Here is a 230,897-nt window from a genome sequence, read left to right on the forward strand (position 1 = left end):
GAATGTGATGTTTTAGCGCCCAGGGACTTTATTTACATTTGCATTTTACGGGACTTACGTTTCATACTCAGCCTGCTGGAGGGCCATGGATATCACTGCACGCCTATCCACTCCAAAGAAAATCGAAGATCTATGTTCGGCACTTCTAGCCCGTTAAAGGGACTTGTTAAGTGAGTTAAAGGTGCAGTGGTTGCCCTTTTTGTTAGTTTAAAGGGACAGTAATTGCGCTTCCCTTGTGTTTAAAGGAGCGGTGTTCATTACTAGTTAGTTAAATAGGCGGTGCCTCCGTTTTCCTTAAGCTTAAAGGGGCAGTGTGCATAGTATCAGTGAAAGCAAAGTACGGAAGGGCAATTACTGTTTATATCCTGTATAAGAGTTAGAGAACGCCTAAAACGTCAGGTACCCGAGTTCTATAGGCGCGAAGGAACGTTCCTCTCGGTCACAGCATAGTGCCGATTATAAGGCAAAGTACACCTTTGGTTTTTTTAACCGTTCGATTGTTTTGGTCGTTTATAAACTGGTCGAAACTAACATGTTAAAATTTCATTTCAAAGGGTTGTTGCATTTTTAAGATGAAAGCGAACAACCGGAGAGGTTATGTTCACGCAGCAGGAAGAATAGTCCCTAATCCTATATAGACATATAAAATCTGAGAAACGTTTATATTGGTAACGCGTCTAAAAGTTTTGGGCACAAATACTGATATTGTGCATTTATAAAATGGGTAGCGCTTGCATGCTTTTCTTCTGATGTCTATACCCTGTTTCTGATGAGCTTAATAAACCAACCAAATACGTTATCTTTTCTTCAACTTGCATACCGAGAATACCCTACCAGCATGCCAATATTGGTCAATAAACAGTAATGCCCCCCATACACAATAATACTTCTTGGTAGCTTTTGAGCTCAATTTCAATTGTATAGCCCATGTATCAGGTGTGTTTCTTAGACGCATCAAATATCTTTTATTCGGGGCGGGGATGATATTGATGAAACTTCTTTATTATTTTTTTGACTGGCTCAGTCGCCCGTGTATCATATTCTCTTGTCATTGCAAGGTTGGGACCTTTTGTTTCCTGGAAAACGCGGTCCGAGAGACAAGAGGCCCGCCTGCTCATCGATCGTCTACACGGTATCAATTTCTGACGGAGATGCCGGTAAGGACACACTCCAAGTATCCGAACCAAGACGGCTGGGCTGAATTTCAGCCGACTTCTCTTCTTCAAGAAAGTACCTTTTGCATCAATGATCCCGTTGTTGTCTTCTTATTCATGTCTTTTGCTCTTGGTATTGTATGTATTGCTGGTGTTTTGTTGGTGATGCTCCTTGGCCTTGTTGTTGTGGCTGGTGGTTCTGACCCCAAAACCTGTGGGTAAGAAGTAATTCGGATCGCGGAACTTGCGCCATTTCTGAGTCATATGACCCGGAATCTGTGTTAAATTGGGTCAAAAATAAGCAGGATCTGAGTTAAAATCCTGCTTTCTGACAATTTTCTGGGTCAGTTTGATTCAAAATGGGTCAGGCCCCCTTGGATCTGGAATCCGGGTCAATTTATGACCTGTGTGGTTTTTAAGAGGATTGTCGCCCGTTCGGCGTATAACCGCAGCTACTGTCGTTTTTGGTGTAGACTCGTCCCCCTCGAAGTGTGACGTCAGGATGTTCGTCTATTGTTTCGAATGCTTAGTCCAAATTGTTTTTATTGATCATTTGCATAATGTTATATTGTGTCGGATGTTTTTTCGATATAGACCTTCATAATGTGGAACCCGTTTTGTTTTTTCCCTTTTGAAATCTATGTAAACCAAACCGCAGTATGGGAGTAGAGAACAGTTCTATTAGCCTTTTTTGAGATAAGGTGGACACTTACAGGAGTGCACCGTTTGATTTGGGTGTAAATTATACGCAAATTCACCCAAACCAGTGTCATAGTAGTGCCAGTTGTCTCCATCTCAAAAAAGGCATATGGAATAATAGGTATAGTTAAAAAGCAGGACAGGTTTTTTTCAGAACTGAGACTAGTCTCCCGAAATTCGAAATCTGCTCCACGGTAGTGGAATATAAAGCAAGACAGATATTTTGTCAAAATCTACTTGGCAAGCAGATGCACACAATGGTTTTACCGCAAACCAAATATAAAGTGCTATTGTTGTCAAAGACAGTGAACGTGACCAAGATCAGGTGGGCATGGTGAAGGTATTTTTTTTTTAGATAGAGGGTTATATACCATTTTCGAAACCACGAATCTATTGGGCTTTGGCTTTGGCTATAAGGCTCCGTCCGCCTGTTTGACACCCCGAACCTGAATAGCTGATGGAGCCATAGCCGCAGAGCCATGACCAAAACAGTGGTTTTGGAGATCCTAGGCAGACACTCACCATGTGGATTGACTTGCCCTGTTTTTCTTCTCCGTGAGCAGAGCATCGCGACAGCTAATGCACTAGAGATTGCGCTCATCCGAATAACCGTGTACATAAATGCGCCCCAGGGTCCAAACACAGTCAAGTTTGCGCGCCCAAAATATCAACGGCTGTTTGTTGACTACGGGGTGTGCTCTTTAAAATTTGCATGGTGTCAAACTGTGTTCGTCTGGAATTTAAAGTTGGCAATTTTCATAAAGTAAGGTGACGGAATTTGTGTCACTATAGTAAAGGGGTGAGGTAGTTTTATTTGAAGTGCTTAATGATTTGAATAAATTGATATATTCAAATCTTAGATTCAGTTATTTTCAGTATTGCCTCTAGTGTCAGACATCTCAACTATTTAGCGTGAACCGAATTCTTGAGGTCTGGCATGCTGTTCTATTGTAATGTTGATGCTGTTCTATAGTCATTCTGGTGCTGTTCTATAGTCATTCTGATGCTGTTCTATAGTCATTCTGGTGCTGTTCTATAGTCATTCTGATGCTGTTCTTAAGTCATTCTGGTGCTGTTCAATAGTCATTCTGGCGCTGTTCTATAATTATTCGGATGTTCTATAGTAATTCTGATGCTTTTCTGAAGTAATTGTGATGCTGTTCTCTAGTCATTCTGACGCTTTTCTATAGTCATTCTGACGCTTTTATATAGTCATTCTGACGCTTTTCTATAGTCATTCTGATGACGTTCTATAGTAATTCTGACGCTGTTCTATAGTCATTCTGATACTGTTCTATAGTAATTCTGATACTGTTCTATAATCATTCTGATGACGTTATATAGTAATTCTGACGCTGTTCTGTAGTCATTCTGACGATGTTCTATGTCATTCTGTTGCTTTTAGTAGTTTGAAGTTATTATTTTGTATGCTAATGTTGGTGTTACCCTTACGCTGATGCGTGTTAGCACAGTATACTCAGTAGGCCTTCTTTCCTGAGCTATGTTAAAACAGTTCAAAGGCATATTACTTGTGGTACTTCAATTTTGACGTGTCTCCTTGGACATTCTTGCTTTTTAAACTTGTTCTTGCTTTACATATTTCCTTCATAGTTGGGTAAGTGAATAAAAACAAATTAAACCCAAATACACTTCATGACGTAATTCGCAGACAGCAGTTGTGGCGGTCTCCTTTTGTAACATTAGCTCGTCTGGAGCAACCCAGGCGAAATGTGCTAAGACTAGCACAAGAAAACCCAGAAATGTTTTAAACACATTAAATTTACAGTCAATGTAATTATCTGGAAATCTTTCCGGGAAAGTTAATAATAAGTCTGGTACCATACTAGTTAAAAAATAAACACACACACTCAATGCTTTAAACGGTTTAGGTTCCCTGCGGAGAATACGCATTAGCACCGTTTAAAGTGGCGTCGCTGCGGGGATTGGCGGCCAGGGCTGCGAGCCGCTGGGCCCCACTGAAAACTTCGCAACACACCTGGTGTTATCGTTAAAATATAAAACTAATTGGAACTGCTGGAAGGTAAACTTCTCAATGATTTTTAAAAGCTGCTGGATTTTCTCTCCCAGTCAAAGTCGTCAAAAATAACGTTCGAAAAGTACAGCTGCCTGTACACGACAGTCCGGTATATGTTGATGTAAAAATAACGGGAAAATATCTCATTAGATTAAAGAGGTAATTCGACAAAGAATCCAAATCTTTGAAAAGAAAATCCCCAAAAGGATGTTTGTGTACACCTTTGTTAAGACATTTGTAATCCGCAGTTGGGCACGTGATGATTTGGTGCCCACAGCAATTATTTGGCGACCGCGACCGGAGAGTAAATATTAATTGAAGTTCCTGTTCATGCAAACCAACAAAGAAGATTTCTTTAGGCGCGTGTATATTTAAGTATATATGTTTTTCTTGTGACAAAGCCGTTAGTGAAGAATGACACAAGATTGTTTGCCCCTTTTCGAAACTACGTCTTTGGTGTAAAGGCTCCGGCTTACGCTTCGTCAGCCATTATGCAAACGTGCACTCTTGATACGGAACTTCAAACGGGAAGCCTAAGCCTATAAGCGATATCTTAGCCGTGGGTTTGAAAACGGCCATAGACTCCCCGAGTTGTGGTCAATTTTGTTTAACATGATACGCAAGAGGGTACCATAATATAGTACCATAGTTTTACCGGCAATATTTATAATGCACATTATCTTGATTCACTGATTTACAAAAAAACTAAGATTTAAAACTGTGCATGATAGGGAACAAATTCAGTAAACTTTACACAAGAGGGTCACGTGTTTTGTAGTTTTGCCGGCACTTTCAATGTTGTAGGGTATCTTGAATCAGTATGCGAGTACAAGTATGTGAGATTTGAAACTGTGTATCGTATAAGGTTTGCGGAGACACATGAAATGTTCTTTATGAGTTGTTCTGAAGAGAATCTTTGATTAACAAATCTTTTTGTTCACAACCAACACAGAACAGAGAGTTTTATGTACATAATTAAACAAGTTTTTCAACATGCTAACACATACCTTATATTGATATATAGTGATGTTTAGTAACATCAGTCAGTCTAAACTCATTCTCAATGTTGTGCATCACACTGACTCATGCACGCTAAAGTAAATTATTATCATCCAACGTTTTCTGTAACCAAACCTTATCTTTAAGCGACTCCTGTGGACTTTTTCTTCTTTCCATTCTGCTTTTGCGCCTTTTAGGTCAATAAATAGAGAGGCCTTGTTTCCCGCTATCGATTGAGAATTAACAAACAGCCGTCGTGCCAGCCCGTGAAATTAAGAAATTGCCTCCGTGTGATCAATGAGTGACTGAGGCTACTGCAGCTATGTCATGTAATATTGTCAAACTGAATTATGATATTAAACTGTCGAGACTGTAACTGAGCGTTTGCGGAATTAAAGCAGATATACCACACAGAGAAAAAGCATAAACTGACAGTAAATTGCACAAAGCTGACTGGGTGTAATGGCGCCACGAGATACCAATAATTGTCTTGAGAAATTGCTTTGGGAGAATTTTTATCATAACCTTTTGAAACGAACGAACGGAAATTGGCAGATAGGGGAATTGTAAATAAACATGAACAATGTAATGAAACATTCAAGGGTCTGTTTGTTTGGTAATTACTCGAAAAGTTTATGGCAATCAAAACTTAAGTTAAGTACAGCAGCTTAAGATAATATAATGCATTTTGGGATCATTTCACTTGTGAACATAAAATTACCAATTTGTCACGAGCCTGGTTTGTCAAAACCACCCAAATTTGAGATACAACATTTGCACCTATTTCAGCAATCCCTGAAAGAAAATGACCCTGAAATCTTCCATTCGCATCAATTTTTCGAGGGTCTCCAAAAACAGAATCCTTGGGGTTCAGCGCATTGATCCAGTCAATATCAAGTGGGTTCACCCTGCAGGGATCTGGGTGGTATTTCGCCCTTCATTTACAATTCATCCATGTGGTTCTTGAAGAGAGCCTCGGCCATGAATAAGTGCCCCAGGCGAGGTCCAATTATTAGAGCCCTGTCAGTCAATATCAAATTACTGATGCCTGTTTTCATATAGGCTTATATCGAATTAAAACAATAAAACATTGTGAAGTAAAACCTGACGTTGTAACAACGAAACTGTGTCGACTCCCTTGCGTCTACCAAACGTTGAAGACACTGTGACATTACGGCAACTTATACGCAACGTTACAAAAACGTTGCCTGGGCGTGGTTGTTTTGTTGTAATAACGTAGTTTAACGTTGTAGCAAATAAACTGTCAATTCCCTATACGTGAGAGCGTATAAGAACGTGATGTGCAACGAAAGAACCACAACGTTTTATTCTATGAAATCGTTTCCAAAATAATGCCACAACAGAATTTGATTACGAGAAATGGTATAATCCCGAATGATTTACTAACGTGGCCCTACATGCAAATTATTCAACATGTTTTTGTTGAGTTATAAAGCCAAAACTTCCATTTTACGTAACGAAATGTGTGTATCGATTTCTTGTGATTTCCAAATGAGTTTGTCGAGAAATCTTTCTTTAATACGAAACCTGATTAATGCCATCGCAAATACTTCCAAAAAAAACTAGACTCGTCAAGTATATACCTGCAAAATAACAGCTCTGGAAATGTTGACCCCTTTTCGACAAGTCTGTCGTCCCAACCTGTCTAAAAAATACCCCTTTATTAAGAGTAAAGCCTCTCTGAGCTAGGTGGTCCGGGCAATTCCCTAATGTATCTCGGCTTATTCTAATACAGCCTTCTTTTCTAGCATTATACACCCTTCAATTTAGTGATTGGTGTATAATATGAGTTTGGCGATGAATGAAGGCGTCTATCTGTAAGACCGGTGTTTCTTTCATTCAGTACATCGTCACTGACTTACATATGGTTTTATTGATTGATATGTTTGCTTATAAACGCACATCGTAATCTTCTTTTCCGGAAATGTGATTTCACTCCACCCAATATAGGGTAAAAAAATTTCTTTCCTAAACCTATTGGGGCTTATTGGTTATAGAATTACATGATAAGTGACGGTAATAGAAATGGGACCGAAGGAAAAATAGTCTGTGCCCTATTTTTAGTAAATACTTTAAACAGTATCCATCCCCGTTATACTTATACAATGAAAAAAGACAAAATAAGGCGGCGGTATGCACAGATCTAGACCTGGTGCAGATGACGTCATTAGAATAGGGTGCCCTCAATTAGGTCTAAAGAAGGGAGACTGGTCCCCTGTCTGTTTCCGGATAAAGACAGATGAATTTTAAACATACACATAATGAGTTTTCAACCGCGAATCACCAGGACCATGACGGTCATGTAAAAAATAATGGGAGTTCAAATGTGATTAACTCACGAGCCTCGTAGTCAGATGTTCAGGATAAAAAGAAGGTAGGTCAATGGGTGATCCTGTGCGCTGCGCGCTCTGCGTGGTACTGACCATTTCGATTTGGGCCAATGTAATAAAGGGTGAGTTCGTTTAGCTTCCCTGGGTCGACCCCGGTGTGTGTCGTGTTTTTTTCAGGACGAACGTGGGTAATTATCTGCACACGTTCGTCCTGGGAAGAAAAACCGCCACACACCGGGGTCGACCCAGGGAAGCTAAACGAACGCACCCAAAGAAGTGACACTTCGGGCTAGCCTTTAGGGAAAAAGAGGTGACTGTTTTTGTCGGTCATTTCTGTAGTCAGGGGCACCGGAAGATCTGGCAAAGAGGGTCTAGACAAGACACTGAATCACCAAGGTATCTCCGCCAATTCTGGTCATCCCGCTTTCCAGAGGATGCATCTTTATACAAGACAGTGCCTGCAAGATTTCCTTTAATAAAGGCACTGGACACCGTGGTAATTGTCAAAGACCAGTATTCTCGCTTGGTGTAGCCCAACATATGCATAAAATAAAAACTCTGTTAAAATTTTGACTCAACTGGGGTCGATTTCACAAAGAGTTAGGACTCTACTTATCTCGAGTTAGGACGATCAACTCGTCCCAACTTAGGATTAATCTTAGGATCTGCATGCTACAGTGCAGGGTTGATGAGACTCGTCCTAAGTCATAAGATTAGTCTTAAGTTAGGAAGAGTTTTGTGAAATCGACGGCTGGTTATCAAAGTTGCAAGATAAATAGGAGAAGAAAAAACACCCTTGTCACACGATGTTGTGTGATTTCAGATGCTTGATTTCGAGACCTCAAAATCAACTTTTGGGGTCTCGAAATCAAATTCAAATATTTTAGTGGAATATTACTTCTTTCTCAAAAACTTAGTTACTTCAGAGGGAGCCGTTTTTCAACAGCTAAGTAAGTTTTTATGCTAACAGTATTACCAACAATGTCCAGTGCCTTTAAAGCAATAACTGTATAGTGGCGAGGTAGTAAGAATCTTTTTAACAAACCCTCTTCTGTTTGTACCTGTGTGGGTATTCTGTCAGGTTTACACCCTGACCTATACCAGACTTTCCCATGTGGTTACGTTCTACTCCTGGTACCCCCTTCATCGTCTTGACACATGCAATCTAATTGTGTTCTTCCGTCTTGGGGTCTAATCTGATTTAAAACGGGAAGCTTCCCTTTCTTGTATCACCTCCGTTGCCATGACATCGCATCCATAAACAGTCAGGTGAAGTCAATGCTATTGCAGTTCCATTGACACTAATTGTGTATTTTTCAATTCCTATTTTTCATTTTTGTATAAACTGCAAGTACATCCCGTACACGGCACACAACCATAACATGCAGTACTCAACCAAAAAGGCATAGTTGAAAACTGAGTATAAGTTGGCTCAGTTTGGTTGACCCAGTTATCACAAAGATTAGCCTGCACATAAAATGTTGCTTAGCGATACCAAAATCAAAGTCTTAACCTTAAAACAATATGTAACTGGTTACAGCTGATATATAATAATAATAATATCGAAGTCTTATATAGCGCACGTATCTACCAAACAAGGTACTCATAAAATCTTACTTGGTGACGAGCAAAGGAGAGCTGTTGATAAAACATTGTGAGAAACTGCTCCCTTTGAAGTGACGTAGTTTTTTAGAAAGAGGTAACTCACTCAAATAATAATAGACTTCAGACCTGAAGCTTTCATGCATCTGAAAGCACACAAAGTAATGCATTTAGGGTATTTTTCTTTCATTATTCACTTGCAACTTCGATGACCAATTGAGCCAAAATTTTCACAGATTTGTTATTTTATGCATAGCCTAAATTGGACAAAGTGAGAATACTGGTCTTTAACAATTACTAAAGGTGTCCAGTGCCTTTAATGGAAACTTCTCCTATGCACCAGATGGGTGAGCCAGTTTACTGGGTAATGACTAGACAAACAGGGGCCTTCTCAATGGTAATACAAATATAATGTGAATTGCTTCCTAGCAACACAAAGGCAAATCAATAATTAACAAGCATTATTACAACGCGGCGTGGTTTTAGTTTAAACAAAATGCACATTCCCGCTTATAAATAGACTTGAGCCAGTCCTAACACGAAAAGCTACCTGACAGGTAGCTTTTCTCTCAAAATGTCAGTTATACTAAACAAATAGTGTCTGCGTGAATTTGTATGCGTTTTATTGAAATTGAACGAACAAAATTCTGAATACAAGGAAAACCTATAAATTTTTTTGTTAATTGATGGATGGTCAACAGGAAAACTGTTCTTTAAGCACTCGTTGCGACTCAGCAGGTAAGAAGTGCAATGGTACATCAAAATTGTAACAAAGACCTGACCCCCCCCCCCCTTTTTACCCTGCCGATGACGTCACAAGCTCAAGGAATTTATATTCAGGATTAAACTCACTATTGCCAACAGGAAAAAAGCGTGGTGCAAACAAAATTACAATTACAATTACAAAAATGAATCATTGAACGTGAACCTTGTGGCGTTTTTTTAATCTGGACTCTAACTCCAAGATCCGAAGACAGTCTGTCAAAATAAAAACGGGCTCTAAAAAAGTAACTAAATTCAAAAATAACTTATCAACTACTTACAGCGAATCAGAGGCTTTTTTCCAGGATTTGTTTATTTAATCTCAGTTTCTTACCCATTAAACCGAATGAAAAATAAACATATTATTTCCCGCATTTTATAAGGGTCGACTTGTAAACTCAGTCATTCAATTGTTCTCTTAATCTACCACTCAGGCACAGCAACAAGAGTATATTCCTGACTTGTGAGCTCCAAAATTAAAAAAACAATATCTGCAAAGATTTTCAACAGGTATTACACAAAACACTTGGAATTTCTGTCAAAAAAATAGTGTTTTTGCATAATTGCCACTTGCGGTCCAAGTGGCCTGCGTTGATTATTAAATTGTTCCGGACGAACAGGCCCACCAGGGGCAATTAGGGTAAAATGGTTATTGGAAATTCCGTCTGATGAAAAAATGTGTTGGTACCCTGCAGGCGTCGTGACCTCACGTGACCTCATTAATCTGAGTGTGATTTGCTTCTTTTTCCCGCGTGGTTTGGGGGTATTTGTGTAAAAGAGATTTCCGGTTTCCTTATTATAAATTAAAGGTGCTCGCGACCTTCCAGTTTTTTTTTAGATTTTGGAATTCTTTCGGTCCAGTTAGTTGTAACTATTTCTGCGACAAGCAAAATATTTTAATGGTACATGAATTTTTAGCAATTACCATCAGTTACCGATTTGTTGCGGCTGGAATTTGCGCGGACGTCCATGGGTGATCATTGGTAAGACTGTTTGCTTGTTTACTTACACTCGTTTGATCAAGATAAAGTAGGGCCTAGGTCTGTAGTATGTTTGGTGTTAGAAAAACAAATTCATAACTGTATGACTACTTTTGAATCAAGCTAGGGTATATAACATTTGTGATGGTGATAAAACGGCTCCTAACTATGATTACTCTCTTTCAATCGTAAACTAGATCAATAGCATTTGTGACGTTGCTAAAACGGTTCATAGCTGAATGGTTAAGCCTACTCTTGAATCAAGATAAGGTATATCATTGTGATGATGGTAAGACAGAGTTCTCAACTGCAATATGTTTCATTGAGATATTGGTAAAACTGCTCCTAACTTTATGATTTCTCTCTATGAATCAATATATGGTACGATATTTGTTATCTTGGTAAATTTTTCCTTAAAGATGCTATGTTAGATTTTTTGCCGATTTGACCCAAAAATTTTGATTTAAAATTCAATAGGTATTTTGAAGGGGTCGAGAAAGTTACAAGCTTTTATTTGAGCCATTGCTCTAAAAAGTCCGCCAATTATTAGTAGCGGTGAAATAAAGTGCTAAAAATTAGCTTTTGTCGGGATCCCTATCACGTGACCAATTCTTATGTGTTTTAAAAGAAACATTTAAAAAAAAATGCATGGTTCCTGACCATTAAAAGAAAGAGTTAAACTTGTTTTCGTTGGAGCGGGTGATACTCTTTGGAATACCATTCACTAAAAAAAAATCTGTTTTTTAATGTTTGGGGCCAAAAATCTGACATAGCATCTTTAACTGTGCTCTGTGAATCATGATAAGGTATATATAATTGTACAGGTGGTGAACGGCTCTTTGCTGTACGACTACTAAGGTACAATATTGGTAACATTTGAAAAACGATTATTGACTGTATGATAAGCCTATCTATGGTTCAAGGTAAGGTACATTGATAAAACGTTTGTTTTTTATGATAATTCTACGAACCAAGATAAGGTATAACATTGACGACATTGGTAGAACTGTTCTTTGCTGCACTCTTTCAATCAAGAACGGTATAGCATTTGCATTGACCAAAATGATGGTAAAAGACTGTTGTTACACAGTATGTTTGCGCTCTTTGAAAGAAGATAAGGTGTCGGATGTAATGATTGCGTTCTACTTCCTTCTTCTTCTTCTTCTTCTTCTTTATATCAATTTTGGAGCGCGGAAATTACGAATACCATAGTGTTTTCAATTTAAAAGGTATGGCATATCAGAAAACAAGTTTTCACGGGAAACTATATGGTTCCAGTGTTATCTTTCCATCTCTGCTTTTTAAAAGTTACAACAACCAAAGAAGCCGATTACTGAAACGTCTTAAAGACATTGACCGAGCAGGAAGTGATTGTGACCCGGGACTACATCAGCTTGCCTTGTTGTGAGACAGAAGCTTTCTTAAGTATCCAAATACTCCAGTCAATATGATATGTCTACCCTGATTGTCATCATATATAAACCACCGCCACCTCGACAGCTGTGTATCAGGAATCCAGACATTTACCGTAATTGGATGAGACGGGTGCCGTCAAGACGACTCGGATGACGGCCGAGTTTGAGGGACAGTCACCCCGAGTCTGGTCCGGAGTCGTACTTCGACCACATCACAACAAAACACATCTTCGTATGTAAGCCTGTTATTATTGATCCAATCATATCCAATCGTCTTGCCAAAGTCACCTTATACAAACTAGCAGGAAAACTGCTTCCGTCCTGGTCTTGTTCAATATTTGCAAAAGCAATACTGAACACTGCCTCTCGTTATGGGGACAGACTATTTTTTGCCATCTAATAGATAATTCTTATGTAGCGCATTTTACAATAACCGTCTTAAAGGCAGTGGACAATATTGGTAAATACTAAAAATAATTATCGGCATAAAACCTCACTTCGTACCGAGTAATGGGGAGAGGTTGATAGTAAAACATTGTGAGAAACGGCTCCCTCTGAAGTGACGTAGTTTTCGAGAAAAAAAGTAATTTTCCTAGTGTTTGATTTCGAGACCTCAACTTTAGAATTTGAGGTCTCGAAATCAAGCAGCTGAGAGCACAAAACTTCGTTTGAGAAGGGTGTTTTTTTCTTTCATAGTTATCTCGCAACTCCGACAACCAATCGAGCTCAAATTTTCACAGGTTTGTTATTTTATGCATATGTTGAGATACACCAAGTGAGAAGACTGGTCTTTGACAATTAACAATAGTATCCAGTGTCTTTAATGCGCTTTGGGCAAATATCATTCCTTTCACCTTCTCAGCTTCCTGGGAATGTAAACAGCCCTAGGCTGCCGTGGCATTCCAGTCAATCACCCTCTACCCTTGCAGGTACCCATTTATACCCATGACTGAAGAGAAGCAATTATAGTAGTGCATCTTGCTCAAGGACACACGTGTCGTGACTGGGACCCGAACCCACGCTCAGTTAACTTAACCACCAGAACTTGAATGTGATGCTTTAAACCAGTCGGTCATGACACCATGCAGCCTCGTTTTCATTAATACACGCATAATCATGTTAAAGGTCATCTCAATAAGTTGTATGATGACAGACTTCCGTTTTATACCAAACTGAAAGGGAGTACCTAAACTTTACCTTTAATTGTAAATGACGTCCATTTTCTCGTCTTTGTCGCGTTTCCTGTGAAAGCAATGGCAGTGACTGACCAGTGTTTCATTTGTATACAAGGGGGTCCGACTATTAAGTCAAGTCTTAATTAGGTTGTTTAGTATAATACTTGCTTTATTGTCACAAAGCCCTACACAATTATTTACAGCAAAATTAATTCTGGTTTTGCATGTTCAAAACAAACAAAAAATACACCAACAAAACCTCATGATTGTACACAATTCTTTACAAAACAGCACCGCAGTCACATATTGAGCACCATTTCATTTTAAAGAGCCATCATTAAGAATACTCATTAATGTACTTTTGGTTGAATGGCAGAAATGTTAGATTTCTGCACCGAGAAAGTTGTCCATTGTGGACACCCATCCGTTCTGGTACCATCCACTATACCCACCACATCTACCTCCCATATACCCCCACCTCCGATCATTCAGCCCCTTAGCGATCGTCAACTTCTCAAGGCGTCTCAGTCCAATCTAAACCCTCTCGATCTATTAGCTAATCTCATCACTACATATCCCATAACGTCCCACAGTCACGGTATCTAACCTTATCAATAAACCATGTAATTTACGATCCAATTTTATCCTGCACTTTTCAACCGCTGTCCCGTCACCTCAATTTGCTAAATGTCACGTCAAATCATATGAACACATACGACCGCATAAAACTCCATTCGGCATAAACCATGAGGGAAGACAACATTAAAGGCATGGACATTATTGGTAATTACTCAAAATAGTTTTTAGCATATAAAAAACTTACTTGGTAACGAGCAATGGAGAGCTGTTGGTAGTATGAAACATTGCGAGTAACGGCTACCTCAGAAGTAACGTAGTTTCTCACTAAAATATTTGATGTGATTTCGAGAACTCAGCTGAGGTCTCGAAATTAAGCATCTGAAAGCGACAAGGGTGTTCTTTCTTCCATTATTCTCTCGCAACTTCGACCACCAAATGAGTTCAAAATTTCCGCAGGTTTGTTATTGTATGCATATGTTGAGATACACCAAGTGAGAAGACTGGTCTCTGACAATTACCGAAGGTGTCCATGCCTTTAAGAACCAGGCGTGAGCATTTTACCAGATGACGACACATCATAACGGCGCAATGCACAGATTGATGAGCTGTGTATATTAGCACGGGTGTAAAACAGCGTGGATGTTTATGGGGAGTTGAAGAAATTGCGAGGAAAGTTCGCGCCTTTTAAGGCGTGATTTATTTCGGCAGTTTGTACTTCGCACGTGCGGTGCACGTGTCCGGTGGAAACTACACATCAAGTACCCTGAGACACATAGGGGTAACCAGTAAGTGTTGTAAACGTGCATTAGTCAGATACCACAATGGCTGTTCTCAAACCAAGTTGAACACTTTTCCCAAAATAATTGTCTACTCTAATTTTGGTTTAACCCTTACACCGATGTGTGGAATCACAGGCATATTACTCTGGATAGGATTCGAACCTAAGACCATTGCAATTTTAGACCACCGAGATTACCCAGTAGGATATAGGCAGTTTAAATCCTGTATTTAAGCAGCGGGTCCCACCTCGATGTTAAATTTGCTTACAAATATGATTTTTGGTTTTACTCTTTTGTACATGGTTGTACCCACGAGTTTACTTCTGGGTTTTTGTTTTCATGATCAACACCATGCAAAGCTTCGAACATCACTTAAGTCAATTTAAGGAGTTTTTTTCGTGTTCCATTTAATTCAATTGTACGGCTTTGGCCAGATTCACATCACCCAAAGTTACAACGAAGTAATGGTCTGATCCTTTTTTGAATAATTAACAACATGCTCATTATAATAGAAGTATACAGGGGGTACGACAAAGATGACAGGAACGAAACAAATTATTTTCTTTAAAAAAAAAAAAAAGGGAAAAAAATGTCCCCAAAGAAAGGGTAAGTAAACCACGATACATTCATTATATTTTACTCCGGTTTTATTTTGGATAACTTTAATCCTGATTTATTTACTGATCTTGTTTTTACTTAATTTATTTATTTGTTAATTTCAATTTGGATTGAACAATGATTTGTTTTTTTTACTGATCTTTTTGTTTATTAATTTTATTTTATTCTGTTTTTACGTATTTTTATTCTTTTATATGGTTACGTTAAACAAAATTGTATTCATTTAAATTGGGGTTGCACAGCACTACTAAAATTGTACTCAGTCAGTTTCCTTTGTGCTTTATTACTCGTTATTTGTTTATTTGTACTATATTGTATAAAATAATGGCTACCCAGATTTGGTATACTTCATCACTTCGTGCTGTCGCGCTAGCTGATGACACACACATAGCACAGTAGCATTTAATTAAAAACTCAACTGGATGACACCTGAACTGTGCATGAATAATTCATTTGCAATTTGTCTTCCGTTGTCAACGCGAACAAGATGGCGGCTGAGCGTGTACGTTCACGTCTTCCGGGTACCGTAGACTCCGTCTGTACTACGGCGTGCTGCAGGCTGGTCTGTGCTCGTTATTGTGATGGCACACAACGGAACATCAGTCGTGATGGGTTTTATGATATTGGTATTGTAATCAATCGATCTGTGTTGCTGTAATTAGTAGTGTGCTGGTGCAATTAGTAAAGTCTGTTCATATTGCATAGTGTCCATGATGCATTACACTGTGTTAGTAGTGACGCTATGGGTTGTACGTGCATTGTGCATACCCCGACACTGTGTATTATTGTAGTTACTTTTCATTATTTTGTTCAGACGTTAAGTATAACAGGCATAAACACATGTGTGTTTGTGTTTTAAGTCTAGTGCACCGACACATTGAACGATAAAGTGGGTTGTACGTGTACTGTGTATTACCACACCGTATTATTTTGTAGTATCTTTTCATTATTTTGTGCAGATGCAATGTTAAGTAAACACATTTGTGTTTGTGTTTTTAAATATTCGTCTTTGGAAGCGGTTGGTTCCATGTTACTCAGCGTTTGATGACGCCTTGTGTATAGGCCGGAAATAATTTAACAAAAGCCTCATGGAAGTAAACAGTATTGACTGCTTTTATAAGTAGCCTATTCTGAACTTGGTACAACATTGTCAGTGTGTGACGACACAGCAACGTTGTATCATTCATTACAAACCTTGTATTTGGTGGCGTGAGGCCGAACAAATTTTTTGATCGCACAAATTTGTGAACAAAGTTTGATCTGAAGCTGGGCATATCCGAAAAAACACTGTCTGAGTCTCAATTAATAAACCAGACCAAACAATTAAATAAATCCATACAAGGTTTTGGTTGATTAAAATGCACATTACTTCAGCTGCAAGAGTTGGGCGAGCTCTAATCAGAGGTCTTGGATGTAGCAAGTGACTAATGAAGTGTCTCGTGATGCCAGGAGTTGTAGTGACGAAATAGTACTTGAGCCGTGTGCCGCGTTGACAACATAAAACCCATTGTCGACAATGATGGATTGCTATTTACTTGTACTCGTATTTTATTCCTTTCCAAAAAAAGAAAGCAGCAAAGGCCAGTCCGGGATGTATAAATCTGTCTAAACCCTAACCCTCCTATCTTTAACGGGACGTAATCACACACTGGCGCCCCATCGTTATACAAGCTCTACCTTAAAGCTTGTATTACCGACTAGCATGTTAAGCGCGATCTTGAAAACGATTCGCGCCTTTTTTTGTCTTGTTACCTCATACAATGTGCTAATTGCAACAATGTAGCGCTCGTCTCTTATGACATCAGCTAAGTCACTAAGGGATTGGCCGGGTTGGGCAGTGAAGTATTACCTGATGTGGGTGGGTTTGCTCTTTGATATGCACTAGACTCACAACCGGTGAAGCAGTCAGATGTCTTGTGTAGACCAAAGCCCTAGGTTTTGAGGGACTGGTCTATTGATTGTAGAGAAACTGTCAAACCGTATAAATCACACAAGGGACTAATGCTGTATTTCGTCAGGATTTTAGCCAGGTGTTTGTATATGCAGAACCATCGATCATTTTAGATAATCGTGTGCTTAATCATTGTCAACAATGCCGCAGAAGACTATTGCGATATCAATGGTGTTTTGAGACAATACAAGAAATGCCCTTCATGGTGTGTTTTATCTTTTCATTTAGTTACGGAGATTCCTACCGAGGTGTGTCATCATGACGCTGCGTGCAAGCAGGGGTTACCTCTCAAACCCATTCCTGGCCACTTTGGTTCTTTTAATCGCAGTCATTTCATCACATGCAGCTGTAAGTTCAGAGGAGCTGGTCGACACAATTTACGGACAAATTGTAGGATTTCGGAAACACGTCATCGATGGAGACCACGTTGTAGCATATTTGGGGATACCATACGCAAAGCCACCGGTGGGCAGCAGGCGGTACAAGCCGCCTGAGACCATGGGCTCGTGGAGGCCCGAAGTGAAGAATGCGTCGGCCTTTGGCTCGTCGTGCGTACAAGTGCTGGACATAGCGTACCCAAACTTTACAGGTTCTGAAATGTGGAACACACAGTTACCCCTGGATGAGGATTGCCTATACCTGAATGTGTGGGTACCTTCTCCGCGGCCCAGCAGGGATAGACTGCCGGTCATGGTTTGGATATTCGGCGGGGGTTTCTACGGTGGGGTGGCCACGCTACCCGTGTACGACGGCAGCACACTAGCAGCCACACAAGGTGTCATCGTGGTCTCGATGAACTATAGAGTCGGTTCTTATGGATTCTTATCTTTTGGAAACTCAGAGGTTCCTGGAAATATGGGTCTTCTCGATCAGGCCATGGCGTTGCAGTGGGTACAGGATAACATTGAATACTTCAACGGGGACCCAGATAAAGTGACGCTGTTTGGGGAGAGTGCTGGAGCGGTGAGCATTGGGTATCACCTGCAGTCCCGGCTGAGTCAACCGTTGTTCAACCGAGCGATCATGCAGAGCGGAACATCCTTGTGTCACTGGGGTCTGATCACAAACGAAGAGGCAAGAGAGCGAGCCATGAAATTCGCACGCGGTCTCAACTGCGTGGAATACTCCGACGGTACCCCGTTCACCGACGCTCAGATCCTGGCGTGCCTTCGCACCAAGGACCCAAACGAGACGCTGAATTTTGAGTTTGTAGAGAGCAACGTTTACATCTTCCCGTTCGTCCCTGTCGTGGACGGTGTGTTCATCACTGAGACCCCGAAGTCTGCCTTCGAGCGCTACGCAGTCAAATCAACAGACATCATGCTCGGCTCCAATAAAAACGAAGGCTCATTCTTCATGATCTACTACCTACCGGCATTCAGCAAAGACACGGAAAGTTTGATCAACAACACTAAATTTAACGAAACAGTCGGGACGATTTTTGAATCCATGAACAAGTTCGCCATGAGCGCAATCAAATTTCAATACACGGACTGGCTGGACCCACGGGACCCTCGCAAACTACGGGACGCCGCCGAGGCGTTCGTGACGGACTATAAAATCGCGTGTCCCATTTTTGAGACTGCTAGGGCACATACGGCGGCCCACAACAACGCATACCTTTACCGCTTCCAGCAGCGGGCGTCGAACAACCCCTGGGCCGAGTGGATGGGGGTTCTACACGGCGACGAGATAGCCTTCGCCTTCGGTCAGCCCTTGCATCCGAGTAATGGATTCTCAGAAGACGACATTGCTCTCAGCAGAAAGATGATGCGGTTATGGAGTAACTTTGCGAAAACTGGGTAAGGACATTCTCTCTTTCGTTATGGTATCTCTTACAATGGTACTCTAGTTTCTTCTTTTAATAAGAAGAAACTAGTAAAACTTCAACCATTCCATGGTTCGGTGCGGAAGGTATGTCAAAATTGACCCGGATTCCGGTCCCAGGAAGACTGACCCATTTCTGGTCAGGCTGACCCGGATGTTTGTGTAATGTTGCATTAAACTCAGATTCTGCGTCATTTTGACCCTTTTCTGGGTCACTATAACACAGTCGCCTGTAAAACTAGCGCAGATAGTGGTATGTCCCACTGTCCCATACGTTCCTTTGGAGTATAAAAGAGAAGCTGGACTATAATTTAAAGTTGATAACTCAAGAAGTTTGAGTGTGGGAAGACTAACTACTGATACTAATTTTCACGTCACAGCTCTGTTTTCGCTACGAATATTTCAACTGTGGTCAACTCTTCTGAATTATTTGTCGCAAAGGTGGCGTGAAACTGGGCTGTTGTACAGATTTTTTCTTCAAAGTAAAGTTTCTTTAAAATTTCTTTTCACAAATGTTGCAATTCATAATTCTATTGCATTGACGAATGCTTTGATTGTAAAGTATATTTTCTCTCTTACGGTTTCGGTGATTTCTCCTGCTAAAGATCCCCTATAAAATCATGGCTGCATATTACATATTGTCCATGAACTAATTCAAAAATTTAGATTGAAAACTTGCTAGTGGCAATGACTTACTAGCCGAAACCATAGTTCCCTAAAGGGAAAACTTTGCCTTGGATCGGACGACTTGGTCCATGAAAAGCGTTTGAAACAGTTTGTCATGAAATGCATATGGTGGAAAGATGTTTCAAAAGTAAAATAACATAATGATCCACACAAACATGCCTCGAAATTGCAGGGTTTTTCCTTATACGTCGTGAACTAACACGGCACGCCATTTTGAGGGGTCATTATCTTACATTATGTCTCCGCAGAACTCACTTGATGAACTTCAAATTTTATGTGTACATTTATTCCAACAATCCGAAAAAAAATTAACCCGTTTAGAACATTTGATCAATTATAATGTTATTTTGTAAGTTTAAACAAAATCTCTTAAAAACGTCTATTACAGAAACCCCAACACGGAACATCCGAACGATCCGGACGAGCTTGCTGAAGGATGGCCTCCGTTCCGGTTAGATGCTCCGGAGCATTACATATTGGATTCCTCTACAGTGGATACTCCTTTGTATACTGACTACGATAAGGCTAGCCAGTGTGCATTCTGGAGGGAGTACCTACCAAAGCTCAACGCACAAACAGGTAAGCCTATATTGTTACCAGCCAAAAGCTTCCACACAAACATAATAGACATTTCTTTTGCTGATAAACAAACCGCCTTTGTTGGCGTGGACACCGAATGTTAGTAAAACACTCAATCGTATGAACAGATGTTTTAACCAAATTCAAAATTTCCCGGAAACTTTCAATTAAATAAAATGCCCGCCATAGTTGTTTTGTTTGAACATTGTTACAAACAGTAGTGAACTGTTTTTGATTTGATGGCTTTCCATAGTTTTCCAACCTGGGTTGGAAAAAACTAGAGCTGTGACGTTGCAAAAGAAAGGTCTTTTTACTTGAATCTATTGTCCTTTTCTAAAAATAACCTGAACCGGAGCCCAAGCCTAAACCACGGTTTCGGAAATATTCTAAGTTGCCGTCTGCGTTATCCTGCGACTTTTAATTGGATACATTTTAATGTTGGTCGCGTGCTTTAAATCGGTTTTCTTTTTTTCCAGCCTGCGAATTAACATTCCTTCTCTTTTCACAAATATTTTAAAAGCATCCTTCAATATTTATAACTATTATACACCTCTTTGTCATAAGGTCCACACCTGAAACCTATTATAACACATCCCTTGTATAGACTTTCCTAATTACATGTACATTAGGAAATACTCGAGCATGCATTTTAGCGGCATTGGTGATGATAAGAAATCAATTCTTGTTATGCAATCATTTTGAGTGGCAGTTCTAAGATGACTCTCAATCCTGCTAATTCGATTCGATTTTTGCTTTTCCTTCTGATATGGTAAGGTGTCACACTGACACTGACGACTGTACGTGGACAATACCACACTGATGGGCAAAAGGTGTGACATGGGACGGGAATATAGGATAGTAATAACAAAATGAAGTATATAAAAAAACTGGTGCTACCCTTAAACCGACGTGTGTTAGCACGGTATACTCTGTACTTCCCCGAGTTCTGCGATAAAATCACAGGCATATTACTCGGATGGGATTCGAACATATGACCTTGCAATTCAGGAGCAGTGTCTTACCAACTAGACCACCGAGATTGCCCGGTGATCACACATCGGTGTATATGGGTTAAACAAAGTTAATATTCTTTATCCCCGATTCAATTTCAACATCTATAAAAAGTGTAGTATGCTGTCGTGCATTGTGTCTGTGTATATTCTGACATGTTTAGTAGAGCGACATTGTGGGCTTTCCCCAGGTGTTGTCTGTGATCCGACGTTGTATTTCCTGTTAAAAAATATTGTCGGCTGCAACCCGAAATGTGAAATACCCCACAAGTACAGTTTCTACCTAAAAGTCACTATCTTGTTAGCACAAAGGCACATGGGGATTGTGGTTGAAAAAATGGTCAGTGATCGAGTATAAGAGAAACTGGAGGAGATAAATCTGTAAGATTTATGTATGCCCTTTTCTGGCTATTTAAGAAATTAAAATAATATGTTATTTTTGCACGGGCAATAAAGAATATAGTTGCGATTCAATTCAAGTCGTGACATATCTCTCCTTGAGCAAGATCATTAATTGCTTCTCTACACTCAGGAGTACAAAATTGTGTACCACCGATAGCTGGCCAGGGATGAGTGAGTCCGGGTTGGACTGGCACTCTTGGTCCAGGGGAGTAGGAATATTCTCAATATTGTTTAAAATACAAATGAAGCTGGATCAAACACCATATTGGCTCAGAACAGACTTTACTCTCCTTATTGAGTTATATTAAACATGGCCCAAACTAATATCATGTACGTAGGAGTTGAAACTTTGCATGGTGGAAATACGATATAGAAAGGTTTGCGGTAACACCATGTAATGACTATCTCTAATGAGTTGGGGTGATTCTGAACGTTGAGTTGAAACCAACGGTTCTTTTTAGAACCACCCCCAACTCATAAGAGATAGTCATTAAATGGTGTTACCGCAAACCTTTCTAAAACATCATGTACGAATAGGCGGCCAGGCTAAATTACAAACAGCGTGCATAGTTATACTACTACTATACAGCAGGCAATCTTCAACCAGCCTGTGTAGACGGTATAATTGCCACACATAGCTGCTACTGCTAGCAATATTCCATTGCTAATCAACTTCAATTTTAAGGATGACTGACTTTTATTAGTTAGCATAATCAATAAAAATGAGGAGCACTTTTTGTGTTATCAAAATTGATTGTTTGGTGGAGTAATCCATTTTGTTTGTCAATGACAGACCGTTAACTAGACAAGCTTTATTTATTGGCGAAACCACATAAAATTTAGAACCGGTAAACTATTTCAACATCTTCGTTCTGAAGCATTTGTCCACAATAAGGAGATAATATTGTGTAAATGCACTGAACTCTTTTGGTAATTACTCAAAATATATATATTGTTAACTTACAAACTTACTTGGTAACGAGCAACGGAGAGCTGTTGATAATATAGAACATTGTGAGAAACGGCTCCCTCTGAAATAACGTAGGTTATGAAAAAAGAGGTAATTTCTCACTCAAATATTAAAATACCTGAAACCTTTTCAGGCATCTGAAAGCACACACATTGTACAACAAGGGTCTTTTTCTATCATTATTTTCTTGCAGCTTCACTGACCAACTGAGCCCAAATTGTTCACAGATTTGTTAATTTTATGCATATTTGGATACACCAAGTGTTAATACTGGTCTTTGACAATTACCAAACTGGTCTTTGACAGTGTCCAGTGTTTTAAAGGCAGTGGACACTATTGGTAATTACTCAAAATATTTATTAGCATCAAACCTTACATGGTAACGAGTAATGGGGAGAGGTTGATAGTATAAACCAATGTGAGAAACGGCTCCTTCTAAAGTGAGGTAGTTTTCGAGAAAGAAGTAATTTTCCACGAATTTGATTTCGAGACCTCAAGTTTAGAATTTGAAGTCTCAAAATCAAGCATCTGAAAGCACACAACTTCGTGTGACAAGGGTGTTTTTTCTTTCATTATTATCTCGCAACTTCGATGACCAATTGAGCTCAAATTTTCACAGGTTTGTTATTTTGTGTATATGTTGATATACACCAAGTGAGAAGAATTGTCTTTACTAATTACCAATAGTGTCCACTGCCTTTAAGGCAGCTCCACTGAACAATTAAACGAGCATCTGCAAAAGGGTGCATTTTGTATGATCCCCGAGTCAGTAATAATTGGCCTATCCAAACCGTGACCCAAAAAAACCTCCGGAATGTATAGCAGAAACTAAGTGGCCCCTCAGAAACTGCATACATCCAAATGCAGATCCAAAATATGTGAAAGGATAACGCATGACGCCAGTATTCACGACTTGTAACCCAAGTTACTGTGGGTGCGTTCGTTTAGCTTCCCTGGGTCGACCCCGGTGTGTGGCGGGTTTTTTTTTCCAGGACGAACGTGGGTAATTATCTGCACACGTTCGTCCTGGAAAAAAAACCGCCACACACCGGGGTCGACCCGGGGAAGCTAAACGAACGCACCCAAATGTTGACTTCAATATTCACGACTGGGTCAAGTCGTGAACCCAGTCATGCGTGAATAATTATGGGGGGTTTTCAGCAACCTAGATACGCCCAAGTTGCTGTAAACCTAATTTACGCGCCTGAGTGGGTTCACGACTTGGCCCAAGTCGGTGTCATTAATGTCGTCAATATTTGCGACTTGGGTTACGAGTCGTGAATATTAGCGTCATTAGTGGCGTCAATATAAATTTATATATTATTTGCGATGTCCCTATAAAGCCATCATACAAATCACATTCAGCTCCCTGCACTCATATCATCATACTCCACAGTGCGGTAATTTATGCAAATAACGAGTGGCAAGTCTAAGAACACTGCGGTAAGGGCAAAATGTATATATTCAATGTTGACGGGGGAGAGACGACGTTTGTTTTTCCTTTCCCCGTCCACTTGACACAGATATCCGATCCGATGACGGGGCTTGTCCTCCTCTTTCCCCGGTAAGTCGAGGTGTCTCACTCGACCATTATTACCCTTCGGTGACGGGCCAATTAAAGGCACTGACTAGTGGTTATTACTCAAAGGTTGATTGTTAGCATAAAAACTTACTTGGTAGCGAGCAAGGGAGTATATGTTGACAGTATGAAACATTGTGAGAAACCCGCTCCCTCTGAAGTAACGTAGGTTTTTTAAGTTCTAAAATCAATCAAATAGGAAAAGACTTCAGCCGAAGCCTTTTAATGAGCATCTGCATGCACACAAATTTGTGCAACAAGAGTGTATTTTTTCTTTAGGTTGAGCCAAAACACTTTGATCGATGCCAAAAGTCCAGTTACGTTACTGGTTTTATATTTTGGGGTGTCGTCTGAGAACAGTTAAGTTAAAACAAATATCACAAAACATAAATCTAAATAGCATCCCCGTTAAAACAAAAGTCAGTGCACAATCGCGACAAATATACGTTTACGACAAAAGACGCTCTAGAGTTCGGTAACTATAAAAGCTGTTTGGCTGACTAACTTAACGGATGAGATGCTCGTAACTGTACATCGCCTGCCAACTCGTCCTATATTACTCCATTCTGACTGGTCTATTATTGGCCGTATAGTAAGCTCGACTTTTATTGCCTGCTTTCCACCATGTCCCAAGCTATTGTGTCACCATTATTGCTCTGTTTATGATACACTAAAAAAGGAAACACTTAATTAGTTTTGTGTACATGATTCTTTTGTCTTGACGTTTCGGCTTGTCATGCTTTGCCATTTAATGCACATGTCTTTATTTGCTCCAAAGCACCAAGCTTCCTCTACAGCCACGAGACTAGCTGGTGCCCAAAAGATCGTTTACTCACATTTTTTTATGTGTGGGTCTGGGTTAGAATCCCGTGCATGACACTTGTGTCTTTGCGCAAGATATGCTTTACTCGTATTGCTTCTCTTCACCCAAGGGTAAAATGGGTCTTGTGATTGAAATAACTGGACCATCGTTATACCATCGTCACAGGTATACCACAATAAATAAAGTTCCCGTTCTTCAATGCTATAACTAATATTCAGCTGGAAGTCTCGAGGACATTTTCTGCCTGCATATAACCTCTTGTTTCTCGTCTGTTTTGGGAGACTCCATCTTGGAAAAGGTGTCCTTTTTTTGAAATAAATGTAGGTCACAATCTATGGTGCACACACACCTGTTCACGTCACTGTGTTTATAATGTCAACCGAGGACTTATCTGCGTTCTCCCATTATTTGGACATAGTTTTTTTTGGGGGGGACGTCCTTATTGGTTTTGTACACGAAATTGGATTGAGGACGTCCCCGGTATGACTTTTTGTTAAGGTTCTTGGTTTAAATGCGTAGAGATACCCAACAATCACAGGTCTAATCTGTTATTTGGTAACTTTTTTTCTTTTGTACAGCTGATATTAATGAGGCCGAGATGAAATGGAAGGAGGAATTTCACCAGTGGAGCACCAAATACATGGTGGATTGGAAAGCAGAGTTCGACAATTACATCTATAACAAGGACCAAGAGTGTTCACGACCAAACACCTAAAACCAGGTAGATCGTGTCAGCATTTTCTACATCCAGGAAATTCTGTCGCCCGTGGGTGGAGAACTCTCAATTTTAACATCCCTTAATTCCCTATTTTATCCCCTTTTATCTTGGGACCAACTGATATTTTTCATGTTTTGCATTTTTATAAGCAATTTTCATGTTTTTGTGTCAAAATAACAAATAAATACTGTTAAAGTAGCAAATAATTATTTAAAATTTTACAAATTTTTATCAGACTTGATAATGACAAGACTTCGTTGCTGGGTTAAAACAATGTTAAACAAAATTGTTAGGCCTTTGAATTATATCAAGCTGGCATTTGCTTTATTGTTATTTTTTTCCTTCAAAAAAATGTCTTTGAAAGATTCTTGAAACGGAAGCAAAATATTATTTCACATTGCTCTGTTAAATGTGAGGATTTGCGGTTGTGTAAATTGTACGATGCACTTCACAGCATTAACGAATCAGTGGACCAGACCAGAAGGAATTCTAAAACCGACTTTGAAATTTGTTGTGAGAGGAATTTTCCTTGGAGTGCGATGCTTTATTTTTCTCCGAAGCCACGGCTGTGACAGGGACCTCGAGACCCAAGGTCTTACCGGCCTTGCAGAGTCGTCATCAAGCCGTGCAAATAAACAGGTAATGGACAACCTGTTGATTTGTCCACCATTAGTCTAAATTCCATCGGTAGGGAGTCCTTAATGGAATAATGGACCAGGGATATAGAATGCAGTGCCCGATTACGCGGTTGTTGCGAGTCGACTTAAATGTACTTTTCGTAAGACACACAACACAACTTACACATATTTACATAAATAATTACATAATTCAATCTGAGGGATTAGATTAGTTACATGTAGAGCAGTGCAACATGTTCTGCCCGCACAAGTCGATTCAAAGTGACAATAAGTGAATAATGTCAAATGGTATTAACCTTTTATACTAGCTGCTGATCTCTCTGGGGTAAGCTAACATTCTTGCAGCCAAGGGTGGTCCTGCATTACTGTTTTTGTGCTTACTGTAGAAGAGACAAATACTTAAGTGTAAACGTATTTCACATGTTAGCAAGGAAATTAGGCGGCCAGTCAGCTTGCGCCTTTTACCATGGATTGCATTGTGACGTCATTCATTATTTCGTGCAGTAAGCACCGGAAGATTAGTAAGCATGCCTTTTCGCGTGTTTTACGGTTAACAGCGCCAAGTAAAATGGGAATCGTGCAGTAAGCACAAAATTGGCCGCTTAGCAGCTCTAAAAAAAAATTGCAAAGTTTTTAAGCTATCGTTTTTGCCCTAGGCCTCTCTGAGTTTAAACTTTATGAGTCCAGCGAGCATTCGAGAGAGTTTGGGCCCAGTTTAAGTGCGAAGTGTTGGTTTCTTCGCAAACAAATCAGTGCACGTTGGGACCCGTGAAAGTTTTACTTACATGTTACGACGCTTGCATGTTGTTGTTTGTTTGTTTGTTTGTTTATGTTGCTGTTTCCCAGTTTGTGTGTTCCATCACGCAATATTTGTCATTGCACGAAGTAACCTGATATGTGCGTTCATTACAGACAATTGTTTTATGCAGTTTATTTTGAAGCACACAATTTAGCAAAACACAAAACAATATGCTTACCAGTGAAAGGTTACCAGCCAGTTGATTTGAATTTTGCGACAGTACCACCGTTTCTAGTATTATACCATGACCGTTATACACGTGTGAGTTTCACGTGAGAATCATAATATAATATCTTTGTCAGACAAAGTGGAAGTGCCGTGTGGCCGAGCGTTTAAGAGCACCGAACTCGAGCTCTGGTGTTTCTGATAAGTAGAGTGTGGGTTCAAATCCAAGCTGTGACACCTGTGTCCTCAAGCAAGACAATTTAACCAATGGTGCTTCGTCCTTCGGATGGAACGAAAAGCCGTTGGTCCTGTGTTTTGTGTAACGACCGTAAAAGAACCCTGTGCACTTCTCGAAAAGACAAGGGGTTCGCCCAGGTGTTCCTGGTTTGATTGGCGGCATAATGCGCCACATACCTTGCAGGAAATACTGTGTGAGCGTCACTGATTGACGTGCGCGCTACAAGCCACTATTATGAATAATGTCTGTGCATTGCCAAAACTGTGAAAAAAGGGTTTCTGTGGTCAAACAGGCTAAGCACAAAGAAGAGAACTTAGAAATTCTGTCATCGTATAACTCTTCTTCACAATGAGGGTACAGTGAATAGAATTACGAGCACCGGCCGTCAGTTACACACTTGTTTTTTCTAAAGTACCTATTTGACGCTATCGTATGACGAAAGCGAGCTCTACGGATGTTCAATCACGCCATACGGGACGCGTATAAGTGGTATCTCATTCATCTAATTAAAGGCACTGGACACTATTTGTAATCACTCAAATTTGTTAGCACAAAAACTTACTTGGTAATGAGCAATGGAGAGCTGTTGATATAGTATGAAACCTTGTGAAAAGCGGCTCCCTCTTGAGTAAAATAGCTTTTGAGAAAGAGATAATGTCTCGCTCGGACTGAAGCCTTTTATTATACATCTGAAAGCACACAAATTTGTGCAGCAATGGTGTTTTTTCTTTCATTGTTCATTTGCACTTTCGAAGACCAATTAAATCCAAATGTTCACAGTGGGAATACACCAAGTGAGAATACTGGTCTTTGACAATAAACGTGTCCAGTGCCTTTACAGATTTCAATGTTTTACAAAATGATGTTGTTGGTAGAATTACTCTCTTTAAATAAAAAGAATCTCACGTTTTAAGCGTACGTGAAGTCACCATTTTTCACGTCAGGTTACGTACGTGCAGACGCCATACGTGAGCTTGCAATAAGCCCAAAAGTGGTGACGTCACCTAGAAACAACACCATTTTCTGTCGTTCACGTTCACGTATTTTGCTCGCGTGAAAACCTCTCTAAATAGTAATATTGACAATGTTAGCACACGTGGTGATACTGGTTATGTATACCGTATTATAATCATTTAAATGTGATAAAGTAAAAGCATTATTTGCGAAGTTACTATTGCTGTTTTTCTTACATCCGCCCCTTTCTATATAACGGGCAGCTAACTATGTGAGGCAAAACCTGAACCCGAGCGAAAGCTTTCAGACAAATTGGGTGAGTGAAGTCCCTTTTCAATCAGCGTTTAGGGTGCGTAGCCCTACCGTGGCTATTGACAGATGTGACCGGTGAAGAACCGATACTATTAAAGGGGGACCTCTTTAGTCTATCAATACAGGGACCTATTTCATAGAGCTGCTTAGCGGTGGTTTATGTTTACTGTGCGATTTCCATTTCATAGCACTGCTAACCGTAAGCACATGAAAAGGCAAGTTAACCGTATCGGTGCTAGCTGCACGAAAATCAATGACGTCACAATGCAAATTATTGGTGAACACAAGCTGGGCCCAATTTCATAGAGCTGCTAAGCACCAAAATTTGCTTAGCATATAATTTCTGCCTCGATAAAAACAGGATTACCAACCAAATTTTCAGATGATTTTCAGGATTTAGCAAACATCAGCTGAATACCAGCAACAAGCAATATGCACAAAATGGAATTTTTTTTGGTAACCCTATTTTTATCAAGGAAGAAATTTCATGCTAAGCAATTTTTGTGTGCTTAGCAGCTCTATGAAATTGGGCCCAGGCCGCCTAATTTTCTTGCTAACCTGTGAAATACACTTACACCTTGGCAATGTTTTCTGCTACAGTAAGCACAACTTGTTCACCCGCAAACCGGGCACACAGGATACACCAATCTCATTCTTCGCCAGCATGCAGACGAACAACTCATCCAAAAATTGAATAATTATTCTGAAACAATCGATGAGGGCGTAAAGTGCAAACAGTCAATGGAGAAATGTGTGTTTTACGTTTAAGCTGGAACGGTGTGGGAGACGCTGAAAAGGGTACCATACCTGTTTCTGGGTCAGATCTTATTATAGACCCCGTTTTGGGGATAATTGTACCCGAATCCGGAAGATCGTTCCTTAACGCACTTTGCCGTCAGGCGAAGGCGAGTACATTTGTAGTTGCGAATCTACAGTTTAGTACGAATATACATATAAGCGTAGACTCATAAAAACATATGCACACTTTCATCAATGAGTGACGTCACATAAGCAGTTTAGTACAAGTAAATCAGATTGTTTCTTTTATACTATAAGCTTATTCAGTATAAAGTTGTTGGTGGTCATTGAATATTTGTCACATTTGAATAAGCAAACCAAAATGTACTATAGACCAACATGTAGAACAGCGGCTTCGCGTTTCTATAAACTGTGGTCACTAATTTCACGAGTCCAGAAGGGGGAAATTTATGCAGTTGGGATGAATGTACTTTTCTCCTAAAACGAATGATGCACTCCTTTTGGTTATGTCAAAGTAATTAAAATTGTGATTTTTTTATTGGGGGGGGGGGGGGTTCTACGGTAAGTACTTTGAATCAAGTATACACAAGTTGTCAACTTCGCTACTTGACGGTCGTTTTCAAGAGCCCAATAATACACACAAAAATGTTTACTTGCGATCAGAAAATACGGCACACGTCGTTTTAAAATGAGAACAAACTGCCAGGGTCCAGGGTCGTCAATCGTGAGCCTCTCTCCTCTCCCTGGGAACGAGGTGGCTGGACTCCTCTCTCTGCTGAGTTGATTAGAACGTAAAACCTGACAACCATAATGAAGAGCCCAAGCCAATGCTAGGATAAATGAGGAAGTGTCGACAGCAACCGAGGTGTACCCCTAAGGCGTTATAAAAGGCTGGATGAAGTTTTTTTTTTATCAAGTCCTCGTGTAATGTCATTAAAATCACTGAGTCACTTATGGGTTTACCCCTCTCTGTACTGTCAAGCACCTTGCTTGCATCTTAGACTCCCGTCTTCGTGGTGATGTATTTTGTTACTGATGGCAAATTATTTGATGAAGGGTTCTTCCTCGAGAAGCAAAGCTCAGTAGATGCTTGAAGGGTTTCTTGTTTTGTATTTTGTCTGGAGACATTTCAAGAGAGGTTGATTGCTTGGTGTCACGCGAAGCTGAAAATTGTTCATTTTTTTTATACCGTCAATATCACCGTTGTTATAATCACCCTCACCACGATCAGCATCGGCAGAAACACCACCACTATCACCAGGTGTGGTGAGGAGGTGACTCCTCACGAATCACTGTCACCACAACATCAATCAGTATCATCTTCATTCATTTCATCTTCATATCGCCATCATCTTCGTCATTATAGTCTTAATCACCATCATCTTCATCCCCACAATTTCACCACCATCCTTTTCACCACATCTTCACCAAAATCATTTTCACCACCATCATCTTCACCAAATTCATCTTCACCACATATATCTTCATCTCCCTCATCTTCACCACATCATCCCAATCACCATGTTCTTCGTCTCTAGAACATTCACCACAAACACCTATTCCCATTCATTTAATCTTCACCACCATCATCTTTGTCACTATAATAATTATCACCACAATCTTCACCACATCAGCTCAATTGTCAGCACTTTAATCTTCATTAATACCACATTTTCGTCACTTAATTGTCATCACCACATCTCCTAATCAACATCACCATCATCGTCATCACCACCACATTCATCACCATCATCTTCATCACCATTATCTTCACCATCACCACCTTCGTCACTAGAATCTTCACCACGATCTTTGTCACCATTTTCTTCACCATCATTTTAATGATTGTCCTTGTCACCATCATCAAATCATCTTCATCGCCATTTTTTTCTTCACACCCAGAGTCTTAATAGCTATATCATCGTCATCAGCACAATTTTTACAACTGGACCCGATTTCATAGCGCTGCTTAGCGGCCGAGTTTGTGCTTACTGTGCAATTTCTATTTCATTACGCTGCTAACCGTAAGCACACGAAAAGGCATGCTAACCTTCCGGTGCTTACCGCACGAAAATAAATGACGTCACAATGCAAATCCACGGTAAACACGCAATACGGCCGCCCAATTTTTCTGCTAACCTGTGAAATACACTAAGGCTTAAGCAGGTTTTTCTGCTACAGTAAGAACGCAAATTTTGCTTACCGTTTAGCAGCGCTATGAAATTGGGCCATGATGTCTTCACCACCATTAATCGTAATTCATCTGTAATGTTAAACTACCATGTCATTCACATCACCACTTTCTGTAACATCATCCTCACCATCCATCTCACCACTCTCACCATCACTCGCTATATCTTCATCATCACACCAGCACATCTCTATGTGCACCTTGTATTCATTCACCACTTTGACCTGCTACGATTTGTTGACCTACTGACGACGTACTGACACATCTTCATTAATGTTGCGTTTCCCTAATCCCTTAAAGGCAGTGGACACTATTGGTAATTGTAAAAGACTAGCCTTCACAGTTGGTGTATCTCAACATATGCATAAAATAACAAACCTGTGAAAATTTGAGCTCTATCGGTCATCGAAGTTGCGAGATAATAATGAAAGAAAAAACACCCTTGTCACACGAAGTTGTGTGCGTTTAGATGGTTGATTTCGAGACCTCAAGTTCTAAATCTGAGGTCTCGAAATCAAATTCGTGGAAAATTACTTCTTTCTCAAAAACTACGTTATTTCAGAGGAGCCGTTTCTCACAATGTTTTGTTCCATCAACCTCTCCCCATTACTCGTCACCAAGAAAGGTTTTATGCCAATAATTATTTTGAGTAATTACAAATAGTATCCACTGCCTTTAATAGCTGGTTAGCAGCAATGTTTTTGTTAAACAGGTTTACCACTACCGCGCTAAGCAAATTTGTGCGCTTCACACTCCTCTGTTAATACCCCCCCCCCCCCCGTTTAAAATTTGCGCTGTATTGTACCCTATGCATTATAACTAATATTTAAAAACTACTTTTACATTTTCAATTGTTTTAATACCTGAATTATTACTGTGATTGAAAATAAATCTTGATTCAGATTTTAATAGTATTACATATTCATAAGACCTTTATGGTAAACAAATATACACTGCACACAGTATAATTATATAAGTGCAAAATATACTTATTTATTCATAGTGGAGAAAGATGATGCAAAAGATAGAAACTTATATCACAGTGTGTGAATGTCTACGGTAGAAAGTAAAAATATTTTTAAAATTTATGTAAATATCATAAATTTAAATACACAAACACTGTTTCAAAGCAATAATGATATGTACGTAGATAATTATATATATACATAATAGACCAACTTGTTTGTTTTTCCTCGAACCTTTACAAAGGGTATTTTTGTAGATAGCATTATTCGTAACGTACAAGGTCTACTGAGGGCGCCCTTCCGATATACGGCCAGAGGCAATTTGTGTTTTTTTCAGCACTTTATAATATTATTGCCATCCTCAAAGATTTCTTTTTTAAGGATTCCTCTTTTTTTTAAATTGATTTAGAAGAAAGAAAAAAAAACAATCGAATAGCACTACGGTCGTTTTGTAGTGCAGAAACAAAACGACCGGCCTGGGGTGCACCACACTAACAAATAATAGGCACGCCATAGGAACCAATGCTAACAAGTAAATATTCAAAAAAGACAATTCCTTGTAAAACAATAGATAAAAGTAGCTTAATACAATTGCATAAAACCATAGACATTGATCGAACAGGGGAATTTTGCCTGCCAGGGCCAATGTCAAAGAGCTTAAGTACGAAAAGTAGCTAAGCACAACAAAATAATATGCTTACCAGAATAAAGTTACCAGTCAAACTACTGTCATATATAAAATCTGTGTCTGGCATCCTGTTCAAATAGCAGCAAATTGTTACGCAATGTGTTGTGATTAAGCAGCTATGTGAAATTGGCCCTGCTATGTGAGTTATGACGATATCAACACCATGTGACATGCCAGTATGGCAAAATGAACTAGATCAACCATTAGACCTTTATCACGCTGTCTCCATCTTGGTCATGTTCCTTGTATTGAACAACAATTATGAATGTCAATTATCATTTTGCAAATAGGAACCAGACTATTTTGTTCTTCCAGCCTCGGTTTGGTTACATTGATATCAATGGGAAAAACTCAAGATGGCTGCACCATGATATAGGTCTACATAGGAAAGCCCAAATTTGCCATATCTAAAAATGGCGGCAGTATGAATTGCCACAGAACAGGCGTGCAGAACAGCTGCGCTTATATAATAAAAACCAAGATTACTAAAAACGCACACTGAGTGAAATACATTACTCATGGCGTTACAGTAAGCATATGAAATGGTTGTACAATGATTAATTAATCATGGCGAAAACTGAAAACATGCTTAGAAACTAGACACCGTATACCTGTGTAAGAGGCAGTGTTTTCAGTTTTGAAAGATTCCAGAGAAACATTGTTTCGGATGGAATCATTTAGTTCCAGAGAACAGGTCCAATGTGTATTAAGCGTTAAATTTTCGTGTTAAACAAACTAAAAACCTACCAATTAAGATATAGCCTACACAGAAGGCGTGTGGTTATCCTGCCCCGGCCCTAAAACTAAGTTTTTTCACAAAATGTAAAACCTTCTAAAGTGTGTTAATGACCTATAGTGTTTATAAGCAATAGTAAACTTACAACGTTACATTGATTTTTCCCCGTCTATTAGTAGAGTTACATTTTTTCACTTTTATACGAATATGGGCGCTTTGCCCATAAGTGGGGATAATAGATAGAATGTCAACCCAACTTTACTTAGAACTTTTATACAACATGTATCTCAAATTATTGATCTACGTAGATTCCTTGTAAAATGTATGCACATGTGTATGTATTATGTATTCGTGTGTATATTGTAAATTAAACAAATTTAATTATGGTGTCCATATATAAAACTATCAAATGAATACGAATAAAATGAATAAAAGTAATTAAACAAGTTATTTTGGTCGTATTATTGTTGTTGTTGTTGTTGTTGTTGTTGTTGTTGTTGCTGTTGTTTTTTGTTTTTTTGTTTTTTTTTCCAATTTTGGAAAAAAAAAACTGCAAAACTGGTGGGTCTTCCTATTTCAGCCTCGAACTTTTTTCTCCGATTTGCCTCGAAATCCCGAAATTAATTGACATAAATCCCTTAATTAGTAAGTTACATGTGTTTGGAACAATGGGGGTATGGTTGGAAAAAAACACAAGGGGCAAGCAAGTCTAGCATTTAAAGGGAAGGTACACGTTTGGTATTTACTCAAAACAATTAACTTAAAAACCGACTTGGTAACGAGCATTTGAGAGCTGTTGAGAATACAAAACATTGTGAGAAACGGCTCCCTCTGAAGTAGCATATATTTTGAAATAGAGGTAATTTCTCACTAAAATAGTAAAAGACTTCTAGCTAGAAGTCTTTTATTCGTATCGGAAAGCACATAAATTCGTCAAACAAGGGTGTTTTTACTTTCATCATTTTCTCCCAACTCCAATGACCAATTTAGCTCAAATTTTCACGGTTTGTTATTTTATGCATATGTTGACAATATATCACGTAACAAATTGTTTTATAAGAAACGTTTTTAAAAAAAATCATGGTTCCTGACCATTAAAAGTAAAAGTTAAACTTGTTTTCGTTAGAGCGGGTGATACTCTTTGAAATACCATTCACTCAAAAAAAATCTATTGTTTAATGTTTGGGGCCAAAAATCTGACATAGTTAAAGGAAACGTTGCCTTGGATCGGTCGAGTTGGTCAAAACAAAAGCGTTTGTAACCGTTTTTTATAAAATGCATATGGTTGGAAAGATGTTTTAAAAGTAGAATACAATGATCCACACAAGTTTGCCTCGAAATTGCGTGGTTTTCCTTCTACTGTGCGAACTAACATGGTCGGCCATTTATGGGAGTCAAAATTTTGACCCCCATAAATGACCGACGTGTTAGTCGACATTGTATTCTACTTTTACAACATCTTTCTACCCATATGCATTTTATAAAAAACGGTTACAAACGCTTTTCAAAGACCAACTCGTCCGATCCAAGGCAACGTGTTCCTTTAAGCACAAAAATAAGCCAACCAAAATAAAATTATACTTTACAGAATAAGGTCACCAGCCAAACCGCCATGTCACATGTACAATCTGTGACTGGTATTCAGTTTATTTTTGCTAAGCAGAAAGTGTTTAAGCAAAATGTTATGCTTAAGCAGCTCTATGATAGTTAGACATCTTCATAAGTAGCAAACATAGCTGACTCAACCAACAATGTTGTGCTCCTCGCACTCCACTTAAGTCCAACATTTGTATCTTGCGGATTCCCCACTCCGCCTAACTTTCTGCACAATCCCTCGCACTCACAAAAAGGCAGGGGACCGGTCCTTTTCAGTCGCTGGTCCCCGATGCTGGAACGCCCTAACAAGTCATTTTCGAAACACCAACACACTCCAGACATTCGAGAGTAAATTAAAATCACATCTATTCTCTTCTCGCTCATAAACTTACTTTTTCGTAGCTCTCTTACCAGCGCATTGTATCTTGTAAAATGCGCTTTATAAGTCTTGTTTATTTATATCATTTATATTAAGCTCTCTGCCAAATGTCAGGTGATTTGGAAGAGAAACAATTTGGGCCAAACTCGCAAACAAATGCAAGGTGATTAAATCTTTCCTTTTTACATCTAACTTCCCAGCTCTCATACACGCCTGAATCGCTCCAATTTGAAACCGACTCAAACGAAGGTAACGTCTGGCACACTCGGCTGTTTTGAAGAAACTTACACAATACTGACACTACCTTCACATCGAAAACAAAAACAGACACACGCAAAATCAGTTGATTTTTTGGTTTCATTTCTCCTTTTTTATATTTATAAATCAGAGTCATAAACAAAGTAGCTTTGCTAGCTTGCATAATGCATATAAATATATTTGTCTTAGTTTTAACACCAATGCATATTAAGCACTGTAGAATCAGTGCCTTTCGAGGAATATTGTGTTAAAAATACACAGGCTCTCCCGGATGGGATTCGAATCCCCCCCCCCATATTCTAGAGCAGATATCAGAAACACTTTATATATACAGTCATTATCAAAGTAGCTTTGCCAGCTTCCATAATACATATAATTTTTTTGGTTTGTTTTGTTTTTGTTTTTTGTTTTTTTTGGGGGGGGTTTACATCAACCCCAATGTGTTTAAAGCAGTGTGTAGTAAGTGCCTTTCGACTTGAAAAATACATAGGCGTTCTCGTGGGGGATGCGAACCCACAACCCCCGCATTCTGGAGCGATATCTGAAACACTAAGCCACCAAGCATGCCTGATGAGAAGCACGAAGAAGGCAATCAGCGCATAACTGATCAAAACGTTGATTCGTCAACCACCAACTCTTTTCAGAACCAACACTACTCAAAGACACTGGACACTATTGGTAATTTTCAAAGACTAGCCTTCACAGTTGGTGTATCTCAACATAATATGCATAAGATAACAAACCTGTGAAAATTTGAGCTCAATTGGTCGTTGAGGTTGCGAAATAATAATGAAAGAAAAAACACCCTTGTCACACAAATTGTGTGCTTTCACATGCTTTTAAAGGCAGTGGACACTATTGGTAATCATACTCAAAATAATTATTATCATAAAACCTTTCTTGATTACGAGTAATGGGGAGAGGTTGAGAGTATAAAACATTGTGAAAACAGCTCCCTCTGAAGTGACGTAGTTTTCGAGAAAGAAGTAGTTTTCCACGAATTTGATTTCGAGACCTCATATTTAGAATTTGAGGTCTCGAAATCAAGCATCTGAAAGCACACAACTTCATGTGACCACGGTGCGACAAGGGTGTTTTTTTTCCACTAATATCTCGCAAGTTCGACAACCGATTGAGCTCAAATTTCACAGGTTTGTTGTTTTATGCATGTTGAGATACACCAACTGTGAAGACTAGTCTTTGACAATTACCAATAGTGTCCAGTGTCTTAATAAAGAGATGTTCACATGGTGTAACTGCGAACCTCTCTTAGTTATACTTCCACCATGCAAAGTTTCAAATCCCACTGATCAGCAAGAGTAGCAAAGGATTGTTTCTGCAGGGCACATGGTAAGCAATAATTATACAATGCTTATCACACATCAGTGTACTGGTAAAAGCAAACCAAATAAATATTGCATATTTTATCCACATGCTTATGTGAATCCATGTTAAAGGAACACGTTGCCTTCAATCGGACGAGTTGGTCTATAAAAAGCGTTTGTAATCTTTTGTTATAAAATGCATATGGTTGGAAAGAGTACAATACAATGATCCACACAAATTTTCCTCGAAATTGCAAGGTTTTCCTTTTGCTTTGCAGACGAACACAGTCGGCCATTTATGGGAGTAAAAAATTTGACTCCCATAAATGGCCGAGACCTGTTAGTCGACGAGATAAAATGAAAACCACGCAATTTTGAGGCATATTTGTGTGGATCATTGTATTCTACTTTTATAATATCTTTCCAACCATATGCATTTTATAACAAACAGTTACAAACGATTTTTCAAAGACCAATGCGACCGATCCAAGCAACGTGTTCCTTTAATTTTGCTAGAAACATTTTTCCCTATGGTTAAATACAGGAAACATATCATAAAGGGATGGAACTTCATTGGTTTGTGGAATAGAACATTCATTACCAATCTTGTAGTTTTCAATAAATATATCATAAAGAGATGGTACATCATTGGTGTTTTTCATACAAAATTATCTTACTTTAAAGACACTGGACACTATTGGTAATTGTCAAAGACCACTCTTCCCACTTAGTGTATCTCAACATATGCATAAAATAACAACCTGTGAAAATTGGAGCTCAATTGGTCGTCGAAGTTGCAAGATATGAATGAAATAAAAAACACCCCTGTCACAAGAAGTTGAGTGCTTTCAGATGCTTGATTTTGAGACCTCAAATTCTAATTCTGAGATCTTGAAATCAAATTCGTGGAAAATTACTTCTTTCTCTAATACTACGTTACTTCAGAGGGAGCCGTTTCTCACAATGATTTACTATCAACCTCTCCCCATTACTCGTTACCAAGTAAAGTTTTATGCTTATAATTAATTTGAGTACGTACCAATAGTGTCCACTGCAGTGCACTGTATGCACTGTATAACATAAGGGGGAACCCTTTCACAACATAGTTTGTACTTACAAAAGCTGCAGTGCGTGTCACCAGGTAAAGTTTTATGGTTAATAATTTGTTGAGTATTTACCAATCTATGACCCTACCTTAAAGCCATAAAAAATACACAACCTGGACAGTAGCAGAGTGCTACAACTAAAAACAGTTTAAAACAATTTTTTCTTCTTCAAAAATCCATTGAGCTTTTCTTCATGTCATTGCTTTAATTCATAATTCAAAGTATGTACCAATGGGGGGGGGGGGGGGGGGCGGTTAGAGCATTCAAAAAACACTTGTAACTGTCAACATGAAACAAAAGATCTGTGCAAGCTTACAGGTCAATAAATCAGCAAGAAAATAGCGTCACAAGAAAATAGTAACAAAAAACTTTCACTATTTTCATTTATTGGGATTTGGGAGACCAAAACTGGTTGTTTTTCTCCAAAAATATAGCATTTATAGAAAAACAAAACTGTCAAGGGAACTTTTCCACCATGACAATCTTTATAATACCACTTGAGTTTTTTGCAAATCTGTGTACGTTTATGTTTTCAATCTTACCAATGCTGTACACACACTTCAACGTGATGTACAAGTATTTCGATTTGAAATGCTACATGCTTACTAAGCACAATGCAAATAAAAAAGTGGCTTTGTCATCCCTTCCAGGGGTCTGTTCTAAGCGGGGTGGATACTGCCCACCACCCTTGGGAACAAGGTTGGAACAAGACTTTAAGACACCACTATCAGTCTCTGTTTTTCAAACTCTAACCACACTTTAAAACTCTTAAAACAACAAGTTCACTAACACCTGTTTCAAACAGGCGCCCCAGAGTCGTGCAGAACAAAATTCTGAACAAAAGTTCAACGTCTGAAAAGGTTAGGAGCACCTGGATGCACTAGAAGTCGTAAGATGGATTGTTACAGCCATGGTTAGACGTCGATCTTGTCATGAGCCGAGCCAAAGAAAATGTTATGTTAAATGCACCTGTCTGAAACCAAAACTTATTTAGGTCGACCTAAAGTCGTTCCTAATCTATTTGGTACGGCGCGACTCTGGTGCGCCTGTCAGAAACGAGTGAAGTCAAACCCCTGCCACAAGTCACTAATTAGTTACGCCTGAGGCAGCACAAGCGACCTTTGTTAGGACGGCCATCTTGTCTTTGATTCTGGAGGGGAGCATTGCCAGCTGTTTCTTCTTCCACTGTTGTAGAACAGCGAGGGCAAATGTCGGGTTACTTGGGGAGAGACTTAGGACGGCTTCTGCCGTGCAGAACTGGACAGTCAACGGAACTATGAGAGAAGTAGACAAAACTAGTATTAGTGTTTGAGGGTTCTACTTCTCAATTTCACAACAAGCCACATTCATTTGACAGAAACAACCACTGGTGCCCACATTGGTTGACCACTCAAGTGTGAAGCACACATTCTCACATATCAAAGATTGATATTACAAATAATAATAATAATAACAAATTCTTATATAGCGCACTTCACAATAACCGTGTCAATGCGCTTTACATTAGTGCCCATGTCATAGGGCCAATAACATCCCTTTAATGTTTCTCAGCTCCCTAAGGAGTTTACAGCCCTGAGCTGCCTGTAAGGCGCTTGTGGCTTTTCATACACAATATCAACCTCTACCCTCGCAGGTACCCATTTATACCCCTGGGTGAAGAGAAGCAATTATAGTAAAGTATCTTGCTCAAGGACACAAGTGTCCAACCAGGATTCGAACCCACACTCCAGTGACTGCACCAGAACTTGAATTCGATGCTCTTAACCACTCGCCAATGACACTCTACAAACTCTATTATTACCTTGAAAATTCGCTTTTACAGCTTGATAACTTACATGTATACACAAGTCTTACTTGTTGAATTTTCTTTCACAAAATCACAAAATCATTAAGATCTGACAATTTGTTTCCTCAGTGTGATCTGTAAACCTAAACACTTTTTTGGTACAGACCTTATGGCGCTCTGTAGGTGTTTGGCATTTCAGATCTTCCCACTCCAATTTGAAGGGATTGCAAAATAGCAACCCTATGATTGGACAGATCCGATCTTTCGCTTTCCTATGGTGGTAAGCTTGAGTATGGAGGGTCAACATGGACAAAACTACAGCTTTTTAACCAATAGCCTTTGTGCTCAGGCTTGAGCACAAAAAAAAAACTGATTTTTTCTTTTTCCAATTTAAAAGATATTCTCACATCCTACCCAGTCCACACAAAGTTCTACGGCCAACGTTCCTTCCATTGTGCTCCACCTAAACTATGGAACTCTCAAAGACTGCACCACGTAAGAACAACTCAAATCTTAACTTAAAATCAGTCTTTTTAATTACAGAAGCACATAGAGACTCTAGTGATTCTTTTGCTAAACAGGAACTGCTTAGTAATCTTATTATTCTTAATTTTAGTATTATTATGGCACAGTCAAATCGATATCAGGGCTGAAAGGGCTCAGTTCGAGAGTGATGTCACAATACAAATCATTACCATAATATTGACAACTCATCTAAGATGAGGAGGGCCCCAAGAAAAACCCTTGTTACTAGGAAAGGAATAAAAACACATAAACTCTACTCACATATGGCCCTAACCGGTAATCAAACCAAGGCAACATTGGTGAGAGGCGAGTGCTTTAAGCACTATCCACAAACACCACCCAAATAAGGAGAGTTTCCCCTGAACCACCTCTCCACTACATGGCCCTAGAGGGCTCCTATCACCCAATAGACCCTTACCATATACCTTATCGCAAATACCGGGGCGCGCGCGTAAAGCTTGGAATTAGGTGCATTGTGGTCTAGCTGGTATCCAAATTTGATCCATATATATCCCACAATGCACCTCATTCAACAGTCTGCGCTTGCGCATTGGTATTTGCGATAAGGTCTATGAAATATGCTTAATACATTAATGCATGCAGACAGACCCTATCGGTTGGCAAACACCAATGAGCACAGCGATGTGCACTATGCAAACACACAATCACATCTGTGTCATGCAGCATTAGACGCATAAAAAACAGCGAGATGTTCCCACTCATTTTGCCAACCAAGATGTAAGTGCGCACGAGCTATGTGCAATTTACATTTACATTGGGAAGGGTCTATCACAATCGAAGAAACTTACCCGATTCCGTTGGTTGTTGGAGGACTCCTGCTAGCATCTTAAGAATCTCATACACTGACTGTCTGTTTCGTTTCAGTCCCAGCGAGGCAACGTTCCCTGGAAGTACAAATAAAAGAGTAAAAGTCACGCATTCAGAGATGTTACAGAACTGACTGTATCTAACAGACACCTTGCAACGTCTCAACGTTAGCTGGTCACGGATACTAGGGGGTAGGAAGGCTGGGTGTTTTTTCCAGCCTGTTGTTGTCTTGATGTCCCATGTGACCGGTTGGTGCTGTTTTGGCTGGTGCATTTTTTTTTTTTTCGGGTCTTTTATTGCTTTGTATTTCTAACTTAACTTATTTTGAAATTTATATAGTTTTGATATTGATTGTATATTATTGTATTTGGCCAATGGATATCAAGTTTCTATGTTTTTAACGTGGACAATAAATAAATCTATTCTATTGTATTCTATGCTACCTATTTTGGGATTCAAACCATCGTTTTGTAAGAGTGTTGCAATGACTGTGTTAAATCCAAAGTATTCTTTGAGTTTTCAAAACCGTTTCATTGTTTTAATCCTACATAAATGTTGATGTAAACAATCAAACCAATAACATGTTGAAAAATTTCATTTCAAAAGGTGGTCACGTTTTTGAGACCGGCAAAAACCTTGAGCGCATAATTATAATCCCTAATACAATCTGAGAAGCATAACCGCAGTAATGCTACTCATATTCAAATTCGTGGCCATACAGGCTGATACATGTATGTTTTTTGGTTCGAATCCCACCCGAGTAACATGCCTGTGATATTTTTTCACAGGACTCGGGAAAGTACTGAGTATACAGTGCTAACACACACCGGTGTATGGGTAAAAACCAAAATTAATATTCTTTATCCCCGATGCAAATTTTACGTCTATTATAACCACATTACTTTGTAGTGACATTTTTCTCAGAATGCTTGATAGTATCAAAAGCTGCAATAGTCTTCTTACCAATAATTTTTATTGTCATTAATTTTAAGAGTGACTACCAAACATGTATCTTCCCTTTAATTGTCTGGATATTGCTTTATAATTTAACGCCAAGCTTTTTCACTGATTTTTCATGTTTAGCTGAGTAATGGTCCACAGGAAGTGATGAAAAATACATTCCTCTGGAGAGACTGACAAAACAATGAAAAGAAAAAATAACTCACCGATAATCTTCATGACAGCACACGCCGATGCATCAGCCGGTGTTTCCACACCTATACCAGTGCCATTCGGTTTCAACCGGTCCGGACCGGTTCCTGCTGGACTGGTAGCCTGTAGTAAGCCTTGACTCCAGATCTTCAGTACAGGCCAAAGCTTCTCCCTGATGAGGAAGTCATTGGTCCATTCCCAGCCGAGGTGTTGAGCATACACTTCGACGGTCTTCACAAGCTCGTATGACTTGGATGTTAAACTTGCAACCCTAGGTTCTGTTGGGAAAAAAATACATTAAAAAAATAATTAATGCAAAAAATAGTTAATGGCCCGACGTTTCGACCCTAGCAGAGTCTTTCTCTTTTCTTTTTAGCCTTCGAGAAAGACTGCTAGGGTCGAAACGTCAGGCCATTAACTATTTTTTGCATTTATACTCTCGGTCCATTTGGTTGGTTAGTTGTTTGCAACAGCTAATTCTATTTTCTCAAAAAGAAATTAAGGCGTTGAAACTTTCTACAGCTAGCTGGAATCCTCACTTATTAGCAAGATATTATTTGCTTCTTGCTATTACTAATCTTAAAAAGGCTTTTCAAAAACTTAAAATTTGTAAACTGAATGTTGTAATTGTAACGACAAGTCAATAATTTATACTTTGTGAAAGTTGCTGATGTGCCTTATCTTTGTCATCTACGTTTCTGAAATCAATAGAGCTCTTACACAGAAACAGGTTTCAGACAAATGTGATGCCACATGCCTGCAATATGGTATTACGGAAATGCATTCACACAGTACACAGTCAACCCTCCTACTGTTAAACCATTCAATATCATCCACTGTGGTTTTGAAAGATAGATAAACCATGCCAGCCTGCATTATGATATCACATGATGAATGCATACACACAGAAAAAGGTCAACACTCCTGCTGTCTGACCATTCAATATCATCCACTGTGGTTTTGAATGACAGACATACTATGCCAGCCTGCAATATGATATCATGCCGTGGGTACATCAATAAAATACACAGTCAAACCTCTTTGGTTTTGAATGATAGATAAGCTATGCCAGCCTGCAGTCCAACAGGCATGAGCGCATACACGGTCGCACATACATGTACACACTTTAGATCTGTGTACAGTTGTGTATTCGGTGCTCTTAACTGCTGGGCCACGACACTTCCATGTTGTGTATTTTACCTGAAATCACTGATAGGTAGAACTTGGTTATGGTAACATCTTGAAGGGAAACAAGAACTTGACAACAGCTCTCCACGATGGCATTCTCAATTGGGACATTCCATCCACAGATAGATTGGAAACAGTCCATCATCTACAGGAAATAAATAAAGAAAACAACAATTAACAAAGACAATAAAAAATCACATTTATAAAATACTAATTTCCAATCTGCAGGAGATAAATTGGTATTCCGATTAATATGCTAAGTGAAATGTACCTTTTTTTTTTTCTCTCAAAAACTTACCTACGTATAGTCAGTTTTAATTCATTGTGGTTGGTTATTTGATAACGATTTGAGCTAACAGTTATATAACATCTGACTGGTACCCCAATCAAAGATATTGACTAAAAGAAATAAGACCGGATAGATCCGTTGGTACGCTAACCTGGAGTACATTGGTTCGAGTTCTTGGTCAATTTGTTCTTTCTTTGTTGAAACTTACCCACTCAATTTCCCTTGTGTTTCATTACTTAATATTTAAAAATAAAAAGTTTCATTCCCTAAAGTCAAGTCATGCTACAGTAAACTTTTCTTCATTCAACCCCAAATTAAGTCAATTTCAAACAAAGAAGTACCTGTTGGGCGTGTTGATCCTTAGCGGCTGCAGCATTTGCAAGACGTTGCATTACAATCATCTCCAACGCATCACAAAGAGGGAGTGCTCTAGCTCCGACCTGCAACAGGGAGACGTAAAACCACAAACAAATCTTGTCAACATTTACTAGTTGGAACATTTACTCGTTGTCAACGTGCATTTACTCTTTGAAAATATATCATTGTACAATCTTGAAGGGACACGTTGCCATCGGATTGGGCGCTTTGGGCTAGAAAAGCTCTGGTTCATCAAGTGGAACGCCATGTAGGAGCTCGAGCCTAAAGCTCTGGTTCATCAAGTGGAGCGCCATGTAAGAGTTTGAGCCTAAAGCTCTGGTTCATCAAGTGGAGCGCCATGTAAGAGTTTGAGCCTAAAGCTCTGGTTCATCAAGTGGAGCGCCATGTAAGAGTTTGAGCCTAAAGCTCTGGTTCATCAAGTGGAGCGCCATGTAAGAGTTTGAGCCTAAAGCTCTGGTTCATCAGGTGGGGCGCCATGTAAGAGTTTGAGCCTAAAGCTCTGGTTCATCAAGTGGAGCGCCATGTAAGAGTTTGAGCCTAAAGCTCTGGTTCATCAAGTGGAGCGCCATGTAAGAGTTTGAGCCTAAAGCTCTGGTTCATCAAGTGGAGCGCCATGTAAGAGTTTGAGCCTAAAGCTCTGGTTCATCAAGTGGAGCGCCATGTAAGAGTTTGAGCCTAAAGCTCTGGTTCATCAGGTGGGGCGCCATGTAAGAGTTTGAGCCTAAAGCTCTGGTTCATCAAGTGGAGCGCCATGTAAGAGTTTGAGCCTAAAGCTCTGGTTCATCAAGTGGAACGCCATGTAGGAGCTCTAGCCTAAAGCTCTGGTTCATCAAGTGGAGCGCCATGTAAGAGTTTGAGCCTAAAGCTCTGGTTCAACAAGTGGAGCGCCATGTAGGAGCTCGAGCCTAAAGCTCTGGTTCATCAAGTGGAGCGCCATGTAGGAGCTCAAGCCTAAAGCTCTGGTTCATCAAGTGGAGCGCCATGTAGGAGCTCAAGCCTAAAGCTCCGGTTATGAAATTTATAAGGTTGGCAATTATGTGGAGTCAACACCTTTTGGATAAGAGAAATCGGGTTAGGGCTAGTATACATTGACAGTGCTGAGTTAAATGGATGTAAGGGTGAAACTTACAATAGTATTTTTAAGTTTTTTTTGTCAAGTCATGGTTTCATTGTGGCAAAGAAATTTTCAATGAAAAAGAAGGACTAAAAAAGCGGGGAAAAAAATTCTGGAAAAACATAACTTGCGGACAAAATTATTTTTTTAAATACCACTGTGAAATGGTTAAAGGCAGTGGACACTATTGGCAATTACTCAAAATAATTATCACCATAAAACCTTTCTTGATTACAAGTAATGGGGAGAGGTTGATGGTATAAAACATTGTGAGAAACAGCTCCCTCTAAAGTGACGTAGTTTTCGAGAAAGAAGTTATTTCCCACGAAATCAAGCATCAGAAAGCACACAACTTCGTGTGACAAGTGGGTTTTTTCTTTCATTGTTATCTCGCAATTTCGACGACCAATTGAGCTCAAATTTTCACAGGTTTGTTATTTTATGCATATGTTGAGATACACTGACTGTGAAGACTAGTCTTTGACAATTATCAATAGTGTCCACTGTCTTTAAGGAATGTCAAGAGCAACTGCTGATGCTATGTAACAAGTATCAGAATAAGTTGCAGGAATGAAACTGTTACCACACCTTTCTTTTCAAGACAGTTGTCCATGTGACGGCCACATTCAATAGAAGCTCTGCAGCATCTGGAATCTCTTCCCGTACAAGGTCAAAACACAAGACTCGTATTCTATTGATGGCTCCTGGTGATTATAGAATGGAATAGTTTTAGTGGAAAAGAAGGGATAAGCACAGAGTGGTCTTTTGTCGTGTCTGTGTCGAGTTTGAGACGAGTCAATATTGTTTTTTTATTACTGGGTGAAAGTTGCCCATTCATTGTGTCTTTGTCCTTCATGTTTACATACTTGGCAAGATGGGTTGCAAACTCCCAAGAGAGCCAAGAAGGTAATGAATTGGCAGTTGTTTCGACGCCAGGAGAGCATGCGTGAACCAAGATCAAGTGATGCCAAAAAATAAAAAACAACTGTTTCTACTTCGTTGAAATTATAATTACCATTCTCTGTTTGGCCATTGATGAACAAGAAAAGAAATAAGGCATTCAAATTAAGAGAAACCTGCAATTGTAACACAAGGAAATTTGTCATCAAAAGCGCCCACATGCGGCAAAAAAAGGATAAATGAATGGAAGTCTTGAGGATTGGGCATGACAGCAAGATTAACCTAAAAAGCAAACTTAATCACTGTACCCTACTACTAGCCAAGAACACAGAGGAGAAAAGAAAAAGACAAAGTTCTAGTTTTATACGTAGGATGAAGACCCTTGGAATTGTTCCAGGGAAAACCCATGCAGTCAGGGCCCAATTTCAAAAAGCTTTGAAGCAGAAAGTACCAATTTATTTGCCAAGTTGCTTAGCAAAAAATTGAGTGGGGCACCATTCAAACCAATGTAAATGTAATGTAATTTTGGCTGGTAACCTGTTTCTGTTAAGCAAAACCTTTCTGTTCTAAGCAAGCTTTTGTGCTTTACAGGCTTTATGAAGTTGGGCCCTGGTAGGGACGGTTAACCAAATCCATGTAGTGCCCTTGTGGGATTCGAACCAGGCTCCCAGAAGTGGAAGGGCGAGGAAACTAACCACTTCGCCAACCCGACCGCTACTAACACTGAAGAACAAAATCCTGACAATTGACGAGACTGGAGTTTTTTATCTTACCTATTTGCCTGGCAAGTGCGGCTATCATCCTACAGCATGCAGCGCCAACGACGACCCTAGGATTCGACTCTGTGGGAACAGCTTGTTGAACTTCTCTGGACAGGCACATCATAAGCTGGCTCATGTGGGATTTCTATCAAAAAAAAAGGGCACAATATATTTACAAGATGAAAGCTTCTTGGCTTAAACAATTCACAGCTTTGCAAAGATTAGAGATGCATCACTCAGTTTTACCAAGTTTGATAGCAAAAGTTTTTTTTTTTAAGAATTAGATTGTACAAAGGGTGTCATGGCTGAGTGGTAAAGAGCATCAAACTCAAGTTCGGTAGTTAAGTCATCTGAGTGTGGGTTCGAATCCTGGTCATGACTTTTGTGTCCCTTGAGCAAGATGCTTTACTACAATTGCTTCTCTTCACCCTGGGGTATAAATAGGTACCTGCGAGGATAGAGGTTGATATTGTATAGGGAAAAGCAAGGAGTGCCACAGCAGCCCAGGGGTCGATTTCACAAAAAGTTAGGACTAGTCCTCTGAGATATTTCAAACTTAAGGGTAGTCCTAAGTTAGGACGAGTAACTCGTCTTAAAGGAACACGTTGCCTTGGATCGGACGAGTTGGTCTGTAAAAAGCGTTTGTAACCGTTTGATATAAAATGCATATGGGTAGAAAGATGTTTTAAAAGTAGAATACAATAATCCACACAAATTTGCCTCGAAATTGCGTGGTTTTCCTTTTACTCTGCGAACTAACACGGTCGGCCACTTATGGGAGTCAAAAATTTGACTCCCATAAATGGTCGACCGTGTTAGTCGACGAGGTAAAAGGAAAACCGTGCATTTTCGAGGCAAATTTGTGTGGATCATTGTATTCTACTTTTACAACACCTTTCTACCCATATGCATTTTATAACAAACGCTTACAAACGCTTTTCAAGACCAACTCGACCGATCCAAGGCAACGTGTTCCTTTAACTCGAGATAAGACCAGTCTTAACTCTTTGTGAAATCCACCCTGAGAAACTAATGCATTGATACAGTGATTGTAAAATGTCCTTTATAAGAACTAATTATTATTATGAAGATAATCACTTGAAGGCACTAAAGGTTCAGTGACATAATATTTCTTAATACTGACTGTGGTTGCGAAGACTGACTCCATAATGCCTGTAACAAGCTCCTGCTCATGGGGTAGAAGCATCGCCTTGCTGCTGGTGTTCTTGGTCCAACACTTGGCGCGAATGGATGGCATCAGACTGATGGCACTGCTGCCTAAAAACTGTAGACAGAAACAAACAAAATGACAAGTGATAGAGTGGCTCAGTATGCAATATCAGAGAGATTTCGCAAGCGTGGGGATACAGATACAGATACGGACATGATAACCGTATCGATTCACGTCAGCCGCAGTGTGATTTTGTTTTGCATAATATAGGTATGTGTCACTTGAGGGAGCTCGCATTCATCATGGGTGTTATTCCGACAAGCATGACAGACAGAGACCCAGTGTACACTGATGTGTGTAAGCATGTACACTCGGTACTTAAGTTCTGTGTAAAAACATCACAGCCATATTACTTGGGTGGGATTTGAACCCACGACCTTTGCCATTCTAGACCAGTGCCCGGTAGCAAGAGGCAGTTTGAATCATATGTGATAGCAGCGGGTACTGCAATGTTTTAATAGATGTTAAATTTGCATTGGGGATAAATGTACATAATACTTATGGCCTCCGTGCATTGGCTTCCAAGGCCCAATTTCATAGAGCTGCTTTAATAATAATAATAATAATAACCCGTTTTTATAAAGCGCTTTTCACACCCGGAGGGCATCCCAAAGCGCTTCACATTATTACCCCTGGTCACTGGGCCTTAAATCACTCCTTAAACCATCTCAGCTCCCTGGTGGGGAGTATGCAGCCTGTGCAACATTAATATGCGCTACTCAGCTAAATCAATCACAAGAACCATCTCTGCCCTCACAGGTACCCATTTACCCCTGGGTGGAGAGAAGCAATTATAGTTAAATGTCTTACTCAGGGACAAAAGTGTCACGACCGGGATTTGAACCCACACTCTGCTGAACAGAAGCACCAGAGCTTGAGTTCGGTGCTCTCATCCACTCAGCCACAACACCCATAAGCACAAAAAGCAGCTAAGCTCAACAAAACTGCTGGCCAAAATAAAGTTACAAGCCAAAGTAGTATACCACATGTACAATTTGTGACTGGTATCTTGCTTTATTTTGCTTAGCAAAAAATGTTTGAGTACTCTTTTCTGCTTAAGCAGCTCTTTGAAATTGTGCCCAGCCCTCCATTTCACAAAGAGTTACGATTGTTTTTAAATGCAGATCAATCCTACTTGCTAAGCAAAGTGTGTGTCACAATAGAAATCACTATGGTATTTATTGTCAACTCATCTTAAAATGAATCTTAGTGCTTTATAAAATGGACCCCTAGTCAAAGAGTGGAAATGTGTATTTTGTGAATATTCTCAACCATATACTATTGCATACTAAATCAATTATTTTTATAAGATGTTGAACTTACGTTTATAACCTCAGCAATTGCAGGTGTGACGTCAGAGTCTGATTTCAGCTCTTTAATATGATGGATTAAAGCTTCCACATCTGAGACAGGCTGTGTGAACCCTGACCTTGAAAGGGTCAAGGGTTGTCCAGGGGTCATAATCTGCAAAAGATTGAGGAAGCAACTCATCAACAGTAGTCGATTTACAGTGTTAGAGGGGCACACTGCCTTCTTATCTCTCAAAATTTTGCTGTCGGGTATTACTGCTTATACTTTTCTAAGAGTTGTCCGTCGCACAAAAAGACCTACACTGTGCTGTAATTTGTGAATAGTGACTAAACAATAATGAAATTTGCCTCAGTGAGTGAATGAGCCATTCTGGAACATATGGTGCACCATTTGGTGGAGTCAAATATTTGGTTTCTACAAAAAAGTTGTTCTGTCATGAAACAAGGTTTTCGAGGACTACTTATTTGAATCATTACATCGCATATTTTAAAATATCTTTTCAACCTTCTTCACGTCATAACAAAAGCTTTTTAAAGGCACTGGACACAATTGGTATATGTTAAAACTTACTTTGTAACGAGCAATGGAGGGCTGTTGATAGTATAAAACATAGGGAGAAACGGGTCACTCGGAAGAAGCGTAGTATTTAACATAGAAATAATTTCTCAATAAAATGTTTGAATTAAATTTGATTATGTCTACAGCTCGATGCATGAACAAGAAATGTCTACCCTTACCTTTGCCATCTTAGCGGAGGGCTGCTCTTTGATGTCCCGTCCTGAATTTCCGACAGGTCTCTTCCTGCCCTTCGTGTCCCCTTTGGAACTAGCAGGATCTGGAATATGACTGGTCTGCATTGGGGATTCTCCTGCAGCTCCTAAGGTCCACTGGTGGACTTCTCCTGGTCCACTTTGCCTCCCATGGATCAAGGAAGAAGAGCCTGACTTCTTGGATGCAGCAGCTCTCACGCTCGCACTGTGTAAGTCTTGAACAAGATCAACCTTTTCTTTTCCAGATCCATTTCTCAAGTCTTCGGCTACACTTGGCAGAAGTGTCTTTGTTGGATTGGTACTTTGAGTGAATGTACCTGTATCTGAGGTCTTGGTTTTATCGATCTTGTAGTCTGATAAGTTGGTTTTGGTTGCTTTTGATGACCAGGGTCTCTGGGCAGTTTGTGTCTCCATCCTCTGATGAGGCGGAGGATTTCTCGGTGAGAAACTGAACGCTGCATCTGAGGAGAAGGCATCACTGTTGTCCAATTGAGACTGAGACTTGCCTCTCATGGCTTCTTGATGATCAGTCAGCCTGGGGTTTGGATTTCCTTCTGGGTCAGTCTTGACTGTACCCTTAAGCGGTAGGCTTGGATCACCATGGCCTGTTTTTGGATCCCTGACTTTATTTTTCTTACCGCGATTGAAAAGATCATGTCTAGGATCTTTACGAGAGGCGATATTTCCCCAGACACTGCCGATGTTGGATTTTACCTGGATGGCCTTGGGTAGAGTTGCCTGCTGGTCTTGGGAATCGATCCGAGACATGGTCGTGAAAGTTGTTGGAGCTATCTGTTGGCTACCACCAGTTGGTTTCGGCGTTTGGTTGGTTCTCTTGTTGCTGTTGCATTTCTCTTTAGCTAGATCTTTAAAGGAGTTGGTATTATCACCAGGAGCTGGTGCAACGTCTTCTTGAGGTTGATTCCGACAAATTGAGCTGTTTTCACAAAGATTCTTTTCAATTCTAAAGTTCTCGGATAAAGGATTTTTCTCAACCGCCTTTGGCTCCCTGGAGTGAGGTTTTCCCTCACCAGTGCCTTGGTTCTCTTGTGTTGCTTTTGCTTTCTCTGAATCTGCATTAGTCAAATGATCAGAGTCCCTTGCCCTCGCTAAAGCTTCTGGCTCATGTATTGAGTCTTTCGTCTTTCGCAAAGAGCCGGATTTCTTGAAACCAGAAACCTTTTTAATTTCACAAGCTTGTATGAGAAGTGCCTGTCTTCTTTCTGACATGGTACTTGGTCCCACTGGTTGATTTAGAGAACCATGTTGGGTAGATGCAAAGTCTCTAGATGTTTCCATAAAAGAAGGGTCGCTGCATCCATCTACTCCTGGATCAATGCTCCTCTCGATAACTTCCATTTCTCCAGATCTCTTTCTGGAATTCTTTCTTCTCTTGGAAGACTTAAGAGTGGTCTCAGAGTTCTTTTCAACATCACTTTTTCGTTGAAGCAAAGTTGATGGAGTTGACAAACTAGATCCTGAAAGATTGGGATCCGTTGGTGCACAAGATCGACTTCTTGTACACCTTTTGGACTTGTTATTTTCCGAGTCTTCAGAAGTTTTAGATTGAACCGAGTTTTTAGACTCTGATGAATGTTTGGCTTTCTTCCTTCTAAACTTTCCAACTGACTTATCATCAACCACTTCATCAGCTGACTTCTGCTTAATTCGACTTCTCGTTTTGGGAGGATCATCATTATTAGTCTCTGTCCTTTTGGGTGTTTTTAACGTTTTCAAACTAGTGACTGAAGATTTCTCTCGTTTTTGCTCAGGTACATTATGGCTCTCTGGTTCATTTTGTCCACTCAAATCTACTTTTATTGATGTTTCAGGCATTTTCTCTACCGCAGCCTCATTCTTGGCACTTGGTTTTGCATGAATTTTCTTAAAACCGCGTTTCACAGAAGTTGGTATCTGTTCTTCAGCCTCCTTTGATTTTTCTTCATTGCCGACTTTATCCGATGTATTAGTTTCAGCCTCATCATATGTAGCACTTGGTGCGATGTTTGAGAGTCGCTGCCTCTGAAACCCGGATGTACTTGGTTGAGACTCTCCAAATTCAAACACCAGCTCTGAAGCCAGGGAGTGGAGTCTCGGACTAATGATCTCAGGAGCTAGGCTCATGCCAGGAGGACTGGTTGCAATAGTGAAAGATGCTGCAAGGCAACGAGACGCTGGCTGCCTCCTAGGAGTTGGGAGGTGCTGGGGTCTCACAGATAAGGCATCTCTAGGAGCTTCTGCATGAAAATTGCAGGGTGAAGGGATGAGGGGATTCCTCAAGGGGGAGATCATTGGACTGCGGTCACGGAGAGCAAAATCACTAAGTCTCTGAGGTGAGGTATCACTGAGTGGGGACAGGACATGGGGAATAGGAGGCTCCAAGAGTGGGGAAACAACCGGCGGGACTGGAGTTGGAAAGAGTGGAGAAATCATCCTTGGTCGGTTGACCACATCAACTGATACGACAACTCTCGGTGCTGATGGCTCGACAGTATCTTCATCTAAGTCTATTTCTGGGGATCCTGGCGAGGGTGGCAAGGGAGATAGTATTCTTGGAAGAGCAACAAGGGAATCAAATATATTTGGAGATGGACTGAGTGGAGAGACAAGAGGGCTTTGAGGGGCGGACGCCAGGGGTGAGAGGGGACTTGTCCTGTCCGACTCCTGGAAAGAAAGAGGAGAGACTGGGGAAACATGACCCGACATAGAGTTAATGCTCAAGACGTCTGTGGTCGGTGTGCTAGCTCTAGACGATTCTGCCTCCACGCAAACAACCTGGGAAGCATTGCTGTTGCAAGGTATTCCTTCTTGTGTGGAGGAAGAAGAATCCAATAAGAATCTTTCTAATTGACAAGCAGCTCTTGGGAGCAAAGAAGAGCTGATGCTTGCTTTATCTGAAGTATCTCTTGAGTCTTCTGGCGCCTGGTGGGCGACATCTTGCTCTGCTTCATCAAAGCTGATGTCACTTTCTCCTTCCTTGTTTACTGACCCTTCAACAATGCCACTCCTGCTGCCTCTTATCTCATTTTTATCAGCTGTTTGTTGCTGTATATTGTCTAGATCAGCATCCTCACCTCCGGTAATAGAGTTTGACTTGGTTCCACCTGATGCCTGTTCAGAGACTGCAAGACTTGGTTTCTTATCTTCCTTTCTATTTTCTTTGGTGTTTTGTTCGACTGATGCAGTGGCACCCTCTTCAGTTGTGAAGACAGCCTCAAGGTCAGAAACGCCTTGACAAACTATTTGATTGGTCTCAACATCTTCCATCATCTCATCTTTTCCCTCACTTTCTTCTTTTGTCAATACTGCATTACCTTCCTGAAGGTTGTGCTCTGATCGTGCATCAGCACTATCGACTTCTTCCAGGGTAAGTTCTTCTCTGCTAGCATTTGGGCTCAGCTCAATAGAAGTCCTCCTTTTGTTTGTCTCTGTAACTTGAGCCTCTTCACTCAACCCTGTTTCAGCTTCTTCCCCAGTGATTTGTTGCACTTGCTCATCCTCGGGATAATCTTCAGAAACTTGGCAACGAGTTTGGTTTAGTTCGGATCTATCTGGCCCAGCTTCGTCTCCAGTACCTTCACCTTCTACATTAAGAGTATTTTCAGTGAGAGCATCCACCTCAGATGTGGATTCAGAAGTCATGGTACCAAAGCATTTTGAGTCTTGTTTGTCATTTCCTGTGGTATGGAATGAGAGTTTAGGCTTCTTGAGAATTCGTTCCTCAACATCCAAAATGGTCCTCTTAGATGAACTTGGTTTTAGCTCAGGAGTCAAGCTTCTAGTATTTGTATCTTCACTACATGTCAGGCTCCTCTCTTCGATAGAACCTTTATGATCACCGTCAGTTCTCGGTTTTAAATCTTCAAGATAACTCCCTTCTCCTTGGGGTGATTTTTTAGTAATAGAGACATCTCCCAATGGCAAATCAGAGTCATATGAGGATGCCTCAGACTCCAGAGGGTCGATTCTCTCAAGAGATGATTTAGCTTCTGATGGTTGATGCATGTGAGAGTTGTCCTGCAGGTTCTGTTTGGACAAGTTGTCGCCAGTGCTGGAGCAGCTGTCCGACAATGACTCATCTCCACTTTTACAAAGTTCTTGAATTTTGTGGCTTGCTTTCAAAGTTGACCCGTCTGGTAATTTCAAGCCGTCTATGGTTTCAGGTTTAGCATCTGACTCCACTTGGTATGCCTCTGTCTCTGCAAATTTCGAAGTGGTTTCATTTTTCAAGGATTCACCCTGTCTGTCAATTTGTTGACTACCACAAGGCTCTTCCTGTATTCCTGTACTTTTATTATCAGAATTAACACCATCTGAAGCAGCTCTTGTTCTTCTCTGTGATGGAGTTTGGACAGACTCTCCCCAAGAGTTGTCTGATTTGTGGTCCACATCTCCTAAAGTGTTTTCGGATTTAAGAAGAGTACAATCATCTGCAGTAACATTTTCCTGTTTACCAAAAAGGCTCTTCGCCACTTTGGATTCTTTCGTAGAAACTGTTTCGCTGTTTCTTCTCAAGCGTAAGTTGTCTTTTTTTGACAAGATTTCAGGATTTTCAGACTTAGTTTTGAAGGCTGATTTTCTGACAGAGGATCTGGTCAATCGTTTTAATACTATTTCCTTTCTAGGTGGGCTTTCAAGGTGCTGCTTCTGAGATCTTGTGATTCTTCTAGGCATATCCTCAGCCTGTTTTCCAGATAGTGTGTCACCTGGAACAGACGACGATCGCAGGAAGGTTTTTGGAGAAATTTTTGGGGAAACACGTGGATGAACATTTGATAGCAGAGAGTCTTCTTCAGGTATTTCTTTTGTGACAGTTTTATTCACAGAAGCATCATCTGTGAGAGAAACAGAACGTAGGAGTTGTCGTGGAGAGTGCCTGTTCGGGGAACTTGCATCCAGGCATGTTGATAGCTCATTCTTTGCTTTTATGACGTCTGATGTAATCGAAGGAGTTTGAGAGCTAAGGTCAGTGTCTGAAATTGAATTGAATCTCAAAGCTCTCTTTTTGAGAGATTTGGCTGGGGATGGAGGAGCTGTCTCTGAGCATGATTCGGTTTCAGAATGAGATAAGCTCCTTGTGACAGGTCTTCTGCAAGGTTGTTGTGGATGTGACTCGGACAGTTCGGAAGATGTTTGAAGTTTCTCTGGATCATGTGCTGAAAATTTTATTTCATCACTCTTGGATTCTGCTCTGTCTGGAAGTACACTACTATCGCCTTGAGCAGGCGATGAGATCTTGTCAAGATGCGACTTCTCTCTCGTGTTATTAGATACTAGCGTTGAATCAGAGGAAACAGTAAGTTCCACGTTACCGAGCGAAGCAAGCATCTTGAGTTGGGATCGAGTCATTCTTTGATCTGGAGACAAGAGAAGCTTTTTCTGGGCTTTAAGCCCAGCATCTCCAAGTTTGTCATGGTCATTCTTAACTGGTGATAACAATTTTCCTTGAATCACTGGCGAGATTTTCAAACTACCAGCCGATAAGCTCTCCTGTTCTGGATTTTCCAAGGGTTTCTTTCCTGGACTGGCTTTACCGTCCTCATCATCAGAATCATCGGATAATGAACTCCCCATTGTGAAAACTTCAGGTTCCTGATTTCTTTTCTCAGAAGCCTTGCCGCTGACATTTGAAGAAGTATCACTCCTAGACTTGTCAACATCAGTAAGTTCTCTTTCGCTGTGTTTCTTTTGTGTTGCAAGTTCAACCCCTTCCAAGTCACAGTCCTTGGCATCTTGGCTAGATGTAGAGTGGTGATCCCTAAACTCTTCCTCCTCATCATCAGTAAGCAGCTCCTCTGATTCTAGCTTAGCCTCTATCAGGGACTCTTTCTTTGGCGTCGTGTTTGGTGTTGTCTGAAATATCTCATCAGGGTCCGGTTTGTCGGTAATCTCTCCTTCAGAATCCTCACACAGGTCGTCATAAACCTGAGATAACAATTTGGATCTTTCAAGAATCGCTTGCTGAGGCTCTTTGACTGCTTGACTTCTCCCATCGTCCTGAGTCTTCTCACCTCCTTCTTGGCTTTCCTCCTGTTGACAATTCACCTCCATCAGGTTGTTGATTTCATCAGCAACATCTGAGAAGGCATCATCGTCTCTTGCGTCATCCTCACTCATGTTACTACTCAAGTCGCTCAGAACCTTTAAAAAAGAATTAAGAGATTATCACTTTTATATTCAGTAGATTTTTGGTGTATCTTAGATATAATCTCCTTATGTGGTTTGGTTCTTTGGGAAAAAAATTGAGTTTTGATAACTTTAAAATTCTTTCTGACAGATCTAGATCTGACAAATTTAGAAGGGGTTTTGGTTTGTTACATGTTAAAAGAAAAATGCAGTGCATCAGCCTCTTTCAAGGCTTTGACCTGTGTTATGATCCTTTGGTAAAAGTCATTATATAACACATGCAAAACATGATGTACGTGCACAGGAGGAATTTTTTACAGAAATTTAATTCACAACTCAAAGGCTCATTTCCTTTTACCAAGGGCATTTTGGAAATCGCTGTGGCCATTTGTGTAAAGTGAGCGTGGCTACAGCAGAATTTCATCACACTAATAAGAAATTGCAGGAGATGTTTAAGTTTGTTAACACACTTGGTTGAGCAGAGTAAAAAAAGAGCAGGTAACAATAATGTGTAGATAGTCTCTTATCAGACTTGCTGTTCAGAAAAGAGCCATGGTTGGTTCTCAGAAGAAAAAAATCGAAGAATCACATCCCTGAAAACTAGGTTTGATTCAGAGAGGAACAAGGATGGGTTCTGAGAAAAATTTGGGTTGGTTCTGAGAGGGGACCAGGGTTAGTTCTGAGAAAAACCAGAGTTGAAATGTGGTTAGAGATTTCTGTTGAACCTTGAATGTCTTTGACTGCATATTGTTTGTTTCAGCACGGGCAATACTTTACAGCATCTAAAACTAAAGCTAGTACCTCATCATGTACAGATGGCTGGGGCGAAGGTGGAAGAGGAGACATACAGTTCACCATCTCACTCGTTGAGAACCTCTCAAATATCTTGTGGCATGCATCCTCCTGTAGTGGAGGTCTTCTTCTCTCTTCAGTATGCTCAGCCTCCTCTGGTGGCAAATCTTGTTTTGGCGGAGAGGAGGAGGTATTCTGAGGTTGGGAGAAGACCTCATCAACTGTCTCAAAATCAGTTTCTGGAACAAGAGGACCAAAATTATTAGAATTATTATAGCTCTTTTATAGTGCACTTGATAATAACGTCAACAACTGCCATTGGACCAATATCATCTCTTGAAACTTTCTCAGCTCAAAGGTGAGTATACAGCCCTGAGCTGCCATGATGCTTAAATAAACATCACTGATGTAGTATGTTCTAATCGCAACATTAATATTATGAATAATAATAATATCGGAGTCTTATATAGCGCACATATCTACCAACTAGGTACTCAAGGCGCTCAGATACATTTATACAGAAAGTTATTGAACATGTTGAAAGTTATGAATTCTGAGACCCAATTATGTAGCACCTTATAAGGGTTTACAATGTGCTACAGCGCATTAATTAGCCACAGCCAGGAACACCGGGGCGAACCCCTTCTCCTTACGATACAGGCACTGTGTTCTTTTACATGCGTTACACAACACATGGGACCAGTGCTTTTACGTTCCATCCAAAGGACAAAGCAATGGTAAAGTGTCTTTCTTAAGGACACAAGTGTCGTGACTGGGGATTTGGACCCACACTCTGCTGAACAGAAACACCAGAGTTTGAATTCGGTGCTCTTTACCGCTCGGCCACGACCCTTCCACATAATACTGATTTTTTGATATTGGAATAAACAAATAATACCTTTTCATAGCTCAATTAGGAAAAAATCTTCTGATTTTGTTCTCTCGTGAATTGTTTGTTTTTGTTTTTTTTAAGTACCAAATGTTTCTTTTATATGAGAGGTAGAAGCAAATTTATTTGGTACCAAATAGGTAGAGTTCACATACTGCTCAGGAAAACCAGGAAAATCGGGGCAAACCCCCTTCTCTTTTCAATTGTGCAATGGGTTCTTGTACGTGCTTGATATGACGCACAGGACCAACAGCTTTATGTTCCATCCAAAGGACGAAGCATCATGGTTAAGTGTCTTGCTTAAGGACAAAGGTTCACGACTGGGACTCGAACCCACACTCTCAGAAGCACAATAGTTTGAATCCGGTGCTCTTAACTGCTAAGCCCTGACACACCACTAATCTAAATCACTAATCTAACATCAAAATTCACAAAAGTTCAATACGTTTGACCTACCTTCATTTGATGTTCCTTCATGCCTGTCTGCCTTTCCACCTAGCAGAGATTTAGGAATTCTCGGAACAGAGAAACCAGCGTCACGGAGGATTTGGACGAGTTCAGATATCTTGTTCTATTTGAAAGAGAAGTTACATATTTAGAGAAAGGAAGACAAAGTGTCAGAGTAACTTACATACATAGCTTCATCTCTCTGTTATTTTATACCGTATGTAATGAATCATTTTTTACACTGCTATGTCTGTACATTTCTTGTCCTTTACCCTTTTTCGGTGACCAATCAATATCATCCACTGAGATTTGAATGATAAAATTTGTCAGCATGCAATAAAATATCATGCAGTGAATGCATCTACACAGTACACAGTCAACCCTCCTACCGTCTAACCATTCAAAAGGTGGTGGCATTTTTTTAGATATCTGCAAAAAATCCGGAACAAATATGGCCACGCAGGAAGAATAATCCCTGATAGGACCACACAATCTGAGAAATAAAACTGACAGTAGCGCTTCCTAAAATTCTAACTGTAGGGCATAAACACTGATATCTTTAAAGTCAAATGCTTTCTCAAAACGCTTTAAACTTACGAAAGCTGCTGAACTTCTGACCAAGTAAGTTTTGATTGGCACTAATTTTATGAGTGATTACCACTTGTGTATATTTCTTTCTAACAATGAACTTTGACCTCTTACCTTTGCCTTTCGATTTATTTTCACTAGAGATGATTCTCGGTTCTTGGTTGCCGTTAACTCCTTTCTGCATTTGGCCAAATCCTCTGAGTGGAAAAAAAAATACAAAAATATAAAAATTAAAAAATCCTCAGTAACAAATTCTCCTTTTTACTTTTTTTTTAAATGGAAAAGATAGAGCTTTATAAAAATGGCCTTTGTGCTCAGCCCTACACGTAAGTGTTTTTCATGTGAAAGCATGGTCGACAAATATCACAATTGGTAAGGAGGGGGCAGTGGGAAGAGGGGGGTACATTCAACTAAAGTGGCCGACAGTAAGGAAAGAGTTAAAGGATAATCTTACCTTTGTAAGCAGATGCTTTCTTTTCCCTGCAACAACATGGAGAGAGAAAAATAAACAAATAATGTATAATAACACTAAGGATTATGGGTTACAGTATATACTGTATGTAGCTATATGTAGCTATTGTTTCTTAAGCCAACATCCAATGAGGTGCTTTTCCCAATAAACCCGATCCTTTTCACAATGTCTGAATATTCCATTTCATTTTAATTTATTCTGGCTGTGAATCCATGGGCTCTCACAAAGCGATCTTAATCACTGTACTAGGCAAGAACCAAATGGAGAGAAGACGAGGAAGGAAGTTTCAGTTTGAGATATTGGAGGTAAACCCTCCAATATATTATTCCAGGGAACACCCACTCAGTCACTAAAACACCCGATCCACACAGTGCCCCAGTTGGATTCGAACCGTGTCCTAGAGGTGGTCCCATAGTTCATTGCCAGACTGTTGTTTTGAATGATATACTATACCAGCCTACTCTACTATACTACATGTATATCAAAACAAAGTCAACCCTCCTACTGTCTGAACATTCAACATGTTCAATATCACCCAGTTTTGTTATTAATACACTATTTGCATCGGCGCAAACGTAGAGTGACTCATGTCTTATCAGTCACGAGTCTGGCATGTCCACAGCTGGACGTTCTGTAGATCCATCTCAGTGTGAGACAATTTGAACCGCGGGAAATCAAAGTTGTTGAATTCAACAGTTACCTAGAGTATCATTTTGGTATTTTGAGTTCTCAATCTATGTATTTAGAGGGTGTATTTGTGCTTTATTTCTGCTATGGTGCACTAAGTTTTGAGATTTTCCAATAAAGTCATGAATTTGAAAAGCGTGTGACACACTGAATACACAGTATGTCTGTCAATTATTGCTCACCGCGGCGGGGCGGTTCGCCGAGTTATTTCAAATGCATACCAAGAACCAACTCCTGTTTTGTGGTCTAGATTTTCGGTTTAAGGCTCGATATTCCATGCATGTATTTTGTCAGTAATGTTGCAGTGGCAACCCCAGGGCGCGGTTGCGTGAACAACACTAGTCATGCCCGAGTGATCGCGTTCAAAAGCCACTAAGCCCGGCTTTCAATAATCCTTTACCCTCTTTCATATAAAGAACCATAGGACTCTAGCTTTCTTGAAGAATGCAACCCTGTTTGGAACCGTATAGGCATCGCTTTTAAAGCTTTATTTGTCCTTGGTACAGATCTCGCCTTTGGCATATTGAGCCTAGCTCAAACGCAGTAAAATCATCCATGATGAGTGACCAAATACATGAAGTCATAGAAGAACATGAAGGGGCTTACGGTGCCGTCGGGAATCGTCTTCAAAGATTATTCCAGTGCCTCTGCACCTCCTACAAGATTTCTAATAGATGCTTTGAAAGCTTGATAGAAGATGGATGGGACGATTCAGCGCAGTTTCAAGACATGAGTGTAGAGTGGAGAAACCATGTGCTGGCCTTAGCTCCAAATGAGGGTCAAAAAAGAAGTCTGGAGATGATGCTGCTTAGAGTTGATGCCGGCCCTCTCGATACAGCAATTCCTAAAGCTAAGAAGGCAAAGCATGATGAACAGCCGCCCCCAGAAACCACTTAAGCTGCTACGGCTAGCAACGTTTCAAGACATGAGTGCAGAGTGGAGAAACCATGTGCTGGCCTTAGCTCCAAATGGGGGTCAAAACAGAAATCTGGAGATGATACTGCTTAGAGTTGATGCCGGTCCTCTCGATACAGCAATTCCTAAAGCTAAGAAGGCAATCATGATGAACAGCCGCCTCCGGAAACCACTAAAGCCGCTACGGCTAGCAACATTTCAGCACCTTCCGCGTGTTCGGTCAAACCGACATCGCAGGTTACCAGATTTTTGAAAGCACTTAAACTAAAATACATATATCAATTAACAATTTAATACGTTGATTATTTATAAAAAAAGGCTTTCACACATTAGGTTCCAAGTATTCCTGCCAAGCGAAGGGCTCTATGTTGGTCAAATGTTAAAGAAATTTGATAATTTGCAAAAAAGAAAGAAAAAAACAGTTGTTAATTTTAGTACACAACTAATGGTCTGATATTGATATAGGTCAAGTCTGCATTGGATGTGCACAGAACGAGAAGGTTTGAGCTGCTGCAGGTTTGCACAGAAACTGGATACAACCGCAATATGGCATTTGTCTGGTCCCTTTTAAGAAAGTACGTTGATGAATTTGCGCCGCTGACGTCGGAAGACACCAAGGAGAAGCAGCTGTACATCAATCTCTTGTCTGAGTGCACTAAGCCTGCGAACTGGATACAACCGCAATGTGGCGTTGTCATGTCCCTTCTAAGAAAGTACGTGGATGAATTCGCGTCGCTGATGTCAGAAGACAACAAGGAGAAGCAGCTGTATGTCAATCTCTTGTCTGAGTGCAATAATAAGCACTAAAACTGAAGGGGTAGCCATGTATACAAATTGCTAACGGGGGAGGATTCAGGGGGAAGCGCCTTAGATTCGCACGTAAGCATCTGGGTTTAGGATGCAGGGTACGTGGATTTAGTCAAACGCCTTCTCAAAACTCACTTGTCAAAGTCTTTCTAATTTTGTTTGTTTTTCTATTTTTGACTTTGTCCAGCGCATTGGGACTCCGTGTGTAATGCGCTTTATAAGAATGGTTTATTATTATTACTTGAATCTGCTACACGATGCGGTCACCGGGATAGGCTCAAGTACCCCATCGGCTGATCTGGCAGGCGTCTTTATCGTGTGTTGAACACAAACTTTAGAGCCGAGAGGGTTTTTCCATCGCAGCCGGACCCCGGGTTGGTGTAGCTAAGGGGGCGTAACTTGTGAAGGATGGGTGAGATATGGGGGAAGTATTGGGGTGTTGATAGCCGTATCATGTTGGAGTACAGGGGTTAGGAGGCAAATCGCTTATGCAAATAGTTTACTACGTTACTTCAGAGGGAGCCGTTTCTCACAACGTTTTATACTATCAACAGCTCCCCATTACTCGTTACCAAGTAAGGTTTTATGCTAATAATTATTTTGAGTAATTACCAATAGTGTCTTTAATGCTTTTCATTTTGCTGCTAAGCGCTTTGAGGGATGTTTTATTCATATTGCGCTATATAAACACTGTTTTATGACAACAAAACAACTTACATTTGCTTGCATTTCTCCGCTGTCTTCTTTTGCTTCACAACAGTATCCAACTCAATTTCCATCTCCTCTAACCTACTCTCAAACTGAACACAAAGGGCCTGAAAAAAAAAACAATTAAATTAACATACAGGTGAAAGTCATTGCTGAATAAAAAGGGTCCGACACTAGAATCTACATCTGCTCTAGGAAAACAACTTAATGGTTGCTACACCCCAGAATGCTACGCCAGGTGCTTGATGTCCAGAGGGAAGAACACACATCCAATAAACATTTGCGAGTTAGATTTGAATACTGTCTGGTACAATGACTAGCTAAATGACAAAGTCACCATTTAAATTTGAATTCCTCAGCTTACAAAGACAATGTCACATGAGGTGTCGTGGCCGAGCGGTTAAGAGCACCGAATTCAAGCTCTGCTGATTCTGTTCAGCAGTGTGTGGGTTCGAATTCCGGTCGTGACACTTGTGTCCCTGAGCAAGACACTTAACTATTATTGCTTCTCTCCACCCAGGGGTAAATGGGGACCTGTGAGGGCAGAGATGGTTCTTGTGATTGATTTAGCCGAGTAGCGCATTTGTTGCACGAGGCTGTATACTCCCCAGGGAGCTGAGATGGTTTAAGGAGTGAATTAAGGCCCAGTGACCAGGGGTAATAATTTGAAGCGCTTTGAGACACCCATTCGGGAGTGAAAAAGCGCTAAATAAACTCAAAATATTATTCGGGGCAAGCTTTTGTATAGCACCCTCCAGATGAGCAGACCCTGGTACCATTGTGCCATACACATTCATTCAGAATTGTGTATGGGTGTTGTTCAACACCTCTTACATAACTACACAAAAGCTTGCCCCTAATCATTTGACATAGCAACTGATCATTCACTTGTGATCACACGTCATTGTACCAGTCATTATTCAAATCAAACTTGCAAATGGCTTATTCAGGGCCCAATTTCATAGAGCTGCTAAGCACAAAAATTTGCTTAGCATGATAAAAACAGGATTACCAACCAAATTTCCACGCGATTTTCAGGATAAGCAAACAACAGCTGAATACCAGTAACAAGAAAAATGCAACAAATGGAATTTTTGTTGGTAATCCTGTTTTTATCAAGGAAGAAATTTCATGCTAAGCAAATTTTTGTGCTGAGCAGCTCTATGAAATTGGGCCCTGATCTTTATCCTGGGTTCCCTTTGAACTTTTGGGAACAGTACGCTCATTGAAGGAGAAGATAAAAAAAGCAAAATATCTGTACTTCTTGAAAAAATCACAGCTATCCCCCCCCCACCCCAAGTAGACATAAAAAAATTCAATTACAACAGAAACACCTTTTCTTAAAGCCATTGGACCCTTTCGGTAAACAGTGTTGTCCAAGGCCCACACTTTGTGTACCACAACTTCTATATCAAATAACAAACCTGTGAAAATTTAGGCTCAATCGGTCATCGGAGTCGGGAGAAAACCACGGAAAAACCCACCCTTGTTTCCGCGCGTTTCGCCGTGTCATGACATGTGTTTAAAATAAATCCGTAATTCTCGTTAACGAGAATTTGTATTGTTTTGCTGTTTTCTCAAAAAGTAAAGCATTTCATGGAATAATATTTCAAGAGAAGTCTTTCACCATTGCCTTCTGTAAACCCTGTAAGTTATTTGTAAATCTGTGAACTTTTATTTTTTTTTCTGAACCGAAAGGGTCCAATGGCTTTAACATCACATCTAGAGGTGTATCAAAGGTCTCAGTATGTTTTCCTGCAAAGTATGTGGAGCTACGATTTGAAGTATGAGACCTGATCCTTTATAGCGCAATGCAATTGGTTGACAAGTTGCTGTGTCGCAACATGCTGCTAATCAAACCAGGAACACTGGGGTGAACCCTTTTTCTTTATGAGTGCAGTTTTTTTTACGAGCATTACACAACACACGGGATCAACAGCTTTATGTCCCATCCGAAGGAAGTAGCAATGATGATACAGTGTCATGACCAGGACTCGAACCCACACTGTGATGAACAGAAAACACCAGAGCTCGAGTCTGGTGTTGTTATCCACTCGTCACGACGCGCCAATTTTACCGACTCTTACCTCGCTTCCATTCAGTTTATCCTCCGTCTCACTCAGCCTCCTCTTGCAATCCTCATATTCTTTCAAAAACTTATTTTTGTCCTGCGGAAGAGAAAACAAAATTCCCAAATAAAAATTATGTTCTCAAATTACTGAACATTGTCAAACCTCACAGCCTAACATTGGAATAAATTTTGTTTTAAATTACTGCATGTATGAGAAAGATTTCTGCAGTAATAATAACAATATTAATAATATCAAAGTCTTATATAGCGCACGTATCTACCAACAATGTACTCAAGGCGCTTAGTATATATATTTACAGGGTGTATACAGAAAGAGAGGTTGAAGTGATGAATTCTGGGACCCATTTATGTGGCACCTTATGGGTTTACAAGGTGCTATGGCGCATTCAGCAGCCACAGCCAGGAACACCCGGGCGAACCTCTTCTCTTTACGATAAGTGCACTGGGTTCTTTTACATTCGTTGCACAACACATGGGACCACAGCTTTACGTACCATCCAAAGGACGAAGCAATGGTTAAGTGTCTTGTTTAAAGACAAAAATAATAATAATAATAATAACAACCGCATTTCTATAGCACCTAACACCTCGCCAATAGCCCATAAGGATGTCCCAATGCGTATTATCAGCGCACAAATGATTAACAAGTAACAACAAGAATAAGACCCCACTGAACATGAACTAATTGACTTTTCAGAAGTTATAAGTTGATTTACGTACACATTTCCAGGGAACAATCTCCTTCAGTGTGACAGTCAGCTGCTCTTCCAAAACCTTGCAGTCTCTAAAGAAAAGAAAATTAGAATAAATTACCATTTTTATGAAGCGCTTTATAACCACCTGGATACAGGTATGAAGTGCTTTTGTTTGAACTAACATTGTTTGTTTTCTCGAATACGACTACATTTCAGAGGGAAATATTACGGAGGCGAGTATGTCCATGCAGGAAGAATAACCCCTAATATGAATACACAATCGGAGATTCAAATCTGTGGCCATAAGAACTGCTATCTTGTTACATAACCACATTACTTCGAAGTGAAATATTTCTCAAAATGCTTTATACTATCAAAAGCTGTTGCCTGCTTCTGAAATGTTTTTATTGTCATTAAATTTAAAGGCACTAGACACTATTAGTAATTGTCAAAGACCAGTCTTCTTACATTGTATCTCAACATATGCATAAAATAACAAACCTGTGAAAATTTGAGCTCAATTGGTCGTCGAAATTGCGAGATAATAATGAAAGAAAAAACACCATTGTCACATGAAGTTTTGTGCTTTCAGATGCTTGATTTTGAGACCTCAAAATCTAATTCTGTGGTGACAAAATCAAGTTCGCAGAAAATTACTTCTTTCTCGAAATCTACCTTACTTCAGAGGGGGCCTCACAATGTTTTATACTATCAACCGCTCCCTATTACTCGTTACCAAGTAAGGTTTTATGCTAACAATTATTTTGAGTAATTACCAATAGTGTCCACTGCCTTTAAAGTGTTTTGCTAGCTGAGCTGAACTCGTTTCAAACTTTACACAGAGTAATATTCTTAATATGACTTCACAGTTTTGAAACTAATACGTGTACTTTCTCTTCTACTTTTAACAAGCTTCCTCACCCTTTCGAGGAAGCCAACTTTATGGTGACATCGTGGAGTTTCTTTTGCTGTTGATCAAACTGTGTTTACCAGTCAAGGAAATGAGATTTGAAAAGAGAAAATAACCCAGAAAACTCTCTGCTAAACTACAGAGTGCAGACATGACAGAGTTTGTTCAGTAAAAAAAAAAACAGACTGGGGGAAAATACCGAAACAATGAACAGTTCAATCTGTGCAGTGAGTCAAACCAGAGAGATTGTTGTTTCTAGCTGTGTTTTTTTTTTTTTTTTTTTTTGAGAAAAGCAAATGCAGTAAAAACATGAATGAAAGTGTAAAAAGAGACTGAGATATGACATGTTATATTCACATCCATACATATGCTTTTGAAACTTTAAAATGGAGAAAATGCCCTAAATTTAGTGAGAAATTGTCTGAACAACTTAACACCACAGAGGCGTGGACATTGAGAGACCCATTTGAATAGCAACTTGGGAAGTTTCACAAAGTGATGCAGTGACAACTGAAGACTGCTGCAAGTTCTTAAGAAGTAAAAGGATATCTTGACATTTACTGTTGTACTTCTTGATGAGAGAGCTGCAAGGAAAAAGATGAAAACAAAAATGAAAATAAATTAGTTTAGTTCATTGTTTTGTTTTTTTGTTTTGGTGTTTTGTCGTATAATAATCACACACTCCACCATTGTCCACTTATGCTAATGGTCTGGTTTTAAAACAAGAAGTAACATTAACGATGTCAACATTAGGCCTGGGTGATTCGTGAAATTTACTTCTTGACTAGTCCCTCTTCAAATAATTGTTACTTTGACACTAGATGCATTCTGGCATATAATAATAATAACCAGTTTTTATATAGCGCTTTTCACTCCTGGAGGGCGTCTCAAAGCACTTACATAATTATTACCCCTGGTCATGGGGCCTTAAATCATTTCTTAAACCATCTCAGCTCCCTGGGAGTTGAGTATACAGCCTGTGCAACAATTATATGCGTTCCTCGGCTAAACCAATCACAAGAACCATCTCTGCCCTCACAGGTAATAATAATAACATTAACCCATTTTATATAGTGCTTTTCACACCTGGAGGGCATCTCAAAGCGCTTCCAACATTATTACCCCTGGTCACGGGGCTTTAGTTCATTCCTTAAACCATCTCAGCTCCCTGGGGAGTATACATAGTATACAGCCTGTGCGACAATTATATGCGCTACTCGGCTAAACCAATCACAAGAACCATCTCTGCCCTCACAGGTACCCATTTACCCCGTGGTGGAGAGAAGCAATTGTAGTTAAGTGTGTTGCTCAGGGGCACAAGTGTCACGACCGGGATTCGAATCCACACTCTGCTGAACGGAAGCACCAGAGCTTGAGTTTGATGCTCTTATCAACTTGGCCACAATACCCTGTTTGCCGCAGGCACAATACAGTAAAATGCACGCTGAAAGGATTGAGGGATTGCGTCACTGATGTCTGATTGTGTTTTGTAAGTAAAGTATGCTGTCAGGAATAGTCACCAGCAACACAATTGGTTCACCAAACAGTAGTCGCGACATAATAATTTTGTGCTTCTAGCTACTTTTTGAGCTTGATGAAATCAGGCCAAGCTGAAGGACCCCCAAAAATAGAACTAATAACAAAGAATACAAATAAAAAAAGAGAAAATCTTTAATTCTCCACAAACAACTTAACAATCCCATTGGACTTACTCTGTTAGAGAAATCTTTTTTTTCAGAGCCGTGTAAATTGTCTGTTCCTTCTTCCGTTTCTGTAGTTCCTGGGGGAAAAGCAGTGCACCAAACAAATGATTACTTGTGAAAAGATTTTTTAACATCCATCCCAGAACTGGATCTTTACTTGTCTACCCACTCAAAACCAAAGTTAGACAATGGTAAATGATACTGAATAGTCAGACAGTAGGAGGATCGACTGTGTACTGTGCAGTGCATTATTGCAGGCTGGACATTCAAAACCAAGAAGTGGATGATATTGAATGGTCAGCGATACAACAGTAGGAGGGTTGACTGTGGATGTACTGCGTAGATGCACATTACCACATTGTATCATATTGCAGGCTGGACTTTGATAACCACAGTGGATGATATTGAATGGTCAGGGATACAACAGTAGGAGGGTTGACTGTTGATGTACTGTGTAGATGCACATTACAACATTGTATCATATTGCAGGTTAGACATTCATAACCACAGTGGATGATACTGAATGGTCAACCAGTAGGATTGATCCTGTGCATTCTAACCACATGATATTATATTGCAGGCTGGACATTCAGAACAAAGTGGATGATAAGACAGTGGGGTAGGAGGGTTTTAACCTTAATACCATGTTACACTGGCATAATCCTAAAGGTAACGCTCTACATGTACCTACCTCAAAGAGCTCCTTGCACCTGTCACATGACACCTCCGGAACACTGCCCTCTACTTCACCAGAAATGTCACTGTTGGCCGCACTGACATCCTCCTCCCCGTTAGTCGTCATCACAACAGTAAGAGTCTCACCTGTTGCTAGGTAGAAAACAAATATTACACATGAAATATGGTTAAATTGTAGCGCAAAACACAGCTATGAGTAGAGAATCATGGCCGAGTGGTTAAGAGCATCGAATTCAAGTTCTGGTGCTGATTCACCGGAGTGTGGGTTCGAATCCCAGTTGTGACACTTGTGTCTTTGAGCAAGATACTTTACTATAATTGCTTCTCTTCACCCAGGGGTATAAATGGGTACCTGCGAGGGTAGAGGTTGATATTGTGTATGAAAAAGCCACAAGCGCCTTACAGGCAGCTCAGGGCTGTATACTCCCCAAGGAGCTGAGAGATGTTATTGGCCCTATATGACTAGGGCACTAATGTAAAGCGCATTGATACGGTTATTGTGAAATGCACTATATAACATGTATAAGAATTGTTATTATTTTCATTACTTTTAGCTATGGGCCAGAATCATACCGTAAGATTTTCCAGACACCAAAATAAGTGCATTAATCTCATTCGCTCATCACCAAGCCTTCACTCTAGTGTATACAGTGAGTTATACGCTTTCCGTATCCTGCTACCACTTTTTCACTCATTTTACCAAAGGAATATCTCATTTGTGTAAATTATAGGTAAATTAGATACTGTTTTGTTTCATAACAAATAAAATAGGGCTAAAGTGGTGGCAGGTTTGTACAGAAACTTTCCCATTATTTTATTAGGCCCTACTCCCAGAACTATATGAGGTTCTTTCCGCTACTGTCTCCACACCGGAACAAACTTTATGCATATTTCTACTTCTACCTAGCTAAGAGTAATTAAATTTGGCCCTATACAATCATTCATAATTAATTATAATAGTAATACACTACAAATCCAACCATGTTTCCATGAATGAAGAAGAATCTATTTCTAAAAAATTACGTTTGACATGTTCGAGACTCCAACAAGTACGACTTTCCCTTTACTCCTCTGAAGGCATGTATTTATTCATTGGAAGATAGGTTGGCAGCAGTAGGCAATGGGCTAGCCCACCCTGTTGAGCTGTTAATGGCTCCGCTTCTGACATCGATCTCATCGACAGTGATGAGCCCGATGTTAAAAGCGGAGCCATTAATTAACAGCTCAACAAGGTGGGCTAGCAATGGTCATAATGTTACAATGTAGGTTGACATAAACATGCTGTTAATTATTCTAAAACTCTAAATCTAGGCCCATCGCCTAATCTAAAAATCTAAACTAAAAAAAATTAAACTTAAATTCTATATCACGGAAACTCAAAATGTCGTTTCTAACCCTTGCAATCATGGTCAATTATCAATACGTTTCACAAAGAAAACAACATAAATATGCACTCACCAAACAACAGCAATACTCCAAGACGACATTTAGTTTTGAGGCATTAGGTTTTTAATTTCAGTGCGGAAGTCCGAACGTCATTTCTTCGTTATGTTTTGGGCACGTGGTATGTTGTATTTTTATGATTGACTGTTGACCAAACGAAATAGGACGTTTACGTGTTGAGAGAAAAAAATCCTCCACAGAATAGCAAGGGCGCCTTCAAGCGTTAGCAATAGCCATTCATTTCTCAAAAAGGGGGCGTGTAGTAGTTATTGTGTTCATTTTGGGGGTAAACCTTTTTAAAAGGGAACAATTTTTGCATTTAAAATATCGTCAAGTTTAGTAGGCCTACTTATTTGCCGATAAATTCCCTGAGTTAACAGGAAAACAAATCTTTGCACACAAGTAAACACACCCGCCCATATAGGCCTACTCCAAGTGTTCTATTAATATTATGAAAGATTGGTACCTCTAGAACAAAGCAATCCTTGTGGTGTAGTATTGTTCTATTGTGTATAAAATCCCCATTTATACGTTCTTTGGCAGAGTTGGGAGACTACTTTTAGTTCAAGAAACTTTGACACCCACTTTTAATAAATTGCACCCATTTTTAAAAGTAATTTTCCACCCGGAGATAGCAAGACAAGAAAATATGGTACATGTATACACAATCTCAACATTCTCAAACTGTGCCAGACAAGCATAGTTAAAATTAAAAACAAGAGAAATAAGGATGGGCTTGCAGTCCAGAGAATAATGCTGGCCACAGGAACATGATATAATGATCTAGGTTTTTCTACACTTTTACATTTATAGATTATGTCACATGCCTTTGCAAATGTTTTTTCAGCAGTTGATAGAAAAATTAAAATACTTGGAACAAAGAATTTCCTGTTGGAGTGTGGCGATACCTCAATGACACGGTGTATGTGTATGTGTAACGAAAGTAAGTTGACTACAAAACAATACTATAATATCCAAAATGATCTATACAAATATTTCCTGGTGGGATTTCTAAAAATGTTATTCCAAGAAATAATATACTGTCACGCACAATATTATGAACAAAACTTAGTATATGATTCCTTGTTTAAATTCAATTTCAAAGTGAAAGTAATGGTTAAAGACACTGGACACCTTTGGTAATTGTCAAAGACCATTCTTCTCACTTGGTGCATCTCAACACGTGCATAAAATAACAAACCTGTGAAAATTTGAGCTTAATTGGTTGACGGAGTTGCGAGATAACTATGAAAGAAAAACACCCTTGTCACACAAAGTTGTGTGCTTTCAGATGCTTGATTTCGAGACCTCAAATTAATTCTTAACTTGAGGTCTCAAAATCAAATTCGTGGAAAATTACTTCTTTCTCGAAAACCACATCACTTCAGAGGGAGCTGTTTCTCACAATGTTTTATACAACCAACCTCTCCCCATTACTCGTTACCAAGTAAGGTTACATGATAATAATTATTTTGAGTATTTACCAATAGTGTCCATGCGTTCAAATTCAATTTCAAAGTGAAAGTAATGGTTAAAATTACTTTAGCAGGCCTTGCAAGCAAACTGGAAATTTATACCATTCTCTGAAAGCAGAGACATTTGTCACAACTAAAATTACAATACAATTTTGTTTGACAGATGGAGGTATGTAAATCATACGGGTAAAAAAAGGGACACTTAAAGGCAACAGAAACACTTGTCTGGCAAAAGTGCATTCTTGCGATGATTTTGATTGAAAGTCATTTTAAAAAAAATGCAAACAAAATGCACACTGCTCACAAAATTGATGATGAGGTCTCCAAAATGGTGCCTGGCCAAATACTAGCTTTTGGAAAAAGCCCCAAAGTTAAATACAACTAAACCAAATCGAGGCTGGCAGTGAAAACAGTCTGGTCATGCGCTGTATAATGGAAGAAACTGTACTCATTATGACTGAAGAATACAGGGAACACTACAACAGCGTGGAAGCATCATCCTTAAGGTTAATTTAAACCCATCAGTGCACAATTAGTCTGAGACTTGTCCGCGCAGTCTAGTGCCAATGAGTCATCATACAAAGGCTTGACGATTATTTAGGTCGCCCATGCAAACTTGAAAATGACCCGATTGGAAAAGTGAAAGTACTTTCTGGGAAGACATAGTAGGAGATTATCTTCAGGGTTTATCGGTTTGAAAAGGTAGGGGTGGGGTGTGATTCAAATACAAGTGCAGTAGACACAACTTTTTCAAAGAAACCAAAACGTCAGGGTCAGACTCATGAGGTCAAACCTAATTCTTATACTACCTAATGTTACAGCAATGCTGGCTAAACTAATTTCAAGGGAAGTTTTTCTACCATAAAATCATATTTATATCATGAAATGTACAAATTGTTCAACATTGTTTAGTTGTAGAAATGCAGTTGGAAAAAACAACAACTTTGTTTTCAATTGAGCTACTTATGATATTTTATCAATAATTAAAAATTGCAGATTATCATTATAAAAATAATCATAACGGCTGAACTTAAAGGGGATGGAAAGTTCATTCTGAAACTATTGAGGACACAGCTAAAATTAATGGGTGAAAAACACCAAAAGTTTAAAGGGGAAAGTAAGTACTTCTTTGGCAAAAAAAAACCCACTTTTTTTCCAAATCAAGAAAGTTCACACAGCTCCCATAATCAGACTAATATTAACAAAAATTGGTATCCTTACAATACAGTATAATACATTTAAACTGCATTTATGTGTTACTATTTTCTAAAATGATTGTACTTTTGGAACTATTTGTTTTACTTTTGAAATATAAACAAATGAAATGGAATATATAGTTTGTCTGTATTTCCTTCAAAACTTCAAAACCAAATATTCATCTCAAACTCCCCCTTCCCACAAAACAAACACCTCAGCACAACTTAAACATAATATAACAAAAGACACCAACACTTCAACTGAAATAGAGATAAATTCCCAAGGCATTTATTGCATGGCATTTCATGTACATGTATACACATAACTAACCAGTCTTTTATCCATACAAAAGTGTACAATATCTCACAATACAATAGTTGTGATTTTCTTTTTGTAACAAAGACAGTTTAACATTTTCAAATGTAAGCTCATAATGAAATATACACATTTACATAAACCTTTGACATAATAGGCACCAGTCTAATAATTGTTAAAAATGCTCGAAAAGCCGATGGTGAAATTCATTTAATCATGTCTTGTACACTAACCCAACTTGAAGATGTATGAAGCTACACATACTTCGCTCGGCCCCAGCGCCTTGCCTTAACCAAAGGCACTGGGATGGGCCAACGTATCAAGCACGCTCATTGGTCAATGCTCAGTCCCATCATGCATAACACGCACACTGCGCCATATTTCTATACACTGAATGCAAGACGTACTTCCTGAACAAGAATCTGTGCAAGCTGATTAGCCCATCCCAACGGTCCTGGATAGACCTCTGGCCGCTGGGGCTGAGCGAATGCACAAACCCACAATTATTTTAAGTGTGCATCACAAGTGGGCATCACAAGATTGGGAAATACAACACAGCAGTCGACACAGGCAAACTTTACCTTTAACATCAGCATTTCAAGTCTTGTGAATTTTAAATCATAACATTTCCATAGCTCACCAGACACAAAACTAAAAAGTAATTTACATACTGTATGACCTTTGACTTTTTGGCAACTGTTTTAAAGTTATTATTCAAATAATATGAACATTAAATTGGTTGTGCACAATGTGACACACAAGTAAAATACATCATTTTTAATGCAATTATGATGAAAATCTTTATTAAATTTCCTGTAAATTGTTGATACACATCAATTTTCCTTGAGTGTTAAACTTTTTCTTACAAACCAGTGAACCACTTTCAGCAGATGCTATGAAAAATAGACTGCATGCTTATTTGATTCTTATTATATTTTTAAATCGGCTGATGTGAACATTAATTAATTCTACATTGGTCTTGTGAGGTGGCCACTGCATGGTTAAACATTCCTAGAACTGGTTTGTTGTCAAGTTTACTGTGCAGCCAAGTAAAATGGATGGATGTGCAATTTTCACAATCCAATGTCACAATTTCCCTTTAAGACTTGGTGGTTTCTGACCACACACACGCATAGTCAACATCCATCCTTTGTTCTATGAACCATGATTGTTTGAAATGCCATGGGGGGGGGGGGGTGGAGAAAGCTAAAGTAAAGTGCATCATTATTTGGTCTGAATCACAAAATACAACCAACATGCAAATGTTTCACCCGAATCGGTGGTCCTATTTTAAGGGAAACGATAAAAATAGGGTTAATATTTCGTCAAGTTTCTGTCTCTGGGGTTGAACAAAGTTTCTGGCTCCATGTAACTCATGTAGTCTTTACTTTGATGGTTTTTTTTCACATACACGTTTTTGTGTCTACCTAGTGCACAACTCTATGGCGGCTGCAAAACCAGCTCTACAGAAATCCCCAATAGACTTTATGCACATGACGTCATTTCAGTAGGGCGCCCTCACCTTAAGATCAAAAGGAGGTTGTTCAGCGCCGTGCGAACAAATCTGTGCGTCTCGATTGTTACGTCACCATTTTTCCTCTACGATGGTGGCTGGATGATGTCAATGCATAAGGTCTATAGCATATTTCATGAGAATGGCTAGTCTTGCAATTGCAGTGATCATTCACTGGTGTCCTGTAAAGGACAAAGTATTGAGATGCCGATGCTGTTATCAAACCTAAACAGTATTAAAGTTACCGGTATAGCTTGATAGCACCTTTAAATCATGGGTGGTTTGGGTTCAGGATTGTGACAACAACAAATTTAACAGTAAAATTGACATTAAAATATTGGTAGTGGAAAGCAACACCTGAACAACATTAACCCTCCAACTCTTGGTAACATTCTCAAGCAAGTTGATTAACCATTTGAAAGCATTCAACTGCAGAGGTTTGTGTATGGTGGCACTCACAACTGTGCACAGAACTACATGTAACTGTGTACTATGTATACAATTTATTCATCATTTGATAAAATATTGCAGGCTAGCATGGTGTATCTAGCCTTCAAAACTATAGTGGATGATGTTGAATGGTCAGGCAGGGTTGACTGTTTACTGTGGGATGCATTCACCAAATGACATCATACTGCGGGCTTGCATAGTTTATTTACCATTCAGCACCACAGTGGCTGATACTAAATGGTCAGACAGTGGGAGGGTTGACTGTGTACAGTGCAGATGCAAGGCACCATATATTTCTGCCTGGTGTAGTTGATCTATCGTTGAAATCACAGAGGATAATTTTGAATGGTCAGACGGTAGGAGGGCTAATATATGGTGGTTTGTGGTTTAAGGAGAGGCATGGAAGTAATGAAAATAAAATGTATTCTGTTTTTTTTTTCTTTCTCAAGAGCACTTAGGGACATGTTTGATTTCTATGTGTTATGCGCTATATAAGAATGGTTAATTGTTATTATTATTATTATTAACTGTAGCGTGCCTCCATTATTTTTCTGAAGTCCCTTCTTCTTAAAAAAAGTAACTAACCCCCTTTAAAGGACATTGAACAAAAATACATGTAGGTGTTAAGTGTGTCACTATTCCAACTGCATACATTTAAGTAACGAGTGCAAAGAACGCTCCACAAGGATGCATTTTTGAGAATGTTTGTTTTCTAAATGTGAGAGTTGAAAAATGTATGTTTTCATTTTGTGTAGGCGCCGTGATGTGTTTTCTGGAGAAGTGCGCATTATAAATCTATATTATTATTATTATTATTATTATATTATTATTATTATTGTTGGTTTAATTCCCTTTGATTTTAACAAAAAAGTAGACCTCCATGGTTTCACATCTATCATCAGAATGCTGTTTCCTGACTTGATTTGTTGAGCCTTACATTAATGTGTATTAGGAACAAATGGCAGGTAAGGGAAAGTGTTAACGCAGCACAAATGCCTTTATTGGCACACTTGGAAGCCTACTACCTAAACACACACATCAGCGTGTGCCGTGCCAGTAGACTCGGACTGTACCTGGGGTAGTAGTGGTACCGTCACTAACAGTGTGCCAAAAATGTAAGGTCTACATGTATGATGTGCAGACATTAAGACCACTTAAGAAAAGCTACAATTCAGACAAATCGATGCGAAATGAAGGCAATTATGCACATACTTCGACATCCATCAATGTAAGCATCTAGAGCAGAATGTTCTTAGGGGAATGTGGAGGGAGGAGGAGAGAAATCTTCCTTGAGCTTATTGATTTTTTAACTTTAAGCCAAGTATACAAGGACCCTTAAGAGGGAACATATTGGAAAGGAAATAGAAAATTGACAGGGTACTTCTTTTAAAAAGTATTTGGGGAGGATGGGGGGCAGGAAAAGAAGCGCTCCTCGTACTCCCAGAAAAATATTCAGAGCTTTGGGAGAGTCTTCAGGGAAAGGAGGGGAGTTTTAAGGGGCATTTGAAGCACCTTTAGTCCCAACTTTAAAGTTGAATGTGTTAAAAGATTCATACTTGATTTATTCCGTAAGCAGTACATTGTTAAAACAAAAATTGTTTTAATTACAATAGACATTTGTAGGCTGAGGGTGACAATCACAACATATTTTGATTTGTTTTTTGGTTTTTTCATCTTTTACATCATAAAAAATATCCTATATTACATTTTCAGAAAATAATTTCCATGCTGTTACAATTAACTTACGCTTTTAAATACATCTTGAAGGAATTTCTAGAACGTGTTTTCTGGTCTTCAATACCAGTTTGAAAAAACACAGGCATGTAGAAAACAGCTAGGGTTAAATTAGAAGACAATTCAATATTAATCACTTAAAGATACATATACAGCCGTGATTTAAAAAAAGTTGGTTGTTAAATTAAAATCTACTTTATATTATATGCACAAATAGCTTTAAAGGTCTATAATCTACTATTTGCAATTAATAACACATGTATTTTTAAAATGATGACAAATTTTTGTAGACCATCTTTCAAAGTTAATTTATACACAAAACCTGTAAAACTTGTCCAAATATACCCCGAAAAGACTTAGAGATCTGAAATATGTTAAATTCACACTTCTAAAATTTAAATAATGAGAACTTTACCAGTATGGCATTAATTATTTGCAAACCCCATTCCTCAAATTTTGTTCACCTAATTCAAAACTCAATGATGGAAAATTTATCACTGATACAATTCTTGTTAACTCGGTAGATTTGCATTGACTACAGCAATATAAAATCTGGTCCCAATTTCATGGCTCTGCTTACCGCCGATTACCAGCCAAATTTCCATTTGTTACATAGTGCTTGTTACTGGTATTCAGCTTTTGTTTGCTTATCCTGAAAATCACATGGAAATTTGGTTGGTAAACCTGTTTTTATCAAGGAAGAAATTTTATGCTAAGCAAATTTTTGTGCTTAGCAGCTCTATGAAATTGGGCCCTGGTTGTTTGAATGATTTTGATGGCTTGTTACGCTGGGATTTATTGTCTCCAAAAGAGCATGACCGATACTGTACTATGTTCTTCTAAGGGCGAAGCAGTTTTTCCCCAGGGCACCTCTATCTAAGCAGGAAGTAATGATTTCTATTGGAACATTTCAAAGGGCACCAAGGCAATGATGGAGTCAATCACCTCCATTGCCTCCATGAAGCAACATGGTCGAAAGCAGTTTCAATCATGACCCAATTTCATAAAGCTGTTAAACAGAAAATACTGCTTTGCAAATGTCTTTAATAAGCAAACAATTTGTGGGGCACCAGTTGCAACGATGCTAACTGTATGGAATTTTCGTTGGTAACCAGTTTCTGTTAAGCAAGATTTTTCTGTACTAAGAAAGTTTTTTATGCTTAAAGGCTATATGAAATTGGGCCATGTCTTTGATTCTTGGCATCATAAACCTCACATGAAATACCCAGGGACTTGCCCTGGAGCGAAAAAGTTCTTGAAGTTTACGACCAAGTGAAGTGAAATCTGCTGCGCCCACCTGTGTCCAAGCAGACCAATTACTGCGAGCAGCCTCGGCTCTCAAAATAGAACAGGACTATAAATACTTTACAAGGAAGAGTAACTACAAGGGTGCAACCATAGAAATAGACCTTATGCACATGGCGTCATTTGAGTAGGGCGCTCTCGACTACATGAAGAGGTCAAAAGAAGGTTGCTCATTGACACATTCTGTGTGCTGCGATTCAAATGATGCGCGGTTCTATTGTTTCATCATTGTTTTACCTCCAAGATGGCCACATTGTGATGACAATGCATAAGTTCTATAGAACATAGAGAATGCCAAGCTCAACTGCTGTCTCTGTCTGCTGTGCACGCTCTCCATGTCAGCTGCGGACACTGACCATCAATATCATGTGACACGCCTGTATGGCAATGTTAACGAGATCAACCAATGGGGAAGCTGAGATTTGCCATACAGCTAAAATGGCAGCGCACATGAATGGCCTCAAAGCAGATGATATGCACAGACAACTTTACAAACACAGCATTCCCCTAGGGCCACTTTCACAAAGAGCTAAGATTGATCTTAAAACTGTGTACAAATCTTAATTGCTAAGCAAAGTTAAACGTCAAAATACAAATCACAATGGCAAAGTTAACCACACATCTTCAGATGATTCTTAGCGCTTTGTAAAATCAAGCCCCTGGTTCTTTTCCTACAGATTAGCATAACACCATCAAGCAATTCACATTCTGTTCATGTAATACTTAGTATTATATAAGCCTCAAAATTAATATATTGCAATTTGTCCTTCCGCTTACACAAAATAACACAAAAACAACACTGAGCATATCGAGGGAGCTCTGTTACATTTTACAGTTCTCATCCATAGTTTGAAATGTCTGAAGTGTGAATGAGAACCAAGAAATGCACCAGTCCGTCGAAATGTAACACTGTGCAGCCATTTTGGTTGGCACCCATACAAATCATGTACATGTACACCAAAGGGAGGGGGGGGGGGGGGGGGCCAAGGAGAAATAACTCTGGTCCCACTTTCAGATACAAGAAAAATGCAAGATGAACATCTTCACTGGGTACTTTATTTCACTGGGTACTTCATTTTAAATAAAAAGCAAAGTGGAAAAAGCTACTGGTTCTCCAAAGCGGAATCCTCAAATTTCTTCCCCTGGTTTTGCCTGATATTGTTGGACTCAGTCAAGTCAGTACTTGGGCTACGGGGGCCAATTTTTCAGACTGCTAAGCACCACACAATAATTGTCCAAACACAGCAAGACTTTGATTAGAGGAGACAGGTTACCAGCCAAAATACCATATTAAGTGTAATGTATATTGTTTGTGAATGGTTCCCTGCAAGTTCTTACTAAGCAAATTTACAAAGCACAAATTACTGCTTAAACAGCTTTATGGTCTGCACCCAGCCAAAAGACTTACACTGTGGGATTTTGGTAAAGTTAAATAACTCCCTTGTAACGAAAAAGTTATAAAAAAACCATCACCACTCTCCCACTTTCAATAAAATCTGGGCCTTAAAAACCTTTCCACGGCAATTCCATGGAGATTTATTCTCCTTGAGGAAATGGCCGCTTTCTGAAAAGTTTATCAGGAGAGGCCCGGCTGGGAACAAGCCAGCAGGGAATTTCCTTTTTTGATTCATTCGGGATATCAACTTCTGAAACTGCTATTATTAACAGTAGGGGCAAAACTTCAAGCCAGGTGGAGAACGGGGGCTTATTTCGTACATGTTTTGATGGTGTGTAGGTTTTATAAATAAATGAAGTTGATGTTTATCTTAATGAGAAACTGTGATTGGTAAAGCTGCAGAGCATGTTCGTAATCCTTCTTTAAGTAAGGAGATTTTCCAATCAATGGTCTAAGAGCTCCTTGTGCAATTGGATGATGTAACTTCGGACTTGCTTCTCCTATTGCAATTTAACAGATAAGCCTGTGCAGTTTTGATGTCGGTAAATTTGTTGCCTGTGGCAGGCATAATCTTTTTTTCGTTTCTTATTGCTTAATAATTTGTTTGCTATTAAGCATTAATGAGCAGGATACCAGTTACAAATAGTACATGTGACAACAGTGACATGGTACTTTGGTTGGTAAGCTGAACCTGGTAAGCATAATTTTTATGTGCTTAGCTACCTTTTGTGCTTAAGCACCTCTCTGAAATTCAGCCCTGGTTGCCCATTAAAAGAGTTCCAACAGATGCTCTGATGGAACTGTGCTTTGTGCCTAGTCCAGACAGGAGTGAAATTCCTCGCCACTGTCTCAGAGATTGAATAATTTTAATATCTAAGACCCCCTTATGTTTGTGTAAATCATTAATGATATGCCCCTGGACTGCTGTTTCTCCAGACTTCATAATCAGTACTTGTACTGATTGACAGCAACATATGGAGTCCACTGTCGCTCAACAAAGGAGTTGGAGGTGCGGTGTGAACCACAGTGGTACTGGGCCAATTATTTCAATGCAGAGAAGAAAAAAATAAAAAGCAAAATATGTGTATGCATTTTTTTTGTTTTCAGCGACACCTATAGATACTTATAGTGTGTAATCAAGAGAAATATTGTGATGGGTTTATTGTAGTGGTACATGGAGGTGTCTGACCTTAACCTAACAGAATTAGGAACGAGGTCTCAAGAGCTGCTTGTGCTTGCAGTTTTTGGTGGTTTTTTTTTTTTTAAATGACTTTGCACAGTGTGAGGGAAAGAAACGATCCCTCAACTTAAAAGTTCTGACCACAGACAAATGACATGGGTAGGGTGTTACATGTTTTAAGTCACATTTTTTTCCAAAGTTTTGTTGTTGTTTACTCGAGCTTCAAGAAAGAGAAACGATAGGCTCATTTTGCTGGATACGTTCATGTGATGTGCCCCCTCCCCCCCCCCCCCACCACAATGACCTTCAAAGAAGCCAAGCAGACTCTACTACATGTACATGAACTTGAAAGCAGTTTGGCTGGTAACCGGTACAAACTTAGTGAATTCGTTCTCCGAAGCATAATTGCAATTTGTAGGCAGTAGGGAACCAGGAGAAGTCTCCAGTTTAACTTGGATTTGACTTGGTTGGTAACAAACAGTAATTTCTCCAGTAAATAGAAAGTAAATGAGTCCAGCCCAATGACTTCAACTGGTACCTGTGGTAGTTCATTAGTTGCCATAGTAATACGCTATCAATCTACAGGTCCCCATGTATACATGCTACTCCTTTATTTGCCTGGTAATCCGCTGCATGACTGATACCCACGGAGGCTCTCCGAGTAAATCTGACGCCAGATTGTTGTCTGTCCTCATAGCCACTTGCTGCACGCCTGATGAACCAGCAACGGTCGAAAAAAAGGCTCCCAACAATATCGGCTAAACCTGACGGACGCATTGATTTTCCTTCTCCAAGCCAGTCGGAGACGAGAATCTTTACCTCTAATCGTTCACTCTGGATGAATGGAGGCCGGCTGTTTTTTTGTTCTGTTTTACCTTGAATGCGGGAGAGGATGAACCAATTGAGAAGGATGGATTGCTTTTTTTTTTCTTCCTTTGGTTGCGACTGCATCTATTCCGATATGAGGAGCTTAACTTGTTGTAATAACACGGTGTGCATTACAGCCTACCTCTTGTCATTAGCCTGACCAGTCAAACAGGCCACAGAAACTCTCCGTTCACTTTTATCTATCTTTTTTTCCATCAAAGAGATGTTTATGTCAGTTTAAGCGACTTTGGTATTTCTAATATCCATCAATCCCAGAAAAAGAAAAAAAAAATTACCATGTTTGAAACTATGACTTTGATTATGGCTATGGCTTGATCCCAATACTGCTCATATGTTATCATCAGTGGTGAAGGCAATAGCCATAGCCGAAGCAAAGCGGCTTCACACATGAAAGATTCCCTATCATTGCACCATAAATCCCTTTGATGTATTCTTCAGGGGCTAACTTCTTAAAGCTGTCACTCTCTGCATACGAAGCAGCCACTTCAGTTTCTAATCAATAAACCGTTATCAAAGCAAAAAGGCACCCTATTTCGCCAGCGGCTCTCGTACGTTGTAAACAGACGGGTGTCGCATCAACGTAAATCCATTGTAAATGCGCACACAAACCTTAATCATAATGAAAAATAGGTAAGTGTTATGCACGTTTTCTGCTATAAACCCCCAGCATAGGTCGCCACAACCAAGGTCAAACGATGAAACCATGCACGCATGTACGCATCAATCTTCCTTTGACCTTTAGAGAGGGCGCGTTTTGAGCTTGTATCATCATACGCTAGGGGTCTATAGTATGCACAAAAAGAAAACCAGCTTTATGAAATTGGGCCCTGAAATCCAATCAAAATTTCTGTCAAACCTTGCATCTTTAGGGTTCTTAATATTAAACTGAAAATGCCCATAAATACATATTATATAATATAAAAAAAGAAAGAAATTGATTGATGAATCTTAATATGATACAGACATTCCGACGGCCCAATTTGGGGAAGCACTTCCCCAAACCTGCTAAGCAGATAAAGTTGTCATCAAAGTATTGCTGTACTTAGTGAGAGTTTCTGATTTAATATCGGCAAAGTGTTGAAATTTGAATCAAATGTGTTAAAAGTTTCCAAATCTGGAAACAAAACAACTAGCACTCAATTTCGTGGCCTTACATGTACTAAGGGTAAGTGAAACATCAGAGCTAATGGTAGCACAGAAAAGGCATATAATATTCTGTTGCGTGTGAATACCTATTTTTTCACTTGCACAGCTACATGTACATTTGTTGCACAGAAATTGGTGGTAACCCTGCAAGAGACTGGTGACCATAAACGCAGAATTCTGGTGCTCAGGTGATATCAACTCTGTTGCATTGGTCTTTACAGCCATTTTCACACTAGCCAATTCCTAGGCACTAGAACCCTGGGAAATTCCTGGGAGATTTTAACCCCATGGCCACACAGTACTGACCATCCCATGTTCATTTCACCTATGATGCATTTTTTTACTGGGCAAAATTTGCACTCAGTATTCTAAACCCTAGGGCTATCTCACTTAAACTCAACTCCCAAGCATGGGTAATTTTGCTATTTCCCCGGGAAAAAGCTATTTTTGTCTTGAATTTTGACAAGATTAGCAATTCAAGGAAAGAAAGGGTCAACCAATCTTTCCAGTGAATATTGAGGCAAATCCATCCAGTGTTAAGAGCCGTTACATGAAGATCAAGTCAATCATTTAATGTAAGTAACAGGCCCAGTTTCATGAAGATGTTTTAAAGCAGAAAATACTGCTTGAAAAGTTTTGTGCTAAGCAAATCTTGAGTGGTGCACCAGTCACAACAATGTTAACTTAACATCATTTTGGCTGGTAACCTGATTCTGTTAAAAAAATACCTTTCTGTGCTTTGCACGTTTTTGTGTTTAAAGGCTATATGAAATTGCCCCCCCCCCCTCAAGTCCTCTTGAATCTAGAGGCCCTGCCCTTGCTTCAGATTAAGAAACTGTATTGAGTTACATGTACATGTACAAGCCCATTTTGCTTAGCTCAAGAATATTTGTATAAAAATCAACTGAATGTTTCACTGGTGACCGACAACTTTATCTGCTTGGCATCACATAGACATTACCCTACACTTTTACGACCTTTGAACTCTAAAAATCTGTACTGGGTACCAGTATGACAGATGATGTCCTATACATGTAGATTGCATAGTTTATCGACACACGATGGTCTCCGCGGTAGAGTTCCACTGTATCAAAATCTGTACATATCCGTTGCACGTAGAAAGCGTCTTCGACTCGGAGCAGAATCCTTGAGATTATGTGCGTAGCGTTTTTCTCTTGCCGCTGTGGTTGAAGCATTCACTATGTTATCAAGGTGGTGTGGTTTTTTTACGTTGTTGGTTTTTGCTTTCCCCTCAAACGTCTGCCAGAGAAGGATCCACTTTCAAACGGTGCCACAGGTTTTATTGGAAGACTCTGCAAAAAGAGAAAAGAAAAGAGACAATAAGACGTTTACAAATACTCATATTTTGACAGTTTTTCTCCTACAATGAATGGGGGAGGGGGCGTCAGGGGACAGGAAAATTCTTCATAATAATACTCTGCTCTTTATTGTTGAAAAAAACAAAACAACTAGTACAGAACCACATGTTTAAAAAATGTGAAACTACCTGTATACAAAGGGGGTTTAAAGAATCGACAGACACAATGATGCAATTATAGATTTTCATTAAAAGATGCTTAGTAAGTGATTTTATACACAGGCGCACAACTATACTATAGGGGTGCGGGGGGGGGGGGCAATTACCCGACCAAATTCTGGCAAAACAGTAAGGACAATTTGGGCACAGCAAGCAGAGCCATTAATTGAACAGAGAAAGCAAAAATACTTTGTCCTTGTTATCCTTTAACTTTTCGCCTTAACCACCAAAAAAGAGTCCTAACCACGATCTAGACAAACTGAGTGACATGCTTGGAGCAGATTTGATCATAGAAGGCCTGTTCGTGGAGAGCTTGAAGTGCATGGCACCCATCCCAGTCTTAAGTTGTACCAGGCAATGTTCTCATGGTCCATGATGGTATTGCATCATCAATACCATACATGGACAAAAGTGTTCCTTGCGTTCACCCATAGCAACAGTGCAGTCATGTCAAATATTCTAATACACTGACACAGTGTGCTGTGTGCATAGAAACATGTGTTACAGTAATGTAATAAAATGTAACCGCGTTCAGTGCTCAGTTTCAATATGATCATTCTCACATTTCAGCACCTCAGCAAGTAATATTTTAAAGATGCTATGTCAGATTTTTGGCCCCAAACATTAAAAAATAGATTTTTTTGAGTGAATGGTATTTCAAAGAGTATCACCCGCTCTAACGAAAACAAGTTTAACTTTTACTTTCAATGGTCAGGAACCATGACAAAAATTTAAACTTTTCTTATAAAAACACATAAGAATTGGTCACGTGATATATTGTCGGGATCCCGACAATAACTAATTTTGAGCACTTTATTTCACTGCTACTAATAATTGGCGGACTTTTTCGAGCAATGGCTCAAATGAAAGCTTGTAACTTTCTCGACCCCCATCAAAATACCTATTGAATTTTAAATCATAATTTTTGGGTCAAATCGGCCAAAAATCTGACATAGCATCTTTAAGGGAAGCTTTCTACCACCATTATCTTCAAACCGTGTAATGTAAATCTGTGGACATTACATGTTTGTTTTAAGTCCTGCAAAAGATAGATTGGTAATTGTCAAAGACCAGTATTCTCACTTTGTGTGCCTAAACATATGCATTATAAACAAACAAACCAGTGAAAATTTGAGCTCAATTGGTCGTTGAAGTTGTGAGGTATGAATGAGTTAAAAAACACCCTTGTCACACGAAGTTGTGTGCTTTCAAATGCTTGATTTTGAGACCTCAAATTCTAAACTTGAGGTCTTGAAATCAAATTTGTGGAAAATTACTTCTTTCTCGAAAAACTACGTCACTTCAGAGGGAGGCGTTTCTCACAATGTTTTATACTATCAACCTCTCCCCATTACTCATTACCAAGTGAGGTTTTATGATGATAATTGTTTTAAGTAATTACCAATAGTGTCCACTGCCTTTAAAGGGGGGACACATTTGGTGATTACTCCAAAAACTAACGACCAAAATTTACTTGTAATAAGAAACCGCAGCCGCTGATTAAGAAACAATTCCCCTCTAAGTAAGGAATGAGGTTTTACAGAAAGGGATTAAAAAAATGATCAATCTGAGAAACGTTTCACTTGTTGTGCGTTCCAATTACAGATCATTCGACCATGTGGACATAACAACTCCAGATGTTTGTATCTCAAAAAGGTAACCACCTTTTGAAGTGAAATTATCACTTGTTTTATTGTTTATAATATTTACATATTATGATGAAAACATTGCAATGGTTCCAAAAACCAACGGCACACTTTGCCTTTAAAAATAACACCATTCTGCACAGCATTATCCACAGTGGAACTTACGAATGAATAACAAATCCTCAGGACCCCCCCCCCCCCACCATATTGGAATACCCCTCTAACTATAAATGCATTATGTCTATTCCATCATTAAGACATCAACTACAGTGTAACACATTCAAGGCCAGGCCATCCTAGAGTGAGCTATGCCTGTGAAAACATACCCAGGCGGGGCTGGCTCTATGGTGAAAATAACACCTTGTCCTTACCGCATCACTTGTTTTCATTACGAGAAGGGGGAAAGGAAACAATATTAGAAAATATCCATTGACAATGAAGGGGTTTAGTGTGTTTTGTGTAAACAATTCCAAGGTATGGTACATGTTTAGTGATCAAGCACGTTGTACATGGGAATATAAAGAGGGGATAGGGATACATGGCGAGTTGGGGGGGGATCATTATAGTAACAGCTCTTTCTGTTCCTGTTTCAAAATACATTTGACGGACCTTTGATATTGTAATGTATGTACTAGGACAAACTGCATCATGTATATAGACAAACTCATGTGGAGCATTTTTGGTGCATACAGTACATAATATAGCAGGTTACATCTAGAGCCTACGAGTATCTCGTAGTTAAATAATGTTACAGTGAGCCAATGTTTAACATTAGTCTCTCATCAAAGGTCTCAAAATGTCGCTAAACCTAAAATAATTTTTTTTTAGTCCAACCATTATTTTCCAGCAAATGCATAGGCCTACAATGTACCAAACATGTAGCCTACATGTACTGTACATGGGCAATCATAGCGAAGTTTGGTCAATACACTAGCTTGGAAAGAACCCTGAATGTAGTAAAAACCATTGGTGCTAGACATCCATCATGTCCACCATGATACATCAAAAATTTGATAATTGTGTCAGTGTACGTAGCTTGTGAAGAAAAAGCAAACCGCAGTACACTACGTGTGTAGATTCACATTATCCAAAGATGGAAAACACATGCATTCACAGCATCCAAAGATGGCCTACAACAAGTGAACCATACAAGTTCAATTGGTGACAAAAGAATTGTATTCCATCTGTTCACAGGTTTTCAGTTTCACCGCGGGAAGAAGTGGAAAAAACCTGACACTTTCTTCTCAAATTAATCGTCGCTTGCCAAACTACCATAACATATGTGAAATTCAACAACTCCAACCACCCCCCCCCCCATCCCTCAAATGCAATATTGATAGTGGTGTTTTTCTAATTTGTTTAAAACATGTCATAACAATATCAAAGAAAAGTTACACAATGTTAATTCTCAAAGAAATTCAGTTTACACTAGGTGAAATCTAAACCCACGACAGCAATAACAACTAGACATTTGTCTCCACTGTTCCATTTCTTGTGAAAAGATAAAAACAATTTTTTTTTTTTTTTTTTTTTTTTTTGGGGGGGGGGGAGATGGCATTGGAGGGCTACATATACTGACAAGTACAGACCTGGAATTTCATCTTTGAGAGGGCAATTTAACCATTTCATTTTGCATTGCAAAATCCAAAATTCTCTAGGAACCTTTTGAGAGGGGCACAGGCCAAGACTGATGGCAACTTAGTCATGGCCTCTGAGACCTCTGTAATTCCAGGTCTGTGTCTATGACAAAGACGTTGGTAAACGATAATAAAGCGCCCTCTTATGACATGATTTAACCAACTTGACAAGCTCTCAATAACTGTCTTGGGAACACTGCAGCATTGGGTTAACTTTTCTCTGCAGCCTTTCATAGGAAAATAATCAACCCAAGACCATATAAATAAATTTATATTGATCAATATTTCTAACAAAAAGAGCTTTACTGGATACTTCTTTTTCAAATTATTGTTTTGGCAATGCAATTTTTTTTAAGTATGGAAATAAATGTGAGATTGAATTGAATTGAACACGACCCTGGGTCACATAATTTCTTGGATACACGCAGACAGCCACAACCGCACAGCAATATGTGAAATGCATTACTGTACTTTGTACCATATTTCTTGAGGATTCAAACACAAGAACTCTTCAGTGTTTGGTGTTCCTCGGAGTCCCTTGGACATTAGCAAACCAAAATAAAATTTATGGACAGGAAGCCCTTAATAATTCCACTATTGAACATTATTTCATTCACAAAGAGTTCATTTATACAAATAAGGATGCAGGCAAATTGACTGAAAGGGACCCGCAAAACAATATCAATAAAAGATATGTAAATAATTTGTTTTTAAAATGTTCCAGTTTTGTTACAACCAAGAGTTGAGTTGGTAATAAATGGAACCAAAATAGTTCAAAAAGAAGAAAAAGAAAATTTATGGACAATAGACTGTTTTGAAAAGACCCTTTGTTTCTATGAAAGTTGTCATCTTGTAGGGCAAACCATATGCACTAAATGCGTCCATCAACAAAGCACTTAGCGTTACCAGTTTGATTTCTATGGCACACGTTTTGACACACCGCTCAAAGATGCCATGTTGTAAGGCAGGTTTTTGAATGGTGACGTCATATTCAATACGGTCTAGTAAATAGATGGAACAGGATTTGTCTTTTTCAGTGGCTAGCCATGGAATTTTAAAAGTTTGCCAGTTCACAAGTCCGCTATTCCATATTTTATACTTATAAGGGGTGCTTTTCAACACTGAATTAGCCAGCCAGACCACTTGGAGTGAGTTTTTGCTGGTCCTCGGGTGTTTTAACTGGCAGTTGGCCAGTGGGACCTTGGTTGAGGGAGAATGCTGTATTTAAATCAGAGTCATGTTTTTTTCTTCATATATAGGCCAACATGCGTACAAGCCTAGTACAAACCTTACACAGTACATACTGACATACTGAAGGCTGTATATCTACCATGCGCAGTTTCAAATTCAGCAATCATTAAGATTGAAAAACCATCATGAATATTTGTATTTCGATCACTCCTGATAATGAATTTACCTTTAATAAATTGGAATTTCACAGTCACAATTGAATCAACCTTGGGGGTAAGGTGGTTGGATCAGGGACAAGATCTGGTGGTAGTTCAATTAATGTGAACTGCCACTTCAAGAATGGAAGCTATTGTGTCTGGTAGACAGAGGTCCCTCTTTGAGGGTGAAATCCCCGAGGACGAAGAGGGTAACCCTGAAGTGGCTAACCCTAAAGGGGGTAACACTCAAGGGGCATACTTGGCAGTTTCAAAAACCTATCTGTGGAAGAGACTGTCCCATCATGGAGGGTGATAATGCCGCCTGTATTCAGTTGGTAATCCATGTTTGGGCTTGTTATGATATCAAGGTATAAGATTTGAAAATGGTGCTACCATGTTTGTTTTTTCTTCTCCTATACGAACAAATAGGGATGGGAGTCACCGCTATCACTGCTGACAAAAGAAAGTCTGGAACTGGGGCCCAGATCTTAGGAGGAACATTGAAATGATGGCATTTCCACATTTTGGTAACCCCTGGGCCCAATTTCATAGCGCAAACATTTGCTTAGCATGAAATTTCTTCCTTGATAAAACAGGATTACCAACCAAATTTCCATTTGTTGGATATTGCTTGTTACTGGTATTCAGCTGTTAATTGCTTGTACTGAAAATCACGTGGAATAATGGTTGGTAATCCTGTTTTTATCAAGGAGGAAATTTCATGCTCAGCAAATTTTGTGTGCTTAGCAGCTCTATGAAATTGGGCCCTGGAGTAAGGGCCCTATCACAGGAGGTTTACAAGCAACTTGGAGGCAACCAACTTACTGCAGGAACACTTTGGTAGCATATGAGTTATTTTTCAAACAGTGTCTTACAATCCCCAATAAAAAATATGTGAACCTTCAAATGTGAATGGTTTTTTGTCTTGGAGATTGCCTAGAGAACTGGTGTGACATGGGCCATAGATTCCAAGGAGCTTCTGGGAACAGTATCCTCAGTGCTAGAATGTTAGACCAACGAGCATGAATTATTTAGTTTGGAGAAATATATACAGCATTTTCTATGATCAGGTAGTCTGGATTATCTCATCTCTGAATCAAAACAAACCTCAAAATTAACCAAAAGTGTTGGGTTTACATTAGGCTTAAAGGCAGTGGACACTATTGGTAATTACTCAAAATATTTATTAACATAAAACCTTTCTTGGTGATGATTAATGGGGAGAGGATGATGGTATTTTAAAACATTGTGAGAAACGGCTCCCTCTGAAGTGCCATAGTCTTTGAGACTAAGTAATTTTCCACGAATTTGATTTCGAGACCTCAGAACTTTAGAACTTGAGGTCTTGAAATCAACCATCTTAACGCACACAACTTTGTGTGACAAGGGTGTTTTTTTCTTTCATTATTATCTCGCAACTTCGATGACCGATTGAGCTCAAATTTTCACAGGTTAGTTATTTTATGCATATGTTGAGATACACCAACTGTGAAGGCTAGTCTTTGACAATTACCAATAGTGTCCACTGCCTTTAATTGTGAAAAAAAGGAAATTATATTTGATGACGCAGGGAAACTTGCTGGGCCAAAACAACCATGCACGCTTTAAAACACACTAAAAATAGTGAATCTGCTTGTGGGACAAGTCCATTAACAACACGGGTCTTGAAAATGAGCATCCCACCCACTAATAACATCACAGAAGTCGGTCAGAAATCTCCCTAACAGGATTTAAAAGAGAAAAAAAAAAAAAACTCCAGAAAAAAACACATCACACAAAAAACCGAAGGTCCCCTGATTTTACCTACTTAATAATAAACCCGTTAGTGTTAATCCCATAGACAGTATCAGAAAATGGCTGACTGGTTTAGAAAATCTTTTCAAGCATAAATGCCGAGGACACTGGATGGGGCTGACTTTTGAGATTTTTATGGCCGCGGCTGATAAAATTAAGTTGGGGCTGGCAAATTGATGGAAATTAGTGGATGAGGCTTTGGCATTAGAGTGATTGGAGTGCTAGACACTTGCTTCAATAATCTGACGGCATGAGGGGGAGATGAGAGGGGGTGGGGACAGATGGAAGGGGAGTGGATATTTTTTTGATGTGGGTATGTTTTTAGTTTTCTTAGTAGTGACAATTCATTTATTTTATTACACAGTGAATTACCCGCCAATAATTTTTGTAAAATATAGCTCTCTTTAGGCTTCGAGAAAGATTCTGCTAGGGGGTCAGTTTTGTTGGTAAGCTGTTTGCATTGTTGCTCCACATGTAATTCTATTTTTTTAATTTTATATTGTAATCAATATTTGATCACCAAAAACTCCAATAAACAATTCCTAATAATTGGTGATCAAATCGATATTCAATAATTGATAATCAAATAATCAAATTTTAAATTCTCAGCCACATAATCAATCATCAATAATGAATTGATTCTAAGCCACGTCTTTCAGATTGCATAGCTCTTCATGTAACACATCTTGACAGATGGCGGTGTTTAAACTTGCATGAGGTCTCACCCCTCCCAGTGAATTCAGCTGACATATCCAAATACACACAAATTATTGATAGTGTCCTCATTCAAAGAAAAAAGGACTGCTCGCTCCAGGCCTAGCGTAAAACCCTAAAAGATTTGACTACCAGGCAATACTATTTACTCTGTGCTCAAACCACAAAGGAATTACACTCATCAATGACACTGTAAAAATCATTGGACCATCACCTTTGCAACACCAGTTTTAAACAAGCTTCAGTGCACATTTGCTGCTAAATATTAACAGTAAAGGAAAAGCCCTGTTTGACTTTTAGTATACTGGCACCATCTTTTGTCATGTCCCCTGCCTGCAACAGCAATAACAGATGGAGATTCGCATCAATCCAAAAAGGGACACGGCTATTTACAGCCTTTGTCTGGGTTTTTGGTTTTAAAATACATGTACAGTACATCACCGATAGGCCTACTTCAAATGTAGGTTAACAAAATGTGACAAGTTCCACAATAAACTAACTCAGGTTCTCCCGAGGTTTTAACCAAGTGTGAGAAAACAGAAGCTTTAAGCATGACAATATCATTGGCTTTTTATCACTCTCGTTATCAATTTAAACAAATATACAATCCATTCTGACCCATGGAAAAATGTCATCATATTAGAGGGTCATAATTGATAGTGAAAACAATGAAAAACAGTTTGTCAGGGTTTTTGTGTCTATGAAATAGGGCCCTAGGGCAAACAAAAACCAAAAGAAAGAAGATTTCTGGCAAAGCAACAATGATTCATTAAGCTTGATCGTAACTGACGTCTATTAAAGACAAATGAAACTGTTGTATCAACTCCCCCTAACTAACGAGCTGGCGTTATTTATGACCGAAAATCGACTTGCTCAATGGGCCATGGACAGTGGTATATTTTTTCTCCACAGAGCAGATTACAGGGAGTTTAAACAGTTAATTTCATTGGAGACATTGCTAAACTTGAAGATTTGATGGACAGGCCAGAAGGAAGATGAAAGGATTAAAGGAGACAAAGATTTTAATACATGATAATAATAGATGCTTCTTATATAGCGCTCAAATCTGTCAACCAGTGACGCTCATGGCGCTCCAACATTCTTCCGCTGAAAACAGTGACAATGAGAGCCAGCATGTAGTTGGTTGCGAACTAAACCAAGATAGATGCTGCATAATAAAAACCAAACATCCATCCCATCCATTGAACAATCAAGCATGGACTTTGAACCCTCCACACATCGATGACACAACATAACTACTCCCCAAAGGTCACTATCCTAAAAAACAAGAGCATCTCTCTAACTGCCCATTGCTTCACCCCAGCCATCAGATTGTCCCTTTCAACTTTCGCTGTTTCCAGGAAATTTCAATAACACAGATAAATACTGTCTACTTCAGCGGCCCAAAACAAATACGTGTGTGATGGAGCGACGGGCGAGTGGTAGATTAGAAACGTTCAAGTGTTTATACGCAGAAGCGGCAACAAAATTTTTTTTTTTTTTTAAGGCAAAGTATGCCTTTTGTTTTTGGAATTTTTCTGTTGTTTTCCTATATAAATGTAGAGGCATATAATAAGACTAACACGTGAACATTTCGGTTTCTAAAAGTGATATTGCCGGAATCCGAAGCGAATATGTCCACGCAGGAAGAATAATCCCTGAATACACTGGAATACATGACATGTACTATGTCATATATGTACATGTAGGAATATACATACCTGTACTGTACACTCTGACAGGTCTGAGAAGCATTATTACAGTAATGCAGCGCTTTTCCGATTCAAATTTGGGGTCATAAAAACTTATATTTTTACATTTAACCACATTATATCAAGGTGAAATGTTTCTCAAATATACTTTATACATCAAACACTGCTGTAGGCTCCTAACCAAAGGTTTATATTGCCATTCATTTTAAAAGTGATTACAAAATATACAACACATGAATGCCTTCCCTTTAAGAAGTACTTTTTAAAAAGACAGTCTGTTCATCACCAAATACGATCTTCTTGGGTCTGTGAAAGGTTATTCCGATGCAATGTTTGGATAAACATTAAGATCTTTTAAAAGATAGTTCAACGTTTTCAAAAACAATCTTCCAGCCAGATGTGAGCACACCTGGGGTGCTGGGGTCATGACAGAATCAGAACATGATCTACTTGTAAGATCTCAGAATAAATCTTACTGCAATTTCAGGTGACAGCAACCTTTCTGAAACATTTAATCGCAAAATCATGTTTGAATGAATGGGTTACTTCATGAATAAAAGTAGAATTTGTTGGTTGTGTAATAACACACACATGAAAATTTTTCATAAAAAAAAAATATTCAATCCATGCTCTTCAGCTTTTGAAAAGTAACGTACCGTGCTAGTAAACTGTGGGTTTTACTTGCCCCCAAGAAGGTCTAGGAGCCCAGTTACATTCAAACACTAACCCCCTCCCCCCCCCCCACAAAGCTTTCGTTTTATTAAGATTTGAAAAGGGAAGAAATTTAGGCATTTAAAACAAGTAGGGGTGTGTAGGTTGCACAGTTTTTAGTAGCCCACAGGGCAAGTTGAGAAGTGGTGTTTACTATAGACCGTATCGAATATGAGGTCACCATTCAAATAATTGCCCTACAACCTAGCGTCTGTAACTTGTAAGTGTGTGCGTGTACATGTGCGTGCCGCAGAAATATAACTAGGAATGCTACGCGATGCGTGCTTCATTGATGTACGCGTTTAGACGCGCATTCAGCCTGCCCTACAAGATGGCAACTTTCATTGCAATAAAGGGGCTATTCTATGTATTCTGTGTATAGTTACCCCATTTACTAAACAACCTCCTATACACAAGGTTTGTGTTAAAGGTAAGCCCTAATATAACAATCTTCATGTACATTGTACAATGTGTACATTTAAGTACATCTGTAGGCCTCAGCGCTATTGAAAAGTGACATCCAAAATGGTGAATGATGCGCAAAAACCTCAGCTCATTCCAAATTGGGTCGAATCAATTCCCCTTGCATTAGCAGCATGCAGTCTTCCTCTTAACACACAGATTCCCATTTGCCTGATTCACGAACTTGCAATCACCGTGTGCACACAGTGCAGTACAATCATTCTAAAATAACAAATGTATGTCAGGTACAATCATGTACCTGCTGACATTTACATATTCTCCAGTTCAACGCCCTGGAAAATATTTGACTTAACTTGGGAGTTCCATGCCAGATGTAATCTGTTCATACACCCCCCTGCCCGCTGTTTCCATGAAATGTCATTATTCACCGATACCCATTCAAGTGCCGCTGATTCAACAAGCCAAACCCAGTGATTCCGAGGCATACCATCATTCTACCTTGGCTTTGTGGGTCATTCATTGTAATTGTGCATAATCTATTGCAATGGTGCATAATTCATTGTAACTGTGTATGTAGACATAAATATGATGCAAATATTATACTAGGTTGAAAGTCAACACACACACAAAATTACCGGTAGTTTGCGCTGACGCTCAATATCCACGCATCCTAGTGCCTGATGTTGTCATGGCTTCATAAGAATGTATGTACTTCTTCAAATTTTCTTAAAGGGAGGGTATATTAATGGTGTAATTACTCCAAAATTGAATGACCTTAAAAAGAACTTACTTGGTAAGAAGCACTGCATCTGTTGATTTATAAAGTCTCACATTTTGAGAAATAAGAGTAACTATAATATATACAAATATCGAATGCTTCGAGTGCTATGGTTAAAACTACGACTCCCGAGGTGATCCCGGAGCGTTCTATTTACCCGAGGCGCAGGAGAAGCCAGAGTATGCTGTTCATTGGTTATTGGAAGAGTGCTTATTCATTCCAACCATCTACACGTAGTTTTACAGCTAGAAACAAATCATAAAGGGATGGTACACATGTACATCATTTTGGTTATTGAAAGAGAGTACATTCATTCCAATACTAGTTTACAAGAAACATCATAAAGGGTTGGTAACTCATTGTTTCTGAACGAATCAATTGGTTTCTTTACAATCTTGTACTATTCCTAAAATTACACCAGGAGTGTCTACATTATGTTTAAACTAGCCCTTTAAACACTAAAAACTAAAGTTGACATGGAGGTCACAGGAAATAACCAACTCTGTATCTGCACAGTTTGGGAAGCGAGCTATGGGTGCATGCGTAGTCGAACTTCAACTCATCTGGAAGACCAATCCTGTTAAACAAATCAAACACTGGCAGCATTCCAAGGTTATCCTCAAATTAAAAAATATTTACTGAAATTGCAAATTGATTCAGAAAACAAGTTTCTTTGAACATTAAGACTGTCTTGTTTAGTTTGTGGTTCATCTAGTTGTGGGTTTTGGGTTTTTTGTTTCGGATTTTGAATTGAGAAAATTCAATTTTATCCATGAAAATTTCTCTGAACTTGGTGATCTTGTTTTAGCAGAAAATGGCAAAAGCAAAAAATGCTTTGTGAGGAAGATTGTATTTGTGCTCATGTGAGCTAACCCTGATTGCCGCAATCCAAATAACTCCTTCAATAATGATTTTTGGGATCTCATTACATGTATGTTATTTTCTTGACTCTGACTGAAGTTCATATTTATAACTTACAATGTATGATCAGTCAGCTTTCAGATTGAAACTCATCAATTCAATTTTCACTAAAAACCAATCCTGTTTGATTGCCTCAGTGAATGATTTTATATAAACCTCATCTGGTTCAGTCATACAACACCTCTTCTTGTTTACAACAACCAAAAAAAAACCAATGTTTATATTCTAAAATTGGATATCAGTTGGCGAAATCTGTTTATAATGAAAAAAAACGTTGGTTTTATTAAAAAATTTGATAACAAAATTGAATACTTATTGGCGAAACCTGAGAAGAAAAAATTAAAAGAAAGGGCACTTTCCCCGGTGTTTTTTTTATCTGCAAAAAGTACATGTAGGATAAACAAACAGAGGTTGACAATAACTCTCCCACACACATTTCATGTTTATTTAGTCCACACATTCTCTCTTTCCCTCAAAGAATGTAAACAAGCTTCCTGAAGAATAAAAATACCACAATGAGGGCGATACATTTGGTGTTTTATTTGTGCCAATTCCGCCTGGAAGTCCGGGTAAAACCTGAAGCTGTGCAAACTGACCGCAATGAACTATTCAGACGGTGTACAAATACCTTACACAATGCTTGCAGCTTAAAGGGTCTGGGTACTTTTTGTAGGACACAAAACACAGTGTCCACAGATTTACATTAAACTTACACGGTTTGAAGATAATGATGGTAGAAAGCTTCCCTTAAAATATTACTACTGAGGTGCTGTAGTATTTGAGAAACGAGTAAATCAAGTCATGAAAGATATTTTAGCATGTAAAACGTTTTTTTCTTGACATTTTTTTACTCATTTCTAAAAAACTACAACACTTTAGCAAGTAATATTTGAAGGAAAGCCTTCTACTATCATTATCTTCAAACTGTGTAAGTTTAAGGTAAATCTGTGGACACTGTGTTTTGTGTTACAAAAAGTCCCCAATCCTAAAAGTATAATACAGTGCGTACAGTAGGCCTACATAAACAATCTTTAAAGGCAGGGTGTACTTTTGGTGATTACACCACACATTAATGACCATCAACACTTCATTAGTAAAGAAGACTGGAGAGCTGCTGATATTACAAAACATTGATAGAAACAACCCTCTTTGCAGTAGAGAGAGATGTGATTTTCACCTCAAAATTTGAATCTGAGAAAGGCTTTACAATTACGCATAGTATAAGATCCCCTACAAGTTACATGTACAACCCTTTTAAGAATGTTGCATGTAGACTCAACAGATGCAACAATTACGCATCAGCTGGACTGGAGTTCAGACATGGGGCAATGACAGTCTATTACCGGTACACAGGCGCTGGCTATAACAGCACTTTGTAATGTTTGAGTCACAGTGTTGTTAAAGTCCTGGACAAGAACAAGTCAGGTCCCCCCCCCCCCCCTCGTAATGAACTGCTTTGCTCTGCTCTGCTCAACTCGGCTGCCCGCTGGAAGGCATCCCTCGGATGACATGAACACAATGGTTGTCAAATTTCCTTCCCGAGAAACCGATTAGGGACAGTGCAAGAAAAGTTTGGATTAAGTCTCTGGTTAAAAAAAAAGAAGACTAGCACTAGCAGTATTACAGCATGTTTTCTGATATGGCTGGTGAAGTGATTTGTCAACTTATACTACAGAAGCTGAAAGTACATGTTGTTGGTTTTTCTTAGATGAGGATTCCATCAACTGCTTAGCGTAGTAGGAACGAAAGGTCGCAACTACAATCCTCCCAGCATGACTCTAGAGCTAATTATAGGGTAACTGATTGGTCACTTACAGTTGCAGACAGTTAGGTTGTTGTGTTATCAATGATGCTTTGTCCTTTCAGACTATAGGCAGTTTGGTTAGAGTGGGGCCCATTTCCTTGGCTTGATTGTGAAATCGTAAAACCCAGGATGTGTACAAGCTTATGGATGGAGTTAGACATGTCAAATTGTGTTAATCCTTCATTGTGGTTAGCCTATAGTGCAGTCACTCAGATTCCGGTTACATAGAATTCAGTTTGGCTTCAAGAACTTGCCCATGGTTCAAAGGGTTGTTTTTCTGATACATTCCTAGTCTTGGTGCAAGACGCTCTTTTAGACCTTTAACATGCTGCTGCCCTTTTCTTGGTCATGTTTCCTGTCATCCATTAGCAGTAATGAATGCTAATAGAATACTCATAGTACAAAAAAGGAACCAAACTATTTTTCATTCCAGCCTCGGTTTGTTATACAATGAGTTGAATGGGAGAATATCAAGATGGCTGCCACCATAACAAAGGTCTAGGCCTATAGGTTATGTTTATAAGAGACTCAATAGGCCTACTGCATACACAGCGCAAAGTTTTCACCAATAGAGGGCGCTCGCAGGAAAAAAGCCACGACACACCACTATTAAACCGACAGAGGGCACTCGGATAAGAAACAAACAACAATACCTTGCACCAAGTGTAAATTCCTTTGTAAAGTTAGTGACAGTAGTCACTATAGTTCAATTCAAAGCATAACAAAATAATCAATCCACACTCAAAATTAGGAACTAATAACAGCATTAACCTTCAAAGAAATAACGACCCTTTAACAATAAAGGATAAAGTAAGATGGGGGGATACAGAGGGGAAAAAAACAGTGTTGTCCTTGAAATAAATGCCATCAGGTAACATGTCAGACAGTGAGCAATTACCGGCCTGTCTAAACACATGATTAAAATCTAATTAAACATGTGTGATTTGTCAGACACCTTTGTGTTGTTTCCAATCTGAGGACACTGTCATAAATCACACCAGGGCCCCCTAAGGTGGTCACAATTAGGAAGGTGATGATTTCATGACCATGGGTTTATTTCACAAAGAGTTAAGACTAGTCTTATCTTGAGTTAGGATGAGTTACTTTGTCCTAATTTGGGCCTAACCTTAATTTTTAATGTCTCCTAGGACCCCCCAGGCCCCAACTTCACTGAGCTGCTAAAAACAGAAAATACTGCTTATCAACTTTCTGCTTATCAAAAACAAGCAGGTTTACTAGTCACAGATGGTGCACACGAGATAAACAATTTTGGTTGTTCGCCATATTCTGGTAAACCTAATTGTGCGGTGTTCAGCTACTCTCTGCGCTTTAAAGCAGCGCTATGAAATTTGGAACAGATAATATTTAAATTTTAAAGATGTCTATATTTACACCGATGTGTCCCATGTACTTTATAATTATAATAATAGAGTCTTGTAAAGCATGTGTCCAAAATATTGTAGGTGTTCGAGGCTCTTCAAAATGATATTCCGTGGTCAGGCGAAATACTTTTTTAATAAGTAGCAAAGATAAGCAGGTAACCATGAACAGCCTTTACGTGGGATACAGTATTTTAGTCTGGTAGCCCCATTTATTCTGGTAAGTAGGCCCTATTGTTAAATGCTTAGATGGTCTCAGATTGCGTAAAATCCTCCTTGAATTTCCCTGATTGTTTCCCCACACCTTCGGAGCCATTGTTTTTCTGTCCCAATAAGAATAATTCTACCGAATGTTAAGGTCAACAGTTCAAGAGGGCATGTGGGAGCTGTGTTGTTTTCTTTTGGTCTTTTGTTTTTTCGAGTTCGGTAAACGGTGAAGGCCACAACATGTGTGAAAGTGATGAAACTTAATGACTGTGACGATTCTCTGGACAAATAATAGTACGGGATTACAAATTAGAGGGAATACAGCTAAGCGTAAAGACAGTGTGAATTTCAGTAAATGTGTCTCTCAAAGCTTCTACATTAGAGTGTTTTTTCTTCTGAAAAGTAGATCCTCATTTTCAAGAAGTATGAGTGTTATCGTGCCCCTTAACCTTGAAAAAAGCACTCCTTACAATTAAAAATATTAAATTTCATGGATGGAGAGCTTTGTTGCTTGATCATGGAGGCCTGACAAAATAAATAGTCGGCAGTTCCAAATCAAAGACTGGTGATAAACAGTAGATAAGTGGTGAAAACAATAACAATATAATTTAACATCTACATGTTCTATAACAAAATTGTGGTTTCTTACTTGATATTTGAAATTAAAAAATCGCATCCCTGGTTATAAGGCAGGCTTCTGACTGGCACCCCAAACAATGATATTAGAAAAAAGGCAGATCGCCAGCATTACACTTAAGTAGTCATTTTGGTAGGGCACCGACACACTAACACAGAAGTCAAAAGTTCAAATCCCACTCTGGTAAAAACAAAAATTCACACCAAATCAACAATTTTATAAGGAAAATCCTGAATTAAGGCTATTGCCTAAAAACAATTAAAATGGCATCTCTTCCTATTTTCCATCAAGAATCGACCATATTTCAAAGCCGCACCCAAGCAACCATAACGTGTCCGGTCAAATTCATCCTCCGAAAAGAAAAACAAGTCTTCACTTTACAGCACACTGTTTCACACTTGATCACCCACATCAGAATTTAAAAAATTCACGTTATTCATACGGGTAGAGTGGACAACCGAAAAGGTAATTTAGATTCGATGATAGACGTTGTCGCCAACGCCAACGATTTCTTTTCCCAACAACCAAGTTGCTGTCTACGACTGACTATAAAGACCTGCGACATTAATTGAGAGATGGCTACGGAGAGTTACACCCTCACAACACCGATGTGTTTCCTTAATTTGCAAAGGATATTACGAGTACTCAGGGCCTGCTCTACATGTTCGTAAACCCTACAGCTGCCACAGCCAAGGTCTAGTATCTCAATCTATGGATAGCTGAGGCCAGCGGGTAAAAAATTTGCCAGAAGGATTTTCTCTCCACCCCCCCCCCCCCCCCCCCGACCCAATGATGAGGAAATAAGGAAGCTGCCGAAACGTTAATCAACAAAACAACCTGTTCGGGGATTAAGCGATGTGGTTTTAATATCCTGAGGAGAGTTGCTCAAGTTACAGGCATTTATTTCTAGGCCTATTTATTTCCTATCTGGCGATACAGGAAGAGTCCCACTTCCCAGCCACCGCCCCCCCCCCCAACACCATTCCCACACCCCCTTACATTGTGGATTGCAATCGTCCAATAAGCCTTTTTGAGGTATGGTAGTGTACGGTTATTGGAGGTATATGAGTGTACGGTTTGGTTTTGGTGTATACACACAAATTTACCCAAACCTTATAATATTGTAGCATTGTGTCTACAATATCTCAAAAAGGCTTCAAATGGTGTTGTTCTCAGCTCAGACTGACCTCAACAAAATCGTGTCGCATTTCGGTTTTGAGAGGCAGAGGAGAATTACTTTGACAGAATCGTCCAACCGAACTGCTGTGATGGCATTTAATGCAACAGGGTGATTCCATTTCACATCTCAATTGCTCCTTCATCTTACATGTATGCCTACTGTATGTACATGTACTACAATCCAGAACAAATTCACCCACCTCGGCTGAGCATGCTTGCTTAAAAAGGGTTTAAGGCAAATTTTGAGGGCGTTCCTTGCTTCGAATGGATAGGCAATTTTTGTGGTGTTTTTGCTTACTTTTGTAGGGAAAAGCAAGTTTTGGGGCCATTCATGCTCCATTTTAAAGGGATAGGCAAGTTAAAGGGGTGTTCCTGCTTTGTTTTAAAGGGAATAGGCAAATGTTTTAGGACGACTGACCATGGTTTTGCCATGTATACCTAAAAGTTTAAGTTGCTGACCATTTATAAGTATCCCGTTGAATACACATGTCAAGTTTTATTTAGTTTTTAGGAAAACTTTTGAATTGTCCTTTTTGTGTATGCGACTGACCGCCTTTTACAACGTTATAACATCTAGAGCACAAAGCCAACAACAATTCTATAATCATCAATTTAAAGCCTTGGCTGTCAAGTACTAATCAGTCTATAAACTTAGTAGAAAGAATATCTCACAAAGAACTACATGTACATGTACTAGCACCAAGATCAAGAAATGACACAGAAAAGTGTAATGCAAGTAACCATGGAATTAGCATTTCAGTTTGCCCCATTTCAAATTCATCTTGGAAATGCAAGTAAGTTTACACCACCTTTCACTTTCTGTAAAAATGTGAGTTTCTTTATTTATTTATTTACAAATTTTCCAATGAACGTTTCCTTATAACTTACTAATTTTGCCAAAGTACGCTTAAACTTCAATTAAAAAATAAACTATTCTCCACTTCGCACATTTAAATCAAAACCACATTTTACGCATCTTTCTGCACTTCCTCCAAATTTTGTTCCCAGAAACACAGCTAAGGTTTTTAACGCATCGGCGCACTATCCTTCCACCTTCAAATGACGTCATAACTTAATAATTGATCTGAAATGATAATAAGTGTTGGGTTGTTGCAAACGATTCCCACATGTCTGCTAACATTGGCGTCAACATTTCTGAGCCGGGTTGGTCAAATAGGAGGGAATGCCAAGGCCCAGTGATGAGAAGGAAAAAGGGAAAGGAGCAATCAAAGAAAAAAGAATGACCCACATTTAGGCCTTTAGGGGCATTTTAATTGGATATGTTTGATTTAATTATTCAGGTTGGAGGGGAAAATGGCAGAATGATTGAGGGGTGAATTTAAATTTTTCATTCAAATTGATTTTTATTTACCGTTCTGGGGAGCCCTTTGTTTACACTTTAAAAACTCAGCAGTAGGTGGTCAGTTTGTGTATGAAAAGAATGATCTTGTACATTCCATGCCATTTCCTGGCAGGCAGACACTTGGCATACATGCAGGAGAAAATGTTTAGTTTACTGTCTAAATTTAACCACAAAAACAGGAACTTTAAGTGAAATTTCGAGGAGGTTCATCTATCTTCTTTGAGGTTACCTGGAACTGGTTGGCAGTAAATTGTTTAATGTACAAATGTAGCATGGCCCTTTTATTAATTGTATAGTACTCCTAGATGTACAGTACATTAATGTACATGTATTGTACATCGTGTATGTACTGTACTGTACGTACACACATTGTGTTAGCAGCTTTTAACTCCCCATAGTCAATATGGCTTGCAGCTCAGAATTTTCAGCTTTGGCTGCGGCTAGATTTCCGCATGGTCATCATACGTTGAAATATAGTACTAACAACCTTAGCAACACCCTTGTTAACAGTCGTAGCCATAGCTGTAGCGACCAATTTCCTCATAGGGTGCCCTTTACTAAGGAGAAAATGGTGACCGTGCCCTTTCAAAAACGAAGCACACCGGCCTGCTCTAGTTCATGTAGTATATATGGTATATAAAAATTAAAAATAAATATTTTTTTTTTGTATGTTACTTTATCAGTAACTGAGACGTTCTGGGTAGCATTTTAATCTGTACAAGGGAAATCGCTCACCGACTGCTCGACTCAGAAAAGAGATCCTGTGGGTTTTTCAAGCTCTGTTTGGCGTACTTGCATTACAAAGTTACTCGACTCTGACCGCTGCATTTGTTACAGAGCGTCCTGTTACCGACAAGCTTGATCTAGTGTTTGGATCCCTGCAGTTTGGGCCCATCCTGGGGACAGCCCCTAGACGCCGTAAATGCAGGAAGGTTGCGATTATCTTCCAATAGATTACTGCAATTCAAGACAATATCAGTTCTAAATATCAACAGCTCCTGGCTCTTCTGGAGGTTAAGTGCGAATAAGTTTGTGTGGATTCTAACATTGGCCCAATGTCATAAAGCTGTTTAGCAGAAAATATTGCTTCACAAATTTCTTTGCTTAGCAAAAAATGAGCGGGGCACCAACCTCAACAATGTCAACTTTATGGAATCTTGGCTGATAACCTGTTTTCGCTAAGCAAGATTTTCCTGTGCTAGGAAGTTTTTTGTGCTTACAAGCTTTATGAAATTGGGCCCTGGGCGCAATTACAAAAAGTAGCTAAGCACAACAAAATTACGCTTACCAGAATAACGTTACCAGCCAAAATAGTTAGTCACATGTTAAATTTGTAACTGGATTCCTGCTCACATTTGCTTGAAAAATTTCCCTCAAACAGTAGAGGTAACGGTACCCTTTATGAAAGAAAAATTGCCTTGCCCGTCCAACAGCAAACTATCAGGCCCGTATGTGTTTAGCATAATACACATGATATGTACAACCATCAAGTATGTAATACAGCAATTGTGCCGTTCATGCACACGGATGTTTTCACATTGATATGAGATGACTGCTTCTAAATTGAATCTCCCCGACCGAGCAATTCATCTCAAAAGGAAGCCTACTCAAATTACAAGGAACTCTTGAATTACATTGCAATAAAGCTTTCTTGTCTTTAGCAACGAAAATAAAAAGAGAATTTAACGAGGGGAAGTATGTTTAGGATTATTTCGCTCACTTCCCTGTTGCTCTGAAGTGGTAACACGCAAGACAACATAGATAATGTATACGGAATGCTTTGTACATTAACATGATGAAAAGTAATTATTTTGTAAAAGGAAACGCACGCATGAAAAAACACAACATGTTTACTGTCTGATTAACAAGTTCTTTAACAAAACAAAGGGAAAAGATTAACATTCTGAGACAAGACAACCAAGAAAACAACCACCGCAAATTTACACCAAAATATATACCAAGAAAAGAACCTTAGAGGAACACGTTGCCGTGGATCGGTCGAGTTGGTCTTTAAAAAGCATTTGTAACCGTGTGTTATAAAATGCATATAGGGCCTATGGTTAGAAAGATGTTTTAAAAGTAGAATACAATGATCCACACAAGTATGCCTCGAAATTTTGGTTTTTCTTTTACTTTACGAACTAACACAGTCGGCCATTTATGGGAGTCAAAAATTTGACTCCCATAAATGGCCGACCATGTTAGTCGACAGGTAAAAGGAAAACCATGCAATTTCGAGTGATACTTGTGTGGATCATTATGTTCTACTTTTAAAATATTTATCTAACCATATGCATTTTATAACAAACACTTTTTAAAGACCAACTCGTCCGATCCAATGCAACGTGTTCCTTTAAAACAAACAAATTTAAGCCACTGGTCGCATGCAAGTACTCTACTGTTCATAACTGGGCATAATGGAAGTTACATATTTTAAGTACCATGTAAATGTACTTTTCGCAAATAATTCCTTGGACACTCAACACCCCTCCCCCCCCCCCCCCCAATCACCATCAAAAAAACAAAACAAAGGAAACACAAAATAGAGGAAGGAAATGAACTTAAATGCAACACATCCTCCAGATAACGGTAGACATGCTCAAAATACACACACAGAATCACACTCTGCGTCTACAAAGAACATGTTTGTATTAATGTTATGAACATTTAAAAGTCACCAATGTTTTGTTTTTAAAACACATTTTTTCATGAACTTGAGAATGTGGTACAAGCTGATACATTGACTCTATACCATTTTTGTAATAATAGAGTCAAATTTGTAATAATGGACTAATAAAAATCAAAACTGTTCTGTTTACACAGTTTGTCATGAACTTGAGTGAATGATACAAGCTTTATATTTTAACACATAAAATGGGTGGGGGGTGAACAACTACGTTTAGTGTACATAGATCATGTCTACTATATAAATTAATAAAACATGTAAACATTAAAACATGCATAATTCCCATTTGTAAAAAAAAACTATCTTTCCAGTAAAAATGTGGGGGCCCAACATACTGTATGAAGTTTTAAAACAATATTTTTGGTAAACATTTTTGTTCTGTTTTTAATTTGTCCAAGTACAACATTTGATGACAATTTTCATTTTGTTATTTATTTTACTTAAAACTAAAAACTCTACTCCACGTCTTTCTCTTGTTTTTTTTTTTTCAAATTTAATTCCAGCCTCAAAGAAAAATATTCCTGTCTTCTTGGCGAAAAACATCTGTTTTCCCTTGGGCACGACAGTAGATTGTCAATGCCGTAATTCATGAAATAATCAATAACCCGCACAAATACACAGGGCCTGTGGTGAACATGTTCTCCACAATACGGGTAAAAGGAGGGGGAAAAAAGGAAGTAACGTAGTGACCTTGAGTGCATATTATCGGCAATGAAATGGCTAGGGATGTGCCGAATAACCAAATATGCATTTGATGAATCAAATATCCGCAGGTTTCTTCACGGCGGGAGATTTATAAGAACCTTAGAACGTGCGGCATTTGAATTTTCAATTTGCAATGGTAGTTCCACTGGTAAATTTCAGGTCTGTGAAAAACTGTTGAAGGGGAACCAAGGCCAAGACTCGGGCAACATGCCAAATATGAAATCAAGAATAAAGAAATCATCACAATCACTGTAAAACAGAGCGTTTGTGTGTTTTTGATGTTATCAATAGTTTTGTCAAACAAATTTAACTCCTAGATGACATTTTCTGAAAACTTTTTCAAAGAACTAAGCACACTGTAGCCCAAGTAAATATTGGAAGAATTGTTCTTGCTTTGCCAACATGAAAAAAAACCTTCTTTTACGTCTTTTCAAGCCTGTACATTTTTAAAAAAATATCAGCTGAAAAGGTTGTTTTTTATGATTAAAAAAAATTTTAAAATAAAAATGGGGTCGGGGGGTTTTGAACGGTCGGGCGGGGACGATCATCATTTTTTTTTATTTTTATGTGGCCTAAGCAACTGTTCTTTGGGCCTACAGTCCTCCTGAATCCTTTCACTTATTGGCAGTGATGAAATTTTAAAATGTGACAATTCCTTTAAAATAATAACCATAAAGACTGGATGATTTAACCATGGAGCATAACCAACAAAACATCTTCGCATACATCCACACTAAAAGTTCAACACTCGACCAAAACTGTCATTCATATTTGTGTCCTGATTTGGCACGTCCCACCCACGGCCCACGTTTGTCTAAGTCAACACACATGTAGGGCCTACATGAACTATAATGTTTTCTATTTCATGTTTTTACCCCACTGGAAAAGACAAAGTTCAAAGGTCATGTTGCGAAAATAATACGGAAATATAGGGTGTCTCTGAAGGGATAAAACTGCCATCTTCTACATAAATACTCTACAAATTGATTGGAATGAACAATGAAAACAGAGTGTGCCAACATCAATCATGGAAAAATGACAAGGCTGGCATTTTATCAGCGCACTTTACTAAAGTCAAGAACATGTTTAATGGTATTTGGCACATATATCTCAAGTGCTGTGCACACACTTATAGTAGGCACATAGTGCGTGTTTAGTACAATGTCAGATAATTTGCTAGCTGATGTGTGTAATGTACTCGTTGTGAACTTGCAGTTTGTAAAAGTGCACTGTAGTTAAAAAAAAAAACTACAATGCAATGCAGTTGTTTTGCACACTACCTGATTGAACATAGAGTGTGCTTGCGAGGGGAACTTTACCTGATTTGAATGCGATCTTTCAGTTTCAACATGTCATTTTTTAAGGAAGGCGACAAGGGAGTGCCAAGCAAAAGTACTTTGTTTTCAATATACATGTATGAAATAAAAATAACCTACTCAAAAACACATGAGTATGTTTAACACTTCTGTTAAAACAGCAAATAAACAATGGCGTAAATTAGTCTTAAGTGGCCCATTGCACCACATTTTCATTATATACCAATATTATTTATTCCAAATTCTAAAACAAAAAAACATTTATCCCAATTAAAATAAAGTGCATGCTCTAGAATTCCTAAATGTTTCAACCAGCACACCACAATTTAGTCAAGCGATTCCATAATTCATAAAAACTGTCCAGGAGCTGTGAATGCTCCATATCTTTTAATTTCTCCCAACACAAAAATCTATAATATTAATTTTTGTTAAATAATTAGTAACGACAACGCCCATCAGCTGCCTCTTTTGTTCAGTGCAGATGTTAGCCCAGCAAGAAACCATGGTGGATCACCGAACATGAGCCCCCCCCCCCCCACCCAATATAAAAAAAACTCTTAATGAAATTCCAGCCCTCACTGGCCGGTCTGGTTTACGGTGCATTAGATGCATTCCTTTCCGATACGGTAATGAAGCGTCCGTTTCTCCACTCAGAGAGTGAGAAATGAAGCGTGGTGCTCAGCGGTCGTGCTGGTCCAGGATTAATAAATTTATAAATTAATCCGCGCTCATTTAGCAACTTGGGCGCTAGGCGTGTGGTTTGACTTTTAACGGTTGGCAAGTGCGAAAAGCAGGTTCCTATGAGAATAATATTGTGCCCATGTGGGTTTTTGTAATTTTTTTAAATCCATAAAAATTTTCCCATTTTGAAGTAAACGAGGATTATTTTTTAAATAACTAACTGACTACATAGAGAACATTTATAATCTAAATAGACCAAATTTTCAGTCATTGTCGTTTATCAAGACAATTATTACGCTTTATAAATACAAAAATTACTACTCTAATGTTTACAATTATTGTTATCAATACTTTGGGAGATTTCGGCGAGGTTTTAATTGTTTATTATTTTTTAAATTGTATCACTACATGTGTAGGCCTACCTATCAAAATCACAGCAAAACAGCTGAACTACAATGCCTTTACCAGGATAAAAAGATGTGTCTTTGTTTCACTAATGTTGGATTTTTGTATGGAATCCCAAGCATGGTTTCACACACCCCAAAAAAGAAAAAACAAGTAAACCAGTGAACAACAAACAGTAGCAAAGGTTTACACAAACTGCACCAAAGAATAGTACTTAATATGGTAGACAAAAGCACATCATAAAGCAATCAAATGCATACATAAGTAAACAATAACATAACATCGGTGTGAAGTACATCATTATACATGATGCACATGTAACTTCTACACCTGTACATACAATCAACCGTGTACACAGTCAGTTCGGTGTTTACAGTTGATTGAAACAAATACATTGATAAACAAAATTGACCCAACTTTGACCAACACGTTTTATATCTCCACCAGCAGTATATAAATGACAAGCTCTAGTCACTACACAGCTATGTGCTGGTAGCGGCTGGCCTCCTGCACGAACAATAGCTCCAACAGAAAAGAAAAGGAAAAATAACCACTGAAATAACAAGACTGAAATTACCTTCACTTGACTGAACTCCAGAACTACCATCACACCCTATCTTTGTATGGATTAGTAAAATCTTAAAACAATAAACAGCAACTGAATTAAGGGCCAAGGATCTGTGAATGAGGCTGGAAACAATGGATGTTTCTATAAAAATGTCAATCATGGTTTAGTCACTCCAAAGGCAGGCTTGTAAATTTCCCTGCCAGTCCGGCCTAATTGGGTCGCTGTAATTTATATGGTAATAAAAACATTACCTTATTTAGAGAAATCTTATAATAGACATGCACTGAAAACTGGTCCACAGGATCTAGCCTGAGGTAACAGAAATTTTTAAAGTTGCATTGTCCAATGTTTGAGGATTTTATCTTCTTTTATTTTTTGTTATTTTCAAAAAGAATGTCTAAGAGCGGGTTTTGACAGATGATGCTTTTTCAAAATAGACAAAAACAGTTAAAGAATTCCATTGACAATGCACAAAATACAACTTGCATTCAAAATTGTTTGTATGGCTAATGGTTACATATTATGAATGGGGAAAAAACAGTTTGGCTGATTCAAAATAAAAGGACAACACTTTAAAGAAGTGGAATTTGTTATACACACACTAAAACTGTGAATGCATAGTACTGTAGAATGTAGGTCAACTGGTGACATTAACATCCCTAATAGACTAAACTTATACAATGTAATACAATTGTGATACAAAGTGTTATGTAACTCAGCTACATTGTATCACAAAACATGTACTGATGTAGGCCTACTTTGGATGCTATACATGTATACATACTGGATGGCAGGATACTGTGTGCGTGTAAATTATAAAAATACAAAGTAGCAAAAGGTTTGCAGAGTTGGCTTTTAACAAAAACATCCCAATACTACATAAACCTGTTCTAACATGTTTATGTAGTAAACACGTAAACATGTTTATGTAGTGTTGAGATGTTTTGAAAAACAACAACATTAAAAACCACATCCAAAAACCTTACTCTGTCTCTCTCTTTAGACAAACTGAGGCCCTACTACAATCATGGTTATTTAGCAATCAGAGGCTAAACAAGCTTACAAGAAGTACCTTTTGGTAATTACTCAAAATAATTATTAGCATAAAACCTTACTTGGTAACGAGTAATGGGGAGAGGTTGATAGTATACAAAATTGTGAGAACTCTGAAGTTACTTAGTTTTCGAGAAAGAAGTGATTTTCCACGAATTTGATTTCGAGACCTCAGATTTAGAATTTGAGGTCTCGAAATGAAGCATCTGAAAGCACACAACTTCGTGTGACAATGATGTTTTTTTCTTTCATTATTATCTTATTTTATGCATATGTTGAGATACAGCAACTGTGCAGGCTAGTCTTTGACAGTTACCAATAGTGTCCAGTGTCTTTAAGCTTGCTTTGGCACAACATCCAAAATGTGGGTCAAGAATGCCCCCCCCCCCCCCCAGTTTTGAAAATCCTAGGTAGAACCCTGCAAGAACACTTTATTTGACATTTGAAATGTTGGTAAAACAAGACTACGAAATTGAAGAATAATATTATTTCATTCAAAATGATGCCTTTTGAAAAAACTGCCTGATTTTGTAAACACACACACGACAAACACCCAGCCAAAGGCTTCACAAACTTTCTTTATTTGTCAATAACTTCTAAAATACTGCCATTACTTCCGCCCAACCTCTCCCCTAACTCTTCTCTTTTCAATTAGAAACTACCCAGTGAGTGTATTTTCTTTTGCAAGGATTTTGATGTCCGACTTTCTTTGTCGCTAATGCCGGATTAAAATGTCCAGCTCATGTCAACTTTGCCACAATGACGGGGTAGATTACCACAAACACTGGCCGGATGGTCGCCTTTTCACAAAATGCCCCATAATACCCATTAGTCCGGTTAGGGATAAACTGGTAGACCGCTGCCCATTGTTGTGTGGTTTGTTATGGTGGGGGCACCAGTGGGTATAACAAGGAGGGGAGAATAACAAAGTTGGAGGTTGTTTTTACCCTTTTCTTTGCTCAGTTCACGTTTGGGTACACAGTTGGCAGTTGAGTAGCTGGCGTTTTGTTAAATTACCAGCCCCAGGGTTGAAACTCATAGAATTACTAAGAAAAATAACATTCGCGCAAATTTATGTTACAAGGCAAGAAAATGTTAAGCCCTAAAAAGTTGATCATGCTTCCATTGTCATACTAAGTCATCGATCCCCTGTGTATAAACCTAATATAATGAAAGTGATTCCCATCATACTCAAATGAACAGACTTTTTTAGCATTCAAGCCTCATGCCCTTTTCGAAACCACAGCTTCAGCTCCAGATTTGGCTCAGGCTAGATTGGCCCTGCGACTGTTTGACATTTTGAGCATGCTTTGTATAATACGTGCTCAGGGCTTCAGGTCGAATCCAAAGCCGAAGCCGTGGTTTCGAAAAGAGCCTGAGGCCTGACGACTTCGGCTACAGCTACGTCTAGATCAGCGCGTCTACCAGTGTTGAAGAATAGCAGACGCACGCGATCTAGTCGTAGCTGTAGCCGAAGTCGCCGTTTCGGACACGGCCTTAGTTTGAAATCAATGACTTGAATCAGCCATTACAAGTTAAAGTTCAGAATCTGGTGCACTGACTTCTCTTAGTCACAAGCGAATACTTAAATTTGAATTCCCCAGACTAATGACAGCGTTGTCTACCAAAACCCTGGTACTACACTGTATTGCGCTACAGGTATACACATTCATTCAGAACTGTGTATGGGTGTCCACCACCCCTGAAGTCCTGCACTCATTTCTCAAATAATTTTCCAATTAAAACCATTGAGGAAATCTTTCTGCTGTTCTGTATCATTTCAACACCATGTACATTGTACACATAGAACCTGTGACCTTTTTTTGAACAATGAGTTATTTTTTGTTGTTCTTCATCTTTTCACCCTCGGAGAAAAGTGAGAAATACAATTAAGCAATTCTACCCTGGTAAATCCCAGCCTGAGGGCTGGTAGGGACACTATTGACGACACTAATGGGAATTCTTTATGTGCAGACATGCTTGCCGTAATCTGCACACCTCGGGTTCAAGTTTGGCAGAACACACAAGTAGCAGCAACTCAAACTTCAGTATGGTAGAATCCTTTCTCTATGGTTGAATAAACTTTACATTCAGTCATCTTGTTTTGTAAACATGCATTTTTGTCTTTTCATGGTCAAGATAGCATCAAGGATCAGGATGTTATTATGATGTACGACCCAACCATGGCCTCTTTTTGCCCCCGGTCTTGGCCTTGGTGTCCCTTCAAAAGTTCCCCCAAACATTTTAACATTTTTATGAAATTTTGAAGCAGATAATATCCTTGCAGGTAGAATGATCTATAATTTGAATACACAAACTGAGAAATGTTTCATGATTGACAATCTTTTAAATCCCTTTCTTTATGGAAGAGAATCTTTTCTCAAAGTGTTATCTACAGTGCTTCTAACCGAGTAAGTTTTTACAAGAACTAATTTTTGGAGTAATTTATTAAAGACAGTGGACACTATTGGTAATTGTCAGAGGCCAGTCTTCTCACTTGGTGTATCTCAACTCAACCATATACATAAAACAACCAACCTGTGAAAATTTGAGCTCAATCGGTCGTCGAAGTTGCGAGATAACAATGAAAGAAAAAACACCCTTGTCACACGAAGTTGTGTGCTTTCAGATGCTTGATTTCGAGACCTCAAATTCCAAACTTGAGGTCTTGAAATCAAATTCGTGGAAAATTACTTCTTTCTCGAAAACTACGTCACTTCAGAGGGGCCGTTTCTCACAATGTTTTATACCATCAACCTCTCCCCATTACTCGTTACCAATTAAGCTTTTATGCTAATAATTATTTTGAGTAATTACCAATAGTGTCCACTGCCTTTAAATGTACCTCGCCTTCCTTCTTTTTTTTATTTTTTATTTTTTTTAATTTTAAATAACCCCACATGCTACAGAGTTGGCATTGATACAGGACCCTCTTTTTACAGTAAAAAAAAAACATTCATCTAATTTTTGTTGTCCTGGTGTTTGGTTTTCCAGACAAATGCCAACTGACCAATTTTTATCTCAAGGAGACCGTTGTTTATTTAAAATTCTCAATTAATTAAATGACATTTTATGTTCCCTTCAACCAATTCTTTACAGCTTCTCTAAAGAAACACCTGATAACCCGAGGGAAATTCAAGCACGACCAAAAGATGACGAGGACATGAACACGAGCTCGACCGACCGAGAGAAAGAAGGAAGAAAATTACATTGGGTGAACAAGAAGACAGGAAATATGATACCTTTCATCAGAATGGTCCGAAGCGAAACCTTCTGGCTTTATTAGGTCGGATCGTTATCAGCATCCTATCAGAGCCAATTACTAGACAAATGGCGGAAGGTATATATTCCTGAGATGTGTCGGCTGTTTTTCATCGTGTTGTTCTAACAAACACTTTAAAGCAATCAGGTCATGATTCATAATTTATTGTTCTAAACGTGGATGAGGGAAAACCACGTAGTCTGTTATCAATAGTTGACTTTAAAGGGAGGGTATACCTTTGTAAGTACTCCAAAAATTAATGACCAGTACAAATTTACTTTGTAAAAAGCACTGCAGCTGTTGATAATGTATGTAACCTTTTTGAGAAACAATTTCCTTCAAAGGAATGTAAATTGAGAGAAAGAGATTCAACAACATTTCAATATATCAAAACAGTTTCTCAGATAATGGATTCCGATTTAGGATTATTATTCCTGCGTGGACATAGCCGCTCCCAATTTTCTACAATATTGAAAAAACAGCTACTACCTTTTGAAAGGTCAGAGTCTGATTGGAAGCCTTGTACGAATTGGCTACGGCTAAGGCCAGATCATCACATCAAAATGCATTGAAGCATAAACTAGACGACCCTCAGCAACAGCTGCAGCCACCAATTTAGCAAGGCCTAACATCTACAAGTTCAAAGTTCAACCTCTAACAAAACTCCTGAAATCAGGAAGTCCTGACAATTTACAGTCAGCCTTCTGATGTTTAACGCAGAGAGTTGTTGCTCAGATGATGCAAATTTTCAGTTAACAGGGATCGAATGGATCTGCCATCACAAAGATAAGGAATCTATGTATAAAGCATCCCTGCCTTGAGGTTTATAAATTGAAGATTCTGAATTGATGTTAATCCCTGACTGGTGTTTTCTGATCCTCCGGGGAAAAGGGGGGATGTAAACACATCAGTGTTTAAAAACAAGGGCTCTGAATCTCTGATAATATGCATAGCTTGAAAGTGTCTTCCGGTAAACCGCGCCGTACGGAGGATTCGAGGAGTTCTGATCTTCAAAGTCGTGACTCTTGTTTAAGATGCTTACTGTCGCCATAAGCGCTATAGCTCTATGCATCACACGTTCACACCCGTACAGGCAAAGCTCCGGGCTGCAGCTGCAAATGTCAAATCAACGTTCGTGTTGTTTAGGACATGATTTCACTCTCTGGGAAAAGTAATACCCCTTTTTGTGTGCGGCAGCGTACATTATTTGATATGCCACAGAGCTAAGTAATCCACATGAATATTTCTTATAAATCCCCCTTTTGCAAGTAGTTTTTTTTTAACCATGAGCTGGAAATTTTCATCCGACAAGAAATTTGTATCAGGACTACATGCCTGAATAGGAACAGCTGGGAACAAAATCTAATCAAATCTTGATTTACAAGAAAACAATTCTCTGAACCAAATCTCTGTGTTTGTGCAGGATGTCGTGTATTTCAAATCTGCGTAGCCAAAATTTAATAATAACAGTATGTGTACAGTTCAGTAAATCAATTTTGTAACATTTGTTGAACTAGAATTAATTAACGTCGTCAACTCAGGGGAGAATTCAATAGATCCTGAGTATACAAGATCGTTATGCACTGAAATATGTTGCTTATTAGCTGGGAATCGTTACCAGCCAAACAAGGGATTATAATTTGTCGCAGGTCCCCTGGGAAAATTTGTGCTTAGCACAAAGATCTACTATAGCGATATTTCCTGCTTTTAAAAAAATTCAGAAATTCAGCTCATCAGAAATTGGGTCCTGACCTTCAGATCACATTCTACTATCTGGTTGCAGGTCAGTTGCCAGTCTCAAGGGATTGTGCTACCAGGCAAGTTGTCTTTGAAGACAAGTCAAGAGACTTTTTACAACCCAATCCTAGGTTGACCTCAGTGGAATGTGAACCCGTGTCAAGGGGATGGAAAGATGGGAAGGCATCACTAAATAGTTGACCATGTCATTATGATTCATGTGTAAAAAGTATGTACAGTGTACTGTAGGATTGCGTACCAGTGCATACATTGTGCATCTGATAGTACATTTTTCATCAAATGGTGAAAACACAAATTTGTTTGGAAGAACAAGGGTCCAATTCCATAGAGCTACATAAAGGAAACGTTTTTGGAGAAGGAAATATATTAAAAGTTGCTAGTCTGTGAAAATGACATTTCGAAAAGTTATGAGATATCGCTGAAAAGCCTGAGGTGGTTTAGTTCCGTTTTTTATGGATGTTTATTTGGTTTTACATGTAGTTTGCTTCTCCAGTCACTGCTGAGTCTATTCCAGGCAGTCATGAAGGGAATTTAGACTGGCCCCTTTAAAGGGTGTGGACTAATCAGCACCTTTTGAACCCGGGGGATCTGACAAACATGGACGGCCGTAGCCCAATAAAAGGGTCCACAGTGGCAGGAAGTTGAGGGACAGGGTACCCACCTGTGCCGCCTGTGGTTTTCCGGATTCAACTCACAAGCTATAGAAGTTGGCAGTGCTAACTACACCAACGTCCGGGCCACATGAATTTGATTCGATAACAACCTCTACAAAACCCTAACCACATGGGGGCCATTTTCAAAGTGCTGTTCAGCGCAAATTATTCTGAGCACAGGAACAAAAGTCGTCCTATTGAACAATTTCCAGTAGTACATGATTGCTCAATTTTTTTTAATCATGTGGCCCAACTCCTGAAATGTGTTTTAAAAGTGCTCACAAACATCTGCCTAGCACAGCAAGATCCTGCTAAGCAGAAACAGGTTACGACTCAGTATGCAGTATGTTATTCACATTGTTGTGAACATTGCCCACATATCTTTCGATGCTTGGTGTTTGTGGAGTATTGTCTAGTTCAGTGACCTTAAGTTCTGGTTTTGTCGAGAGCAGAGTGTGGGTTCAAACCCTGGTTGTGCCACGTGTGGTCCTTCAGCAAGGCATTTTAATTGTTAAAAACCATAATTGCTTCATCCTTTGAATTAGACATAAAAAAAGCTGTACACTGTAGGCACTACTGTGTGTTGTGTAACACACATAAACATAACCCAGAAAGAGCTTGCCCTGGTGTTTCTGATAGGGTTTGGCAGTGGGGGCTTTGATGCTTCACATAAAGTATCTGTATTAAAAAATCCCTCAAATGAATGCCCAACAGGTGTATTGGTGTAGGAAAACTGTATGGCCGTGTCCGAAAATGCAGCTACGGCTACGGCTACAGCTGTGGCTTGATCACCACATCATCATGTAGTATAGGACATCCTTAGCATTAGCAATGCCCTTAGAAACAGTCATAGCCATAGCTAAATATGCCACTTCTAAAACAGAAATTAATGATTGCATGGAGGCACACCGATTTAGCTTTCAATGTTGATTCAACGGGGTACCAGACTAAATTAATTCATGACTCTCTAGTGCCCACATTGTGGTTAGGGCGTAGGTACCAGTCTGTCCATCAAGATGAAGCTTGTGGTTAACTCAGGGTTGTACAGCTCAGAGCAGAGCTCACGGTCAAGGCCATGACTTGGGCTGATCCGTTATTAGTCCTAGGATTTGAGGTTTGGACACTTCGAAAAAGAATTTAAAGGCAGGGTCATAGATTGGTAAACATTCCAAAAGTGACGACCATAAAAACTTACTTGGTGAAAAGCAGTGTTCAGTTTTTGATAGTACGTGTACTATTTTGGAGAGTCCATTCGGTTATAGAAAACCAGCCCAAATTCCATAAACCTTACAATATTGGCCATGGTGCCCCATGGTACTCAATTTTTGCTTTCGTAGCAAAAGGTAAAAGCTACTGCTGTGACTGCTCCTAAGGGTTGCTAAGGATACGTCCTTTACTTCAATACATGATTAGGCTGCGATCTGGCCATACATGCAGCAGCCTTAGTTTAAAGGCAGTGGACACTATTGGTAATTACACAAAATAACTTAGCATAAAACCTTACTTTGTGACGAGTAATGGGGAGAGGTTGGTGGTACAAAACATTGTGAGAAACAGCTCCCTCTGAAGTGGAATAGTTTTCAAGAAAGAAGTAATTTTCCACGAATTTGATTTGAGGTCTCGAAATCAAGCATATGAAAGCACACAACTTCGTGCGACAAGGGTGATTTTTTCTTTCATAGTTATCTCTCAACTCCGACGACCAATTGAGCTCAAATTTTCACAGGTTTGTTATTTTACGCATTTATGTTGAGATACAGCAAGTAAGAAGACTGGTCTTTGACAATTACCAATAGTGGCCACTGGCTTTAAGTTTTTTTAACAGAATTAACACATCGAGGCGTGCTGCATCATTTTTGTACAAGGCAAGGCAGTTTTCCTTGGTAAGCCGCACTCCTGTATTAGCAACTTGTACAACTTTCTAGGCCCATGTCACACGATGCAGTTTGCAGGCAACCAGTTCCAGGCAATCTCCAAAAAGAAAAGGCATTCCCATTTGAATCTAATTCAGACATGAATCCACTTTGTGTTCAACTTCTCCACAGTACGTTCAGACCTGAATTGCAAGAATTCTCTGGATCACAGAAATCCTTGCATGCATTTTTGGTAATCAGTCTGTCTGGTTTCCAAAGTGCAGGACACACCGAACTTTAAGACAACTCTGATGAAACTAATTGTTTTGGGATTGAACAGTATACTGATGGTCAGTCTTGCGCTTTTCACTTTGAGTATGGTAAAAACATTTAGAACGTTAAGTAGGATTTGAAACTTTGCATGGTGGTTGGTGGAAATACGATACAGAAAGGTTTGCGGTAACACCATGTAATGACTATCTCTAATGAGTTGGGGTGGTTCTGAAAAGAACTGTTTGATTCAACTCGACGTTTCGATCAGTATGCTCTGATCGTCTTCTGGATTTAGAATGTTCAGAAAACATTTTATTGTGTCTTCCTGAAAATACTTGATTGGCCAGATCACTAGCCACAGCCATAAGCCACAGTGACTAGGGCAGCTGTTGTACACACTGCATGCACTGGTTTAATCTTGGCCCAATTTCATGGCTCTGCTTACACTTTGAAGCAAAGAATCAGCGCTTATGGAAGCAGCGAAATCAGCGTTTACATTAAGCGTACATCATTTTACAGGTTAGCAGAAATAGTTTGTGCCCTTCACTTATTCTCCTTTAATAGCATGTTCAAGCTTGCAATCAAATGTTCAACTTACACCAAACTTAAACAGCCAGTGATGAATGTTGAATTTCTGGACGAACCAACTTCCAACCCTGTGCCCATGTAGTGCTCCTTTTAAAAGCACAAAAAATAGCTATAATATAAACTTGTACAGCATAAAATGCTTACCAGAACAGGGTTACCAGCCAAAATGCAATGTCACATGTACGATTTGTGATTGGTATCCTGCTCATTAATGCTAAGCTAAAATTTGTTAAGCAATATTTTCTGCTTTAAAAAAGCAGCTCTATGAAATTTGGCCCGATTACGTAGAATATGTACTGTAAACCTGAAGATGTATGTTGTCCACTAAAGCACCAGATACGTGCAATACACACTCTGTGTAAAACTCAAGGTGCTTCCTTGAATTGGAAACACAGCAGCAACCGTCCCATTGTTCAGTATACAATCCATCGCCCCCTCTTTAACCAGACCGACCCATTGTCCGCTAACAATACAACCACCAATGGGATGATTAACACAATGGGGGTAAGATTACCACTCTCTTTTCGGCTGTCTGATCTCAAAGGATGAAAAATTGATCAGGAATTCAGGAACAGGGCAATCAAGGGAAACGATTTATGACATGACTGTATTGTATGCTAGTGGACAGTTACTCAATTCTCAATAGATGAGAATGAGATTACTACGTATACATGTTACTGGTTATAAGTGTTTGCAGGTTTGAGAAGTTAGAAGGAATATCGGTGAATGATGTTCCGACTACAAAATGCCAGTAAAACACCAGTCAAACTTTACTCCAAGTTGTCAAGTTGGCAGACTGCATCATCATGCTGGCAAGTTCAGTGTTAAAAAGCATCCCTGTAAATAGTTTGACGGACTTTTTAAATTTAGGTAAGTGAAAAAGCTGACGGACTAGTGAAATGATAAGCTAACTGGTCCAGACGGCCAGTCACTGAAAACCTTTGGGAGAAACCATGTAGGTCTATAGCATAGCAAAATGCTACCCAAAATACAGTTGCTACTCAAGACTCATTATTATTGCTCTCAATACTAGCATCCAGTGTACACACATCAAGTTCAGTCAAAATATTTTGCTGCCAGACGACATCTTCATTGTCATGTTAAAATTAAAGAATTGGGAAAGAGGAAACTCACTGGGTGAACTTAAATCATTTTGGGTTGAAAAATTAAAAATTGGCTAGCGCTGGACTTCAAACAGCCTACTGTACGACCTACAGCAAGTTAATGCAGTCCAATGTCATGGTGCTGGTCACTGCGTAATTCTGCGCTTAATGCACTGCATTCTATGGGCTGACAGCGCATGCAATGAAAACGGGCCCAGGCCTTGATGGTGTGTAAATTGACATTCAATGTGAAAAGGCAATTTAAGCCGTCAAGATTCAAGACCACATCAGAGTTCCTGAACTCATTTGAAAGGAGTCCATGCTCGTTGCTAAATCACCATTTCAAATTTCACTTCATCCACACAAAGTCCTCAACCAGAAATCTTCATGGGCTACACGTAATTTGCACCGGTGCTTCCCAAACCAAATCACTTTCAAATTTCATTCATGCAGAATGTTTTTTTGTTGTTCATCATCAACATCAGCAGTTGACCCCGGCTTGCACTTGACTATCATAACGCCCAACCATAACAAAATGTACAGACGTGTCTTTGCATTGTAATTTGTATTTGATCATTCACAGAAGACTGCACCAGCGTCGCTTAAGTGCGGGCACACTCTAACTAATACCACACCGTAGACAGAACAGGCACAACAATGAGTGTAGGCAGTTCAGATAAAATGTCATCAACTTCTATCTTGCTGTTTTCCCGTCCACTTGTGTACTTGAGGTTCTCAAGACAATGCCTTTGGCCACACACTGCTAGAGGTTTTTTAGGTAGGAACTAATGGTTTCCTGTCCCCAAACTCTAATTATGTAATTTTCCCACGATCCTGAAGCTTTTTGGGGGCGTACAGGAAACCCCAGCTGATTGCTTCATGGAGATTACTGTAAAAAACAACATTTGCGAGTTAGATTTGAATACTGTCTGGTACAATGACTTGCTTCTAGTCACAAGTTACCGCCTTAATTTTTATGCCTCAGAAACAGTTGCGGGGCACATGATTTGGGAAAGCTTTTGTACAATGTACTGAGAGATGGCAACCATATGGCAACTGTCTCTATAGTCTGAGGAATTCAAAATAAGCTGGTAGCTTGTGAATAAGCACGCCATTGTACCAGACAGTCAGACATTATTCAAATCTAACTTGCAAGCGACTTGAAAATATCCTCAGTGAAAGACTGAGCCAAAGACACACACTCCAGATAGAGATAGCCATCTCACAGACACACAGGAAGAGCTCAAAGTTGATACTGTCGAGAAAAAAATTACATGGATGCTCCACTATAGTATCAAGGTCAAAGTTAGAACACAACAAACTGTAATACCCTAACTATATGTAACAAGTACTTGTAACAAGTACACAGTATGTATAATGTAAGTAGCCAAAACAGACAATGTGTTGTACTCAATTATAAAGCATGCTGCCTACGTCACATGGGTACACCAAGACTGTAACATCTAGTAGGTCAACATTGATCTTTGAAAACACAAATAATTTCACAATCGCTCTTTCCGTCTTCTTTTCAAAATTTTAGCCAACTATTTCCTTTTGAAGAGAACAGTTCTGCTGATAAAGTTTTCCTGCAGTTCAGTCGAGAGACCCTTCCACATCCCACGACAAAATTGTTTCTTTGTCAAACCTCATTGAATCTAGATCCCAAACAATTTTGTTCATGATGATACCACCGGTGTGTGACCAGCCTTTAAGTACCGTGTAAAATCTGTGATAATAAACTTCACCTACTTTGAAAAACCATTCATTTCTTTAAATTGAATTTTGTTAAGGTTTGGAGTAACAGCCACTCAAAAAGCAATTTTTCGTTTGTACACAAGTTCAACCAAAGTTTAGGGGCCTATTATTATGCAGTATTATGCGATTTCTTTTAAATGAATTCAGACCATTGGTAAAAACTGAAAATGTAGAATAAATTCACAGTATTTTTGACTGCGTGAGGGGGGGGGGATGTGTGCAATACAAAACAAGCAAAACAAACTATTTTCTCATTCTTATTATTTATTTGGCCATTGATACATGAGAACAACATCAAAGCATTCAAAATAAGATAAAACTGTAAAAGTGATGCAAGGAAATTTGCCAATAAAATCACCCCCATACATTGGTTGGTCATTGGGTCAAAAACAACAATCATTTGTGAAGTTCATTTCGCTTAGCAAACAGAAAGGGCATTAGTTGCCACAGTTTAAATTGCATGGCATTTTGGCTGGTATATTACCACAACATTATAACTGCTGCAGGCAGGGCAAGGTCTCCCGGTGTATGCATACTCCTTTGTATGATAATCAAATTGCTTATGCTTACACGTGTACCAGCTGTATAAAGTGGGCCAAACTTGATTTTTGTTAAGTCAAGATTTTGCGGTGGCTTAAAAAAAACATTTGCTTAGTGTGATTTGCACCAAAAGAGAAACCGATTCAGAAAACCAGAAACTACCTACAAAAAAATATAAAATGAAGACAGATAAATGCAGTTTCTGTTTCATGTAAAAATATGATATTATAGCCAACTTGGCCCTTAGTCAATGCCAATCACAAGCTAAGTATTGTGAGAATAAATCTCTCAGCAGAGCTGACTAGGAAATCCCTGTACACTCTAAAACTACGCAATTCACTGACCCTTTTGAATGGGGTTCACATGGAGGCCCAACCCACCCTGAAGTCAAGAGGGGACATGACCCCAAAGCTATAGAGAAAACACCAAGCAACAACAACACAATGACTGTACAAACCTCATTGACTCATCATGTCATTCACCGAACACCCTCCCAGAAAAAATACACCCCACACAAAAGTTAAATGTTTTGTTACACAGTTGCAACTTTCCGTTTCTTTTTTTGACTTGGCAGTTGTCTGCCAATGAGTGAATCACTTTGATAGTTGTGAATCAGAATTCTGGATTGTGAAGGACATGCACTAAAGTGGTTTTTGAGTAATTTGACAATAAAGTATTTGTTGCTGGTTTTTGTTCCTTACGTTATACGTGTAAGCCTATATGTTTAGTTCAAGCTTTGGTCATGCTCATGCTGGCAGGCCTGAATGGTATTTGATGGTTATGGTTTTAGGTTAGTAATGGTATGCAGACTTTTCTGTTATGTATAACAATGGAGCCAACTTCTGTGACATAAAAATTGATGTCGTATTTTTTTAACACTTCATACTTTTATTGGTTGACAACTGAACTGAGCCATGACAGAGTTTCATCAGCTTTTCCATACTGCTGGGCGTATAGCCTACTATTAACACATTTCATACAGAATGTATGTAAAATGTTCCTTTTTTCTTCAAACATTCAGGCACATGCAGCATAGGTTTGTCAAACACAACAGCAACAAAGACGCAATTTCCAGGCACAGAGAGACATTAAACCCGGTGTTTTTTCACAGCGAGAGCTGAGAAATAAAAAAAACAAGGAAACCAGCTGATCAGCTGAAAAGTTGCATGCCAAAACTAGAATCGACAATTGTATTTATCCCTGTTTGTTTTTTGTTCACTTGTATTTTTCTCAACAAAAAACTACAACAAGATAAGAATAATTTAACATTTCTACATAGTTAGAATCTTCAATAACGTTGGACGTAAGTGAACTTGAATTGAATCCGTGAATTTACTTCACTACCAACAAGTTTCATTCTCATATAGTCATTTATAAACATTGTAAATTGGGAGTACATTGGCCTTGATTGATGTCGATTGCCGACTGTAACACTCAAGTTTGAGACTGGTCTTAACCCTTATGGGACGATTCTGAAGTTGGGACAGAAAAGATCTGCCCTATATGAATACACACCATTCTACTATCGTACAAAATATAGTACAAAATATATAACATTAGCTCCTGTGCACCATTTCACAAAGCCAAGTTCGGGGTACATGATTGTTACAATTGCATACATGATGTAGGGCCTACAGTGTCTTGCTCTGAAACAGGTCAATTTTGCTTTGATAAAAAGTTGCTAATCACCGTCTTCTGTTCTGCTGGATGAAAAAAAGGTGCTTACTAATTATAGATAACTACAAACCCAGTCTAGCTCTTGCACAATGTAAATAGTGCACAACTTTTTAAAAAAAAATTTTTTAATTCTCTTTGCACCTTGCACCGTCGTCCAATGATGTCAGTGGGTCACCAACGCACCATCCCAGTTTAGCTTCCTACGTGAGCTGTATGTAGGGATTACTTTACTCAAGACTCAAGAAGACAGTAACATTACGCACAAAAATCCAACATTTTTGCAATGTTTCACAAGTTCAGGAGTGTACACTGGGATACTGCAGTGTTAAACCGGTTGAACCCACATAAAGATATAGGCCATGCGTGCGCTCGTTGTGCTTGACAACGTACACCGCTGCCTACCCATAACCGTAACGCATTGCGGTTCTAAATCACTATAAACCTTTTGGATTAGAAGGGTTCTGCGCAAACATATAAGATTATCGCAACCAACACCAACACCACCGCCGATTTGTCAAACAGTTGACTAAGTTAATTTAAATTCTCAAACACTTTTCATCAATTACTCACCTTTTCTCGTTCACAGTAAATTGCACCCTCGACACAACTTTTCTTTATTCCTTTTTCCCGTCTGCAGTAGCCTCATAATCTCCATCACACACTCTGCGAAAACCTCGTTCACGTTCATTGTACTTTTTGCGGAGGTTTCGTAGAATGGGATTTGCCATTTACTAGCTAGCAACATTCCCTCTGTGGTGGGGACTTGTCGTTCCTTCTCCAAGTCTGCCTTGTTTCCCACCAGGACCAGGGGCACTTGGCTTGACCCCTTGACCCTTAAAATCTGTTCTCGTAAATTTACAACATCCCCAAAACTTTGCTTGTTTGTGACGCTGTAGACAATGACAAAACCCTGGCCATTTCGGATGTAAAGATCCCGCATGGAAGCGAACTGTTCCGTGCCTGCAGTGTCCAAAATCTCCAGAATCGACATGGTGTTTTCCACTTCAATCGCCTTGCGGTAGAAGTCCTCGATCGTCGGGTCGTATTTCTCCACGAAGTTGCCCGAGACGAACTGCACGGTTAGGGCGCTCTTCCCGACCCCACCGCTGCCCAACACGACAACTTTATACTCTCGCATAGTGCCACAATTTCTCCTTTCCAACAGAAACCGGGACGGATTTCGGGCTCGAAATGTCACAAATCCCTTCGGAGGGACTTACTTGTTCGGTTTGATCACAGTCTGCGATATTATCATGACTGGTGAATTGGTGAAAATTAGCGTGAACTTTGCAGAATGTATCACAAAACTGCACCAACTTTACGGCACACAGCTGGTCGGAATGTCACTGGGAGATAAATTACACATGTAGATGGTGGTGGTGACCGGTTGCTTTTCTGTTGTGTTCGGTAGACGCAGTGCAGCACTAACACGAAATGCAGCTAGACAGAGTAGCAGGCACGCCAATATAAAACCCTCTAAGTTATTTACTTTTTAATCAAGACCCCCTCTGCCCCCGCCCCCCGACTAGCTATCAATTGTTAATAGTTGTGATTGCTTTTTATACCAATTAATTGTTACTTCACATACATACTTATTAATTTTGTGAAGATGACGATCATTGTTGTATTTTTCCACCATTCACACAAAAAATATGTAAGTTTGAAATAGTTATTGGCGATTGTTCTTCAAGAGATTCCATTTATACCGCCCTCTGTTGACTAAAAGTGCAAGGAAAACTTTTCATTCATTAACGTTCTCTCTCGGACGATCCCATAGTGTTTGAATTTAAAAAGGTTGGAATAACCCACTTTGTTCAGAAATACAAATAAGTAATTCAAAAAGCAATATTTTGGAATTAGTGTCTTTATAATAATATTAAAACGGTAATTCCATGGTGAACTTTCAAAGTAGAATTATATTGAACTTTTTTTCTTTTTTGTTTTTCTTTTTTTTTTTTCTTTTTTTTTTTTGGGGGGGGGGGTCGCATAATGAAAACATTTGGAGAAACCATCTAAAAGTAGTGAAATATTTAAGTTTGAGCAGCTGTTTGTTATTATTTGTGTCATAATCGACAAAATAATACTTCCGGACAGGGATGGAGGAACAAAAACAAAAAGAATTGCTATGGTTAATATACATCATCGGTGCCCAGTTTCGATGCTTAACATTTTCTGCTAAGCAGAAACCTGAGTAAGATAGTAGTCACAGATGGCATATTATAGCAGATTGGTTGGTAAGCATGGAGGAATCTATTTTCTTCTTTCATCATGCTAAGCTACTTTTTGTTTTACGACTATATGCAACACTATCACTCCCCCCCCCCCCCCCTCCCCGTTTCATGCAAATACAGAACTATTATAATAGTTCTGTAATCTGCAACAGTTCTAATTGCATAGGTAATTATAGGTGACCGATTCCACTGAGGTAAGTCGAAGAAATAGTGAATAAAAAACAAGGGGGGTTGCATTATTTTCAGAGTGCTGACATGACATGGTGTAATTTTATTATTCCAAATGGTTTTTCAGAGTCCCTAAGATTTTGACTTCGTGGATTTTCCCTGGAACAGTTCTCTGTGGTTTTCCTCCCACTTATAAATTTCTTCATATTGTCTTTTCACCTTGTCTAGATGCTGAAAAGGCTTGACAAGTATTATCATAGATATAGATCATTTAGACTACTTGAATGTTTCTGAAACATTTTAAGATGGGTCTGGGAGTATCCACAACAAAATGCTTTCAATCATGCGCGTGTAGTTTTCTGCCACCACTTTTTCATTCGTTATGAAATAATTAGTACTCAAATGAAATCTTTGGGTGAAAATGAGTGAAAAGTTGGGCGGGATATGGAAATGTTCCCGTTAAGTGTTGCGTTATAAGAAAAGTAAGCTTATTATCGCAAAAGAGATATTAACAAACACCAACACAAAAACTAACCAGATGGTGACAAAAAATTAATAACAATTGAAAAAAATGTTAGTAATCTAAGGGGTCTGGTAATAGCTGCAACGCCCTCTTTTGGTGACCTTATTATAGATCGTCGCGACACAGAAATGAAAAAGAAATCGTGCACAAAACATCAGAACGGCCGAAAAATGCGTGGGATTTCATCGGTGATTCACACCTTTTAGGTAATTTTGTGGCAACCGGAAACGGTGATAATATATATTTATTGTTTTGTGTGTGTTTCTTCCCGGAATATTGTTGTTATGAACACAAAGGAAAGGATTTTATGATGAAAAATAATTAGGAAGTTAACAAATTGTGAGGGTCATTGAAACACACACACACTATCACTTGACACACTGCCTCACCTGCTAGTCTACATAAAAATGCAATGAAGAATGGATGGGGATTTGTGTGTCAAAAGTCAATAGCCGTATTTTGTTAGCTGTACACTTACATTCGTCACATAAATTCGGTCCATATATTTTGCTATTGTCAATTTTGAATTTGTTATCTATTGAGGAATGTGAGTAAGCATATTTTTTTTGTTACCGGGTTTTCTTGATATTGGGATAACTTTCCGTATGGCGCCACCACTTTTTCACTCATTTTTACAAAAAGGGATATATCAATCAGGTAAATTAGATACTATATTATTTTATTTCGAATGAAAAAGTGGTGGCGCCATACAGAAACTTTTCCATAAAGGAAAAGTTTCCGTACCACGCCACCACTTTTTCATTCAATATGAAATCTACGAGATATCCCTTTTTGTAAAAATGAGTGAAAAAGTGGTGGCGTGATACGGACAGAAGTTATCCTAATTGAACATTGTTATTGAAACGTTTCAAGAGACACTGCGGCAATGACCAGGCAGGGGTCAGGGAGGCAATTGCCTACATTGCCTCTGTGAAGCATCAGGTTTGTACTAGGCTGAGTGAATAACAATGAAATTTGTTTACCAAGGAAATTGGCTTTTCTGAGGATTTGTAAGTTTTTTAACAAAAAATTAAATTTCTGAATTTTTTTGACCCACTAAATTTACTTCCACTGCTGTTAATGGGGAAGAACAAGAGGATGATGAAAGAACTGGGTGACAGCTACATTGTCCGCTACTTTAATAATAAAATGTTACTTCCACATACTTTTGTTAGTGTGTAATTATGAGCTTAGAATTTGGCAACTCACAAAGGGCTTTGAAAGACATGAGTTTAGCGAGCCAGTCGCAGAGTTGTTTGTGGTACCCCAATGACCATCAGCTGTGAGAAAGCGAATCCATTAAGCTATGATTGAACACTAACTTATTGGCTTTTCTTTAAAGGCACTGGACATTATTGGTAATTACTCAAAATAATTATTAGCATAAAAACTTACTTGGTAACAAGCAATGGAGAGCTGTTGATAGTATAAAACATTGTGAGAAATGGCTCCCTCTGAAGTAATGTAGTTTTTGAGAAAGAGGTAATTTCTCACTTAAAGGGTCTGGGTACTTTTTACACAATGTCCACAAATTTACATTAAGTTTCAACAGTTTAAAGATAATGATAGTAGAAAGCTTCCCTTAAAATATTATTTGCTGAGGTGCTGTAGTTTTTGAGAAATTAGTATAACAATGTTTTAGCATGTAAAAACATATTAACCATTTATGGTATTTTACCATAACATACCATAACTTGTTAATATGTTTTTACATGCAAAATAATTCGTCTCACTGACAAGTATACATGTATGATGTACAATTAACTTATATTTATAATCTTTATTCCTGACAGAGAGCTGGTAGATAATAACTCCAAATGGAACCATTTTAATCTACAAGTTGGAAATCTTCACAAAGTCACAGCCTTTTTATTGACACCTGACCATGGCACCCATCCTAACACCCCAAGCCCAGGCACAAGCCCAGATGAGCCTTACCCCAGTACCGGGTCAGAGGGCGTCATCACCCAGCGGCACAAACAGCATCTCCCTGGGTTTACTCTTGGATTTCTTGACACAGAAGACCTATCATGAGCTGACTGTGCTGTCTGAGCTGCTACCAAGAAAAACCGATATGGAGAGGTGAGGAAAAATGCCAGATACCATGCTTTGCCTCCCAGATTCCCCCATGCACCAGCTAATAATAATAATAATATCAAAGTCTTATATAGCGCACGTATCTACCAAACAAGGTACTCAAGGCGCTGAGTATATACAAACTTTCAGAAAGATAGGTTATTGCAGTGATGAATTTTAAGACCCAATTATTAAGCACCTTATAATGGTTTACAAGGTGCTACAGCACATACAGCAGCCACAGCCAGGAACACCGGGGCAAACCCCTTCTCTTTTTGAAAAGTGCACTGGGTTCTTTAACATGCGTTACACAACACATGGGACCAACGGCTTTACGTCTCATCCGAAGGACGAAGCAATGGTTAAGTGTCTTGCTTAAGGACACAAGTGTTACGGCTGGGGATTCGAACCCACACTCTCTTACTTTCTGCTGATCAGAAACACCAGAGTTTGAATTCGGTGCTCTTAACCGCTCGGCCACGACACTAGCAACAACAACGATTAAATTTGTGTTTTTACGTCAGATCAAATAAACCACTTTCGAGTTAGATTGAATAATGACTGAGTCACAAGTTACCGCTGAAATTGAAATTCCTAAGACAAAAGAGACATTGGCTATGTCAAATGGTTTAGGGCAAGCTTTTGTATGCAACCTCTAAGCAGACCCTGGTACCATTATGCCATCGTTTATTCATTCATTCAGAATTTTGTATGGGTGTTCACCACCCCTTATGTAATTACGCAAAAGCTTGATCGAATCATGTGACATGAATCATGTGACATAGCAACTGTCTCTACAGTCTGATGAATTCACATTTAAGTGGCAACTTGTGATCAAGCACGTCATTGTACCAGACAATATTAAAATCTAACATGCAAATGGCTTATTGACACAAATCATCACGATAAAACCATTTAGAATGCCCCAGTAGGGATTTTAAAACCAAGATGAACTCCAAGTTAAAACATTACAAAGACCTTGTTTTCAATTGAGCATCCTTTGGCCAGCAAATAAGCACTTTGGTGCACCCTTAGGGGTGTGATAGAGTGTTATGAGAACGAAGTATTATTATTACTAAATAAGTTACATGGGATCAGGCTTGCCGCTATAATAATCAGACCCAAACAGTTTGAGGTATGTGTAGTTGAGTTTTATTGTTTTGCTTTCTGTTAGAGCGAGGCAGAATCCTAGTGAATGACCCAAGTGAGGCAAGTTTTCAGTGCCATGACAGACCATCTTCGATTGCTAACTTACCACTCTGACTTTTAAACTAACAGGAAGATCGAGATCGTGAAGTTTGCACGAAGTACAAGACAGTCTTTTGTCCGACTCTTAGCACTGGTGAAGTGGGCCAGTAGTGCTGCCAAAGTGGACAAATGCGCTGTGAGTATAGCACTTGGCACTCTTAATAGCAATAAAAATCTACAGTATGATTTTATTGGAATGTTAACCCATAATGCCTGACTTGTCATGACAGATGCACCCTGGTCATTGCATTGGTGCCCCTTGCAGAGCTACCAATAGACTCTTCCCCTGAAATATGTAAATTGTACACAGCGCGTGCGCACTAACATTTTGGTTGGCAAAACGAGGGAACATTCGCGCTGTTTTGTACACGGCCAATTGCTGCGTGACGCAGAGGTCAGCTGAGAGCACAGCCCTATGGCGTGTGCCAAGCAATAGGGTCTATACACAAGTGTTGATGTAATAAGCATATTTCATGGGAAGGGTCCATTCTCCCTGATTTTGCAGAAAGTTCCCTGAAAAAAAATATACATCTTTCCAAGCACTGATGACAAACTGGATATTTCTTTGATCTGCTGAACAACTGGACCAAACAGAAACACAATTGGACCATGACAGATGAAGGTAGGCCGAAATATTTGCAGATATTATTTATAACTGTTTTGATAATTTGTTATTGTAATTCTTTTTTTCCTTGAAGGCAATTTCTTCCTTTCTGGATCAGCAGTCGCTGCTGTTTGTCGACACGGCTGACATGCTCTCTCACATCGCCAGAGAGAATCTCGTCCATGCTAGGTAAGTCCTAAAAAAAGAATACTCAAAAACCTAACTTTGGGTGAATGCTTTTAGTTAATGGACACATTCTGTGAGTACAATAAAGAAAACTCAAGGACTTTATTTTGTGAGTTAACATGAAACACTCAAAGAATATTAATCTTTGAGTTAAAAAAGATTAACTCAAAGACTTTTATTTTGTGAGTGAACATAATTTTGAAGACTTCATTATTTGAGTTAACTAAAACACTCAAAGTCTTTAATTCTGTGAGTAGAAACATTTTGTAAAGACTTATTCTTTGAGTAATGAAAATTATCCAAAGACTTTACTGTATGAGTCGACAAAATATTCAAATAATTTGTTCTGTGAGATAACAAAAATACTCACAGACTTTATTCTGTGAGGTAACAAAAAGATATTCAAAGCAGTTATGAAATATATATATTTGGTTTGCGGTAACGCCATGTGTGTATCTACTTGCCAGGTAGAGTTTGTTCTTGGAGAACTGTTTTGCTTTATTCTACTACCGCGGAGTAGATTGTTCGGGTGTTCGGGAGACTTCTCAGTTCTGAAAACAACTGTCCTGCTTATTAGCTATTACCTGGTCGGATGGTATAGAAATAGGCTGGAACTACTATTTTAGCTTATAGGATCGTAATTAACTGTACTAGTGGAGTCAGTTCTTGAATTGGTGTCAACGCTTCGACTAGCTTGCTCTAGTCATCGCCAGGAAATAGTCAAAGAGTTTATTCTGTGCTTTAACAAAATACTCGAAGACTATATTCTTGAAGTTAAAAAAAAAGACTATAAAACAACTCACAATGGTATTGAACTTGCCAACTCTTCATTGTAGTTTCCGATGAAAACTTTCTACATAACAATCGAGTGAAAATCAAGTGTGTTTTTGAAACATTATTGTTGTTCTAAGGTTTGAGAGTTTTTTTCTTTTGTAATTTCAGATTGCCAAATTTCTCTCTACCTGTTGCTGTGGATGTGTTGACGACAGGACAGTACAAGAGGATGCCGACGTGTATCAAGGTTTGAGAGTAAAAAATATTCCTTTCCAAAAATACAAAAAATACAAATTCCCCCCCCCCCCCAAAAAAAGAAGTTGTGAATAAGTTTCTGGTAATGTGCTATATCTCTCAGCCCATGTAGTGTAATAATATTAAAATACTCTGCAGGTATGTAGTATTAATGTTTTCCTCATTTCAATTATGGGGGGTACCTGTGAGGGCAGAGATGGTTCTGATGATTAATTTAGCTGAGTAGCGCATTCATTGCACAGGCCATATACTCCCCAGGGAGCTGAGATGGTTTAAGGAATGATTTATGGCCCAGTGACCAGGGGTAGTAATATTGAAAGTGCTTTGAGACGCCCTTCGGGTGTAAAAAGCGCTATGTAAAAACTGGTTATTATTTTTATTAACTCTGCAATCTTTTTGTATTACATACATGCAATACAGTATGCTTAGGTTTTTGAAAAGTAGTGTCTGCACCCCTTCAAATTTAACTTTTTACAAAAGAAATAAAGTGACCTTGATTTTTAAATTCCTCCAGGAAAAAATAGTACCGCCCGACCCGATATCACAAAATGAGAAAGCCAATGTCCTACAACGCCTCAACCAAATCATCCAGCATCGTCTGGTCACCAGTAAATTACCATCTCAGCTGTCAAACCTATCCATTGGTGAGTATATTTCAGGTTGCAGTTTTACCTTGGGTGTCGTGTCTGAGCAGCTAAGAGCAGCGGACTCAAGCTCTGATGTTTGTGTTCCGCAGAGTGTTGGTTTGAATCCCGTTCGTAACACTTGCTACGTAAAATTGGGGAGGTAGTGCTTTCTGCTCTACCGGCCAGGCTTCGGATTGATGATACGCAAGCCTACATTGTACATCCGTATGGACTGTAAAAGGGGTAACCCTGTTTCAGCCCTATGAGTAGGTGGCAATGGCCTCTGGAAAAAAATAATTGTAGCCCACACCTTGAAGTAGCCTTCAGGCCTTGTGTGTCTGGCGACTTGCATACAAAAAAAATACACAAGCCATGTTGTTGGATGGTTTGGAATGGTTGCTCAATTCAGTTGAAAATATTACAAAGTGTAGGAGGGGTAACTTTTTATAAATTCATTTAAACTTTTTCTATTTGCAGTTGATGGAAGAGTAAAATTCAGTGTCCCCCAAGAATTTGAGGTGAGTTTTCGTTCTGTTAGTTTCTACGGCTTTGATATACAGTTTCTATTAACCACTTCACTTTGGAATTAGAAAATATTTTCCGTGCCTCTTTGCAGTATAATAAATACAACAAAAGTTCTCATATAAAAGCTCTGGAATTTATTATAATCTTTCAAGAAAATGTAAGATTCGTTTAGAGTGCACAGCCACAACCATGGGAACACTTTTTGCTACAAAGACACCAAATAAACAACAGCTCAATGGAAGTGTCGTGGCCGAGTGGTTTAGAGTACGAAATTCAAACTCTGGTGTTTATGTTCAGCAGAGTGTGGGTTTGAGTCCCAGTCGTGACACTTGTGTCCTTAAGCAACACTGCTTCATCCTTTGGATGGGACGTGTCTCGGTCGTGACACATGTGTCCCTGAGCAAGACACTTAACTATAATTGCTTCTCTCCACCCAGGGGTAACGGGGTACCTGTGAGGGTAGAGATGGTTCTTGTGATTGATTTAGCTTGGCTGGATACTGAGCTGAGATGGTTTAAGGAATGAATTAAATGGCCCAGTGACCAGGAGTAATAATGTTGGAAGCGCTTTGAGACGCCCTTCGAGTGTGTAAAGTGCTATATAATTTTTTATTATTACATAAGAGTTCTGCCTGTTACTTGGTTGTGTGCGGAGAACTGCTTCAAATGAAACATGCTATTGAAGAAAGAAAGCATTAATGTACACATTTCGTGAAATGCTTAGCACCATTGTACATGTATGTTGAATTATCTATGTATGTGTGGTCTTCTTTCCAGGCTACATTAACACTGATGGGTGATGATCCAGGTATTCCATGGAGGCTGCTGAATATAGAAATCCTAGTCAGTGATCCTGACACTGGAGGTAAGACTACAGCTGTGTTGTTGACAGCTCCAGGCATATGATTTATCAGGATTTTCCCTGATTTCTGTGTTTTACCTTAGTCTCCCTAGACATTCAGATTCTCATGAAAAGGCAAAGTTGCCTTCACTGAGATATTCTTTACCTTTGATGCAAACTTAACATCAACTAAAGGAGTATAAATGTCCTCCACCCATACGCCCCATCCCTCTCCCTACGATCCCAGTCCCAGAAACTTCTTCAAGTCCCAAGAGCACACACACAACACTATGGTCAGCGCGCCTTCAGTATCTCAGCACCAACCCTGTGGAATCAACTCCCATCCAACATCCGTGCTGTACCAACCCTGGACACTTTCAAGAAACTACTCAAAACCCAACTATTTAAGAACTAATTTTGTCTTGTTTTCCCCCTTACATAGGGGTAACGATTCAATTCCAAATTTTGTATAAGTATGTGTATTTATTCTGTTATTTATGTTTATATTTCTGCTGTAATTGTAATTTGTTGTTTTGAAAAGCGCATAGAGATGTTAATTCATATTATGCGCTATATAAATGCAATTTATTATTATTATTATTAGCACCTTATAAAATGTTCTTAATTTGGTTTATTTTCTTCAGATGGAAAGGCCTTAGTTCATCCCATGCAGGTAAGGAGATTATTTTTCAACTGATCCATGTTCATTTTTTAATAACAAGCTGGTTATGTGATCATATGTTTTTTAAAACAGTACTAAATAATGTCCTAAATAACCCTTCTACTTGCATCGATTGAGCTCGGCATTCTCAGGGTTTGCCCTCAACTTCTCTAGTGACTTACCAGCATGACCAATTAGCTTGTCATTTCACCAGTCCCCCAGCTCTTCCACTGGTCATTATTATACACATATTGACTGGTAATGAGGTAAATAGTGTACGTCTATTCCGACCAGAAGAGGGACTTATTTCCCGAGGCCGAAGCCTGAGAGAAATATGTCCCTCTTCTGGTCACTCACAGGCCCGAGGGGGGATAGACGTGCACTATTTACGGAATTATTTCAGTCCATGTGTGTTTGTTAAAACACCTCGGTCTTAAATGTGAAATAAGAAAAGAAACTTGGAAAAGAAAGGAGTTTTTTTAGTTGCTGTTGATGAATCATTAAGAGAACCAGTCAAAAGTTAAAAGACTATTCCCGCGGCACTATTCCCACAAAACTTGCGCACACGATCACTAGTCTGTATTAGTTCAGCCCATGTGACCGTGATTCAGCCAACCAGAATACAGAACAAGCAAGAGGTGTTATAATTCAAATTGTTTCAACACTGAACTAGCCAGCCAGACCACTTAGACAGAATTTTTGACTGGTCCTCAGGTGTTTTAACTGGTATCTTCTGAAAATGCTGATTCTTCTTTTTCCTGCTGTGGTTTTCAGACATTCAATGGTGTTTTTTCCCCTTCACAGATAAACTACATCCATCAACTTCTTCAGTCCAGACTCTTCGGCGATGAGAACACACTGAAAGATATGTACAACTGCTTACGTATCCTTTCATTCAAATCACTGTGGTCCAGTTGTTAGACTGCATGACTTGCAATAACAAGGTCGTGGGTTCCAATCCTACCATGCTTACCACTGATTTCACAGTGACTAGAATAGGTATTGTCGTCTTGGTACTGAATCATAATTTCTTGATTTGTGCAATTTAAAATTCCACAGACCAATTTAAGAAACTGCTGAAAACACATCTCTTCCCTTCCAAACAAGCAAACTAATAAACAAAAAACACCCATCAACCCAACAAACAAAGAAACAAACAAAGAAACAAACTAACAAAGCGGCCCTGGGCACAAATTTATAGAGCTGCTTAAAGTAAAAAATATTGCCGAACAAATTTCTGCTTAGCAAAAGTAAGTAGAATTTGACACGGTATTTTGGCTGGTAACCCCATTCTGGTAAGCAAAAACGTGTGCTGCTTAAGCAGCTGTATGAAAGTGGGCCCTGATTTTGTTTCTGTAAGTATAGGTTTTCTCGGTCAATCTCGGCAAATGGGCAGCAAATTTAACCACCAAGCTATTCTATTTCGAATGCTACTTGAAAGCGTCATTCGATTTCGTTTTATGATGAGTCAAATGTTATGTTGCGTCACTCGATTTAATAAACTAATCATTCAATATAACAATCCATCAAAGCATCATTCAAATTCGCAGACGCTTCTTGAGGCGTGTGTGTCACAAAAAAGAATGACAATACGCTAAATTGAACAGAGTGCTAAAGGAATTTGACTCGACTCAAAACGAAATTGAATGGCCAAATTCTGAATTTGAAACGCAGTAACAACTGGAGAGGAAAAAACAGCTTTAATTCAAACGCATGAAATTGAATTTGACTGCTCATTTGTTGAACTTGTCCGACTGTGTTTCATAAACTTGGTGTTGAACAAAGAGAAATTAGGCAAAGCAGGACTTGGACCTGTGTCCTCCGAATTAACATGCCGGCGCTCTACCAACTGAGCTATCTAACCCCAATGTTAGCGGTCTCCCTGTTTTGTCGATATCTTTGTTTGGAAGATTTTGTTTCCTGAGCTTTTGAAACAGACAGCTTTTGCCAGTCGCTGCAGTTAGAAGTTCTTCACTCTCAGGTAAGCTGAAAATCTTCCTCTTGCACTACTTCATGTTTTATCAATTCCCAAGTTATAGTTCAACCATTCTAAAATCAAATCAATCCTGTGATGCGATCAAGCAACATGGGCAATTTTTACTTATTTTTTTTGTACTTTTGAAAAGAGAATTATACTCTATCAATCTATCAATCAAACATTTATTTCCATACAAACATAATATACAAATATAAACAATATCTATTCTCTAATGCTGGTAAAACCCATGTTGAAACCATCTTTGGTTTAAAAACTTGAAGAAACACTAAGACATGGTGATTGAAGAGGAGAAATTGGATTCAAATTAAATTTTAACTCTTTTTTGCTGTTGTCTATCAGGTTGGCAAATTTACAAAACAATATTTTTGAAAAATTGACCCATGTTTTGGCTTGTTTCTCCATACTGATATTTTTGACAAATAATTTAGCTTGATGCCATCACATTATGGTGAAGAACCCTTACCTCAAAAATGGTGAAGAACCCTTACCTCAAAATACAGTTTTTGACGGACTGCTCGCTTTCTTTTACCCTTGTCCCGGTAGGCTCAGAGGCTGATTAGAGAACGATGGGGAGAACACGTCATGATCGATAAATATACTCCGGGTCAACTGCTGACCTTGGCTTACTGGAGGTAAGAAACCCACACAACCACACATTCATGCATTTCTTTCTATTCCGAACAAAGAGTTATATATAAGAATTGGCCTAGTTACACGGCTTGCAAGCAGCCATTTTTTTAAGAGAAAAAACAGCATCGCATAACACTGATGTGTGCTCCTTGCGAACCCGTTGCATTTGTGCATGCAGCATCACCAGTGCACCCTCTAGTTCTTATATATAACTCTATGATCCCGACGGATAAGGACCAGTCTAACAAGATAGTTACTTTTCTCATGCATGTCACTGGTATCCCATCCACGTGTGTTGTAACGTGCCTGCGAGTTTAAAGGAACACGTTGCCTTGGATCGGACGAGTTGGTCTTTGAAAAGCGTTTATAACCGTTTGTTATAAAATGCATATGATTTGAAAGATATTTTTAAAGTAGAATATAATGATCCACACAAGTATCACTCGAAATTGCGTGGTAAGAGATACAATGTGAAAAGGGCTAATTTATTGACACTGTTATTATCCTACAGGACACAGAGCTTCAACATTGGTAAACCCGAGATCTACAGCCTATCCATTGGGATTGACACCAATGATACAGCCAAGCCCCTCCAGATCAACCATGAACCCCAGCTGTCAATGGAAGAGGCCACTGATGTGAACAGGGCAATCAGGGTAAGTCACATTCCGGACCCTGCCATTTGACTTGGGAGGGGTGTTTCACAGGCATATTTTTAATTTCAGCATAGACATTAATATCCACATGTTTTACCAGTTACGGAAATCGCCAGTTATTTTTTCCTACATAATAAAGAAAAACTGTTCTTTTATCTTTTATATTGCTGTTCCCAGAAGCGCCTTAAATCTATAACTCCAAGGGTCACTAAAGAGTGGAAATGCCATTATTTCAACATTTGTCTTGAAAATGTTGATCCTAGTTTCAGACTTTTTGCTGCAATGACTCTCAGCCCTGTTTACGTTGGCCCTAATGTGACGTCAAGGGGTTTGTCAATTGATTGTAGTTGACACTTGTTTTTATTGTACATGTATGTCCCAATTGCAGTGTGATAGACTTTCAATTGAGCGGCTGCTGGTGGAGACTATTCTCATGAGGTCAAAGGTCAAACTCAAAGTAAGTTTACTTGTATTCTCCAGATATTGAAAAGAACTATTAAATTCAACCTATGTGCGATTAGATTGATTTTAGAAAGTTACGCTTTTATTGCCTTGAGGTCAATATACAAAAAGCTGACAAAATATTCACAGACAGTATTTGTGTTTTGTGTGATCAACTTCATTGAGAAAATAACAAACCTGTGAAAGTTTTGGGATCAGGAGAAAATAGTGAAAAATCATGAAAAAATTTCAGTAAACACACCCATCCTTAAAGACACTGGACACTATTGGTAATTGTCAGACCAGTCTTCTCACTTGGTGTATCTCAACATATGCATAAAATTACATACCTGAGAATTTGAACTCAATTGGTCGTCGAAGTTGCGAGATAATAATGGCAGAAAAAATACTCTTGTCACACAAAGCTGTGTGCTTTCAGATGCTTGATTTCGGAACCGAATTTTATACAGCTTGTTACCAAGTAAGTTTTTATGCTAACAATTAATTTTGGTAATTACCAATAGTGTCCAGTGCCTTTGGTTAATTGTTAAATAATTAAACATTTGTTTTTTTCTGTCTGTAGGAATTGCAGATCCTTTTGGAGAAAGAACTGACCAACGTTAAGAGTAAGTGAACAAATTTCGAAGTTTTACGGCTCGTTTATTAAACATAAAAACCGAGTTGTTGGTTTGGTGAAACAGGTTTAACAAGAAGACAAATTTTACGAAATAACAGAAAGTTTGTGCAGAATTATTAGTACAAATTTATCATGTGAACTATATAATCCAATAGTAATATTTTGAGCCCCCTATGCGTTCGAGCCCATTCAAAATGAAGTAAGTGGGACAGGGCATTTGCTACATCTACTCCTCATAAAATTTGTGGAATATGTTAACACTGCATATTCAGCCATCTAGTTCCTAAAGTGCCCTTAAAGGCAGTGGACACTATTGGTAATTGTTTTAAGACTAGTCTTCCCACTTGCTGTATCTCAAAATATGCATAAAATAACAAACCTGTGAAAATTTGAGCTCAAGTTGCGAGATAATAACGAAAGAAAAAACTCACTTGTCACACGAAGTTGTGTGCTTTCAGATGCTTGATTTCGAGACCTCAAAATCTAGTTCTGAGATCTCAAAATCAAATTCGTGGAAAATTACTTCTTTCTCGAAAACTACGTCACTTCAGAGGGAGCCGTTTCTCACAATGTTTTATACTATCAGCCTCTCCCGATTACTCGTTACTAAGTAAGGTTTTATGCTAAGAATTATTTTGAGTAATTACCAATAGTGTCCACTGCCTTTAAATGTCAGTTAAAACATCAGGTCTTTTCTTGCTCGTTGTAATTGCATCGTCTCTATTTGTTTTGTTTATACCGTAGCTATGATCGAGGGAACACCAGCCATTCTCTACATGCCAATCATCGAACCTTGCAGCCAATCAGAGTATCTGACAATAACCATTGACATGCAGACGGGCACCTACCAGCCGTACATTGCTCATGCTGGTGAGTATGAACATCATTGGTCACATGACTGGTCACGTGGTGGCGGCTTTAGAACTGCGGTCATTGTTGTTGATCTTTAGGTTGCTTTCAACATACATTGTATTGCCCCCTCCTCCCACTGTCTGACCATTCAATATCTTCTCTGTGATTTGGAATGAATGATAAACTAAGCCAGCCTTCAATATGATATCGTATGGAGAATGTGTACACAGTCAACCCTCCTACTGTCTAACCATTCAATATCTTCTCTGTGATTTGGAATGAATGATAAACTAAGCCAGCCTTCAATATGATATCGTATGGAGAATGTGTACACAGTCAACCCTCCTACTGTCTAACCATTCAATATCTTCTCTGTGACTTGGAATGAATGATAAACTAAGCCAGCCTTCAATATGATATCATATTGAGAATGTGTACACAGTCAACCCTCCTACTGTCTAACCATTCAATATCTTCTCTGTGACTTGGAATGAATGATAAACTAAGCCAGCCTTCAATATGATATCATATTGAGAATGTGTACACAGTCAACCCTCCTACTGTCTAACCATTCAATATCTTCTCTGTGATTTGGAATGAATGATAAACTAAGCCAGCCTTCAATATGATATCGTATGGAGAATGTGTACACAGTCAACCCTCCTACTGTCTAACCATTCAATATCTTCTCTGTGATTTGGAATGAATGATAACTAAAAAAGCCAGCCTTCAATATGATATCATATTGAGAATGTGTACACAGTCAACCCTCCTACTGTCTAACCATTCAATATCTTCTCTGTGATTTGGAATGAATGATAAACTAAGCCAGCCTTCAATATGATATTGTATGGAGAATGTGTACACAGTCAACCCTCCTACTGTCTAACCATTCAATATCTTCTCTGTGATTTGGAATGAATGATAAACTAAGCCAGCCTTCAATATGATATCATATTGAGAATGTGTACACAGTCAACCCTCCTACTGTCTAACCATTCAATATCTTCTCTGTGATTTGGAATGAATGATAAACTAAGCCAGCCTTCAATATGATATCATATTGAGAATGTGTACACAGTCAACCCTCCTACTGTCTAACCATTCAATATCTTCTCTGTGATTTGGAATGAATGATAAACTAAGCCAGCCTTCAATATGATATCATGATGAATGCATCCACACAGTACACAGTCAACCCTCCTACTGTCTGACCATCCAATGTCATCCACCATGGTTTTCAATATTAGAAAAACTATGCCAGCCTGCACTATGATGTTATGTGATGAATGCAATATGTGATGAATACACACACATTCTCAAATATTCATAATAATAATAATAATAATAGCGGCTTCGTATGTAGCGCTCAGATCCGTCACGCAGTGACGCTCATGGCGCTTCAAAATTATTACCCCTGGTTACTGGGCTTTAAATCATTCCTTAAACCATCTCACCTCCCTGGGGAGTATACAGCCCGTGCCTCCAAATATGTAGCGCACTAAACTAATCAATCACAAGAACCAACTCTGCCTGCCCTCACAGGTACCCATTTACCCCTGGGTGGAGAGCAGCTTATGGTTAGGTGTCTTACTCAAGGACACAAGTGTCACGACCGGGATTCGAACCCACACTCTGCTGAACAGAAACATCAGAGCTTGAGTTCGGTCCTTTTATCCGCTTGGCCATGACACCCCCATCCTTGTAAAGCATTCTTTTGTTCTTTCCCTTGTCCCTGCACTTAACAGTTTCCATAGACTTTGTACACAAATTTCCTTCTGGAGCACCCCAGTCTTACAAATTTCCCTTTTGTTTTGCCTGTTTTGTTTTGTCTTTGGTCTCCGTAAGGTACCAAATATGTTCTGTGCATACATGTATGTAGCTGTAAAACAATACACAGCCTGTGCCTTCACACACAGCCTGTGTAATTGAATGGTTTCAAGTTGTTAGGTACTGCAAAAAGTGACACAAGAGTAGGAGGGTTAATCATGGATACTTTTGTTTTCGCCCCCAGATTCCTTCTTACTGGAAGAATTGGAGTATTGTCTCAACTCAGAGTTCAGCAAACTCTACCAGTATATATCTAAGATACGGTAAGGTCATCTCTAATGAGAATAGACTTTTATCATGCTGCCTCCATCTTGGTCATGTTCCCTGTATCTAACAACAGTAATGAATGCTAATAATCACTTTGCAAATAGGAACCAGACTATTTTGTTCTTCCAGCCTCAGTTTGGTTACTTTGATATCAATGGGAGAAATTCAAGATGGCTGCACCGTGATAAAGGTCTATAGTTAATAGAAGACAATTTTTAGACTGCGCCCTTTCTTATGGTTGAAATGAACATTCTGTATGGGAATGCACGCTTTTAAAACTGTTTAAGTTTAATGTAAATCTGTGGACATTGTGTAAAAAGTCCCAGACCTTCTAAACACTGTCTCTGGCTCAATGATTTACATGTTTGATCCTTTATCCGATCTCTGCCTTAGATACATGCTGAGTATGTACCACTGCAAGCAGTCTATACTACAGCTGCCGTGTACATGTTCTGAAAAGCTCCCTCTAGTGTCCATCTCTGAAGAGCACCCCCTCGCCAAGCTGTCGCAGAACCGACTGTACATCCGTCTCATAAAGCACAAAAATTACTATGTGGTAAGTTGTGCAGACAATTTCTGAATGTCATCCCTGAACAAATATATTGACAAAATAGGGAGACCTCAAACTTAGGGCTAGATAGCTCAGTTGGTAGAGCATCATCGCTTTAATCCGCTTGTCATTGGTTCAAATCTGGCTCTAGTAAATTTGTCTTTGTTCAACCCCAAAACAAGAAAAACCTATGTTTTATTTGGTTTGTGGTAACACTTACATGTAGTGTAAATTAACTAGCTGGTTAGATTATGTTCTTTGGAGATCTTGTCTTGCTATATATATTCTACTACTGCGGAGTTGATTTTTCAGAAGCAGAATATACAGCATGTACAGGGGCTCAAGACAAGTTCTCAAAAGAACATAATCTACCCCGCTAGTAGATATGCACAAGGTGTTACCGCAAATGAAATATACATTGATACTTAACCATGCAATGCCTCAAATCCCATATGCATGTATCTCTGTTTTCAGGCCTGTACAATCTCCATTGATTTTTCCCCGCTTTTTTCCATTATTTTTTTTGTTTCATTATATAAGCTTTGCATTCCTTTTATAAGTTTGCAACAATAATGTACAGCTACAACAATGCGAATTAAGGCTAGTTACTGGATTTATCCGACCAGCGTAAATGCGTGATGCGCGCTCACTTGAATTTGCATGATCATTCTTTTTTTTAGGGTCCACTCACAGGCCTGTTAGCACCGACGACAAAATATATCCTCAATAATATTATAGTAATGATTTTGGGGGTTGAACAAAGAATTGACTAGAGTTGGATTCGAACCAACGACCTCCGGATTGACGTGCCGGCGCTCTACCAACTGAGCTATCTAGCCCTATATTGGTGGTGTCCCTATTTTGTCAATATCTTTGTTCGGGGGTGCCAGTCAGAAGCCATACAACCGTTAACTGCCGTGTAGCCAGGGATCACACCCAAATTTTGATACAACCTGGGAAGCGGCAGTCAGGGGATCACCTTAAGGGAATGCGACTTTTAGTCAACTCTTTGTTCAACCCCAAAAATCATTTCAAAATTTACCCAGTCAGTTTCCCTTGTGGTTTATATTGATGTCTAATATTATAGTAATAACAATAACTTCAGTTGATCAATATATATTTGTTTTAATACTGAAGGTCGTGGAATTCAACAACAGTAAGAACCAGAACCAACTGCAGACCAGGTACTACCTGTTCCATACCAAGAAGGCCCCGTTCTATGACCAGGCCAGCGGGGGTGAAACACCTTCCCAGACTGAAGGAGAGACGGGGAACACCTTCTTAGAACCCCTCAGCCTTGTGCCCCTTGATGCCAAGAGCTGCACCCACGGCCCAGACACGGTCATAGAAGGTAAGTTAAGCTCTCTTATGGCTTGAGTTTTTAGATATCTTTAATCATGTCGAGGCTTAATAATAGTAATAACCATCTATACTATAATAGCGCTTAAATCGCATGGGCGCCGCCATGTTGTTTTCACGTCAAGTGGTGCCCGCACCCTGCTAAAATGATGCGTCCTGGGGTAAATTTCGGGAAACTCGTGGGTCGGGGGCATGTGTTGTTTGTGACGTCGTAGTCAAATCGCGAGCGTGCAGTAACTTTGGGATTGAGGGCAGGCGTCCTTTGTGATGTCACAGTCACAGCGCAACAACCAGGCTTCGCGCGTACATACAGTAATAATAATGACATGTAATGCTTACATATTAAATCCTGCTGGGTGTTCAAGGTGCGGTAAAGCAAAAACAATTAAAAGAAAAACAGACTCAACTAAATTAGTCCTTGAAAACCTGTGACATAAGATCAGTTGTGCGAAGAGATTTGAATCTTGCGGTACAAAGACAAGATCCAAGATTAAGCGGTAGAGAGTTCCAGATGCATGGCGCGGCTGAAGAAAAAAGACCTGTTGACCCAGGAGTGTCGAGACTTGAGATCATTTCGGAGAAGCATGGAACTAGATCGAAGATTCCTTGACGGAGTGAAAACTAGAAGTAGTTCTGGGATATAGTGGGGAACCTTGCCGTTAATTGTCTGCTTTGAGGAAGGGTTATAGATTGGTGAATACTTAATTACCCTAAACACTGACTTGGTGAGAAGCACTGCAGCTGTTGATAGTACAAGCTATTTTGAGAAAGGATTCACTTTGAGTTTGAGGGAAATATTATTTGGATAATTTTGCAGCCCAAAACATTTGAATTTGATTCGTTTCTTAGATTTCTAAAGGGTTGGTGTCTGTTTGCGAAAGTTGCAACCAGAGAAATGTGACCTGCTCTAATGAGTAATATCGAATAAATTTCATTTTTGCGTTTATCATCCTAATCCAAACAAGCAAATCTTAACATTTTAAATACAAAAACATGGCTCAGAAATCGTATGTTTTTGCATCTTTATTAATCTTAAGATGAAAAGGTAAGACCACAGCAAGTTTAATCAAAATTTAGGCAACCTAAAAGTGCAGAAATTAAAAATAATAAAAAAATCAATAATTTTCAATAATTTACTGTTATGATTATGTTGGGTGTCAGATTACACGAAACGAGACTTTACTCGATATTCCTCATTATGACAGAGCGGGTCACATATGGTTGGTATTCGCTATCGCCTCGATGTGGATGGTTTCAACGTTGTTGTGAACAATAGAGTGAAAGTTTTTTGCCGTTTTCTTGACAAGCTGAAACTTCCACTTGTGACTTTGATTGTATCTTTCTTGATAATTTTGCCCGTTGGATTGACAATTTGGATTTCTTGACAATTTGGATTGGATTGGGGTTTAAAAGAAATTCTAATGCTCTTTTTTTAACCTTTCAGCTGAAGAGTGTGGGCGTCTGAAGAAAAGGAAGGTAAGTTACCAAAATTTCATCAAATTTGTTATTGGTAAAACTAGATTTTTGGCAGGATCTGAAAGCACAAAGTTTGCAGTACTCAGGGTGAAACTAAAATAACATGCTTTATCCATGCTGCAATTATCAGGCTTGCACCCGATCAGCTGATTTTTTCAAATTTATTTATACTAAAAGTTAAAACCAAAATCCAAAAAAACAAAAACTGTCAACCAAAGAGAGAAAAACTGTAGAATGTTTGAGTGTGGTTGACCATTTCCTCTAATACTGCAAGGTTCTATGGTTGTCAGTACTGCACAGCAAAATCAACCATGCTTAGCATGAAGCCAGGCAAACCAATCTTATCAGAGGTTAAAGGGTTTGCCTGAGTTTAATGGATTCAGTACTGCACAGCCAAACCAACCATGCTTAACACTATGCCGGGCAAACTAATTTTAACAGAGTCTGAAGGTTTCGTCTGGGTTTGATGGATCCAGTACTGCACAGCTAAATTAACCATGATTAGCATTGAGCCAGGCATACCAATATTATCAGAGTCTGAAGGTTTTGCCAGAGTTTAATGGATTCAGTACTGCACAGCCAAACCAACCATGCTTAACACTAAGCTAAATCAACCATGATTAGCATTGAGCCAGGCATACCAATCTTATCAGAGTCTGAAGGTTTTGCCAGAGTTTAATGGATTCAGTACTGCACAGCCAAACCAACCATGCTTAACACTAAGCTAAATCAACCATGATTAGCATTGAGCCAGGCATACCAATCTTATCAGAGTCTGAAGGTTTTGCCCGAGTTTAATGGATTTAGTACTGCACAGCCAAACCAACCATGCTTAACACTAAGCTAAATCAACCATGATTAGCATTGAGCCAGGCATACCAATCTTATCACAGTCTAAAGGTTTTGCCTGATTTTGATGGATTCAGTTCTGTACAACCAAACCAAGCATGCTTAGCATGAAACAGGCATACAATTGTTATCAGAGTCTCAAGGTTTTCCAAAATTTGATGGATTCAGTACTGCACAGCCAAACCAACCATGCTTGATTTTAGCACGGAGCCAGGCTTACCAATCTTATCAGAGTTTAAAAATGTTGCTTGAGTTTGATGGATTCAGCACCACACAGGAAAACCATGCTTGTTACCACACATTGTTTAAGGGTAGGACCAAAACTGATTTCTATTTTTTTATAAAACATATTTGAATAGTTTTTCCTAGGGGATTCATGATTGAGTTCAAATTTCAATAAAGCAACAACAGTTGTTCAGACTCAAGTGACACCTTAGATTTATTGTCATTTATTGTCGCCTATGCCCACTTTTCTGACAGCTCGGATCATCGTTGGTGAGTTTCAAGAAGCAGCGGATGAGTAGATACTGCGAGTATTTCCAGCGAGAGTTGGCTCACATCATCGCACTCTGTGATCGTAGAATACCCTTCATTTCACTCTGTGAAGAGGTAAGTGGTTTCTCTTGGCCTAGCTTCATCAATATTACAGGGCAGGTATACTTTAGGTAATCACTCTTAAAGGCAGTGGACACTATTGGTAATTACTCAAAATAGTTATTAACATAAAACCTTACTTGGTAACGAGTAATGGGAAGAGGTTGGTGGTATAAAACATTGTGAGAAACGGCTCCCTCTGAAGTGGAGTAGTTCTCGAGAAAGAAGTAATTTGCCATGAATTTGATTTTGAGACCTCAGATTTAGAATTTGAGGTCTCGAAATCAAGCATCTAAAAGCACACAACTCCGTGTGACCAGAGTGTTTTTTTCTTTCATTACTATCTCGCAACTTCGATAACCAATTGAGCTCAAATTTTCACAGGTTGGTTATTTTGTGCATATGTTGAGATACAGCAAGTGAGAAGACATGTCTTTGACAAATACCAATAGTGTCCACTGCCTTTAAAAAGATTGGCAATAATATATTCAGTTGAGCGAGAGGTTGTCTTCAGTCGACGGCTTTTCGGGAAACTCTGATGGTTTGCCTTCCATGCATCCCGGTCCAGCATCAGTGTCCTAAGCTCAGTTGCTTCTAGTTGTGTTGCGTCCTTCTATTTTTCAGCTGATCTATGAAAGAAAGTCTCCTCCTGACCTTGCTCTTGTTTCCATCGACGGGTTCCCAAAGAACTAGGGGGCTCACAGCTAGCTCTAGATGGTGGACACAGTGGCCAGCCAGCCTCATCTTTTATTCCCTGATCTTGACAGATACTCTTGGTAGGGCATCGTAGAGCTGGGAGTTGGGCATATGGTCTTCCCAGTGCACATCAAGGGCCATCCGAAGTAATCTTGTATAGACGCCGTCTAGTGCTCTTTCTTGATTGGCTAGAAGTACAGCATCTTTCGATGGAATAAAGCATTTTGAGATCCATTTCAAGGTTGCAATTAAGGTCAATACATTTACACTGACCTACTTTCTCAAATTTCAGCTTGTTGATCAAAACCTACCATTCCAGGGAGTGCAAGTGGAGGCTGACGGCATTGGACTAGTACTTAAACTATGCAGGTAAGAACTAGGTCTGGTGCTAACCATTAGTCCCTTTGCAATGAAAACATGCATGCATGGTTTATGTTATGGACTGGTACTTAAACTCTGCAGGTATGAACTAGGTCTGGTGCTAACCATTAGTCCCTTTGCAATGAAAACATGCATGCATGGTTTATGTTATGGACTGGTACTTAAACTCTGCAGGTATGAACTAGGTCTGGTGCTAACCATTAGTCCCTTTGCAATGAAAACATGCATGCATGGTTTATGTTATGGACTGGTACTTAAACTCCGCAGGTAAGAACTAGGTCGGATGCTAACCATTTAGTCCATTTGTAATTTAATCTCGCTTCTCTTCACCCATGCATATAAATGGGTACCGAACTCAAACTCTGGTGTTTCTGATCAACAGAGTGTGGGTTCGAATCCCCAGCCGTGACATTTGTGTCCTAAAGCAAGACACTTTAGCTATTGCTTCGTCCTTAGGATGGGACGTAAAGCCGTTGGTCCCATGTGTTGTGTAACGCATGTAAAAGAACCCAGTGCACTTTTCAAAAAGAGAAGGGGTTCGTCCCGGTGTTCCTGGCTGTGGCTGCTAAATGCACCGTAGCACCTTGTAAACCCTTATAAGGTGCTACATAATTGGGTCTCAGAATTCATATCTTTCAATAACCTCTCTTTCTTTGTAAATGTTTACTAACCGCATTGAGTTTCATATTATTATCTATGAAGATATTGTGTATGAAAACTTGATCCTTAATTTTGGCCTAGAGGTAGAGAAGAAGGTTTGATTGAATGGCCTTTTTTGGAGGCAATAACTCATGTGTATTGAGAAGTTGATAGGATGTAAACTTTGTGTTTTAGTTTACCGGCCACGAGCAGTATTTCTGAAGAAACTCGGACGGCAGTGTGTAACGCTCTACTGGAGTGCTCGTTCAGACTGCTGGGCAGGAACCATTTACACTGGCAAGTTCAGGTAAGATCAATTGATTGTTACTTATAGAATAAAAGAGTTGGGACCACGGTCTAATAAGCAGCCGTTTACAGGATCGTAGCCTTGTGATAAAGGACCGAACCGAAGCTACAACTCTGCAAGGTTTGAAATGGCTATTTAACCTTTCAACTGAGTCATTACTATTTTGTGAAAGAAGGCGAGGTCCTTTATCGCGTGGCAACAACCCTGTTTTTAAATAAGGGAATAAAAGGGCAGCGACAACTTCTTAATCGGCCGTTTAAAACCGGCAGGGTCGTGGCCATGCGATAAAGGCCTGAGCCGAGGGTGAGGGCCTTTATCACACTACCACGACCCTGCAAGGTTTTAAATGGCCGATTATGAATGAGTCTACTTTTTTATTCCCATTCATAAATGCCATTTCGGGTAAAAAGATGTAATAAAGTAGGAAACTCTGTAAAAACTTATTTGTTTCCCAATGTCTAGCTCTGTATGTGTGGTGCATTTTTATGAGACAGTTTTAGGATATGTATTTGTGCGCGTAATGCATCCTCGTATCCATGGGCTAAAACGGCACGGCGAGATCAATCACCCCCTGGGAACGAGGTTGTAAGCTAACCCGCACAATGCTATCCGATAACAACCGGTTATAAACGTCTCCAGCTGGTCATTATCAACCATTGAAACACCCTCACGTGATGCGCTCTCCACCAATAGGAATAGCGAAACTATCTGGGGTATTTATGAATGGTTGTTTAAGACAGAGTCATCAGTCTTCCGTGAAAGACACGGCTGTAACCCTGCAAGGTTTCAAGTAGCTGTTTAAAACCAAGCCACAACTCTTGCATTCACATTTCTTCATAAACCAGTTTTTACCAGTTTATGTCTCCATATAGCAGTTTACCCAATGCTTATTACAGGCATGCAACTACTCCGTGTTTCTGCGGAATTCCGCGTTTTTTTTTTTTTTTAAACGTGAAAAAAAGGGGAAAAAAAATTAATTTTGTTCGCCTAATATATGCCTGGCAACAACAGTGTACAACTACAATCATGTAAAATAAGCCTAGTACATGCTAACAATGCACCTAAGAGCATAATAAACCTCAACATTTTCTAGGGTACCATTGTGGGTATCATGTCCCGTGGCGTTTCGGCTGCCTCGCTCCGCACTTGCGTTGTGCCTTTTAAGATTTTCCTCTTCTTTTTCAACGGGCAGTTGCATGCCTGTTATTAGTGGGGGGCTACACTTTATCTGACATTGTGCTGTGCGGTTTTAAGACCATTGAATTTTGTTGATGTTTATTTTGTTCCATAGCTTCTTTTTGGCAACTGTCCTGTTAAAAGCACGTTACCAAGGGAACAAGGTATGCAAACTAATTATATTTATTACTATTTATGTTATATTCATACATCGATGTGTGTTAAGCACTGTGTACTATGTACTTTCCCAAGTCCAGTGAAAAAAAGAAAGTTGGTGTGTGGGTAATTTAAAGCCAATGGACACTTTCGGTAAACAGTTTTATCCAAGGCCCACACTTTGTGTATCACAACTTATATTTAAAATAATAAACCTGTGAAAATTTAGGCTCAATCGGTGATCAGAGTCGGGAGAAAATAACGGGAAAACCCACCTTTGTTTCCACACATGTGTTTGATATTGTTTTAATGTTTTCTCAAAAAGTAAAGCATTTCATGGAATAATATTTCAAGAGAAGTCTTTCACCATTACCTTCTTTAAACCCTGCAAGTTATTTGTAAATCTGTGGACTTTTTTTTCTCTTTCTGTTCTGAAAGTGTCCAATGGCTTTAACAAACAATATATTGTTTATCCTTGATATAAGTTTAGCTTCTATTAACATTTAATGCTAATTTTTGCATCTATTCAATCAAAGTGGTACCCGCTACCAATGATTTGAACTGCCTCTAGCAATCGGGCTAGCTCAGTGGCCAAGTGGTAAAACATCTGCTCTAGTAATGCAAAGGTTGTGGGTTCGAATCCCACCAGAGTGATTTGCCTGAGGATTTTTGTTCATGGAACTCAGGAAAATACTGAGTATCCATTGCTTAACACATCATCGGTGTAAGGGAAAAAACTATTAATACTATTACGTGTATTCAGAAAGCACAGCCGATGGGCATATTAAAGCACTCATTATTTTGAATTGAATAGTAATTTTAGTGATGAAACATTGTTTTCGTGTATTGAAAAGTAGTTTTAAAACATTAAAGTCGTCACATCAACCTTATAATATTATCAAATGTACACGGGTCTTTTTGCAACAAGGGTCTTTTTTTTTTTCTTTTTTTTCTCTTGCAACTTCGACCTTCAATTGAGTTCAAATTTTCACAGGTTTGTTATTTTATGCATTATATGTTGAGATACACCAGGTGAGAAGACTGGTTTTTGACATTTACTGAAGGTGTCCAGTGCCTTTAAAGGCATATTTTAAGCAATGGCTTTTGTTGTTCAAACATATACACATAGTTGTCTTCTGAATTTTTTTGTTTGTCTTAATATTTTCTTGATTTGACAGGTCCAGCACGATGTATGTACCTGAGTTACGAGTTAACCAGTCCCATAGTCAAGCAGTTACTTCATGACTGGAAGGCGGTTGGTCTGCTGTACCAACCTGTACTGGAACTGGCAACGGTCATCAACGGTAACCCAACAGCTGTCTTTACTTCTGTGCACATTTGAGTGTGTTGTACCAGTGAACATTTTCTAGCCATCTAAATGCCCTTCCCTAACCATCTTACCTAGTCCATGTTGTCTTACATGTACCTCTTAACGTGTTTTGTTCGCTGTTTCCCTGCTTTTAACCCCTCCCTTACTCATGGCATTAATAACGAAAACATTACACCCTAACCCCATTTCCCATTCAATCTTTTTTCAAGCTTCCCCAATCCTGCTTCAAACCCTACTTTTTATCTTGTTTTCATAGACAAAAACAGCAGTACAAAATACTGTTCCCTGACACTGCCAATTTCAGCCCAATCTGCCATTAGGGTGCTATCCAAAGCGCTTTGAGATGCCTTCGGGTGTACATTTATAAAGTCAACTATTGTTATTATTAAAGGCACTGGATACTATTGGTAATTACTCAAAATAATTGTAAGCAGAAAAACTTACTTGTTAATGAACAATGGATAGGAGAGCTGTTGATTGTATAAAACATTGTGAAAAACAAAGTAAGAAGTAATTTCGCACTTAAATATTTGAGTTTGATTTTGAGAACTCAAAATTAGATTTTGAGCTCTCGAAATCAAGCATATGAAAGCACACAACTTCGTGTGACCATGGTGTTTTTTCTTTCATTAGTATCTGGCAACTTCGACGACCAATTGAGTTTAAATTTGCACAGGTTTGTACATTTTGTGCATACGTGTATGTTGAGATACAGCAAGTGGGAAGACTGGTCTTTGACAATTACCAATAGTGTCCAGTGTCTTTAAACCTAAGTTGAGTATCTACATGTACTTATTCTGCTTCTGTTCTGTTTTCAACACTAGTCGCACTAGTCGCTCAGTCCTGATTGTTACTAATGGTATCAGAAGGAAAATATGATGTGATGCTTTTACCCAAATTTCTTTATGACAGATCCCGATCAACCACTGAGCTCTCTTGTTGAAGTCCGTAGCTACACGTACCAGAAATTGACGCTGCAGTACGGCAAAGACAAAACCAACACGGTGAGTCTTTGTAGATTTGGTTTGCAATGACACCATGTGTATATCTTCTTGCTAGGTAGATTATTTACTTTTGAGAACTTGTCTTGCTTTATCTTCTGCTACCGCGGAGTTAGTAGGTTTTTCAGAATGCAGGAGACTTCCTAGTTTTAGAAAGTATGGTAGGACATTAGACGGTATGAAATCGGCCAGTACTACTACCTCGCTTTGTGAATCGAGTGGACTTCTTGTTATTAACTTCTCTTCAGTGGAGTGAGTTCTTGATATTGGTGTCAACATTTTGACTAGCTTGCTTTAGCCATCGTCAGGAGATTGAAGAGTGTTATTGTCAAACTCTATTGCCATCTCTTTCTGGCTCAAATTATATCTTGATCTCTTCAATATCTCATCGATATGGGCGACTTACAACACAGTGCGCCCTCTACAGGCCATTAGCAGTCAATTTAAAGTAACCACACTGGTAGACTGGTCCCCTGTCTTTATCCATAAGTATTAAGACAGGCACTGAGCTTACAAGCCCAATGATTTCATTGGATACAATGATTTCATTGGATAAACCTGCAGTGATGTAAGCTTTCCATATCTGTGTTTGATACTGCAGCTAGATTTGTAGACTGGTCCCCTGTCTTTATCCACAAGGATTAAGGCACGCACTGGGTTTACAAGCCCAATGATTTCATTGGATACAATGATTTCATTGGATAAACCTGCAGTGATGTGTTTATGATCTGTGTTATGATACTGCAGCTAGATTTGTAGACTGGTCCCCTGTCTTTATCCACAAGGATTAAGGCACGCACTGGGTTTACAAGCCCAATGATTTCATTGGATACAATGATTTCATTCAATAAACATGCAGTGACGTAAGCTTTCCATATCTGGGTTATGATACTGCAGCTAAATTTGTAGACTGGTCCCACTGTCTTTATCAACAAGGATTAAGGCACGCACTGGTCTTACAAGCTCATTGATTTCATTGGATACGATGATTTCATTGGATAAACCAGCAGTGATGTAATAAGCTTTCCATATCTGTGTTATGATTGGTCCGAGGTGATGTAATTTGCCAGCTTGCACTTTCAATAGTCTGAGTGAAGCGTATGAGTGCATAATGTTGTGTAAATTTGTACATCATATAGTGTTGTTTGATTCATTCACTTTGTAATGTGTGTACCGTACATGTGTGTATGAATTGCTGTGAATCTCCATGTGAAATGAATGCGAGGTCAAAGGTTCATTTGGCAATATCCGATCTGGCGTTATTCATAACCCTCAAAGTATGCCGTCAGACATGCTCAGACATGTGCTTCGAATGCACACCCTTGTAGTCAAGTTTTCTTTGTTCATCCCAACTTATTTTGTTCAATTTTTCTGACCTCCCCCCCCCCCCCCCAGGTGACAATTGTTGGTGATTCCAGGGAGTCCAAGTTCCACCTGTTGTTGGCTGTTGTTGGGTCGGCCACAGCGTCCAACAGCCACATGCTGGTACATCATCAACTCCAACATGAGTTTAATTCACACCGTAGCCTTGTCAGGCTAATGCAGGTAGGAATCAAACCATGAGCTACATCGTTCAAAAGCCAGTAGGGGCGTGTCATGACAACCCTGTTTAAAGGGGCTGGGTACTTTTTGTAGGAGACAAAACACAATGTCCACAGATTGACATTAAACTTACACAGTTTGAAGATAATGGTGGTAGAAAGCTTCCCTTAAAATAATACTTGCTGAGGTGTTGTTGTATAATAGATGTTAAATTTGCATCGGGGATAAAGAATATTAATTTTGGTTTTTTACCCACACACCGATGTGTGTTAGCACTGTATACTCAGTACTTCCTGAGTCCTGTTAAAAAATATCACAGGCATGTTACTCGGGTGGGATTCGAACCCACGACCCTTGCAATTCTAGAGCAGTGTCTTACCAACTAGACTACCGAGGTTGCCCGGTAGCTAGAGGCAGTTCGAATCCTATGTTTTGGCAGCGGGTACCGCAACGATATAATAGATGTTAAATTTGCATCGGGGATAAAGAATATTAATTTTGTTTTTTTTGAGGTGTTGTAGTGTTTGAGAAATGAGTAAAACAAGTCACAATTTTTTTTTTTTCTCGGTTATTATTGTGACATTTTTCTCAAAAACTTCAGCACCTCGGCAAATAATATTTTAAGGTAAGCTTTCTACTATCATTAACCTGTCCCTTTCAATGTTGGTTCCATTTGGTGGTCTTCTTCTACATTACTGTCAACATTGAGTGGGGGGACGGGGGGCGGGGGAGGCAATGTTTATTGTCAATGGGAAGTGGACAGGGAATAGTTTTATATAACGTTAGGAATGGGTGGCCCAAGCATGTTGGCCGGGATTGTAGTTTGGGTATATAAATTACAACAAAATAATTCTCAACAAATGATTTCTTCTTCCTTGCAGAACATGTGTGACAGTCAGCTTTTGTTACAAGCCATCAGTAAGCTGCCCATAACGCCAGCCCTAGGTCTATCACCACAGGTAAACAAGCATTATCATCAGTATAATGTCCTCTTAAGACCATGTCACTCCAGGAAAATTACAGGCAACCAGTTCCAGGAATTTCCATAAAAGAAGGTCATTTCCATTTCAATGTTCACATGTTTTTTCTTTTTGATCAAAAGACAATGTTTTAAAATGTACTCGTGTGCTACCAAAGTGGCCCTGTAGCATGCACTGTAGTTGGTTGCTTCCAAGTTGCCTGTAAAAGTTGCGTCATGTGACAACACCCTTAAAGGCCATGTCACACAAGGCAGTTTATGGGCAACCAGTTCCAGGCAATCTCCGAGAAGAAAACACATTCCCATTTCACATTTTTTCTTTTGCGGATCAAAAGACAATGTTTTAAACCTGACTCATGCGCTACCAAGGTGGCCCTGTAACATGCACTGTAGTTGGTTGCCTTCAAGTTGCTTGTAAAAGTTGCCTCGTGTGAGAATGCCCTTAGACTAAATTAGCCAGCCACTGTGAAACTTTCGGTAAGGAAACAATGGGAGGTACAAAGGATGTACACTGTGTAGCCTGAGCATCTGGCGTCACATTCCGAGGCTTGTGAATTATGCTAGAGGTTTGCATTGAGCCTACGTCAATTTCCACCCATAATACACATAAACAATATAAACGCAACATGCAGATGACCGAAAGTACAGTGCCAAACATCACCTCAGACCAGTCAACACAGATATGGAAAGCTTTCGCCACTGCATGTTTATCCAATAAAATCATTGTATCTGATGAAATCACTTGTTCTTAGAAACCAATACCTGTTTACACAGGATGGGACCATGAGAATGTTAGATCTCTTCTAGAGGGCGCCCTGCTTCAGTGATGCCATATTGTTAATAATAAAAACAAATTCGTATAAAGCGCATTTCACAATAACCGTATCGATGCGCTTTACATTAGTGCCCTGGTCATAGGGCCAATGACATCCTTTTTTTAATGTTTCTCAGCTCCCTTGGGAGTATACAACCTGGGCAACCATTTAGATCACTCCAAAGACTTTTTCATTCACAATATCAACCTCCCTCGCAGGTACCCATTTATACCCCTGGGTGAAGAGAAGCAATTATAGTAAAGTATCTTGCTCAAGGACACAAGTGTCACGACTGGGATTGGAACCGACACTCTAGTGACTTAGCACCAGAACTTGAATTTGATGCTCTTAACCACTTGGCCATGACACTCCATCATGTCCATAAAGTCTATTGACCCCTTGCACCAATGACACACATGTCTGATGTCTGCCAGTCTCACCATTTTGTGACGAAGTTCACAAAAGTGTTTAATAAATGCTGTCGCTTAAAGGCCTTGGCCAAGCTCGTGCAAGGACTGTGGTTGACCATAGTTCGGCTAAGTTAGCCCAAACTTTGTCTATAGTAGGCGATAGTTAGTCTACTCTATAGATGGATTGCAACACGCGTCATTGACCGCCATATTTGATGTAAAACAATGGGAAAATGTAAGCAAGTGCGCGCTACGCACGACTCTTAGCCAATGATGGCTCTTCACGCGTGCCCAATTCATCAAAGATGGCGGCCAATCAGACAGATTGCAATCCATCTATTGGCTTATTTGGAACCAGCCTACCGGGCATGATTGCCATGGCTGGTTATCGATAGTCTTTTTCATCGCACAGTGCAGAGTGGACCAGTTATTGGAAAATGGTACGATACGTAAGTCGTTGGTCTCATTGACATGGCATGACTGAAGCCGTTAGCGCAACACCTTGTGCAGGCCATGCCCAACGTACAGCACTTAATTGTTTATATAATATAGTTAAACTGTTTGAACATTTATGCCGGGCCTTTGTTTTTGTGATTTGTTTTTATATTTTCACTATGTATTTTCTATTGTAAAGATTTTTAATAATTATTGTAATATTTGTAACTACTGTGAATTATGTCGCAATTCAGCAGTATGCTGCGATGACAATTTTAAATAAATAAACCATTTGTAAACCATTTATATAAAACAACCACGAGTTAACCATTGGTCCCTGCATTAACATTGGCCCCTAGAAAGCAGTGAAAGCTCAAATTCTCATTCTTTTTTTTTTTTTTTTTGGGGGGGGGGTTGCTGGTTTCTTTTGGCAGTAAGCACCACATGTCATTCTGATAATTGTCTTTTTCTCTTCCTGGATGCAGGCTTCAACTCCAGCTCATATGTTTGTAATCATTCCCCAGTCCAGCATTCACATCAGAGTCATCTTCAGGAAGACCTACTGCCTAGATATCTTATGTAAAGGGAAAAACACTGTCACCATCCGAGGTGAGTCTGGTTCCCTGTGTGCGGTAACACTGATCCTCATTTAGACACATAAAGGGGCCTGATTATTTTTGCTTAGTTTTAAAGGGGAGGTAGTTACCTCAAGTCTCCTGACATAATAACTTTAATTCATTAAATAATGTTCAGTTCTTATAAAGTGCTTTAAAGACACTGGACAAGTTTTTTCAGGCTCTGAAGGAAAGAGTCACTGGCAACCCTGTTTACATGTATGTACACATGTAGCACTTTGTTATGGTTTACAAGATGGTGTGGTGCAAACTTACTGTACTGAACAAGGCCAGAAACCCGTTGTCTTATGCAGGCGTCAATTTGAAGCCTGGATCCACCCTTCTCGCATCGTCACCTTTCTTTACTTAAGCTATTATACATTGTAAATCTTTATCATGCTACCTTCATCTTGGTCATGTTTTGTATCAAATAACAATAGTGAACGCCAATAATCATTTTGCAATTAGGAACCAGACTATTTTGTTCTTCCAGTCACGGTTTGGAAACATTGATATCAGTGGGAGAAATTCAAGATGGCCGCACTGAGATAAAGGTCTATTACTCAAAAGGGTGGGATTTCACCACCACTTCACTCTATTCGCAAATGTGTTACTCCAGGCCTCGCCCTTTAAATTATTTCCACAGGTGAATCTTCACTTTTTTTTTTTTTTTTGCGGTCATCGCAGGCATACATGTCATACGTGCATCATTAAAAGATCAAGCGATGTAGATATTTTGCGACCTTTGAGGAGGGTGTGTCCAGGCTTCAAATTGACGTCTGCATTAGCGATCGAGCGATATACAACATAACACACGGGACCTTCAGTTTGCATCACATCCAAATGATAAAGCAATAATGGTTCAATGTCTTGATTAAGGGACGACTAGTGCCAAGACCAGGACTCAAACCCACACACTGCTGACCTGAAACACCAGAGCTTGAGTCTCGTGGTCTTATCCGCTCGGCAAAACTGTTAGGACTCCGTTTGGACTAAGCACTTGGACAAGTCGAGTGATTTGAGCATAGAGAGACTTCAATATAATTAGTATTTTACATGTTTTTTGTTTTTTTGGTATTTTTCTTCCAGACGGAGCTTACTGTCTCTTTGATGTCAGCAAGGTGGTTGAAGGCAAGGTGGTTGAAGGATTAACCCCTACTGCAAGTCTTAAGGTAATAATAGGGTGCGTTCAATTAGCTTCCCTGGGTTGACCCTGGTCTGACCCTGGTACGCTTTGACGTCATTCCAGCCTGGTTAAATAAATAAAGCTTATTATCAAGCCACACTGTTTCTTTTCTGTTTGTAGACATTTCTGGAGATGTTCGTTGACGAGTCGGTGTCCAACATGCGCCGACGCTCCGTCAATGAAGATGACAACCCGCCGTCACCCATTGGCATGGATACCGGTGACTCGTTCCTGATGTCTCAACACCACTCGGTCCCCTCTCCCATGGCTAGACTGGGCGGGGCCACATCGGGAGGGTTTGCCCATCCGATGACCCCGCCTACTGCAATTAGCACGAGTAATCCGGCCACGCCCGCTTCACCACACACATCCATGCTCTCTCAGGTAAAACAGAAAACAGCTCCCTCTTGTGATTAAGTTTAGGTCTTATTCAGGTATAACTTTGCATTTTGGTGCACACAATAAACAGCCCCCTCTAGTGAGAGTCCCTATGTACCACTGCTTTTCCTTTTTCAAAGCCAGAACCATTTTTTTGTTTCTGGGGTGCTGTATTCAGCAGTTTCTTATAAGTGATATAAAGATCCCCAAAAAGATTAAAAACTCATGCGTTGCCTGTTTTTGCAGGTTGAAGAAACTGAGCTCAGAATTGATTTCAGTCTTCGAGCCAATGCTTGTTTTGAAGTCCCGAACCCCATTGTTTAAAAGTGAAAATGTTTGTCTAAAAATCCCAATAGTTAAGTCCCAATCGTTTGAAGTCTTGACCTTAATGGTTTAGTCTCAAGTCCCAAAGTCTCAAGTCCAAATAGTGAAGTCTAAAGTCCCTATTGTCAAGTGTCAAGTCCCATTGGTTATGTCTTAAGTCCCAATGTTTAAGTCTTAAGTTAATTCCTACCTCCCTTTAAATCTTTAGGTTTAGGTCTTTAGTCTCAAAATGGAGGGAGCTTATTTAAGCATTTCTTGAGTTTTGGTGACTGACAAAGCATATTGTAATACAATCATAGCACCACCCTCTCCCCACTCAGGCATTTACCCATAGATATATATGTTCATGTAGTTTAACGTTGCATTCTTTGTTTAATGTTTTCAGCAATACAGCATGTCACCTGGTGCAAGTGGTTACCCTCTGGCTTCACCTCCATCTATCCCATCAAACATCGTCCCGTCACCCTCATCAACGATGCTCAGCACAGCCTCACCAGGTTAGTCCCAAATCCTCAGACCCCAGATACCAAAGATTGTCTTAATCGTGGGGGTGTCGTGGCCGAGTGGATAAGAGCATAGGACTCAAGTTCTGGTGGTTAAGTCATCGGGATATGGGTTTGAATCCCGGTCGTGACACTTGTGTCCCTTAGCAAGACACTTAACGACAAGCTTCTCTCCACCCAGGGGTAAAATGGGTACCTGTGAGGGCAGAGATGGTTTATGTGAATGAATAGCATTTTTACATGCGCCGTCAACGGCAGAAGTGTTTGTCGTTTTTCAAAACCTGAAGGTTGGGGCAAAATTTTTTAATCGATAATTACAAAAAATTCAGATGTGTACAAATATCAAAATAACATTTAAATGGTGAGCAAACGCATTATAAACAAGTTAAAATAGCATTTCCATTAAAAACATTCCACTCCAGTAGCTGTTTCATGTAAATCTGGTGACATTGTGTTTTGTGTAGAACAAGTACCCCGACCCTTAAACAGGGGGTCCATTAAAGTCCACAGTATTGTTTCTCGCGTTTTAGCCATGACCTTGCATCACCGAGCCCTATTTTGCACCTTCGTGAATCACCAATGCTTATCTGCATCATTAGTACTTAAGCAGCATGCAGCATCAGAGTCAAGCTTTCTCCTGAAGACGATCAGAGCATGCTGATCGAAACGTCGAGTTGAAACCAACGGTTCCTTTCAGAACGAGCCCAACTCATAGAGAGATTATCATTACATGGTGTTACTGCAAACCTTTCTATAATACAAGGTTCACAAAGTGACTTGCATGGTCTGTTGTATTTTTCATTTCAGCTCTGGCAGCTGGATCACCAAGTAACATCCATCACCACGCTCCATCTCCTGGTTCCTTCGTCCCTACCCCGTCTCCAAACATCCAGATGCACTCCCCGGCCACCGGGCCATTCATCAGTCCACAGAGTAAGTTTGAAACACTCGACCACCCCCCCCCCTCAGCCCACAGAGTAAGTCTGAAACACTCGACCACCCCCCCCCTTCCCTCAGCCCACAGAGTAAGTCTGAAACACTCGACCACCCCCCCCCCCCTTCCCTCAGCCCACAGAGTGAGTCTGAAACACTCGACCACCCTCCCCCCTCCCTCAGCCCACAGAGTAAGTCTGAAACACTCGACCACCCCCCCCCTCCCTCAGCCCACAGAGTAAGTCTGAAACACTCACCCCCCCCCCTCTTTTCCATGTGTTAAATTAAAACAGTTTGATGTTTGAGAATGAAACTAGACTTTCTGCTTCTTCTCACCCATCACTCTTGCTTTGCTGAGATGTAGAACAAAGAGCCATTCCCACAGCTTTATTCCACGTACTGCATCTCTATGGAACACCTTGCCTGGTGCATGTTTCCCTCCATCCTACAATCTACACTGTTTTAAAAGGAATATCAGTTCCTGCCTTCAGCTCCCCTTGGTTATTTTCATCTTGAATGTTTTCTTCTTGTAGCCCCTTACCAAGAATGGCTTTTTCCATTGTTTTGGGCAAATTTACATTTAATTTTTTTTTTTTTAAACCCCAGTTCTTTGTCCTTCTCTGTGAGAGTGTACAAAGTTTGGTTGCTAAAAACATGTGCTGTGTAAGTGCAACAATGTTGTCTCTCAAAACAATTGACGTTATTCACAAGTTTGAAAGTATCTAAATGTTGTATCTTGCTTAAAGCCATTGGACACTTTCGGTAAACAGTATTGTCCAAAGGCCGACACTTCGTGTATCACAACTTATGTATAAAATAATACTCCTGTGAAAATTTAGGCTCAATCGGTCATCACAGTCTGGAGGAAATAACGGGAAACCCACCCTTGTTTCCGCACATTTCGCCGCGTCATGAAATGTGTTTAAAATAAATCCGTAATTCTTGTTATCGAGAATTGATAAATGTTTTAATGTTTTCTCAAAAAGTAAAGCATTTCATGGAATAATATTTCATGAGAAGTCTTTCACCATTACCTTCTGTAAACCCTGTAAGTTATTTGTACATCTGTGAACTTTTATTTTTTTTTCTGAAAGTGTATAATGGCTTTAAAATATCCCTTGAAATATCTAAGCAAGTCATTGTACCAGACATGATTGAAATCAAACTCCTAGGTGGCTTATTTTATACAGCTGTTAAAATCTTGCTTAGCAAAAACAAGATTAGTAGCTGAAAAACCATGTGATGTGTTTTGTTTTTGACTTGTTCCCTTCTAATTTTCATGTAGCAGAAACACTGGCTAAGCAACATTTTCTGCTTGATGTAAATGGGCACTGGATATGGCCTGGAATCACAGTGAGCCCATGCCCTCTGTTGCCCTGGTCTTTGCCTTGGTGTCTTTCAAAATTTTTCCCATGTACCTCAAGATTTTCGAAATTGACCTTTGCTAAATGAAAATTGCCTTGTCCTCTCAAATTGGTGTTGTGTTCTTTATAAATCTAGTGTGTTTCTTTTCTGCTCTTCTAGGTATTTCAGATAACGCAAACTCGCCGTATCCAAACATGGGACTAGCTATGCCGTCACCAGGGCAACGTAACTGGCCAGCGTCCCCGTCGGTCCCGGGCCCCTCTCCAATCGGCCGCTACGGAGTGGCCCACTCTCCCGGCATGGCCGCCACCCACTCCCCAGGGAGCAGTGGTTTAGGTCAGACCACGGGATCCTTCCAGTCGGCAGGTCCGATGACGAGCCGGCCTGCCCGCCACCTCCCGTCCCGTTCCTGGGCGGCATCCATCCCGACAGTGCTCTCCTGCGAGGCCATCAATAAGCTGTTCAGCCCCGCCCCGCCGCCAGGGGTTGTCGGGGGACCAGCGGCCCACATGTGCTCCCCTATGGAGAGATTCTTGGGATCAGTGTACAGCAAGAAACATCTGCAGAGGGTGCTGCAGATGATGGGGGATACGGTAAGGTCAAAGGTCACTCAACAACTTAACAAGTTGAGGATAGTTTCAGATAGATACATGTTATAAAGATCTTTCATGAAATAATGTGAAAAAAGTTTAATAATGCATTGGAGAAAAACACTTGCAGTTCATTATAATATTTCAGTATGCTCTGAATGTCTTCAGAGTATACTGATTGAAACGTTGAGTTCTTCCCAGAACCAACTGCTCAAAAGAGATTGCAAATAATAATAAATTAATATCAAAGTCTTATTGCGCACGCACGTATCTACCAACAAGGTTCTCAAGGCGCTGAAGATATATATTTTTACAGAAAGAGAGGTTATTGAAAGTTATGAATTCTGGGACCCATTTATGTAGCACCTTAAAAGGGTTTAACGGGACAGTGCATACAGCAGCCACAGCCAGGAATTTGGGGGCGAACCCCTTCTCTTTTCGATAAGTGCACTGGGTTCTTTTACATGCGTTACACAACACACGGAACCAATGGTGTTACGTCCCATCCGAAAGGCAAAGCAAGGGTTAATTGTCTTGCTTAAGGACACAAGTGTCACGGCTGGGGATTCGAACCCACACTCTGCTGATCAGAAACACCAGAGTTTGAATTCGGTGCTACACTATGTACCACAAACCTAACCTACAGAGTTTGCAATCCTACTTTGTATTCTTTGTATGTGATTATTTCTTGATTAGTACCACAAACCTAACCTGCAGAGTTTGCAATCCTACTTTATATTCTTTGTCTGTGATTATTTCTTTATTAGTACCACAAACCTAACCTGCAGAGTTTGCAATCCTACTTTATATTGTTTGTTTCTGATTATTTCTTGATTAGCTTCAAGTGATTCCGTCCAATGAGCCTGGTGTGCTGCATTTCCACTCAGACTCCTTGCAATACTGGGTCGCTCTGAATCCCAACACAATGCAGACTCTACATCTACAGGTCAAACCTAACCAAGGTACGGTACACTCTCCTGACCACGACTATGCAGCAAACTAGTCAAACCGTTCAGACCAGTTTTAATTGGTCTCAAGAGCTCATTCTGCGGTAGTGAAGTTAATAACAATTCACTACTAGCTAAAGTAGTAGTCCTGACCGATTTCCTACCTTCTGCCCAGGTATAAATAAGTCGAAAACAATTTCACGAAAATATTTTTCATCTCAGTGAGACGAAACAAATCGCTGTAGGATCAGGGGTGGATTTCACAAAGGTAGTCCTAACTTAGGACTAGTCCTAGGCAATGCTAAGAGATAGGACTGGTCCGAAGTTAGGACCAGTAACTCATCCTAACTAAGGACTGGTCCTATCTCTTAGCATTGCCTAGGACTAGTCCTAAGTTAGGACTACCTTTGTGAAATCCACCCCAGGGCCCAATTTCATAGAGGTGCTCAATGGTAAGCAAATTTTCGTGCTAACTAAAGCAGAAAAATTTGCTTATGCGTAATGTTAGAATGCCTTTTCATGTGCTTACTGCTTTTATAAAAATTTAAATATAAATTTCTAAAATTCAAAATCCCTATGGATGATAATTAATGAACATGTTTAATTAAGTCGACCATTGTCTGTATAACAGGGCTGATACTTCACGGAGGCAACGGAGGCAATTGCCTCCGATTCCCCTTGCCATTGCCTTGGTGCCCTTGAAATGCTCCAGTAGAAATTTACAATTTCTCATAGGGTGCCCTTTGCCAAAGAGAAATTGCCTTGGTGCCCTTGCCCCTTTCAAAAACGAAGCATACAGCCCTGGTATAATGTTGTTAATTGCTATATTTTTCTTACAAAAATTTAACATTTACATTACTCTATTTTGCACAGATTCAAAGGAACGATGGACTGCTGATGAAATGCAAGTATTGGAACGATATTTTGATACAAAGGTAAAAATACTTAAAAATTTGTAAAAATTATTATTTGTGGAAAATAAAAATGTGGAACTCTTTAAGTGACCGATGGAAATTCCTATTGATGAGCAATTGAATTGAATTGGACTGTTTTATTCATCAGGTATAAAAATACATAAAAATTTAAATTCCAATTGTACAGCAACAGATAACATATTAAAATGTAAAAATTGAAAACAATAACATTTATTAAAAAAAACATTAACATTTATAAGAAAAAAACAACAACATTAAAACGTAAAAGAGTAGTGGAACCCCCCCACCCCCCGTTTTAAAAAAAGAGACCTAATTGCATAAGAAATACCAGCTATGAAATGGTAAAGCCCTCCGCCGCCCTCGGGTAAACAACTCCTTATAAGGGAATGCTGTGTGCGTCACGCATATCGCGTGATGTGGCACAATTGTTTCAGCTGTTGCTCTAGACCAATAGGAATGAAGAAACTATTTATAAGAACAGGTGCAACGTCGCGTGTCACGCCCATGAATTAACACTTTCTACCGGTCATAAACAAAGGTTTAAACACACCCACGTGACTCGCTCTCCACCAATAGGAATAGCGAAAATGTCTGAGGTATTTATGAATAATTCCTAAAGACCATCATTATCTGAACCAATAGTCACTGACTGCTAAAAAATATCTTGACTGTATGTTAAAAGGTATGACAAGTGTTTTGGTTCCAGGAAGGGCACCAGACCAACTTCCTCTCAGCCTCAGTTTTATTTGGTGCTGGGTATGGGACTTGGTGATTTCATGACGCCTTTGTCTTTGAGCAAGAGACTTTACTATAATTGCTTCTCTTCACTCGGGGTATAAGTGGGTACCAGCGAGGGTAGAGGTTGATATGTTGTATGAAAAAGCCTTCGGAGCGTTAGGGCAGCTTGGGGCTGTATTCTCTCTTCAGGGAGCCGAGAAAGGTTAGAGGAATGTTATTGGCCCAATGACCAGGGCACAGCGTGTTAAGTGCACTATATAAGAGTATATACATTTTTACAGAAAGATAGGTTCTTGAAGTTATGAATTCTGAGACCCAATTTTGTAGCACCTTATAAGGGTTTGCAAGGTGCTACGGCGCATTAAGCAGCCACAACCAGGAACACCGGGGCAAACCTCTTCTCTTTTCGTTAAGTGCACTGGGTTCTTATATGCGCGTTACACAACACACAGGACCAACGGCTTTACGTCTCATCTGAAGGACGAAGCAATGGTTAAGTGTCTTGCTTAAAGTGTCACTGCTGGGGATTCGAACCCACACTCTGCTGATCAGAAACACCAGAGCTTGAATTCGGTGCTCTTAACTGCCCGGCCACGACACCAATATTATTATTATTGTGTCTTCTTTGTGTGATTGGAATCTCAGCTATTTTTAGAAGACTTTAGGTGGGGGGTACTTATGTACAAGAGGAAAATAACGTGGTAAAGTATGGAACATTGGGGTACCCTCTATCAGCTACCCCCATGTCAGGCATGATTGGCATACTCAGTTTGAACCTGTAGATCTGTAATGGAAGGAATCCTTAATGCCATTCTTAAGAAGCACTTTTGTTTTCCGTTCTGGACAGGTTGTCTGCCCTCCGTACAAACCCAATGCTATCCAGGCCTTTACGCGGGCCCTGAGCGCTCCGATACGCATGATGAAGGACCTGGTGCAGTTAATGCGACTGGAGTTGTTACCCGACCGGACACTGAAGTGGACCCTCCAATGGTGCCTGACCATCCCGCCGAATGACCCGTCCGGACTGGCATCGGCCGGAACTGCAGCTATAGTCATCAAGAACAAGATGCTGATATTTGTGAGTTCTCCTTTAAATGTTAAAATAATATCAAAGTTAAGTTCATGATGTACTAGATGTTAAAGTCATTGGACACTATTGGTAATTTACTCAAAAAGAATAAATAAAATAATTATTAGCATTAAACCTTACTTGTGAGAAACGGCGCCCTCTGAAGTAACGTAGTTTTCTAGAAAGAAGTAGTTTTCAACAAATTTGATTTCAAGACCTCAGAATTAGCTTTTGAGGTCTCAAAATCAAGCATCTGAAAGCACAGCACTTCCTGTGACAAGTGTGTTTTTTCTTTCACTATTACCTCGCAACTTCGATGACCAATTGAGCTCAAATTTTCACAGGTTTGTTATTTTATGCATATGTTGAGATACACCAAGTGAGAAGACTGGTGGTCTTTTTTGACAATTACCAGTATTGTCCAGTGTCTTTAAAAGGAGGGTCATCATTTGGCTGTTGTCAACATAACCCTGATTTATCAGCCAAATTATCAAGAGAGATACAAAAGTCACCTGTGAAAGTTTCAGATGCAACTACGTTTTTAGGAAAAAAATAAATAAAAAACGGTTTTGCAATGCCGGAATAAGCCAAAATGCAATATCACTTGCACTGTCTTTGACTTGATTTCTGCTTGAATTTGGTGAGCAGAACAAATTTTCTGCCAAATTGTCTGCTTTAGCAGGTACATTGGACCCAGGGCCAAATTTCATAGAGCATAAAATATTGGTAAACAAATTTCAGCTTTGCAAACACGTGCAGGATACCAGTCACAGATGGTAAACGTGACATGCTGCAGGCCTGATCATTGCCTTGGTGCCCTTGAAATGCTCCAGTAGTTACAATTTCCTCATAGGGTGCCCTTTACCAAGGAGAAAATGCCTTGGTGCCCTTGCCCTTTCAAAAACGAAGCAACCAGGCCTAGGACCAATTTCATGGCTCTGCTTACTGCCGAATTCTGCGCTTACGATCACCATTCTCCGCCAAATTTCTGCACTAGACTTGTAAGCTTAGAATGCCTAGTAGCGTGGAGTGCACACGCCCAGAGACCAAAATTTCCTGCTAACCCGTAAAATACGCTTGCCGTAAGCACGGAACTCTCTACTTCCGCAAGCACTGATTCTTTGCTTACGGTAAGCAGAGCCAGGAAATTGCTGTTTTGGTTTGTAACCTAAATCTGGTTGGCATAATATTTTTTTTGCTCATATGCAGCTCTATGAAATAAGGCAAGGAGTGGTTATTTGAAATTGCCAACTTCAGATTTGACACCCAAATTTATTTTTTTCCTCGTCTAGATTCAACTGACCCGCATTGGGGTCAACCTACCACCAGGTCAGGACCCTCAGACCGTCATTATTCCAATCATCCACGACATACAGAACAACACCACCACCCAAGCAGACCTCCAGATGAAGCGTAAGACTCCGGCCACATCCAGCATAGCGACAGTCAGCAACATGCTCAAAAGATGGAACGAGTTGTGCCAGAACAAAGGTAAGCTTGAAAGTCTGTGAAGCTGCTTATAAATTTCATTTGTAGGGTGTCGTGGCCGAGTGGTTAAGAGCATTGAAATCAAGTTCTGGTGGTTAAGTCATCAGAGCGTGGGTTCGGGTCCCGGTCATGACACTTGTGTCCTTGAGCAAGATACTTTACTATAATTGCTTCTCTTCACCCAGTGAGTACACAATGTACCTGCCAGGAAATAGGTTGGTATTGTGTATGAAAAAGCCTTTGGAGCACCACGGCCCAGGGCTGCAATTTCCCAGGGAGCTGAGATAGGTTGAAGGAATGTTATTGACCCAATGGCCAGCCGTCGATTTCACCAAACTCTTCCTAACTTTGGATTAATCTTAAGACTTAGACGGGTTCAGTTCTGTATTCAAATACGTAGGACGAATTGAACCCATCCTAAGTTAGGACGGGTTACTCGTCCTAACTCGAGTTAGGATTAATCCTAGCGTTTCGTGAAATGGGCCGCAGGGCACATAAATGTAAAGCGAACTGAGATGTTATTGTGAATCCCGCTACATAATAACTATGCCGTGAACCAGTCCTAAGGCTGTCGGAAACGGCAACTTCGGCTACAGCTCAACTAGATCAGCGCATCTGATAGTGTTGAAGAATAGGCAGACGCACGCAATCTAGCCGTAGCTGTAGCCAAAGTCACCGTTTCGGACACGGCCTTTTTCACTTCAGTTGCAATTTTTACTGGTTATCTTCCATTTGGCTTTGCTGAAGGTTTGCATGGTACCAGTCCCGATGACAATTGCATTTTGAAGGGAACCATTGACCATCGCAACTTTTTAAAGTTAAAATCGGCTGGATCAGTGTTCTGACTAGCAGTAGATTGACAGTCAAAATTTCATTTGCATTTTGGCTGGTGGAATATTTTGCAGAGAACCAGTGACAATCACACTGTAAACATGTTGGCTGGTACTCTATTTACTGATAAGCAGCAGAGTTCTAGTTTACCAGTCCAATTTACAGTTGCATTGTGGCTGGTTACCAGCGATCTGCCTAGCAGAAGGCTTACAGAAAACCAGCCCCAATTGATCCGGAGATGATTTTCAGGGAACCAGTCACCATCACATCAGTGTCATTTTAGCTGGTAACCTGTGATCTGCTAAGCAAACTTATATTACATAGCGATGCTTAGAAAAGCATCTAAATCTGACAACTCAATTTGTTGTTTTTGTTTTTTCAGTTGATTGCACCATATTTGCAGCGATTCGTGACTTGATGGCAAACTTGGTGATACCCCTATAAGCCTGGAATTTCATCTCTGAGAGGGCAAGGCCATTTTTAAAGGCAATCTGCAAAAGGGCACCAAGGCCAAGACCAGGGGTAACAGGCCATGGCCTGCGCGGCCTCCATGTTATTCCAGTCCAGAACTGATGAGGGACACTCTTTAACTTCTTGGTGTTCATCACCATCTACTTGCCGACATTTTCGGATCCCTGTTTTGTTAGTATCTTCAATTTGACCAGACGGATAAATTGGACATCAGTGGATGTTTGTGTGACATTCTCATCTGCTCAATCCAATTTAGCTTGTATCGATGGAGGACCTGCTTCAAAAGTGAACGCTGCTTGTACAAGTCCTACAAATCAGCTTAAGCAGAACAACGAGCCCGGATACCAGTCACAGATGGTGCATTTATTCTGTCTGCTAACCATATTTGGAGTGCTTGGGTATTTGTGATGCTTTGTAAGCCGGTCTATGAACTTTGGCAGTGGTGTGCTTTTTCATTATTTGTTTATTTGAGATGGTTATTTTAACAGTGTTTCCAGGTGCTGAATAAAACTACAATGTTGCAGTCTAATGATGAAAGAGCTGTCCCCGCATTGGCGAATACTTTATGGTTAAAACTAAGCAAATTTAATTTCATTAAGGTTGTAAATATGTATGGTGTACATTGACAAGGCATGTATGTTCTACTTTTTTTTCAATTCATTGTTAAAAATCCTAATCATGAACAAAAATTGTGGTAAATCCTCCGCAAACTGAAATATGAATGAGCACTTGCAGGAATTTTAAACAGCCAATAAAGGATGATCTCAATATTTCAACTATTACCTTTTTATGGCCAAGCAGACATCTTAGATACCGGTTAATAACCATTTTACTCTCAAAATTTGCATTTAATTATAAATAACTCGAGTCAAAAATGCACCTGGCGGCGCAGCTTTTTCAGCCGAGAGTCAAAAACGGCTTATCTATTATAATGACCCCTTGACGCCAGTGACGATTTTCCCCTAATCGCTAATTGGGTTTGAACACAGTTCAGCTTTGGCAAACTGAGGGCGCTATTTTCCACATCAAATAGCCGCCACTGACGTCACGATTCCTTTGTTGCGCGGGTTTGTTTGACCCCGCATTTTTTTGAAATTTGGCTTGGAGAGTTCTGGAGAAAAACCCATTTTTACCATGTTTTAACGTGAGGTAAGAGACTTGTATTTTTTATGTTTCCTATGGACTGCAGCTGTTAGAAAACTGTAATATCTATATATTTGAGATCATCCTTTATTGGCTGTTTAAAGTTCAATGTTTCAACAGTTGCACCTCAGCAGGTAAAATAGTAACAGTGCAAGTGCTGTTTGACGCAAGGTATTTTTTGTTGTAAAATCAGGAATGTAACGTATTCCTGTGAAATCAGAATGTGGGTGTCATGGGATGTTTTCTGCAAGTTAGCCTCCCATCATTTCTGTGAACGGTACATTTTGGATTGCAGGGTTTAGCCAGCGAGACCAGTCAGCTTGTCCTTTTCTCCAGGCCGCCAGCTTTTTTCACTAGTCCATATTTCATATTCAAGGCACTGGACACTATTGGTAATTACTGTAAATAATTGTAAGCATAAAAACCTACTTGGTAACAAGCAATGGAGAGCTGTTGATAGTATAACACATTGTGAGAAACGGCTCCCTCTGAAGTTACATAGCTTTAGAGAAAGAGGTAATTTCTCATTCAAAATATTAAGACTTCAGGTCTGAAGCCTTTTTTTAGGCATCTGAAAGCACACAAATTATATCGTTGCATTTTCAATGACCAATTTTATGCATGTTATGTTGGGATGCACCAAGTGTAAATACCAGTCTTTGACAATTACCAAAGGTGTCCAGTGCCTTTAAATAGGGATGTTTTCAACACTGAACTAGATAGTTGAGCCACCTGCAGTCAGGTTTGACTGGTCTTTGGGTGTTTTATCTGGGATTTAGCTAGCCGACCACTAAAAGGCAATGGACACTATTGGTAATTACTCAAAATAATTATTAGCATAAAACCTTACTTGGTTACGAGTAATGGGGAGAGGCTGATAGTATAAAACATTGTCAGAAACAGCTCCCTCTGAAGTGCAGTAGTTTTCAAGAAAGAAGTAATTTTCGACAAACTTGATTTCGAGACCTCAGAATTAGAGTTTAAGGTCTCGAGTTTGAAATCAAGCATCTGAAAGCACATAACTTCATGTGACAAGGGTGTTTTTTCTTTCATTATTATCGCGCAACTTTGACGACCAATTGAGCTCAAATTTTCACAGGTTTGTTATTTTATACATATTTTGAGATACGCAAAGTGAGAAGACTGGTCTTTGACAATTACTAATAGTGTCCCTGTGTCTTTATAAAGGGAGAAAGCTGGGTTGAGAATTTGCCTTGGCATGGGTGTGTCACTGTGGTATGGTGAAGACTTCTACACCTTGAGAAAAGGTTTACAAAGGTCAAAATGGTCTGTAGTGTGGAGTTGATCATACCACTTCATTTGTATAATTGACTTTGGAATGGTAAAAAAGCCTGTATAATAAATAAGATTGCTTTTGTAATGTGACATTTCAATGAAATAAATTATATGTAGCAAGTGATTTTAGTTCAGTGTGATCAGTGCTTTCTATTGCGTTTATGAAAAATCAGGGGAAACAACTTGACAGAAGACTATTTCTCTACGAAATCAAATGATATTATTACAAAATTCTTGAAAATAAATAAAAAATACCCATAGCATATTCTCATAATAATACAATTTCAATTTAACAAATAACCAGAAGCAGAGGTAAAATCTTATTCTGTTTTCTATATTTTTGTTGAATATATTTTACTTTCACATATTTTATGGCTGAACATGACTTTCTCTAGAATATGATATAATTTTTATTGCCATAAACTACATGAAAGATTTTCGAAGAAACACAATTGGCCACACGTAAAACTTAATTATAAAGTTGGAAGATGCTCGAGACTTGCACACCATATTATCAAACTTAAAATGACCACTAATAAATGCAGCAGATAACAAATTTATTTTATTGATAAAGAACTTGTACCAAACTAGCACAAAGTACAAAAGTTTAACAAGAAATTCAAGCACTTAATAAACAGTTTAATATTTCAGGTATTTTTACAGGTAAAAAGTTGACAAATTATAATAATTTTTTCAATTCATTCATGTGGGTTTTATTGATAGAAATAATTGGAAACAAAAATCTATTATAGGTAAGGCCAAAAAAAAAAAAAAACAGTTGATCGTCCCCACCCGGATCCTTTTTTGGGGCCGCATCCTTTTTTTTTTACTTTTTACTATTTTTCAAGTTTTTTTTTGTTTTTTTTTTAAATCTATCTTTTCAAAAGGACTAGCCTAGGAATCTAACTTGATGCTCTCGAACACTTGTAACCGTCTGTTTCATAAAACAATATAAGTGAATGCCTACCAGCAAATCACTTTAAGTGTTAACACGGGTCCTCATGCAACTAATAGGTATAAATATGTTTGCGGTTGATTCAAACTGAAGAATTGGTGGCCTGTTTGATTTGAAATACTTAGCGGCCATCTTGAAAAAAAATAGTAAATAGTAAATAGTAAGGCCCTCATCCTCCTCTTTTTTGAAAAATCCGGCAATCAACTGGTACTTTTGTTATTTGGCCTAATAAGGTGAGGTTGTATGGGGTTTGAGGCATTGCATGGTGTGGTCTCAATGTTTACCATGTGTATATCTTCTTGCTGGGTAGATTATTTTCTTTTGAGAACTTGTCTTGCTTTATATTCTACTACCTACTACTTCTGGAATTGCTGAGACTTCTTTACTACTGCGAAGTAGATTTTCAAAATTCGGGAGATTTCTCAGTTCTGAAAAGAACTGTCCTGCTTTTTAACTACAACCTAGTCTTGGCTGATACCTTCCGTCCAGGTAGTTGTTAAAAAGGCAGGACAGTTCTTTTTAGAACTGAGTCTCCAGAATTCTGTTTTTCTTGTGAGGCGCTGTGTTAACTGTAAAGCACCATAGAAATGTTTATTATTATTAATATTATTATTATTATTACTCAGCGGTAGTAGAGAAGTCTCCTGAAAAATCTTCTCCTTGGTACAAGGTTAGTTGTCTGAGGCAGCTGAAATTATTTCTTTAGCAGCAATTTTGAACTCACAGGAAGAAAACGTCTTCCAGAATCCTAGATTCTTGCACTTCTGTCTCGGTGTCCGTAAAAAGTACTTCATCTCGGAACAGATCTGGCGTGGATTGATGTCCGTGTCGGACTGTGCTTGTGTTGTGGGTTGTGCTCACAGGTCTGGCACGGGTCGTGGTCGGTGGGGGTGGGGATTCCAAGTCGTCGATCAAGTCAGAGAGGTGGGTTACATTGCTGTGTGAAATTTGAAAAACAAATTAGAGACGAAGTATAAAGACACGGGGTCGATTTCACAAAGTTAGGACTAGTCCTAGGAGATATACAAACTGCATGGATAGTCCTACGTTAGGATGAGTAACTGGTCCTAACTCGAGATAAGACTAGTCCTAACTCCATGTGAAATCCACCCCAGTTCATACTTAAAGCGAATGCGAAAGTAAATGCGAACTACTCGGCGCAAACAATCTGGTATGTACCGTACTCAAAATGGGACCGAGGGAAATTTGCTTTGCTTATTGCAATACAGGTGAAGTACATGTATGAACCTAACACTAAAATATCAGCATACAATAGAAAATGGAGTGCTTAGCTTGAAGTTCCTACTGTGCAAGCTCTCAATGTCAGCTGTGGTAATTGAGTATCGAAATCACTTGCCTTTGAAGATAAAATGGCAGCGCGCATGTTTTCTGTCAAAGCAAATGCACACAGATAACTATACACAGCATGCCCTGGGTTCTACTTCCAGGAGTATCGCACAAAGCTTCCAACATCTTTGCCTAGGTAAGTTGTTTTTATTTTTTTGCCAAGCGACCGTTTTACCACTGAAAGTTTATGGTCCCAGCGGTGTTCATTATAGCAGCATTCTGCTGTACTAATAAATGTTATTGGAAGATAGGAGGTTTCGTCGGCTCAGGACTGTAATACCATTAGTGCAGTATGTATGGATTTAATAAAACAGCTTTTGCTTACTTTGGAACTCCTGGCAAATGGAGTTTAGCGACCAAGAGTGGTCTCCAATGGGAGACTTTAGAACGTAGGTGGCAGCAGACTAACCAGGTAAATTTCCATTGTTTATGTAGTTCTGAGCGTGCGCACATGACCGAGAACAATGGAATTTACCTGGTAAGCCTGCTGCCACCAAGCGTCCCAAAAGCCTTTCCCATTGTCTAGCAAAGAGAAACATTCATTTTCTAAGAACGCATTTTTCATGTTTGAACATTCCCGATACAAAAATGCAATTAACGACCTCTATCACTGAGCTACAGATTCACAAGTTTGTGGATGAGACATTTCAAGAAGTATTTCATTCTAGACTCGTGAATTTGCAAATCTACTCTCTGTCCGTCTGTCTTACCTTTTCCTCATCGATGCATCATGTCTTGGCTGTCTTGGGCTCCAAGCAAGAGGTTCCATATGTCTCTGACTGTCTACCCGCCTGGAGCCAGACCCGACATCTCTCCACCTTGAGGAGGGTGCCGGGGTTACGGTGACCCTCCCTGGGGACAGACTCAAGTTACCCTTGGTCCCCGGAGAGGTCCCCGTGTTGACTCGGCCCGATGCTGCAGTCAGTCTGGGGTCTCGGTGGTGGAATGGTGAGGTGGAACGGTCAACTAACGGTGGATTGGTGGAGCTAGACGTGGATCGAGAGGAGGAAGTTGAACCTTGGAGGGAAAGATGTTTTTATAAATATTCTCTCTTCAAAATATAAGAGGGGAAATAACCAAACCCACTAAAGTGTTTGTCAATATCCTGTGCCACTATTATTGAAGTAAAACAAATTATATAATATATTAAAAAACCCGAGATAGTGTCATAGCTGAGAATGGAAGACTTTGGAACACTAGGTGGCAGCAGACAAACCAAGGCCCATATTCATAGGCCATTTTTTAAATGACCGCTTCGGCTTTGGATTCGGCTCAGGCTAGCTTGGCCCGCCGGTTGTTTTGACAATTTGCACATGTTTTGCGTATACACGCTTGGGGCTTCAGACGAGAGAACGAACCCAAAGCCGAGCCCCATGTTTCTTCTGCGACTGGTATCCGGCTCATTTTTGCTGGGCAGAAAATTGTTAAGCGAATTTTAGCTGTGTGAGAAGCTGTATGAAATTGTTACCAGGTAAGTTTTTGAGCTTGTGCACATTTCCAAAATCAATAGATTAACCAATATTATCCAAAAAGTCTCCTACATTATGAATGTTGGTACTAACTTAACCCTCCTACTCATTTTAACATTTTCCAGCGAAGCGACCAACCATTTGAAATCATCCAACTACCCAGGGTATGGACAGTGTGCAGAGAACTAACTTTGTACTGCATAGACGTATTCAATAGTTACAACAAGATACCGTATTGCATTTGCAGGCTGGCATAGTTTATCTACCATTCAAAACCACAGTGGATGACATTGAAGGGTCGAGGCAGAAGGAAGATTATCTTTTGAAATTGTATTTTTGTAATTGTCTATTCAAATTGTATTCTTCGGAAACCCTCAGTATTGTAATGTTGTCATTAGGTAATTACTTTTAACCTTTGTATTTAGCACTTTGATGCCATTATGGCAGTTCGGCGCTTTAAACATGTATCCATACTTTTTTCTAATCAATAAATGATGCATCGGCCTATCGGTCTGCACTGGATAGGCAGAAGTGTAACTCCATCATAATAAGAGTCACAAAGGTTTCATCATGACTCATAGTATAGGACGAATCTGTTAAAATGATTCTTAGCAGGCTTTATTGGAAGACAAGGCAAGGCAAGACGAGACAATCTGGGTTCTACCTCTCAAATTAAGGTTATTGTCATTGATTTTTAACAATTTGTACAATAAAAAAAATAAAAAAATGATTAATCTTTAATCAAAACATGACTAATGGTGAAAACCCAACAGGTGTCAGGCAAAAAAAAGGTTTAATTAAGCTTCATTGACCTCTTTTCATTTTTTCTGTATCGTCAAATTTTGTCTCATAATGTCGATACTTCTTGCCCAGCAGAACAAATCTGATTGATATTTTATCAAGACAGCATTCCAACCATGGAGAGACTTACCTTGTGTTTTGTGTCTCCCGTGATCGTTGGGATAAAGTGAGGCATAACCATCAATATGCTCTCCTCTTTGCCTCTCCCATCCTCCTTTTACTCTTCCAGTTGCCATAGCAGCTCTTCTTCCCCCTGAAGGCTCTCCTCCCCAACTTTCAAAATCCTGTCTGTTTAAAGTTAACTCATGCAACGAGTTTGTCAACACGGTTTGTGGTTGATTAGTGAAATTCTCCGGTGGGAAATTTGTTGAAGCGGCGTCGTCACTGTCGTTTTCGCTCTCCGAGGGATGTTGCGGCCGTTTCCCGTTGAATAGCCGCGGCTCTTCCCATTCCAGGTCTGTGCCGTTCCTTTGCCAGTGTGTAGCCCTATGGCTTTGATCTCTTTGCCATTCTTGTTCCAGCAAGTGAAGTTTGTGCTGCTCAAGTTGGCTCTGCTTCAACAACAGCATCTCTTCTTGGTCTTTTAGTTTTTGTCGAAGCCACGCTTGCTCTTCCCTCAACTCTTGTTTCTGCCGTTCCAGCTTAGTATGTCGGAGTTGCTGTGCTGATGACAGAGTCTTACGCACCTGTGGCCCGTCACCCAGATACTGACCCCCTGGTGGGTAAACAGTTGCCCCACTTTTTGCGGCCCAGGGAAATCTGTTGCTCATTGGGTGCTCGGCTGGGTGTGGGTTACCCATTTGATGGTTCCAAGAGCCATTTATTAAGTCTGGAGAATTGGTTTTTCTACTGTCATCATCCACTTCTGGTGGGAGGGGTCTAAAATCACCTGATTGTGCCCTGGATTCTTGCGAGTCACTTGGGTAAATGTGGGTACCCCTCGGGGTTAAGTTTAACTGTTCCCCTTGTTGGGTGTTGAACCTAGGTCTCAGGAAATACCCTCTTGGGTGTTCCTTGCTTCCATAAGAAACTTGCATGGCTGGTTCTCCATGATAGCTAGGTTGCAGTTGATGGGTGCTTGCTAGAAGTGGGTTGAATTCAACTTCATCAGATGGGGGCAGTTGGGCACTACTTTGGTGGGGTGTATTCGTGTACCCATTTGGGTGCCTTGGGGTAGCATTGTGATGAGTGGGCTGTTGTGCTTGGTGGGTTGTTTTCTCATTGGGTGTTCCTAGATGGGCATTCCTTAATCGCTTTGCTGAGGTGGGAATAGTGTTGGGTGCTTGTTCCTGCATGGAGTGAGGGGCTGTCATCGAGCTGTTGTGCTGTTTTAAAAATAAAATATATATTTTAAAAATAAAATTTCAAATTAGCTTTCATTTAAGAAGTACAAAATACATACACAGAAACAGAAAAGACCAACCATTACAATTCTCGTAGAAAACAGCTGAAATGAATCTCGTACCTTGTGAGGCGAGGTCAAAGTTGAAAGGTTAAAAGAAGCCGCAATCTTCTCCTGTTCGGAAGCCAACTGTGACTGGTACTCTGCAAGCAGCTTCTGACACTGTAAGTACTGCTTTTGTGTCAGTGCAGGTTACAAGTTAAGAAAACAAAACAAGCTTGATGCTCGATGAACATCTGTGCACCTTAAAAAGCTTTGCAGAAGCAGATTCAGGCACCTTGCACAACACGGAAGGCACCTCCAATGCTTGTCTACCATTTCTGCCCTTTTGGAAGTCAATTCCTTTGTGCACATTTTGATTCCCAAAGTGGTGGACAGGCTGGGCATGTGTAAGTGCGCTGCGCGATGTGCGAGGGGGCTATATGCACCTTTCATCTATAGGTCGCCCTCGCTGGGGTTTAACAATGGAACACCATTCTTGTACAACTCTAAGACTCAGCCAATGATGGGTCTTCCTTTGATTTCAGTGAGGGGGGCTGTTTGAACTCTAACCTCAAGCGCAAGGCATTTATCAATTAAAGGCACTGGACACCTTTGGTAGTTGCAAAAGACCAGTATTCTCACTTGGTGTATCTCAACATACATGTATGCAGGAAATAACAAACCTGTGAAAAGTTGGACTCAATTGATCGTCGATTTTGCAAGAAAATAATGGGGAAAAAAGCACCCTTGTCGCACAAGTTGTGTGCTTTAAGATGCCTTGAATTCGAGGTCTCGAATTCAAATCAAATATTTTAGTGAGAAATTACTTCTTTCTCGAAAACTTTGTTACTTCAGAGGAAGCCGATTCTCACAATGTTTTATACTATCAACAACTCTCCATTGCTTATTACCAAGTATGTTCTTATGCTAACATTTATTTTGAGGAATTACCAATTAGTGTCCAGTGCCTTTAAAAGCACTAAAGGCTTTGAGGTCAGAGGCAGCGACCCCCTTGTTTCAGCCTTGCCTCAAGGTAAACTGCCTTCCACTTTAAGAGGAAGATCATGGCTTGGTCAGAATAGAACAACTTGTGTCAGGCAGCCATTTTGATTTCTGAACACAAATGGTACTGTGTTCAAACCCATAGAGTTATATATAAGAACTAGAGCGCGCACTGGCCTATATACGCGCCCCGGTATGCGAGCAGGCGGCCATTTTCTAAGTTGACAAAACAGCTATCTCACAGCGTGTGTTTGTGCGGCCATTTTGTCAGTTGAACAAACAGCATCGCGTGAGCGTTCAATAAAAAAAACCTCAAACGTGTATTTCATATTCAACGCGCGTGCAGAATGACGCGCTTGTCATCTTGTGGTCCCGTGGCGTTTGTGCACGAAGCATCACTCGTGCGCCCTCTAGTTTTTATATATAACTCTATGGTTCAAACCATAGAGTTATTTATAAGAACTAGAGGGCGCACTGGCGGTGCTGCATGCACAAATACAACGGGACCGCAAGGAGACATGCACGCCATTTTGTAAGATGAACTTTGAAAGCGCGTTGAATGTGGAATACATGTCGTGTATGTTGATAAACATACGCTATGCGATGCTGTTTTGTCAACTTAGAAAATATCTAGCCTTGTGTGCCCTCTAGTTCTTCTATGTAACTCTACGGTTCAAACTGAGGCTGGAGGTAAAAAAGTCTGGTTCAGGAATAGTTCACGATTGAATCTTCAAAGGATATGCTCTCTTTCTTTGAGGATGGTCACCATCTGGTTCTGAAGTCTCTGGACTTTCTCTTCGTACGTTTGACGCTCGACATTCAGCTGCTGGACGATAACCTCCTTTTCTTCCCCTGCCCTAGAAAACCCAAAATAAGGACAACAATAATTTGTTATAAAGACACTGGACACTATTGGTAATTGTCAAAGACCAGTCTTCTCACTTAGTGCATCTCAACATACATGTATGCATAAAATAACAAACCTGTGAAAGTTTGAGCTCAATTGGTCGCCGAAGTTGCGAAATAATAATGAAAGAAAAACACCCTTGTCACACGAAGTTGTGTGCTTTCAGATGCTTGATTTTGAGTATCTAATTATGAGGTCTCGAAATCAAATTTGTGGAAAATTACTTCTTTCTCGAAAACTACGTTACTTCAGAGGAAGCGGTTTCTCACAATGTTTTATATTATCAACAGCTCGCCATTACTCGTTACCAAGTAAGACTTTATGCTAATAATTACTTTGTGTCCACTGCCTTTAAAACTTTCTTTCTGATGAATGCTGTTTCAGGAAATTGATTTGATTTGTGTACCCAGCAAACTCCTAGAATGGCACAACATTCCACGTGACTTCGATAAAGTATGCCATGTCTGACACTTTGTTTTAGTAAGGATCCAAATTTTAGAGCTCATTAAAATTACAAAATTTCCTCCTTTAGGTAATAGTTTGTAGATGTTTATGGAGATTTGGGGAACAGCGTCCACAGTGCTCAAGAAGTAGATCCAAAAGCAGGATTTATTTATAGCTGAAGAAAGAGGCAGCTCTGTTTTTAAGCAAGCACAAAAAGCTAACCAAATAAATATTGATACCTCACCATGCAATGCCTCAAATCCTATATGCTCTGATTCATTAATTCTTTGGACTTACTTTGCCAGCTCTCTGATGAGGTTGGCGATTCTCTTCTTATCTTCGGGACGGAGATCCTTCAAAGACGGCTTTTCTTTTAACTTTGATGGTTCAGCCTGATAAGGAAGATATCATTTATGTTATCGACTTATAAAATCAAAATCAAAAGTAATAGTGGCTTCTTACTTATATAGGACTCATATCGGTCACTAAGCATTCAGTATTTTCCTGCAAGGTATGTGGGACTACATTTGAATTATGAGACCAACTCATTTTATAGCACAGTGTACTGTTAGGGTTTACAAGGCGCTGTGGTACAATATGCAGCCAATTAAACCAAGATCACCGCACTTTTGGTTTAGTTTAGAGGAATTGCGGATCCAAAAGCAGAGAAATGCAATTTTGCCTTTCTTCCTTGATTTATTGGAAAGTGTCCGAAGAACTATTGTGTAAATAAATTGTATCATTTTGTAAAAAATATATAATCTTGGTTGGTGTCACAGATAATTTATTTCTGCAGCGCTTTTCTTCCTTTCAATAGGTTGGTTGCGACATTTTCAATCTATTAATTTCCTTTAAGGGGATCGTTTCTACAATTAATGAACACACACGACAACAAGATCACTCTTGGCTGGATTTGAGCCTGAATATATGCTTTAAATAACTGTTGTAAAACCCCAAACGAACGCAACAAATCCTGTAGCACAGTGAAATGTCGTTTGAGTGAAAGAAACAAGATGGGGAAAGCATTGGGTAAGGTTCTGAGTATTTTAAGTCAAAGTTACCATGGATGTCAAAGTCTCTTGTTGACGACTCCCAGCTTTCCCAATGGGCTGTCTGACCTGTGAACTTTGACCTCTTGACCTTCCTTCCTGTGCAGCTTTGCCTGGGTTCATTTTCTGCATAGTCTGTCTCTTTTTCCGAATAGGCTGATCGACTCCTAGTGGGAAAAATTGCATTAATTAGTTATAACTTGTCTGGCCTCCTGACTTCATTGAAAGTCGTGGCCATGCGGTTCTGGCAACGGACCATAAGAGACAAACTCATATCACAAACGGACTCATATCACAAATGATTACATCCAAATCATCTTGTATCATGGGGCTTCTACAGAGACATATTTAATGACTGAATGGAAAAAGTGAAAGCCACGGCATACAAGTCACTTGTTTGTCCATGTCTACAGTACTGTTCTGGCAGCTGGGATCCCCATACCAAATCCGAGAAAGCATCATTAGAAAGAGTACAACGGAAAGCAGCTTGTTTTGTGACCAAGACACTACAAGCATACTTAAATACAATACTAACTGGCCAGCCCTAGAATATCGTAGGATAGAACCTCCAACAGACTTACGTTCCTGTACAAAGCAACAAGAAATATCATAGTATTCCAGAGCGACAAACTACCCAAACCTTCAACTAGATCCACACGTAGCTGCTCTCAAAACGACATCCTTTATCCCGTATCACCAAAAAGGACTGACTACAAATTCTCTCTCATCAAGCACAATTCCAGAGTGGAACCTTTTACCAGCATCAACTAAGGAAACAAGGACCGTACTACCACAAATTCAAAGCTAGCCTGGCTAAACCCGTGCCCACCTATTCACAAACTAATTATCTTTCTCCGCTGCCAACACTACACTAATAACCCTTACGGGTGTTTATACAGTAATGAAGGAAAAGCAGAAGCAGATAAAATAAGAAGATCAAAGCTGTAAATTATAAGGTGTTTTAAAAATGTCTTTAAGGTGTTTTAAATATATCTAGACTTTAAATATATACCTGGGACAAATGAGCGTCTATCTCTGCCTGAGCTATTGCTGTGCAAACTATCTGCAAAAAAAACCAACATTTGTAAAGTAAACACAACTAAAAGGCAACATCATTTTATTACTTTGGTGAGTAACGTTGAAGACACTAGACACTTTACTGGTAATTTTTAAAGACCAAAAAAAAAAAAACAACCAGTTGATCATCCCCGCTTGCATCCTTTTTTGGGGTCGCATCCTTTTTTTTAACTATTTACTATTTTTCGATTTTTGTAAAAAAATAAAATAATAAACCATCTTTTCAAAAGGACTGGCCTAGGAATCTAACTTGATGCTCTCGAACACTTGGAACCGTCTGTTTTATAAAACAATATAAGTGAATGCCTACCAGCAAACTTAGTGTTATCCGACCCTGTTATTGTTAGGGTTAACACAGGTCCTCATGCAACCATATTAATAAATAAGTTTGCGGTTGATTCAAACTGAAGAATTGGTGGCCTGTTTGATTTGAAATACTTAGCAGCCATCTTGAAAAAAAATAGTAAATAATAAATATTAAGGCCCTCATCCTCCTCTTTCTTGAAAAATCCAGACTGTCAACTGGTATTTTTTGTTATTTGGCCTAATAATAAAGTATCACTCACTTTCAATTCAAAGGCTAAAATTTATGTCATCAAAAAGATGTACACCACTGAACGATTTCCCTTGTATTTGTAGGCATAGCAGAGCAAAACGTTATAAAAATGCAAAGAAAATGTATCCGTTGCAACTCAAAAATCATCATTTGCTACTCAAATATTATTATTAGCACTTACTCTGCACAAAATTTGTATCTAGTAAAACTAAAGTGCTGACTGCTGGATGAAATCGTTCCCTGCCGTCAATACACGACTGATTCCCACGATTCAGTGAATTTAATTATAACATATATTCCATTTAATTTTAAAATTATAATTTATTATCACAGAAAAAATAGCCAATAAAATAATTATAAATCATAAAACAAATGCAACACTTCTTGAAAATTACGGTTCAGGGATGTTGAAACGAACCTAGTTCTGTGAGTAGGAGCATGGTAGATGGTAGGAATACAACACCCCCCCCCCCCCCCCCCCCAAAGAAGAAAAAAAAAACGGAAGACAAGTGACAAACAAGTAATTTAATACTAAAATATCGTAACTGGTCAACCGAGAAACATACACAGTTTTATCGCGTATGGACGGCTGGTCGGCGGGCTGGGTAAAAACAAACGGTGTCGGTCAAGTCTTTGATATAAATACTCAATTATTCTTAAATTTAGACAGGAGTAACACAAAACAACCTCGTTGCCAAAGAGTAAAGTATACAAGAGTACCTACCATCTATGGTCCAGTAGATTTCATACGCCTCCTTGTCATTTTCTTCCGCCATTTTGTGGTTTTGTTGAATTTCGGAAATGACCGCCTCCGCAGATGACGCATGCGCGAGTTTGGCTGCCATTAATAAAAAAATTGTTTCTCATCAAAAAAATATTCAGGAACTTTGTTGACGGGGGGGGGGGGGGAGGGGGCTACCTGTTGTAATCGCGGTGTTTTTTGTTTTGTTTTAAGCCTCGCCCGCTTCTGTGACCATTGTTGCTTTTGACCAATCAAACACGAATCACATCCTATTTGTCAAAAATACAGGTTCAAAAAATGGCTCCACTCCAGAATTACGAATAGTGACTAAGGCAGGCGTGGCATCCCATGTACGTGACGTGTTCCAATTATCTTTGTGTCTAGCATTAACCAATATTTTTGCATAAAAAAAATGTCAAGGCACCTGTATGATTGTGAGCAACCAATTGTTTACATACAAAAGCATAGAACAAGTATTCCCTTCTAAAACTTAGGATGAAAAGCCATGTTTCTATATAAGCCTGCTATATATTGTAGGGTTGTTCCTGTCTCCTTTGATGAAGCGTTAGCCTTGTGGCATACCTCTGCACCTTTTCTTGTTGAGTCTCATGTTTAAACACGATAAATATGCCAAACAGGAGAACAATAATCTAAAAGAGGTAAAACAATAGACTTGTACAAATCAAGCAGTGATTTAGAATTACAATCGCCCACAGCATGACGAATAAAACCAAAAGTTCTCAGATAGGATCTAGCTGATGTGACAAAATTAACATGCGCATATCCCAGGAGAGATTGTTTTGAACGAATACGCCTAGTAGTTTCAGCTCAGTGACCTCTTGAATAAGCATAATATTTATAGAATATGAAGCCTGGTATGACCAGCGACGCATTCTAGAGATGGAAAGAAACTTGCATTTACCTGGATTCAAAAGGAGTAAATTTCTATTTGACCAGGCACTTATTTTGTCAAGATCTCTCTGGAGGGACAAAGTATCATTTTCTCCCTGAATTTGTCTATACAAAAAAGTGTCATTAGCATAGCGGCGTGGGGAGTTAGACAGCTGCATATGTAAGTCATTTGTATGTTAAAAAGCAAAGGCCCTAAGACAGACCCCTGTGATACTCCAGATGTGACATTAGACCAGACTGACTCAGATCCGTGAAAAACTTCCTTTGTTTTCTACCATGTGAGGAATAAATTAATCCAGCAAAGTAAGGAATCGTGGATCCCATATGAATGTCTGAGTTTGTTTACAAGAAGTGGGATGTGAATCTTTTATTGAAAGCATTGGCTCAGTTGACATGAGACCATTGGTTTTAAATGCCATTTCCTCGGGCAACAGAACGTTTGTTTCGGATGTAAGACCCGCGCTTACCATTGTCCTTACGATTCAATAAGTCATATTAGCTTTAGCAAATTTAACCTTAATTTTCAATCTGTTCCGAACAGAGCAATATTGACCCCACAAGTTCTCACGAAGTTCATCTGATTTGTACATGTTCTTGCTCTGTGAAAGCACTTCCCTTTCAGTGAGACAAGTTTAAGAAAGTCACTTGTGATCAAAAAATGTCTGCGTTTACGTTGACTTTTGCATGGTATGTTCGCATTGACACAAGAAAAGAAAAGGTCCAGGAACTGGTTCCATGTGGCATCAACACCTCCAGAGTAAGCTGTGTCCCAGTGGCAACGTCGATACGCAGTGTTGCACTTGGCATAAAGATAAAGGCCGGGTTATAGTTATTATATATAACTCTTTGGCATAGAGCTATATATTGTCAATATATATAGCTCTATGCTCTATGGTTTATAGTCGGTCGTGCGATGGTCGCGCGACGAAAATCTTGCGCGCAATCCTAGGACTGAGGCCCAAAAACCGTGTCTTTTTATGATCGCGCGTCAAGATTTCCGACGCCCGGCCATCGCGCGACCGACTATCAACTCGACCATTTGCCGATTCAATGTTCTAGACATGACCCGTGTATGGCAAGCCATATGCTCAATAATTCGATAAACACTGTTTATCACCGATAAACACTGTTTATCGCCGATAAATACTGTTTTTCGACCGATAAACACCGTTTTCGAAATAAACGTTGTTTATCAAATGATAAACACTGTTTATCAACTGATAAACACTGTTTATCGAAAAACTATATTATCAAATGATAAACAGAGTTTTTCGAGGTGATAAAAACTATGTTTATCAAGCGATAAACACAGTTTTTCGAGGTGATAAACAGAGTTTTTCGATAAACACCGTTTATCAACTGATAAACACGGTTTATCGAAAAACAGTGTTAATCGGGTCGATAAACACAGTTTTTCGATAAACACAGTTTATCAGTTGATAAACAAGGTTTTTTGATAAACATAGTTTTTTGATAAACACAGTTATTCGCCAACGCCAAATGCTCAATAATTCGATAAACTCTGTTTATCACTCGATGAAGAGTTTTTAGATAAACTAGTCTGTTTATCAGTCGATAAACACAGTTTCGGCGATAAACATAGTTTTTCGATAAACTGTGTTTATCAGTCGATAAACAGAGTTTTTCGATAAACAGTGTTTATCAATTGATAAACAGTGTTTATCACTTGATAAACACTGTTTATCGAATTATTGGGCATCTGGCGTCGGCGCAAAACTGTGTTTATCAGTCGATAAACATAGTTTTTCGATAAACAGTGTTTATCAGTCGAAAAACAGAGTTTTTCGATAAACAGTGTTTATCACTTGATAGACAGTGTTTATCACTTGATAAACACTGTTTATCGAATTGTTGGGCATCTGGCGTCGGCGTAAAACTGTGTTTATCGACCGATAAACACTGTTTTTCGATAAACTAGTTTATCACATGATAAACAGTGTTTATCGAAAAACTCTGTTTATCACCTCGAAAAACTCTGTTTATCGCTTGATAAACATAGTTTTTCGATAAACAGTGTTTTTCACTTGATAAACAGTGTTTATCGAAAAACTCTGTTTATCACCTCGAAAAACTGTGTTTATCGCTTGATAAACATAGTTTTTCGATAAACAGTGTTTATCAATTGATAAACAATGTTTATCTCGAAAAACAGTGTTTATCGGTCGAAAAACAGTGTTTATCGGCGATAAACAGTGTTTATCGGTGATAAACAGTGTTTACCGAATTATTGGGCATATGGCTTGCCATACCCGTGGAGACCCGCGAATGCAGAAACTGATCATGGAATGATCAGATGTAGAAAATGGATCATGAACAGAAATGTCAGTAACTTTTGATGGATTTGTAGTAAAAACCAAGTCCAATAAGGAAGCACGATTGTTAGGCATGGTGTGAGTAGGATCATTGATGAGTTGATGGAGACCATGGGCAGAGGTGCAATTTTTCAACTAAAACAAAAGAGCGTGGTCTTCCATCCAGTTGATATTAAAATCACCCATTATGGCGACCTTAGCATACTGACTTAAAGGAAACGTTGCTTTGGATCGGACAAGTTGGTCTATAAAAAGTGTTTGAAACCGTTTGTTTTAAAATGCATGGTTGGAAAGATGTTTTAAAAGTAGAATACAATGATCCACACAAGTTTACCTCGAAATTGCGTGGTTTTCCTTTTACTGCGGGAACTAACATGGTCGGCCATTTATGGGAGTCAAAAATTTGACTCCCATAAATGGCCGAACGTGTTAGTCGACAAGGTAAAAGGAAAACCGTGCAATTTCGAGGCAAGTTTGTTTGGATCATTGTATTCTACTTCTACCCATATGCATTTTATAAAAAACAGTTACAAACGCTTTTCAAAGACCAACTCGACCGATCCAAGGCAACGTGTTCCTTTAAGTTCATGGCGAGCAAGGCATTTTCGAGACGATCCAGTGATGTTGCGTCATGAGGGGGGGGGGGGGGCGATAATAAGAACCACGTAACCCCTTTTCGCCTTTGACGATACATGTAGCAAAAACACACTCCACCATATCGAGGCTGGGATGAGTGATGGGACTAGGTTGGAGGTCGGGTGATATGCCAAGAAGAACCCCACCACCTCTTGAGTGACGATCTTTACGGAAGATGGTGTGATTTCCACTGATGGTTCCATCAGGGACTGATGAGTCAAGCCATGTCTCAGAAATAGCAATGATATGGATGTGGTTTGTCTCAAGCAGGACTTCCAACTCGGAAAGTTTGTTCTTGATAGTCCTAGCATTCATGGATACACAATTAATACTTGTCTTAGACGTGATGGTTGAACACATTGGTGAAGGTGGCAACGTTTCAATTGATACATCCCCGTATTCAACAGATGAGAGGTTAAGAGGTGATTGGCCAACGTTATACAAAATAGTACAGTGTTCTTTCATAATCAGTGCGTGACTCTGTTGTTTGGTCTGTGTGCAATTGCAGCACGTGAGTTTTTTTGTGGTGGCTTTCTGGTATTTTTAGAACCAAAATTGATTTATTCTGGATATTGGAACAGCTGTAATGCGTTGGTTGAGGTTTTTGTGGTGGCTTTCTGGTATTTTTTTAGAACCAAAATTGATTTATTCTGCATATTGGAACAGCTATAATGCGTTGGTTGAGGTTTAGAGGTTCACATCACTCGCTTAATGGTCTTTTAATTTGTGTACGATGACAGTGTCCGCCAAGAGTTGGCCCATTGTGTTTATCAGCTTCTTCAGAGTATTGTTTTAAAGTTCCTTGTTGCTTTTTTGTTTTTAAGCACGCTGCAGTTTTACAATACAACGGTATTTTGTCGTCAGATTATATAATTTCCACGGTGCAGCTATTTTAGAGCAGGCGCTGCGTGGACAGACCTATTGGTAGATTCAATAGCCACCAGGTGCAATAACAAAAGCATTATCTGGTAGGAGAGTGGGGGCTTCTAAACACCATGGATTTAGACGATGTCTGGGTGTACCTGGGCGACTTTGGCCGGTACCAGACCGTAGCATTCATCTTAATAACTCTGGTTGGAACATGGCTGTCGGCTTGGCAGACCTTCGGGGTTATTTTCACCACCGATCAGCCACCGTTCCACTGCCGGGCTTCACCGGGGTTTACATTGGAGAAGAGTGTGCCCCGCATGGTGGACCAGAACGAGTCGTTCGCAGAGTGTTTGATGTACGCCGTAGAAAAAGGTGAAAACGACACGTCGTTCATCAATACAAGTATCCAAGTGGAATGTACCAATGGATACGAGTTTGTTTCGCAATACGACGAAAACACCATCGTTATGGAGGTAAGCTTTCATCCCGCCCCGACGCAACTTCGCAACATTCGCCGTGTCTTCGTAAAGCCCGGTTCATACTTCATGCGAATGCGAATGCGAAGCGAATGTTGACGTCACAAATTCGCAACGAATTTCAATTCGCAGCAGTTTCGCCATATTGGACGAATTAAACGCTAAATTCAAATAATCATCTTCGCAAGAACATTCGCCACTCTGTGTGAGAGCAGCGAATACGAAGTGCTTCCTAAACTTCAGCGAATGTTGTGAAGACGGTAATTCGCCCTCGACTTTCGTAAGTTGGTGAGCCATTGGTACTGTTGGTGAAGCGTGCGTATTATGCGTGAGATATTGGTAGGGAGAGGTTTAGGACGACCAAGAACATATTCTATTTCAAATCGCAACTTTTGGGCGAATTCATCGCGATTTTCAAACATTCATAATGTTTCGCAAGTATTCACCCTAGTGTGAGAGTAGTATACAGAAAAAATGCGCGAATTGCTGTTCGTGACGTCAATCGAGGCAGACTTTGCCTGTAATGCGTAGAGTTAACACAATTGCAAAGTACATTTTACGGACCAAGTCGTGAGTTTGTAAGTTTCAACAACAACAAAAAATGTTTTTTTCCGGCAATGCCGACCAGGTGTATTGCTGCTGAATGCAGAAAAACACTTTTTGCAATGTACCAACTCACGACTTGGACGTACATGTACTTTGCACGTGTGTTTACTATACGCATTGCAGGCAAAGTCTGCCTCGATTGACGTCACAAAAGGGGTAGGCGGAGTCAGCCCCCCAAACAACTTTATATATTTTTTAACATATAAATCGTGACAAACAATTACTCAAAAAATTGTTTTATGGTTCGTAAGCATATACTCTTATGTTTGAAAGAAAACAAATTCTATTTCCAGGTGACTTTAAGGCACTGGACACTATTGGTAATAGAGGTTTAAAGTATATCAAACATTGTGAGAAACGGCTCCTTATGAAATAACGTAGTTTTCGAGAAAGTTAATTTTAACTTCGAGACCTCAGAATTAGATTTTGAGGTCTCGAAATTGAGCATTTGCAACCTCGTATGACAAAGTTGTTTATCTTTTATTATTGTCTCGCAACTTCGACAACCAATTGAGCTCAAATGTTCACAGGTTTGTTATTTTATGCATATGTTGGGATACACCAACTATGAAGACTAGTCTTCGACAATTACCAATAGTGTCCAAAGTCTTTAAAGGAACACGTTGCCTTGGATCGGACGAGTTGGTCTATGAAAAGCGTTTGAAACCGTTTGTTATGAAATGCATATGGTTTAGAAAGATGTTTTAAAAGTAAAATATAATGATCCACACAAGTATCACTCAAAATTGCACGGTTTTCATATTACGTCGCGAACTAACACGGTCGGCCATTTATGGGAGTCAAAGTTTTGACTCCCATAAATGGCTGACCGTGTTTGTCGACGAGGTAAAACGAAAACCACGCAATTTCGAGGCATATTTGTGTAGATCATTGTATTCTACTTTTACAATATCTTTCTAACCATATCGATTTTATAACAATCGGTTAGGGCGCTTTTCAAAGACCAACTCAACCGATCCAAGGCAACGTGTTCCTTTAACCATTCCTGTATGATGTACCTTTATTTAAAGGGAAGGTACACGTTTGGTAATTACTTAAAACAATCATTAACTTAAAAACTGACTTGGTAACGAGCATTGGAGCCGTTGATAGTATAAAACATTGTGGGAAACGACTTCCTCTGAAGTAACGTATAGTTTTTGAGAAAGAGGTAATTTCTCACTAATAATAAAAGACTTCTAGCTAGAAGTATTTTATTCTTATCTGAAAGCACACAAATTCGTCCATCAAGGGTGTTTTTTTCTTTTATCATTTTCTCGCAACTTCGATGACCAATTGAGCCCAAATTTTCACAGGCTTGTCATTTTATGCTAAAGATGGGATACACCAAGTGAGAACACTGGTCTTTGACAATTACCAAACATGTACCTTCCCTTTAAAGGTCAAAAGCTGGGAAACCACTCTTTAATTATTTTAATACATCTTTAAAAAGGCCTAATGTTAAATATAAATTGCATAAAGAGTCACTTCTAATATTCGACAAAACTTTTGTCAAGAGAACTTTCAGCCATTGAACAGCTTTTTTAAGTATAAGTATTTATATTCAACTTAAAGACACTGGACATTATTGGTAATTGTCAATGACCAGTCTTATTACTTTGTGTATCTTAACATAATTATGCATAAAATAACAAACCTGTGAAAATTTGAGCTCAATTGGTCGTCGGAGTTGCGAGAAACCTTGAAAGAAAAACAGCCTTGTCAAGCGAAGTTGTGTGCTTTCAGATGGTTGATTTCGATACCTCAAGTTCTAAATCTGAGGTCTCGAAATCAAATTCGTGAAAAATTTACTTCTTTCTCGAAAACTACGTCACTTCAGAGGGAGTCGTTTCTCACAATGTTTTAAACTATCAACCTCTCCCCATTACTCGTTTCCAAGTGAGGTTTTGAACTGATAATTATTTTAAAAGGCTATTATTAGGTCTAATTTGCATACAAATTCACTTCTAATTTTCGTCAAAATGGTTGTCACAGGGAACTTTGAGCGATGGAACAGCTTTTTCAATTATAATCATTTGTTTTCCACACAGAGGCCTATTATTAGGTTTAATTGGCATAAAGAGTCACTTCTAATATCAGCGCATTTCACACAAAAAACCGTATCAATGCACTTTATATTAATCATCTGGTCATAATAGGCCAATAACATCCCTTTAATCTTTCTGATCTCCCTGGGGAGTATACAGCCCCGAGCTGCCGTCGCGTCGAAGGCTTTTTCATTCACAATATCAACCTCTACCCTCGCAGGTACCCATTTATACCCATGGGTAATGAGAAGCAATTAAAGTAAAGTATCTTGCTCCATGACATCATGGTGTCACGATTGGGATTCGAACTCAAACTTCGGTGACGTAAAGACAGTGGCATTATTGGTAATTGTCAAAGACTAGTCTTCACAGTGTGTGTATCTCAAAATATGCATAAAATAACAAACCTGCGAAAATTTGAGCTCAATCGGCCGTTGAAGTTGCGAGATAATAATGAAATAAAAACACCCTTGTCATACGAAGTTGTGTGCTTTTTGATGCTTGACTTCGAGATCTCAAATTCTAAACTTGAGGTCTCAAAATCAAATTCGTGTAAAATTACTTCTTACTCGAAAACTACGTCACTTCAGAGGGAGCTGTTTCTCACAATGTTTTATACTATCAACCTCTCTCCATTACTCGTAATCAAGAAAGGTTTTATGATGATAATTATATACAGTAATTACCAACAGTGTCCACTGCCTTCATGGGCGTCAATCCTTTTGGAGGGTGGGGGACACAATATCAAATGTCCCCCCCCCCACCTTTTTGACCACCTTTATCATGAAGCCCAAGTTTTGCCCTGTGTAAAGACGAAACCCGGTGTCCCTATATGGGCATTAATCCTGTGGGCAAAGGATGACACAATTTTTTGAAGGGTGGGGGACACTATATCAAATGTCCCCCTCAAAATTGGCCCTAGATTGCATCACAGAGCATCTAATTCCAAAATTTCCCCGGGCCCTTAATCGGGCCCGCACCTCACGACGTAAAGGCTTCCCACACGCATGGTCCATCGTTGACAGATTTGCACCTCCCCCCTGAAAGAGTGGAAGGAACGTGAACCCCCACCCCATTTTCGAAGGGTGGGGGACACAGTATCAACTGTTCCCCGTGTCTTTTGACCACCTTTATCATGAAACTCATGTTTTGCACTGTGGAACTGTGGAGCACTGGAACACAATATTCCCATTGTTCTGTTTCGTTTGCCATTTGGCCGCTAAATGGCCTAAAGATTGCACCACAGAGCATCTAAAAATGCAAAATTTTCCCTTCAGCGGGCCTTAAGCGGGCCTGGACACATTTACGTGCTCACTCTCTGGCAGATTTGTCCCCTAAAATTCGTGTCATAGATCAACACCTGAACATGCTGTTAACAAAAAATATTCTACTGCTGCTCACATTTTACAGATGTTCTGTTCCATTCTGTAAGCCTCTTATTATGCAAAATTTTTCCGGGCCCTTAAGCGGGCCCGGACCCATGCCGTAAGGTTTCACACTTACGTGCTCACTCTTTGACAGTATTCCCTCCCCCTAACACTTGGTTCAAAGACCCGCACTTGAAGATGCTGTCAACCCAAAAGGTTCTACTGCTGCTCACATTTTACATATGTTCTGTTCCATTCTGTAAGGGGTTAGCCTCTTGTTGGCCTAAAGATTGCACCACAGAGCATCTAGAATGCAAAATTTTCCCGAGCCTTTAGGCCCGGACCCAAGGCCGTAAAAGGTTTCGCGTTCCGCTTTATAGCAGGCTCCATCTTTAATACCCACCAGGGATGAACTGCCGTCTTAGCATTAGAATGCAGAAACAAAATGGATATTACGAAGCTATACAGTGAGTTGTTTTTTAGGTACAATAACCATGATAGCAAAAATAGGTGCATCATAGCTTGAAATAGGCATTAAATCTGAGAGGGGGGAACATCACCCCTCAGACTCCATAAATTGCACCAGAGAGCATCTACGGACTAAAAAATTCCGGGGGCCCTAAAGCGGGCCCCGGACCCCACGCCGTAAATGTTATGTCCCCCCCCCCCCCCCCCCCACCGTTCAAGACGGATTGACGCCCCTGACTGCCTTTAACCACCAGAACTTGATACAAAAATTCGTCAAAATGTTGTCACAGGGAACTTTGAGCCATGGAACAGCTTGTTTAATTATAATTAATATGTTTTCCACATAAAAGCCTATTATTAATTAGGGCTAATTTGCATAAAGAGTCACTTTTAATTATTTGTTTTCCACATAAAGGCCTATTATAAGGTCTAATTTGCATAACGAGTCACTTTTAATGATTTGTTTTCCACATAAAGGCCTATTATTAGGTCTAATTTGCATAACGAGTCACTTTTAATTATTTGTTTTCCACTTAAAGGCCTATTATTAGGTCCAATTTGCATAACGAGTCACTTTTAATTATTTGTTTTCCACATAAAGGCCTATTATTAGGTCTAATTTTTACAACGAGTCACTTTTAATAATTTATTCGTAAAAGCTGTTGACACCGCGAACTTTTATTCATGGTCTAACTTGCATAAAGAACCACTTTATAAAGAGTCAATTCTAATAATCGTTTTCACCGAGAACTTTGACTGATGGAACAGCTTTTTCAATTACTATAAGTATTTGGAACATAATATTATAACGGAAAGGACGATTGTTTGGATACAATATCAGTACACTATTTTCAGGGCAAATCACTGAGCCCAATTAATGGAGATCTCCCTTTTACTGATTGTAAACTCTCCCATTACCGGCAGTCAATTGATCGCTGAAATGTGTCATCAGCCAAGTGCGTTTTGGATTTCACAAAGAGTTAAGACTAGTCTTATCTCGAGATACACTGCAAAAACTGGGGTGTTAAATTGATTCTTCATTATATCTATACGTGACAACACCAACGTGGTGTTATTTATTCCCATTACTATTTCGTTGTTGAAATTAACAATGTAATCGATGCTGTCTCTATACGAACAGAATTGCCGTACTTGGTTCGTAGGGACGTGCTAGATGTGTTTCGGCCAGGCGTCATTTGGATGTAATTGTACAGTGTACTAAAGCCCCTTTCACACGAGAGCAATTTAGCAAGGATCCCTTGCTTAATTGTAGCATGGTTGTAAGATTTTACAAAATGCACCTCGTGTGAAAGGACAATAATTTTTGGAGTGTCCAGGGTCCCTTGTCAAATCTTGTCCAACATTGCTACATTTTGTCGCAGGTCCGGACCTACGACAAAATCTTACACTAGCGGAAGTTTTGACCAAGGACGTGGGCTACCTTGTTTATTGAACGACGTCCTAGGTGAAAATGCCCATACAGCGCATGCTATTGTGGGTGCTATCTTGTCCAACTAAGGTGATCAGGATTACCGATTCGTCATATCACTCTCATGTCGCACAAAGGTTGTTAGTTTTTTTTAACTCGCAGTGGGAAAGCTCAGAAAATCAGTCACACACGGTGATAAAAAATAAACAATCCACGCTCGTAAATTTTGTAGCAAGGGACCCTGGCTACATTTTGGCCGTGTGAAAAGGGCTAATTGTTTGTGGAAGTGTCATGGCCGAGTGGTTAAGAGCACCGAATTCAAACTCTGGTGTTTCTGATCAGCAGAGTGTGGGTTCGAATCCCCAGCCGTGACACGTGTCCTCTAAATTTCTCCTCTATAAATATCTTGGATATTACGTAAAATATATTGGACGTGGTGTGCAATGTTGATTGAAAACCTTTCATACCAATGTATCCTCAAACCGCAACTTATTTAGGATAATGATTTCACTAAATATTTGCGACTAAGTTTGCTCGTCACATAATATTCATTATGACTGATGCCTCGTTAAATTACAAGTTTGTCGCATGCCAAAATGCGCCATTTTGTATATTTAGATTTGATTAGTAGTGTGTAGTCTTACGTCGTCTTGATTGTGTCTTCGTAAATTAAAGAGAACATGGCGTTTTATTTACTCTTCGCAGTCCTATATACTCTTACAGTCCTAGGAATCTGGAGTAGTTATTGGAGCTTAAGGCTGGTCCAACGGGACGAGTAACCCGTCCTACACTGCAAAAACTAAGGGGTGTTGGTTCTCTATCTCGTTTTAAGTGTACGTTTCATGTTTCGTCTAATTTCAGAACGGGATGGTCGCCCGAAAAATTTGAGCAGGCTCAAAATTCTGGTGCTCCATCCGAGCCCGCGTCTATGAAGTTCGTAAACAGACCGTAGACAGTTTCACATTTTTGTCGTCACACACACTTATTTTCGTCTCATTTCTCTGCCATAGCTGGACCTTGTCTGCAAGGACAACATCCTCCTGAGTACAGCACAGTCTATTCTATTTTTCGGCGTCGTGACAGGAGCGTTTGTCTCCGGACAGCTCTCGGATCTCATCGGCCGTAAGACGGTGCTCCTGACCGCCGTGTTTCTGCAAGCCGTCGCCGGTATCATTATCTACTTCATCTACGTCTACCACTGGTTTGTCGTCTTGTTATTTTTCATCGGGATGTTTGAGGAGGTAACATTGATTCACATTTTTTTTTTCTGTAATTAAGACTGAGGAATATCAATGCCTGCCTTCCGCCCCCGCTGAGTTATTTCCGTCTGAAATATTTTCTTCACGTAGACACTTAGGCTACCAGAGTACTAAGAGTAGGGCTAGACTTGTTTGGGCCGAGCTTACATTTCACAAAACGAAATATGGAAACATTCATTCCCGTCATCTGTTTTTCATTAAATACATCATAAAACCAACTCGAGATTTAACCAAATTTGGTGATCGCAGCGATAGACCCTTTAATCAAAACGCGGCATGGGGCTTGAGGTTTGACTCAAACCCTGTCAGTTTTAAGGAGCTCAAGCCAAAGTGCAAGCCCAAACCTAAGCACAAGCTCAAGCCCGGGACTAAGCGAAAACCCAAGCCCAAGCCGTAAGCCAAGCCAGAGCCCAAGCTTGGACTCAAATCTCAGTTGTTAGGTGCCCAGGCCACAGTACAAGCCCAAACCAAAGCCAAGTCCACCAAGCAAAGAACCAAGCAAATGCGCAAGCCCTATAGCCTCATGCCATTGTCTTGGGCCAAAACAAAGCATGGGCCCATGCCCAAACCCAAGCCCAAACCCGATAACAAGCGCAGACAAAAATACAAGCCCAAAGCAAAAGCCCAAACCCAAGCACAAATACAATCCCAAGCCTAACCCAAACCCTTGTACAATCACAGACCAAAACCGCGAGCCCGCCGAATCAAAAGCCCAAACCCAAGCACTAGCCCAAACCCAAGTACAAGCGAAGACTTAACACACAAGCCCGAAGCACAAGCCAGAACCTAAGCACAAACCCAATCCCAAGCCTTAGCCCCAACCAAACCACAAGCCCAAACCCAAGAACATGCCCAAACCCAAGTTTTAGCCCAAACCCAAGCACAAACCCAATCCCAAGCCTTAGCCCAAACCAAACCACAAGCCCAAACCCAAGAACATGCCCAAACCCAAGTTTTAGCCCAAACCCAAGCACAAACCCAATCCCAAGCCTTAGCCCAAACCAAACCACAAGCCCAAACCCAAGAACATGCCCAAACCCAAGTTTTAGCCCAAACCCAAGCACAAACCCAATCCCAAGCCTTAGCCCAAACCAAACCACAAGCCCAAACCCAAGAACATGCCCAAACCCAAGTTTTAGCCCAAACCCAAGCACAAACCCAATCCCAAGCCTTAGCCCAAACTCGAGTAGTAACGCAGCCCAAAACCACAAGCCCACCGAAGCACAAGCCAAAACCCAAGCACAAGCTAAAACCCGAGTATGTGCGCTTAAAGGTGAGTTTTGGGAGTTCAATGCATGTTGCGGCCAGTGGTGCGGGTGGTACCCGCTATCACCTCGCTCAACGTGGAATGATTCCCATTCTTATGGAAACACATGAAATTAAAAAACAGACACTGTATTAAGCACCAGCCCAAGCCAAGGCCTAAGCGAAAGCACTAGCCCAAGCCTAGGAGCAAGCCTAAGCTGAGCCCAGAAGTGCGGTTGGTATCGTCACCTCGCTAACGTGGAATGATCCACATTCTTATGAATTAATAACATGACATTTTCCTGATTCTCAAAAAAGGAGCTGAAGCTTGCACATGTGAATTTTGTTGTGTCGTTCGTGGACAATGTTAAGCATTATGTTGACACACACACACAAAAACACGCGAAGACCTTACATTTAAGTGTTGTTTCACCATCATTTATAGTTGTATGCTTCTTAATGTCAAAAGGCCATGTGCTTGACGGCGTTTGTCCTGGTTATGGAGATGTTCTCCCCGAAGATGCGAACTATAGCCGGGTGCATTAACGGCATCGCTTGGGGTGTGGGTGTGACTCTACTAGCAGGCATCGCTTACTTCATACGTGACTGGAGGAAAATGCAGCTGGCCATCTCCCTGCCTTGCCTGATCGCGATACCACTCTGGTTGTAAGTAGATACTCCATTATTGACTATTTAGGAAATATCTGAATTGACGGATACGGCTTCGACTGTTGCTATAAGTGTGTTGCTAAGGACATTATACCATTAAACGATGATGAAGATGCGATCAAGCCGTAGCCAAATCCACCAATTCGGACACGGCCTTTTTGTCTAAAATCCTCCAAATCCAACTGTTACTGTTTCAACCGACTACCCCTACAGATCTACCGCCCCCCCCCCCCCCCCCCAATACGGTAAACTGTCGTCCTCCTTGCCCCACGTTAATTTCCATTTGGGACAAGTATCTCCAGTAGGTAGCCCTATATAGGACTCTTTCACTGTAGTACAAAACGAAAGTGTAAGGCCGCCAGGGCTACTCCAGTAGGCAGATTTCCCTGGGACCCCGGTGCTCTACCAACAGGACCCAATTTCATGGCTCTGCTTACCGCCGAATTCTGCGCTTACGATCGCGATTCCCAACTTACGTGCAAGCGCCGAATTTCTGCGTTAATAGCCTTGAAGCGTATAATGCCTAGTAAAACGTGAAAAGTACGTACGCGCAGAAGCCCAATTATTCGCCGATTCTGTGCCTACGGTAAGCAGAGCCGATCTATCTATCCCTCTATAGATATACACTGTTATCAATCTTTGTTGTTGAAGTGAATTTATTCCCTTGTGTTTGACTAACTCGCCTCACGCAATATTATTTAAATGTTTGTTTTCCGCAGCATTCTTTACGAGTCCGTGAGGTGGCTTTTGTCAAAAGGACGTAACAAAGAATCCTTCAAAATCCTCAACAAGATCGCCAGAGTGAATAACATCACCCCACCTGCGGATGGATTCGTACTAACCCTCGGGGACAAGACCATTCGCGAATCGGCACCTAATGACGTCACCTCTAGCTCCAGCGCCTCCAGCCCAGCCACGCCTCTGCTGATCGGCGAAAAACGGAAAACGTACACGGTGATCGACATCTGTCGGAGTCGGATAGTCCGAAAGAACTTGGTCATCATGAGCTTATCGTGGTAAGTAAAGTTTTTTATCCTACCTGAGTTGATGACCAACTAAACTCGCATAAACTGGTAGCTTTTGGCAGGATACCTCTCTGTATAGTGGCTATTACATGACGTCATTTGAGTAGGGCGCCCTCGCCTGTTCGTCGAAGGAAAATTATCCAATGGCCAAACCAGTACGGCGCGAGTACAAATCGGTGCGTGTTCATCATTATCGTTTATCTCTAAGATGGCCGCTGCATGACCTCAATGCTGCATGACGTCTATATACAAATAAATAATCAACAGGACTGATTGGCATACTTTTAAGAATTAGAATAACTCATGCTGTCATGCTATTCTTATTGTACACATCAAAATGCCTAAAATTTGGAACAGGGTTCAAGTTGTTTCCTATCAAGTTAACAACTGCCAAGTATTAAGCATCAACTCGACCCACCGTTGTATAATCTTGTTCAATATTTTGGAAATTACCCTATAGTTAGTTGGCAACTTAGTTAGAACTCTTATGTTACCTTGTTCTTAATGTTACAGGTTCGTGAACAGTATGGTGTACTACGGCATGTCATTGTACAGTACCAACCTCGCAGGAGACAAATATCTCAACTTCTTTTTGTTGAGTGTTGTGGAGATACCAGGTTTTTCCGTCACTTTGTTCACGATGATGTGGTACGTTCATTGGTCTAGTTCATAGGCTCATTTGCATGTCTGGTACACCAACTCTTCTTTTGACTAATAATTTAATAAATTTCATTTGGATCTAGTCCCGTTGATTCTAAATTATTACTTATTTGGGAGAGGTTGATAGTATAAAACATTGTGAGAAACGGCTCCCTCTGAAGTGACGTAATTTTCGAGAAAGAAGTAATTTTCCACAAAATATGATTTCGTGACCTCAGAATTAGATTTTAATTCAGAAAATAGACTTAGCTGTTGCAACAACTTACAAACCAAAAGGACTGAGGTTATAAATGCAATATTTAATGGCCATTAACTATTTTTACATTTGAATTCAGTCTAAAATGAGAGAGAGGGGGGTTGCAAATTCCCCTGGCGGACAGAAGACCCTATCTAGGGGGACAGAATCGATCCCGTAAGAGATTATGTCACCCGGACCGTTGTGCAGGGGACAGAATTCCCCGTGACACCAGATTTGCTGCAATATCTATATATAAAAACGCGACCTCATTTTGAAATGAAATAAGCATCGGGTATATTATACATCTACAATCGTTCGAACGCGATCGAACGGTTCCAACATCAAAAGGTAGATTGTGATTTTGAAACTAAAGGGTTTATGTAATACTCAAGATGAAATTCGTTACAATATTGTTTAACGTAAATGTTTTAGAGAGGCAATACAAATTCTTAAAATTAACACACAAAAATTTGAGTCCTATCTTTATACCAAGGCCCGTTTCTGGGGCGGGAAATTTTCAAAGCTTCATAACTCAAATCTTACCTGCAACCAGCCACTAATTTCAACAGATTTACATTCTATGGCGGCATCGTTCTCTTTCATCGCCCTTTGATCGCCCTTTTGGGGCCGGGTCTTGACCGCCTTTTTCTCGAATTGGGAGATCAATGCGGGGTCCATTAGGCTTGCAGCCCTTCCGGAGATCCGGGTAATGGGCCCGCAAGAGTACGACAGATTCTTCTAGTTTCTCCTCCCACTGTACAGTGTATACAATGCTCAATTTGTCTTGTCCTACACTTTTATTGCACCACTGGTCACAGCGTCTTGCACAGCACATCATCCCAGAGTTTAGCTTTTACAAGCTGTAAAGGGATTACTTCATCAAGTATCAAGTATCAAGTGTCGTGGCCGAGCGGTTAAGAGCACCAAATTTCTGATCAGCAGAGTGTGGGTTCGAATCCCCAGCCGTGACACTTGTGTCCTTAAGCAAGACACTTCACATTGCTTCGTCCTTCGGATGGGACGTTAAGCCGTTGGTCCCATGTGTTGTGTAACGCATGTAAAAAAAAACAGTGCACATATCGAAAAGAGAAGGGGATCGCCCCGGTGTTCCTGGTTGTGGCTGCTTTATGCGCCGTAGCACCTTTGTAAACCCTTATAAGTGCTACATAATTGGGTCTCAGAATCCATCACTGCAATAACCTATCTTTCTGAAAGTTTGTGTATACTCGGCGCCTTGAGTGCCTTGTTTGGTAGATTTGGTAGATATGCGCGCTATACAGACTTCGATTATATATCAAGTGCGCAGTAATACCAACACGTAAAAACGATAGTCAGCAAACTGTCTCATAGAGTAAACTGTGAATTTTTTTTTTTTTTTTTAATCCAGGTGGGGTCGTCGACCGTCGTTGGTATTATTTCACCTACTCGCTGGTTTTGCTTGTATACTTATAGCTTGCCTACCACGTGATACAGGTATGTACAGACCTACATGAGGACCCTCAAGTCCAAACCAAATCGCATGTTGGCATTGGAGGCCCAAGTACAAACAGCGCCCCCAATGGGTAATCAACAAAAACATCTCATTGGCAAAGAGTTGTGCCGTTTCAAGTTGTTGACCTTATATAGCGATGAGGTGTCAAGGCCGAGGCATTGATCTCAAGTTCTGTTTTTAAAGGAACACGTTGCCTTGGATCGGTCGAGTTGGTCTTTGAAAATCGTTCTGTAACCGTTTGTTGTAAAATGTATATGGTTAGAAAGATATTGTAAAAGTAGAATACAATGATCTACACAAATATGCCTCGAAATTGCGTGGTTTTCTTTTTTACCCTGTCGACTAACACGGTCGGCCATTTATGGGAGTCAACATTTTGACTCCCATAAATGGCCGACCGTGATAGTTCGCGACGTAAAAGGAAAACCGTGCAGTTTCGAGTGATACTTGTGTGGATCATTATATTCTACTTTTAAAACATCTTTCTAACCATGTGCATTTCATAACAAACGGTTTCAAACGCTTTTAATAGACCATCTCGTCCGATCCAAGGCAACGTGTTCCTTTAAAGTCATCGGATTGAGGCTTGGGTTCGAGTCCTTGTCATGAAATTCTTGTGTCCTTGAACAAGATGCAAAGGTACTTCTCTACACCAAAGATACCTACGAGAGTAGAGGTTGAAATTGTGTTTGAAAAAGCTTTCTGGGTGCAACGGCAGCTCAGATACTCCACAGGAATCTGATAATGATTAACGGTATATTGGCCCAATGACTAGGGCAAATGTAAAGCGCATCGATATACGTTGTTGTAAAGGCGCAATATAAGCCCTTAATAGTATAGTAACTATTGTTATAGCGGCCTATGCATGAGATCTATAGAAGTATTCAGACTTTTTGTGCGAGCAACTACAATTGATTTTGTTTCTTACTTATTATATATTTGAATTCAATAGGGGACTTTGGAACGCTAGTTGGCAGCAGACTTACCATCAGGTTAATGTCCATTGTTTACGAAATTCTGAACATGCGCATACCCCCGAGGACAATGGTTTTACAACTTTAAGTCTGCTGCCACCTAGCGTCCCAAAAGTATCCTATTTAAAAGATGAAAATTTACTCAAGTGATATTTGTCATTATTTTATTTCCGCAGGTGATGGTTCTGGTTTTGCCATCCCTCTAATTGTACCAGCAATGCTTGGCAAGTTCTGCATCACGTGTAGCATTTCCGTAACTTTCTTATATGGAGCGGAGATCTTCCCAACCCCTCTCAGGTAAGACTAAGAGGTTGATGTTTCTAATCTCGCCCCGTGTATTGTACACCCATAAGAGAGATTAAACACTTTAAGATACTTAAATGGCGCCAGTGTTATATACGACGCGCAAATCTCCAAACTATCCGTGAATACAAATCACCCCAAAAGCCTAAATTTTCTCAGATGCAACAAAGAAATCAAACAAGGTGACACTGATTTGAAGAACACAGAATCAAAGCGATTTTAATGATCAAACTATCAACCACTTCAGTTAACGATTTGGTTTAATAAACTACAATGATTGAACAAAACAAGTGTACATTAAAGTTGTTATATTATACAAAATAAGTATCTTACCGGCTAATACGTCAACCGGGATGAAATACAGGCAAGGATCACAGCAACAGAAGATATACATGTAGTCTTGGCTCAAGACTATATGGGGCTTGATATTGGATAGTGTACTACGCGCAGTTGTAAATCGCCAAAGCGCGCCCGCCACGGTACGATTTAGTTTACTGGACGGCTTGTAATCTAGACTATACTGGCAAGTTAGCTTGCCAGTATAGTCTTAATTCTAAGCCGTATAGTCTAGATTCCAAGCCGTCCAGTAAACTAAATCATACCGTGGCGGGCTTGCTTTGGCCACAACTGCGCGTAGTACACTATCCAATATCAAGCACCATAGTCTTGGGCTAAGACTACAGAAGATACAGCGAGGATCACATACACTGGCTCTACATAAAACGATCAACTCCAGGGGCGGTAAATCAGGTATTTGCCGATGTGACTAGCCCTGTTCGCATTGGACTTAATATGGGTAAACTAACCGAGCCAATGGGTAACTTACCCATTTTAAATGCGAACAGCCCAGGAAGTTTTCCTCCCAGGTAACTTACCCGACCCGAACGGGGAACCGAGCCAAAGGTGCCAAGGAAGATTGACCAGGTCGGTTTAACCGAGCTTGAAAGTCCAATGCGGACGCGACGACTCGGTTAAATCTCCCATCCGTCCGCGACCCGAAGAAGCTGACATGTTTTGTCATGGAAGAATAATGATTTTCGTGATTATCCAACTATTCAATGTTACGCAGGGGGCCAGCTCAGTTAGTTTACCCACGGTCTCGGTAAGTTTACCGGAGTCAAATAAATCCAAGTGCGGACGGTGGGAACCCGTCGGAATGTTACCCAGCGTCATGGTTAAGTTACCCAAATTAATCCAGTGCGAACAGGGCTTATGAGCTACGGGGTAAACTCACTCCGACAATTTCCACAGAAGAAGATACAATCACAGAAGTCGTAGCTTCCACCAGTCTTGAGTGTGTCCTGTCGAAGATTTATCCCATATATAAAGGATTTGTAATATTTTCTTGAAAGTACTAAAACTAACTTCAAACTTCCAGGGGTGGATTTCACAAAGGTAGTCCTAACTTAGGACTAGTCCTAGGCAATGCTAAGAGATAGGACCAGTCCTAAGTTAGGATGAGTTACTGGTCCTAACTTAGGACCAGTCCTATCTCTTAGCATTGCTTAGGACTAGTCCTAAGTTAGGACTACCTTTGTGAAATCCACCCCAGAGCCCAGATCATTCTATATCATTCATAACGGATTAGCGCCACCCACTAGGGTCAACGGAATTTATACGCACATAGAATGATTGACAGCGTGCGTTGTATACATGTAATTAAATGTATTTTAGGGTCACATAACACCAGTGTGAACTGACTGCGAATCTCCCTGTGAAGAATGTCAGGTCAAAGGTTCTGGCAACATCCGGACAGGCAAGTGTGACGTCAGATGTTAAGAATATTATGCCACCTGTCTGCATGTCAGTTGTAAACAAAAAGAGCATCAATAACACGTGACTTTTCTGTTAAGCAAATATCATGCAAATCAACCAATGGGAAAGCTGGAATTCGCCATTGCTAACATTGGCAGACGCACAGCTTATCCTTGTGCGACCGCGGGTAACTTTTAGCAAAATATGTTTTATTACTTACAAGTAGTGTCATTGATTGACAAGTGTTGAAATGTTAGGTTTTTAGACTCTCCACCCATACTTGTCAGTCATTGGTCTACACAGAAGGTTGTGGACCAACCAATGTTAAAATTGTCGTTGATTTTTTTTTGTTTTCAGAAATATTGGGTTTTGTATTGTGTCAGTCTGCGGTCGTGCAGGAAGCATTCTTGCACCTTTTATTATCTATCTCGTAAGTATAAAAAACAAGTCCTAAATATGATACCAAGTTCAATGGACAACACAATACGCAGTGATGTGCTTAATAGCTACTTGTTATGCAATTGGATGAAAATGGACCCACAGGTTACACCGATTTGAAAGGGTGGAAAACAAGATGGCGACTGTTGTAAAGGCCTATGTTGCCCAGTAATGTTCAACAGCTTAACACCAATGGAAAAACACCTCTAAAGCAAAGAAAACAACCAACATCTTTTGTTTTTGAACGATTTCATGCAAATGAGCATAAAGCTACACATCTTAAATGGTATTGTTATGTTCTACTGTGCAACAGGCGATAATCTACAAAGCAGTTGCCGTTTAAAGGCAGTGGACACTATTGGAAGTTACTCAAAATAATTATCGGCATAAAACCTCACTTGGTCACGAGTAATGGGGAGAGGTTGATGATATAAAACATTGTGAGAAACGGCTCCCTTTGAAATGACATAGTTTTAGAGAAAAAAGTAAATTTCCACGAATTTGATTTCGAGACCTCAGACTTAGAATTTGAGGTCTAGAAATCAACCATCTAAAAGCACACAGTTTCGTGTGACAAGGGTTCTTTTTTTTTCGTTCATTATTATCTCGCAACTTCGACGACCAATAATTGAGCTCAAATTTCCACAGGTTTGTTATTTTATGCATAATGTTGAGATACACAAAGTGAGAAAAAATTATTTCATGCAAATGAGCATATTAAAGCTACACATAATTATTTTAAATAGTATTGTTACGTTACTATATGGTTCTACTGTTGCAACAGGCGATATCTACAAAGCAGTTGATGTTAAAAAATGCTCTCTGTGTTTGTGCATACAGGAAGAATATTCTTCCTACCTGCCGCTTAATATATTCGGAGGGTTGTGCCTCATTGCGGGCGTCTTGGTTCCGCTGCTTCCAGAGACGAGAAATAAACCCCTTCCGGAGACAATGGAAGATGCCGAGAAACTGGGAGAGACTCAACCAATCCAGAGTGAACTGAGCAAATGGGGCGTGGCCGAGGACGTGAAACCAACCAATGGGATCGTCAATTACGCTCTGGAAGACAGCGATTGGTTTAATAAATGATTTCCATGGCCTGCCCAATGCATAGTTTAGTCTACATACACGAAATACAGGGTTTAAATACGACATTCTTAGCAATGCCATAAGCAACAGTGGTAGCCACAGCCGCTATTAGTCAGACATGGCTTAAAGTGTTGTGCACACGGATTGCACTGTCCATGCAATGAACTAGACTTGACTCAAGTTCCGGTTCCCTGCCATCGCCAGAAAACTATTGTTTTGGGAGCTCTGCATTACCTAGACTGAGCTCCTGTCTTTATTTGCAAGGAATGATAAACACGAGCCTCGGGGAAAAAATCACCCTCTCGTGGTGACGTCAGTGCACCTGGGGCAAGCCCCAGTGGATCGCTTGTGGATCGGGTCACTTGCTGGCCCGAGGTGCACTGACGTCATTATGAGAAGGGTAGGTCAAGTCTGGGAATATTATTTATACGCTTTACAAGTGCAATAGTGAAGTGCACAAAGTTACTGGGAACAAGGGTGGTATTATTTTAATAACAGTTCTTTTAAAAGGCATTGGATACTATTGGTATTTACTTAAAATAATTATTAGAATAAAACCTTACTTGGTATCGAGTTGTGGGAAGAGGTTGTTAATATAAAACATTGTGAGAAACGGCTGCCTCTGCAGTAACGTTGTTTTCGAGAAAGAAGTAATTTTTGTCAAATTTGATTTCGAGATTTCAGAATAGAATTTGAGGTCTCGAAATCAAGCAACTGACAATGTGACAATGGTCTTTTTCCTTTCATTATTATCTTATTATTTTTCCTGGTAACTATGGTACACTCTTTTTTTTTCTTTACCTAAATAAAAAACTTAGTTAAAGAATGACTGTAAGCGGTTTTAAATTTATGACAATGGTGACATTGGGACACTTCGTGGCAGCAGACTTCTTCTTTTTTCCCCTTTTTGCGCTAAACAACGTCACGTAGTGGGTATTAAACATCAACACAAACACGGCCTACTGTATTTTAACGTGCGTTAAAAAGACATGATTACTGTTGCAATTTTTTGTTCAATAAAGACTCAATTCTCAAAATCACTGTAGAATGTTACGGAGTTTGTTACCGGTTGCAGAACAATGCCATTAATGGGTTGAAACAGTGTTCCACACCAATTAGGGAATTCCACGAGAATGTTCACACACGATGTCATATTGTGTTTGTGTATGGAAGGTGTGGTTTTACATGCCCTCGTTGTACTGATTTGGCTGCCAATATTTTCAATAAAACTCTCCCGAAGAAGCTGTAAATCCCTTTATTTTCTCAAATTATTTGATTACAAGGGGTAGCTGTCAGCTGTGAGTGGGACAACTTCGCGGTCCCCCTTGGCACAGCCCGACTTCACGCCGTAGGCCTATACAGCGCAAAATTCACACGGCGCGTGAGCTCGCTCAACGTAGTCTAACCATACTCTCAAAAGAAGCCTCTTTTTGTAGTAGATAACTGGAAAATATCAAACAGCAAATGTGATTTAAATCAATGTCACAACATTCAACTTTTTATATACAAAGGGCTTCGCTTTTTATTGTTAAAGGTGTTATTAATATACCGAAAATACAGCCGATTGTGGTCAATCGATCGGTACAAGTCCGCCATGTCTTTACTGTTTAGCTTTGTGTTTCTATACCCATAGGTCACGTGATCAATGTAAACATTGATTTTTGGGGTTGAACAAAGAATTGACTAGAGTGGGACTCGAACCAACGACCTCCGGATTAACGTCCCGGCGCTCTACCAACTGAGCTATCTAGCCTCTAACAATGTAAACATTGTTAGAGCAATCGGTCTATTGACCCAATTCACCTGAGGTCTCATCATCAGAATAATCTTGCATGCGCCATAATGGTGGGCAATTTCATTGTGTGTTATTCAGTGAACAAAATTAGTGCGCATTTTAGGCGACGCAGCGTTTACATGTAAACCTATAGACCTTTTCGCAAATACTGGGGCGCGCGCGTAAAGCTTGGAATTAAATGCATTGTGGTCTAGCTGGTAGCAAAATTTGATTCATGTCTATCCCACAATGCACCTCATTCAACAGTCTGCGCTTGCGCATTGGTATTTGCGATAAGGTCTATTGCCTGCCCAAATAATGATGGTGGGCGTGGCACACAGTCGTCGCATGTGACTTGCGTGTAAGGGCGCTTACAAGGTTGACTAAACATAGTTAAAAAATAACTCTCTCGGGGCATCACTCCACCACGCCGTCGTGGCAGGGGGCGGGTAGCGGGCACTTCCTTCCCCCGCGGTAACAAAACAATATTATGCGAATTGCGTTATTTTTTTTTACGCGTAGCTCACAGAGTAATTAGCTAGACTTACCCTTGAACAACCAATAGATAACTTTTCGAGGCTGGAACAAACTACAACACGCACACGTGCAGTGTCAAGTTTTGCCAAAAGTTTGTGATTTCCAAAATCTCCTGATAAAAAAGACCTAAATGGAGTGCGAGGAGCTGAAAGTTCTTATTTCACTGGTCATGGGCAAAGTTGATATTTCAGTGTGTCATAATACCCACATGAAACCAAGAGTTATGAAAGAAAAGGCTGGACAAGTTTTGAGATGTGCCCCGTTTCTTCATATCATCCAAAGTTTATAAGACTTAGACTGTGCAATCTCCATAAAATAGAAGATTTTATGTTTTCTTCCATTAGACTGTGTTTATGTTTTCTTCCATTAGGCTGTGTACAAATCTTGCCTACAGGAAGTCCAGGCCTGGTGGCACTTTGGTAAACGTGATGTCACAGGTCACATCGTCTATAGACAAGTGTCTTTAAGAATGTTGTCTATTTAAAAACCACTTTAGGAGGAGTACTCTTCTATTGCCATTCAACTTTGTCCGAACTAGGTTATAGTATTAATTTTCAGGCTAAAAACGTTCAGTTTTTAGGCTTTTCGGCGGATTCTGTCATATAGTTGTTGAATCGGCCGTGAAGAGTTTTTGAGAAACGCCCAACAAAAGAATAATTATCATATCATCCGGTAAACATGGAAGTATTATAATCAGTTTTTTCATAAGCAATTGTTTTACTTTGAACATGAGCGCTGTGATTAACTTTTATACTCTTCCATAATACTCTGACCAACTTTTCAAAATACCTGTCGGATTTCAGAGCAGGGCCCAATTTCATAGAGCTGCTAAGCACAGAAATTTGCTTAGCATGAAATGTTTTCCTTGATAAAAACAGAATTACCAACCAAAATTTCCAATTGTGGCATATTGCTAGTTACTGTATTCAGCTGTTGTTTGCAAATCCTGAAAATCACGTGAAAATTTGGTTGGTAATTCTGTTTTTATCAAGGAAAACATTTCATGCTAAGCAAATTTCTGTGCTTAGCAGCTCTCTGAAATTGGGCCCAGATCAAGCTCGAGTTTTGTTCGCGGTATCAATCCTCTTTATCCCCGAGATGTGAACTAGTTTTGGGATCATTTGGAAATGCAAGGACAAACTTGGGCCAAAATCAAAATCAAAACGTTCAACTTGATGACCATTATTCGATCGAGTGATTTAAATCAAATAGCGCCACCATCGACACCCACCACCACCACCATCGCCCGTGTGTCTAAACTCCTGACGTTTTGCATTTCGACATAGAACCATATTGAAAGGACACCTTACTAATGTGCACGTACGTAAAAAGTGTACACGATCCGAACATCAAAACAAACCTAAGCTTTGACAAGTGGGAAGAACAAAAACGGACATGAAATCTGTGGAAAATTGGCCGAATGTGAGGCCACAAATGTCCAGGAGTAAGACTGGAGCCTTCTTTTGCGTGCAATGACACTTCTAGCGGTGCTGAGTCGGCTTGTCCGTAACACAGTCTTCAAATATGAAACCGTTGCCTTCGTGGTCGCCGTGCTGTTTTTGTACAGTTACGTATTCCACCGAGATCAACTACGGAGCGTGTTCAACAGAGCGCGCTCGTCTGTGCAGAAGAGCCGTATAAAGGCTCTACCAAACGGCGGGGCGGTGCCGAGAAAACCCGCTTCTGTACCGCTAACCTCGGACAGATTTGGCAAGGATAAAGGGCCAAGACAGTGGGAATTACGGGAGGACAATGTCGCTGTTTATTCGATCCAGGGACGTAGACCTAGAATGGAGGATAGATATGATTTTGTACACGACAAGAATCACTCTGGTGTGGCCATGTATGGCATTTTCGACGGGCATGGCGGAGCGGTAGGCTAAAAATAGTTATATGGAAATATTTATGTTAATTTTTATTAACCACAAACAGCACTTATTAATTGTTGTTTGAGTTGTGGGAAGAGTAACTAACTGTCTCCGACTGGTAGTGGTAGGTCCTTTGCATTCATGTTGTTTACATGATATTAACACAAAAACAAACTTGTTAGACTTTTTAATCAGGCACACACATTCATTTTAACAAGAATTACAATGCAAACTAAAGTTGATTGGTAGAAATAATTCAGACAGTGTGCTAGCATAAGTTTTCACAAACCCAGTTGTCGCAAAACTGTATAACGAAACATTACTAAGTAAGTAGTCATAGTATTAATTTATAGTAAGTAACTTTAATTACTGGTATCAATATGGTTTTTGAATCAACACTCGATCCCTTTCAATGCTATTGATAATATTATTAATAATAATAATAATAATTCAAATTTTCAAAGCCCCATCTATCTAAGAGTAAGACGAACTTATTCCGATGCGCATTTAAACAAAAGACAAAAAACAGAGAGTAACACCAAAAAAGTACAAATTACTATGTTCACATCCAGTAGGCACCTTCGCATGATTTCATCCAAGCCAAAGACAAGTGTGTTCGCACTTTAAATGACCCAGAAGTATACAATTTAAATAACAAATCTGTAGAAGCTTTATTAATAGTTAAAGCTTAAGCGTTACAAACAAAATAGTAGAAACCCCAAATCTTAGTACGGGAGGGCAGGATTCATGGGAGTGATGGAATTGTTTCTCTGATACAAGCATGGAACGAGAAGTAGAGCCTGTCCCAATAACCAATAGACATGATTGATACATGTAGAGCTGGTTTTAGAAGCAAAAGAAAGCTAAGCACAACAACAAAAGTTTGCTTACCATAATCAGGTTTACAACTGAAATACCATGCCTTATCTAGATTTGTGACTGGTATCCTTCTCATTTCTGCTAAGCAGGAAAGTACATAAATAAAGCAAAATTGTCAGCTTCAGCAGCTCTTTGATGAAATGGGGCCCAGGTACATACATGTACTCGATGTCATATGCTGCACAAAAAAATAGCTACACTAAGCACAACATAATTGGGTCATTCCGTGTCAAATCACCCAAAAAAAAGACAATTTTAAACCCTACCTCTTCAAATTTGCTCAAATTTTTGTTTATGGGGTAATAATGGCTCAACAAGCTCAAATTTCAACTTTTAGCTCTATCCGATAAACGGTTTTCGTGCTACGGCATGCTCTTTCTCGTTGATTTCGGTCAAAATGCGCCTGGCCTGACCTCTGGCATTCAAACAACCATAAATCGGTAACCATTGGGTCAAATTTGTTGAAATTGGTGTCTTTTGAAAGGAAATTGCATAAGCTTTCCAAATCTGCCGTTACTTTCTTTGTAGGAACATGTTGAGGTTTAGTAACCTTTTGACCTTTACTTTGACCTTGGATTTGACCTTGTGGATCACGTGATCTGGAGATGAACTTCGGTGAAAATTTACTCCCATATGTTTTCTCCACAATATAAAAAAATTAGAGATATAATAATTTTGGCTTGCTTCCAGGCTCCGCTCAAAGTTGCCCTACTTGCCTATTCCTATTCAAAGTACATGTACAAAGTACTTGTAGAGTGTCATGGCCGAGTGGTTAAGAGCATCGAATTCAAGTTCTGGTGCTAATTCACCCGAGTGTGGGTTCGAATCCCGGTCGTGACACTTGTGTCCTTGAGCAAGATACTTTACTATAATTGCTTCTCTTCACCCAGGGGTATAAATGGGTACCTGCGAGGGTAGAGGTTGATATTGTGAATGAAAAGCTTTCGGAGCGCCACGGCAGCTCGGGGCTGTATACTCCCTAATGGGAGCTGAGAAAGATTAAAGGGATGTTTATTGGCCCAATGACCAGGGGACTAATGTAAAGCGCATTGATACAGTTTATTGTGAAATGCGCTATATAAGAACTTGTTATTATTATTACATACATGTCCATACCTATGTATATCATGATGTTGCTAGAGGACCATAGCCTCACTTGATATACATACGTATGGACATGTATGTTATGTACATGTACTTTGCGTAGGAATAGGCCACTAGGGCCACTTCGAATGGAGCTTGAAGGCAAACCAAAGATATTATAGCTCTAATTTTTTTATATTGTGGAGAAAACATATGGGGGTAAATTTTCACGGAAGTTCATCTCCAGATCACGTGATCCACAAGGTCAAATCCAAGGTCAAAGTAGAGGTCAAAAGGTTATCAAACCTAAACATTTTCCTACAAAAAAAGTAATGACAGATTTGGAAAGCTTACACAATTTCCTTTCCAAAGACACCAATTTCAACCAATTTGACCCAAAGGTTACCGATTTATGGTCATTTGAATGTCAGAGGTCAGGCGCATTTTGACCGAAATCAACAAGAAAGAGCATGCCGTAGCGCGAAAACCGTTTATTGGATGGAACTGAAACTTGAAATTTGAGCTTGTTGCGCCATTATTACCCCATAAAAAAAATTAGAGCAAATTTGAAGAGGGTAGGGTTTAACCCATTGGGTGATTTGACACGGAATGACCCAATTATGCTTACCAGAATAAATATTACCAACCAAAACAGAATGTCACATGTACAATCTATGACTGGTTTCCTGATTGCTTTTGCTTTTTAGCAGACAATTTTTAAGCTCCATTCTTTGGTTTAAAAGTGGCTTAATGGAATTGAGCGCAGAAAAGCTTTGCTTACAACTGTACGTATACAGGATTTGTTATTAATTTACCCCTTGTGTTTTCTCTGGAGCAGTTTGCAGCAGACTTTACAGAGAAACTTCTTTCCCAGTCGGTGATGGCCAGACTGCTACGGACTCTTCTCAACGACGGGAAGGCAAATCACTCCCAGATCCTCATCGAGGAAATCCTTGCGTTGGACGAGAAGTTTCTGACCGTGGCTCGATCCAACAATGATATTGCAGGTAAGAAGAAACAACAAATTGACCTGACCACCCAAGAACCTTCAAAACCCATTTAGAAAATGTACACACTTTGTTTTGATGGTGTATGTTACGGTACCTTTAGGTTCATGGAAAGGGTGGCCTTGTTCTATTACATTCCCAGGTCTGGGGTCGATTTCACAAAGAGTTAGGACAAGTCCTAACTTAGGACAGGCCTGCTCCTTCACAGAGGCAACAAAGGCGATTGCCTCCATGCCCCTGGTCATTGCCTTGGTGCCCTTGCAATGCTCCAGTAGAAATTTCCAATTTCATAGGGTGCCCTTGACCAAGGAGAAAATGCATTGGTGCCCTTGCCCTTTCAATAACGAAGCATGCCTGTTGGGACTTATAATAATAATAACCGTATTTATAACGCGCCTTTTGCCAAAGGATACAAAGCGCCAGGTATTTACTGCAAGGTGAGTGGGTCGAAGTCTGTGAGTTTTGATACCTAATCCTTAGCACTATGTAATGGTTTACAAGGTGTTGTGGCACAACATGCTGCCAATCCAGCCAGGAACACTCGGGCGAACCCCTTCTCTTTACGATAAGTGCACTGGGTTCTTTTACATGGGTTAACACAACACATGGGACCAACGGATTTACGTCCTATCCGAAGGACGAAGCAACGGTTAAGTGTCTTGCTTAAGGACACAAGTGTCACAGCTGGGGATTCGAACCCACAACCTGATGATCACACTTTGTATTCGGTGCTCTTAACCGCTCGAGATAGGAGATATTAAAAACAGAAGGCTATTCCTAAGTTAGGACTCGCCCTAATATAACCAGAGATTAATAAGACTAGTCTTACTACACTGTACACATATGTACATGTACTTCGCTGAGGAAACAAAGGCAATTGCCTCCATTCCCTGGTCATTGTATTCCCTGGTCATTGCATTGGTACATGTACCCTTGAACCCTGGAAATGGTGTACCCTTGAAATGCTCCAGTAGAAATTTACTTTTTTTCTCACCGGATGCCCCTTTTCCAAGGAGAAAATGCCTTGGTGCCCTTGCCCTTTCCAAAATGAAGCAAACATGCCTGCATTCCAGGGCCATTCTGGGTGTGCACTTTGCACTTGAGCATGCTTCAAGTAGGCTTCAAATTTCTGAGGCTGAGGCAACCATCATTCCTGGATTGTGATCCCAAAAGAACCCCTCCCTCCCCTTCATGCTCTTTGGTGTCGTTCAAGGCGTTGGAATCTATTGGTGCATTGTAATTGTCAAAGAGACCAGTGTTCCAATTTGGCTCGATAGGCCATCGAAGTTGCAAGAGAATAATGGAAGAAAATACACCCTTGTCACACAAATTTGAGTGCTTTCATATGGCCTGAAGTCTTTGAATGAGTGAGAAATTACCTCTTTCTCGAAAACTATGTTACTTCAGAGGGAGCCGTTTCTCACAATTTTTTATAAATAGGCCTAAGTAACATATATATGTACAAGTATCAACAGCTCTCCATTGCTCGTTACCAAGTTAGTTTTTTATGCTGCATGTAATAATTATTTTGAGTAAATTTTGCCAATAGTGTCCAGTGCCTTGACATTAGTTTGTTCATGTTTGTATCTAATGTGAGTATTGTGTACACACACAGATGTCATGACAGCCTACCCTAGATAGAAATTCTTCATAGAACAACTGTCTAGCCTGAAGGCCATACCCCATTAGTAACTTCATTCAAATGTTGCCTGGTTTCATGTTGCATTGTATAAAGCATGTCAATGCTACAACAAGAATACATAGAAATAAGAGATGTTGAATTTGCATTGGGGATAAAAAATATTAATTTTTGTTTTTACCCATACACCGATGTTTGTTAGCACTGTATACTCAGTACTTTGCCGAGTCCTGTGAAAAAATATCACAGGCATGTTACTCGGGTGGGATTCGAACCCACGACCCTTGCAGTTCTAGAGCAGTGTCTTACCAATTAGACTACCGAGGTTGCCCGGCAGCTAGAGGCAGTTTGAATCCTATGTTTTGGCAGCGGATACCGCAACGATATAAGATGTTAAATTTGCATCGGGGATAAAGAATATTAATTTTGGTTTTTACCCATACACCGATGTGTGTTAGCACTATACAGTTTACTCAGTTCTTTCAGTACTCAGTACAAATATTGAATCATATTGATCTCATTTGTCTAAATGAGTATGATTTTAATCTTCAGTACTGAAAGTCGTAACTTGAACAGAACATTACACAATGAGGTTTTATTATTGTTCAATGCTCCATATTTTTGATCGCGTGAGGGCGCTCTCAATAGTATTTTTATCATTTTTGGGGGTAATGCGGTTCATCCTGCACAGGTTTAATAGGCGTTCTGTCACTTTAATGTGTTGCGCCGTAGTTTTAAGTTGCTTTAGAGGTGGATCATAACGGCTCCTTTAAAAGTCTTATTGTTCGTCTGTTGTGGTTATGTGTTCAAATCTTTAATAAGGGAATCAATGTGTGGTGAAGAGGTTTTCAACTAGTGGGTTTAAACCCAACGAGGCCTGGTTCTTGATAATTTTACCGAGACGAAGACGAGGTAAATTATCAAGAACCAGGCCTCGGCAGGTTTAAACCACTTGCGCAATCATATTCGCTACAAAATATGCAAAGCGGTAACCGCTTCACAAAATTTTACTTTTTTTTTATCAACCGTGAAATTTATATCATGTATACGGCTGTAGCATCGATGGTGTAGGAAACAAGACATAACAGAAGCATCAAAATTGTGTATTATGTTAGGAACTGCGTTGTAAAAACAAATTCTTGCAAGCTTCCTAAACTGTAAAATTTATCTTTGTAGACATTTGGGATTTGTTTTTACCACACTGTCTTATTTGGCTGAGGATTTAAAAAAAAAATTCATGCAGCTAGCCGCTAGCATAATTGATGGCAATCACATATAATTCAAGCGTCTTCAACATCAACAAATTTATCTATGGGGAATTCTGGCTTGCTCTTCTAATAGGAAGAGCCCAGAAGGGATTCTGACCTTATAGGAATTGAGGTCATTACTGTCTCGTCCCTGGTGTCATGGTGTGATATAATTAGCTCTGATTCTATCGATGTTAAAGGGACCAGTCTGTGGCCAGATTGCTTAGAAGGCATATGATACATGTATTCTTTAGGCCTAAATGCTGTGGCTGCCATCCCACAGAGGAAATTAGATTGGAGATACTGCGATTTGGAATGATGTCAGTGATATTACAACAGAGGGCGATGCGATGCATGGCAAAGTTCAACTATTTCTCGGTGTGCGTTGTCGACCGATCTTTGATTCACGGAGAGTTTGTTGCCAAAGAAGTTCACAAAACATGGTCAACACAACCGATCATCAAATCGCAAATTCTTGAAAAGGGTTGTTGGTGGAAAAAAAGTTTAACTCAGGACTGATAGTGTGAGATAAAAAAATCACCCGTAACGCGGCAGGCTTGCGTACTTCACTTCCGTGTTTTAAGGTTAGTTTTTTCATGTTTTTTTTTTATTTTGGTCGCGGTTTATACGCCGCGCGGCATATACGCCGACACCTAAATATTTTTTTGTATATTTTGGGGAAGTGCGGTTTATACGCCGCGCGGTTTATAATCCCAAAATTACGGTATATCATATAATATTAAAGAGTTATATACATGTAGTGCATGTACATGTATCTATATGTATGTACATGTACCTGTACAAGGTACACAAAGATAGGCTATTGAAGTTATGAATTCTGATACCCAATAGCTATAGTAGGGGTTTACATGTACAAGGTGCTATGGCGCATTCAGCAGCCAAAGCCCTGAACACTTCTCTTTTCAATAAGTGCACTGGGTTATTTTAATTGCGTTACACAACACACGGAACCAAAAGCTTTACGTCCCATCCGAAGGACGAAGCAATGGTAGGACACAAGTGTCATGAATGGGACTCGAACCCACACTCTGCTGATCAGAAACACCAGAGTTTGAATTCGGTGCTCTTAACCTCTCGGCCATGACACGTCAGCCATATTATGTAGTGAATGCATCTACACAGTACACAGCACCTTAACTGAGGTCTCAAATGCTGGCATCTGAAAGCACACAACTTGTGCGGCAAGGGTGTTTTTCTTCCATTTTTCTCTCGTAACTGAGACCAATTGAGCCCAAATTTTCACAGGTTTTCAATTTTATGCATATGTTGAGATACATTTACACCAAGTGCAAGAAGACTGGTCTTTGACAATTACCAAAAGTGTCCAGTGCCTTTAATTTTGTCAGTGCCATTATCAAACATGAATGATCTGATTTATGTATTCTGAGAGTGACATTTTAATATCAGACATGTATGCACTAATCTTTTCATGGGTACTCAAATAGTGTAATCAATCCTGTTCAGTGGAAGTGTCGTGGCTGAGTGGTTAAAACTGATTTCAAACTCTTGTGTTTCTGATCAGCAGAGTGTGGGTACGAATCCCCAGCCGTGACACTCAGTCCTTTAAAGCAAGACATTGAACCATTGCATCGTCCTTCAGATGTTGTGTAACACGTGTGAAAGAACCCAGCGTACTTATCTAAAAGAGAAGGGGTTTGCCCCGGTGTTCCTGGTTTGATTAGCAGCATATTGCGCCACAGCACTTTATAAACCATTACTTGGTGCTGAAGATCGGGGGTCGATTTCACGAAGCTGTTCTTAACTTACGATGCATCCTATAGTTTACGATGCATCGCCGCTCTGCGATGCATAGGAGCTCCGACGTATTTCATAAACGATTTCACGAAAGGCGTCGTACGGACAACGCATCGCAACGCATTGAAAATGCCCTTTATACAAAATGAAATTTTAGAACAAGGAGGACCTTTTCTGCACTACGGCTGTTTATGTAAAATAATGTTGTAATTACGAAACAGCCGTTTAACAAGAGACAAAAGAGAGGAAAAAGAAATGGCGCAGACGTGCAAAATGTGCAAGACACTGCTTGGACGCCGCCACGTTTGTTTATGTTTTGAGCATACGAATGGTGGCGCTAGACAGTTTGCTTTTACTGCTGAAGGGATTTTAATCACTGGCGTTTTGTCAAGTACTTATGTAAGTTTACAGAAATAAATTAAAATGTGTTCATGTAATAAGTAAAAAATTAAACATTTCATCGATGTTTATTAATTTAATAATTTACCTTTGTGTCGTGTTCTAATGCAATTCAACCCTTTCTAATAAACCAACAATTCCATTTTGTGTAAAGCGATAGTGCCTGTAAATTTCATCATCTGTTAATGTATCAAGTGGGCACCTTAGCTCGTTGTCAAGGAATTTGCGACGTCTAGAATGCATCGTAAGTTTCGTGAAATCGATGGGGGAGCACATCGTAAGTTTACAACGCGTATACATCGTAACTCGTAGCGCTTCGTGAAATCGACCCTAGGTCTCATAATTCAAACTTCGTCCCACTCACCTTGCAGTATAAAAACCTGGCGCTTTGTATCCTTTGGCAATAAAAGAACCCAGTGCACCTATCAAAAAGAGAAGGGGTTGGCCCCAGTTTTCTTGGCTGGATTTGCAGCATATATACTATTGCGCCACTGTGTGTAAACCATTTCATGGTGCTAAGGATTAGGTCTCATAATTCAAACTTTGTCCCACTCACGAATATTTCAGAAAAGCGCTGGATAAGGTTATTCAAAACGTAGTGACTCAATTTCCTTATTGATTCAAAACATTTTAAATGAAATTCAGCAAAGTTCAGGACTTGACATTTTCGTTCAAGCAGGTCTAAGCAAACAAAAAGTGGGCACTGAAAGAGTGAAGTGTCGGTTCCTGGAACCAGGCACGCTGAGACTATGTATCACCAACATCATGTTTAATTAATTAACTAGTTCATGCAGGCGTGTCGTTTATTGATAATTTAATCTATCGATCAAGTTGATTTGTCGCATTCCCAATTCCGCCATTTCCTATCTGTCTGACCTTGAGGCTGTCTACACAGATCTAGGGTATTCTATTTTGATATTGTAAGCTAAGGAGAACTCTTAACAATAACAATGAAGATAAACAACCCTCATCCAGTCTATGTTGGGATATTTTTTTTCTCACAATATTGACTGGTTTTACGCTGGTTTTCTGAGGCACTACACACTACACAGCGTTGATTTCACTTCTAAATTGTTGAGGGTCTTTGCTTAAAGGCAGCGGACACTATTGGTAATTACTCAAACAAATTATTAGCATAAAACCTTTCTTGGTGACGAGTAATGGGGAGAGGTTTAAAAAATATTGTGAGAAACGGCTCCCTCTGAAGTGCCATAGTTTTTCGAGAAAGAAGTAATTTTCCATGAATTTGATTTTGAGACCTCAGATTTAGAACTTGAGGTCTCGAAATCAACCATCTAAACGCACACAACTTCGTGTGACAAGGGTGTTTTTTTCTTTCATTTTTATCTCGCAAGTTTGATGACCGATTGAGCCCAAATTTTCACAGATTTGTTATTTTATGCATATGTTGAGATACACCAACTGTGAAGGCTAGTCTTTGACAATTACCAATAGTGAGGGGGAGGGGGCTAGTTTTTCAATCAAATTTCAACAAAATTATAGGGCAGAAAACCTCTCACTTGAAAGAAATAATTTAACACAAATTTAACAAGCATAAATAAGCATAAATTAGTTTGAGTCGAACTTTGTATTTAGAGTAAATGATAATTTTTGTACCAGTATTTAAAAAAAAACTTTCCACTTCATTTCCTGAAGCATTATTTTTGCTGGTTATCAGAGTGATTGAATGTCATTTAATTAAATAGGGGCTTCAAGGCCAAATTCAGTTTTGTGATCCACTCATTCCGCACGAGATAGAGTTCTCATGAAAATGATTTTCTTTTTTAAAGGCAGTGGACACTTTTGGTAATTAAAATTATTAGCGTAAAACCTTTCTTGGTGACGAGTAAAGGGGAGAGGTTGATGGTATAAAACATTGTGAGAAATGGCTCACTCTGAAGTGCCATAGTTTTTGAGAAAGAAGTAATTTTCCACGAATTTGATTTCGAGACCTCAGATTTAGAACTTGAGGTCTCAAAATTAAGCATCTAAACGCACACAACTTCATGTGACAAGGTTGTTTTTTTCTTTCATTATTACCTTGCAACTTCGATGACCGATTGAGCTCAAATTTTCACAGGTTAGTTATTTTATGCATAAATATGTAGAGACACACCAACTGTGAAGGCTAGTCTTCGACAATTACCAATAGTGTCCACTGCCTTTAATGAAAATTACAAGGCTGTACATGTAGCCAAGGGTTAAACAGTGTTTCACACCCTTTACATGTCAAGTGCAATTTTGTCAATCTGCTCAGTCACTGTTACATTTCAAAATGTAGTCTACATTTTTTGTGCTGAGAATAATTAGTCTATCCAAGTAATTTGATGATATTCAATCAAAACTGTAGGCCCCTAATTAATTTGACCTTTTGTTTGTAACCCTACTTTTGGGGTTTTTCGAAGTTGTTTCGCTTTCGGCCTAATATGCCAAGTTCGATAAATCTATTCAAATTTGAATAATGTCTGGTACAATGACTTGCTCAATCACAAGTTACTGCTAAAATTTGAATTCCATTACTAGAGTTGCTATACATGTTTGTCAAAATGGTTCAGGACTAGCTTTTGCATTACCTGAACCTCCAGATGAGCAAACCCTGGTATTATTGCTATCACAATCATTCAGAATTGTGTATGGATGGTCATTAGCCTTTTTGGCGGACACGATAGGAGTATAGGCCTACTGTTTGGTTTGGGTGTATATGTTGGGCGCGATCAGTCAATTTGCGCGATCGGTTGATCGCGCTGCGCTATCGACCGATCGCGCTGCGCTAATGAAATATCTATTGGTCGTGCAGCAATCGGTCGATCGCGCAGCAATCGGTCAATCGCGCAACAATAGGTCGATCGCGCAACATTCGGCAACGAACATGCGCGATCAACCGATCGTGCGGGAATGGCTCGGCGCGATCGGCCGATTGTGCAGGAATGATTTTGCGCGATCGGCCGATTGTGCAGGAATGGTTATGAGTGATCGGCCGTTTGTGCAGGAATGGTTATGAGTGATCGGCCGATTGTGCAGGAATGGTTTTGCGCGATCGGCCGATTGTGCAGGAATGGTTTTGCGCGATCGGCCGATTGTTCAACATATGTTTGGCGCGATCGGCTGATGTAGCATTGATTGTAACTGCAAATCAATCGTAGTGTGACGTCACTATATAAATCACTATGGTGATACTGAAAATTTGTCCTGCTATGGGGGGGGAGAATTTTATTACTTTGAGAAATCGCCCCAAGGAATAGTTTACCTGCACGATCGGTCGGACGCGCGAAACCATTCCTGCGTGATCGGTCGATCGCGCAAACCCATTCCTGCACGATCGGTAGATCGCGCAAAACTTTTCCTGCACGATCGGTTGATCGCGCAAAAATTTTCCTGCACGATCAGTAGATCGCGCAAAGCCTTTCCTGCGCGATCCGCTGATAACGGGAAAAAATACTCGTAGCGCAATCGGTCAATCGCGCAAAGATGTCATTGCGCGATCGACCGATTGTTGCGCGATCGACCGATTGCTGCGCGACCAATTGATCTTAATTTGATCGTTCAATAGCGCAGCGCGATCGGTTGATCGCGCAGATTGACCGATCACGCCCAACATATACACACAAATTTACCCAAACCTTATAGTGCTATAGCATTGTGTCCGCCATATCACAAAAAGGCTTACTGTCTCTTACTTAACCAGTGTTAACTAATGCAAAAGCTTGCCCCAAACTACGAGAATACATGTGGCAACTGTCTGAAGTAGTGTGAGAACTCAAATTTAAGTGGTAAAATCCACATACTTACATAGTATGTGTAACTAGAAAAAAATCTTGTCACAATGTAGGCTGTCACTCTCATGCGAAAGACAACAAAAAATACTTGTGTCGTCTAGGACCTTCTGTGAGTCTGATTTGAGGAATCTCTCTCAAGATTGGTTTTATGGACGTGTAAATTGAAAACTAGTTGATGGGATTGAGTGTATAAAATATGTGCAACACCAATTCCTTGAAACACAAATGTTCTTGAGTTTACAAAGAGTGCCTTCGATTAACTTCCCCGGGTTGACCCCGCTGTGCTCATTTGGGTGAACCCCTGACAAGTGCTAATCGAACAAACCCTCGCCCTCTCGTGGTGATGTCATGCACCTCGAGTGACCCGTTCCACAAGCAGGGTACTTGGGGCTGACCCGGGTTAGCCCCTTGAATGACGAAGCTATTCGAACGTACCAGGGGCAGACCGGGTCGGTGAAGGGAAGCTACTTTAATGCAACCAAAGATGAAAATTTTTCTTCTTAATTTTATCAACAGGTACGACGGCATTAGTGGCGCTTCTCTCTGGTGATGAGCTGACTGTGGCCAACGTTGGTGATTCCCGCGGTGTCATGTGCGACCAAGAAGGTAGAACTATCCCCCTATCATTTGACCACAAGCCCCAGCTTCCTCAGGAGCGCAAACGCATCAAGAAAGCCGGCGGCTTCATCACGTTCAACGGCGTGTGGCGCGTGGCGGGAATCCTCGCAACCTCTCGCGCCATTGGAGACTACCCTTTAAAAGACCGTAAGTTTGTCGTCGCCGATCCAGACATACAGACATTTGACCTCGCCGAGGTCAAACCACAGTTCCTGATTCTAGCCAGTGATGGTTTGTGGGACGCCTTCAGCAATGAAGAGGCTGTGATGTATGTGAAAGAGAGGCTGGATGAGCCTCATTTTGGAGCCAAGAGCATCGTCCTCCAAGCATACTACAGAGGATCACTGGACAACATCACTGTAATGGTGATCAATTTCAAAGCAGTAGCTAAGAAAGACTAGGGAGAATCGAGCACTACACGTACCTCGGCTCAGGACTGTAGAAAGGTACATTACTCCGAGAGTTTATCACGGCCCCCAGCTGGGGAAGGGGTTGCTAAGTGATCTGATCTACTCAGTGACCACAATGATGTTTGATGGTGGTATCACTTGACCTCTAGATTGACACCAGATGTCTCAAGAATGAGAAGCGCTTTTTTAGCTGGGGAATCAATTACCGGGCATTGCCTCGGAAATACCTCAAGGAATTGGAGAGAGATTCAAGGGAATTCATTAGATTCTCGGCTTTGAAGCCTTCGGTAGAACTTTTTTAATGGATTCAAATACTTTATAAGAAAAAATCGATCAAATTGTGATGCCTAAATTTCAAAATTAATTTAGAACCTTGCAGCGAAACTGCTTTGAAGAGATTAACTTTGTCTATTTTTAGCAACCTCTCCCCTAAAATGGTGCCCTGGTGTGGTTGCTTGTTCTAAGGTCATGATGAATAATACGGTAGATGCCGAGAGGTTAGTTTTCAAGACAAGTTAAAGACACTGGACATCTTTGGTAATTGTTTAAGACCAGTCTTCTCACTTGGTGTATTCCAACATATGCACAAAATTAGAAACCTGTGAAAATATTAACTCAATTGGTTGTCGAAGTTGCGAGATAATAATGAATGAAAAAACAACCTTGTCACACGAAGTTGTGAGTTTTTCATTTCATTTCGAGACCTCTAAATCTAATTCTGAGGTCTCGAAATGAAATTCAAGTATTTTAGTGGAAAATAACTTCTTTCTCAAAAACTACTTTACTTCAGAAGGAGCCGTTTCTCACAATGTTTTTTTACATGTGCTATCCACACATCTCCATGGCTTGTTACCAAGTAAGTTTTTATGCTAACAACTATTTTGAAATAATTACCAATAGTGTCCAGTGCTTACTCAAAATAATTATTAGCATAAAACCTTACTTGGTAATGAGTAATGGGGAGAGGTTGATGGTATAAAAATTGTGAGAAACGTCTCCCTCTAAAGTGCCATAGTTTTCGAGAAAGAAGTAATTTTTCCATGAATTTGATATCGCGACCTCAGATTTAGAACTTGAGGTCTCGAAATCAACCATCTAAACGCACACCACTTCGTGTGACAAGGGTGTTTTTGCTTTCATTACTATCTCGCAAGTTTGATGACCAATTGAGCAATAACCAATAGTGTCCACTGCCTTTAAATAACTTCTTATGACTGCGTGGGTACATTATCAATAAAATATTTCCTACATCTCAAAAAAACAAATTCACTATTAACACACACCTCATTCTTTGTGTTCAAAAAAGAGTTAACATTTTGAAAGATTATTAGGGGAAAAATATTGGATGGGTAGTGATAGAAAAGTACTGTAAAAAATTAACAGTTTATTAATTTAGTTTTTAATTAGTTGAGTATTATGTAAAGTTTACGTAGTCATTAACTCTTGATTGTGCAATATTTTAATTACTGTTTCAACGTGAAATATTTAAGTAATGGGTTTATGTTGTACACAAACTTGCCATGCCTTTATTGTATGCACAATAACCAAAGAGGCCGTAAATGGAGTACCAAAACGGTTGTAGCAGCCAAAAGCGGTCAAAATCATTTAAAGGCAGTGGACACTATTGGTAATTACTCAAAATAATTATCAGCATAAAACCTCTCTTGGTAACGACTAATAGGGAGAGGTTGATAGTATAAAGCGATAGTATAAAGCTCCCTCTGAAGTGACGTAGCGTGTCGTTTTTTGAGAAAGAAGTAATTTTCCACCACTTTGATTTCGAGACGTCAAGTTTAGAATTTGAGTTCTCGAAATCAAGCATCTGAAAGCACACAACTTCGCGTGATAAGGTTGTTTTTTTCTTTCATGCTTATCTCGCAACTCCAACGACCAATCAAGGTCAAATTTTCACAGGTTTGTTATTTTATGCATTGTTGAGATACACCAAGTGAGAAGACTGGTCTTTGACAATTACCAATAGTGTCCACTGGCTTTAAAGGAACACGTTGCCTCGGATCAGGCGAGTTGGTCTATGAAAAGTGTTTGAAAACTGTTTGTATGCATGGTAAGAAAGATATTTTAAAGCAGAGTATAAATGATCCACACAATGCCTTGACATTGCGTGGTATTCCCTTTTATTTTTGCGAACTAACATGGTCGGCCATGGCGTGCCGCGGCAGTTCACAACATATGAGGGAAACCGTGTAACTTCGTACGAGGCATATTATTTTGTGTGGATCATATTCAATGTATATATCCTACTTTTAAAACATCTTTCCAACCATATTTTTATGCTTTTTATAACAATCTCGCCCGATCCAAGGTAACGTGTCCCTTTAAGGCTCATACATGTATTTAAAGGAAAGGTTAATAGTTTTGTAATTTGTTTGTGTCAAGATGCTGGATACAAAGTTGTAGTCTCTACGCCAAAAAAATAACCTGTGAAACTTTCATTTCAAAAGATGGTAGCGAGTTTGAGATATTGCCTAAAAATCTCGAGAAGTTACTGTCCACACAATGAGAATAATCTGCAATTGAAATACACAATCCGAGAAACATTTGTACTGTCAGTAGTGCTTCTCAGATTCAAATTTTGGGCGATAAAAGGTGATTTATTTTTCTGTAACTGCAGTACTTCAAAGTGAAAGGAATTTTAAAATGTCTAACAAGGCTAAGATCTAAAGCTGGTGTTTAAAAAAAAAAAAAAAAAACCTTACCGGGCAAGTTTTTCATTAAATTTCAGATTTATTACCAAATGCATACAGATCCTTAAAGATCATGTCTCCAGTCTGCAATTGTCCATGTTTTCATGGTTGCATAGTCGTAACGCTGCTTAGCGGCCGATTTTGTGCTTACTGTGCAATTTCTATTTCATAGCGTTGCTAACCATAAGCACACGAAAAGGCATGCTAACCTTCCAGTGCTTACCACACAAAAATAAATGACATCACAATGCAAATCCACGGTAAACACGCAAAATGGCCGCCCAATTTTTCTGCTAACCTGTGAAATACGCTAAGGCTTAAGCAAATTTTTCTGCTACAGTAAGCACGCAAAATTGCTTACTGTTAAGCAGCGCTATTAAATTGGGCCCCGATGGCTGCAGACTGGAGGGTTACAAATTGTGGTACTTTATAGACCTTTTTTTGTTGATAAACAAACGGCCTTGGTTGGCATAGTCGGCCGAATGTTGCTTAACAAAATAAGGTTACCAGCCAAACTACATTGTCTCGTGTACAGTTTATGACTGGCATCCTGTTATTTTTGCTTAGCAAAACAATTTTTAAGCAACAGTTTCTGCTTAAGCAGCTCTATGAAATTGGGCCTAGGTACATGTATGTGAAGAGCATATGGCATTGGTGACAGCTACATTTATACAGAAATGCGTGGTCTCTAATTGGTTAAAGACCTGCTTGAACGAAAATGTCAAGTCGTGAACTTTGCTGAATTCCACTTAAAATGTTTTCGATGAATAAGGAAATCGAGTCATATGATTATAAATAGGTTTCAATTGTGAAAAAAAACAATCATTTTGTATGCCCTTGTCCAGAGCTTTTCTGCGAGATTTGCGAAAAGCCCCGTTACGTAATCACTCTCAAAACGTCATAAGTAGATAAAGCCGCTTTGTTGCAGCATGGATGTATAACAAAGCAAACTCCCACAAATGACGTCAGCGGCATTGTCCTTTGACGCCCGCTCTCAACGGCAGAAGTGTTTTTAGTTTTTCAAAAAACCTTTAGGTAGGGGCCTGATTTTTTACTCGATAATTACGAAAAGTTCAGAAGTGTACACATATCAAAATTACATTAAAATAGTGAACAACTGCATTATAACCAAGTAAAAATACCATTTCTGTTGAAAACATTCCGCTCAGGTAGCTGTTTAATGGTGTTGAATTGTAATGAATACAACTAGGGCCAAGGTCAGGGTAATGACAGTTGTAGACTACTCCACCATGCAATTCAAGGTCTGTCTTTTGACAGTTTGGAGGGTGATAGGGTGGGGGATCCATAGAGGTTTTGCCGAGAATAGAGAGGGGGTGGGGAGGGGATTGGTCTCTGATCCAGTCCCCATTGAAATTTTAAAGCAAAATCAATGCAAGACAAACAAAAATCTTTCTGGTAACTGCACTGCATAAAATGTTATGACTTTTTGGTATGAAGAAATGAGCCTCTCAGAACTTGTTCAGCTATTGCTTGTACAATTCTTGATTTTATGTGGTACAAAATTGTACATTTCTCATATGAAGAGAGCAGTGTCTTGCCTGCCAGAAAATGACAGGAAATGTTACTTTATTTGTTAACCAGGTGACTGGGTTATAAAGCTTGACGTGTCTGTGTACGTACATTGTACATGTATGGATTTGCGTTGACATGTAAACATTCCGTTTGTTGGTTGGAACTCTGTTTAGTGCATAGAGTTATTTATAAGAACTAGAGGGCGCACTGGTGATGCTGCTTGCACAAATGCGACGGGACCGCACGGAGACAAGCGCGCCGTTTTGTACGCGCATCGAATATAAAGTACATGTTGGCGTTTGTGTTTATTGAACGCTAGGCGATGCTGTTTTGCCAACTTAGAAAATGGCCGCATGCGCCCAAGCAGTGCCGCGTATATAGGCCAGTGCGCCCTCTAGTTCTTATATATAACTCTATGGTTTAGTGGTACCTTTAATTAACTAAGTAGCTAGCTTGTTTCTGTGTCTCTTATTTGGACATCAGTACAGAATATATTTTAAGTGCAGCCACCCCTTTAAGATGTATATCTTTGTTTGCAATCTTGTTTTCAACGGGCATGGTATGTTACTCTAAAAGAAATTTCACACTGGTAGGGTATAAAATACAGTGGTATTTTGCACCCTTTTAACGCAAGGTTAGAGACTTTGAAAGTGAGTGTATAACAAAACTGAATTTGACCTTTGAACCGCTCTTTAAAGGAACACGTTGCCTTTGGATCGGTCGAGTTGGACTTGAAAAGCGTTTGTAACTGTTTTAATAAAAATGCATATGGGTAGAAAGATATTATAAGAGTAGAATACAATAATCCACATAAACACGCCTCGAAATTGCATGGTTTTCCTTTTACCTCGTCGACTAACACGATAGGCCATTTATGGGAGTCAAATTTGAGTCTGACTGTGTTTGTTCGCGAAGTAAAAGGAAAACCACACAATTTCGAGGCAAATTTGTCTGGATCATTGTATTCTACTTTTAAAACATCTTTCCAACCATATGCATTTCATAACAAACGGTTATAATTGCTTTTTATAGACCAACTCATCCGTACCAAGGCAACGTGTTTCTTTAAAAATCAAAAGTGCAGTGCTTATTTTGTTAGAATTTGTTGGACTGAGAACTGGTGTGCTGTACGGGTACAGGGGAATAGGCTTCTGCCACATCGGAGTCCAATAGTTTGGTTTTTGTCAAGTTATATAATGGTGTTGGTTTTTGTTTGGGTGGGGGTAGAAGAAAGAGATTAATCTTGAAACAAAATTTCAAGAAAATATTTCTTTAAGTACTGACCACACTGAATTGTGAAGGTTAACAATGTAGGAGTTTCTGATTTTAATTGCGAAACAGTTCTGCAACTTTCAAGTTATTCGTGTATGGATGTGAGTTTATTTCTCTTGCCAGACTTAGGCCAATAAAAACAACTGATGATGTACTGAACTTAAAGTGTATTCATTTTTCTTAACCAAGGGTTTGTATTGTTTCATTGAGATTTGATAATTATGAAGATGATGTGATGTTTGTAAGACAACGATAAAATATTTCCAAAAATCCTCTCTAAGATTATATTTGTTTGATGATCAATTTTGCTGCGCGGAAGAACTGTGGAAAGATATATTTATTGTTTATTTTCAGATTAACTGTGTGTTATCTGGAAGAAGGCAAAGTGATTCTACCATTCAAAACCACATGGATAATATTGATTGGTCAGATAGTAGGAGGGTTGACTGTGTACTATGTTAATGAATTGAACGGATGAAATCTTAATGCAGGCTGGCTTATCATTCAATACCAAAGTGGATGAGATTGAATAGTCAGAGAGACAGTAGGAGGGTTGACTGTGTACTGTGTGTATTGTTCACCACATGATATCTTATTGCAGGCTGGCAACATTTATATTTATCCAAAACCACAGTGGATGAGATTGAATAGTCAGACAGTAGGAGGGTTGACTGTGTACTGTGTGTATCGTTCACCACATAATATCATATTGCATACTGGCAACATTTATATATCCAAAACCATAGTGGATGATATTGAATGGGCAGACAGTAGGAGGGTTGACTTTGAACTGTGCGGATGCATTCACCATATTTTCTCATACTGCAGGCTGGCGTTGTTTTTTCTATCATTCAAAGCCACAGTGGATGAGATTGAATGGTCAGACGGTAGGAGGGTTGACTGTGCACTGCATTCACCACATGATATCCTGTTGCAGACTGTCAACAGTCAAAACCACAGTGAATGATATTGGATGGTCAAATAGTAGGAGGGTTGACTGTGAAGGATACCGTGTATGTACATTGACTGATTGATATTGTCTTGCAGGCTAATAGTTATTTATCATTATAAACCATAGAGGATGGTATTTAATGGTCAGATAGTAGGAAGAATGACTGTGTACTGTGTGTACCCATTGACTGCATATCTTAAACCACAGTGGTGATATTGATTGTGGGGTTGATTGTGCTTTCATCACAATCATGTTGCAGGCTGCCATAGTGTATCCATAACTCAAAACCTTGGTGGTTGATATTAAATGGTCAGACGGTAGGAGATTTGAGATGATATTTCTTGATACTAGATGATGAGAACGAGTGGTATATTTACAACTTGATAATACAAAAGGTTCTCTTCCAATAACCAATGATGAACCATCCCTTTATGATATGTTTCTTGAATACTAGAGGATTGGAATGAATGTACTCTTCCAATAACCAATGATGTACCATCCCTTTATGATATGTTTCTTGTAAACTAGAGTATCGGAATGAATTGCTCTTCCAATAACCAATGATGAACCATCCCTTAATGATTTGTTTCTTGTAAACTAGAGGATTGGAATGAATGTACTCTTCCAATAACCAATGATGAACCATCCCTTTATGATATGTTTCTTGTAAACTAGATGATTGGAATGAATGTACTCTTCCAATGATGGTCAATCATTATATGATATGCATCTAGTTAAACTAGAGGATTGGAATGAAAAGACCCTAAAAACTGATGATTTGCCATCCTTTAAAGATGTTTTCCAAACTGTTAATGACTGGGAAGGGTGTATCCACACGAACTACTCAATCTAGTTTCTTTCAAAATCTTCAGGATCTTAATACGGAATTTGTGTTAAATATTCTTGATCGCATACCACATTCAATCCTGCGGTTTGAGAGGAATCCACTTCCACATGCCTTTAATGCGCGTGAATGTAGATGTCATTATATGGTAAAGGTCATATTACATACCGTTTGCATTGCTGAATCTCCAATCACCTCAATCTTTACATCGTTTAGCCTTTGATAAGACGCAACAGATGATGATGATGGGGATGACTGGTTCAGACATCTTAAAGGCACTGTACACAATTGGTGGTTACTCCCACAAAAATGTCAGCATAAAAACTTACTTGGCAATGAGCAATGGGAAGCTAATGATAATACAAAACATCCTCTGCTGAATTTACGTAGCTTTTGAGAAAAAAAAGTCTTACTAAAATATTTGAATTGAATTCGAGACCTAAGCTGAGGTTTCGGAATTCAAGTCATCTGAAAGCACACAACTTGTGCGACAAGGGTATTTCTTCTTAAATTATTATCTCGCAACTTCGACGACCAATTGAGTTCAAATTTTCATAGGTTTGTTATTTTATGCATAGGGCCTATGTTGAGATACACCAAGTGGGAACACTGGTCTTCGACAATAATCAATAGTTTCCAGAGTGCCTAAAAAATGGACACAATGCATCAATGGGTTTACTGGACAATTTGGGTTTTGAGGCATTGCT

General features: G+C 39.6%; 7 protein-coding genes, 2 non-coding genes and 1 pseudogene across 10 annotated transcripts; 5 read left to right on the forward strand and 5 right to left on the reverse strand.

Moving 5' to 3' along the window:
* Positions 1-15,636: 15,636 nt before the first annotated feature.
* Positions 15,637-29,053, forward strand: LOC139945108 (cholinesterase-like). The gene is made up of 4 exons (XM_071942377.1): positions 15,637-15,774; positions 17,328-18,901; positions 20,002-20,192; positions 25,555-29,053. Exons 1-4 carry the CDS (start codon positions 15,730-15,732, stop codon positions 25,689-25,691), a joined length of 1,947 nt encoding a protein of 648 aa, XP_071798478.1. The 5' UTR covers positions 15,637-15,729; the 3' UTR covers positions 25,692-29,053.
* A 10,002-nt stretch (positions 29,054-39,055) lies between these two features.
* Positions 39,056-71,139, reverse strand: LOC139945227 (uncharacterized). 2 transcript variants are annotated; one of them, XM_071942537.1, is made up of 22 exons: positions 71,022-71,139; positions 69,559-69,689; positions 68,877-68,944; positions 67,713-67,748; positions 67,176-67,235; positions 66,280-66,343; positions 65,555-65,635; positions 63,477-63,574; positions 60,333-60,358; positions 59,993-60,075; positions 59,300-59,414; positions 57,964-58,193; positions 51,004-57,177; positions 50,279-50,419; positions 48,869-49,009; positions 47,737-47,869; positions 46,652-46,767; positions 44,913-45,011; positions 44,295-44,427; positions 43,109-43,372; positions 41,924-42,019; positions 39,056-40,077 (listed from the first exon to the last, which is right to left on the reverse strand). In XM_071942537.1, the coding sequence occupies exons 2-22, from the start codon at positions 69,667-69,669 to the stop codon at positions 39,890-39,892; spliced, it is 8,457 nt and encodes a 2,818-aa protein (XP_071798638.1). In that variant the 5' UTR covers positions 69,670-69,689; positions 71,022-71,139; the 3' UTR covers positions 39,056-39,889. The 2 variants fall into 2 exon arrangements, with proteins under 2 accessions (XP_071798638.1, XP_071798637.1); XM_071942536.1 differs by having other exon boundaries at positions 69,559-69,695; positions 71,022-71,119.
* LOC139945322 (uncharacterized) lies at positions 61,596-63,084 on the forward strand (annotated as a pseudogene).
* Positions 71,140-79,968: 8,829 nt separating the features above from the next.
* Positions 79,969-125,712, reverse strand: LOC139944830 (ras-related protein Rap-2a-like). Its single transcript, XM_071941953.1, has 2 exons — positions 124,882-125,712; positions 79,969-84,918 (listed from the first exon to the last, which is right to left on the reverse strand). The coding sequence occupies exon 1, from the start codon at positions 125,447-125,449 to the stop codon at positions 124,892-124,894; it is 558 nt and encodes a 185-aa protein (XP_071798054.1). The 5' UTR covers positions 125,450-125,712; the 3' UTR covers positions 79,969-84,918; positions 124,882-124,891.
* Positions 125,713-127,354: 1,642 nt separating this feature from the next.
* LOC139944882 (mediator of RNA polymerase II transcription subunit 14-like) lies at positions 127,355-172,033 on the forward strand. Its single transcript, XM_071942033.1, has 39 exons — positions 127,355-127,439; positions 129,027-129,315; positions 130,588-130,693; positions 131,256-131,350; positions 132,290-132,368; positions 132,891-133,020; positions 133,480-133,520; positions 134,304-134,391; positions 135,012-135,040; positions 135,833-135,911; positions 136,966-137,009; positions 137,571-137,659; positions 138,169-138,313; positions 138,702-138,770; positions 139,338-139,380; positions 140,136-140,261; positions 142,258-142,336; positions 142,734-142,896; positions 144,028-144,241; positions 145,694-145,725; positions 147,055-147,183; positions 148,157-148,233; positions 149,080-149,191; positions 150,483-150,531; positions 151,702-151,827; positions 152,766-152,857; positions 154,250-154,399; positions 155,278-155,355; positions 157,521-157,644; positions 158,739-158,821; positions 158,956-159,219; positions 159,923-160,034; positions 160,848-160,973; positions 162,498-162,931; positions 163,767-163,890; positions 164,749-164,810; positions 166,396-166,626; positions 167,910-168,108; positions 169,319-172,033. Exons 2-39 carry the CDS (start codon positions 129,119-129,121, stop codon positions 169,378-169,380), a joined length of 4,482 nt encoding a protein of 1,493 aa, XP_071798134.1. The 5' UTR covers positions 127,355-127,439; positions 129,027-129,118; the 3' UTR covers positions 169,381-172,033.
* Trnad-guc (transfer RNA aspartic acid (anticodon GUC)) lies at positions 143,657-143,729 on the reverse strand. The gene has a single exon. It is a non-coding gene; the product is annotated as a tRNA-Asp (tRNA).
* A 74-nt stretch (positions 172,034-172,107) lies between the features above and the next one.
* On the reverse strand, positions 172,108-183,639 carry LOC139944884 (uncharacterized). Its single transcript, XM_071942034.1, has 9 exons — positions 183,562-183,639; positions 182,217-182,267; positions 181,217-181,371; positions 180,453-180,547; positions 179,546-179,661; positions 177,884-178,005; positions 176,549-177,743; positions 174,859-175,165; positions 172,108-173,738 (listed from the first exon to the last, which is right to left on the reverse strand). Exons 1-9 carry the CDS (start codon positions 183,611-183,613, stop codon positions 173,522-173,524), a joined length of 2,310 nt encoding a protein of 769 aa, XP_071798135.1. The 5' UTR covers positions 183,614-183,639; the 3' UTR covers positions 172,108-173,521.
* Positions 183,640-188,455: 4,816 nt separating this feature from the next.
* Positions 188,456-205,871, forward strand: LOC139945494 (organic cation transporter protein-like). Its single transcript, XM_071942856.1, has 9 exons — positions 188,456-188,803; positions 195,735-195,965; positions 197,698-197,894; positions 198,617-198,913; positions 199,436-199,570; positions 201,208-201,293; positions 202,463-202,583; positions 204,702-204,774; positions 205,623-205,871. Exons 1-9 carry the CDS (start codon positions 188,456-188,458, stop codon positions 205,869-205,871), a joined length of 1,737 nt encoding a protein of 578 aa, XP_071798957.1.
* A 1,680-nt stretch (positions 205,872-207,551) lies between these two features.
* Trnan-guu (transfer RNA asparagine (anticodon GUU)) lies at positions 207,552-207,624 on the reverse strand. Its single transcript has one exon. It is a non-coding gene; the product is annotated as a tRNA-Asn (tRNA).
* Positions 207,625-209,516: 1,892 nt separating this feature from the next.
* On the forward strand, positions 209,517-222,882 carry LOC139944784 (protein phosphatase 1L-like). The gene is made up of 3 exons (XM_071941897.1): positions 209,517-210,056; positions 212,851-213,019; positions 222,373-222,882. Exons 1-3 carry the CDS (start codon positions 209,655-209,657, stop codon positions 222,873-222,875), a joined length of 1,074 nt encoding a protein of 357 aa, XP_071797998.1. The 5' UTR covers positions 209,517-209,654; the 3' UTR covers positions 222,876-222,882.
* The last annotated feature ends 8,015 nt before the right edge of the window (positions 222,883-230,897 follow it).

This window comes from Asterias amurensis, chromosome 12, assembly GCF_032118995.1.
Source record: "Asterias amurensis chromosome 12, ASM3211899v1".
NCBI classification, from domain to species: domain Eukaryota; kingdom Metazoa; phylum Echinodermata; class Asteroidea; order Forcipulatida; family Asteriidae; genus Asterias; species Asterias amurensis.

Excerpts from the sequence above, each read along its gene's own strand:
- LOC139945494 (XM_071942856.1), top strand. The coding sequence starts at position 188,456 with ATGGATTTAGACGATGTCTGGGTGTACCTGGGCGACTTTGGCCGGTAC. Across the intron at positions 188,804-195,734 it reads AAAACACCATCGTTATGGAG|CTGGACCTTGTCTGCAAGGA; the intron begins GTAAGCTTTCAT and ends TCTCTGCCATAG. Across the intron at positions 198,914-199,435 it reads GTCATCATGAGCTTATCGTG|GTTCGTGAACAGTATGGTGT; the intron begins GTAAGTAAAGTT and ends TTAATGTTACAG.
- LOC139944830 (XM_071941953.1), bottom strand. The coding sequence starts at position 125,449 with ATGCGAGAGTATAAAGTTGTCGTGTTGGGCAGCGGTGGGGTCGGGAAG.
- LOC139944884 (XM_071942034.1), bottom strand. The coding sequence starts at position 183,613 with ATGGCGGAAGAAAATGACAAGGAGGCGTATGAAATCTACTGGACCATA. Across the intron at positions 180,548-181,216 it reads AAGAGACTTTGACATCCATG|GCTGAACCATCAAAGTTAAA; the intron begins GTAACTTTGACT and ends CTTCCTTATCAG. Across the intron at positions 173,739-174,858 it reads GATGCATCGATGAGGAAAAG|CAATGTAACCCACCTCTCTG; the intron begins GTAAGACAGACG and ends AATTTCACACAG.
- LOC139945108 (XM_071942377.1), top strand. The coding sequence starts at position 15,730 with ATGGCACACAACGGAACATCAGTCGTGATGGGTTTTATGATATTG. Across the intron at positions 15,775-17,327 it reads TGATGGGTTTTATGATATTG|TTACGGAGATTCCTACCGAG; the intron begins GTATTGTAATCA and ends CTTTTCATTTAG. Across the intron at positions 20,193-25,554 it reads AAAGCTCAACGCACAAACAG|CTGATATTAATGAGGCCGAG; the intron begins GTAAGCCTATAT and ends TCTTTTGTACAG.
- LOC139944784 (XM_071941897.1), top strand. The coding sequence starts at position 209,655 with ATGACACTTCTAGCGGTGCTGAGTCGGCTTGTCCGTAACACAGTCTTC. Across the intron at positions 210,057-212,850 it reads TCGACGGGCATGGCGGAGCG|TTTGCAGCAGACTTTACAGA; the intron begins GTAGGCTAAAAA and ends TCTCTGGAGCAG. Across the intron at positions 213,020-222,372 it reads ATCCAACAATGATATTGCAG|GTACGACGGCATTAGTGGCG; the intron begins GTAAGAAGAAAC and ends TTTTATCAACAG.
- LOC139944882 (XM_071942033.1), top strand. The coding sequence starts at position 129,119 with ATGGCACCCATCCTAACACCCCAAGCCCAGGCACAAGCCCAGATGAGC. Across the intron at positions 139,381-140,135 it reads AGAACTGACCAACGTTAAGA|CTATGATCGAGGGAACACCA; the intron begins GTAAGTGAACAA and ends TTTATACCGTAG. Across the intron at positions 159,220-159,922 it reads ACACATCCATGCTCTCTCAG|CAATACAGCATGTCACCTGG; the intron begins GTAAAACAGAAA and ends TAATGTTTTCAG.
- LOC139945227 (XM_071942537.1), bottom strand. The coding sequence starts at position 69,669 with ATGACGACTAACGGGGAGGAGGATGTCAGTGCGGCCAACAGTGACATT. Across the intron at positions 65,636-66,279 it reads AGATTGTTCCCTGGAAATGT|GACAAAAATAAGTTTTTGAA; the intron begins GTACGTAAATCA and ends TCTCTTCCGCAG. Across the intron at positions 40,078-41,923 it reads CCAACAACCAACGGAATCGG|TTCCGTTGACTGTCCAGTTC; the intron begins GTAAGTTTCTTC and ends CTTCTCTCATAG.